This window comes from Lepidochelys kempii, chromosome 2, assembly GCF_965140285.1.
Source record: "Lepidochelys kempii isolate rLepKem1 chromosome 2, rLepKem1.hap1, whole genome shotgun sequence".
Taxonomy (NCBI): Eukaryota; Metazoa; Chordata; order Testudines; family Cheloniidae; genus Lepidochelys; species Lepidochelys kempii.
The window spans coordinates 1677412-1882510 of NC_136381.1; the positions used below are offsets into that span (position 1 = coordinate 1677412).

At 51.4% G+C, this 205099-nt stretch overlaps 2 protein-coding genes across 10 annotated transcripts; both read left to right on the plus strand.

Annotated features, from left to right (window-relative positions):
• Positions 1 to 4952: 4952 nt before the first annotated feature.
• On the plus strand, positions 4953 to 78991 carry WDR97 (WD repeat domain 97). Its single transcript, XM_078851919.1, has 31 exons — positions 4953 to 5063; positions 5772 to 6355; positions 7025 to 7146; positions 7499 to 8162; positions 9428 to 9576; positions 10239 to 10475; positions 16032 to 16122; positions 21911 to 22043; positions 22859 to 22986; positions 24457 to 24532; positions 25084 to 25239; positions 32750 to 32905; positions 35358 to 35498; positions 36407 to 36536; positions 44391 to 44639; positions 45528 to 45677; positions 47520 to 47768; positions 48657 to 48806; positions 50649 to 50911; positions 54226 to 54381; positions 54637 to 54768; positions 56253 to 56390; positions 58509 to 58643; positions 59439 to 59582; positions 63552 to 63749; positions 65542 to 65663; positions 67572 to 67737; positions 68835 to 68909; positions 70009 to 70202; positions 74228 to 74289; positions 78552 to 78991. Exons 1-31 carry the CDS (start codon positions 4953 to 4955, stop codon positions 78752 to 78754), a joined length of 5664 nt encoding a protein of 1887 aa, XP_078708045.1. The 3' UTR covers positions 78755 to 78991.
• Positions 78992 to 89921: 10930 nt separating this feature from the next.
• Positions 89922 to 196664, plus strand: LOC140906245 (uncharacterized). 9 transcript variants are annotated; one of them, XM_073329827.2, is made up of 30 exons: positions 89922 to 90026; positions 106206 to 106333; positions 107435 to 107622; positions 107860 to 107969; positions 108578 to 108649; positions 110632 to 117625; positions 119290 to 120697; positions 126006 to 126231; positions 139748 to 139960; positions 140102 to 140308; positions 141647 to 141828; positions 144515 to 144632; positions 145643 to 145732; positions 152904 to 153023; positions 153554 to 153770; positions 154179 to 154312; positions 156619 to 156819; positions 167156 to 167304; positions 168457 to 168616; positions 168864 to 168972; positions 172201 to 172334; positions 174102 to 174213; positions 174942 to 175171; positions 178573 to 178606; positions 179437 to 179577; positions 180136 to 180335; positions 181433 to 181668; positions 188788 to 188941; positions 189398 to 189446; positions 196005 to 196664. In XM_073329827.2, the coding sequence occupies exons 2-30, from the start codon at positions 106233 to 106235 to the stop codon at positions 196145 to 196147; spliced, it is 12432 nt and encodes a 4143-aa protein (XP_073185928.2). In that variant the 5' UTR covers positions 89922 to 90026; positions 106206 to 106232; the 3' UTR covers positions 196148 to 196664. The 9 variants fall into 9 exon arrangements, with proteins under 9 accessions (XP_073185928.2, XP_073185930.2, XP_073185929.2 ...); XM_073329829.2 differs by having other exon boundaries at positions 180136 to 180305; XM_073329828.2 differs by having other exon boundaries at positions 145646 to 145732.
• Positions 196665 to 205099: the final 8435 nt, after the last annotated feature.

Genomic DNA, 205099 nt, shown 5'->3' on the forward strand with positions numbered 1-205099 from the left:
CGGTCAGTCCCTCCTAGGTGCCAGCATGGAGGGCCCCGTGCCAGGTGCTGCACCTGCCTATGCGGGTGGGGTGGGATAAGGAAAGTGGGCCGCTCAGCAGAGTGGCGGGGTTGGGAAGTGCAGGGGTCAGGGGGTGACCAGCTGGGGGCGATTAGGGGGACAAATCTAGGCCGTGGTCTCAAGGCACAAGCGCCTCTGCAAGTGCAACCAGCTCAATGCCAGGTCGATACAATCCAGCCCCCACGGTCCTAGCACAGGCCCCTGGGGGCTCCAGGCCCCTTGGCAGCTGGTGTCTGCCCAGGATGGGACTTCCTGGTGTGTGTTGGGGGCTTGAGCCCAGGATGTGGCGTCCACTCTGTGGGCTCCAGGCTGGTCGTGGAAGCTGTGACGGGAGCGGTGCCGTGGGCAGGGGCCTGGGCGCTGGCTCTGAGGCTCTCCTTGCTGGCTGTGGGGCAGGCGGAGCTGGGTGGGAGGGTGGCATCTGATAGCCGGGGACTTTCCTTGTCCTTCTTGGATGATCTCTGCCTGAGGCCTGGAGGTGGCAGCCTGCCGCTGCTGGGGGCTGGGCTCGGTGCCGCCAGCCCCCACCTCCCCAGGACAGTCTGCGGCTGCAGGTGGGGATCTCCTGGGTGTGGGGTGTTTCCCTGGGGTGCTGGGGGCGGTTGTGATCATTGCTGTTCGTACAGCCGCTGCCTCGCACGGGCCCGTGGCCAGCCCTGAATCAGTTCCTGCTTCATGTCCCATAGCGGCCGGGGCCTCTCTCCCCTGCCCCCAGGGCGGCCAGTGTCTCAGCAGAGGGCTGCTGCCCCGGCTCACAGGGATGGGGTGAAAGGCGCTGGACCGAGGGCCGGATTCCTGTTAAAATGGCAGCCTGGGACTGGTATGAAGACAGGGCTGCGTGGCCCCCACCCCGTTCCACAGCAGGTCTCCCCTGATGCCAGCGAGGGGCCTTCTGTTCCGGCATCCCCGGACGATGCTCTGGGACTGCTCCCCATGAAGCCAGGCAGGACGCTGGGGAGGTCTCCTCTCTGGGAGCAGCCTGTCTTCAGGACACACAGCTCCCCCGGCTTCCCCCTTCCTGGGTCTGACCTCGGAGCATTCAGCCTCCTCTGCCCCCCGTGCGCTTCCCCCAGCGAGTCCGCTCAGGCGGGGTCCTGGGGAAGCCAGAGGGTCCTGCCCCCCAACTCCGCAGTCAGACGGGACTCTCAGCCAGCCAGGAAAACAGAAGGTTTATTAGACGACAGGAACATGGTCTAAAACAGAGCTTGTAGGTGCAGAGAACAGGACCCCTCAGCCGGGTCCATTTTTGGGGGCAGGGAGCCAGACAACCCCGTCTGCCCTTCACTCCTCAAAAAGAACAGGAGGACTTGTGTCACCTTAGAGACTAACCAATTTATTTGAGCTAGTCGCTAAGGTGCCACAAGTCCTTTTCTTTTTGCAAATACAGACTAACACGGCTGCTCCTCTGAAACCTTCACTCCTCGTCCCCAGCCAGCCCCAAACTCAGTCCCCCCCCAGCCCCTCCTCCCCTGGGCTCTGTCCCTTTCCCGGGCCAGGAGGTCACCGGATTCCTTTGTTCTCCAACCCTTCAGCTCTCACCTCCCAGGGGGGAAGGGCCCAGGCCATCAGTTGCCAGGAAACAGGGTGTCGGCCATTTATGTACCCTGGCCCTTCGCTCCCCCCAGCCCCCGCGGGCACTGAACCCCCCGCCCCCCGGCCAGACACCCGAGCCCCCGCGGGCACTTACCCCCCCCGCCCCCCCGGCCAGACACCCGAGCCCCCGCGGGCACTGATCCCCCCCCCGCCCCCCCGGCCAGACACCCGAGCCCCCGCGGGCACTGACCCCCCCACCCCCCCGGCCAGACACCCGAGCCCCCGCGGGCACTGACCCCCCCCCGCCCCCCCGGCCAGACACCCGAGCCCCCGCGGGCACTGACCCCCCCCCGCCCCCCCGGCCAGACACCCGAGCCCCCACGGGCACTGACCCCCCCCCCGGCCAGACACCCGAGCCCCCGCGGGCACTGACCCCCCCGGCCAGACACCCGAGCCCCCGCGGGCACTGACCCCCCCCGCCCCCGCGGCCAGACACCCGAGCCCCCACGGGCACTGACCCCCCCCCGGCCAGACACCCGAGCCCCCGCGGGCACTGACCCCCCCCGGCCAGACACCCGAGCCCCCGCGGGCACTGACCCCCCCCGCCCCCCCGGCCAGACACCCGAGCCCCCACGGGCACTGACCCCCCCCTGGCCAGACACCCGAGCCCCCGCGGGCACTGACCCCCCCCGGCCAGACACCCGAGCCCCCGCGGGCACTGACCCCCCCCGCCCCCCCGGCCAGACACCCGAGCCCCCGCGGGCACTGACCCCCCCCGCCCCCCCGGCCAGACACCCGAGCCCCCGCGGGCACTGACCCCCCCCGCCCCCCCGGCCAGACACCCGAGCCCCCGCGGGCACTGACCCCCCCCCGCCCCCCCGGCCAGACACCCGAGCCCCCGCGGGCACTGACCCCCCCCCGCCCCCCCGGCCAGACACCCGAGCCCCCGCGGGCACTGACCCCCCCCCCCGGCCAGACACCCGAGCCCCCGCGGGCACTGACCCCCCCCGGCCAGACACCCGAGCCCCCGCGGGCACTGACCCCCCCCGCCCCCGAGGCCAGACACCCGAGCCCCCACGGGCACTGACCCCCCCCCGGCCAGACACCCGAGCCCCCGCGGGCACTGACCCCCCCGGCCAGACACCCGAGCCCCCGCGGGCACTGACCCCCCCCGCCCCCCCGGCCAGACACCCGAGCCCCCACGGGCACTGACCCCCCCCCGGCCAGACACCCGAGCCCCCGCGGGCACTGACCCCCCCTCCGCCCCCCCGGCCAGACACCCGAGCCCCCGCGGGCACTGACCCCCCCCGCCCCCCCGGCCAGACACCCGAGCCCCCGCGGGCACTGACCCCCCCCCCGCCCCCCCGGCCAGACACCCGAGCCCCCGCGGGCACTGACCCGCCCCCCCGGCCAGACACCCGAGCCCCCGCGGGCACTGACCCCCCCCCGCCCCCCCGGCCAGACACCCGAGCCCCCGCGGGCACTGACCCCCCCGCCCCCCCGGCCAGACACCCGAGCCCCCGCGGGCACTGCTCTCGCCCAGCCTGTCAGTGCCCGCAAATCCTGCAGCCGTAAACAGAACCGTCTCCACGGCGACCTGCCTTTCCCCAGCACTGGGCGCTCTCTGCCCGCCGGTGCAGGGTGGGTGGCATTGGCCTTTCCTGGGCCTGCGGCCTGGCAGGGTCCAGCTAGAGAGGCCTGACTGCTGAGGGGTTTGGCCGTCTGGCCTGGGGGGCGGGTGGCACCGGCGGGGGCTGTGGGGGGAGCTCGGGCGTCTGGCCTGGGGGGGGGTGGCACCGGCAGGGGCTGTGGGGGGAGCTCGGGCGTCTGGCCTGGGGGGGGTGGCACCGGCGGGGGCTGTGGGGGGAGCTCGGGCGTCTGGCCTGGGGGGGGGTGGCACCGGCGGGGGCTGTGGGGGGAGCTCGGGCGTCTGGCCTGGGGGGTTGGCACCGGCGGGGGCTGTGGGGGGAGCTCGGGCGTCTGGCCTGGGGGGGGGTGGCACCGGCAGGGGCTGTGGGGGGAGCTCGGGCGTCTGGCCTGGGGGGGGTGGCACCGGCGGGGGCTGTGGGGGGAGCTCGGGCGTCTGGCCTGGGGGGGGGTGGCACCGGCGGGGGCTGTGGGGGGAGCTCGGGCGTCTGGCCTGGGGGGTTGGCACCGGCGGGGGCTGTGGGGGGAGCTCGGGCGTCTGGCCTGGGGGGGTGGCACCGGCGGGGGCTGTGGAGGGAGCTCGGGCGTCTGGCCTGGGGGGGGGGTGGCACCGGCGGGGGCTGTGGGGGGAGCTCGGGCGTCTGGCCTGGGGGGGTTGGTGACTGTGGGGTCTGTCAGGCGGCAGGCGGGGTGTTGGGGGGCAGCTTGGTTGTCAGGCCCGGGGGGTGGCATCTGTGGAAGATGGGGGGTACAGTGGGCAGGAGGCTCCAGTTGTCCCGCTCTGAGCATCCCTGGCAGGAAGGGGCTGCCAGGCAGGGAGCCGGAGCCTGGACTGCGCCGGGGCAGGTGGGTTAGAGGGGACCCAGCGCCCCTGATCCTGGCGAGTGAACAGCGGGGAGGTGGGGAGATGCTGATCTGCCAGGGCCCCTCAGGTGAGCTGGGGAGGGGCTTATCTGGGGGACGGGGGTTGCCAGTGCCACCTCTCGGCAGGAGGGACTATCCTGAGCTCAGCAATGGGTTCCCTCTTGCCCCTCAGAGCCCTGTGGGTGGCCGAGTTGCCCCTGGCCTAGCAGAGCCACCTGCGGGGGGCTGAGGCGCGGACAGCCTGACCTGAGGAGATGCTGCTTTCCGCCACGGCGGAGCAATGGGAATCGCAGGACAGTGGCTGTAAGTTGCCCCATGGCTGCCCTCGCCTCCACCTCCTCCCCGTGCCCCCCGTCACCCACTGGGCCTTTGGCTGCCCTGCCCCCCAGCATGCCTCCTCCGAGACCAGGCGGCTGCCTCTGCCGGCGCTGTCCATGCCCAAGACGATGCCAGAGGAGGATGCAGCCAATGCCCCCTCTGTACACAGCTGCTAAGCAACCTCCCGGCACAGAGCTGGGTCCCTCTGAACCGGGGCCTCCTCTGTGCCCAGGACGGGGGCAGGTGTGTTTGTGCCGCCTTCCTGCTGCCACGGGTCAAATGTCCCCTGTACACGCCTCTTCCCAGCTGTTGCCGGGAGTCTTCCCTGGGCCTTGGCCCTCTCTCGGTAGCGGTGAGAGCAGGGTTTGGGCATGGTGCGAGGCCGAGGGACAGCGGGGGAACGCAAGCACTGTACTGGGGGATAGGGGCTGCATGGGCACCAAGTGGGGGTGAATGAATGGGGAGGAGGTTTCCCAGCCTCTCTTTCCACAGCAGCGACCTCGACAGGGGTGGCCGCCACTCCCAGCGCCATGTGTCACCTGAGCCCCCTGCCGGCGGCGAGGGAGGAGGAGACCCAGCTGAAGAGCGCCCGCCGGCTCTGGGCCTTGCTCCGGGCGGGCATCCAGGCCACTATGGAGAAGGTATGTGGTGGGGGAAGGAAGGAGCTGCCCGAGGCCTGGTGTCCCTTTAGACGCAGGAGAGGGCGGTGATGAGCATGGCCTGACCGTGGTGGCTGCTGCCCCTCCCCGGCCAGGCCACGGTCACATCACCACGCCAGCCCACCGGCAGCGCATCCATCGGGATCCTTGCTCAGCTCGTTCTACCAGACCCAAACGCCAGCCTTCTCTGGAGCCCCGTGGAGCCGTGCCCGAGCAGCAGCTGAACCCAGAGGTCTCTCACTAGGGCCCCACGCTTCCCTATCCCCACATAGCTTCTTGCCGAGCCAGGCTAGCTTTGCCCTGTCCCTCCCCACCCGGAGCCGGGGCTGACCGTCCCCTACAGGCCATTCCCTGGAGGTTTCTCCTGCTGGCTCCATCAGTGTCTGCTCTCCCGCAGTCGGCATGTGACAGGAGGTGCCTGAAACCATCTGATACCCAGACATCACCCGCAGCATTCAGGTGCCCCGTCAGTGTGCCTCGCACGCAGCCACCCTCCCCGTGGAGCCGTCAAGCACCAGCTTGCACCGCTCCACTTGACTCGGGTTGCAGCAGGACATGCTGGGACCTGCGGGCCCCGAGTGGTACCTGGGGGCCAGCCCTGCCCTATGCCGAGTTACCTGCTGAGCAGCGCGGTGAGGGCAGTGGATCGTGGCGTCGCGTGACTCCTCCTCCTCCTCCTCCTCCTGGCAGATGAAGAAGGAAGAGCTGAAGGCTGCTCAGCTGACCCACGGTCTCCAGCACCTGCGTCACCTCAGCTTCCCGCAGCCCGTGCGCCGCGTTGCCCACAACAGCAGCGCCAGCCTCTTCGTGGTCCTGGACGCGGAGAACCAGCTGCACCTGCACAAGGAGGACGGCTGGTTCAGCCACAGCACCCAGGCCCCGGAGCCCATCGCGGGCTTGCTCTACGCCACCCAGGTCAACAAGTACGTGGCCTGGGACCAGGGAAGCCTGCAGGTGCTGAGCCCTGACTTCGAGGTCCTCTCCAAGGTGCTGGCTCCGCATGGCATCCGTTGCTGCCACTACGGCCCAGAGCTCAATCAGGTGGTGACAGCTGGAGCGGGCAGCCTGTCCGTCTGGGCCTTCCGCTATGGATTCCGCCAGCTGCAGTGCCAGGCCACCGTGCAGCAGGGCCTGTCCCCTCGCGACACCTTCAGCCGGCTGGCCCTGGACACCGGCATCCCCCAGACATGCTTTGCTGCCTGCGGCACCGGGGTTGCTGTCTTCAACCTCTCCCAGGGGGAGCTACTGACCTTCCAGAGGGACCTTCACAACAGGTGACAGCTGCTCTAGGGAGTGGGGCGCTGCCCTGCCAGCCTCAGGTGTCCCAGTGAAGAAAGAGCGCCGGCTTTCCACCCTAAGGAACTTCACGCTCTTGTAGGAGGGCCTGGGCCCTGGGCTCCTGCTCCATGGGGAGGGGAGGGGAGGGGCAGGAGGCACTGGGTGGGTTCCGGGTTCCCCTCCCTCGCTAGCTGTGCCCAGCGTTGGCATGGGCGTGTGGACAGATGGGACTGGCCAGTTCTGTGTGTCACCGCCAGGACTCCTCAGTGCATGCGGGGACCTCTGGTCTCTCTGACGCTCACGTTCAGAGGCTGCTCTCGTCTCTATGTTTGTAAAGTGAGACGGGCCCATGCGCTGCTGGGTCGAGGGCTGCGCTGGCAGCTGCTGCCTCTGCCTGGGCTGGGGCAGGCTGTGGGACCCTCTGTGAGCCCTCCCTGCCCATCCCTGGGTGGTGGGGCTGGAGTTTCGTAGACACTGCAGCTGAGAAAGCCCTGCCTGGCCCCCAGGTCTGTGCCCCCAGGCCCAGCCACCAGTGCGACTTGCCATGTGCCCCAGGGCTTGTGCAGTCATGGGGTGACCCTGCCTGGTGCCCAGCACCCTGCGGCGCCCTGGGAGGGGTGGGGCACCGGAGCCAGCAGGAGCACTCATGGCTGCCTCTCTCCCAGGGCCATCACTGACATCGCCTATTGCGAGGCGGGGGGGTGTGTGGTGACCGCCTCCCGCGACACCACCATCAAGGTCTGGGACAAGAAGTGGCTGATCCAGACAATCTTCGTGGGACACACCGGTGAGGGCCGGGGGCTGAGCCCAGTCTGCCACGAGCACCCTCCCCAGCTGGGGGGCAGAGTGGGGCGCTGTCTGAAGCTGCTGGTCCCTGCCACGGGCCCCTGCCTTGCAGGGAGAGCCTCTGCTGCCCTGGGGCTGCACCTGACACCTGGGTCCCTGCTGGCTGCCCACTGCCCGGCCCTGGAGATGGGGGAGGAGACTGCCCTCACACTAAGCGTGCTCCTTGGCTCCCATGTGGCCCTCGACTGGGGACTCCTGTCTGGGAGCAAAACTGCCCCTCAGACTGGCAGTGCCCCCCGTGGGCAGCCTGGGCATTGCTCTGACTCTGCCTTCCTTCCCTTCCTCTCCGGCAGGGCCTGTGACCGCTGTGACCATCTACCCGCAGGGGCCCTTCATCCTCTCTGCCTCCCAGGACGGCACCATTCGCACCTGGAACCTGCAGACCATTGACCAGGTGGACGAAGTGCAGGTGGCCGAGGTGGTGGAGCAGCTGCAGACGCACCCGGAGGGGGGGTACGTGGTCTCGCTGTCTGGCTCCACCATGGACCTTTGGAAGGTCAACCAGCTCTATTCCCTGCACACCCGGCTGGGTGCCGCCGTGACGCGCCTCTGTACCGTCGACCTGAGCGCCGTGGGCAGCTTCCCGGTGCGAGTTGCGTGCGCCTGCCAGGACTCCACCGTGCGGCTCGTGGCCGCGCACACCGGCCGCATCCTCTCCACGCTGCTGCTGGACAGGCCCTGCCAGGCCGTGGAGGTGGCCTACTGCCTGCCCAAGGAGACCCTCTTTGTGCTGCTGGAGCTGGGCCAGCTCCTGAGGGTGAACACCGCTGTCAACCCCATGAGCGTCAAGAAGACTGTGGTGCCCTGGAGCGAGTCGGCGCGGCCCCGCTGCCTGCTCCTCTACAGCCACCTCGTGGACCCCGAGAAGGCCTATGCCCAGTGGCGGGAGATCATGGAGCAGAAAGGGGACAAGAAGTCCTGGACACATCTCCCGCTAAAGCTGCAGGACAAAAACAGGTAAGGATTAGACCCAGCTCCGCTCCCCACCCTGGCCCCTCAGAGATGGGGTGTTGTGGGGAACGGGGCAGGGAGTGCTCAGCAGAGGACGCTGTGGGGAGCGGGGCAGGAGCACTGGCTGGGGCAGGGAGCTCCTGGCTACCCCAGTCCTGGTCGCTCCCAGCAGGGAGCGCTGTGGGGAGCGGGGCAGGAGCACTGGCTGGGGCAGGGAGCTCCTGGCTACCCCAGCCCTGGTCGCTCCCAGCAGGGAGCGCTGTGGGGAGCGGGGCAGGAGCACTGGCTGGGGCAGGGAGCTCCTGGCTACCCCAGCCCTGGTCGCTCCCAGCAGGGAGCGCTGTGGGGAGCGGGGCAGGAGCACTGGCTGGGGCAGGGAGCTCCTGGCTACCCCAGCCCTGGTCGCTCCCAGCAGGGAGCGCTGTGGGGAGCGGGGCAGGAGCACTGGCTGGGGCAGGGAGCTCCTGGCTACCCCAGCCCTGGTCGCTCCCAGCAGGGAGCGCTGTGGGGAGCGGGGCAGGAGCACTGGCTGGGGCAGGGAGCTCCTGGCTACCCCAGCCCTGGTCGCTCCCAGCAGGGAGCGCTGTGGGGAGCGGGGCAGGAGCACTGGCTGGGGCAGGGAGCTCCTGGCTACCCCAGCCCTGGTCGCTCCCAGCAGGGAGCGCTGTGGGGAGCGGGGCAGGAGCACTGGCTGGGGCAGGGAGCTCCTGGCTACCCCAGCCCTGGTCGCTCCCAGCAGGGAGCGCTGTGGGGAGCGGGGCAGGAGCACTGGCTGGGGCAGGGAGCTCCTGGCTACCCCAGCCCTGGTCGCTCCCAGCAGGGAGCGCTGTGGGGAGCGGGGCAGGAGCACTGGCTGGGGCAGGGAGCTCCTGGCTACCCCAGCCCTGGTCGCTCCCAGCAGGGAGCGCTGTGGGGAGCGGGGCAGGAGCACTGGCTGGGGCAGGGAGCTCCTGGCTACCCCAGCCCTGGTCGCTCCCAGCAGGGAGCGCTGTGGGGAGCGGGGCAGGAGCACTGGCTGGGGCAGGGAGCTCCTGGCTACCCCAGCCCTGGTCGCTCCCAGCAGGGAGCGCTGTGGGGAGCGGGGCAGGAGCACTGGCTGGGGCAGGGAGCTCCAGCCCCATCCTGTCCCAGCAGGGGGCAGGGGGGGGCGGGGCAGGAGCGCAGGTGGGGGCAGCTCCTGGTGACTCCAGCCCCTGCCTCTCCGGTGGGTTCGCTGTTGTGGTGCTGTGGTAGTTTGTGGCTATGCCAGGGGTGATGTGCGTTGCCCGCAGGTACCTGCCAGTTCTGGGGCAGGAGGACGGCTCACTCTGCGTGCTTCAGTGGTTCACCGGGCGCGTTCAGTACCAGGTGAAGGCTCATGGCTCAGAGAGGGTGACCGCGCTGGCTGCCTGCCCCCACGACAGCTGTATCATCTCAGCTGGTGAGTGCACTGAGCGCCCGGCAGCCGGGCTTCCTGTGCAGCCCCAGTGACTGCCGGCCCGGGGCAGGGATCCCCACGGAGCCCTTGGAGGGCAGAGCCCTCCCTGTGCAGCGATGGCATGGACGGGGCTCCAGGAGGCAGGGACCAGGTCCTCGGGGGGCTGGAGAAGTCCTGGCCCCAGAGCTCACAAAACCCAGTCGCTAAAGAGGGAGGGAACCACAGGGCAGAGGGGTCAGCAGGAGAGTCCATGGACCTTGGGCATGGCCTGGCAGGGTGTTCCCCCATCCTGGGGGCGGGAGGGGAAGCGCAGGCAAGGCGTTCCCCCATCCCCAGAAGTCAGGGCACTCCCCCATTCCCCAACCCCGGGGGGGTCAGGTGTTCCCCCCCATCCTGGGAGGAGGGCAGATGTTTCCCCCGTGACCGGGGGTGGGCAGGAGCTGAGGGATTGTCCCCCCATTTCCATCCGTTTCACGTGTTTCATCAAACTAATGAAAAGCTCCGTGGTGGTGGCACCTGAAAGGCGAAGTCTGGGAGTTTGCAGCAAGGCCCCTGTGAGCCGACTGCCCCAGCCAGGCCATAGGCCAGAGCTGTGGCCTGCTGCAGCCCAGCGTGGGGCCCAGTGGGAGCAGCCTGGCAGTGTCCCTCTGCCTGGCCCGGTGCAGGTGGCGATCGCACGGTGAAAGTCTGGCGCATCTTCCCCTACATTGACGAGTGCCTGACCCTGCTGCTGAGCTTCTCCTGCCAGCACCCCGTGCTGCACATGTGCCCACTGGGCTCCACGCTGGGCACCGCCATCCAGGACCCCGAGACCGCCACCTACAGCATCGTCCAGTACAACCTGCTGGCCCAGAGCTGCCAGGAGCACAGCCCCGAGGATGACCCACTGGACGAGATCACAGGTAAGAGCCCTGCAGCCCAGCGGCTTCTGCTCCTCCCATCAGGGCCTGCGTAGGCACCCAGAGCAGGAGCCTGGGACTAGAGGTGGGTCTGGGCATCCAGAGGGTTAGCGGTGCCCCCTAGCAAGTGTCCAGCCTTGGGGTGTGGGGTGGGGAATGGTGCTCCATGGAGGTGTCCAGCCCCAGCAGAGGGATAGCAGTGCCTGATGGGGAGTACCCAGCCCCAGATGGGGTGGGGTGGAAAGGTGACCCCCAGGGAGTGTCTGGCCCTGGGAAGGGGGGACATGCTCAGTGGGGAAGCAGTGTGTCAAGCTGCCTGCCATGACCCCAGGGCGTGCATGCCAGCCTCAGGGCAGAGTGCTGGGAACCCGGCACCAACCCCCCATTGGCTGTGAGCTCTGTATTCGATTTCACCAACCAGTTACCAGGTGTGAGCTCCTCAGGCCCTACAACAGCCTAACCTGGGAGTCACAGACAGGCCCTGTTGGTGCTCCCATCTGACCTGCCACCCAGGGGAGCTGCCTGTGTGATAGCTGGGCCCTTACCCCAAGGATACGGCAATAGGCAGGTTACTCCCTGTCCCAAGGGACCCGTCACTCACCCCAGGTCAGTTCCTGTGACGAACTGGGACTGTTCTTAATATTTCCTCTGAATAGTGTGGGGGTGCCTCAGTTTCCCCTAGGCAGTTCTTAAGTATCTAGGGGGTGGGATAAGGGTGTATGATCATGGCAGAGCCCAAGAGGGCAGGTGTGTGCAGGGGTCTGCACACAGAGAATGGCTGACACCCTGTGTCCTGGCAACTGATGGCCTGGGCCCTTCCCCCCTGCAAGGTGAGAGCTGAAGGGTTGGAGAACAAAGGAATCAGGTGACCTCCTGGCCCAGGAAAGGGGAAAGCGAGAGGAAGAGGGGCTGGAAGGAGTTTCAGTTTGGGGCTGGCTGGAGACATGGAGTGAAGGGCAGATGTGGTTGTCTGGCTCACTGCCCCCCCCAAAATGGACCCAGCTGAGGGGTCCTGTTCTCTGCACCTACAAGCTCTGTGTCAGACCATGTTCCTGTCGTCTAATAAACCTTCTATTTTACTGGCTGGCTGAGAGTCACGTCTGACTGCGGAGTTGGGGGGCAGGACCCTCTGGCTTCCCCAGGACCCCGCCTGAGCGGACTCGCTGTGGGAAGCGCACGGAGGGGCAGAGGAGGCTGAATGCTCCGAGGTCAGACCCAGGGAGGTGGAAGCTGTGTGAGCTGTGTGCCCTGGAGACAGGCTGCTCCCAGAGAGGAGACTTCCCCAGAGTCCTGCCTGGCTTCATGGGGAGCAGTTCCAGAGCATCGCCCGGGGACTCTGTGACAGTTGCACCTTAGCTCTCACAGCAAAGCCCACGCTTGTAGCCTGTCCTATAACAAGCTGTCTAAAGCTTGATTACATAGGAAAAGGAAACGAGCGTTATTGACAAGGTTAAAGCAGATGAGTTACAATCTTAATTTCAAAAGGGAATAAAAGCTTCTATACTAAACTATACTATACGTCCTAAGGGCTAGCCTGGGCTGAGCACTGGGGATCTCTTGCTTATGCCTAGAAACCTGCCCCCAGATCCTGAGCAGCATAGAGATAATCAGTTCCTCCCTGTCAGGGGTTTTTATTCCCCTCCCCCTGTCACGGAGTGTGGGGGAGTCCAGGCCCTGCACCCCTCTTCCTGGGATTCACTGAGACTCTCAGCCAGCCAGTAAAACAGAAGGTTTATTGGACAACAGGAACACAGTCCACAACAGAGCTTGTGGGTACAACCAGGACCCCTGAGTCAAGTCCTTCTGGGGGAGCAGGGAGCTTAGACCCCAGCCCTGGGGTTCCCTGTGTTCCTCCACCCAGCCCCAAACTGAAACTAAACCCCCCCAGCAGGTTCCCTTCTGCAGCCTCTGTTCACATTCCTGGGCAGAGGTGTTACCTCCCCCTCCCCCTCCTGGCTCAGGTGACAGGCTCTCAGGTCTCCCATCCCCAGGGCACATTCCCAGGTCAACACTCCCCCCTCCCTGCTGCGTCACATCGTCACACCCCCAATGTGCTCTGAGCTGCCAACTCAGCTGACGGGAGGAATTCACTTGCAGGACACATCTTTAGGGCTAGGAGTAGGAGGGCAGAACAAGAAACATCTGGTGTCCTCTTTATTGTCCCACAATGGTCCCTCTGGTGTCAATGGGCCTTTCGTGTGGGGCAGAACTTAACACCTTCTGCTGAAGCCAGCACTTCACACTGGTTAATGTCTCTGCCCTGCCTGGTGAGTTACACGGTCACAGAGGCTCACGCTCAAACATTCCCTTGCACTGGGGGATACAGAGGTGATACGTTGTCACGGAGTCCCTGGGCGATGCTCTGGAACTGCTCCCCATGAAGCCAGTCAGGACTCTGGGGCAGTCGCCTTTCTGTGAGCAGCCTGTCTTCAGGACACACAGCTCACCCGGCTTCCACCTTCCTGGGTCTGACCTCGGAGCATTCAGCATCCTCTGCCCCTCCGTGCGCTTCCCCCCAGCGAGTCCACTCAGGTGGGGCTCCTGGGGAAGCCAGAAGGTCCTGCACCCCAACTCCGCAGTCAGACGTGACTCTCAGCCAGCCAGTAAAACAGAAGGTTTATTAGACGACAGGAACATGGTCTAAAACAGAGCTTGCAGGTGCAGAGAACGGGACCCCTCAGCTGGGTCCATTTTGGGGGGCAGTGAGCCAGACAACCACGTCTGCACTTCACTCCATGTCCCAGCCAGCCCCAAACTGAAACTCCCTCCAGCCCCTCCTCCTCTGGGCTTTGTTCCTTTCCTGGGCCAGGTGGTCACCTGATTCCTTTGTTCTCCAACCCTTTAGCTCTCACCTCGCAGGGGGGAAGGGCCCAGGCCATCAGTTGCCAGGAAACAGGGTGTCGGCCATTCTCTGTGTCCAGACTCCTGCACACACCGGCCCTCTAGGGCTCTGCAATGATCATACACCCTTACCCCACCACCTAGATACTTAAGAACTGCCTAGGGGAAACTGAGGCACCCCCACACTATTCAGAGGAAACATTAAGAAGAGTCCCACTTCGTCACATCTCTCCCCCCTTCGAGATCGAACTGAGCGGGGTCACTTTAGCCGGTGACCTGGGGAAGTTCGAAGCCACCAACGTTCCCATGGATGCCCCAGCCTTCCTTGGTAGGAGTTACACCAGGCCCTTCCAGTTTCACGCCCTGCCTTAGGTCAGGGGTGGTCGATAGCACTCGCAGGCCGCATGTGGGAAGGTTTATGCAGCCCATGCCCTTTGGCCACCCCAAGAATGTCTCCCCATTGACCATCACCTTCTGCTCCCACTGGAGATCCGAGGGGCCTGGCCCCAGGAGACTCCAAACAGACATATAGGTTGGGACCAGGAGTGGGAGCCTGTCCACATCTCCAACCATCTGGATGACGGAGTCTATGGCCTTGGGACCCAGCAAGGGAGCTAGACACCGGGGCTTTTCCGCAGGGTCCCCTTGGTTCAAATCGCCAGCCTGCTCAAAGGCAGTGAGGTGGCATCCACATCCCCCCCTCCTTAACCAGGGGCAGCAATTTAGTCTCGAGGTTCCCTGCGGAACTGGCCCCCCGGGGTCTATCCCCACTCACCCCGGGGAGGTCCCCTAGGCCTCTCCGCTCCCCCACCGCCAGTTCATGCTGCTGCTGCTTCTGCAGCTCTTTCTCGGGCTCTCGCTGTCTCCCACGGTCCTCTTGCTCTCTCGGACTCAGCTCCAATCCCGTCCGTCTCCGATCCCCGGATGGGGCACCCAATCGTGAAGACCCCCGTCTGGTCGGGGACAGGAGTCTTGGCGATGCCTGGCTACCACTCCAGCTCCTCCCAGATCCTGCTATAGCCCCATTGGGGGTCAGGAATCTGTTCCTTAGAGCGGTCATCCTCCTCCAGCTGCACGATTAACTGTGCTTTGGTGAACTTTCCAACGCTCAACCCTCTCTTTTTGCACAGGGTTACAATGTCCTTCTTAAGGAGACGGTGACAGACCATCACTCCGCTCCTCCCAAGTTGTTGTGGACTCACAGGCCCGTGTGTTCTCAGCTCCCCACGGTTTCCAGGGAGAACCCCTAGTGTGCCAGCCCTTCTCGAGGTCACCACCTCTTTGCCAGGGTCGAGCTGCAGACTCCTCCGCCCCTTGGACTGCTCACTGCAATCCCCAGGGGAACCCTGTTACTGCAAAAGTCCTTCTCTCTCCCCGGGCCAAGCTGCAGGCTCCTCCGCCCCTGAGACTGCTCACTGCAGTCCCTAGGGGGACCCCATTACTGCACAGTCCTTCTCGCTAGTCACACACTCCCAGGGGTTAACCGCCCCCCGAAACCACTCCTCTCTGAGCCTTCAGCATGCCTGGTCCTCGGCAATCCCCCTTCGTGTTACTGCTCCCCAGTCACTTACTGCAGGAAGTGCCATCCACGGGGTGCAGTACATCCCACCGCTGCCACCAGTTGTCACGGAGTCCCTGGGCGATGCTCTGGAACTGCTCCCCATGAAGCCAGTCAGGACTCTGGGGCAGTCGCCTTTCTGTGAGCAGCCTGTCTTCAGGACACACAGCTCACACAGCTTCCACCTTCCTGGGTCTGACCTCGGAGCATTCAGCATCCTCTGCCCCTCCGTGCGCTTCCCCCCAGCGAGTCCACTCAGGTGGGGCTCCTGGGGAAGCCAGAGGGTCCTGCACCCCAACTCCGCAGTCAGACGTGACTCTCAGCCAGCCAGTAAAACAGAAGGTTTATTAGACGACAGGAACATGGTCTAAAACAGAGCTTGCAGGTGCAGAGAACGGGACCCCTCAGCTGGGTCCATTTTGGGGGGCAGTGAGCCAGACAACCACGTCTGCCCTTCACTCCATGTCCCAGCCAGCCCCAAACTGAAACTCCCTCCAGCCCCTCCTCCTCTGGGCTTTGTTCCTTTCCTGGGCCAGGTGGTCACCTGATTCCTTTGTTCTCCAACCCTTTAGCTCTCACCTCGCAGGGGGGAAGGGCCCAGGCCATCAGTTGCCAGGAAACAGGGTGTCGGCCATTCTCTGTGTCCAGACTCCTGCACACACCGGCCCTCTAGGGCTCTGCAATGATCATACACCCTTACCCCACCACCTAGATACTTAAGAACTGCCTAGGGGAAACTGAGGCACCCCCACACTATTCAGAGGAAACATTAAGAAGAGTCCCACTTCGTCACATCCGTGAGATTAATGCCGACAGGAACTCACCAGCTTTCCATACAGTCTAAGCACGAATCACATTCTGATGATCCCTGTCTGAATGATGCTCACACTCAGGTGGGCCAGGCTGGTTCCAGTGACGTATTTGTCGGGGTTCCCTTGAGACAAGGGGACCTTGGCAGGAGTTGGCACCTGGTCTGGCAGTGTCACACTGTGTCCTGTGGGCCGTGCCCTGCCTGGGTGGGACAAGGGACTGTTGGTGCCCCATGGGGTATAGCCAGTTCATGGCGCTTCTACTCCCCCCAGGGCATGCTGCATGGGGGGCCAGCCCCAGGCTGGGGGGGGGCGCTCCCTGTTTAATGGCAGCTCTTTCCTGCCCTGTAGGCCTGTGCTGCTGTCCCACGCTGAAGCTCTTTGCATCGGCCAGCAGGGATGGGTCGGTGAAGGTCTGGAACGCCCAAAACCAGCTACTCAGGTGAGAGGCAGACGCTCCTGCCAGGCCAGCCAGCACGGCCTGTCAGGGACTCTGCCCAGATCCTGCCCATACCGCAGTCACTGTGGGGGCTTTGCGTGGATCTCACGGCCCTGGGGTGTCACGGAGTCCCTGGGCGATGCTCTGGAACTGCTCCCCGTGAAGCCAGTCAGGACTCTGGGGAAGTCTCCTCTCTGGGAGCAGCCTGTCTGCAGGATACACAGCTCACCCAGCTTCCACCTTCCTGGGTCTGACCTTGGAGCATTCAGCATCCTCTGCCCCTCCGTGCGCTTCCCACAGCGAGTCCGCTCAGGCGGGGCTCCTGGGGAAGCCAGAGAGTCCTGCCCCCCAACTCCGCAGTCAGATGTGACTCTCAGCCAGCCAGGAAAACAGAGGTTTATTAAACGACAGGAACATGGTCTAAAACAGAGCTTATAGGTGCAGAGAACAGGACCCCTCAGCTGGGTCCATTTTGGGGGGCAGTGAGCCAGACAACCACGTCTGCCCTTCCAGTTTCATGCCCTCCCTTAGGTCGGGGGTGGTCAATAGCGCTCGCAGGCCGCATGTGGGAAGGTTTATGCGGCCTGTGCCCTTTGGCCACCCCAAAACCCCAGGGGTCAAACTGGGATTGGGTCTTCTCCCCAACAAGCTGGCCAAACACAGCCACTTGGTTATAGGACTGTTAAGAAAGTTAAACAGCTTTCACTTCATCTGAGACCTTCTCAAAGCTATCCACACTGGATCTTTCAACAGGAAAGTCAGTGGATCCATTCACAACAGAAAAGTTCTGGCTGTTAGGAACTGAAACTTTCTTGATTAAATCACTTTCACACCCTTCAGTTGCAGTAAACTGCTTGCAAAGACTCCATGAGGATTCCTTTCCCTAGGGCTTTTCTATGTAACAATTCACCCCTCACAGAAATTCTGCTCTTACCCTCTTTACCGAGGGCTTGCTCTAGAGGAACACTTTCCTGAGCAACAACAGACTCTTTCTGGGTCTCCCTTACATCCAGAATTACCTCTGGCCCATCCGGCGGATTCCTACACAATCCCCTTTCAGGCAAACTGACAGACTTCCTAGATAAAAGGTCAGAAGCATTCTCCTTCCCTTTGCCACATACAAGTTCAGGAATCTTTTCCTTCTTGCTACAGGTTTCCACTCCCTCAGTAGGTAACACAATCACACACCTTCATGCTCTCCTTGTGCCCTGGCTAGGATCTCACCCTGATTAGACAAAGTTGCTCCACCCTTTCCCAACAACACACTAGCAACAGGCAAAATACAAGCACCAGAATTGTCTGGGCTCTGGGATTTTACATAGACACTAACTGGATGTGACCTAGTTACAGGGCCATTCTCCCGAGCAGACACAAACTTAGGGCCCTTCCCTTCCTGGGCGTTAGCTGAATCCAGAACCAGCTCTGAGACAACTGCACGACCCTCAACCATCACAGGCTGAAAGGCCCCTTCTGTCGCTCCACAGACAAAGAAGAGCCGGACACGCTTTCTCCTTTACCAGACACACAGCTTGGGATCTCATTCCCCTTGTCCCAGCACACAGGGCTGGTCACAGACAACTGTTTGGAGACCAGGGTAGCTCCCTCCATAGGCAAGTCAATACCCCTGACAGACACAGGCACGTTTCCTTCACTGTCCCAATTCTCCCCCCAGCTAACAGGTAAGGTCCAGGGACACTCATCTTCCACTCTCCTCGCCTTCCCACCCTGCTGACTAGACAAAGCCATCAGCTCACAAGGCTGCCTGGGCTCATCCAGACTTTCCTTACCCAGCACCTTGCCACTCCCCACAGATCCCCTGCCCTGCCTGTGTCTCCCCCAACTCAGCTGGGGTCTTATCTCCCCCCTTGCTCAGCACTGCCCTTGCTGTCCCAGTGGGGGCAGGCAGCGAGCTTGCTGCTTTCCTCACAGCATCAGAGCCAGCATGAGCCCCCTCTTCGGTGCTCAAGGGGGCGGGGAGCCCCAGGGGTCTGGTTACCGACAGGCAGGTAGCCTGAGACTAGCGGCTCCTCCCTGCTGCCAGCCAGGTCATCTGCATTTTCACTGACCATTTCCCTCTCCACTGATTGGTTCCTTGGATTCAAATTCAAACCCTTGGGAGTTACAGGAGCAGGGCCTGGATCCTGTCCCAAAGAGACACAATCACCCCACAACAGGGTCTCGCAGCTGGTGTCCCCAACAACCAGCCAGCCCCACCCCTCCTGGGTCTGCACAGGGATCTGGGCCACAGGCAGGGCGAGGGGCTTCGTCCCTGGGACCCTCACACAGCTCACACAGACCCTCAGCATCAGAGGCTGCACCACCCAGGGCCTGACAACAGTTCTCTCTGTCTCAGGATCTTGCCACCCCAGGAACGTCTCGCCATTGACCATCACCTTCCGCTCCCACTGGGGGTTCGAGGGGCCTGGCCCCAGGAAACTCCACACAGACATATAGGTTGGGGTCAGGAGTGGGAGCCTGTCCACCTCCCCACCCATCTGGCTGACGGAGTCTATGGCCTTGGGACCCAGCAAGGGAGCTAGACACCGGGGCTTTTCCGCAGGGTCCCCCTGGTTCAAATCTCCAGTCTGCTCAAAGGCAGTGAGGTGGGCATCCACATCCCCCCCCTTAACTAGGGGCAGCAATTTAGTCTCGAGGTTCCCTGTGGAACTGGCACCCTGGGGTCTATCCCCACTCACCCCGGGGAGGTCCCCTAGGCCTCTCCGCCCCACCACTGCCATTTCATGCTGCTGCTGCTTCTGCAGCTCTTTCTCGGGCTCTCGCTGTCTCTCACAGTCCTCTTGCTCTCTCGGACTCAGCTCCAAACCATCCATCTCCGATTCCCCGATGGGGAACCCGATCGTGAAGACCCTCGTCTGGTCAGGGACAGGAGTCCTGGCGCTGCCTGGCTACCACTCCAGCTGCTCCCAGATCCTGCTGTAGCCCCAGTTGGGGTCAGGAATCTGTTCCTTAGAGCGGTCATCCTCCTCCAGCTGCACGATTAACTCTGCTTTGGTGAACTTTCCAATGCTCAACCCTTCCTTTCTGCACAGGGTTACAATGTCCTTCTTAAGGAGACGGTGACAGGCCATCACTCCGCTCTTCCCAGGTTGTTGTGGACTCACAGGCCTGTGTGCTCTCAGCTCCCCACTGTTTCCAGGGAGAACCCCTAGTATGCCAGCCCTTCTCGAGGTCACCACCTCTTTGCCAGGGTCGAGCTGCAGACTTGTCCGCCCCTGGAACCGCTCGCTGCAATCCCCAGGGGAACCCTGTTACTGCAAAAGTCCTTCTCGCTGGTCACACACTCCCAGGGGTTAACCACCCCCTGAAACCGTCTCTCTCCGAATCTTCAGCACGCCTGGTCACCGTCAATCCCCCTTCGTTTTACTGCTTCCCAGTCACTTACTGCAGGAAGCGCCGTCCACGGGGTGCAGTACATCCCACCACTGACACCAGTTGTCACAGAGTCCCTGGGCGATGCTCTGGAACTGCTCCCCGTGAAGCCAGTCAGGACTCTGGGGAAGTCTCCTCTCTGGGAGCAGACTGTCTTCAGGACACAAAGCTCACACAGCTTCCACCTTCCTGGGTCTGACCTCGGAGCATTCAGCCTCCTCTGCCTCTCCGTGCGCTTCCCACAGCGACTCCGCTCAGGCGGGGCTCCTGGGGAAGCCAGAGAGTCCTGCACCCCAACTTCGCAGTCAGACGTGACTCTCAGCCAGCCAGTAAAACAGAGGTTTATTAAACGACAGGAACATGGTCTAAAACAGAGCTTGCAGGTGCAGAGAACGGGACCCCTCAGCTGGGTCCATTTTGGGGGGGCAGTGAGCCAGACAACCACATCTGCCCTTCACTCCATGTCCCAGCCAGCCCCAAACTGAAACTCCCTCCAGACCCTCCTCCCCTGGGCTTTGTTCCTTTCCTGGGCCAGGAGGTCACCGGATTCCTTTGTTCTCCAACCCTTTAGCTCTCACCTTGCAGGGGGGAAGGGCCCAGGCCATCAGTTGCCAGGAAACAGGGTGTAGGCCATTCTCTGTGTCCAGACCCCTGCACACACCTGCCCTCTAGGGCTCTGCAATGATCATACACCCTTACCCCACCCCCTAGATACTTAAGAATTGCATAGGGGAAACTGAGGCACCCCCCCAATATTCAGAGGAAACATTAAGAACAGTCCCAAGACGCTCCTGCCAGGCCAGCCAGCACGGCCTGTCAGGGACCCTGCCCAGATCCTGCCCATACCGCTGTCGCTGTGGGGGCTTTGCGTGGGTCTCACGGCCCTGGGGGTCTGGTGTCTGTGGGCCTCCGGTGTTAACCTGCTCCTGTCACTGACTGGAGCTGCACAGTGTTAAACAAGGTCTGGGATCCAGGGAGCTGAGCCAGCTCGGTCCCGTGGCAGACGCCCCAAGAAATGTCCCTTCACCCTGCACAGGGAAGTCGTCACATCGGGGCGAGCGCTGGAAACCTCAGGGGTTCCGTAGGGCTGGTATGTTAACAGCACCCCTGGGGCCCTTTCCCTGGGAAACCCCCTGGCCAGGCAGCCCCTTAGCTGGGGTTAAGATGGTAAGAACTGTCCTAGGGGAAGGGAAAAGAGCTGGGAGGGGCAGGGGCTGCTGCTAAAGGCTGATCCCAATTCCAGAAAGACAAAACCAGACAAACACGCGAGGGGAATGATGAGCAGCAAAGACAGAAAATGCAGCGTCCGTCTCTGGTGTCCCCGACTCTCACTGCCGGAGGGGCACAGGCCCAGCCCCGCCGACTGATAGGTCACTCTGGGACCTGGCAAACTTGTACCAGCCTCGGGCTGTTCAGGGCATGGAAATTACCTGCCCCTGTGGTCCTGGGCTCCCAGCCATGTGCAATCGAGAGCCTTGGCCGGCTCAGCCGTGGAACCCCCAACCCTAGGACAGTGCATCTCATGCCTTCCAATCGGCGGAGTCTCCTTCTGCTCCCTTCCCTCAGACGTATCATCTGGTCCACTCTCCGCATTAGTATCTGTGGAGAGAACATGAAAATGCTTGCTTACCTGTATCTGTGTTGCTGGTCCTTGGACGCTCCCCTTTCTTCTTCTGGAGGTCACATGCTGCCAAATTTCTTCACCATCCTCCTGTCTCCGCTGCGCAGCCTGCTCTGAATCTTCAGAACATTGTGCCCGTAGAAGCATATCCTGACGTCTGTCCAAGAAATCTTCAGTTTCTCTTATGCAAAGCAGGGTCGATACCTGTTTCTCCAGACCTTGAACCTTCTCTTCCAATATGGAGACCAGCTTGCACTTTGTACAGACAAAGTCGCTTCTGTCCTGTGGAAGAAAGACAAACATGGCACCTCCAGTTCAGGTCACAACAGTTGAACGCTCAGCATCCATATTACCTTCCTTCTACGAGCTGCCTCAGGAGTTGTAGTAACTACACTGAAAAGCCGGCCAGATGTAAGCCTCAGTGGGCTCTCCCCAGGCAAACTCCCTCTGTTAGCCGCTCTGCTGGTCGCTGCTCAGCGGGTTCGCAGCTGACTGGCTTTTTAGAACAGTCAGGCCCACTCAGGGCTCACCTGGAACAAAGCGCTCCCAATTCACTCTTTTCAAACCACCAATCAAGCACACGGTCAAACTGTCCCCACAACAGATGCTCAGATACTCACCAACACAGCCTCCCTAGGGCAGCCCTTAGCGTACCTCCTCTCAGACAGATCCCAGGCAAACTCCCTCTGTTAGCCTCTCTGCTGTACGCCGCTCTGCTGCTGCGGGGGGCTGTGCCGATCGACGCTCCCCCGCCACGCGACCTCTCGCCTCTCTCCTCAGGCACCTCAAGCTGAACACGATCCCGGAGAGCCTGGCCTTTGGGAACGAGTGCGGGGACCTGCTGCTGGGCGTGGAGCAGCATCTGCACCGCATACATCACAGCAAGTTCCTGCCCAGGCTGTATCTCACCAAGGTACGGACCGAGCTTGGGCCCAGCGCTGGGGGCAGGGCAGCACGGGCTGGGCAGGGCCCTGTCACAGGTACACACGAACCAGGCTGCTCAGGGATACCTGCCCCAGGGGCCTACTCTGTGCACAATGTCTGCCCGGACTAGCCCTGTACCTAGCAACCACGCCGCCATGGCTGGAGGACCTCCCCTCCCCCCGGTGCACCTGCTTTGCTGTGGCTGGAGAACCTCCCACCCCCCCGGGTGCACCCACACCGCCATGGCCGGAGAACCTCCCCACCGTGAGTGCACCCTCTCCACCATGGCTGGAGGACCCCCCAACACTCGGACACAGTCTGCTGGGAGAGGCCGGGTCTGGAGTAGCCGGGAGCGCCCCCCATAGACAGTGCCCTGCCCCACTCCTCACAGTGCCCCCTGCTGGGAGAAGCTGGGGCTGGAGTAGCCGGGAGCGCCCCCCATAGACAGTGCCCTGCCCCACTCCTCACAGTGCCCCCTGCTGGGAGAAGCTGGGGCTGGAGTAGACAGGAGCTTCCCCCCCAGCCAGCTCCTGCCCCACTCCTCACAGCGCCCCCTGCTGGGAGAGGCTGGGGCTGGAGTAGACAGGAGCTCCGCCCAGCCAGCTCCTGCCCCGCTCCCCACAGCACCCCCTGCTGGGAGAGGCTGGGACTGCAGTAACTGGGGGTCCCCGGAGATGCAGTTAGACACTGAGTGGATGACGTGGGGGGACCAGTTCTCTTCCATCAATGCCATGTGTGCTGCCCTCCCCTAGGAGCCCCTGCCCCTCCGCAGCTGGCTAGACTCAGGGCCTCTTTCTCCTGCAGCTGCTGTGCATGAGCCTCCTAGACCCCGTGCAGGACGCTCCTTTTCCCATCAGCGAGGGCTCACTGCGGCCCCTTAACAAGGACGCCAGACAACGGTTGCTCCTGGACCCTCGTTCCCTCTCTGTCAAGTGAGCCCAGCCAGGGGTCTGCCCCACGGTCAGGCCGGGTGCTCCAAGCTCCTGCCAAATACACGGTTCCACACCGCCATGGCCAGAAGACTTTCCCCCCACTCCCTGGGTGCGACCCCTCTGCCATGACCAGAGAACCTCCCCCCCGGCTGCACCCACACTGCCATGGCCAGAGGACTTTCCCCCCACTCCCTGGGTGCGACCCCTCTGCCATGACCAGAGAACCTCCCCCCCGGCTGCACCCACACTGCCATGGCCAGAGGACTTTCCCCCCACTCCCTGGGTGCGACCCCTCTGCCATGACCAGAGAACCTCCCCCCCCCCGGCTGCACCCACACCACCATGGCCGGAGGACTTTCCCTACACTCCCTGGGTGCGACCCCTCTGCCATGACCAGAGAACCTCCCCCCCCGGCTGCACCCACCCTGCCATGGCCAGAGGACTTTCCCCCCACTCCCTGGGTGCACCCCCTCTGCCATGGCCAGAGAACCTCCCCGCCCCGGGTACACCCACGCCGCCATGGCTGGAGGACCTCCCCTCCCCCCCCCGGTGCACCCGCTTTGCCGTGGCTGGAGAACCTCCCACCCCCCCGGGTGCACCCACACCGCCATGGCCGGAGAACCTCCCCACCGTGAGTGCACCCTCTCCGCCATGGCTGGAGGACCCCCCAACACTCTCCCCTGCTGTGCTCCATGTTGTGAGCTCTGCAAGCTCCATCCCTCATCCCCAGTGTCCTCAGGAGGAAGAGAAGTTTTCCGCCTGGACCGAGGGATTCTCTGTGGATGCAGAACGCACAGCCTCAGAGCTGGGTGTGGGGAGGGGTCGAGGGCAGTGGCTGCAGATCTGCCTAAGAGCAGTGTAATGGGGGGGCACCAGCGAGATACATGGGGGGAGTCCTCACCCAAAAGCAACTGTGGGCACACCCCACACACTCATGTGGTGACAGGCGGACGTGGGGACACATACACGTGGGGACAGACAGACAGATGGACATACCCACAAGTAGGGACAGATGGATGGCCAGACACACATGGGGACAGACAGACGGACACACAGACAGGCCCACCCCCCCACACCCGACGTTCCTGACCCGCGTGGCCCTCGTTGGGGCAACGCTGGGCGGCCCACCGGCGGCCCTGGGTCATGTCTCTTGGCTCGGGCAGCCCCTCCCACCCCTGCGGAGTGCAGCCCCAGGCAGGCTGCTGTCGCCCTGAGAGCGAGGGGAGGGGCAGCCCAGGGTCTGCTGCCCCAGGTGCGCTCAGGCAGGGGAGGGGACGTGCGGTGAGTGGGGGTGTTCTGAGATCCCGGGGGGACGCTGGTGCTAGTTTGCACCCGATGAGCCGTCTCTTGCTTCTGTGAGGATTTAGGGCCACGTGTCGGGGGTTGCCGCCCTGGCTGTGGCGGGCAAAGGCCGGTGGATGGCCTGGGGGCCATGAGCCTGGCTCTTGACAGGCGTGTCCCTCTCTGCAGGCTGTGCGTGCCGCTGCTCCCCTGGAAGCTCAAGAAGGATGAGGACTACTCTTGGGTGCGCCAGGAGAAGGAGGAGGTGACGCCTGATGGTGGGACGGCAAGCTGCTGGCCCTGCCTCCCCCAGCGCTGGTCTAGAGCACTTGAGTGATAGGCCAAAGCACCAATCCCACTGGGCCAAAGATTCTGCCCTGTCGGAGCTTGCTCGAGCAGGGATGCGGGGGCGAGGCTGGGAGGTGGCCCCTGTTAGTCAGTAAGGACATGGACGGCCCCTGGGCCTGCAGGGGCACGAAATCCAGGCACCAGACACTGGACACCAGGCCCCCAGTGTGGGTCCTGACCTCAGACCGTGGGAAAGGGCTGGCACCAAGCCCTGAGCCACAGGCACCTCTGGCCCATGTGCAGCCTCTGGCCCTCCAGTCCCTGCACAGCCCCCGGATCTGGGCAGCCGTCTGCTGTTCCCAGCCCCCCACCACAATGGCTGCTGTCGTGGGTGGGCTCTGCTGCATGCCAGTGGCTGCCTGGCAGCTGCAGACCCGCTTCCCAAGCCCTGCCACTTCCCCAGACAGTCATTGGGCTTCTCAGCCTGCCTGGAACGACTGTGAGCCAGGGCCCCTTTGAACGTTGCAGGCCTGTGCCCAGCTGGCCGCGAGGGACCAGGATCTGCTCCTCATTCAGCAGGGGAAGCTCTCCGCCGCCAGGAAGCCCAGGCTGCACAAGAAGCTGCAGGACGAGGCCTTTGAACGCTACATGCATCTTGTCTACAGGCAGCCACCGAGGATCCAGGTGACGGTGTGGATGGGGAGGGGGCTGGCAGTGGATCATGGGGCCCGGCCAGACGTGCTCTGTGTTCTGGGATTAGCAGGAGCTCTGCCTAGGAAAGGGCTGGCTGGGGGGCTCTGAGACAGACATAGCAACAGCTTGGGGGCAGGAACTACCCCATAGGTGGGACCCTCCTTCCAGATGATGTCATGGTGTCCTCTTGCACTGAGGAGACCTGTCCAGGGGAGGTAATCCCAAGTAGTAGGAAGAGACCGGGAATAGCAATGGGGAAATCAGTCATTAGAAATAAAGAGAGCTGGGCTTGTGGTGACCGGGAGAACCACATGGTGACTTGCCTGCTGGGTGCAAAGATTGCAGGTCGCTCAGACTTATGTGCAATGCTGGGGAGGAGCCCGTGGTACATGTAGGTACCAGTGACATAGGGGAAGGTGGGAGAGAGGTCCTGGAGGCCAAATGTAGGCAAGAGATTAAACTCTGGAATCTCCCTGGTAACATTCTCTGAAATGCTTCCAGATCCACGCACAGGGCCAGTTCAACAGAACTGTGGGGTCTCAGTGCATGGATGAGAGGATGGTGTAGGGCGGTGGGGTTTAGTGTTATTAGGAACTGGGGAACCTTTTAGGAAAGAAGGAGTCTGTATAGGAAGGATGGACTCCACCTAAACCAAACCGGAACCAGACTGCTAGCAAGAAAATTCAAAAGGTCAGAGGCATTTTTAAACTAAGAGCGGAGGGAAAGCTGACAGGTGCAGAGGAGCACATGGTTTGGACAGACATTCCTTAGGGGAGGATTTATTAAAGGGGATACTCTTTGGCCTAGTAAAGAGGAGAGGATGGAACTTGATAAAGTACAGGGAGGAATTGAAGAGAAACAGTCAAATGAAAAAAAGGCCCATTCAATTCCATCACATGAAGGCAGACAACTCAAAAGTGACAGATGTAATAAGTGCTTGTATACAAATGCAAGAAGACTAAATACTAAGATGGGTGAACCTGAGTGCCTTGTATTAAACAAGGCCTGGCAGAAACTTGGTGGAACACGTATAATCAATGGGACGCGGTAATAGCAGGGTATAAATTATACAGGAATGACAGTCGGTTGTGCTGGTGGGGCACTATATGTGAAAGAAAGTTTAGAATCAAACGAAATAAAAATCTTAAATGAATCCACATGTTCCATAGAATCTCCATGGATAGTAATTCCAGGCTCTAATAAGAATATAACAGTAGGGATCTATTATCGACCACCTGACCAGGACAGTGACAGTGACGATGAAACGCTAAGGGAGCTTAGAGAGGCTATTGAAATAAAGAACTCAATAGTAGTGGGGGATTTCAGTTATCTCCATAGTGACTGGGTACATGTCACCTCAGGACGAAATGCAGAGACAAAATTTCTCGATACTTTAAATGACTGCTTGGACACTTTTCAAAGACACCATAATAGAGGCTCAACTTAAATGAATACCCCAAATTAAAAAACAGAGTAAAAGAACTAAAAAAGAGCCACCGTGGCTTAACAACCATGTAAAAGAAGCAGTGAGAGATAAAAAGGCATATTTTAAAAAGTGGAAGTCAAATCCTAGTGAGGTAAATAGAAAGGAGCATAAACACTGCCAAATTAAATGTGAAAATGTAATAAGAAAAGCCAAAAAGGAGTTGGAAGAACAGCTAGCCAAAAACTCAAAAGGTAATTGTCACGGAGTCCCCGGGCGATGCTCTGGAACTGCTCCCTACGAAGCCAGGCCGGACTCTGGGGAAGTCTCCGTTCTGTGAGCAGCCTGTCTTCAGGGCAAGAAGCTCACACAGCTTCCACCTTCCTGGGGCTGACCTCGAAGCATTAAGCATCCCTTGCCCCTCCGTGTGCTTCCCACAGCGAGTCCACCCAGGTGGGGTCCTGGGGAAGCCAGAGGGTCCTGCACCCCAACTCCGCAGTCAGACGTGACTCTCAGCCAGCCAGTAAAACAGAGGTTTATTAGACAACAGGAACACGGTCTAACACAGACCTTGTAGGTACAGAGAACAGGACCCCTCAGCCGGGTCCATTTTGGGGAGCAATGAGCCAGACAATCCCATCTGCCCTTCACTTCTCATCCCCAGCCAGCTCCAAACCGAAACTCTCCCCAGCCCCCCCTCCTCTGGGCTTTGTCCCTTTTCCAGGCCAAAAGGGCACCTGATTTCTTTGTTCTCCAACCCTTTAGCTCTCACCTTGCAGTGGGGAAGGGCCCAGGCCATCATCTGCCAGGAGACAGAGTATCGGCCATTTATGTACCCTGGCCCTTTGCTCTGCAACAATTACACCCTCTTATCCCACCCCCTAGAGACTTAAGAAATGCCTAGGGGAAACTGAGGCACCCCTACAGTATTCAGAGGAAACATTAAGAACAGTCCCACTTCGTCCCAGTAATAACAAAATGTTTTTTAAGTACATCAGAAGCAGGAAGCCTGCTAAACAACCAGTGGGGCCCCTGGACGATCGAGATACAAAAGGAGCACTTAAAGACGATAAAGTCATCGCAGAGAAACTAAATGAATTCTTTGCTTCAGTCTTCATGGCTGAGGATGTGAAGGAGATTCCCAAACCTGAGCTGTCTTTTGTAGGTGACAAATCTGAGGAATTGTCACAGATTGAAGTGTCGTTAGAGGAGGTTTTGGAATTAATTGAGAAACTTAACAGTAACAAGTCACCAGGACCAGATGGCATTCACCCAAGAGTTCCGAAAGAACTCAAATGTGAAATTGCAGAACTATTAACTATGGTTTGTAACCTGTCCTTTAAATTAGCTTCTGTACCCAATGACTGGAAGATAGCTAATGTCACGCCAATATTTAAGAAGGACTCTAGGGGTGATCCCAGCAATGACAGACCGGTAAGTCTAACATCAGTACTGGGCAAATTAGTTGAAACAACAGAAAAGAATAAAATTGTCAAACACATAGAAGAACATGAATTGTTGCGCAAAAGTCAACATGGTTTCTGCAAAGGGAAATCATGTCTTACTAATCTATTCAAGTTCTTTTGAGGGGTCAACAAACATGTGGACAAGGGAGATCCAGTGGACATAGTGTACTTAGATTTCCAGAAAGCCTTTGACAAGGTCCCTCACCAAAGGCTCTTACATAAATTAAGTTGTCATGGGATAAGAGGGAAAAACCTTTCATAGATTGAGAACTGGTTAAAAGACAGGGAACAAAGTGTAGGAATAAATGGTAAAATTTCAGAATGGAGAGGGGTAACTAGTGGTGTTCCCCAAGGGTCAGTCCGAGGACCAATCCTATTCAACTTATTCATAAATGATCTGGAGAAGGGGGTAAACAGTGAGGTGGCAAGGTTTGCAGACGATACTAAACTGCTCAAGATAGTTAAGGCCAAAGCAGACTGTGAAGAACTTCAGAAAGATCTCACAAAACTAAGTGATTGGGCAACAAAATGGCAAATGAAATTTAATGTGGATAAATGTAAAATAATGCACATTGGAAAAAATAACCCCAACTATACATACAATATGATGGGAGCTAATTTAGCTACAACTAATCGGGAGAAAGATCTTGGAGTCATCGTGGATAGTTCTCTGAATACGTCCATGCAGTGTGCAGCAGCAGTCAAAAAAGCAAATGGGATGTTAGGAATAATTAAAAAAGGGATAGAGAATAAGACAGAGAATATCTTATTGCCCTTATATAAATCCATGATACGCCCACATCTTGAATAGTGTATACAGATGTGGTCCCCTCATCTCAAAAAAGATATACTGGCATTAGAAAAGTTCAGAAAAGGGCAACTAAAATGATGAGGGGGTTGGAACGGGTCCCATATGAGGAGAGATTAAAGAGGCTAGGACTTTTCAGGTTGGAAAAGAGGAGGCGAAGGGGGGATATGATAGTGGTCTATAAAATCATGAGTGGTGTGGAGAAAGTGAATAGGGAAAAGTTATTTACTTGTTCCCATAATATAAGAACTAGGGGCCACCAAATGAAATTAGTGGGCAGCAGGTTTAAACCAAATAAAAGGAAGTTCTTCTTCACTCAGCACACATTCAACCTGTGGAACTCCTTGCCTGAGGAGGTTGTGAAGGCTAGGACTATAACAGGGTTTAAAAGAGAACTGGATAAATTCATGGAGGTTAAGTCCATTAATGGCTGTTAGCCAGGATGGGGAAGGAATGGTGTCCCTAGCCTCTGTTTGTCAGAGGGTGGAGATGGATGGCAGGAGAGAGATCACTTGATCATTACTTGTTCTGTTCGCTCCCTCTGGGGCACCTGGCATTGGCCACTGTCGGTAGACAGGATACTGGGCTGGATGGACCTTTGGTCTGACCCAGTCTGGCCGTTCTTATGGGAGAGGCACTATATGTGAAAGAAAGCATGGAGTCAAGTTAGTAAAAATCTTAAATGAATCTAACAGTACTATAGAATCTCTATGGATAGTAATTCCATGCTTGAATAATAAGAACGTAGCTGTAGGGATCTATTACTGACCACCTGACCAGGTTGGTGAGAGTGACTATGAAATGCTCAGGGAGATTAGAGAGGCTATAAAAATAGAAAACTCAATAATAATGAGGGATTTCAACTGTCCCCATACTGACTTGGGAAATGCGACCTCAGGACAGGATGCTGAGATAAAGTTTCTAGACACATGAAATGGCTGCTCCTTGGAGCAGCTAGCCCAGGAACCCACAAGGGGAGAGGCCGCTCTTGTGGAGCACAGGATCTGGTCCAAAAGATGACTACAGCTGAACTACTTGGTGATAGTGACCATAATGTAATTAAATTTAACATCCCTGGGGGGTGGGGGGAGGGGAAACACCACAGCAGCCCACCATGGTAGCATTTAGTTTCAGAAAAGAGAACTACAAAAAAATGAGGAAGCGAGTAAAACAGAAATTAAAAGGCACGGTCCCAAAAGTGAAATCCCTGCAAGCTGCATAGAAACGTTTTAAAAAAACAACATAATAAAGGCTCAAATTAAATGTATCCCCCTACTTAAAAAAGTATGAATAAAAACCAAAAAAGTGCCACCGTGGCTAAACAACAGAGTAGAGGCAAAAAGGCATCCTTTAAAAGTTGGAAGTCAAATCCCAGCGGGGAAGATAAAAAGGCGCATGAACCCTGGCAAGTTAAGTGTGAAGGCTACTTAGGCCGGCCAAAAAAGAATGTGAAGAGCAACTAACAAAAGACAAAAAACTAATAGCAGGTTTTTTTTAACAACATCAGAAGCAGGAAGCTGCCAAACAGCCAGTGGGGCCACTGGACGATCGAGGTGCCAAAGGAGCACTCAAGGGGGATAAGGCCATTGCAGAGAAGCTACACGAATTCTTTGCATCGGTCTTCACAGCTGAGGATGTGAGGGAGATTCCCACATTTGAGCCATTCCTTTTAGGTGTTAAATCTGAGAAACTGTCCCAGATTGAGGTGTCAGTGGAGGAGATTTTGGGAACAAATTGATAAACTAAACAGGAATAAGTCACCAGGACCAGATGGTATCACCCAAGAGTTCTGAAAGCACTCAAGTGTGAAATTGCAGAACTATTAACTGTGGTATATAACCTCTCATTTAAATCAGCTTTTGAACCAGATGACTGGAGCATAGTTAATGTGATGCCAATTTTTAAAAAAGGCTCCAGAGGCGATCCCAGCAATTACAGGCCAGTGAGCCAAACTTGAGTAGTAGGCAAATTGGTTGAAACTATAGTCACGAACAGAATTATCAGACACACACATGAACACGATTTGTTGGGGAAGAGTCAACATGTTTTTTGTAAAGGGAAATCCTGCCTCCCCAATCTACTAGAATTTTTTAAGGGGGTCAACAAGCATGTGGATGAGGGTGATCCAGCTCTTCAGCAAAGTAAGCTCTCATGGGATAAGAGGGAAGGTCCTCTCATGGATCAGCAGCTGGTTAAAAGACACGAAACAAAGAGTAGGAATAAATGGTCAGTTTTCAGAATGAAGAGAGGTAAATAGTGGTGTCCCCCAGGGACCTGTACTTGGCCCAGTCCTATTTAGCATATTCATAAGTGATCTGAAAAAAGGGATAAACAGTGAGGTGGCAAAATTTGCAGATGATATAAAAGCACTCAAGATAGTTAGGTCCCAGGCAGACTGCAAAGAGCTACAAAGGGATCTCACAAAACTGGGTGACTGGGCAACCAAATGGCAGATGAAATTCAGTGTTGATAAATGCAAAGTAATGCACATTGAAAAGCATCATCCCAACTATACATATACAATGATGGGGTCTAAATTAGCTGTTCCCAATCAAGAAAGATCTTGGAGTCATTGTGGAGAGTTCTCTGAAAACATCCACTTAGTGTGCAGCAACAGGTAAACAAGTGGAAAGAATGTTAGGAACCATTAGGAAAGAGTCAGATAATAAGACAGAATATATCATAATGGTACTATATAAATCCCTGGTACGCCCACATCTTGAATGCTGTATGCAGATCTGTTCACCCCATCTCAAAAAAGATATACGAGAACTGGAAAAGGTTCAGAAAAGGGCAACAAAAATGATTAGGGGTATGAAACAGATTCCATATGCAGAAAGATTAAAGACTGGGACTTTTCAGCTTGGAAAAGAGACGACTAAGGGGGGATATGATACAGGTCTGTAAAATCATGACTGGGGTGGAGAAGATGAATAAGGAAGTGTTATTAACCCCTTCTCATAACATACAAAACAGGGATCATCCGATGAAATTAAAAGGCAGCAGGTTTAAAACAAACCAAGGAAGTATTTCTTCACACAACACACAGTCAACCTGTGGAACTCATTGTCAGGGGACATTGTGAAGCCCAAAACTATAACTGGGTTAAAAAAAAATAGATAAATTCGTGGAGGACCAATGTCTGTTGACCAAGATGGTCAGGGATGCAACCCCACGGTCTGGGTGTCCCTAAACCTCTGATTGCCAGAAGCTGGGAATGGGCGACAGGGGATGGATCACTTGATGATTCCCTGTTCTGTTCATTCCCTCTGAAGCCTCTGGCCCCCACCACTGTTGGAAGACTGGAAACGGGGCTGCCTGGCCATTGGTCTGACCCAGTGTGGCCGTTTGTACTAAGCATAGTTACTTGGGACTGAAACCGATGGCTGTGTCGTGACGGTGACTGCCCCCCCAGGGAGGGGGGAGAAAGAGATGCTCTGGTGCGAGCCCACAACATGCAGGCCAGCTTGCACTTTACAGAGTCTGTGTGTCGGGAGCACAAGGCTCGCTGGGGAGCTGGCCCCATTGTGCTCAGCTGGAGGTATTCGAAACACCCTCCATGGGGAAGCTGAGTGTGTGGTGCATGAGGCCCGCTTGCAGGGGGTGGCGCGCTCCGCAATGAGCGCCTCGAGGCAGTGCCAAGCCGACGTGTGGGGCGTGGAGAGCACAGGGCGTGGGTGGCCGCCCGGGCCCCCTCCAGGCTGAGTACCTCACCATGCAGCCTGGTGCTGCAGGCAGATTTCAGCTGGTGCCCGTGGCGAAGGCAGAGCTGGCTGATGGCTCCCTCCCTGCCTTTCCACGCAGATCCCCCACACCGATTCCTTTGATGCAGACGTGATTCTGGAGGCCTGTCTCCTTGGCCCACTGGTACCGAAACTCTACGGCCTGGCTGCTTCTCACATGTTCCTAGGGGCCTTCCCTGAGGGTGCCGAGGAGGACGCGGAACGTCCGCTGATCAAGGTAAACACATGCCACCATGCCGGTGGGTCGGCTGAGTGCAGCCCTGTCCCTGCCAAGGGCCCACAGCTCTCCCACAGGGCTGGCGCCATGGCACAGATGGGCGCGGTGATGCATGGGCTTGTCGGAGCCATGCCAGGACTCCGGGAGCGCTCCTGTCTCCCAGGCCTGTGCTCCCAGCACCAGGCTGCGCTGTCTCCACTCTAAGTGGAGAGGTGACCTGCCCCAGTGCACTGAGCATGGGGCTACGCAGGAGCTGGGCGCCCCTGGGTCCTCAGAGCCTTCGGGGCCCCCTGGCTCTTTCCAGTCCCTGCCCCCCACTCTGCTTTTCTCACCACGATTCCTTTCCGGCTCTCTGACTGTGGGGGGCAGTGGCTGTGTCTGCCTCAGGCAGCGCAGCGGGGTGATGTCTTTGGAGCGGGGCAGTGGGGCTGCGGTTGTGGGGCCGGGCCGGTGTGTAGACGGCCGCGATTCAGTGTCTGGCAGTGCCAGTGGGGCCGGGTGCGTCAGGCAGGGGCTGGCTGGGGTGTCGTGGCCGGGCGAGCGCTGGCAGGGGTGTGTGTAGCAGCCGGTCACGGGATCAGGAATAGACTCTGCCGGCCACAGGCCCAGGGCCCCACAGCCCACCCCAGCCAGTCGCCCCGTTCTGGGCGGGTCGGACCCATCTCTGGCAGAGACCTGAGGGGCTGTCGCTTGGTTGCCCTCTGGGGTCTCCTGTGGGGCTGGTCGTGCCAAGAGTCCCATGGAATTAAAATATATTGGGGGGTGGTAGGAGTGAGGGGTGTGTGTGGGGGGGGGTGTGAGTGAGGGGAGGTAGGGTGTGAGGGTGACAGGTGGGGGGGTAGGGGAGTGAGAATGAGGGTGTGTGTGTGTGAGGGGGTACGGGTGTGAGGGTGAGGGGTGTGAGGGTGAGGGGTGTGATGGTGAGGGGGGTAAGGGTGTGTGTGAGGGGGTAGGAGTGTGGGGGTAGGGGCGTGAGGATGAAGGGTCTGTGTGTGTGAGGGGGTAGGGATGTGTGTGTGAGGGGGTGGGGTGTGAGGGGGTAAGGGTGTGAAGGTAGGAGTGTGTGAGGAGGTAGGGGTGTGAGTGTGAGGGGTGTGGGGGGGTAGGAGTGTGAGGGAGGTAGGGGTGTGTGTGAGGGGGTAGGGGTGTGAAGGTGAGGGGTGTGAGTGTGAGGGAGTAGGGTTGTGGGGGGGTAGGGGGTGTGAGGGTTGTGTGTGGGGGAGGTAGGGGTGTGTGGGGAGTGGGGGTGTGAAGGTGAGGGGTGTGAGTATGAGGGGAGTAGGGGTATGTGGGTGTAGGAGTGTGAGGGTGAGTGTGTGAGGGGGTAGGAGTGTGAAGGTGAGGGGTGTGGGGGGGTAGGGGTGGGGGTAGCAGTGTGTGTGTGTGGAGGGGGTAGGGGTGTAATGGGTGTGTGTGGGGCTAGGGGTGTGAAGGCGAGGGATGTGAAGGTGAGGGGTCTGTGTGTGAGGGGGCAGGGATGTGAGGGGTGTGAGTGTGAGGTGTGTGTGTGGAGGGGTAGGGGTGTGAGGGGTGTGGGGAGTAGGGGTGTGAAGGTGAGGGGTGTGTGTGTGAGGGGTAGAGGTGTGAGTGTGAGGAGTGTGGGAGGTAGGGGTGTGAGGTGTGAGTGTGAGGAGTGTGGGAGGTAGGGGTGTGAGTGTGAGGCGTGTGTACGTGAGGGGGTAGGGGTGTGGGGGTAGGGTTGTGTGGGGTGTGTGTGAGGGGGGTAGGGGTGTGAGGGGTGTGGAGGGGTAAAGGTGTGTGGGGATGTGTGAGGGGGGTAGAGGTGTGTGGGGTGTGTGTGAGGGGGTAGGGGGGTGGGGGCTAGGGGTGTGAGGGGTCTGTGTGTGAGGGGGTAGGGGTGTGAAGGGTGTATGGGGGTAGGGGTGTGGGGGGTAGAGGTGTGAGTGTGAGGGGTGTGGGGGTGTGAGTGTGAGGCGTGTTTGTGTGAAGGGGTAGCAGTGTGGGGGGTAGGGGTGTGTGGGGTGTGTGTGAGGGGGTAGGGGTGTGTGGGGGGTAGGGGTGTGAAGGTGAGGGGTGTGGGGGGTAGGGGTGTGGGGATGTGTGAGGGGGTAGGGGTGTGAGGGCTGTGTGCGTGAGGGGGTAGGGGTGTGCGGGGGGGAGGGGTGTGAAGGTGAGGGGGGGGGGAGGTCCGGTCCAAGCACCATCCCCGAGCAGGTGTCCCGTGGCTCCCCCGCTCTCTCTGCCCCCGTCTCCCCCTGGCCCCCCCGTGGCTGTGCTGTGGACACACAACCCGTCACGAGCCCCACTGCACAAAGCTGCAGCTGCTCCCCGGAGCGCGGGCGGTGCCGGGCGGTTTGGCCCCGTGGGCTCTGCGTGCCCCGCAGTGGAAGCTCCTGCCGGGTGCCTGGCGGTGGTGCACGAGGCAGCCGCACAGGTGCAGCGCGTGGGACCTGGGACGTGCACGGTGACAGCGAGCTCCTTCGTCCCCCAGGCTCCCGCGGCAGATGGGGTTTGCCGAGAGGACGCCCTGGAGCCTCCCGCAGGCCAGGGCTCACCTTTAGGGCTTCCGACCCCCAGCACTTCTCGAGGGCTGGAAGACTCCCTGCGCCGCACCTCGCTGGAAGGATCCGGAGTCAGATATCCCAGGTAAGGGCTTGGATGAATGCCGAGCAGGCTGGGGCAAGGCAGCAGGTCTGCTGCCGGATTTGATCTCGCCTCGGGCCTGGCTGGGGGTCGGGGGATACACCTGATCTCACCTCTGGGCTGGCTGGGGGAGGAGGTTCCAAAAAGAATGAGATATGTTCAGGGAGGATAGATCCATCAATGGCTATTAGCCAGGATGGGCAGGGACACAACCTGCTGTTCTGGGTGTCCCTAAACCTCTGACTGCCAGAAGCTGGGAGGGGATGACAGCGAATGATCCCGTGATAATGGCCCTGTTCTGTTCATTCCCTCGGAAGCACCTGGCACTGGCCGCTGGGCCTGCCGGGCTCGATGGACCATTGGTCTGACCTGGTGTGGCCCTTCTTTGATTCTTACGTTCTCTAGCCTCACAGCTGTTCGGCGGTGGGGGGAGAGCGGCAGGACAGTCCATAAACCACAGGGAAAGAGAGGGACCAGTCCTGGGGTGACTGGCAAGTTATAGAGGAGAAGGGAGAATCTGGCTTGGGGGTACTGACTGGCTGGGAGGGGTCTGTCTTGGGGGGATTATTCTCCTTTACAAACTTGGCCTCCATGTGCCCACTGCCAGAGCCCTGCGTCAGGCCCCGCGGCTGCCCCGCAGGAGAGCAGCGCAGCCAGGCCCGTGTGCTGATCCCCGCCCTGGCGGAGGTGATAACGTGGCTCACAACACAGCTCCCTTTGCTCCTGTCCCTTCCCCGCCAGGCGCTGGGCCCTGGCTGGGGGGTGCGTGGCCAGGCTGGGGAGTTTGCTGTGTCTCCCAGCCCGTTACTCGCCACGGGGCCGTGCCGGTGCTCAGCCTGGTCCCACCTGGTTGGAATGTCAGTTTGTTGCCTCCCAGGTCTCTGGGGACGTTCCCAGGTGGAGTCGGTGCTCCGAAGCTGGAAGGTGTCGCCACGGACCCCAAACCCACCCGCCTCGCCCCTCTCCGCACGTCTGTCGGACAGCGACGTCCCAGAGACGCCCGAGTCCCTCCCTTCCTCTCACCCTGGTACTCGCCTCCCTAGGGAGCACCCTGGGCCGCTGACACCCGTAATGGAGCCCGTCTTTGGGGAACAGGCGTGGGGAGGCAGGCTGTGGGGCCGGGCCGGTGTGTAGACGGCCGCGATTCAGTGTCTGGCAGTGCCAGTGGGGCCGGGTGCGTCAGGCAGGGGCAGGCTGGGGTGTCGTGGCCGGGCGAGCGCTGGCAGGGGTGTGTGTAGCAGCCGGTCACGGTGTGACGATGTGACTCAGCAGGGAGGGGGGAGTGTTGACCTGGGAATGTGCCCTGGGGATGGGAGACCTGAGAACCTGTCACCTGAGCCAGGAGGGGGAGGGGGAGGTGACACCTCTGCCCAGGAATGTGGACGGAGGCTGCAGCAGGGAACCTGCTGGGTGAGTTTAGTTTCAGTTTGGGGCTGGGGAGAGGAACACAGGGAACCCCAGGGCTGGGGTCTAAGCTCCCTGCTCCCCCAGAAGGACGTGATTGAGGGGTCCTGGTTGTACCCACAAGCTCTGTTTTTGGACTGTGTTCCTGTTGTCCAATAAACCTTCTGTTTTACTGGCTGGCTGAGAGTCTCAGTGGATCCCAGGAAGAGGGGTGCAGGGCCTGGACTCCCCCACACTCCGTGACAACTGGTGGCAGCGGTGGGATCTACTGCACCCCGTGAACGGCGCTTCCTGCAGTAAGTGACTGGGGAGCAGTAAAACGAAGGGGAATTGACGGGGACCAGGCGTGCTGAAGATTCAGAGAGAGACGGTTTCGGGGGGCGGTTAACCCCTGGGAATGTGTGACCAGAGAGAAAGACTTTTGCAGTAACAGGGTCCCCCGGGGGATTGCAGCGAGCGGTCCCAGGGGCGGAGGAATCTGCAGCTCGACCCTGGCAAAGAGGTGGTGACCTCGAGAAGGACTGGCACACGAGGGGCTTTTCCTGGAAACCGTGGGAAGCTGCCCGGCCTGCGAGGGGCCAGCAGGGAGATGTACGCTAAACGCCTGAAGAGCGACCTGGTGGAGCTGTGCAGGCAGAGGGGGCTGCGCATCGGGAGGTCCACCAAGGAACAGCTGATTGCCCAGCTGGAGGAGAGGGATCGCTTGGATGACCCGATCCCTGTCCCTGAGGGAAGCCGCCCGGCAGACGCAGCGTGGGCCCTGGGGCCTGACCGGGCTGGGAGGGGTCAGACTGCTGCTGAGGACATCCCGAGACCCTTCCTACCTATGTCCGGGGGAGGGGTTGGGGGAAGCCCAGCGAATACCGAGGGCACCCTGACCCCGGCACCCAGCAGGGGATCCTCCCGGCGGAGCTCCCCATCCCTGGAGCGGAGGCGGCTGGAATGGGAGAGGGAGATGAAAATGAGGGAGCTGGAGGATCATGAAAAACAACGTCAACATGAGCAGGAGGAGAAGGAGAAACAACGTCAACATGAGCAGGAGGAGAAGGAGAGGGAGCGTCAGGAGAAGGAGAAACAAAGACAGCATGAACTGGAGCTGGCCAGGCTGAGGAGCAGTGGGGCCCCGGCTGCGGCTGCGGTGAGTGCGGGGGGACCCAAGACTGCAAGGAACTTTGATAAGTGCTTCCTGGCCCAGCGGAAGGAGGGGGAGGACATAGATAGCTTCCTGACGGCCTTTGAGAATGCCTGTGAGCTGCACAGGGTTGACCCTGCAGACAGGCTCCAGTTTCTCACCCCCTTACTGGACCCCAAAGCCGTGGAGGTGTACAGCCGAATGACAGGGGCAGAGGCAGGGGACTATGAACTGTTCAAGCAGGCCCTGCTCCGTGAGTTTGGGCTGACCCCCGAGATGTACCGGAGAAGGTTCCGGAGTCAGCGTAAAACGCCTGAGGTCACCTACCTACAACTGGTCAACCGGATGCAGGGGTATGCCCGCAAGTGGACAGCTGGGGCCCGAGCTAAAGAGGACCTGCTGGACCTAATCGTACTGGAGCAGCTGTATGATCAGTGCCCGTCCGACCTGAGGCTGTGGTTGGTGGACAAAAAGCTCGAGAACCCCCAGCACGCAGGGCAGCTGGCCGACGAGTTTGTGAACAGTCGGTCAGGGGGTAGCCGGGAGGAGTCCCAAAAGAACAGGCCCCCCCCGATGCAGAGAGAGAGTCACCAGGGGGCCTCCCAGCGGGGAAATAGGGAGAACCCCCTCCCACGGGGAACGCCTGGCGTCGGGCCCCTCCGACCCGCTCGAGGGGACCAACGTGACCTGAGCTGCTATCACTGTGGCCAGAGAGGCCACGTACGGTCCCAGTGCCCCGGGCTCAGGGACAAACTGAGCAGACCCAACCTACCCAGGGTTAACTGGGTAGGGACTCAGCTGGATGAGGGGCAGACGACCCAGGAAAGGGGGCCTACCAGTTTACCACCTGCCCCGGAGGGAAGAGTACCCCAGGCCAGCTTCACCAGAGGGCTGGAGGCTCTGGACTCAGGGTGCTCGGTTTACAGGGTGGGCGCGGGGCTGTCCCTCCGGAGAGAGTGCCTTGTTCCCCTGGAGGTGGATGGGAGGAAGGTCAATGGATACTGGGATACGGGCGTGGAGGTGACGCTGGCCCGGCCCGAGGTGGTGGCCCCAGATCGGGTGGTGCCCAACACCTATCTGACCCTGACAGGGGTGGGCGGGACCCCATTTAAGGTGCCCGTGGCAAGGGTACACCTGAAATGGGGGGCCAAGGAGGGCCGCAAGGATGTGGGGGTACACCACCATTTGCCCACTGAAGTTTTGATGGGGGGGAGACCTAGAGGACTGGCCAAGCACACCCCAGGCTGCCCTGGTTGTGACCCGTAGCCAGAGCCGGCGAGGGGCACTGCGCCCTGACCTCGGGGAGGGTATCACACCGGAGGCGCAGGACCCTACCCTGGTGGGGAGGGAGGGCCGAGGGGCACGGCTCAGAGAGGCGGAGGCCTCGGACCTGGCCAGCGAGAGGGAACCGGGCCCCATCCCTTCCCCAGCCGCTGAGTTCCAGGCCGAGTTGAGGAAAGATCCCTCCTTGCGGAAGCTCCGGGACCTGGCCGACCTCAGTGTGGTACGGACCATGAGGAGAGGCTGCCAGGAGAGGTTCCTGTGGGAGAAGGGGTTCCTGTACCGAGAATGGGCTCCCACAAGGGAAGTAGAGTCCTGTGGGATCAGGAGGCAGCTGGTGGTCCCCCAGAAGTATCGCCGCAGGCTCCTGTCCCTGGCCCATGACATCCCCCTCGCAGGGCACCAGGGAATCCGGCGCACCCGGCAGAGGTTGCTACAGAACTTTTACTGGCCCGGGGTCTTTACCACGGTCCGGCAGTATTGCCGATCCTGTGACCCCTGTCAGAGGGTGGGGAAGGCCCGGGACAAGGGGAAAGCGGCTTTGAGACCTTTGCCCATCATAGAGGAGCCTTTCCAGAAGGTGGCCATGGACATCGTGGGGCCTCTCAGCAAGACGACCCGGTCGGGGAAGAAATACATTCTGGTGGTGGTAGATTTTGCCACCCGCTACCCCGAGGCAGTGCCCTTAGCTTCCATTGAAGCAGACACCGTGGCCGATGCGCTCCTGACCATTTTCAGCCGAGTGGGGTTCCCCAAGGAAGTCTTGACAGACCAAGGCTCCAACTTCATGTCGGCCCTGCTCCGGTGCTGGTGGGAGAAATGTGGGGTCCGGCACGACTGGGCCTCAGCTTATCACCCCCAGTCCAATGGGCTGGTGGAGAGGTTCAACGGGACGCTAAAGATGATGCTGAAAACCTTTATGAACCAGCACCCGCAGGACTGGGACAAGTACTTACCTCACCTGCTGTTCGCGTACAGGGAGGTGCCCCAGGAGTCTACCGGATTTTCGCCTTTCGAACTGTTATATGGCAGGAGGGTGAGGGGCCCCCTGGACCTGATGAGAGACGAGTGGGAGGGGAAGGCCACTCCCGATGGAGAGACAGTGGTGGAGTATGTCCTGATCTTCCGAGAGAGACTGGCTGAACTCATGGGCCTGGCCAGGGAGAATCTGGCCAGAGCCCAGAGGAAGCAGAAGGTCTGGTATGACCGCACGGCACGGGCCCGTGCCTACGCCACCGGGGATCAGATGATGGTTCTCATCCCAGTGAGAAAGAACAAACTACAGGCCGCCTGGGAGGGCCCTTTCAAGGTCGTCAAGCAGCTCAATGTGGTAAACTATGTGGTGGAGCTGTCAAACCGGGCGCACCACCGCCGGGTGTACCATGTGAATATGATGAAGCCATATTATGCCAGGGGGAATGTGGTGTTGGCCGTGTGTGGACAGTGGGAAGAGCAGGGAGATGACCCTTTAGTAGATCTATTCCCTGGGACCAGAGCTGGTTTCCCCCTGGAAAGAATTCCCCTCTCGGATCAGCTAACCGCTGCCCAGCAAGCTGAGGTCAGGGGGGTGCTGCATCCGTACCGACAGCTGTTTTCCAACCAGCCTGGACGCACTAATCTGACTGTCCACCGGGTGCAGACAGGGTCGCACCCGCCGATAAGATGCTCCCCCTTCCGAGTCACAGGGAAAACTGCTCAGGACCTGGAAAGAGAGGTCCGGGACATGCTGGCTTTGGGGGTGATCCAGCCATCGGCCAGCCCTTGGGCCTCGCCGGTGGTGCTGGTCCCCAAAAAGGACGGGTCGGTCCGGTTCTGTGTGGACTATCGGAAGCTCAATGCCATCACTGTATCTGATGCCTACCCCATGCCCAGGCCGGACGAGCTCCTAGACAAGCTGGGAGGAGCTCGGTACCTTACCACCATGGACCTTACAAAGGGCTACTGTCAAGTGCCGCTGGATGCAGATGCCCGACTGAAATCGGCCTTTATCACCCCTCTGGGGCTCTATGAGTTCCTGACCCTGCCTTTCAGCCTCAAAGGAGCACCGGCCACCTTCCAGCGCCTGGTGGACCAGCTCCTGAGGGGGATGGAGAGTTTTGCCGTGGCGTATATTGATGACATCTGTGTCTTTAGCCAGACCTGGGAGGACCACGTGTACCAGGTTAGACAAGTGCTGGACCGACTCCAGGGGGCTGGGCTGACTGTAAAAGCGGAGAAGTGCAAGGTGGGGATGGCGGAAGTATCTTACCTGGGCCATCGGGTGGGGAGCGGCCGCCTAAAGCCGGAACCAGCCAAGGTGGAGGTGATCAGAGACTGGCCCGCTCCCCACACCAAAAAGCAGGTCCAAGCCTTTATTGGGATGGCAGGATACTACCGAAGATTTGTGCCCCACTTTAGCGCCATCGCCACCCCCATCACGGAGCTATGCAAGAAGGGGAAGCCAGACAAGGTGGTCTGGACCGAGCAGTGCCAGGTGGCTTTCCGGGCGCTGAAGAAGGCTCTGGTCAGTGGCCCAGTTCTGGCAAACCCAGACTTTGACAAGCCCTTTGTGGTGTTCACCGACGCCTCAGACACGGGACTGGGGGCGGTGTTAATGCAGGAGGATGAAAAGGGGGAGAGACACCCCATCGTGTACCTGAGCAAGAAGTTGCTACCCCGGGAGCAACACTATGCGGCCATCGAGAAGGAGTGCCTGGCCATGGTGTGGGCCCTCAAGAAACTAGAGCCCTATCTCTTCGGGCGACACTTCACCGTCTACACCGACCACTCTCCCCTGACCTGGCTGCACCAGATGAAAGGAGCCAACGCCAAACTCCTGAGATGGAGCCTGCTCCTGCAGGATTACGACATGGACGTGGTCCACGTGAAGGGAAGTGCCAACCTGATAGCGGATGCGCTGTCCCGGAGAGGGGGCCCCGAACTTCCCCAGGTCACTGGTCAGAGTGACCCCGCTCCGTTCAGTCTCAAAGGGGGGAGAGATGTGACGACGTGACTCAGCAGGGAGGGGGGAGTGTTGACCTGGGAATGTGCCCTGGGGATGGGAGACCTGAGAGCCTGTCACCTGAGCCAGGAGGGGGAGGGGGAGGTGACACCTCTGCCCAGGAATGTGAACAGAGGCTGCAGCAGGGAACCTGCCGGGTGGGTTTAGTTTCAGTTTGGGGCTGGGGAGAGGAACACAGGGAACCCCAGGGCTGGGGTCTAAGCTCCCTGCTCCCCCAGAAGGACGTGATTGAGGGGTCCTGGTTGTACCCACAAGCTCTGTTTTGGACTGTGTTCCTGTTGTCCAATAAACCTTCTGTGTTACTGGCTGGCTGAGAGTCTCAGTGGATCCCAGGAAGAGGGGTGCAGGGCCTGGAATCCCCCACACTCCGTGACACACGGGATCAGGAATAGACTCTGCTGGCCACAGGCCCAGGGCCCCACAGCCCACCCCAGCCAGTCGCCCCGTTCTGGGCGGGTCGGACCCATCTCTGGCAGAGACCCGAGGGGCTGTCGCTTGGTTGCCCTCTGGGGCCTCACTGGGTTGAAATGGATTGGGGATGAGGGGTGGCAGGAGGGCGGGTGTGTGTGGGGAAGGGATGAGGGGGTTGGGGTTTGTGTGTCTGTGGAGGGAGGGAGGGTGTGGGCTGGGATTGATGAGGTGAAGGGGGTGTGGGTGGTGAGTGGAGTGGGGGCAGGAGTGAGGGGCATGGGGGGATGAGGGTGTGGAGCACGTGGGGGGTGGGGGCAAGGTTAGGAGCAGGTGTGTGCAGTGTGGGGGTGTGGGTGAGGGAAGTGGGGGTGAGGTGTTTGTGGGGGGGTAGAGGTGTGTGTGTGGGGGGGTAGGAGTATGCGGTGGGGAGGTAAGGGTGTGTGTGAGGGGGGAGGGGTGTGTGTGAGGTGTGTGAGGGGGTAGGGGTGTGTGTGTGGCGGGGTAGAGGTGTGTGAGGGGGAGGGTGTGGGTGGTACGAGTGTGTGTGAGGGGGTAGGGGTGTGAAGGTGAGGAGTGTGCGTGTGAGGGGAGTAGGGGTGTGTGGGGAGTGGGGGTGTGAAGGTGAGGGGGGTGTGTGAGGGGTGTGGGGGGTATGGGGTGTGAAGGTGAGGGGTGTGTGTGAGGGGGTAGGAGTGTGAAGGTGAGGGGTCTGTGTGTGGGGGGGTAGGGGTGTGAGGGGTGTATGGGGGTAGGGCTGTGGGGAGTAGAGGTGGGGGTGTGAGTGTGAGGCGTGTTTGCGTGAGGGGGTAGCGGTGTGGGGATAGGGGTGTGTGGGGTGTGTGTGAGGGGGTAGGGGTGTGAATGTGAGGGGGCGGGGGGTAGGGGTGTGTGGGGATGTGTGAGGGGGTAGGGGTGTGGGGGCTAGGGGTGTGCGGGTTGTGTGTGCGGGGGGTAGGGCTGTGTGGGGGGTAGGGGTGTGAATGTGAGGGGGCGGGGGGTAGGGGTGTGTGGGGATGTGTGAGGGGGTAGGGGTGTGGGGGCTAGGGGTGTGCGGGTTGTGTGTGCGGGGGGTAGGGCTGTGTGGGGGGTAGGGGTGTGAAGGTGAGGGGTGTGGGGGGGTAGGGGTGTGGGGGATGTATGAGGGGGGTAGGGGTGTGAGGGCTGTGTGCGTGAGGGGGTAGGGGTGTGGGGGGTAGGGGTGTGTGGGGATGTGTGAGGGGGGTAGGGGTGTGAGGGCTGTGTGTGCGTGAGGGGGTAGGGGTGTGCGGGGGGTAGGGGTGTGAAGGTGAGGGAGGGGGGTAGGGGTGTGAGGGCTGTGTGCGTGAGGGGGTAGGGGTGTGCGGGGGGTAGGGGTGTGAAGGTGAGGGAGGGGGGTAGGGGTGTGAGGGCTGTGTGCCTGAGGGGGGTAGGGGTGTGCGGGGGGGAGGGGTGTGAAGGTGAGGGAGGGGGGGGAGGTCCGGTCCAAGCACCATCCCCAAGCAGGTGTCCCGTGGCTCCCCCGCTCTCTCTGCCCCCGTCTCCCCCTGGCCCCCCCGTGGCTGTGCTGTGGACACACAACCCGTCACGAGCCCCACTGCACAAAGCTGCAGCTGCTCCCCGGAGCGCGGGCGGTGCCGGGCGGTTTGGCCCCGTGGGCTCTGCGTGCCCCGCAGTGGAAGCTCCTGCCGGGTGCCTGGCGGTGGTGCACGAGGCAGCCGCACAGGTGCAGCGCGTGGGACCTGGGACGTGCACGGTGACAGCGAGCTCCTTCGTCCCCCAGGCTCCCGCGGCAGATGGGGTTTGCCGAGAGGACGCCCTGGAGCCTCCCGCAGGCCAGGGCTCACCTTTAGGGCTTCCGACCCCCAGCACTTCTCGAGGGCTGGAACACTCCCTGCGCCGCACCTCGCTGGCAAGGATCCGGAGTCAGATATCCCAGGTAAGGGCTTGGATGAATGCCGAGCAGGCTGGGGCAAGGCAGCAGGTCTGCTGCCGGATCTGATCTCGCCTCGGGCCTGGCTGGGGGTCGGGGGATACACCTGATCTCACCTCTGGGCTGGCTGGGGGAGGAGGTTCCAAAAAGAATGAGATATGTTCAGGGAGGATAGATCCATCAATGGCTATTAGCCAGGATGGGCAGGGACACAACCTGCTGTTCTGGGTGTCCCTAAACCTCTGACTGCCAGAAGCTGGGAGGGGATGACAGCGAATGATCCCGTGATAATGGCCCTGTTCTGTTCATTCCCTCGGAAGCACCTGGCACTGGCCGCTGGGCCTGCCGGGCTCGATGGACCATTGGTCTGACCTGGTGTGGCCCTTCTTTGATTCTTACGTTCTCTAGCCTCACAGCTGTTCGGCGGTGGGGGGAGAGCGGCAGGACAGTCCATAAACCACAGGGAAAGAGAGGGACCAGTCCTGGGGTGACTGGCAAGTTATAGAGGAGAAGGGAGAATCTGGCTTGGGGGTACTGACTGGCTGGGAGGGGTCTGTCTTGGGGGGATTATTCTCCTTTACAAACTTGGCCTCCATGTGCCCACTGCCAGAGCCCTGCGTCAGGCCCCGCGGCTGCCCCGCAGGAGAGCAGCGCAGCCAGGCCCGTGTGCTGATCCCCGCCCTGGCGGAGGTGATAACGTGGCTCACAACACAGCTCCCTTTGCTCCTGTCCCTTCCCCGCCAGGCGCTGGGCCCTGGCTGGGGGGTGCGTGGCCAGGCTGGGGAGTTTGCTGTGTCTCCCAGCCCGTTACTCGCCACGGGGCCGTGCCGGTGCTCAGCCTGGTCCCACCTGGTTGGAATGTCAGTTTGTTGCCTCCCAGGTCTCTGGGGAGGTTCCCGGGGGGAGTCGGTGCTCCGAAGCTGGAAGGTGTCGCCACGGACCCCAAACCCACCCGCCTCGCCCCTCTCCGCACGTCTGTCGGACAGCGACGTCCCAGAGACGCCCGAGTCCCTCCCTTCCTCTCACCCTGGTACTCACCTCCCTAGGGAGCACCCTGGGCCGCTGACACCCGTAATGGAGCCCGTCTTTGGGGAACAGGCGTGGGGAGGCAGGCTGCGGGGCGGGGCCGGTGTGTAGATGGCCGCGATTCAGTGTCTGGCAGTGCCAGTGGGGCCGGGTGCGTCAGGCAGGGGCTGGCTGGGGTGTCGTGGCCGGGCGAGCGCTGGCAGGGGTGTGTGTAGCAGCCGGTCACGGGATCAGGAATAGACTCTGCCGGCCACGGGCCCAGGGCCCCACAGCCCACCCCAGCCAGTCGCCCCGTTCTGGGCAGGTCGGACCCATCTCTGGCAGAGACCCAAGGGGCTGTCGCTTGGTTTCCTCTGGGGCCTCACTGGGTTGAAATGGATTGGGGGTGAGGGGTGGCAGGAGGGCGGGTGTGTGTGGGGAAGGGATGAGGGGGTTGGGGTTTGTGTGTCTGTGGAGGGAGGGAGGGTGTGGGCTGGGATTGATGAGGTGAAGGGGGTGTGGGTGGTGAGAGGAGTGGGGGTAGGAGTGAGGGACATGGGGGGATGAGGGTGTGGAGCACGTGGGGGTGGGGGCAAGGTTAGGAGCATGTGTGTGCAGTGTGGGGGTGTGGGTGAGGGAAGTGGGGGTGAGGTGTTTGTGTGGGGGGGTAGAGGTGTGTGTGGGAGGGTGTGGGGGTGTGAGTGTGAGGCGTGTTTCCGTGAAGGGGTAGCGGTGTGGGGGGTAGGGGTGTGTGGGGATGTGTGAGGGGGGTAGGGGTGTGGGGGGTAGGGGTGTGAAGGTGAGGGGTGTGGGGGGTAGGGTTGTGTGGGGATGTGTGAGGGGGGTAGGGGTGTGAGGGCTGTGTGTGCGTGAGGGGGTAGGGGTGTGCGGGGGGTAGGGGTGTGTGGGGATTTGTGAGGGGGGTAGGGGTGTGAGGGCTGTGTGTGCGTGAGGGGGTAGGGGTGTGGGGGGTAGGGGTGTGTGGGGATGTGTGAGGGGGGTAGGGGTGTGAGGGCTGTGTGTGCGTGAGGGGGTGAGGGTGTGCGGGGGGTAGGGGTGTGAAGGTGAGGGAGGGGGGGAGGGGTGTAGGGCTGTGTGCGTGAGGGGGTAGGGGTGTGCGGGGGGGAGGGGTGTGAAGGTAAGGGAGGGGGGTAGGGGTGTGAGGGCTGTGTGCGTGAGGGGGTAGGGGTGTGCGGGGATGTGTGAGGGGGTAGGGGTGTGCAGGGGGTAGGGGTGTGAAGGTGAGGGGTGTGGGGGGTAGGGTTGTGTGGGGATGTGTGAGGGGGGTAGGGGTGTGAGGGCTGTGTGTGCGTGAGGGGGTAGGGGTGTGCGGGGGGTAGGGGTGTGTGGGGATTTGTGAGGGGGGTAGGGGTGTGAGGGCTGTGTGCGTGAGGGGGTAAGGGTGTGGGGGGTAGGGGTGTGTGGGGATGTGTGAGGGGGGTAGGGGTGTGAGGGCTGTGTGCCTGAGGGGGTAGGGGTGTGCGGGGGGTAGGGGTGTGAAGGTGAGGGAGGGGGGTAGGGGTGTGAGGGCTGTGTGCGTGAGGGGGTAGGGGTGTGCGGGGGGTAGGGGTGTGAAGGTGAGGGAGGGGGGGTAGGGGTGTGAGGGCTGTGTGCCTGAGGGGGTAGGGGTGTGCGGGGGGGGAGGGGTGTGAAGGTGAGGGGGGGGGAGGTCCGGTCCAAGCACCATCCCCGAGCAGGTGTCCCGTGGCTCCCCCGCTCTCTCTGCCCCCGTCTCCCCCTGGCCCCCCCGTGGCTGTGCTGTGGACACACAACCCGTCACGAGCCCCACTGCACAAAGCTGCAGCTGCTCCCCGGAGCGCGGGCGGTGCCGGGCGGTTTGGCCCCGTGGGCTCTGCGTGCCCCGCAGTGGAAGCTCCTGCCGGGTGCCTGGCGGTGGTGCACGAGGCAGCCGCACAGGTGCAGCGCGTGGGACCTGGGACGTGCACGGTGACAGCGAGCTCCTTCGTCCCCCAGGCTCCCGCGGCAGATGGGGTTTGCCGAGAGGACGCCCTGGAGCCTCCCGCAGGCCAGGGCTCACCTTTAGGGCTTCCGACCCCCAGCACTTCTCGAGGGCTGGAAGACTCCCTGCGCCGCACCTCGCTGGCAAGGATCCGGAGTCAGATATCCCAGGTAAGGGCTTGGATGAATGCCGAGCAGGCTGGGGCAAGGCAGCAGGTCTGCTGCCGGATCTGATCTCGCCTCGGGCCTGGCTGGGGGTCGGGGGATACACCTGATCTCACCTCTGGGCTGGCTGGGGGAGGAGGTTCCAAAAAGAATGAGATATGTTCAGGGAGGATAGATCCATCAATGGCTATTAGCCAGGATGGGCAGGGACACAACCTGCTGTTCTGGGTGTACCTAAACCTCTGACTGCCAGAAGCTGGGAGGGGATGACAGCGAATGATCCCGTGATAATGGCCCTGTTCTGTTCATTCCCTCGGAAGCACCTGGCACTGGCCGCTGGGCCTGCCGGGCTCGATGGACCATTGGTCTGACCTGGTGTGGCCCTTCTTTGATTCTTACGTTCTCTAGCCTCACAGCTGTTCGGCGGTGGGGGGAGAGCGGCAGGACAGTCCATAAACCACAGGGAAAGAGAGGGACCAGTCCTGGGGTGACTGGCAAGTTATAGAGGAGAAGGGAGAATCTGGCTTGGGGGTACTGACTGGCTGGGAGGGGTCTGTCTTGGGGGGATTATTCTCCTTTACAAACTTGGCCTCCATGTGCCCACTGCCAGAGCCCTGCGTCAGGCCCCGCGGCTGCCCCGCAGGAGAGCAGCGCAGCCAGGCCCGTGTGCTGATCCCCGCCCTGGCGGAGGTGATAACGTGGCTCACAACACAGCTCCCTTTGCTCCTGTCCCTTCCCCGCCAGGCGCTGGGCCCTGGCTGGGGGGTGCGTGGCCAGGCTGGGGAGTTTGCTGTGTCTCCCAGCCCGTTACTCGCCACGGGGCCGTGCCGGTGCTCAGCCTGGTCCCACCTGGTTGGAATGTCAGTTTGTTGCCTCCCAGGTCTCTGGGGAGGTTCCCGGGGGGAGTCGGTGCTCCGAAGCTGGAAGGTGTCGCCACGGACCCCAAACCCACCCGCCTCGCCCCTCTCCGCACGTCTGTCGGACAGCGACGTCCCAGAGACGCCCGAGTCCCTCCCTTCCTCTCACCCTGGTACTCACCTCCCTAGGGAGCACCCTGGGCCGCTGACACCCGTAATGGAGCCCGTCTTTGGGGAACAGGCGTGGGGAGGCAGGCTGCGGGGCGGGGCCGGTGTGTAGATGGCCGCGATTCAGTGTCTGGCAGTGCCAGTGGGGCCGGGTGCGTCAGGCAGGGGCTGGCTGGGGTGTCGTGGCCGGGCGAGCGCTGGCAGGGGTGTGTGTAGCAGCCGGTCACGGGATCAGGAATAGACTCTGCCGGCCACGGGCCCAGGGCCCCACAGCCCACCCCAGCCAGTCGCCCCGTTCTGGGCAGGTCGGACCCATCTCTGGCAGAGACCCAAGGGGCTGTCGCTTGGTTTCCTCTGGGGCCTCACTGGGTTGAAATGGATTGGGGGTGAGGGGTGGCAGGAGGGCGGGTGTGTGTGGGGAAGGGATGAGGGGGTTGGGGTTTGTGTGTCTGTGGAGGGAGGGAGGGTGTGGGCTGGGATTGATGAGGTGAAGGGGGTGTGGGTGGTGAGAGGAGTGGGGGTAGGAGTGAGGGGCATGGGGGGATGAGGGTGTGGAGCACGTGGGGGTGGGGGCAAGGTTAGGAGCATGTGTGTGCAGTGTGGGGGTGTGGGTGAGGGAAGTGGGGGTGAGGTGTTTGTGTGGGGGGGTAGAGGTGTGTGTGGGAGGGTGTGGGGGTGTGAGTGTGAGGCGTGTTTCCGTGAAGGGGTAGCGGTGTGGGGGGTAGGGGTGTGTGGGGATGTGTGAGGGGGGTAGGGGTGTGGGGGGTAGGGGTGTGAAGGTGAGGGGTGTGGGGGGTAGGGTTGTGTGGGGATGTGTGAGGGGGGTAGGGGTGTGAGGGCTGTGTGTGCGTGAGGGGGTAGGGGTGTGCGGGGGGTAGGGGTGTGTGGGGATTTGTGAGGGGGGTAGGGGTGTGAGGGCTGTGTGTGCGTGAGGGGGTAGGGGTGTGGGGGGTAGGGGTGTGTGGGGATGTGTGAGGGGGGTAGGGGTGTGAGGGCTGTGTGTGCGTGAGGGGGTGAGGGTGTGCGGGGGGTAGGGGTGTGAAGGTGAGGGAGGGGGGGAGGGGTGTAGGGCTGTGTGCGTGAGGGGGTAGGGGTGTGCGGGGGGGAGGGGTGTGAAGGTAAGGGAGGGGGGTAGGGGGTGTGAGGGCTGTGTGCGTGAGGGGGTAGGGGTGTGCGGGGATGTGTGAGGGGGTAGGGGTGTGCAGGGGGTAGGGGTGTGAAGGTGAGGGGTGTGGGGGGTAGGGTTGTGTGGGGATGTGTGAGGGGGGTAGGGGTGTGAGGGCTGTGTGTGCGTGAGGGGGTAGGGGTGTGCGGGGGGTAGGGGTGTGTGGGGATTTGTGAGGGGGGTAGGGGTGTGAGGGCTGTGTGCGTGAGGGGGTAAGGGTGTGGGGGGTAGGGGTGTGTGGGGATGTGTGAGGGGGGTAGGGGTGTGAGGGCTGTGTGCCTGAGGGGGTAGGGGTGTGCGGGGGGTAGGGGTGTGAAGGTGAGGGAGGGGGGTAGGGGTGTGAGGGCTGTGTGCGTGAGGGGGTAGGGGTGTGCGGGGGGTAGGGGTGTGAAGGTGAGGGAGGGGGGTAGGGGTGTGAGGGCTGTGTGCCTGAGGGGGTAGGGGTGTGCGGGGGGGGAGGGGTGTGAAGGTGAGGGGGGGGGAGGTCCGGTCCAAGCACCATCCCCGAGCAGGTGTCCCGTGGCTCCCCCGCTCTCTCTGCCCCCGTCTCCCCCTGGCCCCCCCGTGGCTGTGCTGTGGACACACAACCCGTCACGAGCCCCACTGCACAAAGCTGCAGCTGCTCCCCGGAGCGCGGGCGGTGCCGGGCGGTTTGGCCCCGTGGGCTCTGCGTGCCCCGCAGTGGAAGCTCCTGCCGGGTGCCTGGCGGTGGTGCACGAGGCAGCCGCACAGGTGCAGCGCGTGGGACCTGGGACGTGCACGGTGACAGCGAGCTCCTTCGTCCCCCAGGCTCCCGCGGCAGATGGGGTTTGCCGAGAGGACGCCCTGGAGCCTCCCGCAGGCCAGGGCTCACCTTTAGGGCTTCCGACCCCCAGCACTTCTCGAGGGCTGGAAGACTCCCTGCGCCGCACCTCGCTGGCAAGGATCCGGAGTCAGATATCCCAGGTAAGGGCTTGGATGAATGCCGAGCAGGCTGGGGCAAGGCAGCAGGTCTGCTGCCGGATCTGATCTCGCCTCGGGCCTGGCTGGGGGTCGGGGGGATACACCTGATCTCACCTCTGGGCTGGCTGGGGGAGGAGGTTCCAAAAAGAATGAGATATGTTCAGGGAGGATAGATCCATCAATGGCTATTAGCCAGGATGGGCAGGGACACAACCTGCTGTTCTGGGTGTCCCTAAACCTCTGACTGCCAGAAGCTGGGAGGGGATGACAGTGAATGATCCCGTGATAATGGCCCTGTTCTGTTCATTCCCTCGGAAGCACCTGGCACTGGCCGCTGGGCCTGCCGGGCTCGATGGACCATTGGTCTGACCTGGTGTGGCCCTTCTTTGATTCTTACGTTCTCTAGCCTCACAGCTGTTCGGCGGTGGGGGGAGAGCGGCAGGACAGTCCATAAACCACAGGGAAAGAGAGGGACCAGTCCTGGGGTGACTGGCAAGTTATAGAGGAGAAGGGAGAATCTGGCTTGGGGGTACTGACTGGCTGGGAGGGGTCTGTCTTGGGGGGATTATTCTCCTTTACAAACTTGGCCTCCATGTGCCCACTGCCAGAGCCCTGCGTCAGGCCCCGCGGCTGCCCCGCAGGAGAGCAGCGCAGCCAGGCCCGTGTGCTGATCCCCGCCCTGGCGGAGGTGATAACGTGGCTCACAACGCAGCTCCCTTTGCTCCTGTCCCTTCCCCGCCAGGCGCTGGGCCCTGGCTGGGGGGTGCGTGGCCAGGCTGGGGAGTTTGCTGTGTCTCCCAGCCCGTTACTCGCCACGGGGCCGTGCCGGTGCTCAGCCTGGTCCCACCTGGTTGGAATGTCAGTTTGTTGCCTCCCAGGTCTCTGGGGAGGTTCCCGGGGGGAGTCGGTGCTCCGAAGCTGGAAGGTGTCGCCACGGACCCCAAACCCACCCGCCTCGCCCCTCTCCGCACGTCTGTCGGACAGCGACGTCCCAGAGACGCCCGAGTCCCTCCCTTCCTCTCACCCTGGTACTCGCCTCCCTAGGGAGCACCCTGGGCCACTGGCACACCCGTAATGGAGCCCGTCTTTGGGGAACAGGCGTGGGGAGGCAGGCTGTGGGGCCGGGCCGGTGTGTAGACGGCCACGATTCAGTGTCTGGCAGTGCCAGTGGGGCCGGGTGCGTCAGGCAGGGGCAGGCTGAGGTGTCGTGGCCGGGCGAGCGCTGGCAGGGGTGTGTGTAGCAGCCGGTCACGGGATCAGGAATAGACTCTGCCGGCCACGGGCCCAGGGCCCCACAGCCCAGCCCCGTTCTGGGCGGGTCGGACCCATCTCTGGCAGAGACCCGAGGGGCTGTCGCTTGGTTGCCCTCTGGGGCCTCACTGGGTTGAAATGGATTGGGGATGAGGGGTGGCAGGAGGGCGGGTGTGTGTGGGGAAGGGATGAGGGGGTTGGGGTTTGTGTGTCTGTGGAGGGAGGGAGGGTGTGGGCTGGGATTGATGAGGTGAAGGGGGTGTGGGTGGTGAGTGGAGTGGGGGTAGGAGTGAGGGTCATGGGGGGATGAGGGTGTGGAGCACGTGGGGGGTGGGGGCAGGGTTAGGAGCAGGTGTGTGCAGTGTGGGTGTGTGGGTGAGGGAAGTGGGGGTGAGGTGTTTGTGGGGGGGTAGAGGTGTGTGTGTGGGGGGGTAGGAGTATGCGGTGCGGAGGTAAGGGTGTGTGTGAGGGGGGAGGGGTGTGTGTGAGGTGTGTGAGGGGGTAGGGGTGTGTGTGTGGCGGGGTAGAGGTGTGTGAGGGGGAGGGTGTGGGGGGTATGAGTGTGTGTGAGGGGGTAGGGGTGTGAAGGTGAGGAGTGTGCGTGTGTGGGTGTAGGGGTGTGAAGGTGAGGGGTGTGAGTGTAAGGCGTGTATGTGTGGAAGGGGAGGGGTGTGGGGGGTATGGGGTGTGAAGGTGAGGGGTGTGTGTGAGGGGGTAGGAGTGTGAAGGTGAGGGGTCTGTGTGTGGGGGGGTAGGGGTGTGAGGGGTGTATGGGGGTAGGGGTGTGGGGGGTAGAGGTGGGGGTGTGAGTGTGAGGCGTGTTTGTGTGAGGGGGTAGGGGTGTGGAGGATAGGGGTGTGTGGGGTGTGTGTGAGGGGGTAGGGGTGTGAAGGTGAGGGGTGTGGGGGGTAGGGGTGTGTGGGGATGTGTGAGGGGGGTAGGGGTGTGAGGGCTGTGTGTGCGTGAGGGGGTAGGGGTGTGTGGGGGGTAGGGGTGTGAATGTGAGGGGTGTGGGGGGTAGGGGTGTGTGGGGATGTGTGAGGGGGTAGGGGTGTGAGGGCTGTGTGTGCGTGAGGGGGTAGTGGTGTGCGGGGGGTAGGGGTGTGAAGGTGAGGGAGGGGGGGAGGGGTGTAGGGCTGTGTGCGTGAGGGGGTAGGGGTGTGCGGGGGGTAGGGGTGTGAAGGTGAGGGAGGGGGGGAGGGGTGTGAGGGCTGTGTGTGTGAGGGGGTAGGGGTGTGCGGGGGGTAGGGGTGTGAAGGTGAGGGAGGGGGGTAGGGGTGTGAGGGCTGTGTGCGTGAGGGGGTAGGGGTGTGCGGGGGGTAGGGGTGTGAAGGTGAGGGAGGGGGGGAGGGGTGTAGGGCTGTGTGCGTGAGGGGGTAGGGGTGTGCGGGGGGTAGGGGTGTGAAGGTGAGGGAGGGGGGGAGGGGTGTAGGGCTGTGTGCGTGAGGGGGTAGGGGTGTGCGGGGGGTAGGGGTGTGAAGGTGAGGGAGGGGGGAGGGGTGTAGGGCTGTGTGCGTGAGGGGGTAGGGGTGTGCGGGGGGTAGGGGTGTGTGGGGATGTGTGAGGGGGGTAGGGGTGTGTGGGGTGTGTGTGAGGGGGTAGGGGTGTGAGGGCTGTGTGTGCGGGGGGTAGGGGTGTGAAGGTGAGGGGTGTGGGGGGTAGGGGTGTGGGGATGTGTGAGGGGGGTAGGGGTGTGAGGGCTGTGTGCGTGAGGGGGTAGGGGTGTGCGGGGGGGAGGGGTGTGAAGGTGAGGGAGGTGGGGGAGGTCCGGTCCAAGCACCATCCCCGAGCAGGTGTCCCGTGGCTCCCCCGCTCTCTCTGCCCCCGTCTCCCCCTGGCCCCCCCGTGGCTGTGCTGTGGACACACAACCCGTCACGAGCCCCACTGCACAAAGCTGCAGCTGCTCCCCGGAGCGCGGGCGGTGCCGGGCGGTTTGGCCCCGTGGGCTCTGCGTGCCCCGCAGTGGAAGCTCCTGCCGGGTGCCTGGCGGTGGTGCACGAGCCGCACAGGTGCAGCGCGTGGGACCTGGGACATGCACGGTGACAGCGAGCTCCTTCGTCCCCCAGGCTCCCGCGGCAGATGGGGTTTGCCGAGAGGACGCCCTGGAGCCTCCCGCAGGCCGGGGCTCACCTTTAGGGCTTCCGACCCCCAGCACTTCTCGAGGGCTGGAAGACTCCCTGCGCCGCAGCTCGCTGGCAAGGATCCGGAGTCAGATATCCCAGGTAAGGGCTTGGATGAATGCCGAGCAGGCGTCGGGGGTTCAGTGGGCTGGCTGGGGGTCAGGGGCTCTCTAGCCTCGCAGCTGGCAGGCTGGCTGGGGGGAAAGAGAGAGCGGCCAGGCAGCTGTTGAGCTGCAGCCTCCCCTACCGCGGCCGGGGTACAGGTGCATGAGGTGGGCCGGGAACAGGAAGGAATGAGAAAGGGGCAGATGCAGCCAGAGCAGCGGAATAACTCCCTTCTGCGTCCGGGTCCCCCAGGCTCGCCAGGAGGCCGCGGCAGCCAGTGAGAGCCAACGCACCGGCAGCCACAGCCGGTCACCTTCACAGCAGATCACCAAAGTCAACAGCCATGGCCCCTCCGCGTCTCAGGTCAGCAGTCAGACGTCCAAGGTGAGCCCATGTGAGCTGAGCAAAGCCTGCTGGGGATCCCACCGCAAACTCCTGCCCATTTTGCCACCGCAAGCAGTCGCCACCGAATTGCCGCGGCAGCGGGAAGAGTGGCGGGGCTGCCGCCGAATTGCTGCCGCAGGACACGGACTGCCGCCCCAAGCACCTGCTTGGAAAGCTGGTGCCTGCAGCCGGCCCTGCACCTGCCACCATGGTCCTGAAGACCCCCAGGTCCCAGCTCAGTGTTTCTCAACCTCCGGCCCAGTCAGCACACAGCTGCGGCCCATGGGGCATCCTCAGGGCCATACAGGTAGTATTGGATGCAGCCCGCAGTGGTCAATGGTTGAGAACCACTGCCTAGCTCCTCTCTGATCTCGACTGTCGAGGCCTGGGCATGTTTCCTTCCCCTGTCTGTGGCTGTCTAGCTCACTGACCTCTGCGTCCTCCAGCTCTGAGTGCCACGCATGCTGTCCCGGCTCAGGGTAGCCCGTTACCCCAGCCGGGATGCAGCGGGCATCCGAGCACCCAGCCCTCCAGTGAAAGGTGCTGATGTTGTCTCCTGCCAGAACCTTCCTCTCCAAGAGCCCTGCAGAGGCGTGCGGATCGCTCCGGAGCCATCCGCACTGCCCAGGGAGCCATCCACACTGCTCAGGGAGCCATCCGCACTGCCCAGGGAGCCATCCACACTGCTCAGGGAGCCATCCGCACTGCTCAGGGAGCCATCCGCACTGCTCAGGGCCTGCCCTCTCCACCTGATCTCTTCCCTTTCGTGCCTGTCCTGCTCTGGGGAATAGCTCCTCCCTACTTAGCTGTTTCCCATTTACTGCTCTGGGCCTGTCAGCCCCTCCCCTGGGCCGCCCAGGCCTTGGTGCCCCCCCAGTGGGTGAGGGTCTGTCACAACCCCCTGAAGAATTAGGCAGGGGAGGAGGAGCCGCTATGCAGCATTCCCCGGCCCTCCTGGGTGCCCTGCACAGACCATGCAGTGCACGGGGACAGGCCTCCAGCTCAGCTCTGGGAGGCTTATTTTGGAGCTGGCCCAGAAAGCCAGTTCTGCTGGGGACGGACTGGCTCTTTAAGAGAACATGTCTGCATGTTGTGACTGCTGACAAGTAGACTAGAACACGAATGGCATGCAGGCCAGTGTAGTTCCCCAGGGGCGTGGCAGGATCCTCCGTGGGCAGTGATTACACAGCAGCCGCGCTTCCTGGCCCTGTTCACGGGGGGGCAGTGGTTGTGCCTGGCCTGGTTCCCCGTGGGTGGTGGTTGCAGCCTGACTGTGTGGCCTGGCCTGGATCCCCCGTGGATGGTGGTTGCAGCCTGGCCGTGTGGCCTGGCCCGGTTCCTCCAGGGATGGTGGCTGAGGCCCAGCTGCGTGGCCTGGCCCGGAACCCCCGTGGGTGGTGGCTGTGGCCCAGCCGTGTGGCTGTGGTTTGCCGTGCCCCTGGAGCGCGAGCTGCTCTCTGATATGTTTTGTTTCTGTTTCTCAGGAGTTGTCCCATCTGCAGGTACGCAGGCTGTCATCCGGCTTCCTGCCCAATTCGGTGGTGATGCAGCAGTTCCGGAGCCAGGATGACATAGAGTCTTCGAGGGAATCGCTGCAGGCCATGTGGCTGGAAGTGCAACAGGTAGAGGGGTGCGGATGGTCCAAGAGAGAAAGCGCTATCCATAGGCAGAGATCTCCTGACACCTCTCCCCAGCGCTCTGCCGCTCCTCGCTGTTTCTCAGGGGAGCCTCTCCCCTGGGCTCCGGTCTGGAGCCCCCGTTGTGTGTCCTGCTCTCCCTGAATCTCCTGGGGATTCCCTGCGCTGCAGTGCAGTGATCTGCAGGCTCCAGCAGGGAGACTGCTCCCTGCCTCTTGGTCTGCTCCTCCCGCAGGCAGGCCCGCTGGGTGCTGGGGCAGTGGCCTGGGCCCCACTGCAGGCAGGCCAGTGGTGCTGCCCTCTCCCAGCTGCGGGGCAGGCAGATGTTGCAGGCATGGGGGTTGCAGGCTGAGCCAGGAGACCTGCTCAATACACACAGCATAAAACCTACCCCCTTGCCGAGTGAGAGTATCTCCCGGCCTCCCTGTCAGTGGAAGGAGCTGAGCTGCAGCCAGAGGCGTGAGGTGACTGAGGAGGAGCCTGGAGGAGTCTTTGCAAGGACCAGGGCAGAGGAATCAGGCAGGAGCCCAGCCTCGCTCCTGGAGAGTCGCTGTGGTCAGTGCTGGTCTCCACACTCCTGTCCCACTGCTCCGTCATCCCACCCCAGGGCTTGGAATCAGGGCAGCCTCCTTGAGCAGAGCAAGGCCCCAGACTGGCCTGGCCATGGGCTGGGCTTACGGCGGGAGCCCCAGGGCCTCGTTTTTGTCCGAAGGTCGGAGTCACGAGAGCAGAGCAGTGAGTTCCTGCAATGACACCGTTCCCACGGCTCTTAGATTCATAGATTCATAGATACTAAGGTCAGAAGAGACCATTATGATCATCTAGTCTGACCTGCACAACGCAGGCCACAGAATTTCACCCACTCACTCCTGCGAAAAACCTCTCACCTCTTCCCACAAGTCTTGTGTCAGCTCACAGCCAGCTGCCCTCCCTGGGCCAGCATTATACCCTGGGGTAAGCCAGGGAGCACGGGTGTCACCCTACGCCCTACCCCGTGGCACTCACAGCCGGCTGCCCTCCCCGGGCCAGCATTATACCCTGGGGTAAGCCAGGGAGCACGGGTGTCACCCTATGCCCCACCCTGTGGCACTCACAGCCGGTTGCCCTCCCCGGGCCAGCATTATACCCTGGGGTAAGCCAGGGAGCGCGGGTGTCACCCTACGCCCTACCCCGTGGCACTCACAGCCGGCTGCCCTCCCCGGGCCAGCATTATACCCTGGGGTAAGCCAGGGAGCACGGGTGTCACCCTATGCCCCACCCTGTGGCACTCACAGCCGGTTGCCCTCCCCGGGCCAGCATTATACCCTGGGGTAAGCCAGGGAGCGCGGGTGTCAGCCTACGCCCTACCCCGTGGCACTCACAGCCGGCTGCCCTCCCCGGGCCAGCATTATACCCTGGGGTAAGCCAGGGAGCACGGGTGTCACCCTACGTCCTACCCCGTGGCACTCACAGCCGGCTGCCCTCCCCGGGCCAGCATTATACCCTGGGGTAAGCCAGGGAGCACAGGTGTCACCCTACGCCCTACCCCGTGGCACTCACAGCCGGCTGCCCTCCCCGGGCCAGCATTATACCCTGGGGTAAGCCAGGGAGCGCGGGTGTCGCCCTATGCCCCACCCTGTGGCACTCACAGCCGGTTGCCCTCCCCGGGCCAGCATTATACCCTGGGGTAAGCCAGGGAGCATGGGTGTCACCCTATGCCCCACCCTGTGGCACTCACAGCCGGTTGCCCTCCCCGGGCCAGCATTATACCCTGGGGTAAGCCAGGGAGCGCGGGTGTCAGCCTACGCCCTACCCGTGGCACTCACAGCCGGCTGCCCTCCCCGGGCCAGCATTATACCCTGGGGTAAGCCAGGGAGCACGGGTGTCACCCTACACCCTACCCCATGGCACTCACAGCCGGCTGCCCTCCCCGGGCCAGCATTATACCCTGGGGTAAGCCAGGGAGCGCGGGTGTCACCCTACGCCCCACCCCGTGGCACTCGCAGCCGGCTGCCCTCCCCGGCATTCAGACACTGGGAGATCCCACCTCTTGACTCTCAGAGCCCAGGGGGATGTGGGTGCAGCAGCAGGCAGAAAGGGGCAGCTCCTCCTCCTCCTCGCTAGGGTCAGGTGGAGAGGGCAGGCCCTGAGCGCGGCAAGGAGCGGCAGGGCGCCGAGGAGGAAGAGGACGAGGCGGCCAGGACAACGGCGATTCTAGAGAAGATATCCGTTTCCCTGCCCGTCCCCAAGTGGAAGGAGGTAACTTGTCTGGGATCTGCCAGCTGGCCCCTCTGTGCCCAGATTGATCCCAAGCTGGTTTTTACTGAGCTGGGATGTTTCCTCTTGAAAACCAGGTGCCCTGAGCATGCACCCTTTGCCACCCCCGGGATAGCTGGTGAAGGACACGTGTTCAGGGAGAAGAGAGGATGTGTCGCAGGGGGAGGGGGGAGCGTTGACCTGGGAATGTGGCAGGGGAGTTTCAATGGGAGACCTGAGAGCCTGTCACCTGAGCCAGGACGGGGAGGGGAATGTGACCAGAGGCTGCAGGAGGGAGCCTGCTGGGGGGGGGTTAGTTTCAGTTTGGGGCTGGGTGGAGGAACGCAGGGAACCCCAGGGCTGGGGTCTAAGCTCCCTGCTTCCCCAGAAGGACTTGACTGAGGGGTCCTGGTTGTACCCAGAAGCTCTGCTTGAGACTGTGTTCCTATTGTTCAATAAACCTTCCGTTTTACTGGCTGGCTGAGAGTCACAGCGAATCCCAGGAAGAGGGATGCAGGGCCTGGACTCCCCCACACTCCATGACAGAGGCCTGTAAAGGGCCTCTTTATGCTGCCCCAGGCTCTCGTCACCTCTAGCAAGCTGGCCTGCATGGCTCTGGGCAGTCTCTGGGCTGGCCTGCATGGCTCTGGGCAGTCTCTGGCTGGCCTGTGTGGCTCTGGGCTACCTTTGGGCTGGCCTGCATGGCGCCGGGCTGGCCTGCGTGGCTCCGGGCTAGCTCTGGGCTGGCCTGCGTGGTTCTGAGCTGGCTCTCCTGGCTCACCTTTGCTTTTGTTTCAGAGTGTGACGAGTTTTTTCCTGACGCAGCCGGATGAGTTTGAGCAGCCCCAGGCCTCTGCCTCCGGAGGCGAGATACCATCCTTCATCCTCCAGTTCGAGGACACAGAATGGTTCAGGCAGATCTACCCCGTCCTCAGCTCAATGGTGAGACGCTGCCTCGGTCTGTGTCACTGGCCAAACACAGCAGTGTGGCCGAGTGAGCAAAGTACAGGACTGGGAGCTAGGAGCGCCCGAGGGTTAACCCCGTCTGTGGCACAGGCTTGCCGTGTGACTGAGCGCAAGCCAGTGCCCCAACAGAGTGGGTAATAGACGGAGCTATTTCATGGGGCTCTGAGGTTTAGCCAGTTAACAGTGGCCCGGCACTGGGAGGCTACAGAGCTAGCAGAGTGCCAGGTATTGTTATGATGTGTGCTTTAGAAGCTGTCCATCGATGGACTGGCGTTAACCCCGGCGCCAGGAGTTCTGACTCTTCAGCCCTGGCAGCAGGCAAGAAGGGCCCATGCCAGCACAGCATGGGGAGGGCTCTCTGTGCACACACAGCACTGGCTACCGCTTCGCATTCTCCCGCCTCTTGCGAGAGGCTGAAAGGCCATTTTGCTTTTCCCCGGGAGACCGCAGAGGTTAGCTTAGTAAACTTTAATTTCTGTGGCTTGATGAATTTCACTGCCTCGTTTCATAGGATCATAGAATCATAGAATATCAGGGTTGGAAGGGACCTCAGGAGATCATCTAGTCCAACCCTCTGCTCAAAGCAGGACCAATCCCCAATGAAATCATCCCAGCCAGGGCTTTGTCAAGCCTGACCTTAAAAACTTCTAAGGAAGGAGATTCTACCACCTCCCTAGGTAACGCATTCCAGTGTTTCACCACCCTCCTAGTGAAAAAGTTTTTCCTAATATCCAACCTAAACCTCCGCCACTGCAACTTGAGACCATTACTCCTGGTCCTGTCATCTTCTACCACTGAGAATAGTCTAGAACTATCCTCTTCGGAACCACCTCTCAGGTAGTTGAAAGCAGCTATCAAATCCCCCCTCATTCTTCTCTTCCGCAGACTAAACATCCCCAGTTCCCTCAGCCTCTCCTCATAAGTCATCTGTTCCAGTCCCCTAATCATTTTTGTTGCCCTTCGCGGGACTCTCTCCAATTTTTCCACATCCTTCTTGTAGTGTGGGGCCCAAAACTGGACACAGTACTCCAGATGAGGCCTCACCAATGTCGAATAGAGGGGAACGATCATGTCCCTCGATCTGCTGCCTATGCCCCTACTTATACATCCCAAAATGCCATTGGCCTTCTTGGCAACAAGGGCACACTGCTGACTCCTATCCAGCTTCTCGTCCACTGTCACCCCTAGGTCCTTTTCAGCAGAACTGCTGCCGAGCCATTCGGTCCCTAGTCTGTAGCGGTGCATGGGATTCTTCCATCCTAAGTGCAGGACCCTGCACTTATCCTTGTTGAACCTCATCAGATTTCTTTTGGCTCAATCCTCCAATTTGTCTAGGTCCCTCTGTATCCTATCCCTACCTGCCACCGTATCTAACACTCCTCCTAGCTTAGTATCATCCGCAAATTTGCTGAGAGTGCAATCCACACCATCCTCCAGATCATTTATGAAGATATTGAACAAAACCGGCTCCAGGACCAACCCTTGGGGCACTCCACTTGACACCGGCTGCCAACTAGACATGGAGCCATTGATCACTACCCGTTGAGCCCGACAATCTAGCCAACTTTCTACCCACCTTATAGTGCATTCATCCAGCCCATACTTCTTTAACTTGCTGACAAGAATACTGTGGGAGACCGTGTCGAAAGCTTTGCTAAAGTCAAGAAACAATACATCCACTGCTTTCCCTTCATCCACAGAGCCAGTAATCTCATCATAGAAGGCGATTAGATTAGTCAGGCATGACCTTCCCTTGGTGAATCCATGCTGACTGTTCCTGATCACTTTCCTCTCGTGTAAGAGCTTCAGGATTGATTCTTTGAGGACCTGCTCCATGATTTTTCCGGGGACTGAGGTGAGGCTGACTGGCCTGTAGTTCCCAGGATCCTCCTTCTTCCCTTTTTTAAAGATTGGCACTACATTAGCCTTTTTCCAGTCATCCGGGACTTCCCCCGTTCGCCACGAGTTTTCAGAGATAATGGCCAATGGCTCTGCAATCACAGCCGCCAATTCCTTTCGCATTCTTGGATGCAACTCGTCCGGCCCCATGGACTTGTGCACGTCCAGCTTTTCTAAATAGTCCCTAACCACCTCTTTCTCCACAGAGGGCTGGCCACCTACTCCCAATGCTGTGTTGCCCAGGCAGCAGTCCGAGAGCTGACCTTGTTCATGAAGACAGAGGCGAAGAAAGCATTGAGTACATTAGCTTTTTCCACATCCTCTGTCACTAGGTTGCCTCCCTCATTCAGTAAGGGGCCCACACTTTCCTTGGCTTTCTTCTTGTTGCCAACATACCTGAAGAAACCCTTCTTGTTACTCTTAACATCTCTTGCTAGCTGCACCTCCAGGTGTGATTTGGCCCTCCTGATTTCATTCCTACATGCCCGAGCAATATTTTTATACTCTTCCCTGGTCATCTGTCCAATCTTCCACTTCTTGTAAGCTTCTTTTTTTATGTTTAAGATCCACAAGTATTTTACCGTTAAGCCAAGCTGGTCTCCTGCCATATTTACTATTCTTTCGACACATCGGGATGGTTTGTCCCTGTAACCTCAATAGGGATTCCTTGAAATACAGCCAGCTCTCCTGGACTCCTTTCCCCTTCATGTTATCCCCGCAGGGGATCCTACCCATCAGTTCCCTGAGGGAGTCGAAGTCTGCTTTTCTGAAGTCCAGGGTCCGTATTCTGCTGCTTACCTTTCTTCCCTGTGTCAGGATCCTGAACTCGACCAACTCATGGTCACTGCCTCCCAGATTTCCATCCACTTTTGCTTCCCCTACTAATTCTTCCCGGTTTGTGAGCAGCAGGTCAAGAAAAGCTCCCCCCCTAGTTGGCTCCTCCAGCACTTGCACCAGGAAATTGTCCCCTACATTTTCCAAAAACTTCCTGGATTGTCTGTGCACCATTGTATTGCTCTCCCAGCAGATATCAGGATGATTAAAGTCGCCCATGAGAACCAGGGCGTGCAATCTAGTAGCTTCTGCGAGTTGCCGGAAGAAAGCCTCATCCACCTCATCTCCCTGGTCCAGTGGTCTATAGCAGACTCCCACCACTACATCACTCTTGTTGCTCACACTTCTAAACTTAATCCAGAGACACTCAGGTTTTTCTGCAGTTTCATACCGGAGCTCTGAGCAGTCATACTGCTCCCTTACATACAGTGCTACTCCCCCACCTTTTCTGCCCTGCCTGTCCTTCCTGAACAGTTTATACCCATCCATGACAGTACTCCAGTCGTGTGAGTTATCCCACCATGTCTCTGTTATTCCAATCACATCATAATTCCTTGACATTACTAGGACCTCCAGTTCACCCTGCTTGTTTCCCAGACTTTGTGCATTTGTATATAGGCACTTGAGATAACCTGCTGTTCGCCCCTCATTCTCAGTTTGAGGTAGGAGCCCTCCCCTGTCACATGCTCCTGCCTGTGCTTCCTCCCGGTATCCCGCTTTCCCACTTACCTCAGGGCTTTGGTCTCCTTCCCCCAGTGAACCTAGTTTAAAGCCCTCCTCACTAGGTTAGCCAGCCTGCTCACAAAGATGCTCTTCCCTCTCTTCGTTAGGTGGAGCCCGTCTCTGCCTAGCACTCCTTTATATAACACCATCCCATGGTCAAAGAATCCAAAGGCTTCTCTCCGACACCGCCTGCGTAGCCATTCGTTGACTTCCACCATTCGACGGTCCCTGCCCCGGCCTTTTCCTTCCACGGGGAGGATGGGCGAGAACACCACTTGCGCCTCATACTCCTACCGAAACCCTGCAAAGCTGCACCTGCGCGTGCCTTGCCATGGCAGAAAGTCGGGCAGCTGGCGTGGGATTGGGGGTGTGACCCCCCCCCAGAGCCCCAGGGGGAGGCGGCTCTGAGCAGGCTCATTTTCTCCCCACACATAGAAAGGAGGAAAGGGGAAAGGAGTGTCTCAGAGTGTCCCCTTTGCCCCTTGCCAGGATTCCCTGCAGGGACTGAGCATGAGCGGATTTGTGCGCCAGCTCCTGGAGGCGCTGCTCTCCGTGGATTACAGTGCAAAGACTTACATAGTCCAGGCCATCCTAACGCTGCATGAGCAGGTCGGGGTGGAGAACGGCCGTGAGGTCTGCAAGGCCCTGCTGCTCATCCTGAACAAGAGCGACCCACCCAAACTACAGGTAAGGATCCCGGGGTTCAGAAGGGTTAGCATGCCCCAGGGCCGTGCTAACTGCACCCCTGCACACCAGTGCTCTGCAGCACTTGGGTGGGAAAGGGCAGTGGTAATCCTTCCCCACCCGCTCCCCAGGATGGTCTGAAACGGCTCCCTCTGGGTTAGGGTGCCCAGATGTCCCAATTTTATAGGGACAGTCTCGATATTTGGGGCCTTATCTTCTATAGGCACCTATTACCCCCCACCCCCTGTCCTGATTTTTCACACTTGCTGTCTGGTCACCCTACTCTGGGTATAGCTTGGAGCCCTCAGAACTGATGGGGATTGGTTGCTAGCTCTGGAGAACCTGTAGTTTCCTGGCCACCCACAATGATCTCCAGGGAGCTGGAAGCAGAACTAAAAGGAGTGGCTGTGTAACGGGGCTCATCTGGAGCACAGTCAGAGGGGAGGAGAGCATCTCTCCTGCCTCCAGCCCAGCAGTCTGATCACAACCCACGCAGCTGCCAGAGCCACCAGTCATGGAGACAGGCACCCACCTCTGCCACCAACAGAGAAAACCAGACCTGCTACAAAGGGGAGAGGCCAGAGACGGGGCGAGAGGCAGAAAGGCCTGAGACAGCAAGGGGGTAACACACCAGATTGCCTCCAGGAAACCAACCAGGAGACCCAAGGAAGCTGCAAGTCCTAGAATTGAGGAGCTGAGAGTCTCAGTCTGAGGTGGAGCTCAATGAATTGATCAGATTGAGAACAAAGTGGTGAAGGGTCAGTTAGGAGAAGCCGAGACCCGTAGAAAGGCCACAACAAGTGGTGGTGACAGGCTAGTTAGTATTGTTCCCACCCAGCCCTGAGGAAGGAACGAGGCAGGGTGCTGACATCAAACCAGGAACTGTTCCCTTTGCCCATGGGTATGGCTGACCAGAGGCCATGCATGGCAGTGTCTTGTGCCTTTGTGCTGGGCACACGCCCTGGTACGTGTGGTGCAAGGTATGTGCGTGGAGCTCTGCACCAGGTGTTTGTGCTTGGTGCACGCATGGGGATAATATCGCCTGTCTCACCAAAGGATCTCAAAGCACTTCACAAACTTCAGGCACGACCCCCCCACCCCCAGCGTGCAGCCCCCGGACGTAGCAGGCGCCATGGTCAGGATCAGATCCAGCCTTCACTGAAGGCAATGGCAGACTGTGATGGGGTAAGGTCCTCGGTGCACGGCAATGGTGCGCAGTGCGTTAGGAGAGGAAGTGAGGAATGTGTCCCGATGGACCCGCGGGGGAACGTGGACCCCTCCTCATACAAACTGGTATTTGATGTGCTTGTGCGCGTGCACCAAGCGCAAGTGGGATCTTGTATCAGCCTGCTGAGGGGCGGCCTGTGCCGGTTCGGGATGGAGTGTAGCTGTGTGCTCGTTAGCATTTGCAGTGCATGGCTGTGTCTATTTACCTAGTGCCTTCTGTCTGCGCTGGGTCATGGACAGGGCATGACAGTCCAGCCGCCTGCTGCTTCCTGGCTCTCTGCTACAGGCCTCTGAGAGAGGGAGGGTCTCAGCAGCCCTGACTCAAAGGTCTTCAAAGGGAAGAAGGAGAATTCCCCCCACATGCCCCTGCCCTAGGGGCCTCCTGAACTCCTGTGCTCCGTACCATATCTGGCTGCCACTTCGCCATCAGCCAGCATGCTACCACGTGAATAGGTTTTTCTCGGTCTTCGGTTGCTAGTCCCAGCCTGAGCCTCCGGGCATCCCATGGGGGAAGCTTCTTCCTCGCTGGGACTGGGGCAGGCTAATGCTCTGTCTTCTCTCTTCACAGGAAAAGATGCAGAAAAAGTTTGTCCTGACCTCCCTGAATGCCCTCATGGCCTTCTGCAGAGACAGTAAGGAGCTGCTGCTGGAGCTTATGGCATACTTCCTGCACAGTCCCATCTCCAGCAGGTGAGGGGCTGGCTGCGTGCAGGGATGACCAGCATGCAGTGTGAAGGGTGGGCTGGGGGCACGGAGCCACGCACTCCGTCAGTGACCTCAGACTCCTGGCCTCCATGACAAGGGTGAGCTTTGGGCTCCATTGCTGGGGGACACTGGTTGCTCTAGATGAGGGAAGTCTGGGTAAAGTGCCCTGCACCAGGGCTGTGCTGCACTCATAGGCTATCCCCGGTCAGTACTAGCCAAACCCCTCCCGTGACTGTTCCCCCAATCAAAGGGCTCTGTCGGAGATCCCGGGGGTGCGGCACTCGATCCAGTGAGCGGGCAGGGAGCACAGCCAAGACCAAAGCTGAGGAGTAGCCAGTGCTGCTCAACATGGTAGCACCTGTCATGAACATATTCCAGTTGTGGCTAACTCTGCGCCCCTCCAGGACAGAATGAGGGCAGGCCCAGGTCACCTCTTTTCCCTCTGCTTCCTCTCTGCACAGTCTCCCCACCCTTGGCGAGAGGGTCCTGTGCAGCCCTGGCTGTCTGCGCCCCTGCATCGAATCCTGCGTCTCCCTCTCGCTATCACTGATCTGGCGGGGAGGGTCACGGGCGTGCAGGTGCTCCTGGACGTGCTCGCACGTAGGAGATGCCCATTGGACCCTGTCGAAAGGAGAAGAGTCCGTGCCTGGGAACTCAGCGTCTGTGGTGGGGGGCCTAGGGGCCCTTCACTTCTGTGTTAGCCCCCGTCCTTAGGGGAAGCCAGCCAGCCCCAGAGCGAAGGAGAGCCTGCAAACGGCTGGGCACGTTGCAACGTGCCGGGATGCTTGGGGCTGAGGGTTCAGGCTCTGGCCAGCATGTAGTGAGAGAGGGACTTGGAGACCCCCTGACACGCAGTGACAGATTTAAGCCCACATCCCCTTGGTCTGAGGATCTGAGTTCTGGCTGGCCTGGGGTCCAAGAGCACTTTGGTTCACATTTCCATCTGTCAGGAGGAGCCCACCACTGGGGAATGGGGGCAGGCGGTGCAGGAAGGAAGTGGGGATGCAGGCAGGGCGTGAGGCTGGCCCCCGCTGCCCTACACTGCCCGTGTGTTTGAATTTAGCACGCTGCCATGTTACATGCCAAGGTGTGATCTGAGACGTCCCATAATACATAGTGTGGCTCGGGGCTAAACTCAACCCCCTGCGGCAGGGCGTGGGGCACAGAGCAGGCGGTTGCTGCGGGAGCTGGGCCCACCAGCCATCACTGCTCAAGGCAACAGAGAACCACTTCCAACCCCCTCATCTAAAGGGATGAAAGGCCCCCCCCCCGTCCCGGGCCTGTCAGCTGGGGCGTACACACAGCACAAGCCGCTCGCAGCTCGTCTGTCCCTGGGGGCCTGTCACGGAGTGTGGGGGAGTCCAGGCCCTGCCCCCCTCTTCCACAGATTCACTGAGACTCTCAGCCAGCCAGTAAAACGGAAGGTTTATTGGACGACAGGAACACAGTCCAAAACAGAGCTTGTGGGTACAACCAGGACCCCTCAATCACGTCCTTCTGGGGGAGCAGGGAGCTTAGACCCCAGCCCTGGGGTTCCCTGTGTTCCTCCACCCAGCACAAAACTGAAACTAAACCCCCCTCAGCAGGCTCCCTCCTGCAGCCTCTGGTCACATTCCTGGGCAGAGGTGTTACCTCCCCCTCCCCCTCCCCCTCCTGGCTCAGGTGACAGGCTCTCAGGTCTCCCATCCCCAGGGCACATTCCCAGGTCAACACTGCCCCCTCCCTGCTGCCTCACATGGTCACAGGGCGTCAGTCTGATGCTGCCAGAGGCTCGCACTGCAAGCCAGCTCGCCTGGCCTCCAGGGGACACACTGGGGAGCTCGCTGAGCTAGCATCAGCTTCCAAGGGGAGGGACAAATGTCTTCCCAACGCTGGTTTCCCCCGTGCTCTCAGGCAGTCCATTAAGGCTCTTTTCATAGAGCTGGGCCTGGAGGATCCACATCGCTATTTCTACCAGGAGATGGACTCTTGGGACCTTTCCAGGGAGAAGCCTGTCACCAAGGCAGCGCTGAGGAGAATCTGCGCACAGTGGCTTGAAGGAGCGATGCAGGATTTCCAGGTGCTGTCCCTCCCTCCCTCCCAATCCCCCCTTCCACCCCTCCCGCCAAGGGCTGGGCCTGGGCTGCCTGGAATGACAGCACACTGGGAGTTTGGCTCTTCAGCATGGGAGGGTCTGTTCCTGCCAGTGGGAAGCAAGTAACCACTGCCCGGCCCCCCAGGGGCTGTGAGCACTAGTGCAGGGGGCTCAAAGCAGCGGCCAGGCAGGGACCCCAGTGGGGTCGTCGTCTCTTCCCTCTAGCAATTATGCATGTGTAAAGACCAGCAGGCCGGGGCTGGGGAAGGCGCTCCTGGGGAGCGAGGGAGCAGGCTAAGCCTTGTCTACACTTGAAATGCTGCAGTGGCTGAGGGGAGGGGCCCTTATTGTCGGAGTTAATTCACCTGCCCGAGAGGTGTAGCTAGGCCAAGGGGAGAATTCCTCAGCCGACCTCGTGCTGTCTACGCTGGGGTTAGGTTGGCATTGTGACGTCTCTCCAGGGTGTGGGTTTTTCACACCCCGACTGACATGGCTAGGCCAGTGCAGGTTTTAAGTGTAGACCAACCCCTAGAGAGAGGGGGGCTAGTTCAGAGAAAGGGGAATCTGCAGAGCTTGGAGGCCTGGCTCACCCTCCCAAAGCGGCTGTGCTCACAGGCTGCCCTCCTTAGTCCCTCCTCAGACGAGGGTCCTCACCTGGAGGCTGAAAATCTTATTATAGAAACGTGCCCAGCTGAGTCCTGCTGCCACCTCAGACTCCCCACCCCCGCTCCATTTGGATGCTCTGTCCAGCTCGGGAGCTTCTGCAGCAGGGCCCTTCTCTTCGGGCCTCAGGCTGCAGCCCAGCACGTTGCTGGTGTGATACGAATGCTCATCACGGTAATAACGTGTCAGGCAGCAAAGCAGAAAGGGGCTGGAAAGTTTCTGCTTCAGGCTCTCCCAGCTGCTTCCTTCCTGATCCTGGCCTCCTCCTGCCTGCTCCGGTGTTTGCTCCACCGCTGCCTGCCCGCAGGTTGTGGGATCAAAGCAAACCAGTCCCAGGTTATATGAAGAGATTCTGCGAGTTTGGGGGTTGGTGGGAATGGGGAGGTTCAGGTTTGACTGGTTACGTCTGTTTGCTCCAGGATCACAGGAGCAGCATGCTGGAGCCGTTGCAGGCCCGGGTGGGGAAAAGGCGCTTCTCTGACAGCAGCCCAGAGGTGAGGCCAGTGCCGTGGAGGCGTCTTCAAGCCAAGCTCCTGTTGCATGGCCCAGGGTCTCCCAGACCATACGCCTCAATGCCAGGACGAGGCCACCAGCTCTCTGCTCCAGCTGCTTCCTCCTCTCCCCAAGTATCTGCAGCCTTGGCCCTGTAATCAGGGCTGGCGCAACCAGCAGGCGAACTAGGCAGTCACCTAGGGTGCCAAGTGGTTGGGGGTGGCCAAGAGTGTGCTCCGGGGCGGCGGTGGAGCGGAGGTGAGCTGGGGCAGGAGGGCAAGGGGAGGGCCGCCTGCAGCAAGTAATAGGGGTGTGGGGGCTGTGCGCAGGGGAACCGCTCCCTGCCCCAGCTCACCTTTGCTCTGCCTCCTCCTCTGAGCGCGCCGCCCTGCTCTGCTTCTCTCCCTCCCAGCTGATGGGCGCCGCAGGCCTGGAAGGCGGGAGAAGCAGCGGTGTGCTCGGGGAGGAGGCGGAGCAGAGGTGAGCTGGGGCGGGGAGTTGCCGCATGGCTCCCCGGGCCGAGGGGACGGGGGGAGTAGCCACACGGCCCCCGAGGGGGCAGCGGGGAGCTGCCGCGGGGGGGGGCCTCAGGGCGGGGTGGGGGTGGGAGGTGGAAGTTTCGCCTCGGGTGCAAAACATCCTTGCACCGGCCCCGCCTGCAGTGATGTAGTTACAGCTCCTGGGCAGAGCTGGCACAGGCGGCTCCCGCAGAAGAGAGGAGCCGTGACCCCACCGCCCCAGTTGCTGGCCGGGTGAGCAGACCCACAAAGCAACGTCCAGAGCTAGTGCCCTGGCCGTCAGGGAGGAAGTGTCCTGCGGGCTCGGATACCATGGTGAGGGTGCAGTCTATTCGTGTGGCGAGGCTTCTGCAGGATGGATTTTCCTGTCACTTTCAAAGGATCTTTCTCCTGTATAACAGAAACAGCCCTTTATACCGGGTGTAACCACTGCAGTGCCGAATGCACCGGGCAGAGGCTCGGGTGCCTGTCCGTCTCCCACGTGCAGCATGTCATTTTGAAGCACTGTCATGCCCGCGGCAGCTCCTGCACGAGGCAGGCAGCCCTTGCTGTTGTTAATCGGCGTCTGTCACTCCTTTTGCAGGCTAAGACAGCTGCAGGGAGGAGCAAGGTTTTTCCATCTGCTGGCAGCTCAGAGCTGTCACTGGGGCCAATAGATGCAATAAACCATTTCTGTAAAGTGCAAATGAAGAGGGATTTGGAGAATCTGAAACAGCCAAACTCTGCTGGAGCACAGGAAACCAAGAACACAGTGATGGCCTTGCCTTTCATTGGGAGGTAAGTTATGCAACAGGAGGTGACCAGATAGTAACTGTGGAAAACCAGGACATGGGGTGGGAGGTAATAGGCGCCTATATAAGAAAAAGTCCCCCCAAAAAGGGACTGTCTCTATAAAACGGGACATCTGGTCACCCTATGCAACAGGAGGAGGTATGTGAACTTAGGAGGCCAGTGCAGGCTGCGTGGTCACAGTGGCTTTGCTCACAGGGCTTTGTGTGGTCATTGCAAAGGACTGCAGCAATTTGTTCTTATGAACCCTGTAGGCAAAGTAAGTCACATGGTGCCAAGGATTGTAGCATGCTCTTTAGGGTGCTGGGAGGAGGTGGAGTCTGGTTGCTTTGTACTGCTCTTATTCTTACTTCTATCAGAACAATGCTGGGTGTGTTACAGAGCAATAAAACAGAGCCTGGCTTCAGAAAATGTGCCAGGAGTTGGAGCCACACCCCATTCAGCCCTAGGGTTAAATTTAAAAGAAGTCTAAACTTGTTAAGATATTAAGGCACCCAAACAACCTTCACTGTACCCTGCAGGGATGCAGTGCGATAACTGTCTAATTATTAGTGTCAAATAGTGTTTGAAGCCTTAAGCTACATCTACAATGCAGCAAAACATCCACAGCTGGCCTGTGTCAGCTGACTCGGGTGCATGCCGCTTGCGGGGCTATGAAATCGCAGGGGAGACGTGGGCTCTAGGACCCTGCCCCCTTGTGGCAGCCCAGAGCCCAGCCCGAGCCCTGCAGCCCGAGCCCAAGGCAGCTGGTGTTATTGCAGGGTAGATGTGAACTTAGGTTAGATTAAACTGATTTTAAAGCAATATTAGATTGTTTCATTTTATTTTTGTTCACGTTGTGCTGTTCTCCTATGAGCCCCATCCCATCAGCTCTAAGCAGGCACATGACAAGGGGAATTTAACCAGCTCAACTTCCCTGTGGGGCCAGCTCTTCTTGGTACGCTACCTGGCTCTGGGATGGTGAGCCTAATGCTATCTCATCCCTGTTTCTTAGCGACTCAGCTGCTGTCACTTCTTGAATGAGCTCCTGTGTGTATCTTAGGTCCAAGTGAAGAATATCTCCTCTCGCATGTTCTAGCTTTTCCATGAAACAGTCACTCACAGTAGCAAGAAATTGTTTCTCTAAACTTTGTCCCGTTGTGCCACGGGATCAAAGTTCTCCTTGTCTCCGATCACAAAAACAAGTGAGCATGCAGTGAAATGAAAAGGTGGGACATTCAAAACCGAGGAAAGGAAATACTTATTCACACCCCATGTGTGAACAGCCTGTGGATCTCCCTGCTACAGGAAGTCATTGAGGCCAGGATTAAAAAAGGGATTGGACATCTATATGGCATAGAATCATAGAATTTCAGGGTTGGAAGGGACCCCAGAAGGTCATCTAGTCCAACCCCCTGCTCGAAGCAGGACCAATTCCCAGTTAAATCATCCCAGCCAGGGCTTTGTCAAGCCTGACCTTAAAAACCTCTAAGGAAGGAGATTATACCACCTCCCTAGGTAACGCATTCCAGTGTTTCACCACCCTCTTAGTGAAAAAGTTTTTCCTAATATCCAATCTAAACCTCCCCCACTGCAACTTGAGACCATTACTCCTCATTCTGTCATCTGCTACCATTGAGAACAGTCTAGAGCCATCCTCTTTGGAACCCCCTTTCAGGTAGTTGAAAGCAGCTATCAAATCCCCCCTCATTCTTCTCTTCTGCAGGCTAAACAATCCCAGCTCCCTCAGCCTCTCCTCATAACTCATGTGTTCCAGTCCCCTAATCATTTTTGTTGCCCTTCGCTGGACTCTCTCCAATTTATCCACATCCTTCTTGAAGTGTGGGGCCCAAAACTGGACACAGTACTCCAGATGAGGCCTCACCAATGTCGAATAGAGGGGAACGATCACGTCCCTCGATCTGCTCGCTATGCCCCTACTTATACATCCCAAAATGCCATTGGCCTTCTTGGCAACAAGGGCACACTGCTGACTCATATCCAGCTTCTCGTCCACTGTCACCCCTAGGTCCTTTTCCGCAGAACTGCTGCCTAGCCATTCGGTCCCTAGTCTGTAGCTGTGCATTGGGTTCTTCCGTCCTAAGTGCAGGACCCTGCACTTATCCTTATTGAACCTCATCAGATTTCTTTTGGCCCAATCCTCCAATTTGTCTAGGTCCTTCTGTATCCTATCCCTCCCCTCCAGCGTATCTACCACTCCTCCCAGTTTAGTATCATCCGCAAATTTGCTGAGTGCAATCCACACCATCCTCCAGATCATTTATGAAGATATTGAACAAAACCGGCCCCAGGATCGACCCTTGGGGCACTCCACTTGATACCGGCTGCCAACTAGACATAGAGCCATTGATCACTACCCGTTGAGCCCGACAATCTAGCCAGCTTTCTACCCACCTTATAGTGCATTCATCCAGCCCATACTTCCTTAACTTGCTGACAAGAATACTGTGGGAGACCGTGTCAAAAGCTTTGCTAAAGTCAAGAAACAATACATCCACTGCTTTCCCTTCATCCACAGAACCAGTAATCTCATCATAAAAGGCGATTAGATTAGTCAGGCATGACTTTCCCTTGGTGAATCCATGCTGACTGTTCCTGATCACTTTCCTCTCATGCAAGTGCTTCAGGATTGATTCTTTGAGGACCTGCTCCATGATTTTTCCAGGGACTGAGGTGAGGCTGACTGGCCTGTAGTTCCCAGGATCCTCCTTCTTCCCTTTTTTAAAGATTGGCACTACATTAGCCTTTTTCCAGTCATCCGGGACTTCCCCGGTTCGCCATGAGTTTTCAAAGATAATGGCCAGAGTTGTTTTGATTAACGATAACAAATTCTGGAGTGGGCATTAGACTTCCTGCTTCAGGGCTTAAGTCAATCTCTAGCTTAGGAGTCGGCAACCTTTGAGAAGTGGCGTGCCAAGTCTTCATTAATTTCAGGTTTCGCCTGCCAGTAATAAATTTTACATTTACAGGGGCCCCCTGACGGAACCCCAGACTGGCAGCGGGCAGAGCGGTACCAGCGGCTGGGACCCCGGCTGGCAGGGGCCGGCGGCCAGAACCCCAGGCCAGCAGTGCGGGCGGCAGACGGAACCTCAGACCAGCAGCGGGCTGAGCAGCTCAGCCCACTGCCAGTGTGGGGTTTCGTCCGCCGACCCCTGCCAGCCGGGGTCCCGGCTGCCGGCCCCGCTCAGCCCGCTGCTGGCCCAGAGTTCCATTCACCCAGGCCGGCAGCGGGCTGAGTGAGGACAGCAGCTGGGACCCCGGCTGGCAGCAGAGTGCCACTAAAAAGTGGCTTGCATGCCGCCTTTGGCACGCATGCCTCAGGTTGCTGAGCCCTGCTCTAGCTAACAGAGACCAGGACAAGACCGAATGGGGGGGCAGATTATCCCACGTCCGCTTCTGCGGGATTCTTATACCTTCCTCTGAAACATCCAGTGCTGGCCACTGTCGGAGGGAGGATACTGAAATATCAGGTGGGCCTTGGGTCTGATCCAGCCTGCCAATTCCTATGTTCCCAGGCAGGCCTTCACCTTATCCTTTATTCTGGGCCACACCATCCTCCATTGCATCCCCCTTCATTTGCCACTAAGGACCATGCCTTGTGAGCATAAAATGGAGCAGGTTGTAGCCACCCTGATCTTTAATTCAAAAGGTGTGATCGATGACGCCTACTGGTCCCAGCATGCAATGCTGCATCTGTATCCAAGAGGCAAGGTTGGAGCATTATGTGCTGGGGCCTGTGGTCACTACAGTGCACACGTCATTAATAGGATAACAGTGGTTCACATTACACCATAGGATTCTATGGGTTGCACTTTGGCCACCCCCATATTGCACGCCGTTTGGTAAAACTGCCGTGAGAAATCACACCTAGCAGCTTTACGGGGCGGGATGTCATACTGCCAGCCAGGAGCAGGCCGGCACTCGTGGGTTTCCCTTCACACCCACCTCCATGTCTAAGAAAAAGAGTTTCCAGCACTGCAGAGTGCAGAGAATAACGACTGTTTCTGTGCCAGGAGCCAGGCCATCTTGCGGCTAGGAGAGACCAACACTATGGCGCGAAGGAGACCATCCCAGCGTAAGTAGTGGCTCTCACCACCTTCTCCCTGATTTTCTCTGCCTCTCCCCTCCTTGTAGCCTGTCTCTCTCCCATGTTAATAGTGACCTGAAAAACTTTTCACCAGTCAGGTGCAGGGCTCTGTATTTAGTATTGTAGCCTTAATCAAGATCAGGGCCTTGTTGTACTGGGGGAAGTACACCTAGAGGGACACAACTCTTTCCCCAACGAGCTCACAATGCAGGTTAAGACCAGACATGACAATGCAACAAACCAGCCAACCCATGGGTGTGGAAGGGGAGATAAAAGGGTTCCAGCGATAGTAACAATTCAACAAGTGTTACTTACGTAGACTCGCTGGGTCACAGCTGGATAAGTTAGATTTTTTTTAAAGAACATGTGAATAAACAAACAAACCAGATGTTGACAGTTCCCCGCTGCCCAAGTGACCCACAGCTGGAGCGGGAGTCACATCTGCGGCTGGTGTCACACACTCTCTCAGGCCAGCTGGAATGTCACTTGCTAGCAGGGCTGCAGGCAATGAACAAAAGTTTCCCATTCAGCTCCTCCTCCTGCCCACTGGAGTCTGCTTCTCCCTGTTCCCTCAGTGCAGCCCAGCCCAGGGAGGGCAGAAGGTGGGGAGGAATAGGTGACCAGCACAGCTCTCCAATGGTCCTTCTTTCAGCCCCTCTGCCACGCAGTGAATTTCACTCTTTCTGAGTGTGTTAGGGCATCAGTGTGTTATAACTCATGGTTAGGAACAGTGTTACTTACCCTTCTGAATTGTTTTATGCTGAGTTTGTTTGGGGGGGGGCAGGGAAGAACCAGTTAAACGGTTGCTCCTGTGGTTGTGTCTTTGGATGGGTGGCTTCGTAACTATGTAGAACCTTAATACAAAGAACATGTTGAAAAAAAAGTTTTCACAAAACAAATTGCTTCATATCTGACCTCTTAACTATTTAAGAACACGAGAATAGAGGTTCAAACTAAACGTATACTCCAAATATAAAAAACAGTCAGAGGACCAAAAAAATGCCACTGTGGCTCAGCAACAGAGTAAAATAGGTGGTTAGAGGCAAAAAGACATCCTTTAACAATTGAAAGTCATATCCTACTGAGAAAGAGAGAAAGGAGCATAAACTCCGGCAAGACAAGTGTAAAGTCTACTTAGGCAGGCCAAAAAAGAATTTGAAGAGCAGCTAGCAAAAGACTCAAAATCTAACTGCAATTTTTTTTAGTACATCAGAAGCAGGAAGCTGCCAAACAACCAGTGGGGCCACTGGATGATCAAGGTGCTAAAGGAGCACTCAAGGAAGACAAGGCCATTGTAGACAAGCTAAATGAATGCTTTGCATTAGTCTTCACTGCAGAGGATCTGAGGGAGGTTCCCACATCCAAGCCATTCTTTTAGATGACAGTTCTGACTAACTGATCCAGATTGAGGTGTCAGTAGAGGAGGTTTTGGAGCAAATTGATAAATTAAACTGTAATAAATCACCAGGACCAGATGGGATTCACCCAAGAGTTCTGGAGGAACTCAAATGTGAAATTGCAGGACTACTAACTGTGGTCTGTAACCTCTCATTTCAATCCGCTTCTGTACCAGATGACTGGAAGGTAGTTAATATGACACCCAATTTTTAAAAAGGCTCCAGAGGTGATTCCGGCAATTCCAAGCTGGTGAGCCTTGACTTCAGTACCAGGCACATGGGTTGAAACTATAGTAAAGAACAGAATGATCAGACACGTAGATGAACATGAATGTTGGAGAAGAGTCCACATGGCTTCTGTAAAGGGAAATCCTGCCTCACCAATCTACTAGAATTCTCTGAGAGAATCAACAAGCACGTGGACAAGGGGGATCCTGTCGATGTAGTGTACTTGGACTTTCAGAAAGCCTTTGATAAGGTCAAAGATTCTTACCCAGAGTAAGCTGTCATGGGACGAGAGGGAAGATATTCTCGTGGATCAGTAACTGATTAAAATATAGGAAATAAAGGGTAGGAATAAAAGGTCAGTTTTCACAGTGGAGAGAGCTAAATAGTGGCGTCCCCCAGGGGTCTGTACTGGGACCTGTTCTGTTCAACATATTCATAAATGATCTGAAGAAGGGGGTGAACTGTGAGGTGGGAAAATTTGCAGATGATACAAAATTACTCAAGATGGTATCAGGGACTGTGGATCATGAGCCCTGGTCCACTGTGGCTAGGCACTTCCGCCTGCCACCCAAGTGACCTGCTAACTGCTTCTGGAATAGCAGTGAACTCTGACAGAGTACTCCAGTCCAGAGATCTGATTGGTTGGACACTGCGGGTCTTGACTGGTCCCCAGCTTCTCTTTAACTCAAGCACAGGAACAGGAAGTCTGTGCAACTGGGTTCTCCCTGCTTATGGCTGTTTCCCCTGAGATACCTGCTCCTCCTGCCTGCTACTGATCTCCTGACACCTGACTCCTGGTTTGCTCTTTGGCCTGTCTCAGAGCCTGATGTCCTGGTAACCTGACCCTGTCTGCCTCCATACATCTGACTCTCGGTTTTGCCCTGTCGTTTGCCTTGGACTCTGACCTCCTGGGGTCTGATCCGGCTTGACTCCTGACTCCTGCTCTGACCACTTGGTCAGACCACCCACACCCCAGTTTACATATTCCACTGAGGCTACAGGAATGGGCCCGGTCAGTGGAATGGACCTCGCTAACCCTTCAGGAGCACTGGATGTGTTCAAGTGGGCCATCCATCTTCAGGCAGACAGCTAAGCCCTGCAGGCCTGGGTCATCCAATGGACCTTGGAGAACCAGCTCTTGCAAGAGCAAGTCATGCAGTTGTGTGCAGAAAACGCTGCACTCCAGACAGGGCTCGTGCTGCCCTGTTCCCTGATACCACTGCCGGAACGGTTTGATGGTAATTGCCGGTGATTCCGGGGATTTATAAAGCAATGCTGCCTCCTATTCATGATCTACCCTCAGTCCTATAAAAAGAAAAGGAGGGCTTGTGGCACCTTAGAGACTAACAAATTTATTAGAGCATAAGCTTTCGTGAGCTACAGCTCACTTCATCTGAGGAAGTGATGGGGTGTTCACCCCGCACTTGCCCTGAAGGGGTTTATGTAGATTGAGAAGGGGGCTAATTAACCCAACAGGCCACAGCTGAGGGGAGTCAGGTACCTAAGCAATCCCCTGACTGAATAAGGAAGCCCAACTGAGGCAGAAGGAGCCAGGGTGGATTTATAAATGACCGGGCAACAAAATGGCAGATGAAATTCAATGGTGATAAATGCAAAGTAATGCACATTGGAAAACAGATAATCCTCAGTATACATATACAATGATGGGGTCTAAATTAGCTGTTCCCACTCATTGTGGATAGTTCTCTGAATAATCTGTTTAAGGTTCAGTGGCAGTCAAAAAAGCTAAGAGAATAGTAGGAACCATTAGGAAAAGGAGAGATAATAAGAAAATATCATAATGCCACTATATCAGTCCCTGGTACGCCCACATCTTGAATACTGTGTGTAGTTCTGGTCTCCCCATCTCAAAAAAGGTATACGTGAATTGGAAAAGGGATGGCAAAGAACAAGAAAAACGATTTGGGGTGTGGAACAGCTTCCATACGAGCAGAGATTAATAAGACTGGGACTTTTCAGCTTGGAAAAAGAGACGACTTGGGGGGATACGCTAGAGGTTTATAAAAACATGACTGGGGTGGAAAAAGTGAAGAAGGAAGGGTTATTTACCCTTCACATAACACAAGAGCTAGGGGTCACCCAATGAAATTAACAGGCAGCAGATTTAAAACAAACAAAAGGAAGTATTTCTTCACACAACGCACAGTCAATCTGTGGAACTCGTTGGCAGGGGAGGTTGTGAAGTCTGAAAGTATAACTGGGTTCAGCAAATCATTAGATAAGTACATGGAAGATAGGGCCTCAATGGCTATTAGCCAAGATGATCAGAGACACAACCCTATTCTCTGGGTGTCGTTAAACCTCCGACTGCCAGAAGCTGGGACTGGACGACAGGGCATGGATGACTTTAGACAGTCATTTTTGGGGGACAGGGGTTCTCTTGTGTGAAAGTGCAGTTCCATTAGGTGCACAATTGGCAGTCTTAGGTATACATCATATATGTATATATGAACATACGACATTTGGGTAACACACCGCCATCTATTTTGGCCATAGGTAGGAACACACATGATGGAAAGAAATAGCAGTCACACAGCACTATTCAGAACTATGGCATTTCTTTTTTATTCTTAATATATTTTTGTTTCTCCCCTTCAAACCCAGGTTTCTACCTTCCGCGCATTTTTCCACTCCCTTTGTTGACGGGATTTGTACATGCTATTAAATTGCCAGTGCCAAGAATCAACCTGAACCCATTTCCACCTGATTCTGACACGCCAGCTTCACAAAATACATTCATCTCCATGCATCAGAAAGTCCAGAAATATTTCATCCCAAAGTTCTCACTTGCAGATAGCTATCCCTGAAGACATGGCTACCCAAGATGGCTCTGCATCGGCCTGACTCCCAGACTTGATAATGAGCAGAGGCCATTGAATGCAGAATGATAATGGGCTCTTCTAGGTCTGGCTATAAGGAAACTAAATAAACTGTAGTCTATATGTATGGTAAAGATGGGAGGCCCAGCTGAGAGTTATACACCAACAACTGGATGGAGCAAGCCACACAAAACAAAACGCACTGGGGAAATAATAAATGTGGAATCAGGATTGTTCTAGTCAATAGCTTCAGACTCCATTACTGTCTCCTCTTCCCTTTTCTTGAAATGTGATGAAGAATCATTGATTGGATAAAGCTCTGTTCCAAACTCCTAGTTCCATCAGCAAAAGGGACTGTGGAAATATGTGGGAAATTAATCTCTGCTCCCATCCCTGCTCCCGTCTGCAGGAAGGGGAACCCCGGGGAGCAGGGGAGGCAGGACCTTCATGCGTAAGAAGACAGGAGGGAGGATGAAAACATGCCCTGGCCAGTGGGTGAGTGGAGGTTACAGAGGAGGCTTGTTGAGGCGCTAGATCTTGAGCAATGTTCAAACTCCACTGAAGTCAACGGAGCTACGCAAGGGGTGAATGGCCTTTCAGCGCTGGCCTGAGCATTTTTTCTCAGGATCAGATCCCTGGAAGGAAGTGTTCTCTTATCCCCTCTTGAAACCATGATCGCCTTTGTCCACGCGAGTACAACGTCAGTTCTGGAGAGGGGAAATGGTACAATATCTGCCCTGAGGGGGTTGTGGGGGGGGCAGTGTCTGCATGGTTTGTCTCCGGGGGTAGTGTTTGCTCTGGGAAGCAGGGGTAATTTCAGGGAGGGGGCAATGGTGAAGCGGGGGAGTGGCACAGCAGCTACTCTAGAGGGTACCACTTGGAAAAAATGGGGCATGAGCCACGTAAGTGCCCTTTGTCCCTTTGAAAATTTACCCCCGTGACTGCTCTGGCCATGCTTTGAAATCTGGATTTCACAAATTCTCCAGGCAGTTCAAAGTAAGAAATGGTTAGTAGTTAAATAAATGTGCCAAAAAGATCAGGGAAAAAAGTAATAGCCTGTCACGGAGTGTGGGGGAGTCCGGGCCCTGCACCCCTCTTCCTGGGATTCACTGAGACTCTCAGCCAGCCAGTAAAATGAAAGGTTTATTGGACAATAGGAACACAGTCCAAAACAGAGCTTGTGGGTACAACCAGGACCCCTGAGTCAAGTCCTTCTGGGGGGCAGGGAGCTCAGACCCCAGCCCTGGGGTTCCCTGCATTCCACCATCCAGCCCCAAACTGAAACTAAACCCCCCCCCCCCGCTCCCTTCTCAGCCTGTCTTCACATTCCTGGGCAGAGGTGTTACCTCCCCCTCCCGGCTCAGGTGACAGGCTCTCAGGTCTCCCATCCTCAGGGCACATTCCCAGGTCAACACTCCCCCCTCCCTGCTGCGTCACATCGTCACATCTCTCCCCCCTTCGAGACTGAACTGAGCGGGGTCACACTGACCAGTGACCTGGGGAAGTTCGGGGCCCCCTCTCCGGGACAGCGCATCTGCTATCAGGTTGGCACTTCCCTTCACGTGGACCACGTCCATGTCGTAATCCTGCAGGAGCAGGCTCCACCTCAGGAGTTTGGCGTTGGCTCCTTTCATCTGGTGCAGCCAGGTCAGGGGAGAGTGGTCGGTGTAGACGGTGAAGTGTCGCCCGAAGAGATAGGGCTCTAGTTTCTAGAGGGCCCACACCATGGCCAGGCACTCCTTCTCGATGGCCGCGTAGTGTTGCTCCCAGGGTAGCAACTTCTTGCTCAGGTACACAATGGAGTGTGTCTCCCCCTTTTCATCCTCCTGCATTAACACAGCCCCCAGTCCTGTGTCGGAGGCGTCGGTGAACACCACAAAGGGCTTGTCAAAGTAAGGGTTTGCCAGAACTGGGCCACTGACCAGAGCCTCCTTCAGCGCCTGGAAAGCCTCCTGGCACTGCTCGGTCCAGACCACCTTGTCTGGCTTCCCCTTCTTGCATAGCTCAGTGATGGGGGTGGCTATGGCACTAAAGTGGGGCACAAATCTTCGGTAGTATCCTGCCATCCCAATAAAGGCTTGGACCTGCTTTTTGGTGTGGGGAGCGGGCCAGTCTCTGATCACCTCCACCTTGGCGGGTTCCGGCTTTAGGCGGCCGCTCCCCACCCGATGGCCCAGGTAAGATACTTCAGCCATCCCCACCTTGCCCTTCTCCACTTTTACAGTCAGCCCAGCCCCCTGGAGTCGGTCCAGCATTTCTCTAACCTGGGACACGTGGTCCTCCCAGGTCTGGCTAAAGACAGAGATGTCATCAATATACGCCACGGCAAAACTCTCCATCCCCCTCAGTAGCTGGTCCACTAGGTGCTGGAAGGTGGCCGGCGCTCCCTTGAGGCCAAAAGGCAGGGTCAGGAACTCATAGAGCCCCAGAGGGGTGATAAAGGCCGATTTCAGTCGGGCATCTGCATCCAGCGGCACTTGACAGTAGCCCTTTGTAAGGTCCATGGTGGTAAGGTACCGAGCTCCTCCCAGCTTGTCTAGGAGCTCGTCCGGCCTGGGCATGGGGTAGACATCAGATACAGTGATGGCATTGAGCTTCTGATAGTCCACACAGAACCGGACCGACCCATCCTTTTTCGGGACCAGCACCACCGGCGAGGCCCAAGGGCTGGCAGATGGCTGGATCACCCCCAAAGCCAGCATGTCCCGGACCTCTCTTTCCAGGTCCTGAGCAGTTTTCCCTGTGACTCGGAAGGGGGAGCATCTTATCGGCTGTTGGAAAACAGCTGGCGGTACGGATGCAGCACCCCCTGATCTCAGCTTGCTGGGCAGGGGTTAGCTGATCCGAGAGGGGAATTGTTTCCAGGGGGGAACCAGCTCTGGTCCCAGGGAATAGATCTACTAAAGGGTCATCTCCCTGCTCCTCCCACTGTCCACACACGGCCAACACCACATTCCCCCTGGCATAATATGGCTTCATCATATTCACATGGTACTCCCGGCGGTGGTGCGCCCGGTTAGACAGCTCCACCACATAGTTTACTTCATTGAGCTGCTTGACAACCTTGAAAGGACCCTCCCAGGCGGCCTGTAGTTTGTTCTTTCTCACAGGGATGAGAACCATCACCCGATCCCCGGTGGCGTAGGCACGGGCCCGTGCCGTGCGGTCATACCAGACCTTCTGCTTCCTCTGGGCTCTGGCCAGATTCTCCCTGGCCAGGCCCATGAGTTCAGCCAGTCTCTCTCGGAAGATCAGGACATACTCCACCACTGACTCTCCATCGGGAGTGGCCTTCCCCTCCCACTCGTCTCTCATCAGGTCCAGGGGGCCCCTCACCCTCCTTCCATATAACAGTTCGAAAGGCGAAAATCCGGTAGACTCCTGGGGCACCTCCCTGTACGCGAATAGCAGGTGAGGTAAGTACTTGTCCCAATCCTGCGGGTGCTGGTTCATAAAGGTTTTCAGCATCATCTTTAGCGTCCCATTGAACCTCTCCACCAGCCCATTGGACTGGGGGTGATAAGCTGAGGCCCAGTTGTGCCGGACCCCACATTTCTCCCACAAGCACCGGAGCAGGGCCGACATGAAGTTGGACCCTCGGTCTGTCAAGACTTCCTTGGGGAACCCCACTCAGCTGAAAATGGTCAGGAGCGCATCGGCCACGGTGTCTGCTTAAATGGAAGCTAAGGGCACTGCCTTGGGGTAGCGGGTGGCAAAATCTACCACCACCAGAATGTATTTCTTCCCCGACCGGGTCGTCCTGCTGAGAGGCCCCACGATGTCCATGGCCACCTTCTGGAAAGGCTCCTCTATGATGGGCAAAGGTCTCAAATGCGCTTTCCCCTTGTCCCGGGCCTTCCCCACCCTCTGACAGGGGTCACAGGATCGACAATACTGCCGGACCGTGGTAAAGACCCCGGGCCAGTAAAAGTTCTGTAGCAACCTCTGCCGGGTGCGCCGGATTCCCTGGTGCCCTGCGAGGGGGATGTCATGGGCCAGGGACAGTAGCTTGCGGCGATACTTCTGGGGGACCACCAGCTGCCTCCTGATCCCACAGGACTGTACATCCCTTGTGGGAGCCCATTCTCGGTACAGGAACCCCTTCTCCCACAGGAACCTCTCCTGGCAGCCTCTCCTCATGGTCCGTCCCACACCAAGGTCGGCCAGGTCCCTGAGCTTCCGCAAGGAGGGATCTTTCCTCAACTCGGCCTGGAACTCAGCGGCTGGGGAAGGGATGGGGCCCGGTTCCCCCTCAGTGGCCAGGTCTGAGGCCTCCGCCTCTCTGAGCCGTGCCCCTCGGCGCTCCCTCCCCACCAGGGTAGGGTCCTACGCCTCCGGTGTGGTACCCCCCCCAAGGTCAGGGCGCAGTGCCCCTCGCCAGCTCTGGCTAAGGGTCACAACCAGGGCGGCCTGGGGCTTGCTTGGCCAGTCCTCTAGGTCTCCCGCCATCAAAACTTCAGTGGGCAAATGGTGGTGTACCCCCACATCCTTGGGGCCCTCCTTGGCCCCCCATTTCAGGTGTATCCTTGCCACGGGCACCTTAAATGGGGTTCTGCCCACCCCTGTCAGGGTCAGGTAGGTGTTGGGCACCACCCGATCTGGGGCCACCACCTCGGGCCGGGCCAGCGTCACCTCCGCGCCCGTATCCCAGTATCCATTGACCTTCCTCCCATCCACCTCCAGGGGAACAAGGCACTCTCTCCGGAGGGACAGCCCCGCGCCCACCCTGTAAACTGAGCACCCTGAGTCCAGAGCCTCCAGCCCTCTGGCGGAGCTGGCCTAGGGTACTCTTCCCTCCTGAGCAGGTGGTAAACTGGCAGCCCCCCTTTCCTGGGTCGTCTGCCCCTCGTCCAGCTGGGTCCCTACCCAGTTAACCCTGGGTAGGTTGGGTCTGCTCAGTTTGTCCCTGAGCCCGGGGCACTGGGTCCGTACGTGGCCTCTCTGGCCACAGTGATAGCAGCTCAGGTCACGTTGGTCCCCTCGAGCGGGTCGGAGGGGCCCGACGCCAGGCGTTCCCCTTTGGAGGGGGTTCTCCCTATTTCCCCGCTGGGAGGCCCCATTGTAACTCTCTCTCTGCATCGTGGGGGGCCCTGTTCTTTAGGGACTCCTCCCTGCTACCCCCTGACCGACTGTTCACAAACTCGTCGGCCAGCTGCCCTGCGTGCTGGGGGTTCTCGAGCTTTTTGTCCACCAACCACAGCCTCAGGTCGGAAGGGCACTGATCATACAGTTGCTCCAGTACGATTAGGTCAAGCAGGTCCTCTTTAGCTCGGGCCCCAGCTGCCCACTTGCGGGCATACCCCTGCATCCGGTTGACCAGTTGTAGGTAGGTGACCTCAGGCGTTTTACACTGACTCCGGAACCTTCTCCGGTACATCTCGGGGGTCAGCCCAAACTCACGGAGCAGGGCCTGTTTGAACAGTTCATAGTCCCCTGCCTCCGGCCCTGTCATCCGGCTGTACACCTCCACGGCCTTGGGGTCCAGTAAGGGGGTGAGAAACTGGAGCCTGTCTGCAGGGTCAACCCTGTGCATCTCGCAGGCATTCTCAAAGGCCATCAGGAAGCTATCTATGTCCTCCCCCTCCTTCTGCTGCGCCAGGAAGCACTTATCAAAGCTCCTTGCAGTCTTGGGTCCCCCCTCACTCACCGCAGCTGGCGCCCCACTGCTCCTCAGCCTGGCCAGCTCCAGTTCATGTTGTCTCTGGTTCTCTTTATGCTGCCTCTGTTTCTCCTTCTTCTCCTGCTCATGTTGACGTTTCTCCTCATGCTGATGCTGCTTTTCACGGTCCTCCAGCTCCCTCATTTTCATCTCCCTCTCCCATTCCAGCCGCCTCCGCTCCAGGGATGGGGAGCTCCGCCGGGAGGATCCCCTGCTGGCTGCCGGGGTCATGGTGCCCTCAGTATTCGCTGGGCTTCCCCCAACCCCTCCCCCAGGCCTAGGTAGGAAGGGTCTCGGGATGTCCTTGGCAGCAGTCTAACCCCTCCCAGCGCGGTCAGGCCCCAGGGCCCAGGCTGCATCCACCGCGCGGCTTCCCTCAGGGACAGGGATCGGGTCATCCAAGCGATCCCTCTCCTCCAACTGGACAGTCAGCTGTTCTTTGGTGGACCTCCCAGTGCGCAGCCCCCTCTGCCTGCACAGCTCCACCAGGTCGCTCTTAAGGCGTTTAGCGTACATTTCCTTGCTGGCCACTCGCAGGCCGGGCAGCTTTCCACGGTTTCCAGGAAGAATCTCTAGGGTGCCAGTCCTTCTTGAGGTCACCACCTCTTTGCCAGGGTCGAGCTGCAGACTCCTCCGCCCCTGGGACCGCTCGCTGCGATCCCCCGGGGGACCCTGTTACTGCAAAAGTCCTTTTCTCTGGTCACACACTCCCATAGGTTAACCGCCCCCTGAAACCGTCTCTCTCTGAATCTTCAGCACGCCTGATCCCCGGCAATCCTCCTTCGTTTTACTGCTCCCCAGTCACTTACTGCAGGAAGCACCGTCCACGGGGTGCAGTAGATCTCACCGCTACCACCAGTTGACACAGAGTGTGGGGGAGTCCGGGCCCTGCACCCCTCTTCCTGGGATTCACTGTGACCCTCAGCCAGCGAGTAAAACGGAAGGTTTATTGGACAATAGGAACACAGTCTAAAACAGAGCTTGTGGGTACAACCAGGACCCCTCAGTCAAGTCCTTCTGGGGGAGCAGGGAGCTTAGACCACAGCCCTGGGGTTCCCTGCGTTCCACCACCCAGCACCTAACTGAAACCAAACCCCCCCATCAGGCTCTCTCCTGCAGCCTCTGCCACATTCCCGGGCAGAGGTGTTACCTCTCCCACGCCCTCCTGGCTCAGGTTACAGGCTCTCAGGTCTCTCATCCTCAGTGAAACTCCCCTGCCACATTCCCGGGCCGGGGGTGTGATGGTGCTGCCCGTGGGAGCCAGCTGAGGTCACTCAATCAGGGTGAACTGCAAACAGACAGGGGCAGACAAACCCCAAACGCTGATGGATATTGCAATGGTTAGATTTACCCGGCCAGCCCAAAGCAGCTTCTACAGCACCTCCCTGGGTACTCAGACGTCCAAACAACGCAGTTCCCTTAAAGTAGCCAGCCTCAGGCCTCCATCCAGACACACCTGTCAACCATAGGATGATAAACTCTGAAAATCTTATTTCATCCTCAGAAAGGTTCTTCTGACCCCAAGGGACCAAGCCCCAGACCCAGGTCAAATGATAACTCAGATCTTACTTGAAATACACGCTTACAGTCAATCCTTGTTATCTAAGCTAAAATTTATTAAAAAAGAAAAGAGAGAGCTTGTTGGTTAAAAGATCAATATACAGAGAGACTTGGATTCAATTCTTGAGGTCCAGATACAGAGCAGAGATGAGCTTGTAGTTGCCAAAAGTCCTTTTAGAACTATTCCAGGGGTTATAGTCCAATGGCCATGTTCAGGGTGACTCCTGTCAGTAACTGGGGATCTCAATCCTGATGGCTTAAGGTTTCCCCCTCCTGAAACTCAAAGCAGAACTGAGATGAAGAAGGATGGTGTCCCAGGGTTTTATACATTTCCTGCAGCCTTATGGCCTGAGAAAACAATCGGCTTGACTTTCCTTCTCCCAAACATCCTGGCAATTAGCCCAGGGTCATTTATCCATTAAACAGTTCAGACACAGGTTACCACAACCTTCAAAGAGACATAGACAATAATACTCTGTCACTCCAGTGTCTTCCTAAATGTCAATATTCCCTTTTTGATCTTTGAATCAAAGCCATAGCCATAGACAAGGCTTGTTTGTGGACATCACAAGACCTGAGCAAACATCTCCCCTTCTCTCTCTAACAAGCCGGCTGCAGTTCACGGCTCTGTTCACAACCAGTCTCTACAGTCTGGCCGCGGCTCAGCTCGCCCTGGGAGTTCATTGGCTCTTTCTGGCCCTGTCACCTTTCCATGAGAAATTATGTCACGCTCAGAACGTCACAGGGGGTCAGAGGCTGCTCGGGGGCTGCGGGTGATGTGGGGGGCAGGGGTGATGTGGGGGTGGGGGGGTCAGAGGCTGCTCAGGGGCAGAGGTGATGTGGGGGCGGGCGGTGACATTGGGGGCAGGGGGTGATGTGGGGGGTAGGGGGTGACATTGGGGCGGGGGATGATGTGGGGGCAGGGGGTGATGTTGGAGGCAGGGGTTGATGTGGGGGGCAGGGGGTGACGTTGGGGGCAGGGGGTGATGGGGCGGGGGGTGATGTGGGGGCGGGAGGATGACGGGGGGCAGGGACTGATGTGAGGGCGGGAGGTGACGTGGGAGGCGGGGGTTGATGTGGGGGGTGGGGGGTGACATTAGGGGCGGGGGATGATGTGGGGGCAGGGGGTGATGTTGGAGGCAGGGGTTGATGTGGGGGGCAGGGGGTGATGGGGTGGGGGGTGATGTGGGGGCGGGGGGATGACGGGGGGCAGGGACTGATGTGAGGGCGGGAGGTGACGTGGGGGGCGGGGGTTGATGTGGGGGGTGGGGGGTGACGTGGCAGGCGGGAGGTCAGAGGCTGCTCGGGGGCAGGGGGTGACATTGGGGCGGGGGGTGATGTAGGGGTCAGGGGTTGATGTGGGGGTCAGAGGCTGCTCGGGGACGGGGGATGACGTGGGGGGCAGGGGATGTGAGGGGTGATGTGGGGTTGGGGGGTGATGTGGGGGGGGTCAGAGGCTGCTCGGGGGCGGGGGGTGACGTGGGGGACAGGGGATGTGGGGGCGGGGGGTGATGTGAGGGGTGACGTGGGGGGCAGGGGATGTGGGGGGCGGGGGGTGACGTGAGGGGTGACGTGGGAGCGGGGGGTGACGTGGGGGGGTCAGAGGCTGCTCGGGGGCGGGGGGTGACGTGGGGGGCAGGGGATGTGGGGGGCGGGGGTGATGTGAGGGGTGACGTGGGGGGTCAGAGGCTGCTCGGGGGCGGGGGGTGACGTGGGGGGCAGGGGATGTGGGGGGCGGGGGTGATGTGAGGGGTGATGTGGGGGGGTCAGAGGCTGCTCGGGGGCAGGGGGTGACGTGGGGGGCAGGGGATGTGGGGGGCGGGGGTGATGTGAGGGGTGACGTGGGGGGCAGGGGATGTGGGGGGCGGGGGTGATGTGAGGGGTGACGTGGGGGGGACAGAGGCTGCTCGGGGGTGGGGGGTGACGTGGGGGGCAGGGGATGTGGGGGGCGGGGGTGATGTGAGGGGTGACGTGGGGGGCAGGGGATGTGGGGGGCGGGGGTGATGTGAGGGGTGACGTGGGGGGTCAGAGGCTGCTCGGGGGCGGGGGGTGACGTGGGGGGCAGGGGATGTGGGGGCGGGGGGTGATGTGAGGGGTGACGTGAGGGGTGACGTGGGGGCGGGGGGTGACGTGGGGGGGTCAGAGGCTGCTCGGGGGCGGGGGGTGACGTGGGGGGCAGGGGATGTGGGGGGCGGGGGTGATGTGAGGGGTGACGTGGGGGGCGGGGGGTGATGTGGGGGCGGGGCTCAGAGGCTGCTCGGGGGCGGGGGGTGACGTGGGGGGCAGGTGATGTGGGGGCGGGGGGTGATGTGAAGGGTGACGTGGGGGGCAGGGGATGTGGGGGGCGGGGGGTGACGTGAGGGGTGACGTGGGGGGGTCAGAGGTTGCTCGGGGGCGGGGGGTGACGTGGGGGACAGGGGATGTGGGGGCGGGGGGTGATGTGAGGGGTGACGTGGGGGGCAGGGGATGTGGGGGGCGGGGGGTGATGTGAGGGGTGATGTGGGGGGCAGGGGATGTGGGGGGCGGGGGTGATGTGAGGGGTGACGTGGGGGGTCAGAGGCTGCTCGGGGGCGGGGGGTGACGTGGGGGGCAGGGGATGTGGGGGTGAGGGGTGACGTGAGGGGTGACGTGGGGGCGGGGGGTGACGTGGGGGGGTCAGAGGCTGCTCGGGGGCGGGGGGTGACGTGGGGGGCAGGGGATGTGGGGGGCAGGGGTGATGTGAGGGGTGACGTGGGGGGCGGGGGATGATGTGGGGGCGGGGCTCAGAGGCTGCTCGGGGGCGGGGGGTGACGTGGGGGGCAGGTGATGTGGGGGCGGGGGGTGACGTGGGGGGCAGGTGATGTGGGGGCGGGGGGTGATGTGAAGGGTGACGTGGGGGGCAGGGGATGTGGGGGGCGGGGGGTGACGTGAGGGGTGACGTGGGGGGGTCAGAGGCTGCTCGGGGGCGGGGGGTGACGTGGGGGGCAGGGGATGTGGGGGGCGGGGGTGATGTGAGGGGTGACGTGGGGGGCGGGGGGTGATGTGGGGGCGGGGCTCAGAGGCTGCTCGGGGGCGGGGGTGACGTGGGGGGCAGGGGATGTGGGGGGCGGGGGTGATGTGAGGGGTGACGTGGGGGGCGGGGGGTGATGTGGGGGCGGGGCTCAGAGGCTGCTCGGGGGCGGGGGTGACGTGGGGGGCAGGGGATGTGGGGGGCGGGGGTGATGTGAGGGGTGACGTGGGGGGCGGGGGGTGATGTGGGGGCGGGGCTCAGAGGCTGCTCGGGGGCGGGGGGTGACGTGGGGGGCAGGGGATGTGGGGGCGGGGGGTGATGTGAGGGGTGATGTGAGGGGTGACGTGGGGGCGGGGGGTGACGTGGGGGGGTCAGAGGCTGCTCGGGGGCGGGGGGTGACGTGGGGGGCAGGGGATGTGGGGGGCAGGGGTGATGTGAGGGGTGACGTGGGGGGCGGGGGGTGATGTGGGGGCGGGGCTCAGAGGCTGCTCGGGGGCGGGGGGTGACGTGGGGGGCAGGTGATGTGGGGGCGGGGGGTGACGTGGGGGGCAGGTGATGTGGGGGCGGGGGTGATGTGAGGGGTGACGTGGGGGGGTCAGAGGCTGCTCGTGGGCGGGGGGTGACGTGGGGGGCAGGGGATGTGGGGGGCGGGGGTGATGTGAGGGGTGACGTGGGGGGCGGGGTGACGCTGTTCTGACGGGGGCTGGGCGTGGGGACCCCCCAACGAGCGGAGTCACTTCGAGGCGCCAGGCCCCGCCCCCCGCGAGCCCCTGAGCGCTGTCCCGGTGCAACCCGCAGCCCGCTGCCGCCTTTCGGTTTCGTTTCCCTCCCTTCCCGCGACGCCGGCCTGGCGCCCGCCCACCCCAACCCCCAGCAGCCAATCAACGGCCGCCGAGCGCCACGTGCCCGGGTGCGAGAGGAGCGCAGCGGATTGGCTGGCCAGCCCGGATCACGTGGGGTGCGGGCCGCGAGCTGGGCGGGAGCGAAGGCCGGTGACTGCGCGGCCGGGGCGCGGGCCTGAGCGCGGGAAAGCGTCGCGCCAGCTGGAGCCGGTGAGAACCGCCCTGCGCCGGCGGGGGGAGGGGCACCGCCCTGCGCCGGCGCCCCCGTGCGGTGACCGGGCCCAGGCGGGGGCGCCTGGCGCAGGCCCTGCCACGCGCCGAGCGGCTGGTTCCCCCCGGCCCGATCCCCCGCCCGCCGGTGGGGATGCGGCGGTGACCTCCCGGGGTCCCTCCCGGCCCCCGCGGTCGGCGGCTCCCCGTGTGGGGGGGGGCGCGGCTCCCCGTGTGGGGGGGGCGCGGCTCCCCGTGTGTGGGGGGCGCGGCGCCCCGTGTGTGGAGGGGGGCGCGGCGCCCCGTGTGTGGGGGGGGGCGCGGCGCCCCGTGTGTGGGGGGGGGCGCGGCTCCCCGTGTGTGGGGGGGGGCGCGGCTCCCCGTGTGTGGGCGCGGTGCCCCGTGGGGGGAGGGGGGCGCGGTGCCCCGTGGGGGGAGGCGCCCCGTGGGGGGAGGGGGGCGCGGTTCCCCGTGGGGTGAGGCGCCTCGAGGGGCTGGCGTGGGCGGGCTCCGGTCCGGCGAGCGGGAGGGAAGGGGCTAAGGTGCCGGAGGCGAGGCTCCAGGCTCAGCCCCTGTCGCAGAGCGCGGGCCCCCTGCCCCCGCGGCGTCGTGTCCCGCGGGCAACAGCCGCGCTTGCTTGCTTGGAAAGCGAGTATTGGGGAAAGCTTTTAATGTATTTTAATTTCTTCTAAGGTGATTTTTAACAGACAGACTCATTTGACCCGCTGGCTCTCTGTGGACTGCAGTTTGGGAAGCACTGCCCGAGTTCATTTAGCACTTCTACTTGCTTATTCCTTTATGAAATAGAAGTAAAATATGTATGGTTTTAATACCAGGTACATAAACCCTCTTCTGTTGGGCCTAAGCCAGCTACTAAGTATCAGGGGTTAGGAAGAAACTTTTTCTTACCTCCTTGTTTGTCTTGGGTATTTAGATTGTCATCTCTCTGGGGTTGAGACTCTCACTACCTATTTGTATGAGATCTGATGAGTTGGGGCCACTAGGCATTGCTGTAAGACAATGAATAAAGTTATCCACTTTGGAGTTCCTTGCACTTTCCTCTGATACTTCAGAGACAGTAAACTGAGCTAGATGGACATTGGTCTATCCAGGTGTGGCAATTGCTTTGTCCCCTCCTCTTCTGCCTTTTTTTTTTTTGGTCCATGTCACCTCTTCTCTCTCAGGGGTACGGCCACAGGTCTTCAGTATGGGTCCTCACCAGTCTGTAGCTATAGGGAGTAGAATCTGAGCTGCTTGGACAGCTGACATGGGACTAGTCCCCACATTCTGGAGACTCCTTAGTTTTGTTCTGCCTCCTGTAACATCTACTGCAAGAGAGAGAATTAAAAAACAAAAAAAAAACACCCTGAAGAGTCAGTTTGTCTCCTGCCTGGAATTACTGTAACCCCTTCCCCCTGGCAGCTCAGACTAGGAGGATGCTGGAGAAAGGTCCAAATGGAAGACCAAAGCTCTGTTCCTCCTGGTCTGTATCCAGGATGGAGAAGGAATGGTGTGTGTATTGTGCACTCCAGCTGTCTCATCTGCAAGGTCAGAAAGGTTTTACTTTTGCCACCTTAACCTGCCCCAGGAGCTGGTTCCTCATCTGTGGGGAGTCTGACAGCCAGGTTGTGAATGTCTTGAAGAATGGAGAGAGCTCTTCTCCTGGAGGCAGTTACCCCAGGCTGCTGCCTTTTGATGTACAGGGAACTCATAAGCAACCCATGGCTGAATCTGTCACAGACAAAGCAGGCTGGTAAGACAGTTACATGTGTGTTCCCTCCTGCAGCGCAAGTCCTCAGTGGGCAGTTTGATTTCCTTTGTTTAGCCCCAGGGGAAGTCAGGAATTCTTCATGGAGGTGGGAAGAAATTCCTCTGTGGGCTATGGAGCTCTTGGATTTGGTGTAGAACATGGTCTTGGACACCATCCGATGGTCCAGGGGCATCTACATCGAACACCTCACCAGCCACCAACAGTACCGGGAGATGTGTGCCGGTACGACATTGTGCATCAATTATGAGAAAGCGACCAAGAGACTTTTTCCATTGGACCATATGAGCTGGAACCATAAACTCACTGAACATTAAATCTCACCAAATGAGGGCAAATCTATCCTCCTCATCGTATCCACTGATTATACGAACATCATACCCCCATATCTCCATGTCTGTACTTTGACCGTTAACCTTTTACCCCCAATCGAGGATATTGCAGATTATGTATTCCTTACGCCACCTGTTCCTAAACCGAACTTCACACCCCTTGACAATCTGTACCTTATTCCCTGATAACCAGAAACTTCTATGCTTAAACTCTGTACTGTTTTCTTTTTATTTTAACATCTTAATAAAATTATTAGCACTTTTACCTCAGAGGCTGCCATCTCGAGAGCCCCAGGCAGTAGCTGCATTGTCTCCTTACATGCATCCTATGCACTCTCAAATGGGCAAAGATAAAGAGATGCCTGCTAGAAGAAGAGGTTCACGGGATTCAGGTTTCCAATCCCCATTTTCCCTAAAGAAGTAAAATTTGAAAAAGGGGAAAAGGGTTCAAGAAATTGTCTCAGAAACTTAGGAGAAAACTGGTCTGTTCTTCTGGGGATAGCTGTTCCATTGGCTGATCACCAGAGTTTAAAAGCTCTGCTCACAAGGTTTTCATACTTGGAAAGAAAAAGCTTAAAGGGACGAGAATTGTTTGTGTCTGGTTCTTCATCATTTGATTCATTTTCATCCTCCTCTTCATGCCATCAAAGAAAAAACTGGCTAGGAAATCTGTTCAATCTAAGTCAGAGAGAAGTTAAGTGGAAACTCAAGATCTTCACAAGAGAGAGATGAAACTCTCAATCTCAGCATCTGAAACGCAGGATGAAGCAATGCAAGAGGAATTTTTTTCCAGCTTAATCATTTGAGAAGACGTTACAAAAGGTGATTAGATACTTGGGTATTCTGTCAGATGAGCCCATTAAAAAAGATTCTTAGGAGGGAGAAGAGGAGATTGCTACAGAAATTGCAAAAAAAAAAAATTCCCAGCCTGTTTAAAATCTGAACCACACATTCCCCTTCACATCTTTTTGAAAAAAATAATTAAATCTGAAAGGGAAACACCGTCAAAGTCTTTGAGATTGTAGACTTTTTTGGGAAGCCTGGAGAAAATGCATTATAGACAAGCAGATCTTGGGTCTCTTCCCAAAGTGGACAGGGCAGTTTCAGCACTAGTCAAAGACACTGCTATCCAAATGGAAGGGGACTTTTTCCCAAAAGAACCCAACAACCGTAGAATGGAAATACCACTGTGCCATACGTTTGAGGCTGCATCTTCCCCTCTGAGGTCTTCTGCTGTTGCAACATTTTTTGCAATAGTAATACAGGTCTGGACTGAGTTTGGTAGCCAGACTGCCAAAAAAAGTTAGGATAGATCAATGAGGTTCAGAGTTAAAGAAAATCTCAGTGGCTTGAGCATTCATAGCCAATGCAACCAGAGAAGCTTTGGAGGTCGTGGCACGTGCTGAAGACATGAATGTGATGACCAGATGGCACCTCTGGTTATGAGCCTGGAAGGGTGATATATGCCAAAAATGTTAGTGGCTTTGAAATATTCAGAGGTCAGTTATTGGGGAGCTGTTAGACAACGTGGTGATGGAATCCTCAGATAAATCAAAAAAGACCTTACTGAACCCTCCTAACGCCAAAGCTGCAAAAAAGGATAGCTGACCTTATTACAGGTCTAAATATTTTTTTCATGGCTACTCCTAAGTATGGTAGGTGAGATTGCAGCAAAAGCAAAGGGAACAAGTCTAAACCTGGAAAGAGCAGAGACTAGTCTTCCTGCAATGCAAATTCCAACACTAGAAATAGTGCCTGATAATGGTAGGAGAGGTCTGACAAGCCCCACCTAGTGGGGAGACTTAAAATTCAAGGACCAATGGCCTCTCTCCACATCAGACAGATGAGTCCTGCATGTGATTTGATAAGGTTGCATCATAGAACTTTCAAACAAAAAAAGGTCTCTGTGCCTGAAAGCACCTCAACATTCAGGGTTTTAGCTAATTGTCCCATTCTGTTGCGTTTTATGTCAAGGGTACTATTAAGGGCTGAACACTTCAATAGTCTACTCAGTAGACCATCCACAGTCAATCTGGGTGTCCTTGATCAATTATCCGAGAAACCCATTGTCACGTTATTGACTTGAACTGGGACCATATAGAACATGGTTGCAACCAAGGTCCTGTAGTGGCACCAAATCTTGTATAAAGGGGGTCAAATGAGGTATCTAAGACAAGGTTATGGTTTGCTGTTTATGATTGTGTTGTCTATATGTGTGTATCATTTTTGTAGTTGAAGTTATGAATATTGGCTCTATACTGTCTGTATTTCAAACTTCTGCTATGCTTCTGGATGACACCCCAGACAGGTTGGTGTCAGCTCTGCCTAGCCTGCTTGATGGCCCATTAAGGACCATCCGCTATACAACTGACCCATTGAGGGAAGGCAGACGCCTTGCAACTCAGCAAGGTAGGCAGGGACATGCCTATGGACAGAACTCTGAGGTTTTTAAGGGCATGTGATGGACAGCTTGTCTTTGGAACAAAGAAAGACACACCACATGGCAAGAGAATATAAAAAGCTGCTGCAGCTCCTCCATCCTGTATTCAGTCCTGCTTCTTACCTCTGGAGGAACTTTGCTACACTGAAGCTTTGAACCAAGGACTGAAAGACCCATCCCAGCTGGGGATGTTCTCCAGAGACTTGATTTGAACCTGCAGTTTATTCTCTCACTGCTGCAAATCTGAACCAAGAACTTTGTCATTACTGTATGTAACTGATTCCGTTTAACCAATTCTAGCTCTCATCTATATCTTTTTCTTCTTATGAATAAACCTTTAGATTTTAGATTCCAAAGGATTGGCAACAGCGTGATTTGTGGGTAAGATCTCATTTGAATATTGACCTGGGTCTGGGTCCTTTGGGATCGAGAGAACCTTTTTTCTTTTACTAGGGTGTTGGTTTTCATAACCATTTGTCCCCATAATGAGTGGCACTGGTGGTGATATTGGGAAACTGGAGTGTCTAAAGAAAAGGAGTACTTGTGGCACCTTAGAGACTAACCAATTTATTTGAGCATGAGCTTTCGTGAGCTACAGCTCACTTCATGAAGTGAGCTGTAGCTCACGAAAGCTCATGCTCAAATAAATTGGTTAGTCTCTAAGGTGCCACAAGTACTCCTTTTCTTTTTGCGAATACAGACTAACACGGCTGTTCCTCTGAAACCTGGAGTGTCTAAGGGAATTGTTTGTGTGACTTGTGGTTAGTCAGTGGTGTAAAACCAAAGTCTTCTCTGTCTGGCTGGTTTGGTTTGCCTTGGTGTGCACGGGAACCCCAGCCTTGGGCTGTAACTGCCCTGCTTTAAGCAGTTTGTCCTGAATTGGCACTCTCAGTTGGGTCCCACCAGAACCAGTGTAGTTAGACCCATCAAAGAGGATCTCGACCTCCCTCCATCAGTTGAAGAAGTCATGAAAGCCATCAAACAATTGAACCCTGGCAAAGCATCTGGAAAGGATGGTATTTCAGCAGAATTGTACAAAGTAGCAGGCCTAAAGGGTATCAAAGTATTTCACGCCATCTTGTCTAGCATTTGAGAGGAAGAAGAAATGCCACAAGACTTCAACGATTATATTATTTTATCACTGTTTAAAAACAAAGGCAGCAAAGCTGACTGTAGAAACTACAGAGACATTTCTTTTCTCTGTATGGCATGGAAAATACTAGCTCGCATTCTACTGAACAGACTCATTGTGAACGTATCTGAGGAGAATCTTCCAGAAGCGCAGTGTGGTTTCAGACCAGGTTGTAGTATTATGGACATGATCTTTGTCATAAGGCAAGTCCAGGAAAAATGTTTGTTTAGAGCAGAACATGGACCTGTATGCAGTTTTCATTGACTAGACCAAAGCTTTTTGATACCATCAACAGATAGGGTATATGGGCTATTATACATAAACTGGGTTGCCCAAGAAGGTTCATACAAATCATCTGTCTGTTCTATGGCCACATGACAGTGCAAGTGCTCCCCAATAGTGACTCTTATGCATTTGAAATCTCAAATCTAGTGAAGCAAGACTGTGTACTTGCTCCAATGCTTTTCAGCTTGTTCTTTCACTGTGTCCTCAGCCATGCCACAAGGGACTTGGATCAGGAGATATACATCTGCTGCTGCCTCGGTGGCTCCCTCTCTAAGACCAAGACACTTGAGAAACTTCTTGTGGAGGCACTTTTTTGCAGATGACTGCTCCTTGATAGCCCATAGACGTGACAACCTTCAGGTCATCATTGATAGGTTTTCTGCAGCATCCCAGCTCTTTAGCCTCACCATCACTCTCGGGAAGACAGAAGTCTTGTTCCAGCTAGCACCTCATTCCAATGCCCTAGTACCAGCCATCTTCATCCAAGGCACACAGCTGGAAAATGTGGATCAGTTCAAGTATTTGTGTAGCACCCTCTTGAGTGATGGTTCCCTGGATAAGGAAATTACTAATTCTGGAGGCAAAGTCAGGCAGGTCCTTGACCAACTCTGAACAAAAGTCCTTAACCAACACAACATTCGTGTCTCCACCAGAATGAAGATCTACAGTGCTGTGGTTCTAACATCTCTCCTTTATGTATCTGAGACTTGGACTTTTTATAGACAGCACATTCAATAGCTTGAGCAATTTCACATGTGCTCCCTCCACTCAATAATGAGCATTCGCTGGCAGGACAGAGCGACCAATATTAAGGTCCTTGAGAGAGCAAACACAACCAGCATTGAAGAAATGCTACTGAGACCACAATGTAGGTGGATCAGACATGTCATCAGAATGGAAGACCACCGTCTCCCAAAACAGATCTTGTATGGGGAGCAGAGTCTGGCAAAAGAAAGAAGGGTCCTCCGTATAAGCACTTCAAAGATAACCTGAAGAACAGTCTCCAGTGATCTGGCATCAGTCTCAACTCAAGCAAATGCCTTAGAACAGGATTCACTGGCGTTCTCTAGTAAGATCAGCATTTATCAGGTTTGAGTGGATTAGGCAAAATCTTGAGGCTGCATGTGAAAGACGCCACAGAGCTGCATCATCAAAAATCATAGATATGGACTTCCCATGCCCTTGGTGTGGCCGACTCTGTGCATCAGGGTTTGGATTTTGGAGTGATATGCTTAACCATAAATGAGAATTGTAACAATATCGTCGTCTTTGTCAGCGATGGACTACTAACACTAATAAGGGGACTCTTAGAGGGTTCCTTTCTCTCGCAGTTAACTAAGCAATTATCTGTGTGTGCTTGCAAATTAACAGGGTTATAAGGAATAGCCAGCATGGATTTGTCAGTAACAGGTCATGCCAAACCAACCTAATTTCCTTCCTTTGACAGGGTTACTGGCTTAATGGATGGGGGAAGCAGTAGAAATGATACAGCCTGATTTTTAGGAAGGCTTTTGACACTATTCCACATGATATTTGCATAAGCAAACTAGGAAAAAAAAGGTTTAGATGAAATAACTAAGGTGGGTGCACAACTTGTTGAAAGACCACACTGAAAGAGCAGTTATCAGTGGTTCGCTGTCCAAACTGGGAACATGTATCTTGTGGAGTCCAGCAGGGGTCAGTCCTACATTTTCATTAATGACTTGGATAATGGAGTGGAATTTGTTTATAAAATGACCCCAGGTTGAAAGGGGTTGTGCAAGCACTTTGGAGAGTCGGCTTAGAAGTCAAAATGATCTTGATAAATTAGAGAACTGGTCTGAAATCAAGATGAAATTCAAAGACAAGTGCAAAGTACTACATTTTAGAAGGAAAAATCAAATGTACAAGCCAAAAAACCCCCAAAAAACAGCTGGCTAGGTGGTAGTACTGCTGAAAAGAATCTGGGGGTTATAGTGGATCACAAATTTAATGTGATGCAGTTGTGAAAAAGGCTAATATAACCCTGGGGTGTATTAATAGGAGTGTTGTATGTGAGACCCAGGAGGTAATTTTCCCACTCTGCTTACACTGTTGCGGCCTCAGCTGGGAGTATTGTCCAAATCTGGGTACCACACTTTAGGAAAGATGTGGACAAATTGGAGAGAGTCTAGAGGAGAGCAACAAAAGTGAAAAAAGGATTAGAAAATCTGACCTAAGAAGAAAGACTTTTTAAAAAAAACAAAACCTAAAAACCCATGTTTAGTCTTGAGAGAAGAAGACTGAAGGGGAATTTTGTAACAATTTTCAAATATGTTAAGGGCTTTTTATAAAGAGGATGGTGATCAATTGTTCTCTGTGTCCACTGAAGGTAGGAGAAGTCTACAGCAAGGGAGAATTAGGGTAGAAATTGAGAACAACTTTTTAACTATAAGGGTAGTTAAACTTGAATAGACTTCCAAAGAAGTTGAGAAATTCCCATTATTGGATGTTTTTATGAACAGGTTAGACAAACATCTATCGGGGTGGGCTAGGTTTACTTGGTCCAGTGTCAGCACAGGGGGATGGACTTGAAGATTTCTCGAGGTCCTTTCCAGCCCTACATTTCTGATTCTGTAGTGCTCTGAAACCCACAGTTGTAAGCTTGACAGGGTTGGCTTTTGCCTGAAGTGCTGCCTCAGCCATGGAGCTCTCATGATGAACTTGCTGTGTCTTCCAAAGAGACTGCTTTGCTAGTCTCCCTGAGGGTTGTGGAGGTAGAGAAAGAGTCATTAAGCTCAAGAATCTCCTCAGTGGTTTGTCTATCACAATGCCTGTGATTGTGTGTCTGAACTCTTACTGATACTAGCATTTTCAACATCTGTTGCCAGTGCCTTAACATCAGAGTTTCCAGCATTGATGGCTTCTGGCTCTGGGGATCCTGTGTCAGATGCTCCAAGCAATTGAAGCTTTGGTGTCACAATATTAGTTTTTCTGTCCATGATGTTGTGTTGGTTGTGCTGGGGATTGGGTCCTAGTGTTTGTCAGCTTGCTCATTTCTTCAGAGGTAAGTCTACCATATCCTTATGAACCACAGGCATATTGGCTTTATTGGGCAATGTGAGCTCAACAATGTATGTCTCAAGATTCGTTTATGCTCGTCTGGAAGGGGGGAAAAAGAACCTCAAGACATTCTTGCTGGCAGCTGACTTTTTTTAGCCATGATTTTCAGAGGATTGGGAGGGTCAAAAGATCCCAGACAGCCCTATCCCAGAGGGTTCCCATCTGTATTCTCTTCATCAGATTATGCTGTAACATCACCAACGTCTTCTCTTGCTCTCCCCTTCTGAATGACTTAAAATCTTTTGGAAGAAGTCTTGGAGGCTGAGACATTGGGCCAAGAAGAACACCAGATCAAAAAAAAGTCTCTCATGTTCAACATCCATTAGATAAAGCAACCTGGCAGAGTGGCCCTCCCAATAAATGAGGGGATTTTTTTTTAACGGGCAAAACAATCTTTCGTTAATTCCAGCTTCCATATCCTCTCCATCTAAGGCTGAAACCTGTGGGTATCTGGTTCCTCAAGGACTTGAATATTTCTATTTCAGTTGCCACAGAGAAATCAACTTTTTGATTCCTCTTGTTTCTCACTACCCACTTCTGGGGAGGGAAGTCAAAAGCTAACTACCAAGTAACACTAGCTAAGTTTCTCACCTGGGACAAACTCTCTTCTCTTGATAAAGGCCCTTAAAAATTTCTGGAGATCAGAAAGCCTTTGGCCAAAAGCCTTTTGCTCTCTGAAGTTGAAATCGTTCTCCATCTGGGTACGATTGAAGGAAAGTCTTCCAGTTCCTTTGTTCTGTGCTGTTGGTACTTCATCTCAGACAACTCAGTTTCTTTCCTAGCTCTATGACCGGTTTCAGAGTAACAGCTGTGTTAGTCTGTATTCGCAAAAAGAAAAGGAGTACTTGTGGCACCTTAGAGACTAACCAATTTATTTGAGCATGAGCTTTTGTGAGCTACAGCTCCGATGAGCTACAGCATCCAATGAAGTGAGCTGTAGCTCACGAAAACTCATGCTCAAATAAATTGGTTAGTCTCTAAGGTGCCACAAGTACTCCTTTTCTTTTTCCTAGCTCTAAAAGAGTTCATAAGATTATCATTTTAGCTTCTCTTCCTCCTGTCTGGAATTCCGTTGTGTGCTCACCCTACCTCAGGACTTTCCTCCTGTCTGTGCGCTGTCACTGTCCTGAGTCTTAAATATGGTGCTTGCCAAACTAATGGAACCAGCGTTAATGGAATGGTCCCTGCATAGTCTCTTGCAAAAGACTGCATTCCTGATGGTGATTGTATCAGCCCAGAGAAGCTGTGGGATACAGGTACTGATATATGGTGGATCAGTAATCATGTTCTGCAGGGATGTGGTGGTCCTCTGTTCTCTAGTTCATCTCTGAAGTGATCTCTGCTTTCCACTTAGACAGTTGTGTTAATGGAAGGGAGGCTCCGTTACATGTTTAGATAAGTCTATGAGGTAATTTTTTTTTTAAACCTGAGGACCCAAGTTTAGCCTCCTAAATGTGGCCTGAATTTCATGCTGAGCTCCTGCAGCTTCCAGTACAATCAATTTAGGGGCCTGCCTAACTTGAAACATCTGTTGTGAAAACATTGGTTTGTTAGTCTCTAAATAGGACTAAACTAGAGATTGTTGCCTGTTCTTGGAACCAGCCAAGAAATAACCACAAAGGTTGAACTAAAGCAGAACTGAGGGCTGATTTATTGTTTGCTTCCCTTATTTACGCAATTATACTCTCTCACACATTCCATTCATACTGGTGGCAGGCTGCAGGTCCAGATGTTCCTTTCGATCTTAGGTGACTGAGACTGGCCAGGTTCCAGGTTCCCAGAGATCGAGCCGCTAGGCGACTAAAACCCCTGACGTCCCTTCGGATACATGGGAGGGCTTTACTGCTTCCGATCCGGTCCTGAGTTTCTGCTGTCATAGGTTACATCTCTCTCTGTCCGCTACTGCCGTAGGTTTATATACAGTCCCATATACACCTTGATTATCCTTACACGGTAATATTTCGGTTCAAGCCTTGCGATTGGTTTCTTACACTCACTATCTCGCTCGTTCCTTACATATTGATTACATATTCATAAGCATGAATACAATTGGTAGTATAGCTTTAAGCAAGCCCTTAAGAGCTTCCGCTGGTTGTGGTTTTGTAACAACAGGAAACCTACACAGATGCAGAAACCTACACAGACAGATTCGGGGGAGGGACGCGGCATGGGCTGTCCCTCCTCCCTATGGAGCAGAAGCTGCTTCTGCCTGGCAGAGGCCAAGCCATGGACGGGGCCGTGTCCGGCTACAGAGATCACCCAGATTATTTGTTGTGCATGGAGGATACTAGACGTTGCCTAATTTCTATTCTAAGACTGTCCAAGTTGATGCATGCTATGAGCTAGAGATCTCACTCTACCAGGTCTAAGATGCGCTCTACCACATGTCTCAAACGTTTCTGTTTTAGTGATATGTAAGGCAGCTTTCTGGGTTTGTGTCCAGACCTTCCTGCGCCAGAACTCTATGGGGAAGTAGTTCTGGCATACTGCTAGTAGAGCTTAGAAATAACAGGATAGATAGTTGGGCTTCTCGCTCTTGTATGTCCTGCCCGGGGTGCGTACAAATGAACACTGTTCTCCAGAAAGTGTAGGCTCTTTCCCCTGTAGTGGTAACCAACGCAGGCAAATAATCCCAAGCCATAGATGCTATGTTAATTGACCACGTATTATTTTGAATTGCAGTAGCAACCAAAGCCTTCGTTTGGGATGTGGGGCCCCATTGTGGTAGGCACTGAACTAGCACGTCCATTTGAAAGACATTGTCTCTGCCCCAGAGAGCTAACAACTTTCTGACAGACATCGGGAGGGAGCAGGGCTGGGGTGAGGGAGAGGGTACCAGTGTAACAAGTTTTAAGATCCTCTAGGATGCTAGAGGAGTATGAAGACTTAACACACCAGGTTTTAAATCTAGCTTCAATCCTTTCTGCTTTTTCTTCTTCTGGTGAATAAGGAGTTGTTGACGTTAACCCAAATGCTGGAATAGTTAAGTGCTGGTAGGCAAGAGATGATTGCGATGGCAGTGGCCACTGATGCTCATCTAGTTAGTAATGAATATAAAACCTCTTCAGAGTGACAGATTTAAGCTGGTAAATGATAAACATAAACTACTAGTCACAAGTCATTGATTAAAAGATCAGTATGAGCTTTTGGAAGTTTGTGTGGGATGCATTTTTCCCCTCCTTTCTTAATGACTGAATAGTTGGATGTAGACTTGCTGATTCCTGGAACTTCCAGGCATGGGCTAATCCTTCACTCCTTGTGTGGGCAAAATGCCCATTTGCCTTTGTAAGAGCTGCTGTATTGGTCCTTGAGTTTGTATGATGCTAAGAGTCGGTGAGCTGCTGTCTGTCAGATGAGACATAAAACCAGGGTCTAGTCCAGTTTTCATTAAAGATCTGTGGCTTTTTTGTTAACTCAGTGCTCTGGCCAAATTTCTTCTGGCCTAAATAACTAATGATGTTTCAGCATAATGGAGCAGGTGATATGGGACTCAATGGTAAAGAATTAAAGGAGGGTAATTTAATCCCAATCAACATGGGTTTATGGAAAATCACACTAGATAATTTTTTTGAGATTACAAGTTTAGTGGGTAAAGGAAATAGTGTTGAGGTAACATACAGTAACTGCTCACTTAAAGTTGTCCTGGTTAATGTTGTTTTGTTGTTAGGTTGCTGATCAATTTAGGGAACATGCTCGTTTAAAGTTGTGCAATGCTCCCTTATAACGTTGTTTGGCAGCCGCCTGCTTTGTCCACTGCTTGCAGGAAGAGCAGCCCATTGGAGCTAGCTGGTGGGGGCTTCGAACCAGGGTGGGCTGACAGCCCCCAGTCAGCTCCCTGCTCCCCTAAGTTCCCTGTGCAACAGCTGCCCAGCAGGCTAGCAATTGCCAGCAGTTCAGCTGTCGCTCCCGCACTGCCCTGTGCTGCTCCTGCCCTCTGCCTTGGAGCTGCTCCGGGAGCCTCCTGCTAGCTGTGCAAGTGGCGGGGGTGGGGCGGGAAGAGGGGTGCTAATGTCAGGGTTTCGTCCTCTCCCCTGCTCGTTTACCCCATCGGGCCATCTCCATGGAGTGGGAGCGGGGGGGACACGACGGGGCTCAGGACAGAGGGACCTTGCTGGCAGCAGCTGCTGTCTCAATTTGCTGATCTACTTAAAAGGGAATCAGAGTAGCAGCCGTGTTAGTCTGTATTTGCAAAAAGAAAAGGAGTACTTGTATTTGTTAGTCTCTAAGGTGCCACAAGTACTCCTTTTCTTTTTAAAAAGGAATGTACTTAGAGTGGGGCCAGCGTACTTAAAGGGGCAGTGCACGTCTGTCTCTCTCTCACACACGGTGTGTCTTTCTGTCTGTCTCTGATATGCTCTCTCCCCTCCCTGCATTCGCGCTGCCTTGTAGAGTGTGAGGCTACATTAACAACGTGTTGAGCCTTGAGGGCTCAGCAGAGTGCTAGTTCATCATTCAGCAGTAGGGCATTCCCTGGGAAATATCCCACCCTATTCAATGCTCTGACTCCACCACCTCAACCAGGCTTCACAATCATCATTGCTGTGTACAGTATTAAATTGTTTAAAACTTATACTCTGTGTGTGTGTATGTGTGTAAAATATAGTCATTTGTCTGGCCAAAAAATTTCCCTGGAACCTAGCTACCCTCCCCCCCCCATTTACATTCATTCTTACGGGGAAATTGGATTTGCTTAACATCGTTTCACTTAATCGCATTTTTCAGGAACATAACTACGTTAAGCGAGGAGTTACTGTACTTGGATATTTGTAAGGCATTTGATTTGGTACTGCAAAACATTTTGATTAAAAAAACGAGCATGATATAAAATTAACATGGCATACATTACATGGATTAGGAGCTGGCTAGCTGGGAATCACTGAGCAGGTGTGTTTCTAGTGGGGTGCCGCAGGGGTCAGTTCTTGGCCCCTATGGTATTTAACATTTTTTATGAATGACTTGGAAGAAAACATAAAACCATCACTGATAAAGTTTGCAGACGACCCAAAAATTGGGGAAGGGGTTAAATAATGAAGAGGATAGGTCACTGATACAGAGTAATCTGGGTTGATTGATAAAATGGGCACAAGCAAACAAAATGCATTTTAATATAGGTAAATGTATACATCTAGGAACAAAGAATGTAGGCCATACATACAGTATGGGGGGACTATATCCTGAAAAAGATTTGGAAGCTGTGGTGTATAATCAACTGAACATGAATTCCGAGTGTGATGCTGTGGTGCTAATGTGATCTTTGTGTGGTGCAAAAGTGCTAATGTGATCTTTGGATGCATTAACAGAGAAATCTTGAGTAGAAATAGAGGCGCTGTTTTACCTCTGTATTTGGCACTGGTTTGACCACTGCTTGAATTCTGTGTCCAGTTCTGATGTCCGCAGTTCAAGATGGATGTTCATAAATTGGAGAGGGTTCAGAGAAGAGTCTTTAGAAAGATTAAAGGACAGGAAAATTACACTTTATAGTGATAGACTCCAGGAGCTCAATCTATTTAGCTTAAAAAAGAGAAGGTTAAGGGGTGGCTTGATTACATTCTATATGTGTCATAAATGTAAAGAGAAGGGTAATCACCTTTCTGTATACAGTGCTATAAAATCCCTCCTGGCCAGAGGCAACATCCTGTTACCTGTAAAGGGTTAAGAATCTCAGCTAACCTGGCTGGCACCTGACCCAAAGGACCAATAAGGGAACAAGATACTTTCAAATCTTGAGGGGGAAAAGGCTTTTGTTTGTGCTCTTTGTTTACATGTTTGTTCTCTCTTGGGACTGAGAGAGGCCAGACAGAAATCCATCTTCCCCAACCCATCCTAATCCAAGTCTCCAATATTACAACCAGTAGAGGTAAGCCAGGCAAGGCGGATTAGTTTATCTTTTGTTTTATGTGAATTTTCCCTGTGTAAAGAGGGAGGTTTATTCTTGTCTTCTGTAACTTTAAGGTTTTGCCCAGAGGTGGATCCTCTGTGTTTTGAATCTGAATACCCTGTAAAGTATTTTCCATCCTGATTTTACAGAGGTGATTCTTTTACCTTTTCTTTAATTAAAATTCTTCTTTTAAGAACCTGATTGATTTTTTCATTGTTCTTAAGATCCAAGGGTTTGGGTCTGTGTTCACCTGTACAAAATGGTGAGGATTCTTATCAAGCCTTCCCCAGGAAAGGGGGTGTAGGGCTTGGGGGGATATTTTGGGGGAAGATGTCTCCAAGTGGTCTGTTTCCCTGTTCTTTGCCTTGGCTTTGAACAGTATGCTGCCACCACCAAGTGTTTTAAACAAAGTTTGTACCTTGGGGAAGTTTTTAACCTAAGCTGGTAAGAAGCAGCTTAGGGGGTCTTTCATGTGGGTCCCCACATCTGTACCCTAGAGTTCAGAGTGGGGAAGGAACCCTGACAATATATATCTATGTAAGGAAGAAATACTTGATAATCAACTCTTCAATCTAGTAGAGAAAGGTATAACACGATCCAATGACTGTGAAAGTTGAAGCTAGTCAAATTCAGACAGGTAATAAGGCATACATTTTTTAACAGTGAGGGTAATAAACCATTGGAACTGTTTATCAAGAGTTGTGGTGGATTCCCCATCATTGGCAATTTTAAATCAAGATTGGATGTTGATCTGAAAATTATGCTCTAGGAATTATTTTGGGGAAGTTCTCTGACTTAGTTATACAGAAGGTCAGACTAGATGACCACAGTGTTCCTCTCTGGCCTTTGAATCTATGAAAAGGACACTCTTTTTTAGGACCAGAAAATTAATAATGATTGTATAATGTTGTTGTGTGCAAGATCTACGACGTTCTATACCAAGGTTGGTTATATTTCCATAATGGGCATGGAAATATATACATAATTTGTTAAGCCTTTGGGATCCTTGGGCTGGAAAGCACTGTATAACTGAGGGACCCTAGAAAGAAAAAGCTATGTTAACTTTACTTGTTGGCCGTGGAACTTGGTCCTCCACTTTTGACCCTGGACTGCTTCTTCAGTTCACTTTGTGGATGGTGATATTTGATGTTTCTGGGATAAATGCATTGAAGGGTTGTAGATAAAGTGGGAGTGTTTTTGTGAGCGGTATGAAACTTACATGCTTCATTCACTTTATTTTTAATTTATTTTTCCCCCCTCCAGATGTAAAGGAAGCTCGTATTCTCTGAAATGGCAACCATCTGCCAAACGCACGGAGGGGGGCTCAACCAGTGTCACCTGCGCAGTATAGGCCGCAAAGCTTCTGTCTTCGGTGTTGCAGAGGTTATCCAGTGAGTACTGTGTAAGACAGCTCTTGGGCTGCTCTGCTCAAGAATGAACACTACATGCTGGGATTTGTATTTTATGGGCTGTGTTCCATGTTAAATATGAGTGGCGATGGTCCATATTGTAGACTGTGTCCAGTATTGAGACTAACTTGTTATGGTGTGAGTCTGATTTGATAGAGTATGTTTCTTAGTTTAGTTTAATATTATTAATCGTAGCTTACCTTTGTTTTCTTGATTTTATTTTAGTTTGAGAATTGTAACTCTATCAATTTTATAAATTGTATTGAATTTCTCTCAGTATGGGTCCCAGAACCTTTTGAGGGCCTGGCTTAGATACCAGCTGATCAACCTAAAAGCCTGACCAGCTCCCCTTACAAGTCTTTGGTTCTCACAGCTTGCTTGGACAGTTTTGACTTTGCCACTTTGAATATTTAACAGAACAGTCTTGGCACGGTCAGTGCAGTGGGTTTTTGTTGATTATTTCCCCCCAGATGTATAAGTTGAATCTTTCTTCTTTTCTGCTTATGTTTCCAGTTTCTCTAGGTTCCTTTGTATTATTATTTCTATGCCCTGAGAGGTGTTTGACTCCTCCTACTTTATTATTGCCTGTGAATGTAATTTATTAGCTGTTTGTTCTTTTTTTTTAGATCATTAATAAAAATGCTGTATAAAATCAGCTGTAACTTAGTCCTCACAGTATTCTGTGGACTTAGTACAGACTACCTCTTGCTCCCCTCCTCCCCCATTGGGCTCCTTTAATGTGTGTCAAGTTGGGCAGCCACAGATCAAGACGCCCATAATCACTGGTTACTTCTGAAAATGTGAGCCCTGTGTTCTCTGAAACCACTCCCTATTATGCTGAGTTAGTTTTGCTCTATGCATCTTCTCTGGTAGTGACCAGAAAATGATGATTCATTACTCCAACTGTAATTGAGTTACTAGACCTTGTAAATTCTATTGTACCTATTTGTGGTTCGATGAGAGGTGTTGTCTCTAGCCTCTTGTAATCACGCTGCTTTCCATGAAATCCAGACTTCCGCAGGAGAAGCTATATGTAACAGAGAAAAAAATCTGACTTTTTTTTTTTTTAAACTTTGTTTAAAGTTTTTATAAGGCAGTTACCCTGATTGGAAGAAACAAAGATGTTGTGGACTATTTCATCAGTGGTCCAGTTTCAGAGAGAAGAGATTACATTTCCCGGACTCATGCCAGAGTGATTCGAACCAATGATACTTACAGACTTGTGGATTCCAGTTTGACAGGCGTTTATGTGAACGATGTTAGAATCAATGGTAAGTGTGGAAGGAAGATGTTCAAGGGCATCCAGAGGAATCTTGTGCATTCTTCTCTTTAGGATTAGATGTTAGGATATACATAATAGATCACTTTATTTGATGCTTATTTAACATTTATATTACGGCTTCTTTATCGCCTGATGTAATACATCCAATGATAGTTCTGAATTTTTGAAAAGAATGATCGTTTGTTGTGATGTCTAATATTTTTTTGTTTTTGTTTTAAATTTTCAGGTACAATTAACTTGCAGGAAGGAGATACTGTGACCTTTGGACATCCTGCAGGGAATGGTATCAGGTCTGGAACACAAGTTCGTCAGCCAAATTCAGAATTTTACTTTCTGGTACATTTTATTCCTTTTTTGATCTGTTTTAAGAGTAGCTAAAGCATGGGTCAAATGTGATCCATATTGTTACACAGTGCAGCCTGTGGCTACCCTCCTCCTTAATACAAGGCAGGTCCCGTGGGAACCATGAGTCCTAGCATGCTGTGCTCTATTTTGATCTAAATGTCCTGTCCTCATTGCAGACTGGATGGGGGTGGCTGTGATCTGATTCATGTAAATAAGTTAAGTGTTGCCCTTGTGCTCCTGGCGGGGTCCAATCAGTACATCAAAGTTTTAGAGACCTCTGTTCGAATTAGTGATACTGAAGAGAACTCCCATAAGTTTAGTATTCAGATAACTTGTATTCTTTTAATACATCAGTATAGTTGTTTATGCTACAGACTCTGAGAATGATTCACTTTTAAAGGTAACTAAGTAAGACTAACTTCCATTAAAATTGGAAGACTTGAAAAAACTTAACTTCCTTTAAGCCTGAAAACTGAAATCTGTTAAGCAGTAAATGATGCAGTTTACAAGGTATTAGGCCTCCTCTTCATTTTATTCTTCTGGATCTTGAATTAAAGTGAGGTTGTGTTTCAGATAAACCTCTTGCACTTCTGTTTCAGTTTGAACATTGTTACTGTAGAATCGATCAGCTGCAAAGTGCATGTGGAGAGATGAGGAATTCGCTACCACAGGTGAGGCAAAGCATAGGAAAAAGAAATTACTAGCAGTACTCAGGGTATTTCATCTGACAAACAGTGTTCCTTTGTTGTACTTAAGGTACTGCACAGGATCTTTTCAGGGGGAATAAGGCAAAGCGTCACATTTATGGGTAATACATGTATCAATCAACACTGTATCATATGCATGTTATCTATATTACACGCACGCACGCTCCGTCTTGTTGTTGTTACCAACGAGTTGCTCCCCTTAACTTCACTGGCCAGGTGAGTTAAATGGGGGAGGGGTGGAGCCGGGCTTCTGTCGATCCGGATCGATGCTCCGATGTTGACAAGACGAGACCCAGGGTCCTCTGCAAGACCCGTCATATTTATAGCTGCTTCCCTCTCATGCAAATCTATATCAGATACAAAATCTGTGTCTGTGTCCATTGGTCCTTTGTGCTGCTTCCTTCTGGGTGTGGTCTTAATGCTACAAAGGGCACTTTCAAAAGAAAGTGCTGGCTTCTAACCCCCAAGGCCATCAATATATCTGCTCTTCTTTAGTGAGCCCACTTGACAAGTTTTATTGTTCTTGGGTCTGGTTTCCATCCCTTCTGTTGCAGCTGTCTGGAGGTGCTTGCCTTTCACACCTCGTTCATTCAACAGGGCAATTGATTAAGAGAGTTGGGGGGGGGGGAGATCTTATTCTACTCCTAGCAAAAAGACATTTTTAACATTATACCAAGGCTCAATAGAAAGTTTTCTATATAAGGATCTGATACAAAGTTCTATGAAAATAGAGGCATAATACAAAGTCATATGAAAGTTATGTGAAGATGCATAATGCAGAGATTTATCTACACCTTTTTTCAGCTAAGAAAACTAATGGTGGAAATCTGTGAAATGCTCTCTGACCTCCTGAATCAGTTCCCCTGCTCACTGCAAGAGTCATGCTGTTGTTTGTTCAATACACAAGTGTAATGGGCGCTTTTCAGACAAATAAGACCCAGATCCTGGCCCAGTGTACTTATTTTCTAAGTTTTAGAGAAGATACAATGAATGCTAGCAACAAACAAGATGGGGAATTGGGGAAAGAAGGACAATGGTTACAAAAATGTCATACTGTTTATGTGCACATCTTGAAGATTCTGTTATAATAAATACATTTATATTACAAATGGAAAAAAATAATAAATACCTATTGTGTGTGTGTACATTTCTCGATCCTGTCTTCAGCAAGCACTGCTCCCCCGCCCCTTGTTGAGTTCCCTCTGATCACTCCTGCACTGCTTCTGAATTGTTTCAAGGGTGCCTACGTTGGCCAGACAGAACGAGAAAGAAGTGCTGTTGGAACTTGGACCACTTCCTGAAAAATAGCACTGACTACACTTGGAGTGTAATAAATATAGAATATCAGGGTTGGAAGGGACCTCAGGAGGTCATCTAGTCCAACCCCCTGCTCAAAGCAGGACCAATCCCCAACTAAATCATCCCAGCCAGGGCTTTGTCAAGCCCGACCTTAAAACCTCTAGGGAAGGAGATTCCACCACCTCCCTAGGTAACGCATTCCAGTGCTTCACCACCCTCCTAGTGAAAAAGTTTTTCCTAATATCCAACCTAAACCTCCCCCACTGCAACTTGAGACCATTACTCCTCGTTCTGTCATCTGCTACCACTGAGAACAGTCTAGATCCATCCTCTTTGGAATGCCCTTTCAGGTAGTTGAAAGCAACTGAGGTCATCAGTTGTGTATGGGGAAGAAGGTTATTATGCTCCCTCCAGTCAAAAATTATGTGCCCTTAATGTGTAGTAGTGTGGGGGTGGGGTGGTGGAGGGTGGCACCGAGTAAGTGGGTGGTGGTGGTGAAGAGGGATTAAGTAGATATGAAATGTCAAGTTATCCATTCTACATGGGTTTCTGTTTTCACAATTAATATGTAAAACCAAAGTTCATTCCTTTTCAGTTACTTATACTTAGCATTTTATGGTGCTGTGACTCTTGTCTCTTTTCTACAGGTTCAGTTACCGCTGTTGACATCTCCTGAAGTACCACCAGTGTACAACGCAGGTCTGGTCTTCGAGAACAATGTTGGCCTTCCCATTGTATCCCAGCTGGCATGGACTTCTCAAGTAGTCCCAAATAGTGGAGCTCCATCTATATCTAGCACACACTGTGGTGATATGCAGCCTCCCACGGTCATTGTGACTCTGCCGTTAACATCAGCTGGCTCAGTCCTGTCTTCAGCGAAGTCTTCTCTTTGTACAAATTCTGTTAATGTGACTTCAAACAAATTAGAAATGCCTGCAACATCTACATCAGCTGCAACAGCAGATACTTCTTTGGAAAACTACACTAGACCTAATTCTCAGATTGTACGTTCTTCTTCACCTGAATATGTCCATCGGAAGGACTCAACAGTCACCACAGAGCCTTCTCAACAAAGAGTCTTTGAAATTGCACAGTCTTCGTTTCACGAAAATGCTGCAAGGACAGCAGAACTGGCTAATTCTGACTTTCTCTGTGTGAAACCAAGCGGAGCCCAACCATGCACATTAGGAAGCATGTCAAAGTTTTACAGACCATTCCTGGATGAGAGACAAGACAGTGGTGAAATAGAAACACAACCTCCTGTAACTTATAATCTGGAACCTTCACCACCTTTTCCTCACTCAGGAGGTGCTGTAGAGACACATGACAGTGACCCGAGTGGAAAAGCAATTGTCAGAGCTAGTCTTTCTGTTAATAGTCTAGATCTTTCAGACTCTTTTCAAGTAGAAAGTGGAGGCAACCTTGATTCCAAGCCACTAGTTCCTGTAGCTGATAAGTCAGTGCTTGGAAGTTGTGCAAACTCTGACGACGACGTAGTGATGGAGATTAACGTTATTAACAGCACTGAAGAAACAGCTAAACATGAAACTTCGGGGCATTCAGAACCTTATATTCAAATGCAAGTCACAGAAGTGATAAATGAAGCTATGAAAAATGTTCAGGTGCCATCAGTCGGTGATTATAAGGCGAATTTAATGGAAAAGGAAAGTTCAACAGAAGAAGAGAATAAGTATTCATTGGAGCAGCATATTGGTGATGCTTGTGTACATGAAACTCCATGTTTGGCTGTATCTGTTGCTGGTGCTGAAACTTGTGAATCTCATTCAAAGAAAAAGGGTAGTCTTCGTGTAAATAGCCTGTCAGAGTTGGTTATTGTTGAAGTAGAAAACTATTCAGAAAACAGTGACTGTATGGCAATAAGCATTGTCCCAGAAGACATTGCTTTGGGTAAAGATCTGGATGGTGGGTCTCCTGCAAAAGAAGTGGTGAGTCCGAAGAAACTAGTGAATGCAGATGGTAAAACCTGTGTAGAAGAGTTGGATTTGCCTTCTGAAACTGCTGTGACCATAGACAGAACTCGGGAAGTAAACATATCATTTGTGCCAGACTTAGAACTTCCACATAGTGTTCGGCATTCTGAGATGAAAAATGAGATCTGCAAAGATGAGCTGACTTCAGTTATAAAGCAAGACAGCCTTATGCCAAATGAGGAAGCAATAAAAGAAAGTAGTGATATTGTAGAACGTGAAAGTTGTTCCTTGGCTGATGGAGAATTGGAAACTTTAAATAATACCTTACATATGGAAACTCAGAAGCCTGAAACTACTTTGGATATTCAAGAAGGAGCTGAACCTAACACTGATAAAATCATTATGATATCAAACAGAGAAGTGAGAGAAATACATAGTGATCATGTTTTTGAGGACAAGTTGCAAAATGCTTTAGATCAGGACTATATGTTTTCAGACACTGGAATAATTAACCTAGAACATCAGAATTCTTCTGATGCTCATAAAATTCTGACAATGTGTGCAGCAAAAGAAATGTCCGGTTCTGAGTGTAATATTGGTTCTGCTAAATTCCAAGAAAATGAGGATGACACTGTCAGTGGGGTTGCCTTATTCCAGAGCTGTGTTACAGAACAAGTTGTCTCTAGAGCCAGTGGAACAAATATTGTCCAGTGTCTGGATATGCTTCATTCAGAAGAGGAAGAATCATCAATGGATTCTCATGTGGCACTGGATGGGCTTGTAACAAAGAAACTTCAAAACAATTCAGATCCCACAGCACCAGAGAACCTGCCCTTGTGTACAGAGAATATCTCAGACTATCATGTACATTCTCCTTCTAAACACCATATCCTTTCTCAAGATACATACTTGGAAGATGTAACTTATGATTCTCCCTGTAATTGTGTGCCGTCTTCCTCTGGCTCTTTGCACAGTGAGAGCTCACCTCACCAACCAGCTCCAAAGGAAGAGGAATTACGTAATTCAGGGGCAGTTGTCAAACCTTTGAGTGGAACATTTTGCAGTTTGCAGGCCACAGCAGTAGAAATGACTTCTCCTGAGTATCCTTGCAGGTATGAAGACTCTGGAGCTTTTACATCTGTCAAGAGGTCCATCAGTGAAATGATGAGCCAGGAAACAAACATCCAGCCATTGTCTCAAAATGAAACTGAAACTTCTGTGGAACAGAATGCATGCAATAAGGCAAATATTTCTCATGCCACTGTGTGTATAGAGTCTGAAGGCTTTCAGTCAGACCACGTATATATGACTACATCCGTATCTACAAAAGGTGTGCCACAGGAGGATAGTGATTTTGGTATCAATAAAATACATTTGGAAGTAAGTGCTTCTGAAGGGGATGAAGAGCAAACAGGTATGAATGTAAATGCCATCTCTTTAACAATGGGTAGTCCTGTTAGATACGGAGACAAAGATGAGAGTGAATCAAAGATGGATTCCATGGATACAGAGACGAGAATATCTTTAGTTACAGATTGTGTTGAAATATCATATGCAGAAGTGGGAACTCAAAGTAGGCTAATAAATGAGAGGGCCATAAACTTACTGGCTACAAAACCTGCAGTAAATGGAAACAAAAATAGTGTGTCAAACACTAGTATCTGTGAGGAAGAAGTAAATATGTCTGTGGACACACATTTGAGTCTTCAACAATTTTCAGAGGCATATGAAAGAACTATACTGTTTAACAATGCAAGTAAAAATTCCTGGAGAGAGTTCTCTAAACAGATGGAGATAGATTCCAAAGCAGAGGAAAAGCTGCCTTCAGAAACACGGATAAAAACCTTTGATGAAAAAACAGTATTTGTAGCTTCGTGTTCTTCTCCAAATACAGTGACATTTTGGGAAAACACAGAGAAATTGGTGGAAGCGATGAATCCTGAGTCACCGATTAATGTAGGTGAAGAATTTCTTGATCGGTGTCTTCTACAGAAGAGTGACTGTACTTTGGAGAGAAAGAGGTCTCCAGGAAAAGAAGAGGACGAGTCATATGTCTCTGTGTTTTCTTCCAATTCTCTTTCAACCACTAACACCAGGTGTATTAAAACAGTTGAAATCCTTGTCAGACATACTTTGGATTCCACTCTTAACGATAACAATGAGATGTATGATACTGATTGCCAGGAACTGAAAACTGCTTGCTCAGTAGTGGATGATACAGCATCAGGGGAGAAGCAGCTTGATCAGTCAGTTAGTATTGAGAATACGTTTTATAAAAAGACAGATGAAGATAGTATCAAAAGCAAAGAGATAATGAAAATACCAGAAGAGAGACATGACTCAGGAACAGCCATTAATGATAGCATATTTGAAGAACAGAAAAATATAGAAAACAAAGGTATAGATAAAGAGATGGAGATTATGGCAAATATGCATGTTGGACAAACCAATCTTAATCACAGCAGCGTTACAAAAGCACCCACAAACAGGCTGGAAGGGAATACAGCATATTACTCTTCAGAATTAGAGGGAGGAATAGCAAATGATCTTTCTCCATTATGCTTACCCAAACAGACTTCTCTAAAGTCAGAGCTTCTTGCTGCTACTAATGATTATTCCTGTTCACAAACACAGTCCCCTTACTATGTGAATAAAAGGGACATGGGAAACAATCCAGAACCTGTAAATGACTACATCTTGCCCCAGCAGGACACCAGGAATGAAGAAGGTATGAAGTTGAATGATGAAAATACAGGTGAGGCAGTAAACTGTAAATGGAGTGTAAAATCAGTTACACTGGAAAAAGATAATGCTGATGCACATTTTAGTGAGCTTGATTTGGGAACACTGAATAATTACCAAGAAAATAATGAGAACTCTTCTGTTAGCGCTGCCCATTTGGAATTACGACAGCAGTCTAGTGCATTTCATGACCAGCAGGAGACAGATTCCCATGCCGTAGAGTCCCAGCATTTGGAAAGTAACATAGACTTGAAATCCAAAGAGGATCCTGTGAAACAATCACTTTATCCAGAGGACTTTGTTGTAGACTGTGATTTGAAGAAGCTATGTGAACAAAATATGACTACTGAAATCTTGACACCAACTGCTTTGGAAAGGAGTAATCAAAAAAGTATATGCCAAGAGGAAGGTGGAATCAAACTGCAAACTTCTGAAATGGACACACAACCATGCAGTGTAGACAAAAATGATCTTGCAGTCGGGATGCAGGCTATTGCATTTGGAAAGCCTGAATCTGCCAAAGAAAATATAGCTGAAAACCACCTAAAGGAAATTGAAAATGACCCTACAGAGGGGTCTGAGTTATTCAGTGGAGAGGAACTTAATTTATATATCTCAGATTCTGAAGTTGAAAAGGAAAAGGAAGAAAACAATAGCATGAGAATGAAAAATACAGTTGAAATGCAGCATGATAGAAGCAAAATCCTGAAGAAGGATACTGTCATCTCTGATCCAAACAGTGTTTCTGGCAGCATTATTCTGCAAGCTGACCTGGACTGCAAGCCAAATGAAGATCAGCTTGACAGAGTGATTGAAACAGCTGATATCAAATCAGTGATAGGTACAGAAACATCAACAGATAGGAGTTTGGAGGGAAAATGCTATTCTCTTTGCAATGCAGAATATGATCTAAGTGAAGTTAGAATTGCTGGACCTGAAAATTGTAGCACAGGTGTGGTAGTTGGTGAATTCAGTCACTTAGTAAAAAGCCCAACACTGAGACAAGAAAAAACAGAGAACCAAATAACTGCAGAACGTGATCTTGGATCCTTACGTTATCCATATAATTCTATAGAATTTCCCTGTGTACCGGGAAGCCAGAGAGAAATGGAAGCAGTGAAAGGCAATGCAGAGGTTGGTTTGAATAAGGGAGATGCAGGTTGTTCAGATGAACATGTAGGAAATGCTGATTCTAATTCTATCCAAGCTGGAAAAAATCTAGAGGAGAATCCGGAGCCTGCGCATAGCTTGCTTGATGGTTGCATTCAAGAACTAGAGGTGGGGACACTAGCTGTGCCTCTTGGAGCCCTAAAAACTGTTAAAGACTCTCCAGTAAATGAAATGCTGACAAGCCTTTGTGCAGAAAAAGACAAATTTAATCAGAAAACAGAAACAAATGAACTGGTATATATGCATGAAGAAAGCAAAGACTCTGAACCCCTAAAATCCCAAGCAAAGATATGCCAGCCCACAGGATGTGCAGACTTTTCTGAAGGCAGTAACGAAGATTTAACTGTTTCAGAGTCTAACTTTACGAACAGAGTGGAATTTCATAAAGAGGAGAATAAAGATTCTCAGAATAAAGAGGCAAACAAAAATAATTCTTTCAGAACACTAAAAAGACACATTAGTAGAAACGAATATTCTGGAACTTCAGTTTCTGAAGATGAGCAGTGCTGCTCCCAAAAGAGAAACTGCCCTTTAGGGTCTCTTTCCATGCAGGAGTTTGTATCTGACCTGCCCAGTCCTAATGTAATCTTGTTTTCCATTCCCACTGATTTGAAGGAGTGTCATGATCAGTTTGTTAGCAGTAGTGTTAAGAAGTTCTTTAAAAAATACCCCATTCTTCAAACGGCTCAGCATCGTGATGAAGTGGAGAAGGAAAATAGTAAAAATATTGCCCAGTTGGTGAGAGAATTTTTTAAAAAAACAAATGACTCTGAGAACCTGGTAAATGAAAACACAAAACCTGAAAGGTTTGTGCCATCCATTAAAAGTAAAGTAGAAGAAGACACTGACTGTAAATCTATAGGTGAAGTAGACAGTGAAAGGAGAGATGGAAGCAGTTTACTTCTGCTTTCAAGTATTGAACCTCAAGTAAATGGAAAACAGTCAGTTAAATTAATATCTGAATCCCAGAGTCTCCCCTTTGACAGTCAGTCCGGGTTTACTGAACTTGCTGCCAGTTCAGAAGATTCGTGGACTTATGTACTAGAAAAAGATGTGGTAAATAAAATTCCAGAAAGCCCAAGTGCAGATTCCCTGTCTGAAGAGGAACAGTTTCAGTCTAGGGTGTGTTTAGCATTAGATAATCTATATACTTCTGCTAAATCTCCCCTGAAGTCTCCTGATATAAATTCTGAACAGAGCACCAAAATCAAAGATTTGGACTTCATATTCTCTGACATATCAAATAGCTCTGTTGAAAATGAGCATCATCAACTTGCCCGAAAACTAAGTAGCAGTAGTTCTAGTGGAACAGGTGACGGGCTACATGAAGGTATTTGCAGTGACAGTTGCAAAGCAGCTGGTCTTGACACACAGTCAGGTTTTTCATGTAACTCCTTAGAAGCTTCAGCTGTGTATTGGAGTGATGAAGACACAAATATAACTTCAGATCTCATTGAGACGTCTAGAGAGAGCAGCCAGTGTGTTATAAGTAACTTGCCGCAGCAGTTGGAGTCAGAAGACCATGTTGAAAGCATCAAAGACAAAAATTACATGCCAATACTGCACCGGGCTGAGAGAACACTTGATGGTGTCAAAACACCCAATATAGAAGACTTATCAGTTCCTGCATTCTGTGTGAATTCAATAACTGGAGCTGTTTCTAGTTCACAGAAGATCATCTTGAAGGTAGAAAGTGATGCAGACCAACATGAAGTCCCTGAATTTGATGGTCACAACAACACACAAAATAGTGAAATCTCCTGTCTTCAAACAAAATCTGTATGCTCTCCCTGCAAAGGTGGTAATTTTTTTTAAAAAGCATAAAAAATACATGTCTTAAGGCAGAAAAATGCATTTGAGAAGGCATATGTTGTGGGCTGGGTGTGTGGCTATGAAAACTGCCAGAAATAAATTAATTTGGCTATCACAGCACGTCATATTTATTATGGCGCATAGTCCCTATTGTATAGAGAAATTATAGTTGTCTGATTTCACATTGATAAACTTCCCTTTTTGTGTGAGGAATGTCTCTCTCACAGTGTTTTGGAACCAAATTTGCCTTATCCTACAAACTTGGAAGTAGCTTACATCGGTTGCTCTGGCTCCTGCATTTCAGTTATAAATTTAATGTGTTTATATTTTTATATAGACACACACTCTTTCCATCTTCCAGCGTGGTTTTTCTTGCATTCCTCGTGGCTGTGGACAGAGCAGCCTGAGTGGTATGGCTAATGCAGATTGAATTTGCTGAGAAGTTTACAAATATTGTAGTTCTCTAGCTTACTAGTGTTCTGGAGCACTGGCTTCCGTCTAAGGGTACGTCTACACTGCAGTCACGGGCTTTTGAGCCATCTTGTACAGTCCACACTGACGTGCACACTGCTGCAGCTTCACTGCTCTGGTACCTGAGGTAGCTACACTAAAGATAACTTAGCTATGTCTTCCTGAGCTGTGATTACAGCCTGGACCTACTCTAGCACAGATGTAACAGATGTGCTCAGCTGGCCTCATATTTAGGCAGACACATAAGCACAAGGCCCGCATATTTCTCTATCCCAGAATTCATCCCTTAACTTGGAATTGTGCTCCAGAATCTCAACTTTCATTAAAAAAAAACAAAACAGTTTTAACCCGTATGGTTGTGAAGATAGCCTCAAAAATGTAAACCAGTGCCCCGCCTGAGTCTGTAAAGAGACAAAAACAAATAAAGTTGATTGATCCATTTTCATCCTTAAATCTGAGGGTAAAAATTATATTCTCCACTAAGGAAGCCTCTATTAGTAGGGTCTAAACAAATGAAGTTGCTCACTCTAAAATGCAGCTGTTCTCTGTTGGTGCAAAACTAACATTGAATCAAGGGGTGAGGGTAGAGGGCACCCAAATGTTTCAAGTTATATTTTTTATTTGTTTGAACAGCCAGAAACATGCCAGGGTACTCCACAAAAGCAAGTATACAGTCCCTGCCCCAGAGCGTGCAGTCTGAACTTGGATATGATGACAAGTGTGGGACATGGATAAATGAAATAGCAGAATTTAGGAGAGGAAAGGGAGAAGTGAAGCAAAAAGATCACATGATTACACAGTAAAGCAGTGATCCATTGTTGGCTTTAAATCTGCCTCGGCCTTTTGAGAGACAAGTCATGGGGGTGGGGTTTGAGAGTGAGAGAGAGGGAGGTGACCTGGTAAACATTAAGGAGGGCATTCCACGTATGGGGGTGGCTTGGAAGAAGGCAGAAAGTAGCAGAGTGTGAGTGAGATGAAGGGGGTATCTAGGCTGGCATCATTGGCAGAATTCAGGGCACATGGGAGGGAAAGCAAAAGGAGAGAAGGTTGTAGCTGAGAAGCAAGTAGCAGAAGCTTGAATTTGATAGGCATATAAGGAGCCGAAGTGGGCATTGGAATAGTCTAGATTTCTGTGAATCCCAAATGAAATGTTTGGTGTTTTTTTCTTTTCACCTCCAGATTTAACACCTGCAGCCACAGTGGATTGGAACGCTAACTCACCTATACAAGAACAAATTACGTCACATATAAGACTATGCATTAATTCTCAGGCGCAGTTAAAAAGGGAGCTTTCTCATGAGGAGCATGGTGATAGTGGTAACAGAAGCAGCATTTCCCCTCCATCCAAAATGTGTCCCCCTGTTGTTGCAATTTCTTCAGAGTCTGCTGATGAGGAACCAGCACCAAATCAAAAGGAAATTGGCTCTCCTGATGCTTCAGGATCATGCAGCACTTCTCAGACAAGCCTTACTGAACATCTTACCCAAACGCCATCCAAGCCTGAAGCCAAACACTCTTTATCACTGAAGAAACTGAAAAGTTCATATGCATCCATCCCTCCTTCTGCAGTCAAAGTGAGCAGTTCTTCTCAAAAGACTGTAGATAGTAATGTAAGCAGATGTCTTCAGAGCTCATATGTCAACAGTCAGTTGGAACTCTCTTCCTCTAAGCTTCCTCCTCCTGAGGCAAGTGATTCTGCTGAGATGATTAATAGCCACCATGAGAGAACTGACAAAGAGGAGGACTTTGCTAAAGATAACCAGCATGGACGCCCCCAAAACCAGAAAGGGCAAACTAACCTATATGATTACATGGATGGAAGAGTTGCTTTGGAGCCTTGTATTGCAGTGGGATCGAAAGACCGCAGTGACTTACAGACTACTAATGATTTTAGTAGTATGAGCAGTGTGCCAGAACTAGAAGGTATGGATTTGTCTAGGTCAACATTGAACAGTTTAGCTTGTGAACCTGCTGCCTTTCCTGGTTTCAAAGAAGAAAATCTGCAGTGTTCTCTGCAAGTACAGACGCTTTCTGACACTTCTGGTCATTGCAGCCTGGACTTCAAGGAGTATCCCACAACTTTCTCTCCGGTAATCTCAACTTTGAACAAGTGTGGTGCCTCAGAGACTTCAGTAAGCTCTCTGCCAGACCATTCGTTTCAACCAACGTCTATGGCAAATCTTCAGATTCAAGACCGGGTCCTCTCTCCTTGTACGTTTGAGGCATGTACGTTTAGCCAACCAGCTTCAGAACATGTTTGCTCTTCGGATGAAGAAGCTTCCTGTCATTCCGAGGATTTAAGTGAAGATATGGAAGAATTCCCATCCATGTCTACAGAGAGTTCAAGTGCTATTGGCCTCTTGTCTGAAACTAAAAATCTGGGCAATCTCTCTGATGCTGAAAAATCTGCTCACAAAGCAAGTTCCAGTAATACAAATATAACGGAGAGTGAGCTTCAGAAAGCCTGGGCTTTATCAGAGGGAGACATTGAGTTCCAATTGAGTCAATGTCAAACTGTGCTTGATGACATTTCCCAGACTCTGTGTGCTGTGGAGGGCATTGATAAAGTGCACATGGAGGAATGGAGGTAAAGCTTTATTTTTGAGAGTCCATAGTTGTCAAACTAATGAGACCATTAGGGGGAGGCAGGGTTGTACTGGTCAAAGCATACTGAAAGGCAGGATTCATGACTCTCTGCATGACTTTAGGCAAGTCACTTTAACTTCTCTGCCTCAGTTTATCCATTTGTAAAATAGTGTTAGTAGCCACTTCACAGGGATGTTTTAGGCTACTGTGGCAAATTTGGTGTCATCCCAGTGGTGAATTTCTTAAGGAACTGTTGAGGAAATGGTATCCAGCCAATATGGGTTCTCAGTATGAAAACCTAAATTAATGGGGTCAGGACAAGAAACTACTCAAATATCCAGGAACCTGTTGTCATGCCGTTCCAGTGTGCCCTCTTGTGGCCCTGTGGATGTATTACACTTAACGTACCTTGAGTCTTTTCAATTACAATTCAGAAACAGGTTTCAGAGTAGGAGCTGTGTTAGTCTGAATACACAAAAAGAAAAGGAGTACTTGTGGCACCTTAGAGACTAACAAATTAATTTGAGCAGAAGCTGTCGTGAGCTACAGCTCACTTCATCGGATGCATGTAGTGGAAAATACAGTGGGGAGATTTTATATACACAGAGAACATGAAACAATGGATGTTACCATACACACTGTAACGAGTGATCAGGTAAGGTGAGCTATTACCAGCAGGAGAGAAAAACAACTTTTTGTAGTGGTAATCAAGGTGGGCCATTTCCAGCAGTTGACAAGAACGTGTGAGGAACAGTAGAGGGGGAGGGAATAAACATGGGGAAATAGTTGTACTTTGTGTAATGACACATCCACTCCCAGTCTTTATTCAAGCCGAATGTAATGGTGTGCAGTTTGCAAATTAATTCCAATTCAGTAGTCTCTCGTTGAAGTCTGTTTTTGAAGTTTTTTTGTTGAAGAATTGCAACTTTTAGGTCTGTAATCGAGTGACCAGAGAGACTGAAGTGTTCTCCGACTGGTTTTTGAATGTTATAATTCTTGATGTCTGATTTGTGTCCATTTATTCTTTTATGTAGACTGTCCAATTTGGCCAATGTACATGGCAAAGGGGCATTGCTGGCACATGATGGCATATATCACATTGGTAGATGCGCAGGTGAACAAGCCTCTGATAGTGTGGCTGATGTGATTAGGCCCTATGATGATGTCCCCTGAATAGATATGTGGACATAGTTGGCAACGGGCTTTTTTGCAAGGATAGGTTCCTAGGTTAGTGTTTTTGTTGTGTGGTGTGTGGTTGCTGGTGAGTATTTGCTTCAGGTTGGGGGGCTGTCTGTAAGCAAGGACTGGCCTGTCTGCCAAGATCTGTGAGAGTGATGGGTCGTCCTTCAGGATAGGTTGTAGATCCTTGATAATGCGTTGGAGAGGTTTTAGTTGGGGGCTGAAGGTGACGGCTAGTGGCGTTCTGTTATTTTCTTTGTTGGGCCTGTCCTGTAGTAGGTAACTTCTGGGTACTCTTCTGGCTCTGTCAACCTGTTTCTTCACTTCAGCAGGTGGGTATTGTAGTTGTAAGAACACTTGATAGAGATCTTGTAGGTGTTTGTCTCTGTCTGAGGGGTTGGAGCAAATGCAGTTGTCAAAGAGCTTGGCTGTAGACGATGGATCGTGTGGTGTGGTCTGCTCTGGATGAAAGCTGGAGGCATGTAGGAAAGTATAGCGGTCAGTAGGTTTCTGGTATAGGGTGGTATTTATGTGACCATCGCTTATGAGCACCGTAGTATCCAGGAAGTGGATCTCTTGTGTGGACTGGTCCAGGCTGAGGTTGATGGTGGGATGGAAATTGTTGAAATCATGGTGGAATTCCTCAAAGGCTTCTTTTCCATGGGTCCAGATGATGATGATGTCATCAATGTAGCCCAAGTAGAGTAGGGGGATTAGGGGACGAGAGCTGAGGAAGCGTTGTTCTAAATCAGCCATAAAAATGTTGGCATAGTGTGGGGCCCTGCAGGTACCCATAGCAGTGCCGCTGATTTGAAGGTATACATTGACCCCAAATGTGAAATAGTTATGGGTGAGGATGAAGTCACAAAGTTCATCCACCAGGTTTGCCGTGACATTATTGGGGATACTGTTCCTGACGGCTTGTAGTCCATCTTTGTGTAGAATGTTGGTGTAGAGGGCTTCTACATCCATAGTGGCTAGGATGGTGTTATCAGGAAGATCACCGATGGATTGTAGTTTCCTCAGGAAGTCAGTAGTGTCTCGAAGATAGCTAGGAGTGCTGGTAGTGTAGGGCCTGAGGAGGGAGTCTACATAGCCAGACAGTCCTGCTGTCAGGGTGCCAATGCCTGAGATGATGGGGCGTCCAGGATTTCCAGGTTTATGGATCTTGGGTAGCAGATAGAATACCCCAGGTCAGGGTTCTAGGGTGTGTCTGTGCAGATTAGTTCTTGTGCTTTTTCAGGGAGTTTCTTGAGCAGATGGTCCCTCTGATCCCAGTGAGGGTTACCAAAAGAAACTACACCATCTGCTCAAGAAACTCCCTGAAAAAGCACAAGAACAAATCCGCACAGACACACCCCTAGAGCCCCGAGCAGGGGTATTGTGGATGGGCCGCTCGTTTTTCTTCCTTCCATCCATCCATCCATCTCTCATTCTCCTTCTGTCTCTCTCTTTAGTATTGACATAATGTTGACGTTATGCTCAATGACCATAGCCTTCCTCAAATCAAAGGACTTCAAAGTATATCTCACTCATTAAAGTTGTATGAGTTCACTATGTTGCATTATTTTAATGGGAGAATATTTTTCTTGGGGGTAGATGCCTCCAAGGTGTGGATTAACTTAATTTTATAAATGCATGTTTAGGTTTCCTCAGATGTACGTTTGTTTCACACACAGCTTCCCTAAAAAGTTAAACACAAAAATACCCACCCTCTTGAAACCCAAGACTGGTAATTCAGTTCTGCACCAGAGACCGGTTTAAGGTCTGTTTATCTTGTGATATCTAAAAATTAGAAACAGAAGCTTTATATCACTGGAAATGTCTAATTAATGTGCATAATGAGTATGGCTGGAATACAGTAGTACAATATTGTGTCCCTCTTTTCCTTCCGGTAATACTGTACTCTGCCACCTCCACTCCCTCATACACTAAGACACACCACACACTGGCTAACAAAGTCTTTCCAATGTTCTGGGGTGCTTTATTTGGCATTCTTGTTCTGTGAAGGGCCTAAGGGCATACCATAGACTTCTCCTACCTACGCTTCTAGGCCAGTCTCTTTAACTACAGTCCTAGACCAACAGCACCTGTTTTTTTTTAAAATGGAAACTTAAATTGCAAGCTCTTTGGGACAAGAACCATGTCATGAATTTGTGCAATCTACAGCAGACTGGAACACTCATCCTGATCAGGGCCTCTGGGAGCTACTGCAGGATAAATACTGCTAATAAACAGTCAAAACTGCAGAAAAAATCACTCCTCCTAACTCTATAGGCTAATGTTCTGACTGAAACTCACTGGCTTGTCTCATTGAGCTTCTAAGGAAGGCTAGCAGCAGGTGTTATGATTCCTGCTGGGTTAATTGACAGGGTGCCAAAGGTCACTTGCTAAAGCAAACCCACTTTGTGAACTCCTGCTAGTCCTCGGATAAATCCCTGCAATAGATGCAGCGGTAATGGATTTTCTTTCCAAAGGCTCATTTGGATTAGGATGCTGTTGTCACAGAAGATTCTTTGCTGAACCCCAAAGAGCTAGTACATCCCATCATACTTCCTAAGTAAGCATAGTTCTGTAATTTGGAATTTATTAGATGCAGAACTGTGATACTTTTCTGTTAGTCTGGAGCAGACATAAGTACTCTTAAGATAGTTGCAATTTTCAGTTTTCCTGTGGTCTCAGGAGCACTAAAATACTTAAAACTGTATCATGAATTGTTATATAAACCAAGAAAGCAATATATCTTAGCAAGGGATAAGCATAGAGGTCCCTCAAGATGACAGCACATAAATACTAGCAATAAGTTCCATGGGGGTGCTCTGTCCAAATGCAATAAAAATAATTCTCCTCTATATTGAATATAACTGCAGCATACATATATTCTGTATTGTCAGTGGTGCAGTGACGTGCTAGTATTTTAACAGAGCTCTTCAATTCTTAAAGAAAACCTGAGTTGAATCCTTTGCAGAAGATTGAGTCACACTTCTCTGATATTTATTAATTGCTTATTGCATCATCTTCATGTTCCTATTACGCCTCTGGCATTTAGGGCAGTGATGATGCTCCTCCATTCCTGTCTGTTTCTGGCGAGTCTTTCCATGGTTCCCCAGGTTTTTCAGCTCGGCTTCCACAGCTCTTCACTATGTTGTTCTCGGGCAGCCTCGTTTTCAGTTGTCTTCTGGTGTCCATCTTATTGCTACTCTGGTGATGGAATCAGTTTGGATGTGTCCTACTTTCTCATTCTCCAGCATTCTGCACCATAAAGTAGTGTTGAAAGTACGCAGCTCTGATAAATCTTGAGTTTGGTTTTGGTGTTGTATTTCAATGATTTCCAGACTGTATTTAAGCTTCTGAAGGTGTTCCTGGCTTTACTGATTTTGTTCTGGATGTCCTGGCTTGTTCCACCTTCCTGGCTGCTTATTTACATAGGTGTAAATGTTGGAGGCAGACAGTTATTCTGTAGAATAACATTAAATCTTGTTGATTGCTGAAGAGCGGCTTATGGGGGGAGGGGAGGGAAGAAACCACAGTGTTTGAGAGAGATGAGATTTGCTCATGTGCCTAGGTTGTTAAGCTATGACCAAGCCTGGAAGTCATGTGGATTTGTCAAACATTGCAGCAAGTAAATAACAGTATTAGCAGGGGCAACGATCCTACCAGGGTAAGAACGGATGATACCTAAGTTCCAAGGCTGGAAGGGACCATGGTGATCATCTAATCTGACCTCCTGTATAACACAGGCCATAAACTACCCTAAAATAATTCCTAAAGCAGACCTCTTAGAAAAACATCCAGTCTTGATTTAAATGTTACCAGTGATGGAGAATCCAACATGAGCCTGGCTAAATTGTTCCAGTAGTTAGTTACCCTCATGATTAAAGTAGGTGGTTGTATTGCTGTATGTTGTAAGTGAAATGTTTGAGGGTGGTGGTGACTTCAAAAATACCAGAAGTAGGATACAACCCTCTAGTTCTGATTTGATCTCTGGTGGAGTAATTTTGGGAGCGTGGTAGGTAATTCAACTTCCATCAGTCAGAATAGCTGCTTATGCAAATTGAAAGCTTAAGTTAAATGTTGCCAGGTGACTGCTTCATAATTCTGCCTTTTTTTTTTTTTAAAATAAAATAAAGAGAACAGATTGAAAAGTTGCAGAAAGATACAAAAATGCCAAAGACCTACATTGCAGTGGTGGGGAACACCGGGGCAGGGAAAAGCAGCTTGTTAAATGCCTTGCTGGATGAGGAAGCCGTGCTGCCTACATCTGCCATGAGAGCCTGCACTGCTGTGGTGGTGGAGATCTCCAAAACCGGTGGGAAGAGTCTATATGAAGCAGATGTGGAGTTTCTTTCTAAAGAAGTAGGTAGCAAAGATAAATCTAAATATCCCTAAAATGGCTAAATTCTGCCAGCAGAATGGTTGTATGACGACATTGGGAGCCTATGGTGTTAGGGTAAAGGGGTTAAAGAAGAGTAATTTCTTTCCTGTGGAGTGCAGATGCATTTTGTGTTGGCACGCAACATTTCATGGGCAAAATCTGAAATCTATGACGTGTCTGTCTGTTTCTCTCGCTCCCTGTCTCCTCATGGATGTGTCCTCTAACTTTGAATCCTGAAACCCATTAATCTAAGTTGTATTGTCTTGCTCCCAGCCTCCATCCTTTATGGGTTTCACTACACTCCTGAGTGAATGTTCCAGTTTGCAGAGACCCTTTAAAGCCAATCTGCAAAACTAACGGGCATGTTCTTCATTGCATGGGCAGGTTAGCAACTTGTCACGCAATCTTTTCAATGCCGTTTGAACAGTTTTACTATCATCTGAATGCTATTCATCAGAAAATATTGGGTACCCTTCTAGATCTTTGGGGTTGTATTATAATTTGTAGGGGTTTCATAGAGTCCAAGGCCAAAAAGGATCATCTAGTCTGACCTCCTGTATGACACAGGCCATAAAATTTCCACAAAAATTCCTAGAGCGTATCTTTAAGAGAAACATCCAGCCTTGACTTAAAAATGATCAGTGATGGAAAATGCACTATGACCATTGGTAAATTTGTTCCAGTGGTTACTCACTGTTATAAATGTATGTCTTATTTTTGGTTAGAAGTTAATAGGTTTCTAAACAGAGAAGTAACATAACTAAATATAATGAGATAAAAATCTCTCTGGCCTTGTTCCAAAGAGATGTTAAGGCTTGTGGGGTCTGTGATGATGGTAATTTGACCTTTTAGTTGGATGGTACTTTTAAGATTTACTGTGCCAGGGTTTGAAAATTCCACTTGTCCTTGGTGAGCTTGAAGTTTTTCCCAGGCAAGTGCCATTAGCCTCTTCCTAATATAAGCTTAGACTTGCATTTAATTTAAAAAAATGGTTTTGGGTGCCTTAATTGTTGGGTGCCCATTTGAAAGAGCCTGATCTTCAGAAATTGCTCCCCTGTGAAAATCAGACCCTTTGAAAAATGTCTCAAGTTTTGTGCACACAATCACGGCCTAAGTTTCTTCTTCGAGTGGTCTCACCCTTAGAATGTTTGAATGGTGAGGGGAGAGACTGGGGGAGCTTGTGAGCACTCCAGGAGGTACAGCTAGGAAAAATTCCACTGTCTGAGCATACCCAATAGGTGCATCCCATGAGTGTGAATATGCAGAGCCCATCTTGAAAAACTTAGGTTACAGGTAAGTAAACTTAATTTCTTCTTCAAATGCTGGTCTCTGTGTATTCCGCTGTGAGTACATGTGTGCTCCATGTGTCTGAGACAGGAGAATTCTTGCAAGTAATGTACATTGGTCTGCATCTGTGCTCCTGCTGTCCTCATGCTCTGCACCAAAATCATAAGTGGTGGGGTGGAGCAATTGCCTCTCCAGTTTCTTCATCAATTTTATCTTCAGTGTAGCTATACTAATAGAACTATTAATACTAGTTAGTGGTTAGATAGCGTCCCCACCATGGGGAACCTTCCCAGCTTTCTGGTATTGAAATCAGATTATATCCAGAATACTGGGCTTTAAAAGCTGCGTCTCCTGTCCCTCCTCTTTTCTTGACAGTGATGACCATCAGCATTGTCTGCACTTGCCTCAGGGAGGCTCATCTCTTCACCAAGTGCCGTATCTGTTGTCTGCCCCAGCTGGACCTGTCAGGTGTGGGAATTCTAACTTCCTGGGGAAGGCTATAAGGCCCCAGTCAGACCCAGACTGGAGGAACCTCCCTGTACATTGGCCAGAGTCATCAAGTAGCGCGTCTCCTAGCATGAGGCCTGACGCAAGTGTGAGGAAGATCATACTTATGGACCCTCCATTAGGGTCCATTTGCTCAGGAAAGCAGGGGACACTCTCATAAGCACAAAAGCAGACCACTCTGAAGAGGATGATCCTCCCTTCCCCCCCCAACTCCATCCAAGTCAGGCAAGTCTTCATCCTCAGGTCCCGAAGACTTAGCATGTCTTGAGTCCCAGGGCCACAATATAAAGATGCAGAGGAACAAGGTTCTGCTGATACTAGACTCTGCACTGGCAGCATTGCCATCGGCAGGTACCATCTGTAGGGGAGCCCTAGGCACGCCTAGCAGTATGAACCAAAGGTGGTGAAGCAAAGTAGGCTTTGTCAGAATAGTAACATCAGGGTATCAGCTAACCAGGTAAACATGTTCCTGACTGGAGAGGATGGTACAGGAACACGCAGGCCCCTCATAAAGATAAGGATGGGATGACAGAATAACAGACGAGGATGTTTTGTTCAAACTAGGAGGTACAAGTGTTACCCGCACGCTCTAGGACACCCCACGTTTACCTTTTGGTGGGCTCAAGGGTTAATTTAGGCACCCCCACCCTAACCCAGTTCCTAGGCTCAAGGCCACCCATACCCAATTCCTAGGGTTCAGGGTGTAATCTTCTGTGGGTTTTGTGGGGTTTTTTACCAATGAAAGAGCCTTACACAGTAATATCCTTAACCTCTATTTATTAACAGTTACTACAACAGAATACAAATACTAAGCATACAATGCTCGCCACTCCCAATAAATCAGACTAACTTTTCCTGGTGGCCAGTCAGGATCAGGTCATCCGGGGACTCCAGTTTCTGCAAGGTGTCATCGGCAGAGTGCTGAGGTCTGGCAGCTCTGAGCTTGGGCTGTGTCCTGGAGTTGGTTCCCAAAGAATTTCCTTTTGGACCCCAGTTTATATAGTGAAACTTGAGTCCTGCTTAGCTGTGCCGTAACCAATCATTTTAAACTGAAGTCCTACAAAACAGTATTTTTCACCAATCCTAGCCCATTATGAAACAATTCTTTAACCAATCAGACCCCAGCGCCTTAGTTGATTTTAATCTTGCAAGATTAGTTACGCAACAGACAGAAGAATTAAAGAATCAGACAGAGACCCTACAGATAAACAATAGAGAAGTAGGGATCATAAAGGCAAAACAATAAATAAATGTAGATTTCACAGTCACAACTAGTGAGAAGTGGTTCCTTGCCAGATAGGGTGACCAGACAGGAAGTGTGAAAAATCGGGATGGGGTAGGGGGGTAATAGGAACCTATATAAGAAAAAGACCCAAAAATCGGGACTGTCCCTATAAAATTGGGACATCTGGTCACCCTATTGCCAGACAGATGCTATCAAACAAAGTTTTCTTTAAATATCTTCAAGTTTCAGAGTGAAGTGAGCTGTAGCTCACGAAAGCTTATGCTCACATAAATTGGTTAGTCTCTAAAGTGCCACAAGTACTCCTCCTTTTTTTTTAAATATCTTAAGATCTGTTCCTTTATCTGGTGGTGGTGGGTACTCTTGGGACAGGATCGCCACCTTAACAGCCCAATATTACATTGTTTTGATGGAATGTAGATGGAATGTGAGGATGTGACTTTCTGCTTCTTAGTTCTTGTTGTGGGCATATGTGTTGAGCCAGGGCACCTTTGTCACTGAACCAAGTCTGTGGTCTGTCTTCATGATTAACGTAGAGGTCTTCTGAATCTGCAAGCTACTCTGGTGCAGCTAATCCTGGAGTGCCACAAACAGCATAGGAGCAGCACAGACACCCAGCAGCATTAACACCACCTTTGAGGTCGAAAGGCAGAGAACCACCAGTACTGACAAAGAGCACCCATCGAGAACCTCAGCCACCGGCAGTAATGATCCAACCCCATATGGATCCGCCAACTCAGAGCCTTCCTACGTCAGCTCTCTTGGTGTGGGTGGACAGAACCGCACACACCGCGGGTAGAGCAGAAGGACTCCACTCCCGGGGATGTCTTTGTTTTCCTGGATCTGCAGTCTCCTCTGTTGCCAGGAGCAGCCATTACCAGAGAGATCTTGACCCCACCTGGAGACGTGAGCTATGGGACCCTATCCAGTCTACCACCTACAGCTTTCCTTTGATAGGATCAACTGCACCATTGATTGTCAGACCTGACCTTGTTATTGGGGGAGTCAAATCTACTGGAGGAACTGTCATTGCCTCATTGATGGAGAACAATCCAAACAGGAGATCAAGAGCTTCCTGGAACCAAACTCCCCCACCCAAACCAGGACATCCCCCCCTTTGGGACTGGTGGTACCCCCTATGTCTTGGGGACCTCTGCAACCCACCTTCAAACCTTTCTTCTGGCTCTGTTGGGTCCATGGGACCCAATGCACACAACACCCAACGTCTGTGTAATCTAATAAGGAGTCAGATCACCCCTCCGCTCCAAGAGAACAACGAGAACTTCCTTCTGAGCCTACAGAAGAGGAAGAGTATGGTTCTGCTGGTCTGACAAGGGTATCTTCTGTGGTTAGATGTTCAGCTGTGTGTGTGTATTCTCCCTGTGTGCTGCCCCAGCTCTGTGAAGACAGCCGGCACAGCAGACCTCGAGCAAACCACTCAATGACCAGAAGATCCGAAGGTGCCAGGCCAGGTTTATTGCCGACAAAGCATGGTAATAGCACCTGGCAGACTCTACAAGGATACTAAGACATGTATGCCTGTGACAATGAATGCAGCCCAGTGGATAGCGGGACTTTCCTTTCCCCCTCGGCTGGACCAAGACACACACTCCGAGAGATACCTCTTTAGACCCTGACACAAACAAGTTACGTACTGCTCCTCTGACATAGTTACTGCCCCCACACAGGGCTAGTTATTACCCAGCTCCTCGTACATGTTGGTTTGATCAAAACATCTCTATTCATCACCCTGTCATCCTGACCTTATCTTATTGGAGGGGTCAGTGTGTTCCTGTTATCCTTTGGGAATGTTTTTGTACCGTCCTTGATATCAGGGATGTTCTGGTACCACTTGAAATCGGGATGCCTGAGTGCTCTGTGCTTAGCTCTTCTTAGGAGTGTGCGTTTCTGCAATATCGGCCCTGTGCGTGCCAGATTCTGTGAGCTTGCACACAGGCAGAGCCTGATCTTTGCTTACAGCCTGACTTGTGCTAACTTTGCTTTATATCAGCAAAGCTTGGCCCATGGCTTTAGCTCAGGCCTTCGATATGAGCGCTTATATCTCAGGCTCTCTTCCTACATCATCTTCCTCTTCTCTGAATGAGGCAGATGCTCCAGCTTCGCCATCCTCTCCAGGTGACCACAAGCAATTCCAGGAACTGCTACAGAGTTTTGCCCAAGTGCTCCACGTCTCCTGACGAGATCCAGGAAGCTCAACATAAGCTTTTGGACATCCTAAAACCCACGGGATCCAACTGGATAGCACACCCAGGGAACACAGTCATACTGGAATTGGCAAGAGCAATTTGGCATACGACAGTAATCTGTGTCCTTCCCCCAAGAGGGCTGAGAAGTGTTCCTTTATGCTTGCAAAAGGGGCAGAGATTTTATTTACCCATCCTGCACTAAACTCTGGTTGTTCAGGATGTCACTGAAAGATCTAGGCAGCAACACCCAAGAGCCACCACCAAGAGCCTGGTACTGACCAGGAGGCCAAACATCTGGATCTGTTAGAGAGGAAGGTGTTTAAATCTACTAACCTCCAATTTAGAATATTGGACTAAGTATGATTTTTCTAAATTATTCAGAGTTCCTAGATTTTAAGGACAAACTATCCTAGCAGGACAGGGCTAAATTTCTGGCCCTTATCGGTGAAGACACACTGGTGGCCAAATCTTTTTTTAAAATATATATATATATTCACCCTGAAGAGGAAATACCATTAATAACCATACATATAGAGGCCTATGCCTCAACCATTTTACCATCAGTGTTCTTATGAACTGCCTCATAAAAGACAGAGAAGGCCCAAAGGCATGGTACCCTGCACCCTCCACTTAACCACATCAGCCCAACCGCACCTCCTGGCCGAAAGATACTTTTGACAAAATGTTCAGGAGTTGTGAACCAAAGTTGATGCCATCTCTACCCAATTCCCAGGTCTCCTTTGGTAGCTGCCTAGCACTCTTCTGCCTCCCACCCCTGCCCCACAGCTGGAGGGCAGTAACAACAAACAAGTGGGTGCAGGATATAATCCATTTCAGTTATACAATCAAGCTTCTCTCCTCCTCCTCCAAAACCTCCTTCCCCTTCCCTTTTCAGGGACCACTCTTACGAGGAGATACTCTCTCTCCTCCAACGGGGACCAATAGTGCAGGTACTTCTTCAGCATTGGGAAGAGGTTTATGTGTGAAATATTTCCTCATTCACAAAAAGAAGGCAGTATGGAGACCCAGTCTCGACCTGTGACAACTCAATGTTTTTATTCACAAACTAAAATTCCACATGGTTATATTGGTATTGATAATACCAATCCGGGAAAAGAACTCATGATTCATAGCTCTTGATAAAACATAAAATAATCACTGATAAATGTTTCAAATGAGACACACACTAGTGGAGTGGTAAATAATTAAGTGGACAGGTCACTGATACAGTATGATGTGGATTGCTTGATTCAGTGGTGAACAGCATTTTCACTCAGTGGGAACCCCCACTTGGGACTCTTTCACCTCCCGGGAAAACAAGAAATGCAACACTTGCTGCTCCAGGGGTGACACACTCTTCCTACTCCATTGGACACCACTTGAACTATTCATTCTGCTGCTACCTTGGTTCTTTGGAAAATTCAGCCAGACAGAGCCTGAGTCATCTTCATTGAGGCCAAAGGACCCAAACAGTTCTGGTTTATAAGCCTCCTAAAAACGTCAGCACGTCCTCTCATCAGCATTCAACCCTCCCAGATTGTCTGACTCAAGAGAATGGCAGGCTCAGGCATCCCAACTCAGGTGCCTTTCACCCCATGGCTTCGTATTTGGATGGGCCTGGAATGTGGAACGTTCCTATTCTGAGGCTGAGCAAGTCATTCTCGAGAACAGCAGTGTGATGCTGGCAGACCAGGTGCCAGCTTATGCCCAGGTCTCACTGAACACTGACAAAAGCATAGCTGGAACCAGTCTGGCTTACCTCTGTGTTTGTGTTGTTGTGAAATAGATGTTAAGTCGACAGGAAGAATGTGTTTTAGTGTTTAGACCTGATGAAATGCTTGTAGGATGCTGCATGTATTGATCTCACTTAACCTCTGTTAGCCCATGGTATAAAGTTATATTGAGAGTTTGCATTTGCAGTTGAGTTACTCACCAAACAGCAAAGAAGCATTCATTAATGTAAAGTGCTTGTTCTGCACACAAGAAGGTCCATTGAGGGTAAATGAGCCATTGTGAAACAACAAAGGACAGACTTTATTGATTGCTTCCCTGCCCCCCATGGTCCCCCCTACCCATAAAGAGAGGCTTGCACTTGGACACTCTGCCATCAGTTTGAACTCTGGAGGAAGAAAATAAAAATGCCCGACCAGAAGGAACTGTAGCTCTGTGTGGCTTGAACTTTTGAAGGGCAAAGATTTCTAAACATAAGCAGGGGATCCTCAAGCTGCATAGCTTGCCTTAGGGGACATATGGATCTGGCATATACAGCAGTTACAATCACCTTTTGGAACCTAAGATTGTAACTCATTTGAGTATGTATATCTGCTTTAACCTTGCAAATAACTCTTGTTTCTTTTTCTTCATTAATAAATCTTTAGTTTATTACACGATTGACTACAAGTTTTGTCTTTGAGTGCGCATGGGTACAATTGACCCGGGATAAGTGACTTGCCCTTGGGGACTGGGAGTAACCTGAATATTGTGATTTTTGGTGTAAAGGACCATCTGTCACAAAGGCAGGCTTGCCTGGGTTCAAGATAGACCAGAGTGCCCAAGTGGGCTGTCTGTGACTCCAGGGAAAGGCTGGTATAGTCATTGAGGAGTTCACACTTGTTACTTGGTTGGTGAAATCTAATTATAGAACCATCAATCAATCTGGGGCTTGTGCCCTGCTCCTTGACAGTCTGCCCGAGGTTGGCACTCGTGCTCTTGACCCACTTGAGACAGCTTGACAAGCAGAAAAGATTCTATCAGAAAAATGTTAGCTGTCTAAGTGGAAGCACTTCTCCCTCGGGACCAGCAGAATCATATATCTGCAGATACAGCGGATATTCTTGCAGTCTCCCTCCTTACCCACAAGGTTGGTCTTTCCCTTAGCTTGATACAGGTTTACCTGGTGGCAAGCAACTTTTATAAAAAACCAGCAGATAGCTACTTTATTTTTATTCACACAGTAACTTCTGGATTCCTAGATGGATTAACCAGAACCTTTCTGCAAGTAACAAAATCAACTTTTCACTGGAACCTCAACTTAGTACTTTTTGCATTCACTAAGCCAGCTTTTGACCCCTTTGCTACATGTTCAGTGTCTTACCTATCAACGAACATTATCTTGTTGCTATCACCTTGGACAGAAGGGCAGGTGAGCTTGTGGCCCTAATGACAGACCCACCTTATACAATTTTCCATAAAGACGCACAGTCTTGCTACAGCTGCACCTGAAATTCATCCCTAAGGCAGTTTCAGAAGTTCACGTAAACCAGACAGTCCACTCATGGTGTTCTTTCCGAAGCCTCCTGCCTCCATTGAAGAGAAAAGGGCTTCGTTCCTTGATGTGACGAGGCCAATGCACATCTACCTGCAGCGAACAGAACAGATCAGAGAGTCATCTTGATTGTTTGTTGCTATAGCAGAACGAGTCTGAGGACAAGATATTTCCTCCCAGACAATCTCTAGATGGATTTCTGGCTGCATCCTGCTTTATCATTTGGCACATCTTCCTCCCCTACATGCAGTATGGGCTCACTGGTACCAGAGCACAAGCAGCCTCGGTAGCATCGCTTCAGAAGGTACCCCCACTTGATATTTGCAAGGCAGCAATATGGAGTTCTGTGCATATGTTCACAAGGCATTACCCACTGAACTAAGACTCCTCCACTGACTTATCCTTTGGGACTGTGGTTCTACAAGCAGCTATATCACCTGCATCTTTGCATCACCTCCTCCGAGTATTGCTTGTCAGTCACCCATAGTGAATTACACATAGGGATCAGCATGTGAAGAAGAAAGGGAAGTCACTACCCTTTTGTAACTAGAACTTTTCCAAAATGCCTGGTCCTTTTCTGTATGCCACTACCTTGCTTCCTTCCCTTGTGCTTTGGATCATAAGGTTCGCAGTAGAGAAGAAACTGGAGAGGCATTTGGTCCACCCTGCCTCTCAATCTCGATACGGAACACAAGGAGAGCAAGGATGCAGGCATGGACCAGTGGATGCTACTTGCAAGAATTTGCTGGTCTCAAGCATGTGGAGTGCATGCATACCCACAGGAGAATACAGATAGGGACCACACATCTCAAAGGACTTCAGTTACCTTATGGTAAATAACTTCCCTTTATATCACTTATGGTTGACAAGATAGCCTTCCAAACTTGATTTGAGAGTAAACTGATGCAGTTGTGTTTGTTGTTTTTTGCAGATAGACTGCTCTGTTGCCTTTGCTACTGCTACTTTTTAGTTCTTCCAAGATGCAGCAGAGCGACTAGCTTTTGTCATTGTCTGCTATTTAGACCTCTGTGGGGAGCAGTGAAATGGAGAGGAGTCTGAGTTCACTCCGCTGCTGTTTGGCAAGGCTATGAGTGGCAGTGGTGGCAGACATTGGAGCTTTTCAGAGGAAGGAGGCTCCAAAAACAGAGGCCGAGTGAGGGATAAAGTACAGATTTTATTTAGATTTACATCTCTACCCTAGCCCCTCGCTATCGAGCTGACATTCTGGATTACTAGTTACTACTTCCCATCCCCAAATCCTGAAGACTTTCAGCTCTCCATTCAACCTCCCTTGCACCCTTCTCTCTACCTTCCATAATACCTGCTGAGGGCACTGTTAAATGGCTTTCTTTTCTGTGTATAGCGTATAGTATTTTCTCTTGTCTCCTTTTATTCCACTTGATTTCAATGGGTCCTTCTCTGTATATTGTATCAGGTTTAGCTTCCTTTTATCATTTTCAGTCATTTCAGCTGCTGTTCAGATCTTCCTCCACTGCCTCCGGAGCAGAAATCTATTTAGACTGGTTACCTAAGTGGTACTTGAAAGGCTGGATTCATCCTTGGTGCAGTGTTGGATTTGTTTAAGTTAATGTCGGAGATGAATTCATCCTGCAAGGTGGATAAAAATCAGTGACTTAAAAAAATAATTAAAAATCTAATTTTATTGAATCAGATTTTTCAATTTTTTGTTTATTTAAATTGTTGGTTTTTCTCTTCTTAGCAATAAACCTGTTTAAAATGAAATCTGAATTTAGTACAAAATATGTGAAGGGCAACATTTCTTATAATCTCTTAAAATCTACTGGCTTAACCAAGAGATGTTCAAGAGAGTCATACAAAAAGTGGAAACTAGGTCAAATTATTAAGCATGAATATATAAAAAAAAAAAAAAAACCCCAAGCATGTAGCAACAAAATTAGAAAGGCCAAGACCCAAAATGAGATTAAACTAGCTGAGGATATAAAGGGTAACAAGAAAACGTTTTACAAATACATTAGGAGCAAAAGGAAGACCAGACCGAGGACAGGCTAGGTCCATTGCTCAACAAGTAGGGAACGATAATGGAAAACACAGCAATGGCTGAAATGTTAACTGCCGTTTTTGTTTCGGTATTCACATGGTAAACATTGATTGGGTAGAATCTGAGGCTAAAATAGGGGAAGAGCAAGTTAAAGAATTAATTAGATAAGTTAGATGTCTTCAAGGTGTCAGGGCCTGACCAAAATGCATCCCAGGTACTTAAGGAAATTGCTGAAAAGATCTCTGAGCCATTAGCAATTATCTTTGAGAATTCATGGACAGCTGGAGAGATCCCAGAGGACTGGGAAAGGGCAAATATAGAGTAGAATTTGAGTTATAAACCCCTCAGGAATTGAGGTAGTTAGTGACTCTGAAATGTTCGGTTTCAGAGTAACAGCTGTGTTAGTCTGTATTCGCAAAAAGAAAAGGAGTACTTGTGGCACCTTAGAGACTAACCAATTTATTTGAGCATGAGCTTTCGTGAGCTACAGCTCACTTCTCTGACAAAACATTATGGTTCTTTCAAAAGTTTACAACTGAACATTGACTTAATACAGCTTTGAAACTTTACTTTGCGGAAGAAAAATACTGCTTTCCTTTTGTTTTTTGTTTTTTAGTAGTTTACGTTTAACACGGCCCTGTACTGTATTTGTTTTTTTGGGCGGGGGTCTCTGTTGCTTCCTGATTATTTACTTCAGGTTCCAAATGAGGTGTGTGGTTGACTGGTCAGTTTGTAACTCTGGTGTTCGTAGGTAATACAGTAGAACCAGTAGTTATCTATTATAAAGGGAAATAAGGATAATCCAGGGAATCATAGACCAGTCAGCTTAATTTCCGTACCCAGAAAGATAATGGAGCAAATAACCAATCAGTTTGTAAGCACCTAGCAGATACAGTGATAAGTAAGTCAACATAGATTTGTCAAAAACAAATGTCAAACCAGCTTAATATTCTTCTTTGGCAGGGTAATAAGCCTTGTGGATGGGGGGAAGTCGTAGATGTGATATATCTCGACTTCAGTAAGGTCTCACATGTTCTTCTCATAAGCAAACTAGAGAAACATAGCCTAAACAAACCTACTATAAGGTGGGTGAACAACTAGTTGGAAAACTGTACTCAGAGTAGTTATCAGTAGTTCACAGAAAAGCTGGAAGGGGTCTCACAGAGATCTGTCCTGGGTCTTGTTATAATCAATGTCTTCATAAATGATTTGGATAATGGCATAGAGAGTACACTTAAAATTTGCTGACAGTACCAATCTGGGAGGGGTTGCAAGTGCTTTGGAGGACAGGATTAAAATTCAAAATGATCATGGCAAACTGGAAAAATGGCCTGAAATAAATAGGATGAAATTTAATAACTACAAATGCAAAGCACTATATTTAGGAAGGAATACTCAATTGCACAAATATAAAATGGGAAATTACTTGCTAGGAGGGATCTGGGGATTATAATCTATCACAAACTAAATATGAGTCAATGGTGTAACACAAGTTGCAAAAAAAGGAAACATCAGTCTGGGATGTATTAGCAGGAGTGTTGTAAGCAAGACATGAGAAATAATTCTCCCATTCTACTCAGTACTCAGCTGGAGTACTGCATCAAGTTTTGGGCACCACACTTTGGGAATGATGAAGACAAATTGGAGAAAGTCCAGAGGAGAGGAACAAAACTGATCAAAGTTCTAGAAAACATGACCTATGGGGGAAGATTGGAAAAACTGGGTGAGGGGGGACATAATAGTCTTCAAGTGTATAAAAGGTGGTTATAAAGAGGAGGGTGATAAATTATTCTCCTTATCCACCGAGGATGGACAAGAAGTAATGGGCTTAAATTGCAACAAGGACGGTTTAGGTTAGACATTAGGAAAAGTTTAGGGTAGTTAAGCAGTGGAAAAAATTACCTAGGGAGGTTGTGGAATCTGTGTCATTGGAGGTTTTTAAGAACATGTTAGAAAAACACCTGTTGGGATGGTCTAGATAATTCTTAGTCCTGTCTCAATACAGGGGATTGGACTAGATGATCTATTGAGGTACCTTCCGGTCCTACGTTTCTAGGATTCTAAAACATTTAAATAATAAATATGCTATTTTGTGTGTTTAATTAAATTCAAATTACCCTTCTAATGCAGATTGACACAAATTATGTGCAAAATGTTTATTAATAAGTAAGCAATATATCATTCACCATTTTCTAACATACTAAAAATGCAGGTAAGAAGGATCTGAAAATATTAAGCCATATAACTGCTTAAATAAATGTATATAGTTATAGTGTACCCTCTTAGGTAGCAAAAAGATGTATCAGAGCTAGTATAGAGGCTCTGTCTAGTTGTAAATCAACATATTTTAATGATTATATCAACCAGTGAGAATGCACCTTTCTTCAGAAAATAATTGAAGTACAAGTGGAAAAGTAGATTAAAATCAAGGATTGAAATGGAGGATTTCTTCTTGGTGATTCAAATAATTATTTAAATCGATCCTCTGTCATCCTGTTTAAAAATAGGAATGTTGCTCATGCTACATGTTGGAACTATCTTGGATCTTTTCAGTAGCCGTTCTTTGTACCAGTCGTTGGTGATGCTGTTCATATTGTATGTTTAATTTTAGTGCTTAGGTACTGTGGTAAAAGGGAGCTGTATAAATATCTGAGGGAGAGAATCGGAGCTGAGTGGAAAACTTTCATCAGTCTTCAAGGGGAAAAAACAAACAAAAAAAGCTTTAAAAAATGTTTGAAAATATTTCCTGTTTTACTGACTAGCTAGTGTAATCAGTTAAAAAGGGTTTCTTGGTCTCAGCAGAGCAATAGTAATAGAACTCACTCCTCTGTATGTGGTAAAAATATCTTAGGGCAAACAGCATCTGGTCTTGATTCATTTTAACTTGAATAGTTATTCTACATATAACAAATGACAAACTTACTCTTTTGGAGTATTGTCTCAATTGTTTCTGTATTTCCCACTTCAGGAGTGGGATAATGAGCTGAAAGCTCTCCTAGAAGATATGAAAGACAAATCTGGTAACTTAAAGAAACGATGCCCAGATCGCAAGACTGAAGCTGGCGCTGCCTATAGTCGTGTGAAAGCTGTATATGGGACGATAGCAGAACTTCCAAAGCTGAAGGAGATGAAGGAGGTGACTCAGCATCTTGGGACAGTAAAGCACATCTCTGCAGAGAAGGTAAACACAGCATGATTTGAGGTGTGGCCTTCCTATATCTTCACCCATTCAGGCTATTTCACACTGATATAGAGAATAAATGGAGTAGCTCAGCCTATTGCCTGTAGTGAACCTTACTCTTGTTTTCTCTCTATTGCTTAGGCAGCAGATTTTCGCACAAAAATAGAGAAATTCATTGACTCTCGGACTGATAACTTACGCGACATGAAAGGTGGAGAATTTTGGCCCATTGTTAAATGTGTCAAAATCCGTGTTCCCGGTGCTAATGTCTTGAAGACTGGGGCAGTGCTGGTGGATTTGCCTGGAGTACGAGATTCCAATGCTGCCAGGGATAATGCTGCCAAAGAGGTACAATGGCATCTCTGAAATTTCAGTCTGTGGTTTGTTTTGTTTTTTTAAGCCCTTATGTCCCGTCTGGTTCCCAGACCTGATCTTCATTGGAAGCAGCATCTTCCTCCTTAACTGCTATATAATGGTTTTGCACACATCATGTCATTCAATATGCATTGGGCACATGAGCAACCTCTTCCCTTTTCCTCTGTTTTTCAAACATAAACATTTGCAACACCATGTAATTAACATGTGGCACTTGCTGCTGCATGATACCATAGTGACAAGCTGATTACTAAAACTCTAGGATTAGTAGCTTCTATGGATAAGTGGCATCCACAGTTGCACTAATTAGGATAAAATTACAAGTGCTATCCATCCTTGTGCTTCAGGGCATACATTGATTGTTATTTGAGGTCTGTAAGTAATCACCATAGATGCTATCATATTGCACTCTTAGGTGCCTTGAGGACATTTATCCCTCCCTTAGAAGGATGCATTGCTATTAGGGACTGATCATAGTACAGTCAGAAGTAATACATCTGTGTTTGTGTTTACGCAGACCTTTTCTGCCATTTCAATTCCTTTTGTACATCTCCATCAGCAACACTGCTAAATTGTGTTTGTATTAGTGCATTCTGCGAAAATCTGGGCAACTGTCTTATAGTGCCTCAGTAGATAAGAGTGCCAAAAAACCTGATTAACGTTAAATTTGGAAAATGGTTAACCACTGATAGACACATGTAACTGTTATATAGTAACTCTGAAAGCCTTGGCTCGTAAATAGGTTTGGAATTCTTTCCTTTTGCATTATCCAGCTGGATATTAATATTAATATTACTAAGGGCTTGTCTTCCACTTAATATTTCTAAGGGCTTGTCTCCACTTAGCAGGGGATCGATGCTCGGCGATTGATCCACCGGGGGTCGATTTAGTAAAGACCCGGTAAATCGACTGCCGATCACTCTCCCATCGACTCTGGTACTCCACCGGAACAAGAAGCATAAGGTAAGTCGACAGGAGAGTTTCTCCCGTCGACCCAGTGCGGTGTAGATACCACAGTAAGTTGATCTAAAGTACGTCGACTGCAGCTATGTTATTCATGTAGCTGGAGTTGCGTGACTTAGGTCAACTTAGCCCTGTAGTGTAGACCTGCCCTAAGTGTCACTCTACGACTTAGACACCCATGCGGGTTTGGAGATTCTGAGACCGTGAACAGTGTTTCTTTAAAAAAAGCAGACTTTTTTGGACAGTTCTTCTGAATGTATTATTTCGTAAGAATTGGTTGAAACTCTCAAGCTTTAGAACTAATTACTATAGTTTTCCTGTAAACTGACTTTTCTTGCCATCCTTTAGTATTTAAAGAACTGCAATGCAGTGTGGGTAGTAGCCAACATCACCAGAGCTGTGGATGACAAGACTGCCAAGGAGATGCTGAGTGCAAACCTGCGGAGGCAGCTGCTCATGGATGGCCAATATGGGAGTTTAGCTTTTGTTTGTACGAAGACTGATAGCTTTAATGTTACAGAAATAATGAGGTAACTTCAACTCTCCCGAGCCTGCTGCAGTAGCATGTCTTGCATGAGGTAGTGGTTGATCACTCAAGCTCTGTTAAACTGGGAACCACTTCAGCAACTTGCCAGGGGTACAAGAGATGCTCTTAACTTTCATAAAATGGGACAGATTACAAGTAGAGGTAGAACGTAGAGGTGATCCCACTGAGACGAAGGGCTCGCAAGTTACTGTGCGGCAAGCCAGAGTCTGACTCTGCAGCTCACCAGCTTGCTGTGCACTAACATTCTGTGTGGACAGTGCTAGATACAGTGAATGTCAGTGTGGCTCCTCAGCCTTAGGGATTGTCTTCACTATGGAGCTAAATCAGTGCTGCCGCAATCGATGCAGTGGCATTTCTGTACTCCACCTCAACGAGAGGCGGAAGCAATGTTGGCAGGAAAGCGTCTCCCATCAACATAGCATAGAGTGGACCCCACAGTAAGTAGATCTAAGCTACATCGACTTAAGTTATGCTACTAATGTAACTCAAATTGCGTTGCTTAGATCGACCGGAAGCGGTAGTGTAGACCTGCCTTTAGGGCCCTACCAAATTCACAGCCATGAAAAACGAGTCATGCACCTTGAAGTCTGATCTCCTACCGTGAAATCTGGTCTTGTGTGTACATTTACCCTGTGCTATACAGATTTCACAGGGGAGACCAGCATTTCTTAAATTGAGGGTCCTGACCCAAAAGGGAGTTACGGGGGGGAGGGTATCACAAGTTTATTTTAGGGGCGTTGTGATATTGCCACCCTTGATTCTGCACTGGCTTCAGGGCTGGGGAGTGGCGGCTGTTGGCCAGGCACCCAGCTCTGCCCGCAGCAGCGCAGAAATAAGGCTGGCAACACCACACCGTGCCATTCTTACTTCTGTGCTTCAGAGCTGGGCTCCCGGCCAGCAGCCACGGCTCTGGCTACCCAGCTCTGAAGGCACCGCCGCTGCCAGCAGCAGAGCAGTAGTAAGGGTAGCAGTACTGCAGCCCCCCTATAATAACGTTGTGATTTCTCTTCCTCCACCCCCTTTTTGGGTCAGGACCCCAACAATTATCATCTGTAAAATTTCAGATTTAAATAGCTGAAATGAAATTTATGATTTTTAAAATCCTATGATTGTGAAATTGACCAAAATGGACCATGAATTTGGTAGGGCCCTAATCATACTACAACTTGTAGGGCTTGCCATGTAAATCAGCCCTTAAGTGTGCAGAGTTCAAAAAAAGATCAATTAAGTTTTCTGGTTTGGTTGGGGCTAGGTTGGTGGCTGGCTGTATGGATTACTGGCCACAGCAGTGCACTAAGTTCATCACTATTGGAAAAGTTGATATGTCCCTAACCTTTCAGTTGAATTACAATGGACTGTACCACCTTTAGCTTGCACTAGTACAGTGGTCTCAAGATATAAATGGCTATAAAAGTGTGAAATATTTGTCTGTCCTCAGAGTGTCTGTGTGCTGGGCTTTCTAGTATCTTGGCTTGTGCTTTCCGTAGATCATTTTAGAGGCCCATAACAAACAGGTTCTCTGTCTCTTGTCTTAAAATTCAAGAGCTTAGTTCTGTGAGGTGTTAACATTCTCAGCTTCCTCTGATTTCAGTGCAAGTCAGAGATCTGGATTGTAACCCCCCCACCACTCCCAAGATGCAGTCTTTTTGTCTTTGTTCATGGTGGCTGATGTAAATCATTGTTGTCTTACTGTTCACACTCTAACCTTTAAAAGGCTAGAGTGGATTCAGGGAGCACACACTTGGGTACTGTCTGGGAAGCAGAATTGATAAGTGTTACTAAGTTCCCTCTAAGCTGCGTGGCCACGCCGCTGCCGGTTAAGCCCCATGCAGGGGCTCAGGGCTGCGGCGGGGAGAGATGCCTCTCCCCAGCACAGACCTGCCGTGGTGGGGAGAAGTGCCCCTCCCACACCCAGAACCCCTCATGCCTGGCTCCACCCCAGAGCCTTCACCCCCTACCTGGAGCCCCCTCCCACACTCCGAACCCCTCGCCCCCCCCCCACATTAATTTTGTTATGTGCACCAATATAGAATCATGGAACTGGAAGGGATCTCAAGAGGTCATCTACTCCAGTCCCCTGCACTCAGTGTGTCACACATCACCTCCATATTGGTGCACACAACAAAATTCATTCCGCACATGGACACACAAAATGGGTAGTGTCCTTTTGCCTTGTCATTAACCTTCCTGCCTGTGGGACTGGCTTGTTTTGGTATGCTACATGTAATCTTGGAAAATACTTGCTTGGGTTATTTATTTCCAGCAAGGAAACTTAAGTTTTTACATGTAATGTCCCCAGCTTTGGTGGCTGTGAACTTGATCCAAAAGCTATTGAAGTTAAGAGGAGTTTTCTCCATGACTTCAGTGGGCTCTGGATCAGGCCCTATTGTATGAGTGCCCTAGATTATAATGTGATGTGCAAACCAAAGAGCCATGGAACTCACCCATCTTTGAAAAGCTTTGCAAACAAAATGAGTGGCACAGGATTGTCAGATTTGTTCACAGTGAATTGCTGTTAGTAATCAAGCAATTAAAGCAAAATATCAGTGTAATTCTTTTACAGAAAAAATATCCACTTAATTCAAGTAGAATATCAGTGCATGCAATGTCTTTTCTGTAGCGGGTCACTTTGTTTATAGCCTAACTTTTAAGTATCCTGGATCTTGCAGTGACCTGGATTTAAGAGATGAAATCCAGCCCATGGAAAAGTCACTGGAAGAGCTGGAAAATCAGCGGGTGCAAATGGAAATGGAGAAGGACACACTTTATACTCAGCTCCAGCAAGAGGTTGGTAACTCTTTCCCCCCTCCTAGTACAAGACAGTGGGTGGCAGGTATAATTGGGTCTGGAAACAGCCTCCAGGCAATAGAAAGTCGTGTTTGTTAGTGGTTAAAACAGCTATTCTCCTCCAGCTAACTTCACCCCTGCCACTCAGATGGGCTGTATTTCAAACCCGGAGAAAGGCTTTTCATGGTTAGTTGTTCCAGTGGGGAGAAGAGGAGGATGGATAATCCAGAAATCGCATATGAAGAAAATCTAACTCAAGCCTTGGGAGCTGTGCAATAAGAGAGATGTAGTGGGATCCTCAGCTCTCAGATTGCCAGGTTAGAGAGGAAAATGCTCTTAGATCTAGTCCATCATCCAGGAGACAGTGCTGAACTGTACTCTACAAAATGTTCCTCCAGCGTTTTACCCCGTAGGTTTGAAACAGCCTAAGCAATAGAGCTTCCTCGTCTCATAGTCTAAAGATGAATGAAAGTTAGGCATTGTACTTCATTAGTACGATTGTATAGGGACCTTTTATAGAGAAAATAAACAAACTATCTCTGCCTCAAGAGCTTGGAGCCAACCTTAGATACATGCCTTCTCTTCTTGTGTCATGTCCTCAGGCAAGATGGGTAGTGAGGCTTACACAAAATAAAGTTGAAGTTACTTGTCTTTTACTTAATCTCAATTTTATCACTATAACATTGGTGTGGAGTGCCAGTCACTGCTGTGCTTGGGTGTGATGAGTCTTGAGGACTCCCTCAAGGTTCTCTTCTGGGAACTTCTGTGATTTGTGCCGTTGAAAGCTTTGTTGTGTTCAGTTGTGTCTAGCCAAATGTTTCTAGTTCATGGAATTTTTCTGATTTAAACACTCTTCCCCCCCCCCACCTTAGGAAATATCACTTTTAAAAAAATGCATAAAACCCATTTAAGGTCTAAATTACCTATGGGACACAGCCTGGTGATTGGGGCAGTGTGGAGCTTTAAATTTCTAATGTTTTTAATGCTTCCGGTATTCTGTTCTTTCATAGCAGCAACGGCAAGGACCTGGTGCAGAAAATCCAGCCTCATTCCAGAAAGAAAATGACCTTAGGAAGAAAATCCTAGAGAAGGAATTCAGAGTGAGTGCCCTTGGGAGCCATGATCTGACCAACTTTTTGTTCAAACAAGGAAATGTGGATTCTTCTTCAAGTGATGATCCCTAACATGTTCCACTGTGGGTTATGCGTGCGTACTATGTGCCTGGAGCCGGAGAATTTGAAAGTATTGTCTGCTAGTCTGCACATGTGCCCTGGCTCAGCTCGTGTTTCTGACCAAGTGGATAAAAGGCGGGGCAAATCGACCAACTTCTCACTGCTGCATGAGCCAGGTCGGAACCTCTCTGTGTCCGTAGCTTTGGCTTCATCCCTTAAGATACTATTTAGCTTTGTAAATAGTTTTTAGCGCCTTGTACTGTTAATAATGTTAGTGTTTTCATAGTTTTTAGTGCCAGATTAATCTTTGGGGGAACACTTCACTTCCCCCTAATGCCCCATGTGGGTACTGGACTCAGCCCAAGACTCAGGGCTTCAAACTCTGTTTCCTGCCTGCAATCCTTCTTTGTCAGTGACAACCACTATTGCTTTGGGAAGCTCACGTTGCAGTGAGGTGCAGTATCTGCCACTCATTCCCCAGCTGTGCCTGGGAAGGGCAGGAACTCCACCTTTGAAAACACCTCCGTGGAAAAGACTGAGAGGGTTCAATTCAGCCCAGACGGGGGAAACCCCCCCTGTACACCAGCCTGACGAAGCAAGGCCTGGCCTTCCTGCTGCGAAGTTGGACACTGGTTCCAGAGATGTTACCCTCATAGACGCCCCCAGCAGGATATTCTCGGGAAGCCAGGAAGCATTCTCATATGCCTGGGACTTCAACAACACCGGATTTGGCTCTGAAGAAGCTCAGCTGAAGAGGACTTCCAGTAGAACCTCAGAGTTATGAACACCTTGGGAATGTGGGTTGTTCACAACTCTGAACAAAACATTAGGGTGGTTCTTTCAAAAGTTTGCAACTGAACATTGACTTAATACAGCTTTGAAACTTTACTATGCAGAAGAAAAATCCAACTTTTAACCATCTTAATTTAAATGAAACAAGCACAGAGATTCCTTACCTTGTCAAATCTATTTTTTGGTAGTTTACATTTAACATAGTACTGTACTGTATTTGCTCTTTGTTGTTGTTGTCTCTGCTGCTGCCTGATTGTGTACTTCTGGTTCCAAATGAGGTGTGTGGTTGACCGGTCAGTTTGTAACTCTGGTGTTTGTAACTCTGAGGTTCTACTGTAGTACATCCTAAGTCCCAGAGGCTTGACAAGAAAGTCCATAAATATCAAGCTCCATAAATACTGGAAAGCGATTAGTCTGTATTGTTCTCGGCACCTCCCAAGACCTCAGGATCTGTTGGCTCTGACAATGACCGTTCACCTCCGACTTGTCGCACAGTCTTCGACAGCACCCTCTCCAGCTCTGATGGTCCAGACAAAGACAGCCACTCTCACACTGGGGAAAACTGAGTCCCAGGCCGCTTCACAGGACATCTTCACATTCCCGGTTCTGGCATCCCCTCCACTGGGTCTGTTCCTTTCCAGAGATGTTATAACACCACCTGGAAATCAACAGCTCAGAGAAGTTTATTGCCTGTTCCTTCCTCAAGGTGCACCTTCCCTTCAGTGGCACCACCTCTGGAACAGGAATCAGCTTTCTCCTCATCCGGAGACTCCAAACCACCCGAGGAACCTTCGTTTCCTTACCCTACATATCTTCCACCACCCGAAAGACTTACACCTGCTTGGGAACAACCTCTGTATTTAGCTTGGAGCCGCTGGCACTTCATGCCATTGGGGCTTCCATGTCCCCCTTTTAACTCTGCCTACTGGCCATATTGAGGGCCCTGGGACCAGTACCGCTCTGCAGTGTCTCTCAGGTCTGCTAGGGAGTCACTCCTTGCCTCCTCTTGATTTGAGACACTCTGATCCCCCCTGGATCCTTTAGAGGAGGAAGAGCAATATGCACTGGACCCAACAGTTCTGCCGGAACCAGTAAGACTGCTATCTTCATCTCTGGACGACGTGGTAACCCCCACATCTCCCTCCCTCCCGCCCCCCAGTGAATTCAAGCAGTTCCAGGGTCTTTGTTGTAGAGTTGCTGGGTAACTACGATTCCTCTTGAAGGGTTTTTCAGGAATCCCAGTACAAACTCCTTGACATCCTCCACCCATCTGTCTCCAGCAAAATAGTGCTCCACGTAAACGAAGCTATAATGGAGCCCATTAAGGCTGTTTGGTTCACTCCCGCCGCCTGTGCTTCCATCCCCAACAGGGTGGGGAAATGTTGTGCACTGGCCAAAGGGGCTGAAATTTTGTTTTCTCGCCCTCCTCCCAAGTCCTTGGCATAAGCCGCTTCTGACAGGGCTCTACGGCCACACCCATGGTACGCTCTTTGTCTGCAGGAGGAGAAGTGCCCAGACTTACTGGGGAGAAAGGTCTTCCTGTTATCTAATCTCCAGTGCAGGATAGCCAACTATCAGGCAATAATGATCGAGTGCGACTTCTTGAACTACTCTAAGTTTACGGAGTTCACCGACAGCCTTCCACAACAGGACAGTGTTTGTTTCCAGGCATCGATAGACGAAGTCAAACTAATAGTCAAGGCTGCCCTCCAGTACAGAGTCGATGCCACTGACATATCCTCTAGAGCCATGGCTACTACCATTGTCATGTGCAGAGAATCATGGCTCCATGTGTCAAAGTTCCCTTGAGAGGTCCAGAATACTGTGGAGGAAATCCCCTTCGATGAACCACAATTACTCAGTCAGAAGATGGATGAATTCCTCCGTAGTTTGAAGGACTCTAGGGCTATCCTCCACTCTCTGGGGACATATACACCTCCCAAGAGAAAGCTCCATCAATAATCATCTAGACCTAGACGTGCGGGGAGGGATAGCTCAGTGGTTTGAGCATTGGCCTGCTAAACCCAAAGGTTGTGAGTTCAATCCTTGAGGGGGCCATTTAGGGATCTGGGGCAAAAATTAGGGATTGGTCCTGCTTTGAGCGGGGGGTTGGACTAGATGACCTCCTGAGGTCCCTTCCAACCCTGATATTCTGTGATTCTATGTGGCTCAACAGGTTTTCCCCATCAGATGCCCTATGGAGCACCATGCAAAAGGCGGAATGTTCAAAGAACTCACTTTCCTGCACCTTCTGCAACAGGGTTGGCCTTCCAATCTCAACCGGCAGCGAGGCACAATTTTTGAAGGGACCTTGAGAGCTGTGAACCACTAGGCCAAACATTGTCCGACCTTCACATGCCTTTTGTAGATTGTCTGGCGCGCTCTCAACCCTTAGAATGTAGTACCAGACCAGTGGGTGCTGAATGTCATCCGCGCTGGCTCTGTGATTGAGTCTGCTTTCCTACCTCCTCCACAACGCCCTTCTCCTACCTCCTTTAGGGACTACTCTCCCAAGACTATTCTCAAGCAAGAGGTGGGCTACCTATTAGAGCGAGGAGTGATAGAACATGTCCCCTATAGATACCAAAGAAACGGCTTTTACTTGACTTATTTTTTTATATCCCAAAAGAAGGGCATATGGAGACCAGTTCTCAACCTCCACCACCTCAACCACTTTGTCCGTAAACTCAAGTTTTGTATGGTCTCACTGGCCTCTGTAATACCATCCCCAAAAAAGGACACATGGTTTACAGCTCTTGATATGAAGGACATCTACTTTCATGTAGATATTCATCTTGTTCACAGATCATCCTCACATTCATGATGGGCCCTGGCCATTTTCGTTACAGAGTGCTCCTTTTTAGCATAGTCTTCACGGTAGTGAGAGCTCACGCCAGACTCCTTGGTCTCCTTGTCTTTCCCTACCTTGACAACTGGCTCCTTGTTCATAAGTCATGCCAGAAGGCCCATGCATCAACTCTAATGATTCTACACTTCCTCTTCAACCTAATAGCTCTCTTTGACACGGGTAAAAAGCCTTGTGGATAGGGTGAAAGTGGTAGATGTAGTGTATCTTGACTTTAGTGAGGCTTTTGATACTGTCTTGTATGACCTTCTCATAAACAAACTAGGGAAATACAATGTAGATGAAGCTACTATAAGGTGAGTGCATAACTGGTTGGAAAACTGTCCCCAGAGAGTAGTTATCAGTGGTTCACAGTCAAGCTGGAAGGGCATATCAAGTAGGGTCCCATAGGGATGAGTTCTGGGTCCAGTTCTATTCAAAATTTTTCATTGATGATTTAGATAATGGCATAGAGAGTACACTTATAAAGTTTGCGGATGATACCAAGCTAGGAGGGGTTGCAAGTGCTTTGGAAGATAGGATTAAAATTCAAAACAATCTGAACAAACTGGAGAAATGGTCTGAAGTAAATAGGATGAAATTCAATAAGGACAAATGCAAAGTACTCCAATTAGGAAGGAACGATCAGTAGCATGCATACAAAATGGGCAATGACTGCCTAGGAAGGAGTACCGCAGAAAGGGATCTCGGGGTCATAGTGGATCACAAGCTAAATATGAGTCAGTTTAACACAATAGCAAAAAGAGCAATCATCATCCTGGGATGTATTAGCAGGAGTGTTGTAAGCAAGACATGAGAAGTAATTCTTCCACTCTACTCTGTGCTGATTAGGCCTCAACTTAGAGTATTGTGTCCAGTTCTGGGCGCCATATATCAGGAAAGATGTGGACAAACTGGAGAAAGTCCAGAGAAGAGCAACAAAAATGATGAAAGGTCTAGAAAACATGACCTATGAGGAAAGATTGAAAAAATGGGGATTCTTTAGGCTGGAGAAGAGAGACTGAGGGGGACATGACATAGTTTTCAAGTACATAAAAGGCTGTTACAAGGGGGAGGGAGAAAAATTGTTTTCCTTAACCTGTGAGGCTAGGACAAGAAGCAATGGGCTTAAATTGCAGCAAGGGGGGGTTAGGTTGGACATTAGGAAAACTTCTTAACTGTCAGGGTGGTTAAGCCCTGGAATAAATTGCCCAGGGAGATGGTGGAATCTCCATCATTGGGGATTTTTAAGCGCAGGTTAGACAAACCCCTATCAGGGAGGTCTAGATAATACTTAGTCCTGCCATGAGTGCAGGGGACTGGACTAGATGACCTTTCGAGGTCCCTTTCAATCCTGTGATTCTATGAGTCTTCCCTGGGTGTAAATCCCAAAAAACCGTTCTCACCCTCCAAAATTCGGCAGGACAGGGCACAGGTTATCCTGATCACTCCCTACTGGTCTAGACAGTTTTGGTTTCCGAATCTTCTGCACATGTCATTCTGAATACCAATCATCCTCCCAACGTTCCCCAGACTCCTGACTTAGCAGAATGGTAAGACCAAGCACACCAATCTGCATTTTCTTCATCTCAAGGCTTGATTTTTGGATGGACGTTGTTCTTGAAACATGCATGTTCTGCAGCCATATGAGACGTACTTTCTAATGGTAGGGAGGATTCCACTGGATGATTCATCCTGGCTAAGTGGATATATTTTTCTTCTTGGGCACATCAGATATCTCTCTCATTTTAGATGATACCTTTTCTCTAAAGACATCAGGCCTATCCATCAGCTCCTTGAGAGCCCACCTGGCAGTGATTAGTGCATTCTGTCCTCCTTCTCAGGGTTACTTGGTCTTTGCTCATCCATTAATCACCAGATTTTGGAAAGGCCTACTTGGAACCTTTCTGACTATTCACAAGCCTACCCTTGAGTGGGACTTGAACCTTGTTCTGTCAGCACTTACACGATCACGCTTTGAACCTCTAGCTTCCTGCTCCATGTCTCTTCTCTCCATGAAAGTCGCATTCCTTGTAGCTATCATAGAATCATAGAAGATTAGGGTTGGAAGGGACCTCAGGAGGTCATCTAGTCCAACCCCCTGCTCAAAGCAGGACCAGCCCCAACTAAATCATCCCAGCCAGGGCTGTCAAGCCAGGCCTTAAAAACCTCTAAGGATGAAGATTCCACCACCTCCCAAGGTAACCCATTCCAGTGCTTCACCACCCTCCTAGTGAAATAGTTTTTCCTAATATCCAACCTAGACCTCCCCCACTGCAACTTGAGACCATATCACCTTAGCCAGAAAGGTTGGCGAACTTGGAGTGATGATGGCAGATCCTCCTTACATTGCATTCCATAAAGATAAGGTTTTGTTATGTTTACACCCCAAATTCACTCCCAGGGTTGTCTTGGAATTTCACTTGGACCATTCAATCCACTTACCTGTGCTCTTCCCTAAACCGCACACTTCCTCAGAGGGACAGATGTCTGGCAGGCCTTAGCCTTTGTTCTACACAGAACACGACCAATCAGGAAGTCCCCAAGACTATTCATCGCTCTAACAGAAAGACTAATGGGACAAGCGATCTCGACTCAGAGGATCTCCAAATGGATCTCTGGCTGCTTTCTACTGTTACCAAATATCGAGCCTCTCTCCCACATGGGGGAAGAGCTCATTCCACAAGAGCACAAGCTGCGAGTATGGCATCTCTTCAGGATGTACTCTTCCTTGATACCTGTAATCCAGCCATGTGGGACTCTGTTCACACCTTTACGAGACACACTGTCCTAGTCCAGGACTCCTCTGCTGATGCCTCCTTTGGGGCAGCAGTCCTTTGCTCAGCCCTACCATCAACATCCTCACACTCTCCTCCTACTTAAGTACTGCTTGTTAATAACCCACACTGGAATACAATAGGGACCATCACTCTAAGAACAGGAGTTTACTTACCTGTAACTGGAGGTTCTTTGAGATGTGTAGTCCCTATTGTGTGGTCCCTATTCAACTGTCTGCTCTCCTTTGGATCTCCTCCGATTCATGATGGAGAAGGAACTGGAGAGGCAGTCGGTCCACATTGTCCTTTATCCCCTTGGTTGGAGAGACAAGGTGATCCGGGGGCATGCATGGATCAGTGGACACTACTTTCAAATTCTCCAGTTCCAGGCGCATGGTGCACATGCGTAATCCACAATAGAATACAGATAGGGACCACACATCTTGAAGAACCTCCAGTTACCAGCAAGTAACGTAACTTCCTGTTCCTTTAAGTTACTTCCTTGGGCAACCTTGTCATTCCTCACCCTGAACAGCAGTGACACCCCAATAAAACAACAATCTCTCTGTGCAGGTCACATGCAGCTTCAGCTTTTGGTTGCAGTTGAAATTTTGTGTTTTTTTTTTTTAAATGATGTCACCTGTTCTGGATATAACCTCATTTCTCCCCTTTCTTCTTTACTTAGATTAGTAAATTGCAGAGAGAGAAAGATATGAAGCTTCGTGACATTAGTCTGATCTGCGTTCAGTCCCGAAACAGATTTTCCAAACAGCGGATTTGGGTGGATTTCAACAACGGCCTTCAGGTAGGAATCCATGGGAACACCACCTCTATCTCTGCAGAAGGGGAGACAGCTCTTCCGGGCCACCATCTGGATTTCGCTGCTCTAAAGTAGTGAGTGGATGCAGTGAACCATAACTGAAATCTGAAATGTCGTCAACTTTCACAGAAAAGTTAAAGGGAATCCATATGTTTTTGGTGCTACCACTCCTTTTATCTGAATCACTGATGTTTCTATGTGTACTACTAATGAATGGTTAGGGCACCTTTTTAATGAGAAGCACATTATCTAGCAGAGGGCACCTCTGTGTTCTTGTTTGGCTAATTTCGGGAGACGAGTTGTATGTTCATCCATAAATTGCCATTATGACTTTCTGAATAACACAGGCCAGAGAACCGGACCAAATGCAGCTCGTGGTAGAACTAGCACATATCTCTTATAAAGACAAGAAATACTCATTCTAGTGTCTAAACTAGATTTTAGCTAAAGCCTCTGCAGCTGATCAACGAGTCTGCTTTGAGTAGAGGTGAAATGGAGGCTGTTCTTTGTTGCAGGAAATGAGAAGGAAAGCAGCATATGATGAAGATGAGGAAGAAGAGGAGACTGAGGATGAAGAGTTAACTACTTCAGACACAAGTGACCCTGGTGAAGTTGAATCCCAGCATGGGAAACTTCTGGTTTTCACAGTCAGCTCTACAGAATATCTAAAATTGCATGGAAAACTGCTCCGAGATGGGCAGCCGCAAGTCTTCCACAATGAGGAGGATACAGGTATTAACACCTGCTAACTTGAGCTCAAGTATCATGCTGCTGAGTTAGTGATCTGTTGTCTTGATTGCTCACTAATACAATGATCTGCCCCCTGTAACTTTGAGGTCAGTTTGAGTGTTCTCCCGGGTACATGGCCAATGGGCATTACAGATATCACTTTTGTTTTATATCTTCTTCTTTAAAAATATCTCTACGTCCAGTTCTTGCAACAAAATGTTTCCCGATCACTGTTTTCCTAGTCCTCTTCCCCGAGTCTTCCTTTTCATATTTTGTCTGTTTACTAGGTGTTTGTACAGAGCCTGGCACAATGGGGTCCCGATTATGACTGAGGCTTCTGAGTGCTAAATAATTTCTGAGGAAGAGGGTCCATGCAGGGGAATGGTCATGTTCTCTTGTCTCTTTGTTCAGAAATACCGGCTCTGAAGAAGTTTGCCATTCAAACTGCCTTGCAGCATAGCATGGTGGCAACAGAGAAGGTGATCAGAAATGTGGCTCGTGTCATAAGTCAAGTGGTCAATTATCTGACCAATCAGAGAGCAGAGGTAAGCATACACTAATGTTTTTAACTTACTTTTATTTGGGTTGAGCAACTATTAAGTTTCCTCAAAACTGATAAGTATTTGCAAATGCAAAATACGGAATAGACCAGTGGTTCTCAAACTTCATTGCACCGCAACCCCCTTCTGACAACAAAAATTACTACACAACCCCAGGAGTGGAGACCGAAGCCTGAGCTTGCCTGAGTTCCACAATCCCAGACAATATGTCTATTCCAGTGGTTCTCAAACTGTAGATCGGGACCCCAAACTGGGTCAGTACCCGGTTTTAATGGAGTCGCCAGGGATGGCGTTAGACTAGCTGGAGCCTGAGCCTCACTGTCTGGGGCCAAAACCAAAGCCCGAGCCCCATCGCCCTGGGCGGGGGGACCAAAGCCGAAACCTAAGGGCTTCAGCCTCAGGCAGGGGGCCTGTAACCTGAGCCCTGCCATGCAGGGCTGAAGCCCTGGGGCTATGACTTCAGCCCCGGGTGGTAGAGCTTCCGGCTTCAGCCCTGGGCCCCAGCAAGTCTAACACCATCCCAGGTAACTCCATTAAAATGGGGTCGTGATCCAGTTTGGTGTCCTGACCCACAGTTTGAGAACCGCTGGAATAGACATATTGCAGTAACTTGCATGGACTCTAGGTTTATTGCATGATACATGTTGCTGGCTGTTAGTGCTATTGTCCTGGGTCCTACTCAAGATGAAGAAGAAATGCTGGAATGGCGGCCAGCAAAATGAACAGTATGGCCTAGTAGACTCCTGCTTAATATACGTATTTAGGGAACCGAAGAGACTGTCTTCTCTCTGTTTGCAGCACAAGCCCTGAGTTTCTCTCTTTTAAAATTAATCTTTGTATTTTACTTGTTTAATGCATTTCACGTTGACTGACTTCTAGTACATAACCCAAATGGAACTCCTCTGTGACAGCAATGATGGCAGACAATGGGCAGTCATTAGTTTGAACCAAAGACAAACTCATACATGAGAGAAAATTGTAACTACAATAGAACCTCAGAATTATGAACACTTCGGAAATGGAGGTTGTTTGTAACTCTGAAATGTTCGTAACTCTGAACAAAATGTTATGGTTCTTTCAACAGTTTACAACTGAACATTGACTTAATACAGCTTTGAAACTTGACTATGCAGAAGAAAAATGCTGTTTTCTTTTATTTTTTTTTTTTAGTAATTTAACACAGTACTGTACTTGCTTTTTGCGGGGTGGGCTCTCTGCTGCTGCTGCCTGATTGCGTACTTCCAATTCCAAATGAGGTGTTGACTGGTCAGTTTGTAACTCTGGTGTTCGTAACTCTGAGGTACTACTGTATGCCATTGTTCTTGGTCCAGTACTGGCCTGTGAAGCATACTTGTTGGATGGGTCCCATAGGTTCACTTTGTAGCAGAGTGAGGAAGGCAAAGGTATTTAATCATGTCACTAAACCAAGGGATGCCAAATGGCATTCTCTGCGTCATATCCAGCTCCAAACATTCTGAAGTGCAGCCTGTGCCCACTTTATTGTTTTTCATATGGAGTTGTGGCCAGAAGACTCCAGTTCCTAGCATATGAGGTGTGGCCTGAATGCTTGGGTTAGGGTTCCGGATGGGACCTGTAGTTTCTGTAGGCTGTACCTCTTTGTTAAAGATGTGGATGGCTAAGTAGCTATAGCTCTTTGGCTCATGGCATCTTGCTGCTGCTGCCCTGTGTTATGCTGCCTTTGAATGTAATGCAGGGTGCCCACATATCTGTGGTGTGTGCATGCTTTGATGGTCACAGGATCTTCCACTGGAGAGATGTGTAGACTTATTGGATATAGGTCTGTATGCAGTGTTGTTGCTGCGTCGGTCCCAGGATATTTGAGACAAGGTGGGTGCGGTAATATGTTTTGTTGGACCAGCTTCTGTTAGTGAGAGAGACCAGCTTTTGAGCTTACACAGATACCTGAAGAAGAGCTCTGCATAGCTAAGAAGCTTGTCTCACTCACTGAGAAAAGTTGGTCCAGTAAAAGATATTACAGCATCCAACTTGTCTCTGGATGTGGATCTAGTAGACCAACAGAGCTGTGGGTTCTGTACGAAGTTAGCTCTCAGTTGTGTTCTTTAATTCTTCTAGGTGCTGTTTAGCCAACATCCAGTGACCTGAAGCAATGTAGCAGGTGGCCCACGTTGATTGCTCGCATTGTATGCAGGCCTCTGGATGTTTCTGAAGCAACTGGCAGAGCTCAGCAGGGATGTAGATGGCCTCATGTGCCTGTTGCACTGAGAGCTTTTTACATTGCCCTGTTAGGATCTTCTCTGTTTGCCTTTCAGGACAATTCTCACCGGGCCCAGGTTCAAGAAATCGTGCAGGAGTGCCTGTCGAGACTACCCACGCTCTTTCAGGAGGCCGTGGAAGACAGCCTCCATGACATCAAGTACTATTTTTCTGTCCTCATTCTCGCCAGCCTAAAGAAAGGAGCCAGAAGGGCAGAGGAGCTGTGTGAAGACAAAGTCAGAAGTTGGGGTTTACCTGTAAGATACGTGCTTCTGTTTGCCAAACCCTCTCCTATGCTGTCACTGTCAACACCCTTGCCATCCTGCCTGCCTCTCAAGCTTAGTGCTGCCTTTCACTGCTCTTTCCTTCTGCACTTACATTATTGTACTCCTCTGCTCTCCATGTACTGTGTTCTGTACAAAGCCAAATATAAAATGATGCTAATGCTGATCTATGTTGGAGCGGTGTGATGAGGACTATCTAGTGTTTTTTTGCATCACTCTAAAAATGCTATGTAACTGGGGTGGGATATTAGTGGTGGTAGTTTTAAGGAAAGAATCTATACATCGGAATGGATGAGCTCCACCTAAACCAAAATGGAACCAGATTTCTGGCACTTAAAATTAAGAAGGTCGTAGAGCAGTTTTTAAACTAAGAGCTGGGGGGCAAACCGACAGGTGCGGAGGAGCATGTGGTTCAGACAGAGACATCCCTTAGGGGAGGATCTATTAATGGGTATTCTCTATATCCTTGTAAAGAGGAGAGGATGGAAGATAAAATATGAGTAGGATCTGATGAGAAACAGTCAAATGAAAGAGTCTCATTCAATTACATCATGTAATGGCAGAGAGCTAAACAGTGACAGTTTTTAAGTGCTTGTATACAAATGGTAGAAGTCTATAAATAATAAGATGGGTGAACTAGAGTGCCTCATATTAAATGAGGGTATTGATATAATAGGCATAACTTGGTGGAACGAGGATAATCAATGGGACACAGTAATACCAGGGTACAAAATATATCAGAAGGACAGAATAGGTTCGTTCAGGTGGGGGAGTGGCACTATATGTGAAAGAAAGCGTAGAATCAAATGAAGAAAAAAATCTTAAATGAACCAAACTGTACCATAGAATCTCTTTGGATAGTAATTCCATGCTTGAATAATAACAACGTAGCAGTAGGGAGATATTACCGACCACCTGACCGGGATGGTGATAGTGACTATGAAATGCTCAGGGAGATTAGAGGTGCTATAAAAATAAAAAACTCCATAATAATAATGGGGGATTTCAACTATTCACATATTGACTGGATACATGTCATCTCTGGATGGGATGCAGAGAGTCTCTTGACACTTTAAATGACTGCTTCTTGGAGCAGCTAGTCCTAGAACCCACAAGAGAAGAGTCCATTCTTGATTTAGTCCTCAGTGGAGCACAGGATCAAGTCTAAGAGGTGATTATAGCTGAATCACTTGGTAATAGTGACCATAATATAATTAACATCCCTGTGGTGGGGGAAACACCGCATCAGCCCAACACTGTAGCATTTAATTTCAGAAAGGGGAGTTATACAAAAATGAGGAAGCTAATTACACAGAAATTAAAAGGTGCAGCGCAAAAAATGAAATCCTTGCAAGCTGCATGGAAACTTTTTAAAGACACCATAATAGAGGCTCAACTTAAATGTATACCCCAAATTAAAAAACATAGTAAGAGAACCAAAAAAGTGCAACTGCAGCTAAACCACAAAGTAAAAGAAGCAGTAAGTGGCAAAAAGGCATCCTTTAAAACATGTAAGCTAAATCCTATTGAGGAAAATAGAAAGGAGCATAAACTGAAGTGTAAAAATAGAATTAGGAAAGCCAAAAAAGAATTTGAAATATAGCTAGCCAAAGACTCAAAAAGTAATAGCAAAAAAATTTTTTAACTACATCAGAAGCAGGAAGCCTGCTAACAACCAGTGGGGCCATTGGATGATTGAGATGCTAAAGGGGAACTCAAGGCTGATAAAGCCATTGCGGAAAAATTAAATGAATTCTGTGCATCAGTCTTTGCAGCTGAGGATGTGAGGGAGGTTCCCAAAACTGAGCCATTCTTTTTAGGTAACAAATCTGAGGAACTGTCCCAGATTGAGGTGTCATAGGGGAGGTTTTGTAATAAATTGATAAACTAAACAGTAATAAGTCACCAGGTATTCACCCAAGAGTTCTGAAGGAACTCAAATGTGAAATTGCAGAACTACTAACTGTGGTATGTAACCTATCATTTTAATCCGCTTCTGTACCAGATGACTGGAGGGTAGCTAATGTGATGTCAATTTTTTAAAAAGGCTCCAGAGGTGATCCCAGCAATTACAGGCCGGTAAGCCTAACTTCAGTACCAGGCAAACTGGTTGAAACTATACTAAAGAACAGAATTATCAGACGCATAGATGAACGTGATTTGTTGGGGAAAAGTCTGCATGATTTTTGTAAAGGGAAATCATGCCTCCCCAATCTACTAGAATTATTTGATGGGGTCAGCAGGCATGTGGACAAGGGGGATCCAGTGGATATAATGTACTTAGATTTTCAGAAAGCCTTTGGCAAGGTCTCTCACCAAAAGCTCATAAGCAAAGTAAGCAGTCATGGAATAAGAGGGAAGGTCCTCTCGTGGATTGGTAACTGGTTAAAAGACAGGAAACATAGAGTAGGACTAAATGGTCAGTTTTCAGAATGGAGAGAGGTAAATAGTGGTGTCCCCCCAAGGGTCTATACTGGGGCCAGTGCTGTTCTACATATTCATAAATGATCTGGAAAAGGGTAAACAGTGAGGTGGCAAAATTTGCAGATGATACAAAACTACTCAAGATAGTTAAGTCCAAAGCAAACTGTGAAAAACTGGGTGACTGGGCAAAAAAAGGGCAGATGAAATTCAGTGTTGATAAATGCAAAGTAATGCACATTGGAAAACATAATCCCAACTATACATATAAAATGATGGGGTCTAAATTAGCTGTTACCACTCAAGAGAGAGATCTCAGAGTCATTGTGGATAGTTCTCTGAAAACATCCACTCAGTGTGCAGCGGCAGTCAAAAAACGAACAGAATGTCGGGAATCATCAAGAAAGGGATAGATAATAAGACAGAAAATATCCTATTGCCTTTATATAAACCCATGGTACTCCCACATCTTGAATACTGCATGCAGATGGGCTCGCCCCATCTTAAAAAAGATATATTGGAATTGAAAAAAGGTTCAGAAAAGGGCAACAAAAATGATGAGGGGTACGGAACAGCTTCCATATGAGGAGAGATTAATAAGACTGGGACTTTTCAGCATGGAAAAAAGACGACTGAGGGGGGATATGATAGAGGTCATGACTCGTGTGGAGAAAGTAAATAAGGAAGTGTTGTTTACTTCTCATAACATAAGAACTAAGGGTCATCCAGTGAAATTAATAGGCAGCAGGTTTAAAACAAAAGGAAGTATTTCTTCACACAACACAGTCAACCTGTGGAACTCCTTGCCAAAGGATGTTGTGAAGGCTAAGACTATAACAGGGTGCAAAAAAGGACTAGATAAATTCATGTTGGATAGGTTCATCATTGGCTTTAGCCAGGATGGGCAGGGATGGTGTCCCTAGTCTCCATTTGCCAGAAGCTGGGAATGGGTGACGGGATGGAACACTTGATGATTACCTGCTGTGTTCATTCCCTCTGAGGCACCTAGTATTGGTCACTGTTGGAAGGCAGGATACTGGGCCAGATGGACCTTTGGTCTGACCCAGTCTGGCCATTTTTATGTTCTTAGTAAATACCTTATGGAAGGAAAGGTATGGCACCCTGGCACCCCCATTCCATTGAAATGAAGAAAATTCCAAGGGTTGTTAGCAAAAATGTGCATTGCTCTGGGTAGATGGTGTAGACTTTAGTCATGTAAGGGTTTTGTGGGTAATAGAGAAGATGTTGGCTGCTGTAGCTCAGTGAATGACTAATTGTGCTAAGATGTGTTTCATTTACTGTCACTGTTTGCTTCACCTCTCCCAGTTAAACAGCATCGTGCATTTTAAAAATGCTGCACAACCACTAGTAAATCTACACAGCCATTTGTAAAAAGAAAAGGAGTACTTGTGGCACCTTAGAGACTAACCAATTTATTTGAGCATGAGCTTTCGTGAGCTACAGCTCACTTCATCGGATGCATACCGTGGAAACTGCAGCAGACTTTATATACACACAGAGAATATGAAACAATACCTCCTCCCACCCCACTGTCCTGCTGGTAATAGCTTATCTAAAGTGATCATCAGGTTGGGCCATTTCCAGCACAAATCCAGGTTTTCTCACCCTTCACCCCCCCACACACAAATTCACTCTCCTGCTGGTGATAGCCCATCCAAAGTGACAACTCTCTACACAATGTGCATGATAATCAAGTTGGGCCATTTCCTGCATAGCAGCGGCACTGCTATGGGTACCCGCATGGCCCCACAGTATGCCAACATTTTTATGGCTGATTTAGAACAACGCTTCCTCAGCTCTCGTCCCCTAAAGCCCCTACTCTACTTGCGCTATATTGATGACATCTTCATCATCTGGACCCATGGAAAAGAAGCCCTTGAGGAATTCCACCATGATTTCAACAATTTACATCCCACCATCAACCTCAGCCTGGTCCAGTCCACACAAGAGATCCACTTCCTGGACACTACAGTGCTAATAAACAACGGTCACATAAACACCACCCTATACCGGAAACCTACTGACCTCTGTTCCTACCTACATGCCTCCAGCTTTCACCCTGACCACACCACACGATCCATCGTCTACAGCCAAGCTCTGTGATACAACCGCATTTGCTCCAACCCCTCAGACAGAGACAAACACCTACAAGATCTCTGTCAAGCTTTCTTACAACTACAATACCCACCTGCGGAAGTAAAGAAACAGATTGATAGAGCCAGAAGGGTTCCCAGATGTTACCTACTACAGGACAGGCCTAACAAAGAAAATAACAGAACGCCACTAGCCGTCACCTTCAGCCCCCAACTAAAACCCCTCAAACGCATTATTAAGGATCTACAACCTATCCTAAAGGATGACCCAACACTCTCACAAATCTTGGGAGACAGGCCAGTCCTTGCCTACAGCCTGCCCCGCAACCTGAAGCAAATACTCACCAACAACCACATACCACACAACAGAACCACTAACTCAGGAACTTATCCTTGCAGCAAAGCCCATTGCCAACTGTGCCCACATATCTATTCAGGGGACACCATCACAGGGCCTAATAACATCAGCCACACTATCAGAGGCTCGTTCACCTGCACATCCACCAATGTGATATATGCCATCATGTGCCAGCAATGCCCCTCTGCCATGTACGTTGGTCAAACTGGACAGTCTCTACGTAAAAGAATAAATGGACACAAATCAGATGTCAAGAATTATAACATTCATAAATCAGTCAGAGAACACTTCAATCTCTCTGGTCACGCAATCACAGACATGAAGGTCGCTATCTTAAAACAAAAAAACTTCAAATCCAGACTCCAGTGAGAAACTGCTGAATTGGAATTCATTTGCAAATTGGATACTATTAATTTAGGCTTAAATAGAGACTGGGAGTGGCTAAGTCATTATGCAAGGTAGCCTATTTCCCCTTGTTTTTTCCTACCCCCCCCTCCCCCCCCCCCGCCCAGATGTTCTGGTTTAACTTGGATTTAAACTTGGAGAGTGGTCAGTTTGGATGAGCTATTACCAGCAGGAGAGTGAGTTTGGGTGGGGGTGGGGGGGTGAGAAGCCTGGATTTGTGCTGGACATGGCCCACCTTGATTACCATGCACATTGTAGGGAGAGTGGTCACTTTGGATGAGCTATTACCAGCAGGATAGTGAGTTTGTGTGTGTGGTTTTTGGGAGGGGGGTGAGGGGGTGAGAGAACCTGGATTTGTGCAGGAAATGGCCCAACTTGATTATCATGCACATTGTGCAGAGAGTTGTCACTTTGGATGGGCTGTCACTTTGGATGAGGCCAGTGAAGAAGCTTGGCAACATGTGACCTCCAGAAGAGGTAAGCGGAATGTCCGGGTTCCAGTAACACAGACACAGGTAACTAACCGCTTTCATGTTCTCTCCACAGGTACCATTGCGGAGAGTGGACCAGATGATATGTCTGGGGTGAGAAAGCAGAAGGAGACTCCGCTGGTTGGAAGGCATGAGATGTGATGTCCTGAGGTTGGGGGTTCCACGACCACCACTCCCAAGAGGAGAAGGCGGGTGGTGGTGGTCGGGGACTCTCTCCTCCGGGGGACTGAGTCATCTATCTGCCGCCCTGACCGGGAAAACCGAGAAGTCTACTGCTTGCCGGGGGCTAAGATTTGCGATGTGACGGAGAGACTGCCGAGACTCATCAAGCCCTCGGATCGCTACCCCTTCCTGCTTCTCCACATGGGCACCAATGATACTGCCAAGAATGACCTTGAGCGGATCACTGCGGACTATGTGGCTCTGGGAAGAAGGATAAAGGAGTTGGAGGCACAAGTGGTGTTCTCGTCCATCCTCCCCGTGGAAGGAAAAGGCCTGGGTAGGGACCGTCGAATCGTGGAAGTCAACGAATGGCTACGCAGGTGTCGGAGAGAAGGCTTTGGATTTTTTGACCATGGGATGGTGTTCCATGAAGGAGGAGTGCTGGGCAGAGACGGGCTCCATCTTACAAAGAGAGGGAAGAGCATCTTTGCAAGCAGGCTGGCTAACCTAGTGAGGAGGGCTTTAAACTAGGTTCACCGGGGGAAGGAGTCCAAAGCCCTGAGGTAAGTGGGAAAGCGGGATACCGGGAGGAAGCACAGGCAGGAATGTCTGTGAGGGGAGGGCTCCTGCCTCATACTGGGAATGAGGGGCGATCAACAGGTTATCTCAAGTGCTTATATACAAATGCACAAAGCCTTGGAAACAAGCAGGGAGAACTGGAGGTCCTGGTGATGTCAAGGAACTATGACGTGATCGGAATAACAGAAACTTGGTGGGATAACTCACATGACTGGAGTACTGTCATGGATGGTTATAAACTGTTCAGGAAGGACAGGCAGGGCAGAAAAGGTGGGGGAGTAGCCCTGTATGTAAGGGAGCAGTATGACTGCTCAGAGCTCCGGTACGAAACTGTAGAAAAACCTGAGTGTCTCTGGATTAAGTTTAGAAGTGTGTGCAACAAGAGTGATGTGGGAGGGAGTCTGCTATAGACCACCGGACCAGGGGGATGAGGTAGATGAGGCTTTCTTCTGGCAGCTCACGGAAGCTACTAGATCGCATGCCCTGATTCTCATGGGTGACTAATTTTCCTGATATCTGCTGGGAGAGCAATACAGCGGTGCACAGACAATCCAGGAAGTTTTTGGAAAGCGTAGGGGACAATTTCCTGGTGCAAGTGCTAGAGGAGCCAACTGGGGGGGGCGCTTTTCTTGACCTGCTGCTCACAAACCGGGTAGAATTAGTGGGGAAAGCAAAAGTGGACGGGAATCTGGGAGGCAGTGACCATGAGTTGGTTGAGTTCAGGATCCTGACGCAGGGAAGAAAGGTAAGCAGCAGGATACAGACCCTGGACTTCAGGAAAGCAGACTTCGACTCCCTCAGGGAACGGATGGCCAGGATCCCCTGGGGGACCAACTTGAAGGGGAAAGGAGTCCAGGAGAGCTGGCTGTATTTCAAGGAATCCCTGTTGAGGTTACAGGGACAAACCATCCCAATGAGTCGAAAGAATAGTAAATATGGCAGGCGACCAGCTTGGCTTAATGGTGAAATCCTAGCGGATCTTAAACATAAAAAAGAAGCTTACAAGAAGTGGAAGGTTGGATATATGACCAGAGAAGAGTATAAAAATATTGTTCGGGCATGTAGGAATGATATCAGGAGGGCCAAATCGCATCTGGAGCTGCAGCTAGCAAGAGATGTCAAGAGTAACAAGAAGGGTTTCTTCAGGTATGTTGGCAACAAGAAGAAAGTCAAGGAAAGTGTGGGCCCCTTACTGAATGAGGGAGGCAACCTAGTGACAGAGGATGTGGAAAAAGCTAATGTACTCAATGCTTTTTTTGCCTCTGTTTTCACTAACAAGGTTAGCTCCCAGACTGCTGCGCTGGGCATCACAAAATGGGGAAGAGATGGCCAGCCCTCTGTGCAGATAGAGGTGATTAGGGACTATTTAGAAAAGCTGGATGTGCACAAGTCCATGGGGCCGGACGAGTTGCATCCGAGAGTGTTGAAGGAATTGGTGGCTGTGATTGCAGAGCCATTGGCCATTATCTTTGAAAACTCGTGGCGAACCGGGGAAGTCCCGGATGACTGGAAAAAGGCTAATGTAGTGCCAATCTTTAAAAAAGGGAAGAAGGAGGATCCTGGGAACTACAGGCCAGTCAGCCTCACCTCAGTCCCCGGAAAAATCATGGAGCAGGTCCTCAAAGAATCAATCCTGAAGCACTTGCATGAGAGGAAAATGATCAGGAACAGCCAGCATGGATTCACCAAGGGAAGGTCATGCCTGACTAATCTAATCGCCTTTTAGGATGAGATTACTGGTTCTGTGGATGAAGGGAAAGCAGTGGATGTATTGTTTCTTGACTTTAGCAAAGCTTTTGACACGGTCTCCCACAGTATTCTTGTCAGCAAGTTAAGGAAGTATGGGCTGGATGAATGCACTACAAGGTGGGTAGAAAGCTGGCTAGATTGTCGGGCTCAACGGGTAGTGATCAATGGCTCCATGTCTAGTTGGCAGCCGGTATCAAGTGGAGTGCCCCAAGGGTCGGTCCTGGGGCCGGTTTTGTTCAATATCTTCATAAATGATCTGGAGGATGGTGTGGATTGCACTCTCAGCAAATTTGCGGATGATACTAAACTGGGAGGAGTGGTAGATACGCTGGAGGGGAGGGATAGGATACAGAAGGACCTAGACAAATTGGAGGATTGGGCCAAAAGAAATCTGATGAGGTTCAATAAGGATAAGTGCAGGGTCCTGCACTTAGGACGGAAGAATCCAATGCACAGCTACAGACTAGGGACCGAATGGCTCGGCAGCAGTTCTGCGGAAAAGGACCTAGGGGTGACAGTGGACGAGAAGCTGGATATGAGTCAGCAGTGTGCCCTTGTTGCCAAGAAGGCCAATGGCATTTTGGGATGTATAAGTAGGGGCATAGCGAGCAGATCGAGGGATGTGATCGTTCCCCTCTATTCGACATTGGTGAGGCCTCATCTGGAGTACTGTGTCCAGTTTTGGGCCCCACACTACAAGAAGGATGTGGATAAATTGGAGAGAGTCCAGCGAAGGGCAACAAAAATGATTAGGGGTCTAGAACACATGACTTATGAGGAGAGGCTGAGGGAGCTGGGATTGTTTAGCCTGGAGAAGAGAAGAATGAGGGGGGATTTGATAGCTGCTTTCAACTACCTGGAAGGGGGTTCCAAAGAGGATGGCTCTAGACTGTTCTCAATGGTAGCAGATGACAGAACGAGGAGTAATGGTCTCAAGTTGCAGTGGGGGAGGTTTAGATTGGATATTAGGAAAAACTTTTTCACTAAGAGGGTGGTGAAACACTGGAATGCGTTACCTAGGGAGGTGGTAGAATCTCCTTCCTTAGAGGTTTTTAAGGTCAGGCTTGACAAAGCCCTGGCTGGGATGATTTAACTGGGAATTGGTCCTGCTTCGAGCAGGGGGTTGGACTACATGACCTTCTGGGGTCTCTTCCAACCCTGATATTCTATGATTTTATGATCACCAGCAGGAGAGTGAATTTGTGTGAGGGGGTGGAGGGTGAGAAAACCTGGATTTGTGCTGGAAATGGCCCACCTGAGGATCACTTTAGATAAGCTATTACCAGCAGGACAGTGGGGTGGGAGGAGGTATTGTTTCATATTCTCTGTGTGTATATAAAGTCTGCTGTAGTTTCCACGGTATGCATCTGATGAAGTGAGCTGTAGCTCACGAAAGCTCATGCTCAAATAAATTGGTTAGTCTCTAAGGTGCCACAAGTACTCCTTTTCTTTTTGCGAATACAGACTAACACGGCTGTTACTCTGAAACAGCCATTTGTGAGTTTCATCCATCTGCCAGTTTCACTTGTAATCTAGACTTCTGAGTTTTGTATTAAGTGTGTTTGTACAGTGCCCACTACAATGGAGCTGTGATTGGAGCCGTTAACCACTACCTGAATACAAATAATAGAACATTGTATGGGTGCTGCACTCCTGCCTCTTAGTCTGCTCGCTGTTCTAGTGTATCTCACGCCACCTCCCTGAAAACTATTCTGCATTGGCACGTACGTAGTTGTCTTATTTCTGTAGGGGAACAGCACCTAGTTGTCCATAAGTGGGCAAGGAATTGTCATGGTAAGTTGACTATCCCTTTTGAGCTGCTCTTTTTATTTGTATTACTTTACAGCACTCAGAAGCTAAATCATACCCTGTCAGTGCCTTGCACAGATATGATATGGTTATCCCAAAGGTACATTTCTCACCTGTGAGCAACCAAAGAGCATATTCGTGTCTTAGAGTTGAACCGCTGTCTCCTGTGTACATTGAAATACTGTGAGAGACCCTCTCTCTCTTTGCTTTCTATTTCACAGGTTATTGGATACCCCTATGCTACGTATCGAGCTGTGTGCGCTCGTCAAGGTGTCTACAGCTCTGGAGCATGTGGTTTTGTTGATTTCAATGAGCAACTCACAGAGCCAATATCCAGTGCAATCTCCATGACATGGAATGACGTCTTCAGGTACCCTCCTTTTCACTGCACACTCGGACATTCTGACTAACACAAGACACTTGCAAACCTCTCTGGTATAAAAACAAACACAATTTTGTGCTGTCTGCCAAAAACAGTGAGATGAGCTGGTACAAAATGCATGGCCTCTGTTCTCTAATGTCCTCAGGCCACTTTATGCCGTAGGTGAAATGATATTCCAGCATTTGATACAGGGAAAGGCAAAACTTGATGATTTCTTCCCCTGAGGGGCTGAGCCTTCCAATTCACTTCCTGTCTCCCAAAAGGTGGAGATCACCTCATGGCTGATTTAGTGTCTAATTTGCATTGCTTCCTAAATTGGAAAGGATTAGTTATGCACTCGTTGGTATTTTTGTATTAAATTGTATCACACAGTCCCTAGTCTTGCAACCAAATGCCAGAGTGCTGGCACAGAGCCCAGTTTTCTTAAGTGCAGTTGCAGAATGGGGGCCCTATTCTCTAGTCGCTTCGTGTATTCAATTACTATTTTAAAAATACAGTCTTTATACACTGTATCTGTGTACTAGTTATAACTTGTATTGTAATGCAAGTCTTAACAAGGATGAAAGTGTTAAATTCTGAAACTCTTAAGTGAACGTAAAATTTACTAATCCTTTGGAGAATATTATTTATATCATGGAGTAACAGTACTTATTTAAAATATCCTCTTCTGAATTAAGAAATCAATCACTTGTAGCCTATGTGATCCAAACTTTGGAACAGTAGATCCATAATATAAATTGCCATACTGGATAGTGGTCTATCTTTTATAGGTACTAATACACCGCTTCATTAAAAGGTATAAAGTGCTTTGAGATCCTCTGATGGAAGCTGTTATAGAAGTAGGAAAGCCCAGGACAGAAACAGACAGATCTGATGCAGCAAGGGTTCCCTGAAAGGGCACCTAGCATTTGTAGTGAGACTTTAGACCCTGTGGAAAAAAATGCAGATGTTTCATAGAACTCATTTCTCTGGACATAACTTCATCATTTGGTCATCAGTATGACCCCACCATTTTATCTCCTCCAAGAGCAGTTAAGTGCATGGTGATCATGCCCCCAAATGCCCCTTTTGGCATTGCAGCGTGTTACTCATGCCCTTAGGTGCCTGGATTAATCCTTGAATGTATTTTCCCCCTTCCAGTTGTAGATTGGCGGAGTCCATCAAACAGTTCAGCAAAGCCATCTTAGATAAATTGAAATACTTCTTCAGAGATCTCAAGAACAAGCTCCAGGAAAAAGGCAGAAACACAGAGCCAGTAAGCGTCATTCAGAGGCATCAAATGGAAGCTGTCCAGGCTTTGGTAAGATTGGCAAGGGGGTCCATGCAGTGGATGCCCTTCAAAACTTGTCTGTTTTGTGTTGGGTAAATATGGTGAGGATGCCTCACTGTTTACAGTTTGCCCTGTGCTTACTATAGGGAATCTGCAAATGCTCAAGTAATATAACTGTTGTGGGTAATAGGCAACGTTTGGTAAGCAGCCACTTCATTTGAAATGAGAGAACTTTTTGTAGCAAACCATACTGATTTTTCCTTCCTTCACTTCTCAGATGTGTAACTTTCTCCTGGATCAGACGGAGTACATCAATAAAAGGCAGCGTGGTATATCCCGTGTCCTGACGCCAGAAATACAGGCTAGCATGAAACCAATATATGCAGGTAGGAAAATCCTATAGCTGGGCTAAGTCTGGCTTCCTGTGCATTGAGTTCCTGACCTGGGAACCAAATTGTAGCAGTGACGCAGGGGGGGATTTGATAACTGCTTTCAACTACCTGAAAGGGGGTTCCAAAGAGGATGGCTCTAGACTGTTCTCAATGGTAGCAGATGACAGAACGAGGAGTAATGGTCTCAAGTTGCAGTGGGGGAGGTTTAGATTGGATATTAAGAAAAACTTTTTCACTAAGAGGGTGGTGAAACACTGGAATGCGTTACCTAGGGAGGTGGTAGAATCTCCTTCCTTAGAGGTTTTTAAGGTCAGGCTTGACAAAGCCCTGGCTGGGATGATTTAACTGGGAATTGGTCCTGCTTCAAGCAGGGGGTTGGACTAGATGACCTTCTGGGGTCCCTTCCAACCCTGATATTCTATGATTCTATGACGCTAAACATCTGTGCAGTGGTGAATTCTGCCAGTTAGTACTGGACAGAATGGTTCCCAAGCTGGTAGTATGGAAATCTGTATGGTGGTAAAAAGAAAAGGAGTACTTGTGGCACCTTAGAGACTAACCAATTTATCTGAGCATAATCTTTCGTGAGCTGCAGCTCACTTCATCGGATGTATACTGTGGAAACTGCAGAAGATCCACAGCATGCATCCGATGAAGTGAGCTGTAGCTCACGGAAGCTTATGCTCAGATAAATTGGTTAGTCTCTAAGGTGCCACCAGTCCTCCTTTTCTTTTTGCGAATACAGACTAACACGGCTGCTCCTCTGAAACCTGGCTGGTAGTAGAGTCACTACATGACTCCGCCTGTTGAGTCTGCTTTTCCCACTTTCATTTCTTACATTTCAAAGGCCTAGCTCAAAGGGATCACTTTACATTCTTATTCTTGAGCAGCCGAGTAATAATGTTGTGTATTTGTAGATCACTTAGCATCTTCAAAAGGGAGAGAAGGAGCAGAGAATGAAATTCCACAGCAGTGCTGTGGAACGGCACAGAGCTAGAGCTGGAGTCTGTCACAGCAATGGAGTAGCACCCAGGTGTGGTGCGTGCCTCCATCTGACAGTGAAATCTGACACTGAAAACACCCACTCAGTGTGCAGCGGCAGTCAAAAAAGCAAACAATGTTGGGAATCCTTAAGAAGGGGATAGATAATAAGACAGAAAATATCTTATTGCCTCTATATAAATCTATGGTAAGCCCACATCTTGAATACTACGTGCAGATGTGCTCACTCCATCTCAGAAAAGATATATTGGAATTGGAAAAGGTTCAGAAAGGGCAACAAAAATGATTAGGGGTATGGAACAGCTTCCATCTGAGGAGAGATTAATAAGACTGGGACTTTTCAGAATGGAAAAGAGACAGCTAAGGGCAGATAAGATAGAGGTCTTTAAAATCATGACTGGTGTGGAGAAAGTAAATAAGGAAGTGTTATTTACTCCTTCTCATTACAGAACTACTAGGGGTCAACAAATGAAATTAATAGGCAGCAGGTTTAAAACAAACAAAAGGAAATATTTCTTTGTACAACACATGGTCAACCTGTGGAACTCCTTGCCAGAGGATGTTGTGAAGGCCAAGACTATAACAGAGTTCAAGAAAGGACTAGATAAATTCATGGAGGATAGGTTCATCAATGGCTATTAGCCAGATTGGACAGGGATGGTGTCCCTTGCCTTTGTTTGCCAGAAGCTGGAAATGGGCAACAGGGGGATGGATCACTCGATGATTACCTGTTCTGTTCATTCCTTCTGAAGCACCTGCCATTGGCCACCATCGGAAGACAGGATACTAGGCTAAATGGACCTTTGGTGTGACCCAATATGGTCATTCTTACGTTTTTATGAAATGGCAGTCTCACCAAAGAACAACAGTTGAAATACAGGAAGGCTATCCTGTTCCTGTAATCCTTCTGGATGTTAGGAGCCACACCAAAATAAGTCTCTGGAAACTTTATAAAGGACTTCAGAGACACTGTAGTGATTGCTTCATATGGTGGCATGTATGAAGTAATACTTTGCTGCTGTGTTTATGATTGCATAGGTCTGGGCTAATTTAAAATTGGAAGCATGTGATGATGAAAGCAGAAGAGTGTTAGGTCAAATGCTGTCCACTGTTTTGAGATTAGAAGTCTAGGGATTGTGGAGACCTTATGGGTTTTGAAATGTACTGGTATGTTTTAAGGGTGCCAGAAGACAACCTAGTAACCAATCCACTACCATATTCTACTGAAGTTGCTGTCAGGTCTGTAGCTTCTCACATTCCTTGGTGAAAAGAGCTTGAGGGATCAACGTGTAATACCCTGGCTTTTTTTATGTGCTGATGACTCCCCCTACCGACTAGCTGCAGAGCATACAATTTGCTGCTTTCTCACAGCTAAAGAGGGTCAGTAATGCAGGTAGTAGAGGTTTGGTGCTGAACATCCTAAGTTTAACCCACAGTGACGGTTATGATGCCTGTATATATGCCGCTATGGTTTGCTATAAAAGCACTAGAGAAGTGCTCCGTGTCATGACCACAAAGCTTCTGGCTGTGTAGTTCACAGTCTGTGTGGTCTACAAGCTAAATATAGCAGAGTTCTACAATGAAGATTATGTCCCACCTTATCTTCAGTGTGGAACCCTGTTTCGCATGCAAGCTTTGCCCCTCTTGCTCCCGAGAGGGAGAACTTCTCTCCTCATGACAGCTTGGGGCTTCACAAATCGTAAGGCTGTCTAGTGCCTTCAACGCCGTCCCAGTGTGCAGTTTAGTATGGCCACTTGGATCAAAATGAAGCAGCATATGCTGGGACCAGAGGCAATACGTGTGTGTGAGGGGGGGACGTGTAGGGTCATGTGCCCCCCTCCAGAGGCTTGATCACATGGTGCGGTCAGGCCTCCTCCCTACAGGACAGCTGAGGAGGCAGGAGGAACAGCTGGGAGGTGCAGGGAGGGGCCACTGCTTTCTGGGAGGGAGGCACTGCTTTGGGGGCGGGGCATGACTTGGGCTGTTCTGGGGTTGTCCCCCTCCACTATCAGCAGGCATGGGTCATCTCTGGTTGGCACTTGCAGTCCCTGTAGGCCACACCTCTATTAGATTGCCTTTTCCATTTTAGTAGTCATTGTGTGGCACCAGGCATCCTGACAGATTGCCATTCAGGCCGTTGGTTGAGTAGCATGTGGGCAAGGCTGCACCAACACTTGTAAGATTATGTGCTGACATTTAAATACTATCTCTCTTCTGTAGTTTGTAGCCAACTGAATGGTCCTGGCTGTTTCCAGAGAATGAAAGATCTTATGCAGAGGCACGTCCGCAATCAGAAGGAGACCATGTTTAACTGTGTCACTGATAAGTTACGGCACCAGCTTGACCTGCTCCAGGTGAGATGAAACAGAATTAGCCTTCTTCTGGAAAGTAGCTGACCTTGTACAATGTGATATAACTGCTGTCTCTCAGGTCACGGGACCATGCTGTTTAGTATGACTTGGAAGAAGCATTGTAGCTTTTCCATTTGCAGTTAAGTAGCAAGAATGGCAGCCAGTATTAGAAGTGAACCCCTCCCGTTGTGTTTAGTTTGACTCTTGTTGCAGTATTTACTGGGATTTTAGCCCTGGTGAGATTCCAGTGCTATTAATAATCTTGTCTAGTGTGGAGAAGGGAGAATAACTTTCAAGAAACTGTGACTGGATGGAAAGATTTCTACTGTCTGTGAAAGATTTTGTGTGAAACACTGATAGACAAGCTTTGTGCAGGATGCCTCCTTGAAGTGAGTCTCTATATGGGGACAGTACCATGGGGCTACATGCCATGATTGCTGTCTCCAGTTTCTTTCACACTTGACTCCTACTGCTTTTAGGTTGTTTGAATCAGTAAGCTGACTTATTGATGAGCTACTAGTAATCAGATTTCTATTATTACAAACAACTCTTCATAGTGTCATACATGCCTGTTACAGGAGAGCCTCAGAGTTACGAACTGACCAGTCAACCACACACCTCAGTTGGAACTGGAGGTTCACAATCAGGAACAGCAGAGACTGGGAACAAAAAGAGCAAATATAGTACAGTGCTGTGTTAAATGTAAACTATAAAAAAAGAAGGGAAAGCAGCATTTTTGTTCTGCATAGTAAAGTTTCAAAGCTGTATTACGTCAGAGTTCAGTTGTAAAGTTTTGAAAGAACAAACATCACGTTTTGTTCAGTGTTACGAACAACCTCTATTCCCGAGGTGTTCAGAACTCTGAGGCTCTGCTGTATATTTCAGTATGCTTTAGAGTTAAACCAGTATTTATATTTCATTTATTTTTTAATTCCATCTTCGAATGAGGTTTGAAAAGAAGTGAAGAGGCAGAGAAATACAGGAAATCTACAGTTCAGACAAAGCATTGCATGCTGGTTTTGGTCATCTCCAGGGGTCAGACTTTTATATTAAAGACGATGATAAAATTGCGGTTGTAGTACTTCAGCAAAGTTGAGTACCTCTGCATGAGCAACCGTATAATTTGGACCTGATTTTAAACATGTCAGATTTTAAAATTTATTTGTAGTCTCACTAACTGGTTGTTTGCTCGCTAAAATGGTCCTCAAACTGCAGCCCATGACCTGCAGGGGTCTTGATAGGTCACATTATGCAGATTCTTCCTCTTTGGTTCCAGCTGTTTCTAGGCTATTGGTGGCAAAGAGCCCTGGTGCCCTATACAAGTAGTTGGAAATAAGGAAGAGGAGCCAGCCTAGCCTATGCACATTGTGTAACTGAGAACTGGAGGAGAGCGGGTCCATCGGGTTGCAAAAGGGAGAGGAGGCAGGCCACAAGACTATAAAAACATGTCCCATGCCATGAAAAATGTGAGCTCACCAAGTGACTATGTGTAGATAAACGGGAGAGGGAGGCTTGTGTCCCGGATACTTAATGTACAAGGTTTCCGTATAAAACTGCAACCTGAGCCTTCTCCCCTCTGAGTTTCACTTGTTTTGTTTTGGTTGTTGCTCTTATACGGGGATTATCAGAGAGATTTAGCCTGATTAGAGTGATCTAGTGGTGAAGCAGCCTACTAAACGAAAAGGGCCCTGCTGACTAAAAGAGAATTAATATCCATTTTGAAGAAAATTAGAGTGTAACATGAAACCTTGAAGCCTTGTCTTGTTTTAGATCGACATCGGTGGTAGTTTTGAGTGCTTGGTTCAGGAGCTGACTAAATCCTTGAATCTGCAGTTTGAACCAATGCTGAAGCGTGTCCAGAAAAATGATGGAATTATTCCAGGTAAAGAGGCTATTGCTTACACGTAGGCTTCCTCTCCTCCCTGTAAACAATGTTTAGAGTGAATGCTGCACACAGAGACAGAACATCACAGCACTCAGCACCGTCTTGTGGAGCAGTTAGAGGGTGGTTACATATGTGAGCTATAACAAGTAAGCATTGCTGCAGCTGATTCAGTAATCTCATACTTCAGAGTGTGCTGATCGAAATTGTGCTGTCTTTAAGTTTTGAACTGTAATGCTCTCATACTAAAAAGGGTGCTGAACTGTACTTTACCATCCCTAAAAAAAAGAGTTTTGCATTTGTTAGATTTGGGCTGCGTTCCTGCCCCTTCTAGTGGTGTGTCCTCAGAGGCAGACTTTTCACACACAAGCATAATTGTATATACATCAACTGAAAGGGGAAGATCCACAAGGATGGCAGACATGACCAATGGTACCTCTACTCTCCTGGGAATGGGCTGCCAGCCGCACCAGGTGTGTCTTCTACACAGAACCAGGTGCCGTGTATCCACTGGAAAGTCTTGCACGAAATTGGTTACTTACAGTGTTCCAGTTTAAGCGGTTACATAGCTTATTGGGAGCGGTACAGTTCGTGTTAATGCTACCCATTTCTTGCTGTGGAAAGCCTGGCTTCAATGTGTCTTGCATTTATAACAGGTGCAGCTTTGAACCGGTAGGACTGCTGGTCAGCGGAGGGAATAACATTTGTTCCTTTAATGTTTTGTCCAGTTTTAGTGAACATCTGTGCCAAAGTCAGCAAGATTTGTAAAATATCCCGTGTAGATTATGTTCTTCCCAACCTCAACCAGACAGAGAGCTGTTCTGTACCTGCTTCTCCTGGGAGAAGGTTGCCATTAAAGAGGGAGCTGCAGGAAGGCTTGGATCCCCCAAACTTCTTGGGAAAGTGCAATATCATTCACATTGGGACCATGACACTTTCTCACATTAATCCCATTCAGGTACTGAATTTAAAAGCACCTCTTCCCTTGGGTTGGGAGGGATGTTCAGTAGGAGGAGATTTGTGAGTCCAAGAGAGAAGGCACAAGAGAAACCAGCAGAAATATTTCTGCCAAAGTGGTGTGAAACTTTGAGCCCTATTATTCCAAGTGCTACACAGTCAGAATATATGGTATATCCTATTTCCCTGTCTCAAAAGATTCACTGGCGTAATATAGTATACCCATGGATTCCATGCTAACAGGGAGGATTTTTTTTTTTCTGCACCGATATTAGATGAGAGAGATTCTCCCTTTTTCTCCTCTTGAAATTTATCCTCACTGGGAATGTTCATTCTTTCTGTGACCACTCTCTGCCCTCAGGCAGGTTTGTACACATTGCGAAGCTGTTTCTCCTTCAGTAGTTGAGTTTTAACTAGATTTCCCAGGTAAGTTTGATTTTGGACCCTTGCACAGCCCTAACTTGTTCAAAATAAATCCTTTCTACCAGAAACTTCTTGTGTGGAGCATTCTGCCACAGAGTTTTTTTTCTTATGTTTGTGATTAATTTGAGATGTGAGAAGTTGGAAAACAGACTTCAAGAAGATAAGTTAACTTTTTTTTAAGACTCTAGGAACCCAGCCTCCCCTCCACCCCCTTTTATTCATTCATTGGTCCTCCATGAAAGTTAGTGCCTTTGAGTACTTCTGAAATGCCGCTGGCTGACTGGCTTTTAGATCGTGATTTATCTACCACAGACCTGGAACCACTGTGGCTTCCTGCAGCACTTTTTATAAAGTTTGTCAGTTGCAACACTTGGCTTGAATATTTTACAAACCTATTAATTGCCATTCTACACCAAACTAGAGTACAATCTTCTGCCTCTCGGGTCTTGTCTGTACTTACAGCTAAATCGGCACTGCTGCTATTGATGCAGCGGTGTCATAGAATCATAGAATATCAGGGTTGGAAGGGACCCCAGAAGGTCATCTAGTCCAACCCCCTGTTCAAAGCAGGACCAATTCCCAGTTAAATCATCCCAGCCAGGGCTTTGTCAAGCCTGACCTTAAAAACCTCTAAGGAAGGAGATTCTACCACCTCCCTAGGTAACGCATTCCAGTGTTTCACCACCCTCTTAGTGAAAAAGTTTTTCCTAATATCCAATCTAAACCTCCCCCACTGCAACTTGAGACCATTACTCCTCGTTCTGTCATCTGCTACCATTGAGAACAGTCTAGAGCCATCCTCTTTGGAACCCCCTTTCAGGTAGTTGAAAGCAGCTATCAAATCCCCCCTCATTCTTCTCTTCTCCAGGCTAAACAATCCCAGCTCCCTCAGCCTCTCCTCATAACTCATGTGTTCCAGTCCCCTAATCATTTTTGTTGCCCTTCGCTGGACTCTCTCCAATTTATCCACATCCTTCTTGAAGTGTGGGGCCCAAAACTGGACACAGTACTCCAGATGAGGCCTCACCAATGTCGAATAGAGGGGAACGATCACATCCCTCGATCTGCTCGCTATGCCCCTACTTATACATCCCAAAATGCCATTGGCCTTCTTGGCAACAAGGGCACACTGCTGACTCATATCCAGCTTCTCATCCACTGTCACCCCTAGGTCCTTTTCCGCAGAACTGCTGCCTAGCCATTCGGTCCCTAGTCTGTAGCTGTGCATTGGGTTCTTCCGTCCTAAGTGCAGGACCCTGCACTTATCCTTATTGAACCTCATCAGATTTCTTTTGGCCCAATCCTCCAATTTGTCTAGGTCCTTCTGTATCCTATCCCTCCCCTCCAGCGTATCTACCACTCCTCCCAGTTTAGTATCATCCGCAAATTTGCTGAGAGTGCAATCCACACCATCCTCCAGATCATTTATGAAGATATTGAACAAAACCGGCCCCAGGACCGACCCTTGGGGTACTCCACTTGATACCGGCTGCCAACTAGACATGGAGCCATTGATCACTACCCGCTGAGTCCGACAATCTAGCCAGCTTTCTACCCACCTTGTAGTGCATTCATCCAGCCCATACTTCCTTAACTTGCTGACAAGAATACCGTGGGAGAACGTGTCAAAAGCTTTGCTAAAGTCAAGAAACAATACATCCACTGCTTTCCCTTCATCCACAGAACCAGTAATCTCATCCTAAAAGGCGATTAGATTAGTCAGGCATGACCTTCCCTTGGTGAATCCATGCTGGCTGTTCCTGATCACCTTCCTCTCATGCAAGTGCTTCAGGATTGATTCTTTGAGGACCTGCTCCATGATTTTTCCAGGGACTGAAGTGAGGCTGACTGGCCTGTAGTTCCCAGGATCCTCCTTCTTCCCTTTTTTAAAGATTGGCACTACAGTAGCCTTTTTCCAGTCATCTGGGACTTCCCCGGTTCGCCACGAGTTTTCAAAGATAATGGCCAATGGCTCTGCAATCACAGCCGCCAATTCCTTCAGCACTCTCGGATGCAACTCGTCCGGCCCCATGGACTTGTGCACGTCCAGCTTTTCTAAATAGTCCCTAACCACCTCTATCTCCACAGAGGGCTGGCCATCTCTTCCCCATTTTGTGATGCCCCGCGCAGCAGTCTGGGAGCTGACCTTGTTAGTGAAAACAGAGGCAAAAAAAGCATTGAGTACATTAGCTTTTTCCACATCCTCTGTCACTAGGTTGCCTCCCTCATTCAGTAAGGGGCCCACACTTTCCTTGGCTTTCTTCTTGTTGCCAACATACCTGAAGAAACCCTTCTTGTTACTCTTGACATCTCTGGCTAGCTGCAGCTCCAGGTGCGATTTGGCCCTCATGATATCATTCCTACATGCCCGAGCAATATTTTTATACTCTTCCCTGGTCATATGTCCAACCTTCCACTTCTTGTAAGCTTCTTTTTTATGTTTAAGATCCGCTAGGATTTCACCATTAAGCCAAGCTGGTCGCCTGCCATATTTACCATTTGCATCTCCTGTATCTATATTGCTGAGTAAACCCTGGGTTTACTCAGCAATGGTTGGTGGAATTATAGAGTTAGTGATAAAGTTGTTTGGGGGATCTGAATGATGAAAATCTGGAAATTGAAACATGAGGGGTTTTTTTTCTAAAACTAATAAAATTGTATCATATATTTACATCCTTAACAGTTTCTAAATGAAATATTTTAACTGCAAAATGTGTTATCCAGTTCTCAGTTGCAGTGTACTTTATTAACTCATAGAGGCTATTAGTAAAATAAATTCAAAAACTGATCTTCAGGAGAAAGCAAAGCCTGTCGTCCATTTCAGGGCTTCTCTATGAAAATATCTTAGATTTCCATTTGGGGGTCAATACTGTAAAATGAAAGACAGCCACGAACCTTGATTTTAAATGTCTTTTCTCACTGTTCTATTTGCCAATCAATAAGTTATCACCTAACAAATCTGTCTCTTGTATTTTTAAGATATCTGTGCAAGAAGTCGCTGTCACTATGACAGGTCAGTAGCCTACATCATTTTTAACTTTGTGCATGCCCTCTCTTTTCCACCCCCCCCCCCATGTATAAACTGCAGAAAAGAAAGGTTTTCTTCAATCCCTTGAAGTTGGTATTTAAAACTCCCAAGAAAGAAACTGTTTTGACCATTGCTTCTGCCTTGGCTATGAAGCATTGGACTCAGCACACAGAAGCAAGGTCCCTCTAGTGTGGGGACATTCCATGGGCAGTATGAATTGGATCAGAATGATTGACTTTTAGAATCATTGGTCTCACTGAATCCATTCACACTTTTTCTGGCACAGCTGGAAATATTCCTGTTACTTCTCCATCTGTACTCTCAGAAGAGACAGAGACTAGAACTTCATGCCACTCTTTTTCCTACACACCATTTTAGGGCTTGGTGCACCTTGGGGATACCCTGTAGGTAAATCTTAGTAACCAGGAGTTCCCAGCCCGGCAGATTGCATTGATGCTCTGAGAAAGCTCCTGGTCACTGACTTCAAGGAGTTAGTCATTACAGTGTTTAATACCCACTGCCATTCTCCATTGAGGGTTTTTTCTTTGTACACTTTAAAATTAGACTTCATTTTAGAATATTAAATGAACAGATAGTTAATCTCTCATGTGGGAGGCTTAAGTAGGTTTTTGACATGAGGATATTCTCTTTCCACCTGGACAAAGCACATAATATAAATAGAGCAGTGACAGCACCATCCTTTGGCTGTGGCACCATATTACGTTCAGAGATTTTGAAACACTGAGTACAGTTTGGCTATCATAGGAGCATAAATGTGAGCATACTTTTAAATTCTCATCTTTCTTCCTCCAAAGATCATACCACCATGACTCTTCCATTCAGCAGCGTGTATCTTTGCGAATGTTGCTTCCACCTGTATTATTTGATCCTTCATGTCTCTCCTGAGTTTGCCAAGAACATTTACTCCAGATTGGGAGCCCAGGCATCCAACCCAAGTGAGTGGAAATGGGAATGCTTCCCAGGTGGTGGTGATGTCTTGAAAAACAACCTAGATAAACCTGTGAACTATTGAAGGGCTTTTTGTTTGTAAAATGTTTGTTTTCCATATCTTCCCTCACCTCCACCAGACAAATGTACCATATATTATAATTTAGAGTCTGAACCTCTACAATCGGCTAATGTGTTTTGCAGTGATAGGTGTGCCTTGTCTTCCCTGCCCTAAGCGGGAAACCACACATACACCCACATTAGCTTTTTCTATCTGTCATTATCATCATGATGTGTGGAGCCAGCAGAAGTTTCTTTGAAGATCTCCTGCTGTGTCTTCTGTATGGAGCAGTATGTATGCTAATTTGAGTTACTCCATAGACCTAGTATCGCTGTGCTACATAAACCATATAAACATCCTGAGACTACCTCGGAACATATTGGATTCCTAGAAACAACAGCTAGTAGGAAGTGGGGGGAGTGATAGAAGAAGCTCCTTCACACTTCTGAGATTAGTTTATGTTGTGCTATGTAATGTAGTTTAATTGTACTGTCTTTATACCTAGGTAACCAGGAGGTGCTCATTATCCTGGACAAGCCCCAGGACCCGTCATCTTTCCATAGCTTGGTAGAATTCATATCGGCAAGACATGGGGGCATACCGTGGTTCCGGGAACTAAATCTGCAGCAGGGAAGAGAGAAACTGGAATCGCTGGGAGTGTATTACACTGTCAAAGTGAGCCATCATGAGTTCTGCATGCTAGAGGTGGGAATTTCAGGGTGACTATCAGAAAACAAGCTTGTTTCCAAAGAGAGAATGAGTTAGAGGCTGTTTGCTGGGAATGCTGGTATTTTCAGATACTTGAGCTCCACAGATGAGTCAGCCAGTCCTGAAGAATTGTTCTGGAAGACTGGGGGCTTCCCCTACATGTTAATAGATCACCTACTCTTGAACAGATTCTTCAACCTCAAGTAGAATCTAGTTCTAGTGACACAGTGAATTCTCACTGTCTTACAATGATTTTTGTTTTTTTGGGTTGGTTTTTTTTTTCGTATTTATCTATCAGGCCTACTTCCTAATCAGACAGACATGCATGACTTAACTACAAACTCCCATAGTGTATTTGTGCCTTTAGTTTAGCTAGCCACCACAACAAGCTTTCTGTGCTGTTCTTGCAAGGCTTCGCTTCTGGGAGACTCTTGAATGTAACCACTCTAACATCCACAGTTTGATCATGGATCTCTGCCCCTGCCAGCTGTTGGATGATATCCCACCTGCAGGAATTCTCATTTGATTTGAATCTTGTGATGATGGAGATAAAATATTCTTTCATGGTGTTTAGTCACTCATCTTTCAGGAATCCTAATCTCTTGAGTTGAAATTATTGAGGGTTGATCTCTATCTGATGGTGAATTATTTTTGGAAAGTCTTTAAACAAAAGCTTTGTAATTTAACTGACTTACGAGCCTTTGAAATATTTGTACTGTTTTTGCAGTAGACTTCTGCATTCATCGTCTCATTGTTTTTATAAAGCGTGCAGCAAAAGGCGGCCATGCTGTGCATGCGTATGCAGGTATCATAAGCTGCATACTGTTGAATTGTAAACTGTTGCGGGCTCAGCTGCTATTCATCTTGTTTAGTGCTCCTGGAACTCTTGCTGTGTTTTCGCTGAATTCTGGGAAAAAAAAAAATCATCCATATTCTTTTTTTAAACCAAAGAGAGAACCCGTGGAAATTCCATACAAAATACGTTAAGAAAGCCTTAGAGATGCATGGTTAAGAATGCAAAAGTTAAGGTTGCTGCAGGCTGCATTTTAGTACTTTCATTTTAGCAAGTATTTAATTTTTTTTCTCTTCCCTAGGACTTAAAATATGATGATGAAGAAAAGACTCTTGAGGTCTCACCTTCCAGTTCGCCATCAGATCAACCAACCGTCTTCACCATTGCACAGCAGCCCCTGCTCCCTGGTGTGAAGTTGTATTCATATGGCAGAAAGAGAGGAGGCGGAGAGATCCAGTCACAGCCGGAGAAGAAGCACAAAGGCAAAACCATAGAACAAAGCCCAGAAGTGGAGCCTGCTGGGTTCCATTTACCGAGGTAACTGCATGGTGATCTCGGGGCTTCACTGCTCACATAGCAGTACTTTCAGTGAAAGGTCTCAACAGCATCAGCAGATATTGCAGCACACTATCATACTTGACCCCCTGTCTCAGCTACAGTGTAAATACTGAGCAGGCCCTGTCAGAAAATCACATTTTTAGAAGCTCAAAAGTCTGTACAAAAATTTCAGCTCAAGATTGAAATGTGCCCTGCAAAAGCCAAGCTCAGAAGAGAGACTTGGTGACAAAATGTAAATACAATTAAAATGGGATATTTTAAAGTGTATAGGCTTCAAAGCTGGAAAACTCTCATTACTGGTTGCTCAGCCAATCCAGCCCTCCACTTTTCGTCTGCCCCTTAAAGTGTAGTTCCCTATAGTCTTTCCGTGTGGGAACCATGTGGAGATTTACCTCCTACCTCCCAATAGGCACTCTCAGTACACTGTGACTCATGGCTGTAGAGCCCTCGTTGGTGCAAGGGGAAAAGATGAGCCTGTCTCCTCTGTCCCTTCTTGATTCTGCACCCTTATTAAAGAAAAAAATTGTGTTAACTTGAAAAACTGGTTTCATCCACCTAAAATGTTATACTTCTGTTTACTCGGTTATTGTCTTATGAAGAGAGGAATAGATTAATAACACAATCCAGTTTATTTTCTTGTAGAAGTTGATTGCCTAAGGCGATAGCTACCTGGCAGCTGGGAGGGCGCTTCCCAGCACGGCTAGACAGACGCACTCGTTCTGCTCAGGCTCGTGCACTAAGAATAGCAGCGTGGCTGGGATGACTGGGATTAGCTCGCCAAACCAGAGGGTCAGGTGGGATTGTGTTCAGGCAGTAGCCTGGGCAGCCTCCTGTGGCTGAACTGCTATTCTTAGCATGCCAGCCTGAGCAGTGCTAGCGTGTGTCTGCCTGCCTGCTCTGCGAAACCCTCTCCCAGCTGCTGTGTAGACATCGCCTAAGACAGTGTCTTCCCAGCTAACCCACGATATTCCGTTTTAGTGCAGTTCCCGCAAGCTGCCCAGTCTTTGTGATATAATGCAGTTGGGCCAAGAGTTGGTTCTTCTGCCTTCAGGCAAGAGAAAGTAGAGCTCTGGGGTGTTCCCTCATTTGGCAGGCTTTCTTAAAGACAACAAGGAAACACAGATAGGTCTTGGGTCAAATGACTGGCTCCAGGACCTTCGTTCCATCATCTTCTATGCTGACGGCTCCTCCTGTTCTTCCAGTGCTGCCCCAGGACTCCAACTAGCTGTCCTCAAGCTGGAGGAAGTCCTTCCGTGCCAGGGCTGCTTCTGTCCTGGATTGCCTGTAGGTTTCGATACAAGCTGTCATTAAGATCTGGATGGAAGCGTTTTGGGGATAGATCTGCTGCACTTCAGCTAAAGCTCTAGTTTTTCTTCGAGTGCTTGTTCATGTCAATTCCAATCAGGTATGCGTGTGCTGCGTGCACAGCAACCATAAGATTTTTCCCGTATCAGTAGGGTCGGCCTGGGTGCCCCCTGGAGTCGTGCTTTCATGGTGCCCAATATAGTGCCTTGCCAACCCAACACCATCTCCCCTTCCCCAATAATTCCTTCTTACTGCCTGTGCGGCTAGCTGGAACTCCCTACCGCTCTTGCCTCGGCAAACACATGCATCGCAATATCTCTCTTCGTGTACATAGTTAGATTTTTGCAGAAGAGTAGTTTATAGTTAGCTTTTTTTATAAGTTTCCTTTGCGGGGGGTGTTTCCCCCCGACGTGTTTTCTCAGGCAGTGGGCTATGCCTTGGTCCCCAGGCTTTAAACTGTGCTCAGACTGTGGCACGTTTATGCCAAGAAGCGACCCAAACTTGTGCCTTAAGTGTCTTGGCAAGGGGCATCTCAGGAACCGCTGTAAAATCTGTAAGAGTTTCCGCCCCAGGACCCTTAAGGACAGAGAGCAGTGACTCCAAGTCTTACTTATGGAGGCAGCACTTCGGCCACAGTCGGAACCCCACGCCGGACCTGGCCTCGAGAGTCGCATCCTTGGTGTGCAGCACGCCGGCACTGAGGAAGGATTCAGTTACAGACCCTCAGCACCGCCATGGCTCCACCCACAGGCAGGCATCGGTAAGGCACTGCTCTCGCTCCGTGGTGCCCCATAAAAAGAAAAAGGCAGACAGAGGCGCTCCCCAGCTAGATCCAAGGACCATTTAACCAGCAAGCCCCCATTGGGTGCTCAATTGGCTGGGATCCCATCAACTCCTGCCCCAGGAGGGGTCCAGTTGAGTCCGGACCCACATCGCTCACCGGCCTGCTGCTATGAGGACATGCAGTTCCCCTCCACGCCAGAGGCATTCAAGGCAGCAGCGGACCTGTTAGTACTCACGGCTCTGCCTTTGTCTCCTAGGAGGGAGAGGTCACCGGCACAGATACCAGGCCCTATACATTCTGTGGGCAAGCCGGCGATGATGTCTGCCATGAGGCCATCCCCATTGCATCAGCCTGCGGCACTGGGGGCCATGCAGGAGAGCTGCTCTGGTCCCCAACTTGGCACCAATCCCTGGCACTAAGAGGCTCCGTTCCTCCCTGGTCCTTTCAGTCAGAGACCTTGGAATCGGAAGTAGAGTCTTTGCATTTTAGTAGGAGCAGAAGATCCTGCTCTCGGTGCAATCGACATCCCTACCTGGCGCCGTGGCCAGGCTAGTGGCAGGCTCCTCAGTGGCCCTTCTGGACACCCTGGGCCTATCATCAAAGCCAGGGTTCCAGATCGGTGTCGATGGCCTCAGCCAACAACAGTGTCAGCTGCTGCACTGTCCTCGGCGTCGTCCCTGGCCCCCGATCCCAGCGCTGTCCACAGTGCCATTGCTCCTTGCCCCGCAGGACTCCAGAGGGGCTGAGGGCAGTGAACAGAATCCAGTTCCCGCCACCTTCTCATCCTAGTCGTCGGACGAGGCGGTGGAGGGTACCTCAACTGCTCCGGCCTTAGAGGACCTTAGGGTCCTTCAGCAGCTGCTGAGTGAGACAGGTGGACCAGAACCTGAATATCAAAACGGAGGAGGTGGTGGAGAAAACTGATCCAGTAATTGATATTCTCTCCCCTCCTGGGCCACCCCGAATCATGCTGCCACTGATCAAAACAATTAGCGATGTCACCAAGACTCTGTAGCAGACCCCTTCCTCACTGCCGCCAACCTCCAAAAGATACGAGCGGAGGTATATTGTTCCCTCACATGGGTATGAAACATTTGTACACCCACCCCCAACCGAACTCCCTGGTCGTTGATGCTGCTAACCAGCATGAGCAGCAGGGCTACCAGGGACTTTCTCCCAAGAATCATGAGGCCAAGAAATTGGACCTTTTGGGGGAGGAAAATATACTCGACTTGGGGTTGTAGCTCCGTATTGCTAACCATCAGGCGGTGGTTAGCAGATACACTTTTAACACCTGTAGGACTATGCAAAAGTTCTTTGAACTTCTGCCTTCTGACTCTTGTGCGGAGTTCTCCGCACTAGAGGAGGAGGGCAAATTGATCTCCCTTGTGTCCCTGTGGGTGGCGTTGGACGCAGTCTCCTGTACAGTGGCTACAGGGGTGGCCATGAGGAGTTCCTGGATGCAGCTCTCGGGCCTACCATATATGGTGCAGCAGACAAGTCAGGATCTCCCTTTTGAAGGTCAGTCAGTTTTCAGAAAAGACTGACTCGCGTCTGCACAGCCTCAAGGACTCTCAGGCCACCCTGAGGCTGTTGGGCCTCCACATGCCTGTGACCCAGAGGAAGCACTTCAGGCTTCCTCTCTTCACTCCCCCTCCCCCCCCCGAGGAACAGGAACTCGAGAAAGAGACCTCATCCCTCGTCCGGCCAGGGCTCTGACTAGCCTAAACCCTCCTCAGGCCAGAAGCAGGCCTTTTGAAGGTGTGCTTTGGGGCGACACAACAGTGCAGAGACTGGCTCCATCCCACCTTACCTTTTCGTCCCATCTATCCCCTTCCTACCCTGTGTGTGCTCGCATTACGTTGGACTGTTGGGTGCTCTGCACAGTAGAAAGGGGATATTCACTCCAATTCTCGGCCCTCCTGCCCTTTCACTCCCCTACCCCGTCCCTCTTCAGGGACCCCTCTCACGAGCAACTCCTTATCCAAGAGGTGCAAACACTCCTCTCACTGGGAGCAGTGGAAGAGGTTCCTCAGGACTACAGGGAGAGGGGTTTTTATTCCCGGTATTTCCTAATACCAAAAGCCAAAGGTGGGCTAAGGCCTATTCTAGACCTGTGCAAACTCAACAAGTTCATGAAGAAACTCAAATTCCGCATGGTCTTGTTGGCCTCCATCATCCCTTCTTTGGATCCATGGGACTGGTATGCTGCACTAGACTTGAAGGACGCCTACTTTCATATAGCAATAACTGCGTCCCACAGGAAATACCTCAGGTTTGTGGTGAGCAACAACCACTACCAGTTCAGTCCTCCCTTTCAGTCTGTCAGCGGTGCCTCAAGTATTTACCAAGTGCACGGCATCGCAGCCGCGTTACTGCGCAGGCGCCAGGTACAGGTGTTCCCGTACCTCGACGACTGGCTGATCAAGGGCCGCTCCAGGGCCCTAGTGGAGGCACAAGTCGAATTCATCACGACTTGTGCAGGCTTTCCTCCCGAAGGTTGTCTCCCATTTTCACATCAACCCGGACATCTTCCTCCCAGTGTTCTGTCCTAAGCCGCACTCAAGTGGTAGGGAACAGAGACGTCGCTCACTGGATGTCTGCAGAGCGCTAGCCTTTTATATCAAGAGAACAAAACTGTTCCTAAAGTCCATCCAACTCTTCGTGGCTGTGGTGGACAGAATGAAGGGTCTTCCTGTCTCTCCTCAGTGGATTTCATCATGGATCACATCCTGCATAATGAGTGCTATAACCTGGTAGGTGTTGCTGCCCCTCCACCAGGGTTCAGGCCTCTTCAGCGGCGTTCCTGGCTCACGTTTCCACCCAAGAAATTTGCAGAGCAGCGACATGGTCCTCCATACACACTTTCACCGCGCATGATGCAATCGCCCAGCAGGCCTGAGACAGCGTGGCCTTTGGTAGAGCCGTGCTCCAATCAGTGGACAGCTCCAACCCCACCTCCTGAACTTGAGCTTGGGAGTCACCTGACTGGAATGGACATGAACAAGCACTCGAAGGAGAAAAACCGGTTACTCACCTTCTCGTAACTGTTCTTCAGGATGTGGTGCTCATGTCCCTCCCAATACCCACCCACCTACCCTGCTGTCTGAGTCGCTGGGAAGAAGGAACTGAGGCGGGTATCAAGTCGGCAGGGCCGTATATTGGGCGCCATGAAGGCATGACTCCAGGGGACGCCCAGGCCAACCCTCCAGATACTGCTAAGGGGAAAATCTTCTGGCTGTCATGTGCAAAGCGCACGTGCACCTGGTTGGAATGGGTGTGAACGTCACATGTCGAAGAACAACAGTTGCAAGAAGGTGAGTAACCATTTTTTCCTGAGAAGATTGGGCTTATTCCATTAGGGCAAAGGCTGTATTAGTGCCCTGCCTTCACAGGACTTCCATACAGCTCCTTGGAGTTGAGTACACAGGCTTACTCAGGAATATCATCGACTTGGCATCTGTGGAGGGTGCTTACTTTGGGATGGCAATTGTCCAATCTCTCTCCAGCTAGAATCCACATTCTTAGTATTGCTGGCTAAATCCCTGCAGATGGGAATATGCAGAAGACAGTAGAAAGTAAAAAGGCAAAAATAAAAAAAACCCCAAGTTTGTTTGACAAGTCCTCTTTTACTGTGAGCTGGTATTAATTATACTGCTTTGGCCCCGAATGTTACAGTACAATGTCTCTACAGCCTCTCTTTGTAAATGAAGAACCTCTTCCAGTTAAGGTCTTTGTTTCACATCCAGAAAATCTAAATTTAAATTTATTGTCCAGAATAAATATAAGAGGCTATTCAGGCTCATTGCTTTCTCTCTTAGGGTTTTCTCTGGCGCATCACCAGGGTATCGCTGCACCTTTGTCCTTCTTCTGAGGCCTTGTCTATGCTACAGAGTTTTGTCGACGCAAGTTATGCCAACATACACCACCGCTTTAATTAAACTGCTGTTTTGTGTCAACACTATGTTCCCTGTGTCGGCAGAGTACATCCACACTAGCAGCTCTTGCATTGAGACAGAGAGCAGTGCTCTGTGGGTAGCTATCCCACTGTGCAACTGGCCGCAGGATGCTTTGAGAAGGATTTTCAGTGCTTCATGGGGCAGGTACACCATCACATGGGGCAGGTTTCTCAATCCCATCCTTCCATGGGCATCCTATTAGGTTGCCAGCTGCTTTTCATCTGAAGTGGGGGACAGGAGCGGGGGAGTGTGTGTGATGGGGCGGGGGGGAAGAGAGAGACAGTGCGTGTGTTGGGGGAGAGTGAGTGTCAGCATGTGGTCTCTTTTAAGTTCAGAGAGCAGCCAGAAGCAACTAATCCTGAGGCAGAGGGAGGGGGATACACCACCCGCCATCAACCCCAGCTCTGCACAGCAGTGTCTCTCCCGCCCTCCACCCTACCTACCTGCCACTGTGTTCCTAGTGCAGAGGAGAGCAGGATTCCACATTAATGATTCTGAGATTCCCTCTGAATTCTCCCACAGCCTCGTCTGCCTACAGACCAAGATGATCTACCCCTCCCCTGTAGTCTAGGCAGGAGTGTGTTTGCTGCTGTAGTGCTCAAGGGGGCCTTAGCTATGTGAGCTCTGTACACTGAGGAATTTCCACAGTTCCTGGAGCTTTGGAAGGGGAGGAGCACATGCCTGTGTAGCTGGATGCAGGGCTGTGGAGTTCAAAATAGTGAGCAGACTGGTCACGGTGGGCACTGTGGGATCCTTCCTGGAGGCCAGGTGAACACAGTGTCTACCCTGACGCTTCATAACTCTAACTTTGCCACAAAAATCTCTACGCCTCTCGTCAAGGTGGTTTTCGGCAAAACAAGAGAGTTTTGCCGCCAAAAGTTTCACTGTAGTGTGTACCCCTCCACTGTTTTGCCGACAAAACTGTGTAGTGTAGACAAGGCCTATGTTTCCAGTGGGTATCGAATTAGCGGTGATGTGACCTCTATTTTAATCTCTCTCAGCCTTCTGCTGTTTAAATACCCCTCCTTGATATTTTTTTCTCTAATTCAGCCAACACATTCCTGGCAGACTGGTAGTCTCAGCCAGACAGTCCATGGCAAGTCACCTGCAGAACGCAAGCAGAGAGTGTGCACCTGCGTTTTACGAGTTGAATACAACCTCCTTTCCAGGAATGTCCATGTCTGAGGCACCATCCAGTTCTCATGTAAGCAGCCTGCTAGGAGAGTGTTACAGCTGTTGTGGGGGGGCAATGACAGTCCCATCAGCTGGGCTGTGGTTTTCATGGGAGTTATGCAACTGGAACCTTGTGCAGTACTATGAACACTGACTTTGGTCTGGAGGATTTCATCCTTAACTAGGAACATAGTTCCATGCATCTTTACTGCTGAGAGCATCTTATGCCTTCCCACATGAGAGCTTCGTTTCCTTGTCAGAGCCCTGGGCATCCCTTCTATTTTATAACACCACCTTGAGGGCTTTCTCTTTCCTTGCAAACATAGGTCCCAGCCCTCTCTGATTTATTGGAGTCTGATAGGCCATAGTTGAGCAGCTAATTAAAAATGAACCACTTCTGTGGTGGCTGGTAAAGAGAAGGGTGAGAGACATGGGAGCTCATATAGTTGGGTGTATACTGAACTTTAACTCTTGTTTATTTCCTCAGGTAACTGTGAAGGATGAAAGCGATCTGTTTACCATTCCAAGTGCAGCTGGTAAGCAAAGGCAACTGTTAATGGTTACTGTGTCCTTGCTAGGCAAGGGACACCCAAAATGTGCCCAACCAGGAACTTCACCACCTTTGCAGCCTACAGTCAATTAAGAGATGCAGCCTGTGGGGCATACATATCTCAGCATGTCTGCTCTGATCAAGGCAAACTATATTGGACTTGTCATCTCTGTGAGCCTTGCTTCCATATTGATAAGGGTGGTTGCATTCTGAATCTTAACTGGCTTGTTGCCTTCTCAGTGATCTATTTCAGAGGACCCCACTCTGTTTCTGAATGTGTTTGGTTAGGTGTATGGACGAGTGTGTGGTTCTTTGAGTGACGGTCCCTATGTGCGCGTGTGCTCCATGTGCCTGAGACTGGAAAATTCTTACTAGCAGCATCCATTGGTCTGTGCCTGCATCTTGTGTGTCCTGGGGCTCCGAATCGAGGGCATAAGGGGAGGTGTGGCTTGACTGCCTCTCAAATTCCTTTCTACAGCTTACGGTCTGAGACCGAACTCCTCATTGTCTGCAGCTTTTGCTAGCATTCCTGCTAAAAAAAATCTGGGGGGGGCAAGGGGGTGTAAATAGTTTTCTTAAATAGCTAGTTCTAGTATTTTAGTAGTTAATTTTGTTAGTGTTTTGTGGTCTGTGTTTTCCCCCCATGTCTCTCCTCCATAACATTTAGGGTTCTCAGGATGCCTAAGATCCCAGGCTTTAAATCCTGCATGACCTACCTCTAGCTTTATATTGCCTTGGAGACTCCCACGTTCTCTCCATGTGCAATATTTGCTGTTCACTTTCACCTTGAACATGGCAATCCCATGAATTTCAGCTTCAAAGATACCCTAATGGAGCAGTCAATGAAGCCCCAGTCCAATCCCACGTCCCTCTCTCTCTCTGTCACGCACAAACACAGACCCCCTCGTGCGTCGTCAGCAGTTCCCTAATAATGGCCTTTCAGGCTGACACACTCCAGCTCTGGATCGTCTGATACCAAGCCTGAGAACGCTGACAAGAGACAGGAGGAGGGTAAGATCAAACACCCCATCAGAAACAGGAAAGGTCCGCTCATAAGGCCTCTGAAAAGAGAATCACTTCTCCTCCACCTTCCAAATCACATCCCAGTATTGGTATGTTCGGAGCTCACTGGGACCCAGGGGCTGATCTGTCAATACTGAGGGCCAAGAGCAGCCCTAAGCAGCCAGCTGTGGAAGGGGCAGGACCAGCCCCAGTACTGGAAACAGGAGGGAGTGAGCACCGGCTGCACTGTCGGCACTGCACCACAGCACCAAAAGGGACTTGGTGGTTCCATCGTCTAGCACCCAACTTAAATCACTACTGTCAGCTCCACTGGGAGGTAGCAATCCCTCCCGCTCTCCTTCTGGTAGACCTGGGCTCACTGTCCTGGAGGATCTGGCTTTTATTCCAACACAGAGTTGCTGATACTTGTGGAACCAGTGATCTATAAGGAGATACCCATACCTTTTGAGGCACCATTTGCCAGTATTGTCAATGGCTTTATCCGTGGAGTCTGAAGAATCCTATTCTTCTGGTGAGATAGAGACTGAGTCAGTGTCCCTCTACCTGCTTCAAGAAGCAATGTTTACTCCTGGGGGAATTCTGTGCCTAAAAATTCTGTAACAAAAATTTTAAAATTCTGTGCACGATATTTTCAAATTCTGCATATTTTATTTGTCAAAATAACACAATATAATCACACCAGTTTCAATTATTTTTGGTCATTTATTTCAAAATATTTGTCAACAAGTGTGTTCTGTAACAATACAGACAACAAAAAAGATTCAGAAAATGTTTTTTGGCAAAAAGATTCCTTACTAGGCATATTAATACAGAACTCTGAGTAATAATTGATTTAAACTACAATACAGAACCATATTTCCTGCACCCCCCACAGAAGCAGTGCAAAGTCTGCGGGGAGTGAGGGGTAACGGAGAAGCTGAGGGAGAGGGAAATAATTACTGGGAAGGAGACTGGGTGTGAACTTGGAGGGTTGTCGGGTATGGGTGGGAAAAGTATGGAACAGGTTTTTCGGGGGGGGGGGGCAAGGAGGGACTGCTAGAGAGTTTTCCCCCATGTAGAGCCTGGCTGACCCCTAGCCTCACCCATTCAGTCAGGCACATGTGTCCCTCCACCCCCACTCAAACACCCACTCCCCCCCATCCACATGTGTCCTTGCACCCCCTGTCCACATGTGTTCCTCCACCTCCACTCAGATACCCACTTTTCCCATCCCCATGGTGCCCTGCACCCCCTCCCCCATCCCCATGTGTCTCTGTGCCCTCACCCAACCACGCCTTGTCCCTGTGTGGCTCTGTACCCCCTCCCCCTGTCCCAATGTGTCTGTGCCCCCACCCAGCCACCCCCTATCCCTATGTAGCTCTGCACCCCATCCCCCATTACCATGTCGCCCTGTGCCTCCACTCCCATTCAGCCCTTGCCCCAGTCTGTCCTCCCACACTAGCCCTTGTGAGCCCCTATCTGACCCCCCGCCCAGCGCCCCATGCTCTGTCTCTCCATAGCTCCTGACCTGGCAGGTGCTGCGAAGAAGGCAGGCTCTTTCTCTTCCCTAGCTGGCTGGGAGTTGCTGCTGTGTTCTATCGCCACAGCACCCTCTGGTGGGCAAAAGATGGAACTGTAGCCACTTTTCAGCAGAAGCTTTTTTCTGCGCAACAAAATTAAAGTATGCACGGCTCATTAATTATGCGCACCTGCAGTGGCGCGGAATTTCCCCAGGAGTAAATTTTTGCCAAGATAGGGGCTCCAGACTCTCCTGGTACCCTCCCCTTTGTCACCACTTCCTTATTATGATCCCATCCCCTGGACATTGGAGTTCCTGGGATCCCTACTGCAGACCGCCTGACTTAAAGGGATCTCTGCAGGCGTCTACACAAGGATCACTGCAAAGGGAGTATCCTCAGCTCCCTCATAAGTACTGTGAGGAAGATCAACCCAAGCAGACAGAATGGCTCAACCCCCATGCAGCACTCTTCCACATTCCCTGATGAGGTGGTGATACCAGCCACATCATCACTACCCAATGACTACAAGCAATTTCAAGGTGTGAATTCCAGAGTCTCTTCAGATTCTTCTGGAGGAAGCCCAGGATTCCACTCACAAGCTTCCGCAGGACCACAAGTGGGAACTACACAACTTGGTGGTACAAAACATCTTCCAGTGGGGATTCCCATTATGGGATCTCTTCATGCCCAAGGACAACAAGAAATGCCCGACCTAATATTCCCAAGCAGCTTGGGGTCACGTTTCCAGAGGGGATTCTTTCCTGGTTCAGTGTTTGGAGCTGCTGATGTATGCCTTCCCACCCCGCCACCCTTTTGCCCTGAGTCCTAAAGAAAATCAAGGAGGACAGTGTGTTGGTGATTCTCATGGCATCCTACCGGCTGAGGCAGTTCTGGTTCACTAGCATCCTTCAGATGTCAGTGTTCCCGGGCATGCATATCCATCCATTTCCAAACCTTCTAACACAGAACAGAGGTAGGATCAACTATCCTAACCCAGCATCCTTCTAACAGCCTGGTATTGGGAAGGATGACGAGCTTAGAGGAATCGTGCTCCAAGGAGCTACAATCCGTACTCCGTAATAGCAGAAAACTCCCCACGAGACAGTGTTGTGGGCCTAAATGGAAGAGATTTTTTGTCCGGTGCCAACTTCGGCACATAACCCCAGAGGATTTGGACATTCCTACTCTTAGACTACCTTCTTTCCCTGAAGAATCTGGGGCTATCTCTGTTTCCAGTGTGTGCATTTGACATCAATTAACGCCTTCCAATTCCTGGTTGACGGCTACTCAGTCTTCACCCAACCTACAACTCGGGGCATGGCTACGCTTGCAGATGTAGAGCGCTTTGAGTTAAAGCCGCCTTGGGAGAGTGCAGTAGGGAAAGCGCTGAAGTCTGTCCACACTGACAGCTTCAAGCGCACTGGCGTGGCCACATTTACGGCTCTTGCAGCGGCATTGGGAGCGGTGCATTATGGGCAGCTATCCCAGCATGCAAGTGACTGCAACGTGCTTTTCAAATTGGGGGGGTGGAGTGTGTTGTGTGTATGTGGGGGGAGAGAGAGTGGGTTTTGGGGGGGCTGAGAGCATGTCAGCATGCTGTCTTGTAAGTTCAGACAGCAGCAGACCCCCCACCCCTCTCTCTCGCACAGCATTCCACAGTAAGGGTTGCTTTGTCTCGGAGTAGATAAGCAGCTGGCTGTCAGAAACTGAGCTTTCAAAGGGCATATCCGCATTCCTACAGTGATTCAAAAACAATGAGAAGAGTGGCCACTTGACCTGAGGGGATTAGGGGACGTTTCCGGAGGCCGATCAGAGCGCAATAATGTTCACGCTGATGCCTGGGCGTTTCAGCCAGGGTGTACCAAGTGTTAATCTTCTCGCCTAGGTGGAGAACCAGGAGCACCCTAGTGGACGGGTAGTGAGCTAGGGTGCCTGGGGCTGCTTTAATGCGCCTTAACTCACACGTGTAGCCCAACCCTAAGATTCCTGAAAGGCCTTGCCAGAACTTTTCCTCCAGTATTGAAACCAGCACTGTCTTGGGACCTCAGCTTGGCTTTGTCAACACTCATGAATCCTCTATTTGTACCATTGGCCCCTTGCTCCCTTCTTCACCTGAATATGAAGGTAGCCTTCCTGACTGCAATCACCTCTGCCAGAAGAGTGGGTGAGCTCAGGGCCTTTATGGCAGACTCCCTATGTAGTGCTCCCTAGAGTAAGGTAGTTTTGAGGTTACACCGCAAGTTCATTCCAAAGATTCCCTCTGAATTCCACATTAACCAGGTCATACACCTTTTGGTCTTCTCCCCAAAACCTCACGCCATCAGGGAGGACAGGAAGTTCCACTCTCTGGACGTCCCTCAAGCCATAGCTTTCTACCTACAAAGGTCTGAACCCTCCCAGAAATCTGAGACTCTTGGTTTCCTTTGCTGAGCAGGTGAAAGGAGAAGCAGTTTCCTCTCTCAGAGTCTTTCCAAACTGATTTCTGGTTGTGTGCCTTTGCTATGATCTTGCGGGGATGATGACTCGTCAGAGTGAGGGCTCACTTGACCAGAGCCCAGACTGCTTCAGGGCCATCTCTTCAGGATTTTTCCCTCCTGGAGATCTGTACAGTGACAACATGGAACTCTGTGCAAACCTTTACTAGACATTCTGCACTGGTGCAACCCTCTTCTGCGGTTGCGTTCTTCAGTACAGTGGTCCTAGAGTTGATGGTGCAATACAGGTCCTCTCGCCCTCCTCCTTGCTGAATGCTACTTGGGAGTCACCCACAGTGGAATACACACAGGGACCATCACTTGAAGAAAGAACAGTAATGTAAATGACCTGAGTTCTTTGAGATGTGGTTCCTATGTGTATTCCACTACCCACCCTCCTCCTCTCCTGCGTCAGATCCTTTCTCTACCACAAATCACTCTCGGAAGGTATTGGAGAGGCATTCAGTCCACACCACCCCTAAAGCCTTCGGATTGGAGCACAAAGAGATACAGGGCACAGGTGCGGACCAAAGGACGCTACTAGGAAGAATTTTCCAGTCTCAGTTGCACAGAGCACATGTGCACCACAATAGAATACAAATAAGGGCCACACATCTCGAGGAACGTTGGTTACTGTAAAGGTGAGTGATCTTTCTTTTTAAACAGGTCCTTGTTAAGAGGACTTTCAGTAGATGCTCATGTAATAGCAGGACTAGGGTGCGCCTACATTGAGGGGCTGTATGCCATTGTAAGCAGAGCTTTACAAAGCGGAATGCTTGCCTTGAGGGGGAGTAAATCTTCATACTAGCTGCAAGCCAGAGTTTTGTATGGCTCTTCGCAAACTATTGCCAGTCTTAATTATGACATGGCTATCAGGAGGATTGTTCAAGTCTAGGAGCTTTCTATAGCAGCCCCTCATACATGTTAACACCCTGTTTCCCCTCAGCTATCGGTAGCTCCTGCATGTGTTTCACAGGTAGCATTGATCGTGGTAAATGACGGGAGTACTGGGACGTGGGACCCCTTTGGGAACCTTAAGGCTTGTTGAGGGGGAAGGCAGCAGAGAAGAGGAATAACTGGAGGCAGGGAAAGTTGTTTGGCCCCGGAAAGTGAGCTGCATTCTGTCCCTGCACTGCTCCCTGCTGTAGCCAATGCTGGGAGCAGCTCATGTGTACATAGGTTAGGCACAGCTGACTTTTTGTGGACTAGGGAGAGGATAGACAGTTGCCAGATAAGAATTAAAAAAAAAAAAGTAATAAAAAGAGAAAAATACACACAAGGAAGAAGCAAGACAAAAAAGGCGGAGGGGATGGGACGGATAAAGACCCGATGAAAGAGAGAATGGACAGAGGGGAAAGACAGTGTTGTTTTAAAGGGTGCTCCAAGGGGGACCGAACAGAAGAACACACCCAGCCATTAGTGTTTCCCCAATGGGATTCCAGCAAAAGGTTGGGAACCACCAAACGAGAGCACCAAAATGCACAGGTGCCAAAGCAGGACTGGTGTGTCTCAATCTCATGTTTTGTTCTCCTCTTGCATACAATAAAGGTATCCTTCATGGCGGAGCCAAAGAGGGTGTTTGGGGAAAGTGGGAAAATCCAAATGCTCAGGAAGACAACAGTTCTGATGTGGATAAAATGGAGACCAATGGAAACACGCACACTGCAAAAGATTCATGGAGCCCACACTAGTTAGTTATAATTCAAAGACTGTTACCTGACTTGTATACACACAATATATGTACATATATCATTAGTACCAAAAGGCTGTAGAAATAGACTCCTTCCTGTTAAAATTATTCTGAAACTGATTGTCATGTAATCTTACACTGATAATTTAACACGATTGACTGAGCGCATTCTGAGCACTGTCTCTGAAGTAGCCTGCTGCATCAGTGCCTCTTTTCAGAACGGAGGAGTTTGCGTACAACAGAAAAGCTGAAGTATCCATTTGGACAATGGTTGGCTGTTTCTTGAAAGAGAAATGAAGTGAGTCAGCTGCATGCAGAAGTGATATTCACGAGACTCCCTCTTTGCTAAGACACTTGACTCTAGAGTGTAGCCAGCAACTCTCTGCCAGTGAAAGCTATTTTGGTAAAGAAAAACTTAGAGTAACAGGCAAAGACTCATCCAAAATGCATAGAGTCAAATGCTAAAACACTGTAGCCTACATATTAATCCAAAGCAATTAATCCAAAGCATCGACCCACTGATTTTTGGAAAGGAAAACAGATTGTGATTTGATCAACAGAAAACTTCTGCAACAATAAAGAACAGCTTCTTGTTGTTCCTTGTAAATTGAGGGGATGGATGAAGTCCAAATTGAGTTAGGATGGTGCTGGAGAATCAGCTTATCCTGCCTGTTATGGAGCTTTTCAAATACAGACAGGTTGTGCTCGAACTTCAGCAGAAGTGGAAAGAAAGTAGGAAAGGTCTAACCTGAAAAGATAATGTGTTTTGTTTACTTAGGGGATTATGCTAATCTACATTAAAACCTCTCCCTGGCCTTCTGGTGAGGTGTAACCAAAACTTCCATGTGGTGAGAGTGAGTTCTTGGAGTTACTGTGTGTCAAGTGTGAGAAATTGCTGAGTTTTGTGTCCTATAAGGACATTGTTTCTGAGAGAGCCTGAAGTCACATTATACTTTTCTGTATCATAAAGCCCTGCAGTGTTACAGTGGCAGTGGATGCAAGTGGGGCTTGATCCACAGCCCACTGAAATCAAGTAGAGACTCTCAATGATTTCAGTGGTCTTTGGAGCTGGTCTCAGTGAAGATGAGAATTTTGTTGAAGAGGAATCTGTGTAGTACAGTTAAATCTTCCTGGATTAACTGTTCAGTTTTGCTTTCTCTAAATATTCCCAGTTCTGATTAGGTTCATAATGGAGTCTTTGCTGAACAGAGCTATGGAGCACAGTGATCTGTTTAATAGTATTGCCCCCACCCTTTGTGTTTTCACTGTCTTGTTTCTCCTTTTTAATGTGTTTCCATCCTTTCCTTGCAATGCTGCCTCACTGCAGGATGAGTAGTGCAGCCTGCTGCTAAATTTGCAAGTGCTGTAAGAATTTTTATGCTGTTGGGCAGGGTTGTTTTTTGTTTTGTTTTTAACTGAATGCAGGACGCTTTGAGGTAAAGCAGATAAACTACTAGGATGTCAGAGACCCAGCCTGACTGAAAATGTCTCTCGGTGCATCACTTCAGCTGACAAACTGTTTTTGCCTTATACCAATATGATGATTTGTAGCATTGCTTGAATCATGCATTGTATTTGTGCCTTTTTGTGTTTATAAAATAAAAATACTTGATATTCTTCCAAAATAAAGTATACAGGTATTGGTGGTTGTACGTGTGTGTGTGTAGAGGAGGTGGGGACATGTTACATACTGAGAGTGGCTGTCACTGCATCTATTCTTAATCCATCCTCCTTCCCCACCACTGGCTCCATTTTCCCATCCTTGGTACCCTCACCGTTCTACAGTTCCCACCATCCCTACCTGCTCCTCTTCCCCTCTCTCCTTTCCTTCCACTAGCACAGACCAAGTCCTACCTTAACCCCCTTTCTATTTCCCATATTCATCTCCCCATGACCACCACACACACACACACCACCCACCCCCCCTTCCCCACTGTCTCTGGAACACCTACTCTCTGGAACACCTGCTCCTTCTCTGAAAAGATTTGTCATCCATGACCTCTTTGTATCTTGTTCCCTCCAGTTCTTGGCTTTCTGAGACCTAGATCCCTTTGTCTGCCATGGCCTCTGCTGCTGCCCTCTTAGGAGGTCTCTTCTTTTCTCTCATTCCCTGCCTGGAACAGACCAGGGTGGGGGTGTTGGGCTTTTTCTCTCCTGTTCCTGCTGCTTCAAGTCCCTCCACCCTCTCCCTTCCCACTTTCTTCTCTTTTTGAACAGCACTGTACCCGACTCTCCGCTCCCCCCCCCCATGTTGCTGTCATCTACTGTCCATCCAGTTCCTCCCCCTCAGCCTTCCTCTTCGATTTCAAATCTTGGCTCTCTTACCTTCCCAGTCTTTCACACTCATCCTTGGTGACTTCAGCTTCCATATTGAAGACCCATCTGACCCCTTAGGTGCACATTCTTCATAGATTGATGGTCTCTAAGTGTATTCTAAATGTGGGTATGAGTGCGCGCCATGCACCCCAGTCCAGAAATTTTTCAGAGCAGTGTCCATTGGCCCACACATGTGTAGTAGTTCTCCTCATGCTCCTGATCAGGGGTGTAAGAGACCGTGTGTGTTGATACCTCTCCAGTTCCTTCTTACCGCTGCCTGGCCCAAGTCAGAACTGTGCCCTCCACTTTGGTGCATAACCTATAAAGAAAGCATTTGTAAATAGTTATATTCTGAGATTAGTAGTTAGCAGTTAAAGTTTATAGTACAGTTTAGAGTATTTCTTTCTCCCTGGTTGGGAAACGCCTCCCCAGCGCCAGGACTGTGCCCAGAGTCCCTCGATCCTTCTCCATCAGTGATGAACATCAGCATTGCCTATATTGTCTGGGTGAGGCGCATATCTCTGTTGCTCCTTCCCACCCAGAACTCAAGAAGCCTGAGAGTTTCACCTATGGAGTCACGTGATGGAGAAGGCTATGAGACCCCTCTCCGATTTGGGCCAGGGAGACCCGCTGTAATCAGCCTTAACTGATCAACAGTGCCCCTCCAAGTACGTGCCTTGGAGCAAAGCCCTCAACATCTAAGCCTAAGATCTCTTCTTTCAGGGCTGCCCTTGATGGTAGAGAGCACTCTCCTGGGTGTAAGGACAGATCCCCATTGAGGACTGTCCGTGAAAAAACACGCTTCCTCCCTGAGTCTGTCCAGCTTGGGTAAGACGTCACATATGGAACTTAAGGAACTGACTCTATTGAAGACTCCTGGATCAGAGTGCAAGACACATAGAAAGAAGGATCCGCTGGTTCTGTTGGTCACCTTGGTACTGAAGCATAAGGATAGATATTCACTGGTTCCATCTACAAGTGCAGGTCCAAACCTATTGTCTGTATCGCTTCGTCTGTCTAAACACCAGCTGATGAACCAGGTCAATCAGATTTAACTACAGGAACCTCTTGAACACCAGGGTGTCCCGAGACTTATACAACACCAGAGCATATATTCCTCCCTTATCTGTAGTCTCCACTTCTCTCTGGCCCAGCCCTCCAGAGGGATGTTCTTACTCCGGAGGAGGAGTCTGCACCATTGTCCCAGGAGCCATCTCCCTTCCGGCCATCTGGCAGGAGTGTCCCGGTACCAACGTCACCACTTCTACCAGTGGAGCAGGTCTTGGACTCAGAGGACTCTCTGAGGCAATTGAACCCTGATAGTCAAGGGGTTTGTGACGAAGGGGACTGTTCTTAATGTTTCCTCTGACTAGTGTGGGGGTGCCTCAGTTTCCCCCATGCAATTCTTAAGTATCTAGGGGGTGGGGTAAGGGTGTATGATCCTTGCAGAGCCCTAGAGGGCAGGTGTGTGCAGGGGTCTGGACACAGAGAATGGCTGACACCCTGTTTCCTGGCAACTGATGGCCTGGGCCCTTCCCCCCTGCAAGGTGAGAGCTAAAGGGTTGGAGAACAAAGGAATCAGGTGACCTCCTGGCCCAGGAAAGGAACAAAGCCCAGGGGAGGAGGGGCTGGAGAGTGCGTCAGTTTTGGGGCTGGCTGGGGTCATGAAGTGAAGCGCAGACGTGGTTGTTTGGCTCACTCCCCCCCAAAATGGACCCAGCGGAGGGGTGCTATTCTCTGCACCTACAGGCTCTGTTTTAGACTATGTTCCTGTGGTCTAATAAACCTTCAGTTTTACTGGCTAGCTGAGATTCCCGTCTGACTGCAGAGATGGGGGGCAGGACCCTCTGGCTTCCCCGGGACCCCGCCTGATAGGACTCACTGTGGGAAGCGCACGGAGGGGCAGAGGATGCTGAATGCTCCGAGGACAGACCCAGGAAGGTGGAAGCTGTGTGAGCTGTGTGTCCTGAAGACAGGCTGCTCACAGAAAGGAGACTTCCCCAGAGTCCTGACTGGCTTCATGGGGAGCAGTTCCAGAGCATTGCCCAGGGACTCCGTGACAGGGTTACCCTCGTCATCTTGCTGGATACGACACCCCTTCCCCCCCAGGGACTGCTGGTACAGATTTCCTTGGGGTTCTCCTGCAACCAATCGATCCCTCTTTCTTGCATTATTGGGATCTGTGAGTTCCTTATGGCAGATATCTGCGCCCCTCTCGAGTCCCACTGCTCCTCGCCTCCCGGTTCTGTCAGTAGACGAGGAGGAGGAGTGGAACTGGATTCACAGGTCCTGATGGGTGCCTCTGCATCATCCTCGAATGAGGTGGTCACTCCTCCTCTGTTTTTGTAATAGGGAAAGAGAGCCCGGGGCCTGGTGCGAGGCCTGAGGCCTGAACCAAAGTGAGCAAAAGTTACACTCTGAGCAACAGTCCATGTGCTGTACCAGCTCTGGTCAGGTTCAGCACACAGAGAGAACACAGGCAGCCAACAACTGACAACAGCCTTCTCCACCGAATGACCACTGCCATTACCGGGACTATTGCAACAAGTTGCCAGTGATCTATACATACCACTAAAGGGAGTAAACAGTGAGGTGGCAAAATTTGCAAATGATACAAAATTGCTCAAGATAGTTAAGTCCCAGGCAGACTGTGAAGAGCTACAAAGGGATCTCACAAAACTGGGTGACTGGGCAACAAAATGGCAGATGAAATTCAGTGCTGATAAATGCAAAGTAATGCACATTGGAAAATATAATCCCAACTATACATATACAATGATGGGGTCCAAATTGGCTGTTCCCACTCAAGAAAGATCTCGGAGTCATTGTGGAGAGTTCTCTGAAAACCTCCACTCAATGTGCAGCGGCAGTCAAAAATGCAAACAGACTGCTGGGAAACATTAAGAAAGGGATAGAGAATAAAACAGAAAGCATCATATTGCCTCTGTATAAATCCATGGTATGCCCACATCTTGAATACTATGGAATATGTTGGTTTCAGAGTAACAGCCGTGTTAGTCTGTCTTTGCAAAAAGAAAAGGAGGACTTGTGGCACCTTAGAGACTAACCAATTTATTTGAGCATGAGCTTTCGTGAGCTACAGCTCACTTCATCGGATGCATACCGTGGAAACTGCAGTAGACATTATATACACACACAGACCATGAAACAATACCCCCTCCCACCCCACTGTCCTGCTGGTAATAGCTTATCTAAAGTGATCATCAAGTTGGGCCATTTCCAGCACAAATCCAGGTTTTCTCACCCTCCGCCCCCCCCCCCCCACAAACTCACTCTCCTGCTGGTAATAGCCCATCCAAAGTGACCACTCTCTTCACAATGTGTATGATAATCAAGGTGGGTCATTTCCAGCACAAATCCAGGTTCTCTCACTCCCTCACCCCCCTCCAAAAACCCCACACACAAACTCACTATTCTGGTGGTAATAGCTTATCAAAAGTGACCACTCTCCCTACAATGTGCATGATAATCAAGGTGGGCCATTTCCAGCACAAATCCAGGTTGTGTCCCCCTCTCCCCCCCCGGGAACACACACACACATAAACTCACTCTCCTGCTGGCAATAGCTCATCCAAACTGACCACTCTCCAAGTTTAAATCCAAGTTTAACCAGAACGTCGGGGGGGGGGGGGTAGGAAAAAGCAAGGGGAAATAGGCTACCTTGCATAATGACTTAGCCACTCCCAGTCTCTATTTAAGCCTAAATTAATAGTATCCAATTTGCAAATGAATTCTAATTCAGCAGTTTCTCGCTGGAGTCTGGATTTGAAGTTTTTTTGTTTTAAGATAGTGACCTTCATGTCGGTGATTGCGTGACCAGAGAGATTGAAGTGTTCTCCGACTGGTTTATGAATGTTATAATTCTTGACATCTGATTTGTGTCCATTTATTCTTTTACGTAGAGACTGTCCAGTTTGACCAATGTACATGGCAGAGGGGCATTGCTGGCACATGATGGCATATATCACATTGGTGGATGTGCAGGTGAACGAGCCTCTGATAGTGTGGCTGATGTTATTAGGCCCTGTGATGGTGTCCCCTGAATAGATATGTGGGCACAGTTGGCAATGGGCTTTGTTGCAAGGATAAGTTCCTGGGTTAGTGGTTCTGTTGTGTGGTATGTGGTTGTTGGTGAGTATTTGCTTCAGGTTGCGGGGCTGTCTGTAGGCAAGGACTGGCCTGTCTCCCAAGATTTGTGAGAGTGTTGGGTCATCCTTCAGGATAGGTTGTAGATCCTTGATGATGCGTTGGAGGGGTTTTAGTTGGGGGCTGAAGGTGACGGCTAGTGGCGTTCTGTTATTTTCTTTGTTAGGCCTGTCCTGTAGTAGGTGACTTCTGGGAACTCTTCTGGCTCTATCAATCTGTTTCTTCACTTCCGCAGGTGGGTATTGTAGTTGTAAGAAAGCTTGATAGAGATCTTGTAGGTGTTTGTCTCTGTCTGAGGGGTTGGAGCAAATGCGGTTGTATCGCAGAGCTTGGCTGTAGATGATGGATCGTGTGGTGTGGTCAGGGTGAAAGCTGGAGGCATGTAGGTAGGAATAGAGGTCAGTAGGTTTCCGGTATAGGGTGGTATTTATGTGACCATTGTTTATTATCACTGTAGCGTCCAGGAAGTGGATCTCTTGTGTGGACTGGACCAGGCTGAGGTTGATGGTGGGATGGAAATTGTTGAAATCATGGTGGAATTCCTCAAGGGCTTCTTTTCCATGGGTCCAGATGATGAAGATGTCATCAATATAGCGCAAGTAGAGTAGGGGCGTTAGGGGACGAGAGCTGAGGAAGCGTTGTTCTAAGTCAGCCATAAAAATGTTGGCATACTGTGGGGCCATGCGGGTACCCATAGCAGTGCCGCTGATCTGAAGGTATACATTGTCCCCAAATGTGAAATAGTTATGGGTAAGGACAAAGTCACAAATTTCAGCCACCAGGTTAGCCGTGACATTATCGGGGATAGTGTTTTGACGGCTTGTGGCCACTATGGATGTAGAAGCCCTCTACACCAACATTCCACACAAAGATGGACTACAAGCCATACCCAGAGCTCAGCACCCGCCATACCCAGAGCTCAGCGCCCGCGACGGGACCGGCCGTGCCCGGAGCTCAGCGCCCGCGACGGGACCGGCCGTGCCCGGAGCTCAGCGCCCGCGACGGGGGCCGGCCGTGCCCGGAGCTCAGCGCCCGCGACGGGGGCCGGCCGTGCCCGGAGCTCAGCGCCCGCGACGGGGGCCGGCCGTGCCCGGAGCTCAGCGCCCGCGACGGGGGCCGGCCGTGCCCGGAGCTCAGCGCCCGCGACGGGGGCCGGCCGTGCCCGGAGCTCAGCGCCCGCGACGGGGGCCGGCCGTGCCCGGAGCTCAGCGCCCGCGAAGGGGGCCGGCCGTGCCCGGAGCTCAGCGCCCGCGAAGGGGCCAGACCCCTCCAAGGGGCAGGGCAGAGGGACGGCAGCATTGAGCTGTGCCGCAATGACAGGGTTTGCTGGGGGAACAGCTGCTATCTCACCTGGCAGGGTGCAAGGGCCAGGCCATCAGTTGCCAGGAAACAGGGTGTCGGCCATTCTCTGTGTCCAGACCCCTGCACACACCTGTCCTCTAGGGTTCTGCAATGATCATACACCCTTATCCCACCCCCTAGATACTTAAGAACTGCATAGGGGAAACTGAGGCACCCCTACACTAGTCAGAGGAAACATTAAGAACAGTCCCACTTAGTCACACCTGGCAACGGATGGCCTGGTCCCTTCCCTTCCCCCCTGCAAGGTGAGAGCTAAAGGGTTGGAGAACAAAGGAATCAGGTACCCTCCTGGCCCAGGAAAGGGACAAAGCCCAGAGGAGGTGGGGCTGGAGAGAGTTTCAGTTTGGGGCTGGCTGGGACATGGAGTGAAGGGCAGACATGGTTGTCTGGCTCATTGCCACCGAAAATGGACCCAGCTGAGGGATCCTGTTCTCTGTACCTACAAGCTCTGTTTAGACTGTGTTCCTGTCATCTAATAAACTTCTGTTTTACTGGCTGGCTAAGAGTCACGTCTGACTGCGGAGTTGGGGGGCAGGACCCTCTGGCTTCCACAGGACCCCACCTGGGTGGACACCTGTGGGAAGCGCACGGAGGGGCAGAGGATGCTGAATTCTCGGAGGTCAAACCCAGGAAGGTGGAAGCTGTGTGAGCTTCTTGCCCTGCAGACAGTCTGCTCCCAGAGAGGAGACTTCACCAGAGTCCTGCCTGGCTTTGTAGAAAGCAGTTCCAGACATCACCCAGGGACTCCGTGACAACTGGTGGCAGAGATGGGATGTACTGCACCCCGTGGATGGCGCTTCCTGCAATAAGTGACTGGGGAGCAGTAAAACGAAGGGGGATTGATGAGAACCAGGTGTGCTGAAGGCTCAGAGAGGAGTGGTTTCGGGGGCGGGAGGGGAGGGCGGAGGAGCCTGTGGCTTGGCCCTTGGAGAGAGAAGGACTTTTGCAGGAACAAGGTTCCCCTGGGGATTACAGTGAGCGGTCCCGGGGTGGAGGAGTCTGCAGCTCGACCCTGGCAAAGAGGTGGTGACCTCGAGAAGGGCTGGGACACTAGAATCATAGAATATCAGGGTTGGAAGGGACCTCAGGAGGTCATCTAGTCCAACCC

Bases quoted from the DNA above. Each gene is read 5' to 3' on its own strand.
- WDR97 (XM_078851919.1), top strand. From the start codon at position 4,953: ATGTGTCACCTGAGCCCCCTGCCGGCGGCGAGGGAGGAGGAGACCCAG. The intron at 35,499-36,406 runs GTCAGATATCCC...GGACGTTCCCAG, and splicing joins CCTCGCTGGAAGGATCCGGA to GTGGAGTCGGTGCTCCGAAG. The intron at 48,807-50,648 runs GTACTCACCTCC...CGTGCCCCGCAG, and splicing joins CCTCCCTTCCTCTCACCCTG to TGGAAGCTCCTGCCGGGTGC.
- LOC140906245 (XM_073329827.2), top strand. From the start codon at position 106,233: ATGGCAACCATCTGCCAAACGCACGGAGGGGGGCTCAACCAGTGTCAC. The intron at 167,305-168,456 runs GTACCCTCCTTT...TCCCCCTTCCAG, and splicing joins ACATGGAATGACGTCTTCAG to TTGTAGATTGGCGGAGTCCA. The intron at 172,335-174,101 runs GTGAGATGAAAC...GTCTTGTTTTAG, and splicing joins ACCAGCTTGACCTGCTCCAG to ATCGACATCGGTGGTAGTTT.